The following is a 275,946-nucleotide window of genomic DNA, read 5'->3' as shown; positions in this document are numbered from 1 at the left end:
CGTCACGATCGCGGTCGCACGTGTTGTAGCAGCGCAGGAAAGAGAGCTGAGAGCGGAACGAGGACGGAGCCGGGTCCGCGAGGGAGCTCGAGAGAACAGGGACTCGTGATGGCGGTTTGGCAGTGGCGGTCCCCACGCTCACGCGGTTCGCGAGAATTCGGGAAAAAGGCGATCGGAGTAGCTTAGCGGGTACGAGAACAGCGCTCCGTCCGTCGTCGCTGAGCTCGGGTTGGAGGGGAGCGATTGAGGTTTAGCTGGTTCAATCCTCGTATAATCCGCGCCTGCATCGCCAAGTAATTAGGGTCTGCTCGGAATACACCGAAGGAACCACACAAACCCGTCCCGCCCGCACGGCGGGGAGAGGCTCGGTGGGGACCTTGTGCCGGGTTTCCCATACCGCATTACTCGCGCAATCGATTCGCTGCGGAGGATGACTTCCGATTCTTTCACTTTACTCGTCGACTTTTCCTCCTCGAGCCCCTTATAGAGTTCTGGCGGAAAATTGGTGGAACGTTCCATCGAGTTCATTTACGCCGCCATCGGAACGACGGGAGAGGGGAAGCGAACAAGGCTCGAGCGAGGGACGAATGCGAGAGGCTGAAATGCTCCCGAGATCTGATTCCGAATTAGATAACATTCATCGGAATGAAGGCGCCTTCCCCCGTGATCCAGATCTAGAGCGTCCTCTCGCATTCTGAGCGGAGGGTTCCCGAAGAAATCTCTGTCGACTCGGCAGGGACACCGGGTCGTTCGGAAGCCTCTCGAGATTTCATGAGAAATTTACTGCTCAACAACTACACGATCGCTGTTTCCTCAGTCGCCGCGGACCGAGCGAAAAGGTGACAAAATTGATTGCGCCGCCTAATTGGGCTGAACCATGGGAGAAATATCGACGAATCGCGACCCCTGACATCATTGTTGAAGCGTGCCGATATCGACATCGGAGCTTCAGACGTGACAAAGTGAAATCTGAAGCCATCTGAAGAAGTGTCATGCAACTGATACCCTGAACAAACCAAGGTAAACGACGCTTGTTTTCGGATCAATGCGCCGACTTCGGAAGAGAGAGAAGTCGCCAGCGCTCCTCGATCTGGATCGGTTCGAAGAACTGTCACTCCTGTGAGATCCCTCAGACCTCGCTGCCTCTCGCGGTACTCCTGGTCAGACTCGATCACTCTACCAGCCCGGTGCTCCGGTTTCTTGGACATGTTGGAGGTCCTTTGTCGATCTGTTGCTTACAGGTGCGAAGGCGTTGAGAGCAGTGAGCTCACGAGACGAGATCTCCGGGCTTGTTCGGAGACAAGAAAATCCACTCGGAGCGGGGTGAGCGACTCGGCGTCGCCAGAATAAATGACAGCTCAGAGCAACGTCACCACTTACAGAACTGCGGTCGGAGGCAGCCGAGTAAACAGGACGCCGGGGATGAGAGTGCTCCGGCAAAGAGGTTTGTATTGTCGTTCGGTTAGCAAACACGGTCGTGCTAATGCCTCGACACATCAAATACCTCAGCTATCGACAAAAAATCAACAAGTAGTAGATGGATGAGATTAGCAGCGGATGACGTGACGAAACTAGGACCCGTTCGGCGAAATCCTGCCCTGAGTATTTGTCGATGCTCCGGCAGGATCTGAGATCCCGCTCTCCTCCCGGTGTGATTCTTGTATCTCATCCGATGCGGGTCAAGGGAAAGTATGCGGCTCGCAGCGATTTCGGGAGAAGAATCTCGCGAATCGTGCGGCGACGATTGTTGCCATGTGTTGGTGGCTCGAGGAGGGGAGGTTGCCGGGAGACGCCCCCCGATCCACCCGGTCGCCTCAGGACTGCCGGCCGCGGATCGAGCGGGAGCGCCACCGGAATGAGTGCCGGCGTGCCTGTCAAGCGTCACGCGTTGCTTAGCGAGTATCTCGCAATCGGAGTACGCAAATCATTCTTTTCTTCTCGTGTGGCGACCGAGAGTGTGTAGCGAGTCAAAGAATCAGCTGATACGCTTCTTCAGAAATCGCTTACATCTATTTTCGCCATATCGCCATACGGATTTCTACATCCGTTTCCGATTCCTTCTTTTTCGGTTCCCATCCACTCCCGATCGCGCCGATCGTATATTCAAGCGACATCGAGAGGAAAAAATTGTTCAGTTTTCCATCCGCTTCATCCGAAGCCTATTTCACGGCACACAGGAACCAGAGCGCGATTTCCGTTCCCTCGGAAGATGAAGTGGAGCCGAACGTCGTCGACGCCGCTGCCGTTGGATTTAGCCGAAATTTCGACACTCGAATCCGTCTACTCGGCCCTGTTCTGCCTGTGCGTTCCTGCGTTCACTCAGAAGTGCTCAACGAGAATCCTTCCGACAGGAAATTTGCTTCCAGGATCACAAACGACGGATTCGAGAATGGGCGCCCGGACCGGGGCTCGCAGGCGTGATCGGACGCGGGAACAAGCAGCAGAAGGAATTTTTGAATCGGATGAACATAATCTGTTTGCACGGCTCCCATCGGCGAAAGAAAAAATTCAAAGAGTTCCGAGGTCGTGAATATCGCGGAGCTAAAAACGCCTAAAACCAGAAAACTTTCAGCGGGGATTCGGATTAACGTCAATGTTTTAAGCCGCCGCAACTGATGGGGATTGCTCGCCGCCCGAGCGTATCGTGGAGCTTGGGGCAAAAATCGCACGGGTCTCGATTTCGTATTGAGCCCGAATTCCGGTGTACGACGTGAGACCGTGGCTAGCTCGAAAATTCCGAAGTCTCGACTACAGAAACGGAGTCTGGTGAAACGCTTTGGGAAAAACTCTCGCCAAGCGGGGGAAAGTCGGGCCGGTCACGGAGAGAGCGAGGAGATCCGCGACCTGTCGAGGGATGACGAGCTTGATCGCGGGCGAAGAAGCTCCAAGAAGCGGAGCGTAGAAGACTTGGAAAAGGAAGGAAACAGTGGATTAACTCTACGCTCCGCGATCCCCATCGCGGCGCGGGACGCCGAACTCTACGCGATGAGGGATCCCCGGAACCGGGCGCAGAAATTCCTCGCTGCAGGCGGCAGCGGGCGGCCTCGGGAATTTCCGGAGCTGCTGGGCCGATACAAGAAACTTCGAGTTTTTATGATTTTATAGAAATCTGTCGTGTTCAATGCCATCGTCGGGACGCCTCCATATCCGAGACTTGGGATCATGGCGCAATTCTATAGGAATCGGGAATAAGTTGCGATTGATTCAGAGGCCGGACTTGGACGAACAGCGTTTCGGTAAACAGCGTTTCACTAAAAGAATCATTCTCGCGCCGGAAACGTCGCTCCGAGCGACGCCCCGACTGCTCAGAGGGCACCGGGTTGTAGGGAGAGCGGTATCGATGGCCCGAGTGAATTATGAATGAATGCAGTGCTGAGGGAAGAGAACCGACTGCGTTCCGAAGTTCAGAACCCCCCTGAGAACATTTCTCCCGCCTCAGACGTCAAGGTCGAGAGAGCTGCGGTCGTATCGCGAACAGCGTTCGACTAGCTGACACATAAGGCATCATAGAGACTCGTTTCGGCTTGCGCGAGCAAGACGGCGGACGAAGACGAGAATATAATGAGACAAGAAGCTTCTTCTGTCTTGGCACGCGTCGTCCGTTACAGGAATGCAAATGCTCGAGGAATATTCTCGGAACATGCCGATCCAAATAAGAAAATAGCCTTGACACGAGATGTCAGGTCAAATATGATATTCTCTAAGGATCGTCGTGGGACAAGGCATCGCGTACCTGATTTGTGTGCGCGCTCGACGACTGTGCTGCTACATATGAGAATCCGAGAGGCGAATTCGAACGGTGGTAGCCGAACAGCGGCATTCGACAGAGAGGATCGATCTTCCATGAGATCGGTCGTTATCTCTGATGAGCGATGGGAGGGCCAGTCGCGAATCTCTATTCGGCCCCGAAGTCGAAGGCATGCGAAAGATGCATCCCGAATCCAGTCTGGGCTCAGAATCTCAGCATCGTATGATGATCGCGAACCGATGCGCAAAGGCCATGCCGAGTATGTGAGTACTTCGTCTCGGTGGTCTGCTCCCTCGAAGGGATGAGACTGAACCTCTAGTGAAAAAAAGCGACAGAAATTTATTGTGCGTCTTCAGTTGATGCGCATACCGATATTGTGTTGTCGATGAGAATGTAGACGATCAGTCGACAGCGATCCTCGAATATTCATCGGAAGCTCATTGGTTTGAGAATCACCTTCGTCCTAGGATCCGCGCCGGAATTCCGACCAGTTCTCGGAGATGGTTTCTATCATGGCACCCGCGGATGCTGCTTACTTCGGAACTAGGAATATATGGGGCGGAAACCCTCTCCGAGTCTAGCTGCTCATACAAGTCTCTCTGTGGACGAACGAGCGCAGAAAGTGACGACAACTGAGAGTTTTGGGCAAAAATTATCCGGATCGCTCCCCTAGGGTGAATAGTTTGCTTGAAATCATGATTGCCGGGTGCGAGGATGAATGCGCGCTCGTGCTCGCGTGCGTCGACTTGTCTGTGTGTCAGGCGTGAAAAATGGACCTTTCGGTGAGTTTTTCCTTTCTCGAGAACGAGGGACCGAGTGTGGACCAGCCACCTCAGCGAGCGCTTCTGTGTGGCCCACAGGGATCCATGAAGAGAAAATTTGAAGCGGGAACAACTCCTCAGGAGAGCGCAAAGCTCATGCTCAAACACAAACGGTGGTGACACCGGAACGAGAATTGAAGGCTGCATTAAGAAGACTTCGTGACGGCCACTCTATTCCTCGCGGCTCGAACCCGATGCGGATCTCGGAGAGTTGGTGAATTCGAAGCAGAGTAAACTCACGGCCTCAGGGCTGGGATCTGGTCGGATTCTCGATGGCCGAGGTCCTACTGGTGGATCGCGAATGCGCTCAGACCCGAGGTCGCATCTATTGGCTATCTCAGTTTCCCACCGGCTGCTCGCCCACACTGCGCTGCCTGCATCGCCGAGGGAGAGTCTCTTCTCTTTGCGTTTCTATTCCCCTAGCCCGACCGTGCTACTGATGCTCCCCTTTTCACTCCCTCCAGCAAGTTTATTGCACCGTCGGGGAATTTCACAAGTTGTGACTTCAACTTACCCGCATTCATGAACAATGTGTACAAAAGACTCCGCTTGTGTTCAACCGGGGGGCGGAGACAACGGGGCAAGCGCGTGCTGAGGGAATTAGGCAGCTCGGAGGTGGCAGCTCGCGACACAAAAGAAGAAGAGAAGTTCTCTCTCTCTCTCCGTCCGCTCTTGAATGTTTGGAATCTTCAACTGTTGCCGCCATCGTTGCCGCAATGAGCTCCATAGAAACTCGATAAGGGGCGGCAGGAGCTCGAGCGGGATGTGCGAGCCTGAATTCGAGCGAATCTCCACCCACCCACTCACTCATTATTATTGTTCTCGAAGCGGTGTTTTCCGGAAAGATTCGCTACGAGAGCTCCCAGTCGTCGCCTCTGCTGCTCCAAGAATCCTGAATTGCGTCTCAGGTTCGGTGGGCTCCTCTACTTTGCCTTTGTCGACTCGGAACCCAGATGCTTCCGGGAGAACGTTTTCCATCTGTCAGTTCTTGAAGTGCTCGCCATTTCATTCTCGTCTCGCTCCGCTCCCATTTTTCCTCCCACTCAATCCGCGCTCTCTTCTGCTTTCTGTGTTCGGACAAAAATAAATACCGGGTGACGGAAATTCTCGCGTCATCTGTGTCAGCTGCTGAAAAGAGGATGCGAACGGGCTTTGTACGGCTTCGGAACGACGAGAAGCCCCCCTCCCGCCCCGTCTTGTTCGTGGGAATTTCCATCCGGAAATTAATTCAGACCGGAGTCAGAATCGTTCCGCACGCGAGCGGCATTCCTCCTGATCCGGCCGAGATACCGTTTCGCATCTGGGGAGGGCTCGAGTCCGGAATCTCTTCGAACGAATTCCAATTTTGCTTTAATCTGCGCACGATCCCATCGGAAGCTCCCGGAGCCTCGAATCGGGAGAGTCTACACACGACCAGTCGAGGAAGTGAATCGTCCTGCAAGTTGGCCGCCTCTCTGAGAATCGTGGCACAAAGGTGCGAACGTTTTCTGTGAACAAAAACGCCGAGCGGCGGGCACAATGTGAGAAAGGAGCAGGCTTCAAAAGATTCATCTTCTCACAAAAGACTCCACGCTTGCCTGGCCGCGTGCTTTCTCCTCGACGGAGGCATGGCATCGTATCCCCTCTTCTGTGTGCAGATCTTCTCTTCAAGCCCACAACTACTCGAGCCGGCGGCGAGTCCAAGAGTCAGAAACGCGAACGAGGCCGAGGTGATGGACGACTTCAAGCCGGCCATCTTTCGGAGCGCTGCTCTCTCAAAATTATCTGTTGAATCCCCTGCATTGGGAAACTCCGCTCTGAAGTTCCAGGGCGTGAAACGCGGAGCGACTCGAGACAAACTCTGTTCCCGCTTCAATAAAAATTGCAATGACCATTAGCGTTCCACGTCGGACTCGACTCGATTGCTGTGTAGGTGTGGCCGTTCAAATTCTGTACCCTCCGGGATCTCTCCGGGATCTTCATAGAGAACTCAACAAGTGCAAAGCCTGCAGTGCTGCTATCCCCGAATCTACTCCGTCGGGCCATGCGTCTCCCCAATTGTACGCAACGTGAGACTATAGGCCGATCACGGTCGATGGACGGTCCATAAAGAGAGGAATATAAATCGAAAGAAACACCGTAAGCCTTCGTAATGGCGAACAGAGCTGCGAGATGTCATCCCGCCAACGTTGCGGAGGAAAATAAGTGCGTGCTTTATTCCGTCCGTACCAATATTTGTCCTATTCCATCTGAGAGGTTTACGCGATGAATTGTTCATTTTCCGGCAGTCCATTCATCGCGTGACATCAGAGAATTCGTCATCAAACAATGCAGGCGCTCTACTCGAGCAGACGAGGGACTCTCGCATTCAGAGCGTGAATATTCGCGTGTTTTGCTTAAACAAGCCGAGGACTCGAAACGACAATTTGCCGTGTTTCTCTTCCCACAGACCGGGAGCCCTTCCACCTCCCCCCGGAGCATTAGAGCGTCGTCTCTGAGATCATTGAAGGAAAACCTCTCTGAAGGTCGCATGAGCATCGAGCACTTCACCCTCCTTGGGAGGCACAGCGTGAAGCTTCAAGCCATAAATTGAGCATTCAAGGCAGTTTTCCCGGCTCCGTCTCCCAGGGGTCGATGTAACGACCTGTTGTATGTACAATCTCTCCATATGAATAATCCCCTCATTAATTCGGTCATGTCGCGGAGTTTTTGCGGAAAAATTTAGAACACGGAATGTCCGGTCTCGAATTCGACCACGCTCCCGACAGTGGGAGCAGCGAGAAGACAAAGGACGTAGATGCCTTGGCGACGAGATAAAAGCAAACGATGGGGTACATGGGAAGGGCCGCTTGGAGACCAGGGATGGGAAAGAATTTCCGCGGCGGCCTTGTCAGTCAAATGGGAGCCGGTGTTCAAGGGCTCGACGGAGCACTTTCAATGCGGGCTGGAGTCCCCACTGAGCTGGTGCCATTGCTTCTCCCTCATCACGGGAGTTCATTGGATCGGGGAATGGCGCTTCTTCCCCCCTCTTCGGGTGCATGTGAGCACGCATTTATCTTTTCTGCGGAACCGTCCAGTCACTCGTCCATCCATCCGTCCGCCCGACCACAGGCTTGGAGAGGAACTTCGCGGAGACCCGTCGAGGAGAAGATGAAGAAGACGAAGAAGCTGCAGCATGTATAGATTGAATCGGGAGCACGGAGCAACGCGGATATGTCGTTCGATGAATTGGATATATTAGCAGCTATTGTCGAGCTTCACTGACGGCCGGCCACGGCCTCGATAGCCGGCCGGCGCAACCGTGCGCAGGGAGAAACGATTCGAGCCGTTGTTTTCGTTTCATATGCCCTCAGGCGATCCGTCCCCTCGTCCTCGGGGACCACGGGTCGCAAAGTCTCTCCAATCGTTCTCTGATAACTTCAAGCCACGACGTTAGATCGGAGCGTGCCTCGCAACCTTGATCGCGATCCTACTTTTGTCGCTACACGAACAACATCTGTAGAGAATAATTCATCTCAAATGTTCAGGTTTCAACCCGGAAGGCTGTCGGCAAGCGAATCTGCTCGAAATACAAGTGTGTTCCGTCTCGTTCCGCTTTGATCATGGAATCGCTGCTCGCGGTCGCCGCTCGCTCTCATCTGAATGTATCTGTTTTCGGTAGAAATTTGATATCGACGTCTTCCTTCCGTCGTACCCACCCGATCGCGCCGCGACTTCGCTGGTCCCGATTATATCGTATCGGAATCTCTTGCGGGTCGACACATTTCCGTGGTCGAAGATGAGAAAAGCTTCGGTCCGCCCCACGTAACGGAGCGCCTCGCCAGTTTGTTCCTGTCACTTTGCAATATTTTCGTCCTTCGAGAACCGGCGTCGGTTCCGCTCCGATGGCAGCATGATTCTTCCCGGAACAAATCAGGCTCAGGATAGGAGCTCTCGATCTGGTCTCCGAAATTTTTCCGAGACTCTGTGAAAACCCTCCCCCACAAATCGAGCTCTGATCTCGCAGAGGAATGGCATCGGTAAGATCAGCTGGTCTGGTAGGTTATATTCAATCCAGTGAAGTGTTGTTCCGCATCTCCTCCCCATGGGCGTTCCATCCTCGCGAACTCTGTCTTGTTCCCTGAGACGGCAAACGTCGCAGATGTCACAGAAGCAGAATGTCGTTCGTTCGGCGGACATCGTTCAAAAAAAAACTCAAACAAGCGGATCCGCGAGAAATGGCTGCCGCCGTCTCTTCATGTCGGAATGCAATGTCACGTTTTGGCAGCCTGTACAGCTTGCTCCGGAAAGACAAACGTCAGGGTTGAGGAAGCCAGGGAGTAGGACAGATCGAGAGTAAGAATAAAGGAACGTCTTGTTGACCTTGCGAGGTGTCCCGCGTCCGCTGAACAACGATAAGTCGAACTCCGATTCCGTCTGACGTTAGAGCGAGCCTTGTCGCGGGCTCGAGACGCTTGATAGACGCTTTTTGCGTGGGCCCATTGGTCGAGACCATCATTTTGTCAGACACGACGAACACAACAACGTGGGGAAAAGAACGGCTTCCAGCCTAAGCTCTCAGAATGTTAAAGGTCACCTTGTCGGACGGTTTATCGGCTCGTTTGCGGATTACGGATGATGCTGGGGAGACGCCAGAGGGTGGGTCGGTGACTCAAGCCCGTCGTGTCGGATACGATCTTAGACCCTTATTCCTTCAGAAGAAGCCGGGAATGATCAAGCAGATCCCCGATGAGATCGAAGTGCGCGGCGGATACACAAATATTCGGGTCTACCGTTTCACAGGAGGTCATGAAAATGCTGAAACGACCCCTTTCTCGAAGACTCATTGAGGTTCTCGTGGCTCCCTCCTGCATTGTCCCAGTCTTGTCTAAAACTGTCATTACGGTGTGTCGCAGGAACAACACAGCGTCACAGTCTTCCGGCAGAGAGTTCCGCTCGATGAACCTGAGACTTAGCGAACGAACGAGATAGCGAAAGCTTCCTTCTTGCAATCTCGGAACGCCGCTCATCTACGTATGGAGTGGCATGTTCTTCCCCTGTTCCTTCCCTTCCGAAAAGTTCGAATGCTATTGTGGGCTACTCGTCAGCCTCTAGTGCTCATCTCACCCCTCGCCCATGTGAGAATTCATCTCGCGCGCTCCAGTAGAGAGAAGCTGAAGTAGAGACGTCAAGTACGTTCGTATCAGATCGAACCAATTCCACTAAAATACCAAAAAACTTTTTCGGGCTGATCCACACAGCCAAGGTTTAACGTCCCGGGTACTGTTATTCACATTGCTTCCGAGGACGGATCCATAGAGCAAATGTACCCAGGAGGATCAAGGCCGAGTACCTGCATATTTTTTCCGGCAGCAGGGATCGAACCCACACCGCCTCCCGCGCGAGCGGCGTCGTTGCAAACGTGCATAGCCACTAAAATACCAGGCAGCATTGAAATCGCCGCGAAACCGACGCATTCCCGGCAGTCCGGAGAACGACGCGTGGAGTCTACGCGAAGGAAACTAGTCGACGCTGGACTTCGTCAGACAAAAGCCGCCGAAGAATCTCTGGGGAGAGCGGGAAAAGTAAGGTTTGCAGCTCCGGCATGTAATGAGGAACCCTTAGGGCGCGGGGAATCGCCACAGAAGAGAATGAAGTCCGGCTTCCATGACAAAGCTCGCGAACATCTGGTTCAAGACGAATGCAGCATTTCGGGGTCTCCACACCCTCCCTCACGGTAAGTATCGCATCGTTAGCGCGTTAGCAGCATCGAGGTAACCTCCCAGGGAGGGGAGGAATGAAGTGACCATCTGATCAGCCTTTGGTTTCGGTCTTCTGGAATTTCAAGAATTCACAGCTTGAAAGCAACCTGTCTCACTTTTCGTCATCCCGAGGCGACGCGATCAAGCTGATGCAGAACAGTGTCAGGGTTCAAGAAGCTGATGGAATCTCCTTTTCTCCAGCTTTCCTCCGATCTTTCCCTCGAGAGTTAGGCATCTGGGTGGGCTTCGATCTCCGAGCAATGAAGATTTCCAGGAACTCTGATTGCATGCGGGGAGATTCGAGAACCGAATCACGCAGGGACACCACGCAAGCGCACGCTTTGAATCGCAAGCATCTCTTCCGCGCGCAGAAGGGTACCCAGGAATTTGAGGAGTTCTTGGTTTGGGCGTCTTGGATGCGCTTTTTGGGAGCCCTCATCGATCTCCCCGCCCTCATCATCCTCGGAATCGAGGAGAGACGAGGAATCTTGAAGATTTCCCCTTCCCAGTAGCCGCGCGTTCATCCGGGAGCAGCGAAACCGAGCGAGGATTTCGCGCAGAATGATTTCACCCCTTCAGGAATAGTAGAGGATTGACGAGGCAGGAAAGCTCCCAGATCTTTCTCCATACCAGACTGCGACTTGATTCTGTTGGCTTAACAACTCAGCTTGATTCTGTCAGACGGGAGATCTCAACTCTCATCTCCCCTACCATTTCTTCGAGCGTGGAGACCACCGAATCCATCTGTCCTTGCTCCGACTGCCGCACGGTTGGTCGACTCGCCAAACTTCGGACGGGCCGTCTGAATGGCGTGTACAAAAATGACGTGACAGAACACTGCTGGTCGCTAATGTCCGCCGCTCTGAGGGGAGTCTTCAAAGACCTATGGTAATTGATAGCCCCATATAGAGCTGGCCCCGCGCCTGCTCTCGAACGATAGGGAGATGACGTGGAATGAAGACGAGATATCCGTTCTTGAGTTGAGAGCAATCTCAACATCCACTAATATGTATTTAGGTCATCTGGCGCGGGGCTCTCACTGGGAAGCTCTAGCTCGTCAGAGTTTACGGTACCTATTCTTCCACGGAACGAGACCACTCTGAGCTTCGCTCGGGATCTTGCGCTCATTTGGAGGCTCCACAACGAATAAACAGATCACTAGAGCGTCAGCTTCGCTAGCGAAATCCCTCCGCACCGGAAGGCGCCCTTCCCCGGCTGTGCACGATTTAGGAGTTGAGACTACTTACGAACACAGTCAGTCCTGCCGTCATCCAGTCAGTCAGTGAGAGGAGCCGTCGATCCAGCTAGCTTTAAGACCGTTTAAAAGTTGCCGACTCAACTCATAAAGAAAGCAATGGGCGTCCATAATGGGCCATGTTTAATGATGATGTTCTCATTAAATGCTGATCACACAACGCCGGAAGCATTCTGGCCTAGAGGTCGTTGAGAAGCTCGTCGAAGAAGTATGATGATATCAATTGTACGTGCCCGGTCTCCCGCTCCAGATCACCTTATTTACCCAAACGTATCGGGTGGCCCCTGACCTCTCTCGAACATTACGTCGTCGAGTCGGCCGAATAGATTAGTGCTGGCGATGCTTCTTCTTCCTGATTCCATTCGATCCAGCGACAGCTCGATAACTGATATTAGTACTGTGTGGGACCTGGACCTTGTCTCCCCCCCGAGCGGAACGAGCGTCGCGGATCGGACGCACGGACGCTGCCTCAGTGAGCTCTAGACCGGACGATTCGTGAAGTTTGACGCATCAACATCTCCGACGACAAAAGAATCGCTCACCTGGAACCGAGAGGAAATATCGATTATGTGGGGAAGGCTCATTCGATGAAAATCCACGTGGGAAACTTTACGCTCGGCGCGAGTGAGAATGATAGACGTTCGGGAATCAGAGATTAGAATAGTTGCTTGTTGCTCCAAGGGCGATCCCCGCGGCAACTCCAAACTGAGTCGGTGGCTTGTGGAGTGGCTTCTCTCCGAGAGAGAAAGTCGGGCGCTATTTCAAAGAGCACCGGACGTGCTCTTAGACATGATTTATCAACGTGGAGCCACTTACTCGTACCGTTGCCTTCTTTTTCTTCGTTTTGGCTCTGTTGGGACTCGGATGACGATACAGTCTACTAACACAACAACGCGTCTCGCCACCAACATATTCACTGCAAAGCTCTATTTTACGGAGTTCTCGGCCGGGTACTCCATATTCGAGAGTGCTCGCTGCAAGGTGTTTTCGAGTTTGGCCCCGTCAAGCAAGGTCTGCTTCGGTCTGTGAAAAAGGGCAAGGGACGTTCTAGATTTCTTTGGGTCTGGATGGAAAGTTTGAGTGTAACGGCGGAGGTGGCGGCCGCGGCGGCAGCAGTAGCAGCAGCAGAACAGGGGTCAGATCATTTTTCTTGAAGACAAACGATTTCCATCGCCTCGTCATTTCTCACCGCTCTCCGGCGTCACGTTGAAGCCTGCGGCGTCTCCCACGCTATCCAGGACCGTTTTCTGGCGGTTGGTCGTCGCACATCCGACCGAGGATCGCCCGGAGACGCAACTATGTCTGTCCGTGTACAATCATGGATGTATGCATGCATACACGCGAGTGTCTTTGTGAAGCTCCGTAATCCCTCATGGTGTCCTACATTCAAAGAGGGAACGAGCTGAGACGGGAGAAGTCGATGGGCTGAGTCCTCTAGAGAATTGAAATTGAATGGAAGAGTCATCTTGCGCCTATATTCGGAGGACGATGGAATCTTCGAATAGTCCCGCCGTCGCGACGAAGTCGGAGACGAATCAAAGTCTCGTCTGAGGGAGGCGAGCGTGTTTGCGCTCCCCTCTTTGATTAATTCCGAGAAACCTGACTGCATACGCCTCTTCATATTCTCCACACATGCAGGAGCTCGGAGCAGATGTTCCATAAAGAGGAGTGAACGGTAACATACGCGGCTCGCGAGGAGTTTCAACATGAGACGGCATCGCTGCCATAGAGGCTACGTGTCGCGTCGTCGTGAACGCATTGATGGAAATGCGAAGCAAGTCGAGCAAGCAAGCGAGCTGCCTGCCAGGGAGAAGGGGAGAAAGAATTCGACAGAAATCCGCTTGCAAAAGTTGCTTATTGGACTTGGCTGAACGCGCTCTCCTTAGCACTTATTGGCCGCTTGCTACGTGTCACCTTGCCCAGGGCCAGCCTTGGCTACGGCCGCGATTCCCGCACGCAACAGAACTCCGCCTGCTGGCTGTCTGAGTGCTCTCGCGCAACTCTCACGAATGCCGGTAGCAGCAACGAGCCCTCTGCGGTTAGATGCTCTCAAACAGCAACGACCCGGAGGGCAGGATCAGGGAGAGAACCTTAGTTGGTGGGCCTCACTGGACGACGCACCCGGTGAACGTACAACAAAGCTCTGGATCAGAGCCCATTGAGGAGCGGAGCTTTGTTATAGCTGACTCTCGTCTAGATCATGGAGCTACTTCGATTAGGCAGACGATCGCGAGTCAATCGCTGTGAGTACTTCGATTTGATTCGCCCCTCGCTCGCGACTCTCCTGTCCTCGGCGCAAATGATACGACCCATTGGAGCTTGTTCACAACAGGAATAATGGACAACGACGATGCCCATCCTGTGCAACGGATTCGTACAGGATGAGGCATGCCGAAGGTGGGTCGCCGACGATTCCGGGAAACAATCGCGAACGCGTCAGCGTGGAGGACAGCCAAACAATGTTATTGCCCATATACTCGAATCATTGATAGAAGAGCAAGGGGAGAAAATGTCTCACGATGAAATTATTGAGGACGGTGACCCAATGATTCCTCAGCAGGAGAGAATCGGTCGAAGAGAAGGATCGGATGCTCGCGCTTTCAGAACAACCACCTGCGGAAGCCGCATCGTCCGGCTTTATCACCCACCAGCCGTGAGGGCGCTTCGCGCCCTGGAAAACACGAGGGAACACAACGAATGCGCAGGGAGATACGACAGTTCACAGACGAACGCGCACTTGAATCCAAATTCGTCCAATGCATTGTGATTCTTGAGCGTCTCCGGTTTCGGAAGACGAAAAAGTGATGCGAGAATCGGGACAGGAAATAGTCTAGAAAAACGCCTGAAATCAAGGACGGAGGCCAGAAACCATCGAAAGAGCTCGATCTCAATCGATGACAATCTCAAATTACACGCATTACGTGCAGCGCTAGTCTGCCATCTCATAGATATGCGATGACGTCATGTGAGAGCCATAACGCATACTGGGGGAAAAACTTGGAGTTTTCCGAGTTATTTTGACCGACGGCCGCAGGAGTGCTGGAAAATTCTTATAGGCAAAGGACGGAAGAGTTCCGTATCGATTGCTGACAGGCGACACTGACAGGCAGACATTGCGCTTCCAATTTAGGGGGGGATAGGGGGGATCAGCGCCAGAGGACTGCTGATAGAATCATATGCATAAGCATGCTCCACTGACAACTCTTAGCATATCGACTAGCGATTAATTAGATGTTTGCTTGATTTTCTCCTTCTCCTGCTTGCCCACGGCGGCGCGATGGCTCGCAGACGATGCGTTTCTTCGACGGCCAGGATCTGTGGAGAAGTCACTTGTGCCTGCTCGACAAACTCTGATTCCTTCCACTTAAGGAGATTCGGTCTTATATTCGATTCTCTTTCCTGGTTCCTCTCCGGCCCGGAGCGGCAAGAGCCACGTCACCCACCAAACGAATCGACTGAGCGACTAACCTCGTAGGCTAGCCGGCTGGTTGACCCAGGTTATCGAGTACCGGTCCAGGCGGCAGTTCTGCCTCTTCCGCTGGTCGTTCGCCGCCTAGGGGCCAAGACATCATTTCTGTGCTCCCTTGGAGAAAAGGAGAGACAAGCGGGAAAACCGGAGGGGCCACGTAGTCGGCGAGCTCCACTGTTTGCCTAAAGCTCGCCCGCAGCCGATGGGAGTGAGTAATTTTTCTTGATCAAATTTCCCACGCAGCGGCTGGTGGTGCCGCCGCTCAATTATGGTCTATGGATGAAGATGAAGACTGAGATGGATATGGACGCCCTAATCGCTATCGTTCTTGCTCTAGTAGATTGTCATTCCCTACGGCTAGAAGAGCCTCTCTTCCACTTCTCGCCGTCGATGGTGGTAATGCTACTCCAGCCCTCCCTCGAACCCCCACTCCGTCGAAATATCTCGACAACCCCGGTCAGAGAGGCTTTCTCTCCCTCTCCCTTTAATGCCCCTCGCCCGTCGGTGAACACATCTCCGTCGGAAAATTGCTCGAGAAATTCGCGAATCCGACTCCGACTGGAATCCCATCAGTATTTCTGCGAGCTAGTGATCTAATTATTGCAATCCGAAACTTCGCATATACGGAGGAGTGAGGAACACGCTGCGTTTCATTCCTTCATCCGGTATCGCTCCGAACACCCAGAGAGGGAGTTAAGATTCCTCAACGGCAAACAAGCCGATAACCCGAACGAGGGCTGTAGGAAGTGACGTTGCGCCGCCGGGTCGAAAGCTCTCAAAGGGAATATTGACGAAAACTTGGGAAATTTTCCTCTTCGATGGCTCTTATTCCTCGATGTCTGCCTGAACTGAATTAGCTGGGGAAACTTTCAGAAAACCCTCAAAAACTTCTTCGCGCGGGAGTGGCGGAGACGATATCGTCGTCTCGTCTTAAACTTTCTCTTTCGTCGTCACATGAACGAGTTCCTGAATGTTGACCTGGAGCCGGATACTCGTCACGTTAAGGAGCGAAACTCTTCGAACGTAGTAAACAAGGATCGGCGAGCAGCCAACCCAGCTGCCGAGTTCCAGTTTCTGTGGACGGTCTCGTGTCGGGAAAATGAACCTCCGCTCAATAATGATCGAGCAATGGTCCGAAGCCTTCACTCGGATCCTATCCGAAGGCATTTTCCACAAGCCTCGCGTACACTCCGTGTCGCACTCAAGCACTCGCTTCAGGTGGCAATCGATATAGAAATCGCTAAATGAGTATCCAAGGGTCGAACTCCACTGAAGGGCACTGTGCTATTCACTGGAACATTTCGGTAGACAAGGTGTATCATACGAAGTTTATCATTCGAGACGGGACGCGCGCTGCCTCTCGATAGAATTTCAAACAGTGGAGAAAATTAAATTTCTGACCGGGAAGAACGAGCGATCTCTGACGACAATCTGGCACGATCATCAGGCGTGCCGAGACTCGAATGATGCAGAATTTATGCGCATTCCTGAAGCCAATGTTCCTTATCCCTAGAAAAGAGGGGTTTGTTCGGGATGCAGGAGCGCATACGAATGGAAACATATGTGATACTCTGTGTCTTGCTGATACATCCGGCGGCCGGCTGCAGCTGCTGAGAAGGGAACTAAAGAACAATAGAAGTAAACTCACAACGCGGAGTAAACTGTTTACAATTGCTCGTTGGTAGGAACGGAAGAAAACTACGTTCTCACTCCGAGGGGAGAAGAAGAGCTCCGCGTCTCGAGGGTGAGAGGGTGAGTTCTCGAGACACGAACGAGGGCTAGAAACGACAGACAGACAGACGGTAGGGCGAACGAAGGAACGAACGAACGAAAGCCGATGGGTTTTCGATATAAACGAGTTCAGCGCGTTCCGAGCGATCCGTTTCCCGTTCTGCCGTTTCTTTCGTTCGTTCTTTTTTGCTCCCGTTTCTCTGGTTCCGAGAAAAAAAATACAACCTACTGTCCGTATGCCCGCCGCCCCGTCGACCCGTTCAATGCACCTGGGAGCGAAGACATCTCATCAATTATTTAAAATCACTTCCCCAAAAAGTTGTCTTCAAACACAATTTGGATTTGCTATGCTGGCCCAGCCGGCTGGCCAGTCGGTCGGTCCGTTCGCCCGTTCAATCGTCCGATCGCCTGTGTCCAGCGTTGCTTTCCGAAGTCCGCCGCTTCAGAATTCCAGGCATCGCAGAGCACCATTAGGAAAGTTCGTTTCATCACGGAATACTATTCGCTCGCCATGAACCAATACATTGGAAGGGGAACGGTAGAGGGAGGTCGTAAGGCTCCGAACACGCTCCCGAGAGTCGAAAAACTTCGAGCATCTCGCGAGAGGAAACCCTGGCTGGAACCGAGTGGATCAAGCTGTTCTCCGCAGCATATGAATGTACGGAATTCGAGAAAAGTAATCCGGTGTACCGGGATAAGCTACACGAAATGAAGGCGGGAGAAAGTGCGGCGAATCCTCCATGGGAAAGCGAGCGCAAAGCATCGCGGCGCTTGCGTAATCAGGAGCCGAGATAGCAAAAACCGGAGTTTGCAAAAGGATTTCGGAGTGAGACCGAGTGAAACATTGAATAGCTCTTGAACTAAAAGGATCTTGCGAAATAGTTTTAGCGGTCTCGCCCGGAGAGACGTCGGGATTCTCGCTCGAGGCGGCGGGGTAGCGAGCTCGCGGCTAGGTTCCACGCTCGGAGTAGAAGCGAACCACTGGTGGCGAGCCCCACTTCCAGAATACGAAGCCGTCGAAGTTGGTTTTCTGCCCTAATTCTCGACCCCTCCGTCCTCGAACATCCCCTCTGCTCGCTCCGTTCTTATGCTCGGTCAGATGAATTCTCAGTGGAGTACTTTTGCGCCAAGGGCGAGAAAATCAGTGATGGAGAAGGCGAGACAAAGCGTACGCGCGCGAGCCAGCGCTGAAACGGCAATGGAAGCAGGGGAGCGGTTCCGGCACCGGAGGTGCGGTAATCACGACGGGACGGAGAGGACGAGTGGACGAAGGAGCGAGCCCGCCCGGCAGCCAGAGCAAGATTCTCCTGAAGAGAACAATTAACCTCCGTATATGGAAGTCAAACGCCACCAACTGCCTGCTGTGGAAGCTTTCGCTGAATTGCTGAACAAAGGTGGCGCGAACCTCGTCGGAGTTTTCGAATCGTGACTCAGAGCCGATGGGGAAACACTGAGCTCTCATCTGCTTCGACCATTTCCACTTGCACGAGGCAGAATGAAAGCTCCAGGAGGAAAATAGGGCTCCTGGATTACATGAATACGAGTTTCCTTTTCCCGTGCGTCTTCCTTCGCCCGAGAGACCTTGCGCAAGAATTCCTTTGACAACACATTCATCGAGCTCGCAGCCCTCTTTCCGGAACTGAGATCTCCATCAGACGGAGTAGATGTGTGTCACATCGATAGCTATCATCACTCGCCGCTCATGCTCATTATGACCTAAAATACATTCGCCGAGCCAGCTCGTCCCCAAAAACGGAGAAGAGTTCTCACGGCCGGAACTTAGCGAATGAAAACTGCTCCGGTCGATCCCGCGGAAAAGCTGAGGGAAGGTATCAGTGGGAAAATCTGTTGCTGCCGTGCCTCTCATCCTTGTTAGTGTAGTCGGATCGGGGTACGTTCATCTCGTTCCCTCCGCCATTTTGGACAGTGTAGCCCGCGGCGACCACTTCCGATTCAGACTCGACTGGGCTGCTTTGGCCGGGCGAACGAATGGACGCCAACCGACCGACCGAACAAAACACTGCGACAATGTTTATGTATGACTCCGAGCTTTGCTGCGACCGACGCTATTTTCGTCGCTTTGCGGGATCGTTTCGAAGCGCACGATTTATCGTCGAATTCAACGCTGGAACAAAACACGGGCTGACGAGCTGAGAGTGAGAGAAAAATCCCGACGAACATCGTCTGCGGACGTCGGCATGGCCGTCGTCGTTCTCTTCGCGCCCAAAACAACATACAGAAAAAATACATGAGACCCCATTGCTATCAACGTCAGCTGTTGGCGATTCGTTTGAGAATCAGAAACTCGGGGGACTCGCCGGAGACGGCGATCATCGTGGCGATAAGGGTCGCAAGCCAGCGACCGGCCGGCCAGGCGAACGGTCCGTCAGGAAGCTTGCGGTCTCGGGTCGTCGGGAGTTAACGCTCTCGGTATCGCTCGTCGAGCTCCTTCGTCAGCCGCTAGCGGCACCAGCAGGCTCGGAGATATCACTGGCTGAGGGTCGAATCATGAAGGGCATTTTTTTTCATTAGGGAAAGGGTCCTAAGTCTCCGCTAAGTGGGTGGGGTGGCTCCGAGTCTCCGAAGCGGTCGCGATAGAAGGAACTCGAGCCGCCCGGTCCCTTTCCCTCTGGAATCACGTTCAACCGAAGCGACGCAGAGCTCCTACTCGGGGGCTCCGCGACGTTTTCCGTCGAAAGACGCGCAGACAGGGGAGGCAAGGGTCTGAGTCATCTGGCAGAGGGGACCGAGTTTTCCCAGCTCGATCCCAGACCTGAATCGATTGATCCCACGAAACAGTGCTTTGGATCTGGGAGAAACGGATTTTGAAGTTTTGTCGCGGACCTTATCGAAGAAGGCAACACAAAGCATCCCTCGAGAGCCTCGTAGCTCCAGTCTGTGCAGCTTCACTATCGACATGATTGATCGTACGGCGTCGTATTCGCTAGGCGCGTATTCGATAATACAATGTAGGAAGAACAGGTGCTGCAAGGAGCATGTCTTTGAAAGAAAAATGAGGTGACATCTGCTCCTTATACGGCCTCTGTCCTCCGGCAACCTCTATCAGCGATTCTTTCGTTGCAGTGAACCAGCCGGCTCCTTCAATCTCTTCCTCCGGTCTACCTGACGTCCGTGCCCGCAACGCCCGCTTCGATTATGGGTTGAGGAGTGCTCAGTGTACGATGATCACCACTCTATTGCAAGCGGGCACAAGAGTTCACATTCGAAATGACCCGAAGACCCGATTTCCTCTAGATTCTGTCATCGGACTCACTCGATCCCTCTCGAGTCGGAAAACAGTTTTCCCTCAACAGTCTAAGAACTTCCCATTATTCTATTAACCCTCGCTGTCAGAATAATCAGTCAGCAGCTCAATTCGCAACAATGTTCAATCATCAAATCATCACACTCGATTCGTCGGATGCACTGCGACTCTGTCCTCAGTGACATCCGCGACAACTCGCTCGAAGACGAGGTCGATAGACTCATTTCATTGTCTTGCTAGGCAAGCGCGATCATGTTTACGTGTCGCACTCATTTGAGCGGCGAGTTTCGCATCGAGTATTCGACGCGTAAGCGTCAGCACTATCGAGTTGAGTGGGAGATTATCAAGATTTGAGACCAATGATCCGTGTGATGTCTCCAACCCCCATAAGGTAAGATACCGATGAATCGTTAGGAATCAGCAATAAGAATGATGCCGAGTGGAGATCACGCGGATATATCGCACCTCTAACCACGATCTCTTATTTGGAGCAGGATTGGAGAGAGATCCCTTATTTCAAATTGACCGGTCCTCCTGCCTGCATTTTGACGATATCACAGGAATATCGCCTCCGATGATTGATTCACAGAGTTAATTCGCGTGTACTCACCCAGTTAAAAATATACTTCACCTCAGAGAGCAAGCCTCTGCTCGAGTTGCGTTCACAAAGGTGAATTGGGTCCGTGTACACGGACAATGAGGCCGTCTTGTCGCTAAATGACGAAGAACATCACGAATAGATTCAGAACAATCAACTCTAATTGGCTCTATCCTACGAAAAATTTCGGAGCCTTTTATTCTCCGTCCTCGATAAGGTGAACGTTCTCGGGTTGAGTTTTCGAAGTTTCTGTTTTCGGGTCAAGTCTGCGATATTAGAACCAGTCATGAAATTTTCTACTTCGATCTTGAATACAGAGATTCAAGTATGAGGAGGATCGTCAGAAAACGTCCGACTCACGCCGCCCTAGCGGTATTCGTCTATTCAACTCTATCTGATTTGTGATATCATTTTTGACATTCTTCCGGCGGAGCTAGGGTAATAAAGCCGCTTTTACTAGCGCTGATTGCTCCTCTCGGTCCCCTCGCTGCCCTAAGTCATCCGTAGGTTATGGCTTGCTTCGGAAGCTTGAGGCTCGTCTTTGATGACCGGAGCGCTAGACCGATCATGTTCTGCGACACAGTCCACCCGAGTTATTTTCAAATTGACAAGTCAATCTCGAATTAGGGCGAATATGAGGACGAGGTCCAGAAGCCTAGACCTTCTAGATGTCTCGAGACTCTCCTACCACGAGCAAAGTCACTACGATCATATATACCTATGATCTCTATATCTGATATATGACCTCTATATCCTCACTCGTATCGGTAAGAATGGGCCATGGGATAGACGAAAGACGAGTCCAACAAGAGACATCCCATCATTGCTCTCGAAATCGTATATCCACACGGGTTTTTTGAGCTACCCGGCAGTATGAAGAAAGCATTGCAGAAGACCCCGTCATCCGCTCAGGTTCCTTTCGGAAACTGTACAGCCGAATCTCCTGTGAAGTTATAACTTGTAAACACCTCACCACGTCGCACATCAAGGGAGTTCTCAGCCCGCAAAGTGTTGCAAGATTTCGTTGCCCGGAGTCACTGGAGCGATTTCGAAGACGCTTTGACGTAAAAGCCATCCCGAACGTATTGTTATCCCACGATGGCCCATGGGAAGTTAGAGAGACGGGTAAGATATAACTCATACATTTCGACAGGATGGAAACGCTCACATTGTGGCCTGGTGTCGGTGGCCGGAACGACCTTGATTGGTATTCGTAACGGTGATCGCTACAATGATTCGATCACGGTTCCAATTCTGTCAGGGATTAATGAACAAAGATGTTGACGGTGGCGGAGAGCCGCATCGACATGATGCCGTCAATTCCGATCAATCGATGCGCTGCGGCGCCTGAATCCGCCCCAGTTAGTCGACCCTCGTAACCAGTCGGCGACGGCCTCCTCGTCGCTGTGGGCCTTCTTGCCCTCGGAGGCTTCTCCGAAACTGCCTCTTTCGCAATGTTATGAAGCTGACTGCAATACGACTTACACAATGGATAAAGGTAGTCCACATGAAACCTATGTTCTGGTTGAGAGAAGTCTACATTGAAATTCGAATGAAGGAGCCTGTTCTCGGTGAATCCCGCAAGTATATAACTCCGAGGCTAACCGAAGATTGAGGCTCCTTCGCCCTTCGCGGAAATATTCCCGGAAATGATCAGGCTCAAGACGTTCTGCGTCTTGTGTCTGAACGTGCTCGGAAGCAATAACGCTTCCCGTGTGATGGGGTGGGTTCTCCGTGAGGGCTCCGTTCGGGCTCTCTGTCTCGAGCCGCGAGTGAAGTTTCCCGTGAAGAATTTCGTCAAGGGATTCATGAGGGCTTCTGCTGCGGAGGAGCTTCGATTTCGACTGCAAACACCTGAAGAGATGAAATTGTGCGAGGTCCCGAATCCGTCCGCTTCCCTTATCTGACTGCGGAGGCCATCCTCCGATGATTACGCTCGACACGTTGAATGCAGCTTGTGCGCTTCATCTAATTCGGCCATGACGTCGTAGGTTTACAGTAATGTCTCGGTTCGCACGGAGATCCAATCGAGCTCGAGTGGAAACGGAAGCCTCGAACGAGCAGCATGGCATGCGCTCCCGCTCCCGAGAACCGAAAACATATACGCGTGAGAGAAATCCAATCGATTCAAGTTCCTCATCTCAGGTTTGACGCTCCGCAGACTGGCGGTAGGTGCGATTCGTGTCTTCTACACGCATGTATACGACGCGAGGAACATGGGACTAGCGAATGTACCGTGTGTTCTCCCCCGGGACCACAAATTCTCTAACGAGGCCAATTATCTTATTAACACCCGAGGCTATTAGGCAGAACACGTTGCCAGTCGCAGTCTAATGCAGAAGGACTCACTTGAGGATGTAGAGTTTTTTGAGTTGTCGTGGACAGGCCCATGAAGAGTTCATCGATTACTCGGCTCCGCTTGCGAGCCCTCTCCGGATCAGTATTTCAGTGGGAGTGTCTGCAGTCTCATACCGGCTTGTTCTCATTTTTCCCGCGTAGTGAGAAGCGACCCCAAAACGAAGTAACCGCAACTCGATCGCGACAAACTGAGTCGATGAGGGATCAAAAGGCGACCTTGAAATCGAATCGGACGACATCGGTGATGCTAAACAGAAGCTCTGAATGCCAACACAAATGAGCAGCTGCATCGCCTTGGTGAATAATTTGCGAAGCATCGGATATCGTTGCTCATCGGAGCCTCGACCATCATGGGGCCCCGTCGCCGTTGCCGCGACATTCGTCGCAAGTTCATCTCGCTGAGATGGAAACGACTCATAGCAGCCCCTGGCCCTCTCTGTTTGAGGGGAGAGAGCTCCCCTCGGGCCGGTGAAGTTCCTTCTCAAACACAATCTCCATGGCTCGTGACGGTGTATTCCAGTTGCATTGTCCGTGATGTCGTGATAAGTATCATCCTTTCCGTGTGCCTTCTCGAAACTCACAGCTCCTTCGCCCCGAGATGCGACTCGATGACCGAAGGTGTCCTTCGGGTTATCAGAGGAGCCAGCGGCCATAGCCCCAGGACTATGATGTCGGTCAGTGTTGGCTTTGTTCACTCTGCCGCAACTTCGTTTGGCCTCCATGGGACAGAACAGTCAAGCGAGCAGACGGTGGAACCGTCAGGGTAGGTGAATGAATTCGCAGATGCCTACTCAGATAAACTTTTTCTGAAAGAATCGTCTTGAATAGCCTCCGCTAATAAGCCGGGTGACACGCAGCTGCTTCCTCGCCTGCGCCGTCTCCGACGCTCGCCCACCCACCAAGCTTCGCGAAGCAGCCTCCTAGCCATGTTTGCAAGTCGGGCAACCTACCGACCACGCAGCCAACACGTCTCTCCGACTGTCCGCTTGCATGAGCTAACGCGCAAGTTCTCCAAAACGCCGGGAAGCCTTCGTGACAAGCGAGCGTTAGCCAGCGACTTGGTAATATCTCTTGCGCTGATTATACGAACGTTCCAGACCGCAGCAACTTTCTCGGTGGGAACCGCAGTTAAAACCGGACTAAGATTATACACACGACTCTGCGGTAGGATAAGACACGTCAGAAGGAGCACCGCGGATGATGAAGCAGCAACGCGTCGGCGTACGCAATGTTTCACTTTTCCTCACCGCGTTTTCCCGATGATTCAAGCGCAACGTTTGCGAGTGCAGCAGCTGCCGTTGCTGCCGCGACAACGTCGGCGACGACGATGAATCCTCAACATTACCGCAGCATGTTTTGTATCACCGCCGGCTATCATCACAAAGTCAGTACGTGCTTGTTCTACACCGTGTTGTTGCGTGCTCCGCTAACGTTTCTGCCGTAGCCGCCGCTTGGTTTGCGAGTTTTTTCAATGTTCTCAACTTTGAGCGGGATTCGGATCCCTCGAATGATGATCGGTCATGTGGTGTATATCATCACATCGTCTACGTAAAATACCTTCGTGCATTCGAATCACGAATCTTCCCCCGATCCAATCACCTGGAGTTGACGTCCGGAGCTCCCGCACGAAATCCGAGACAGGAGACCATTACGGCCGAGCAAGGAAGCTGAGACGTAGATTTGGGCGCCGGGTTAACCACGGTCGTTTTACCGGCGGCTCGCACAACGGCACCACTCCACTCACTCGCCGAAAGGACAGCGAGTGGAATGGAACAACAATAATTCCACGTATGCGCCGCATGGGGGTAATCAAGTAGAGTCGAGCAGAGCCGAGTGGGGGAGCGCGCAAGCCGTTTCATATTTTCCGCGAGCCATCCTGCAGAGGGTGGCGTAGCCCGCCGAGGGACGAACGAATGAATGAACGGAGGATTGGGCAGTTGAATGAGTGGACCGACGCTTCTGCTGTTGCCTCGAACTCGAGCAGCAAACCGCAAACTCCACTCGTCCGCCGGTCGTCGGTCTGTTCCACCGCCTCCGTGTAGACGAACGGGAGAGCGGACTGCCTGCCTGTCTGGAACCTCGTGGTCCGTGTCTGTTCAACGGTTTCAAGCACTCGCCTCCGCTCCGGAGCGGACTTGCAATGGCACGAGTCGTCCACGGAGCAGAACCAAGTCAACGATCAAATTACTCAAAAAACAGTGCTCGCTTCGAACGGCAAGCACGTCTCTAGGAATTGCAAGCGGATGAGAGTCAGACCGAGTGGAGAAGGCGCACTCGTGGATCCAGCGGAGCCGTCTGGAGGCGTCTGCCGGGAGACGAACGATTCCCACAATGAGCAATCTGTTTCCTTCGCTGGTCTGCTTTTTTGGATCTCATTCTCCTTTCTTCCTTATTTCGCTGTCATTCGTATGGAGAGACGAACCCCCATTCGCTTCACTCGGGACTGGCCGACTGTCTTCTCGGTCCCATGTCCGAGATTCGAGAGCGTTTCTAGGGCTGGAGAAGTTCGAAAGCTGACAAGTTCCTTCACGAAAGAAGATTGACCGCGGATCGAGGACGGAGCTGAGTGACCCGTGATTTTCTTTTCTTTGATTTCAGTGCTTCTCCGTCATGCCCGGAGCTATATTTTCAAGTAAGACCAGGCCGAGTGTCAGGCCCCGCAAATGCTGAATCCTCTGAGAGCTCGGGGAGAGACCGTCTCAGCCGGAATCGCTTTCCTCTCCGACGCATTCCCATCCTCACGCGAGAATACGAATAAAATGCAGTTCGATCCATCGGAACACCGAGTGAAGGCCTGAAACTCGACGAAATGCCAAACTACCACAGAACCAATGGATCGGTGGGATTATGGGAGCCGGGGCGGGGTGTGCACAGTATGCCCGATCGGAATATGGTCGGTAATCTGGTCGCGTCGACGAGAGATGAGCGACGCAATGCCCGAAACCTTGGTTAGATTGCGCGGCGAGCACCCGACTCTCTCGTGATCTAATTATTACGATGGCAAATCAACCCCATATTAGTTGACATCGATCTGCATGAGGCGCACGATGAATCCCTGGCTGGAGACTTGCTGAGTCAGGAGTGAGCCGGGAACGCAGAGAAGGCTAGAATACCTAGGTCTGTTCCCCGGAATCCTCACGCTCCTGAGCTGGGGCTGAGACCTCTCTACCGCCTGGGCACCCACTCTTCACAGAAGGATGCGGCATGTCGTAGTTTCATTGTACATGAGCCTTCTGTTCGAGCAAAATCCAGTTCAGCGGTTCTACATATCGTTGTAGGATTTGATAGGATCCTCGAAAGAGCGGCCACGCCCGACCAGCGAGCTTCACAAAACCTGATTAATCCACCGCTCGCTGGGATTAGATCTACCATAGATGTTATCGCCCAAGTTATCCGTGACCCGTTTCCCTTCATCTCACGGGCTGCGTGAAGGCCTTGGGGAGGTTTTCAATGGTTTGAAGAGGAGATATATTGGTGAGAAGAACAGATACCTCTGAGCGTTGTGTTGGATCTATAGAGATGAGTTTGGCGGATTATGTTTTCGGAAAACGCTCATCCCTGACTCTCAAATAGCCCGCTGAAGTCCCGGCTCGACTTCAGCGGGAGCTACGGCGGGTTTTTTCCTCTGTGAAAACGACGCAATAAATTCGAAAAACGTCGACACGAGTTCATCCGCGATTCTCATGGATGAAATCATGCAGCAGTACTCGATGGGGATGTATGATGGGGAGGGCAGCTGCCGACTGAGCTTCCCTGAAGGTTTCTTCCGTAATTAAAGCTGAGAGGATATCTCCGCGATCACTACTTCGTTGCTCAGAAATGATTCGCGTGTCGATGATGGCGACTACCAAACAAGAAAAATCGATAATCTCGGCCCTCTGAGGTGGCTCGATATCTATCTCGATGCCAACGTGATACGGATCACGAAAGTCTCTCGACCCACTATCGTCGTTGGCATGTCCCTACGGCCCTCAACCTGAGTAAGAGCACACGGCTCCGGAGTCCCGGAACGCGGCGCTCGTCGTTTTCACTGTCTCAAGATCGAAAGTCGAATAAAGTCGAGGAGAAGGAAAACTCTATAGAGAAGAAGTTACTAAGGACAACGCCGACGAAGACGTCGTCATCGAACTGTCGAAAGGGATGGGCTCATCTGAGTCAAGGAGCACGAGAGGACAGTGAAAAGGAGTCGTGCACGCGAGCCCGAATTCCGCCGGCTCACAACGTTCGGCCGAACCCGCTGTCCTCATCGACTTCGTGAGATTCTATGACTATCGTTCTATCGTACATCAGAATTTAACGAACGTTCTGGAGAAATTTATTTCGCACCGGACGCCTCCGAAAGAGTTCTTACACGAACAGCTTCTCGGTGGTCGAAGACGTAGCTGATACAGATATTGCACAGAGGCGGTGCGCGCGGTCCGAAGTCAAAAACAATAAGATTCGCAAAGGGCTCGAAGACCAGGGAAAATGATGTCACCAAGAGCAATGGAAGGGAGGAAGCGGTCGGCGACCATGACATGTTTCCCATAATAAAATTCCAACCTGAGTCAGCTTTCTCGCCTGAGGCTTCAGTGGAGGAATCGGTCGTTCATCCAGCTCCCTGTCCCGTTCTCTGAGCTGGATTTCACTGTTCTCTCGCTCGCTGTGTCCCCCTGTTCTCTCTTTGCGAGCCGCAGCGGTGGCGGCGGACCTGAATTTGGCGAACCCGAGGGAATTTCGAATCAAATCCGCGCGCATTCGAATCCACACGCGGAGTCCCCTTTGAATCCGTAGCTAGCATCGCGATTCGCGATTCACCGCGGAGCGGTAAACACTCTTCTCGTTCGACGCCGTCATTCAGGAACTTCCCGGGACGGATTGCCGTAGAATGCTCGGAAATAGGTTTCGGGGTGCCTTATTGTATAACAGCCTTGCCTTATCACAGGTAAGAACGCTTCATTTGCATCCGTAATGCAGACCGAATCGCGCCGCTGACGTCCAATTCGGAGGCTCAGGGAGCCTACGATTCGATAGTTCAAGCTCCGTCGCCGTCTGCTCCCTTGTCCAAGGGAGCAGAAGGTATGAACAAGAATCACATAAACAAACATCTGGGCAGTCAAGGGGAGCGGGAAAAAAGTCGTTGATCGAAGCACCCATACAGAGGGGGGCAATTTCTGAACTGCCAGGGGTAAGGGGGAGGGCAACGTAAACACAGGATCGGAGTCGATAAGTGAGCAATATGCTGGCGTGCGAGGAAACGCCGGCGTATCCCGCCGCTGTTTACCCATGTTTCAACACTTTAGTCTCGCGTCCCAAATGGGAATTCGGCTCTGAACGGCGAGGTAAGAACAAGGGATAAGCTCTCGCTGCTCGACATTTCCCAATGCGGCGAACGGATCCATCTCAGCCCGGGATTCTAACCCCGAGACGACGAACGGGGCAACCTCGGTGTCAGCAGCAGCAGAAGAGCGTCGGATAATTAAAAGTTGTAACACCCCTTCAATTACCAACAGATTCATCCGCTGGAGGAGCAATCCCAACTACAAGCCCGCGAGGCGTACCGTCGAGTGCGAGTGGGAGATTATAAGTCATCGTTTCTCGAGAGCGATCCGGCAAAATCACCGCTTATATGTAGAAGAAGCGGTCCCCCTCAACGCTCGGAAACCGCGACGAGAGTCGCTTTCCGTAAATTCCTGGGGCATTCTCGTTGGTGGTATTTCCGTTTCGTGCTCGAGGTCAGAGAGTCCATTGCGGAGATGGGGGAGTTCAAATTTTTTCCTTTTGCGGCATCCGAAGGCGGTCATTGCGACACTCTGCGGTCTTGTAGTTAATTCATTACCGCGTCAGAGTGGCTCGGTGAGTTTGTGGACTCTTCCTCTCTCCCTCTCTTTTTTTCTGCTGCGTCGGCTTAATAGCCATCCATAGTGGTCCACGGTCGTCGTTCGCTCGATGTCCTCTGTGCAGTCCGGAGGAATTCTCTGCACGAAAACAATGTTGCTTCCGCTGAGCCACTTCGGAGCTCAAGGGTCACGCTCACCCGGAGAAGAGCGGTCGATGTAAATAAGATGAATAAATCAGCGTTACGGCGTGTTTGAAAATAACTGCGCCCGCGATGTCGGCCGCCGGCGCGACCACTTCGCCTGATGCGGACCGAAGAGCGAAATTCCGCCGTCTCTCAGCGAAGACACTAGAATATTCATGGATAACTCAAGACAGGGATTTCGTTATCAGTCAGAAATTCGCTGGACTGCTCAGCGATATCAGTCGCGACGGAAGATAGAAGAAAGGAAGACCGAGAATACCGTGGACGTATGTACTACTACATATAACGGCTTGTGGCGCTGCTCCTTTTTGGGGCTGCGGCCGGACGCAGAGCGAGACTCCTCAAATTGGAGGCTGGAATTCACGGCCTCGCAACAATTATCGAAGAAACCGATTTCTCTGATTAGTTCTCCGAGTTCAGCCGACAGAGAAAGTCTCTCGAAAGTGTCGTGCCCCTGACAGCCGCGAGCGACTCCTATTCCTTCTCAATCTTCGAGGAAAATCCCCGACCGCCTTCGAGCATGGTTTTGGTTTCGCTCGATCCTCTTCGGGAGCTTTGCGCAGATCTCATGGATTCCCCGACTCGCATGCCTGCGTTCCCGAAGTGTTCGTCCGCGCCGGGTCAACTGGTGGAATGGCGGCGTTGTCCGCACGAAGGAGCCTCGGAGGGGAGCTCCAATTTCAATGGGATTATTCCTTCCACCCATCCATAGTGCGACAGACGTTTTGAAACACTCTAAGCTTCTTGACGCGGCACATGCTGCACTCGGACGAAGAAAAAAAATATGGAGTTGAGGTCATTCGCAAGGAAATACGAGCTCTGAGCAGAGACATGTTGACACACGATTGCTTCGTTTGGAGATGCACTTCAAGATGACTATCGCAGCTCTCGGCCCGAGCCAGAGAGAATTATTTGTAGATGTGGACAATGGGCACACGATTCTAAATCAAACGCTCCTTTTCTCCCCCGGGCCATTCGCAGACAGGATTCTCAGTGATTGACGACATTTTTCAGGAGCAATCGAGCCCTTGAATAAAACTCATCCGCTTCGCCTCAACCGACCGTCCTTGGGAAGGAAGTGAAGGTGAGAGCACTTTGTTTCGAGCCCGATTTTTCTCTTTCTGCCTCAGTGGCTCTCGAATCCTATTTCTCCTGGATGCTACTAAACAACCGAAGTTACAATCGATGGCACACGATCGCCATGGCGGACCAAGGCACTGGCGGCAAGAGCATTCGGAGCTCTAAATCATTCAGCTCTCTATTGCAGCGAAAGCAGCTTCCGATCGCTGGCTGCTGCGATTCTAGTTTGTTGGCGATCCGTTTTCCCATCCCGGAATCTCTTCGATTCCGAGACGGCCGTCTCCACTCCCTGTTTCCTCGAGGAACTTGCCGGTTTCTGACTTTTGGTCCCTCGACTCGACCAAAGATGATGTACACCAGAGCCCTAAGGGCGAATTCGCTGTAGCCACTAGCAACGCAGGGCGCAGATCACTACGATTGCGGGTCTCGGAGAGCGACGTGGGTACATCTGAGGTACCAGAGGGTACCGAAGAAAGAGTACCGTGCCACTGCGCCTATTCTTTCCGCCAGATGATCAAATGTGTTTTTCCGGGTCGGATGTCATCTGTGAGATCCACGTGGGCGTCAGGGGGAAACAGCTTTCCTTCCTTTCCGATATGAATTCGCGCGACGAGCTCGTTTTGTCTGAGAATCGTGACCACGCACGGAAGGGCGACATCATGCTTGGGCAGGTGTACGTGGACAGAGGGAGAACGGGGGGACCGACGGACCCGGGGATGAATAAATGAATGAGTTGCATTTGTGTGCAAATCTCGTCTTGTCTGCAGTGTCGCCCCGTCTGTTGTGCTTTGAAATATGTGCACAAGCATTTTCTTGCGGCATCGACCTCCCCTTCGGTAGCCCGCCGCGCGGCACACATGCTAGCCGCGAATCTTTCGGTACGCTTGCAATTTTATATTCTGCCTCGTGCACTCAAGCTCGGAGCGACTTCGAAGACAGGCACGGGGCGACGAGGATGGAAACCAGAGATAACATGGAGCAGGCGTGCGCTTTCGCCATGGCGGTCGGCCGATCCGATTCTGTGGGTGAAAAATTCGTCCTATATGAAAAAATCGGCGATTGGCCGCTTACGAAATATCCCTCCGCCACCAGAGACGGAGCATCGGCTGCTCATGGAGCTCCGCTTTTACGAGGGAACTTACGCAAAGACGAAGGACGCGCTCGATTAAATATAGGCGCTCGGAGTCGATCGCGATTAGACGGGAAAAAATACCGGCCGGCGGCAGGCGGTCGCGCATTGCTCCACTCGCCAACTGGGTTCTCGCAGAGAATCGGCCAAGTTTGTTATTTGTGCCAGGCCATGTTCGGACCTCCACGCAGGACTGTTTGCTTGGCGGGGAACTAGCTGGCAAACTGGAAGCGCAGCCAAAACACGGCAAGGAAGCATGTACATGGAACAGAACGCTATTGTTTTTTGCTTGTCCTGTTCTGCTATCTGCTGCCGGCGCGGTACTCCCGCGACCGGTCCAGCGAGTCAGCCCTGTGTCCTACTATACTCGTTACCCGAGAAGGAAATCCATCACACACGCTTTTGCAATGTCTCATTCTGCTCTTGCCGCTCCATCCGTCGGAGGAGCGGTTATCCTGGACTCTATTCATTTGCTTGCTTGCGGCGAGCCGAAGGGTCTCTTCCGTAGATCTGATGACGTCGTGATATCTCGGCACTGACTGCGCCGCAGGATCGGGGCTCGTGAGAATTCATCGTTGTCCCTCTGAAATTCCGAAATCGCTCCCACGAAATCATCGGGGCTCGTGAGAATTCATCGTTGTCCCTCTGAAATTCCGAAATCGCTCCCACGAAATCATCCGACTCTCTACTCGGAGTTTCTCAAGAAATCTTGCGTTTTGGTCAAGGAGATGCCGGGGTAGTCCGAAGCCCACGCCTCATCATCTCTCATCTGCTCTTCGCGACGGGACTCTCCGAGGAACGGGAGATCGCGCGGTCAGGATCGAAGCGCCTTGGCAATATCTCACAGAGATTTGTGCAGCTTGATTGCTGCTCTCGAAGTTCCCCGTCACGTTCCAGCGAGCAAGGCGAGATGAGACTGGTTTGTTTTTGAAATATGCTGTCCATGCCCTCTGAGTCTCTAGGAATGGCACGCAAGGAACCTATCGTTCAGACTTCTCTGATATAAATAAAAATTCCTCCATGTCGATGATGACCTTCCGATTTCCGGTGTTCCCTGACTTTTGTATTGCGGGGGCGGAGCCCGAAGTTCCCCGCTTGAGCGGTATGAAAGAAATGAAATGGAATTCCGCGAAGCCCTTAACTTCAGAGTGACGGGAAGGAGACAGCTTTTGAGGCTGATCTCAACCGAAAGACGACCCGCTCGCCGCTCAATCTCTGTGAGGCATCCCGAACCGGCACAAGGGTCGCTCGATCTCATCGACCGGGGCAGAGGCAGGAGTTTATCCAGCGATTCGGAGCAAAGTAGAGCAAGCAGGAGGTCGGTCGGTCGGACAGTTCCGCGAGGGGAAACTACTCATCAATAGCGTACCAACGAGGTGCCAATTACCGTATTGACCTTAGTCCGTTTTCTCTCTGTTCTTTCCTCGTCTACATTCGGCGTTACCTCGCTCGCCAACAGCCGGTGGGCAGTCCTACTGACCGACCTTCTATCTGTGTACTCTCTCGCCATCTGCGTCCGCTCGGCCGCCTGTCTGCTCGCTCGCTAGTGTTGCCCAGCCTCGCCCCTATTCTCCTCCTGCCGGCTCGGTTTGCCTGGCGTTGCTCCAGCGGTGTCGGCTCCTCCGCTTGCCTCACTCTGTACGCTCCGCTGACTGTCTGACTGCTCGGCTCGCCTGCTTGCCAACTAGCTAGCTAGCTAGCGGTTTCATTAGAGCAAGCTGACAAGCAGAAGTAGACGCGACGAAGGCGCAATGAGCTTAAGCAAGCGAACTATAGCTACAATACCGTACACACATGCTCGGCTGTATAGAGCGCGGATACGTGTTTGAATGTTTTTCTGTGACCAAGACAGCCTGTGACTCGCGGTCGGCCTTCCTACATGTGTATACCTTGCAGTATTGCGGCCTGGCGAAGTCTCGGAATGAAGACTTCCCTGCTTTGTATTTCTCTGCTGATTATTTAGAACTGAACGCCGTCCACCTGCGAGGTTACCTGCTGCTCCTGCGGGCAGGCTGGCGGAATGACAGACGACACTCGAGCTCTCCGTCGCTTATAATCCGGCTGAACGCTCGCACCAGGAGCGAGCTCCTCTATGACTCACCTGGAAATGAAAACACACAACTTAATATTCAACTGTCGCTCATTTGCGGACAGTTCGCGTGGCTTGACAACTGTAATTTAGAAACGTTTAATAATAAAACATCTCTGAGCACTAGGGACAGCTTTGTGATGATGTCCTACAACTGACAATTATGCAGCGTCTCATATTTCCAAGCTGGCTCGCTTAATTGTGCCGTGAATCGTCAACGCTTTCGTCTTGATGGAGCGAGACGTTGAAATATCTTCGAGGGGTGCGCCACGCGTCACGCCACTCTGCTGCGGGGAATTCAAGCGAATCGGATCCGCGGTTTATTTTTCCATAGACCACATGGTTAGCACGCCGTAGAAATTTAGTTAGGGCTCAGAAATTCTCAGAAATGACGATCACGATAGCTTTCAGGAGCGCGATGTGATACCCAACCCCAACGTTCTACCTGAACCTCTCACGGAGAATCTGAAGGGACATCATTACGCTATCCGAACTTCCAGGGTTTCGGATCCGACCCAATGCCTCGGACACACTGGACGCTGACCGGGAGATATTCCTCGGGAGAAGTCTCATTGGATTTGACAGCGACGGCAACTTTTTCAATGACAGGCGAGCATCGTTTCAAGGTGAAGTCTCCAGCTTGTAGCAGCAGCAATTTATTCCGATTTCGAAGCAGGCATAACAATCGTCTTGAGTGGGAGACCGCTTGAAATGCAAAGCGGAGCAGGGAAGCTCTGTGACAGCTGAAAGAGGCAATGTGACCCATGGAACGTCGGTCGTTCGCACGAATCAGTGAGCGGGCGACCGGTCGTACTCACTCACTCACTGACTGGAAACGGCCCACGAAACATTTGATTCAGGACTTTCTATATCTGAAAGAGGCAACGGAAAAGGACGGATGAAATCGGAGACGAGAAAGAAGGAAGCAGAAGGGAAACGCTCGGCGGCCTTCGGTATTTGAGTCTCCATCTCTTTCCTCCTCCCCGCTTCACATTGCGCTGCTCTCCCCGTCCTCGGTGTGACTCCGTTCGACGAACGCTCCTCAGCCGTGGAGGACGACACAGATAGTTTGAAGGCCGGCGAGTCGAGCGACTGACCGGCTTAGAGTCCCAACGCAGACCGAACGATTGCAAGCACTGGCAAACTCCCAAAGTCTCCTTTTCTTAAGTTCCTCACTTTTTCGCTTGACTCCTGTATTCTTGCTTTCTTCTCCCATCCACCCTGTCTTCCGCTCCCATACTTTTTGTTTCTCCCGTCTGTTTTTCCTTCCCTGCCCGACGTTGTCTTCCTTCTCGGAAGGGACGATTCCACTAAAAAATTCTGCGTCCATCAACTGCTCCACCGGATGACGGACTGTGCGCGCTGGGCTCACTCCATGTCGCGACAATGAAGAGCGGGAGCCTTTGTGGGATCGTTGGAGATCTTTCGAGCTCGATATCAAGCAAGCTTGACGGGAACTGCTGATAAATGATTCAATGCGCCGTCATCTCTCAAGACGAAGCTGGTCAGACCCGCGAAAACCAACAGGCTCACCCTGAAGTCGCACGCACAGGTCGGGAGGCCGCGGAGGGTATTCATCGTTCTCCCCCTATCCCTCCGGTTCGAAATCTCCAACGAGGGCGTAATACTCTGAGTCGTGAGTTTGGGAAGCATTCCGCTTGATTGCCTCCCTCGGCTGAATATCGCATCGATCCCCTTGCACGTCATATTTGGGCTCCCCAATCACTCCGCGGACCTACGGCCGTCCTACGCAGTTAAATTAGGGAACGCTGTCAGGTAGGCGGGCGGGGGCGGACTATCTGAAGTGATACGTGTAGTGCGTCCGGCGTCTTAGCGCACGTGATCGCCGCAACTAAACGACGCCAAGCGCTCTGCGACGCTCCTTCCGGTGCCGGCCCTGCGACCTCTGACAAAGACTGTAAACGTCTCCGCGTTGTCCATCGTTCCTTGCTACAAGCTTCCTGGGATGAATACTTAGTCGTGCCTCCGCCAAAATTCAAACTGGATAATTTTTCAGTCCGCTGCGCATGGACCGAAGCAGGGAAGAAGCCAGAGGGCAGGGAGGAAACCGCTTAGTCCGACGGGGACCGCACCCCAAGTCGCTCTATCTGACTCAGAATACCCCGGCCGCCGGCTGATGACCGCCGCGCGAGCGGACAAACGAGTCAGGTAGGAGAGGTTTTGACTCCAGGCATGGATCCGGGAGGAGGGGTGGGGGTCAGCCCAACCGGAGGGAATGGGGGTGCGGATAGATTCGGCTCTCAGTAGGTACCGGAGGCTACTTTGATGTCTCAGCCGTGACTGGGCATAATGCCATGGGCTCACATGTCTGTCGGTGGATATGTCCGTCCATCGACGACGATGATGACGCCGACGAAGTGTGAGATGAAGATAGGGAGGACACGCTATGATACGGGGTTGGCGGGGGAACGTCTCCCTCTGGCGCATTTCAAGGATCAGTTGGCCATTGACAGCTCCGAGTAAATAGAGAACGAGCCGGAGGATCTCGAGAAGGCGGGGTACGTGATGCAGAGGAGGGAAAAAACGGCAGGACGAATGGAATAATATTTTCCCTCTATAGAATCGAGTCGGAGCGACGCAAACGTCCGCCGTGTTCGATAATAATAATTCATTGGCGAGCCATGAGCTCGCTGGATTAGAACAATGCGCTCCTCAGCTGATTGTGAACTTCAATGTGTCCTTGAATTGCGCCCAACCATTTGTATTCGTCATTGTGGCTCCTGACCGTCGCACTTCGGTCAGCGCGTATTCTCCGGCCCAGCGACCCCCCACCACGGCATCAGGGACCATCGTTGGTCGGGCTCTGATGGACGATAATTACGCGAGTTGGCATGCGTGCAGTGACATTGAAAGCGTGCAAGCACGCGCGCTAACGGGGACTTTAATCCCTCGAAATATTTGTTCGGCTGGAAACCGGACGGGAGCGGAGGACGTTTAACTTCAGCTCACTGCAAGAGGATTCTCCGTGAGACCCCTCAGTTTTCGCAGGGCCCACTCTCGATCCCGATGGTGGTGCTACCATGAGAAGCAGGATCGTCGGTCGTGGCTCGTGGAATCGCGTCTCCTTTGATCAATGAAGGCTCTGAGAATCAAGTTCCGTCCACAAGTTCGCCCCGTGTTTTCGATCGGAACGTGCAATATGAGGGACACAGGAACGACACTCGACAAAGCATGCGAAGAAAATTGATGCTGCAATCGAAAATAGATTCGTCGCGGAGAGAATTCCTCGGATGCATGGGAGTAGTTTCATCTCCTTCTTGACACTGCATCGGAATCTCGCAAGCCGATTCGCGTAGAATGTGCGCGACGAAAATTGATGTTCGCAGAGAAAAAGCGCATTCACCACGCAAGTCAGTCGATTCCGTTCCAGAACTCGACTGGGCTTTCGTTCGCCTCACGGAAATACCGTTCATTCAGTGGCGGCGGCGGCGGCGGGGATTCATTCGTTGCACATCCTTTCATCAGGCGGTGGTTCGTTCATCTATTCACCAGTCCGATTCGCGGGCCTCGGCTCCTTTCAGAAGCGAGTCGCACGCAGCGGTCCCGACTTGTTCATGACATTCAACCGTATTTTGATTGCTTGTCCTCAAATTCTCTTTCATGTACACTCGCAAAAATTGTCGTTCCTGCGCCCTCACCGAGGTCAGCCGGAGCAGCGGGAAACTTTCCCGGTCGTCTCGTTCCCGCTATCGGCGATCCCCCAATCTTCGCGGATCTCCGGCCGTTGTTGACTCATCCAAGACCTTCGTTCTCCCACCGAAGCTCAGGAGAAATCGCCGGCCTCACTGGGCCTCATCGAGTGAGACCTTGAAACCATGTTCGACTTTCAGACCGACGGGAAGTGTTTGCGCTCCGATGGAATATGAATTTTCTCCTCACTGCTTTCAGATTCCTCATTCAATGAAGCTCCCCATCGAATTCCTCTGGAATTCTTCCTTCAGCAGCGGGGTTCCTGCACCGAAAGGGAGCGCTTCCGGCTTCTGACGACAACGGCAACGACGTGAACGATAGCGGGGAAAAACTATAATTTCCTGAATTACCGCTTAGAATATTAGGCGTACATGTGGAAGGATATTAAGCGATTCCCGAAGCGACGCCCAGCGGGCGTGAGGCCGAACGGTGGGAAGTGCTGCACTTCACAATTGATATTACCAGGAACGCCCACGAATGACATGGCGACCGATGGCATGCCTATCATCTCATCGTCCGTTCTCGCCTTGTGAATGCTCAGCACCGTCCCGGGTCAGACTCAGGAGCTAGCCATCGACGAAGCGCATTGTATTTCGTATACACTACAACGTCGTTACAATGAGCCGCCTTAGAGCGGACTTCCGCTATGACGTACAGTCGTTTTCTAATGTTTCGTTCGGTCTACCGTAGACAAGGTCGAACAAGGTCGCGGAAACGAACATTCAACACTCAGGGAATCCATTTTGCTGGCGCCAGCCTGTTCGTTGTGAAGAGGAAACACAGTATTTCCGAACGAATATTCTCAAGTAGGAATCCCCGTCTCTGTCCTTTCCTGACTTCCCGTTGGATGGAACCACAATGGTTCCCGGGGTGTGAGCGTGAGTCCTGAATTTCGTTTGGCTCTCCTCCCCCCGACCAGCCGTTAGGTCCCTCCCACTACATTCGCTACATCCCGACTCGATTGGAATGCAATATTTCGATGGTAACGGATGCAACGGCACTGCGCCCCGCCGAGGGTCTGGGAGGTCTGAGAGCTGCTTAAATATGTACCCTTCGCTTAGAGTCTGGAGGGACTTTGCCAAGAGGAGAATTTCGAGAAGCGATCGACGTATTCATTGATTCGCCCCGTTCCCTCGAGCTCTCATTTTCTTCCTTCGTACTATCTATCCACTTCACTTTGCTCCGATCGCTCATGACCCTCTCATAGGCGTCTTGCGATCGCTCCGTCGCCGTTCCGGTAAGCGTAATTGCTCCGCCTACGCTACCAGTCGGCGGGCTCAGCTTAAGGGAGAACGCTGGTGACGGCTGAACTGTCCTGAGATTCCAGAACTTTTTCGCTCAGAGCCCAAAGCTAATTCCTGCCACGTGAAGCCGGCTCGGAATCCTTGATCGTCATCAGGTATATCTTTTCCGAATACTGCGGCGCCGACGGCGGGGCGACGAAAAGAGTACATGCGTTGCGAATGCGAAAATCGCCCCACATTGAGAATCCAGCTTACTCCGGAAACACACTACCACCATACAATTTAGAGAAACGAGCAGACGAGCGCCAGCAGTGGAGGTGTATCGATTTCCGAGTCTGTATCCATCGGCTCTGTCGCGTTTTTTTGCGAAAAAGGACCCCAGAGGACGCATTGATTCGGCTGCTCGACTCCCGCGACAGCCACCGGGCGGCTCTGTGAAGCCCGAGGAATCTTTGCGGATGAAGGGATGAAGCGTTTGGCCAGCATATGGCCTCCCACGAACGCTGAAAAAAGCACTGAACGTGAATCGTCCGGAGATTGGACGAACAGCATGTTCCCCAGCCGGCGAGTCACTGTGAGACATGATCCGAGACCTATGAAATACGTCAGTGCCCAGAATCGGCTCCACGATAGAAACGAAAGGTCTCGGAGACTCGAGAAGCTCTCTGGGATCCTTCTGGATCGATATGCTGACGTGAGGATTCATCCTTGCCAATTCTATCCAGGACCCCTCCTGTAAGAGTTCCTGCTATGTCTTTCCTTGCCGACAACCACTCTTCGTATGGAAAAAGATTTACTTCGGAGGTTTACGATACGGTCACCGTGTTGGCCGTCGTCGAGCTCCCATCACATCGGTTTTCAAGTCACCGACGACTCGAAATATTCGTAAAGTTTCGTGATCTGGTCGATCCACTCGTGCTTAGCTCCATGAACTCATAACTCATCAATCATGATCCTCGTATGAATCATGTCGACGACGCTCTGACCCCCTTCCCCTATCGGATCCCACCGCCCCAGGAGGGCGTGGGATTCGCGGCGCGGGAAGAAGGAACCACAAGATATCGTGGCAGTCGATTCTGGGTGGGCAGGTATAATTCTTGGTCAGCACATCGCATTAGCGTCATGGGGCCGGTCGGTGGGCGACTCTGTAAATATACGAGCCGTCTCCTGTACCGAGTCCATTTTGTATGTTGTAAACGGCGGAGAAGCCGGCAGAGCATCCTTGGCGGGCCAATCGGTCAGGCCGCCAACAGACCGATCTGCCCGCCGAGGAAGAACGATGGGACAGACTCGGAGCCCTTCGAAAAGTCGAAGCTCCGATCAATAAATTCCACCGGGGGGAAGGATAACTTCGGCATTGCTTATACACCACGGGAACTGTCGAAGAAACTCGTAATCGGGAGCCGAAACCGAGGCCAAATGCTCGACCCGTAAGGCGGAATCGAGTGTCGCGTAAGTTTCCCGTGATTCAGAATGCTGTGCCTGGGCATCAGACTGCGGAGAGTAATCCGCGTCTGGTCGTGTGCGTCCTTGGTCGGAGAGCGAGAGGAGAGAGCATAAAGCGGAATTTATCTGTACGGTGGTACGACATCCACGAATAGCTTTACGAGCGAAGCCGAGCGGTTGGGGACCATTGGACAGGAGAGGAAAAAATCTAGAAAGTCATTGGACAGAAGGAAACAGAAGCTGTACTTCTAAGGGAAGGCCGTCCTATTCATCCCGTCCGCTAGGGAGCGGAATCAGTGTTTTTTCCCCCATGGCGAGCGTTCTACATAGTTATCCTTATCAGAGGGAATGACAACGAGCATCGGAGACCTGTATGAAGATCTATGGAGACTCCTAACGCAATGACTTCGTGAAGGCGCTACTGTCGTTGGTGCTCAGGATGAACTCGAACGAGTGCCGAATACGGACGGAGGGGTGACCCCGGCTAGTCGGAAGTTCCAGCAAAGCTCTTGCTACAGCCGACTCTGTCGGGAAATCTACAGGATATCTGAGAACATACGAATACTATCGTCTCGATATCTCAGGGACACCGTCGAGGAACACGACGCCCCGCCCAAAATCGATGGCCGGGGAGTGGACGAGAAGTTTTGCTGGGAACTTTCGAATTCACCAAGCGGGGAGAAAATAATTGAATGAAGTATTTATATTCATTTGATGATACGGGGGAGTCCGGCTCGATGACAACGCCGACGAATGCCTAAAAAAGCGAGTGAAGGAAAAACGCCTCGATGAATGCCCCGTGACGGATGGCTCCTCAACTTGACGCTGATTAAATTATACTTTGCCGCTACCGCGGAAACAACCGCGGCGGCCGTTGTCTCGAGTGACATGCTATTGGCGTAGAACTACGCCGTACGGCTCGGTTCGGAAAAAAAGCGTCACGGAGAGGAGGAAAAACTATTATTGCGTCGAAATGCCATTCCTCTCTTGGAAAACTATCGTAATAGAGCTCACCTCACTGCCATCCACTCTCGTGAAAATTGGGGAGCAAGAGGAATGCTTTTCCATTTGGAAACGCTTGCGATTTCTTCCTAGGCTTCCACTTCCAAAACGCGCCAAAATTCGAAAGCGACAGTGGGACTGGAATCACGGCACGGGGGCACAAGTAGGGCTTGTGGCGTAGACCCGTGAATCCTCCAATAGTGACCCGGGCCTCTAGATTTTCAAATACAGGGTGGGGCAGTATAAATTCCCAATTTCGAATAATGCCCATGAAATACGAACCAAGGCGGCTAGTGGAATTCTGCTGGAAGGCTGCTCAGTAGAATGACCACGAGGACTTGCAGTTTCAGAAAAAAATCCTCTGGTCCGAGATTCCTCACCAGGTGGACGTTCAAAGTTGACTTTTTGAAGCTCAGCTCATTCTCATAAAGCTCGGTATTGATTTCGGTGGGAAAGCCCATTTTCCCGCTGATTCTTGTTTGTGTCTTGCTGTGTCTCTTCCAGCTTGGGGATATCGGACCAAATGAATTTTTTCCTGAAAGGGCGAGTCCTCCTAAACATTTTTCCGCAAACAGAACTTCGCTAGCCCTCATGGTTCGGATTCCATGAGCAAAACAAAATGGGCAGAATATGCTGCCCCACCTTGTACCTCCGGCGAGGGGCTTCTATTGGAGAGGGGCTACTATTGGAGAGGGGCTTCTAATATTCCAAGAGAAAGCTATTGGAGGATCTTCGGTAATCGAGCGTCGTCGGATCATCTCATCATAGCCAATCGGATCGGTTGCATACGCGAACAGGGAAGATCCCCCTCGTCCACTGGCCGCGACGCGAATGTAAGAGAGACCAGGACCGAGTGGCGGGTCGGTCTCTGAGTCATGAAGTGAAAAGGAGTCCAACACCGACTACGCTCTACGTGAAAGGTCATCGCGAGGAACGACCGAGCATGGAGGGAAGAATCTAGCGACCACGAAGCCACATATCCACTCTACAGTAGCAGCGGTCGGCGTACCTCCGTCATTCGAGAAACTGGAAAGAGCGGCCCACTACAGTGGGCTCACGGTTAACGAACGCCTCGGAGAGCGAACTTCCAGGATAATGAACCTTCTGAATCGACACAATTGACCCGCATTACAAACCAGTTTGGCCCGGTTAAGGAACTTTCTCAGATTTCTGGAGAGAATCAAAGCGGATATCCCAGGTCTCGGGACTTCCGAATTCTCTTTTCTTTTCTGCTAGCGCGTCGACCTAGAAATTCTTCGAAGAACTTCAGCCATCGTTCGCTTATAGTTATTTTGTACCTTCAAACGAATCGACGTAGTTCTACGCAAACATCGGTTTGGCTCGTAGCCAAACCTGCTCTAAATCTTTTTTGTCAAGCCGACAATACAGGGGTATGTCAAGCGTCTTGGGAGAATGCATCCAGACTCTGGCTCTCCTCCCACCGCTCCGTATTCACGCAAACCATTGAGGGGAGCTGGACTGACAGAAAAAAAAAGATTCCCAGAGAGAATGGGGCGCGTAAAGCCGCGATGCCGACTACCCGGATGTCGAGGCAGACTGCACGGGAGGGCTTCGAGCCCAAAGTAGAGGTAGACGTAGTTCCGTCGGACGTTTTCTTGTCCAAAAGCTTCGCTACGCTCGCTTTCTAGGCTTGCAGAGTAAATTTCCAAGCTCCGGGCCGGGAGGAATCAGCCAAACAAACTAGGCGTCATGTCAAAGTGCCAACCTGAAACTCTGACTTAGCCTGGCTTTCTTTATCTCTGTTGGCTTGTTCGTTCAAGTCCCCCCCCTCTCGGAGCCGGCGCGGCGTTCCTCGTTGTTCCCTCTTGCGGGAGCCCCAAATCCCGTTAGTTCAGGGGAGGATTGAAGGCACAAGTTTCCTTACAGAGGTGTGCCGGCCGTCGCTCCGCTCTGCGGCAGAGGGATTTGATGACGGCCCCAAGCTATCTGAAATCCGAACAAACTCTCGGTTCTTCCTCCGTTCGCTCACTTGCCCCGTTCGCTCATTTCCCCCGTTGCTATTTGTTCTCCGGTATCTGCCAAGCGGTATCGGCCCAATCCGAGCGGCGACAATTTTTCAAGCGACCTGGTATCTGGACACACGCCGAATCCCGACTCCGACAGCGGTTTTGTTCGCCTTTCATTCCTGTTTGATGAACTTATAATTATGTTCACTGGATCCTAAATCATTTGCCCGTAGGGTAAAGCAAACCCAAGCTCGAGCTTCGGCGGGACCACTGCGGCGCGACTGACGTTGATCGAGGTTGGAAGGGCCCGGGGAACCCGATTCCCACCCTGTTCTATCGTCTCGTAGGAATGGAGACAACGTTGCCAAGGGGAAAAAGGATGGAAGAAGGATAACGAAGCGAAAAGGAGCAATGAAAAAGGAGGGAAGGTCTACGGCTACAATCCGGTAGGCGCATGCAATATTCATGGCACGAACAACACGAAGCAAGCGGATAGAACATAGGCGTTCGAAATGACAGCGCGTCTACAGTCCAAGGGAAGACCGGAGCATAGGGGTAGGAACCAACGAACGAACAAACGAGCGAGCGTCTACTTAAGAGAGCACGCAACAACAACGACCGCCATCTGCGTACGTGAGCGTCGGCAGCAACGTCGACTCTCAGTGCGAGAACGACCGGCAAGGAACTGTCAGAAAACAGGCAGTCACAGGGAGGGGGAGAAGCTCCTGGATAGAGGAGGACATTTCTGAGAGCACAAATAGGGTCGGGAAGTGGGACATGGCCATCCAAATCGCGAGAGGAAGAAAAAACGATTCAAATACCTTATAAATCTGAAAAGCTTCTCCTCAGACGAAATCGAAGCGATCTTCATTCAAGAGCCGACCGAAAAAAAAAGAGATTCCAGAGATGTAGGGGATCTGACGGATACTGCTCGGGACCGGGAAAAAAGCTATTCGGGAAGCTATCGAAGGATAGCCACCGAAGTGATTGGATCTTTCGGCCAACGGAATAATACTATTAAGACTTTCGGAGCGTCCGAATCGGACGAAATCGTGCGGGCTTTCGGCAAATCGCTATCGGCACAGAGAATTCCCGGGAAGGAGGCAAGGAGAAATAACTGCAACGAAGGCTGACCGTAACAAGCGTTCCAGTTTCGCAAGCTTCTAGCGGGTGAGCTACTCGGAGCGAAGTAGCCTGCGGTTGTGGTTGAAGGATTGATAGGAACAAAATTAATTGAGCGTTTCTGTCGGTCGAATTGCTCCTTGGAACGAACCGACGAGCGGACGACCATGGGAGAGAGCTAGCGGAAGAAAGAACGGAAAACGAATCAAGCGAAGACGGTCTCTGGTGAAGGATTCGAAGCCTCTCGTGGTCATTCCGTTCCACAGGCACCGCTTTGTCTGACAGTGACTACTCCACGGTGCTGCTGGCGGTCGCGTAGGCGGCTTCGGCTCCGACTGGAAGACAGGCTCTGCATGAAAGACGTGGAAAACAATGGGAAGACACCGGGAGGGAAAGGGGAAAATTTGATGGAGCCGGAGGACGTGAGGAGCGGGAGAAGACGCGCGTTTGTGGATGGAGGAATCTCATTCGGAATCAAAAAGTGAATTGGGCTGGACGACGTCGTAACCGGCCCGCTCGTCCGCGGACGGACCCGACACTGACTCGGCACATCGATGGATTTAGAAGACCGTGGTCGTCCCGCGCACCCAACCCCGTTCCCCTCGGGTGGAGCTTTCGCGAAAACCCCTCTCTCCAGAGTAAACACTGCAAGCTGCAACACAAACATCGAGTGAACCGATGCAAAAGCCCGACCCGGGGCTCTGACCGCAGGATGCATAACAATTTTTCATGATTGCTGGCCGAGTCTTATGTCAGTTGCTCTGCTGGGAGAAATCACGAATACGAAAACCGAAGTTGGTCCGCTCTTTCGCCTTCATGCCGCGTCGGCCACCCATAAGAGCACATTGAACAACCACCAATCTTTCCTGAGCTTGAACCCCCGCTAAAGCCCGTCAGGCATATGCACATAAGTCCGCTTTTCGACTGTCTCCCCGATTTTTATTCCCCCGCTGCATATAACAAGGAAGGGAATTCCGACAAACGAAATGAGAGACTAAGCTGTAAGTTTCGAGCGGGACTACGTTTTCAAAGCTGAATATCGAACTAAAAGTTCACGGAAAACGGAAGTGCTCTGTCAAGGGACATGTTACGCTCGAGCAAGAGCTCATTTGCATTAGCGGGAAAATGGACAAGGAAATATCTGTCGTAGGTCACAGTGACACGTTCCGGGAGAGTATGACGTCCCCGAGGAGACTCGACAACAATGACGCTGTCAAAGTTCGCACTTCGCGGCACGACGGCGACCTTGATGACCGAAAGTTCGTAGCGGAATCCATTTGATATCCTGCTGGGACCGCACCCCAGAATTCGATTCCAGAAACGTCCAGAATGGCTTTAACCTCATTCCTGTCTATTGTGGCGACTAAGGTCTACTTCCCCGAAACTGCATTGATTCTACCACGTCGGGCGTCAATGTGCTGTCGAGCTTGTCATTCCCGCTTTAGCGGGAGCCTTCAGAGGATTTCCTCGCTTCCGCGTGGGTTCCCGGACCCAAGAGGATATAGTGTTTGAGTTATCCTTCTCGGTGTAAACGCACTGAAAAATTGCAATACGAACGGACCGAACATCGGGACGGTTTCGTTCCGTTCGCTATCCCCAACGATCGTCTATTGATGGTCTTACCTCGTACGAACAGGCTGCGTGTTCGAAATCATTGGCACGGCTCTAATATTATTTCAAACACGGATCGCAACAGCTGTCGGACAGCGGTCAACGCGTATGTTTGTCCCGAACGACCGTAATTCTCCGCCGTACAACATTACGGCGCGCGTCGCTGCGATCCCCCCGCCCCTCCGCTACTCGCCTACCTATTCGCTGGACCTCTTTCCATGAATCGTAGCGGAACCGACTCCTGCTACATATGTTGGACGTTCGTCGGTGTCATAATGTCGACTCGGCCAGTCGAGGAGGGACGAGCTTTGTACGAGCCATTGGTTGAGCATGGTGAACTGAAGAGCCCCGGAGCAACGGGTGTTGATCTGGATCGGCTGAGAGCCTCGGTCAGCAACCGGGATCGGAATAGTCGCTCCCTTCGGGCCACTCTCGATATCCGACCGTAAGAGATCCGTCGGGGATCGAAGGGGTAGAGCTTTTGATCGATTTGGCTCGGACTCCGCCGGGCTTTCTCGGGGTGCGTCCGACTGAGAGGGAGCATTTTTAGTCCCTTTCGAATGGCCCTGCGCTCTTCACTTCTTCTTTTTCCTTGAGCAGTCGCGAAGGGTAAGTTCGCTCTTGCTTTGTTTCTTCGTCAATTTGGGGCCTGAACCTCACATCAAGACCATTCGAAACGGAAAATGATACGGCGTGGCGTCACAGATGAGAAACTCCATCACATGAAGTTAGAGTCGACGCGAAATACGACGCGTCACTTCCATCCTGGAGCTGTCGCTTTCCATCTGAGTTCATCACTGCCAGGGAGAGGATCAGTCAATTGGTTGGAAACTTGGCTCCGATCTGGGATTCAGGCTGAAGTTTGGTCCCGATCGGAGCGCCGAGTGATCGAAACGATTCGGTGTTGACCTGAGGAACGGGAAACACGAACTTTGCTACCGATACGCCAGTAATGTGACGACCGTACGAGCAATCCGAGAGCATCCCCGTACAGAAATGGGAGGAAATCCCTTCACCAGCCAACCAGTAGCAGCTGTCACGGTAGCTACGTGAGCAGTTGGAGCCCGCGACGGCAAACATCGGAGAGGGGCTGCTGGAGCTGGGGCAACCGCACGGAGAGGGAACTTTGAAAAGGATGTATCCTTCGAGCGTCTGCTCGATCTCGCTTCTGCCGCCATAGCCACTCCCATCATCGATTCGTTCCTTCGGCGGTGGGCCGGCGAAAAAGTAGATGATGGGTTTTGTTATCCTCGGCGTTGTCGTTGCGGCCGGCCCGTGGAGTGCAAACTCAAACGGAGCAGCGGGGGGGAATGACGACGCGAAGAGGAGCGTTCCCGCTCGTTCCGCTGACGCTGCCGCATCGAGTGGCATCGAAATCGACAGAGTATTCGGGGATGATTTCTCCCACCGCAGTCGTCTTCTGAAAGATTTGGGTTTCCAGCGCATGAGGTAGCCATGCGGAAATCTAGCCTGAGCTACTCCCAACTGAATGCGGAAAATTGTCGTCATCGAATCGACTGAATTCGACACCTAGCACGATTTGCTTGTTGAGAGCTAAGATTCCGATCACCACATCGATGATGAATCTTCATTTCCAAAGTGAATTCCTTGAGAATACGTTTCGGACGGTACCGGAACAATCGCAGCCCGAGTGAGGCGCTCCCCACAGAGTCTCTGCGTGAACTGTCCTGGGCAGAGCGTTTTCGCCTCTTCCTTCTTTTCCTGCGAGAATCTCTGATTGGACCTCCGAGGGTTGACCGGAAGCATTTGAGGCGTTCCGTCTAAGCCACACCAGAGGGCGAACCGGTTTCATATCCTCTCTCGGTCGGCGATCTCCCTCCTTCCCCCCAACCGAGTCAAACACTTCTGAATTGCTGTTCCTCCCTTCGCACCGTACCCACTACAACGACCAACACGACCGCGACGAGCACCGCCTGTTGACTTCCGCTTTCATTAAAATGCCAACTTCCGTCCTCAAGACATCAAGGCAAGCAAGAAGCGAATGAACAAACGGTTGAATGAACCAAAAGGCAAGCATCCACCCGAGCCGAGCGCAGAGAGGGAAATCCCACGCCAATGCTAACCTGTTTGATCTGCCAGCAGCCGGCGCCGCCACAAAGAGAACGATTCCGAATTCGACAATATGAGCTAACGGATGGAGGGCTCACAGCGGGGATAATCACGACCGCAACCTGCTGCGGCCCGGAGTTCGGGCCGCTGAACTTAGTAAAAAGGTCCATCGTATTCGAATGGAGTGAATGCTGCACGATCGGGAACGCCGCCCACTCCTCAATTCATTTTACTAGACCTCGGACGGGCGATCAAAAACTTGAAACGAGTTTCTGACCCAACCTGCCCAAACATTTGTGCAAGAGTCGAGGTGTGCCTGTTGACACCTGTCCACGCTTCCAGACCGGAGTTCGAAGCCGCTTGCGCACATTCGATGCGCGAATCCCTTCGGGAGCCTTCCCCGAGGGTTCCGCCGGACTACAGAACTTCAACGTTCCGCCACCCTCATACTCGTTTCTGTCGTCTCTTGCCGTTCATTTCAGCCACGGGACACTGACTTGTATTCCTCCGGTGCTCGTCGAATGACCACGATTTGTCTCGGACTTCGATCCGCAGTATTCGGGGTAGGCGAGACGACCGACGGTAGGGAGGCAGTAATCTCTACCTCGATCCTAAGCACCGTCTTCGGCGGTGGTGGCATCATCGACGTCGGCGCGGCGTCGTCCCCGGAGGACATCCGATCCGCTCGGGGAACAGACGGGCCAGCCAGTCTTCGAAGTACCCCACCATCTAACATGTAGCCGAACAGACAGGCGAGCGGGCAGCCATCGAGGCAGACAAAAACGTATTGATTGGCGTTTTTCGATGCTCACTCCAAATCCATGCCAGTCACTCGACCAAAACTCTATCGCGAATCCAGCCAGTTCCTGTTCCCACAACTTCGCCCATTCCACCCTCATCCAGAGCGGGAATCCGCAAACGTGAAACGGGAGGGCGGCTGTTCGCTCGCTCGGTCGGACAGGCCTGGTCGGCCTGCTGCGAGAAAAAATGGAGAGGAGGAACGGGAAAAAAGACGCGAACAACGGGTGGGTCGGGGTCGCAATGCGGGGAGCCGAACAACTTAAAAACAATACACTCGCTGTCCTCCTTTTCACCCTGTTTGTACGTTTTGGTGGACGAGGTGACACGGCGGAAAAAACCCGCGGACGAATTCTCGTACATTATCTCCCCCCGACCTCCTCCTCCGTTCCGGATCTCGGTGTTGCCGTCGAATTAGACGCAGAGGATGGACACGAGAGCGCAGTGGTTGGTGATGAACACGCGACCGCGACGACAACGTTCGAATGTGCCCTGGCGGGCCGTCCGAATACGACTGAACGGAAAACAAGGACACGGGCGGTGCCGACAACAAGCACGGAGTTCTCCCGGTGGTGGATGAGGCTGGAGCGGCGTCGACGGAGGTTCTCCGAAAGTACTGGGGAGTTTTCAACCCGTCGTGCCAGTCGCGATAGATTGCATCAACGAGCACAACGGTCCAAGGTCGCGTCTAACCACTGAGTGAATGGAGATCCAGGCACGAAGACGAGAACGGAGTCGAAATTATGTTATGGCAAGGAATACATGGTACGATGGAGTTCCGTAGTCGCGAAGAGCGACACGTCGGGTCGCTCGATACGAGCATGTATGACAAGAGGGCACGCCCTCTGGTCGGTTCACGAAATTGCAGACTCCTGACCATGGTTTCGGAGCACGCACGTGATGCCGCGAATTCTGAAAATTCCGGATCGTAGTCCATCAGAATCTTTTCTGAAAACTACTCTTCTCGCTGCGGATTCCGTTTCCGCCCCCCTCCCCCCCTACCTCCTCCCTAAATATCGAGCTCGACACGCTCAATCACAAGATACCGATACAGAAACCGAACCTCTCACCAACGCTCAGTCAGCGACCGGGTTTGACCCTCTGCGACGGCTGCGACCGTAGAAGACGAAAGCCACTTCGGCCACAACAATCATCCCGAGTCGTGATTGAGTAGCGAGCTGCCGGGCACGGCAAGCGGTGGCGAACGGGCCCGGAATGCGTAGATGTCGCCAGCACACGTCTGTGCCTTCTAGTGTGACGGCGAATTCGCGCTCAGCCTCCTGTCTACGCTTTTCGGATCTTCCCGTATGCAGGACGGCGCACTGGCTGTCGGGCACTCGTTCATGCATGCATGCAGTACTAATCACCTCGCAATCGTCGGTCGGTAGAGTGAGGTTTGCGCCAGCGACTCTAAGGGTCCCAAACAGCAAATCCTCGATCGTCCCCCTCCGGAACCCCTTCCTCCCCCGTCCCCTCGTCGTCTCGATCAGAGACCAGTCCCACGTGCGATCCTCGTCGAGGCTTCTGCGCGGATCTCTGCAGTCAGGGGACCGAGTCTACAGGGCCGCTTTGTTACAACTGCGAGCCCTCCATCAAACTTCCACCTCTTTTCCATTCCCATCGGCAGTGGGATCTTCTGCCGCGACCGACAGCAAACAAATAGACGAGCGTACGAGCGAATAAACGCACGAACAGCCCAACAAACAGTTCACAGCGACGGCCGGGGCGACGGTGGCGCTCGCGGAGGTTGAACCGAAATTAATGGATCCAGGCATGCTAACCCCCGCGGTCGTCGGAGCTAAGACACTCGTAGAAATGATGCTTCATCACTGCGTCTGTCATAGATAGCTTCGTGACTTCCTCCTAATGATCATTCAGGTGGCAAACTCTCTGATTGTGATCTCGCGAGGCCCTTCGATTTGAACTTTGCGATCTGGGCTTTGGCTAAATCCTCGTCGGCCCTGTCACTCCGCGCTTCGACTCCAACTCGAGTTTCAGGTTCCCAGCGCTAATCCAACGACCGGTGGAGCTGCTGACACCTTGAAAGCCGACCGTCTTTTCGCTTCTTCTTCTCCCACTCACAAACGAACTCGCCCCGCGCTAATGTGCTTCCGTGAAGTTTCTCGACTCCTTTTGTCGTCTCAGGTCTCGCCTCTGAGGTCGTTCGCACTGCTTACTTATACGAAACCAAGACGGAGTAAAGCGGGGCCGTAAGGCAGGTAGAGCAACGTTGACTATTTTTGGTGTTTCCCTGTGGAGTTTAGAGCGTACGAAAAAGCTGCATGTCGGCGACGGCGACCCGGAGATGGGCCCTTCCTGCACGTGTCATCTTCGCTCTGTTGAACGTTTGATTAGCATAATAGCTTCCGCAAAGTTGCACGTAACAGCAGCAGACACCGGAGCCCGCAACTACCTTCGTTATGGCGACGACCCGGCTGCAACGAGATACGCAGCCTCGCGCTCGAAAAATCAAGTGAAGTCGATATCCTCGATCGCACGGTGCAGAAGACATCGTTCTTGGATTTCGAGCCTGGAGATTCCTTCGGGCCGCCCGAAGCCTGAAGCTCGCCTCGAACCAGTCGAATTCTCCGCGATGAACCCTCGGCTCCTCACGGAAGTCGGTTGGGAATGATTCCAGGACCAGGGTCTCCTTGAGGTTCAATCGTCATCGATGAGATGGTCCTGGAAGTATTCTCGATCCAACAGGAATCTTGGATACGGATTGTCCGGAGAAGGAACTCACTATTTCTGCTTCTGATTCCGAGCTGAAAACCTAATCCTCAGACATAGCCCAAGAAGGTAGAGTTCAGCCACGGGCCAGTATCCGCGCTTCTTTTATTTCTCGCATTGGGATTCGATGATTCTGCGAATATGGCCTCGATCCGGCGGAGCTTTAAGCGGCCCATCTATCGCCGGGAGGGATGGGGAGACCGGGGGCTGGGCTTCGGGAAGCGACACACGTTCGAGTGGAGTCAAGCAACGACTCCAGGCGGCTAGCCCCTGGAGAATCGATAGATGGATCCGAGACGTCGGGAAGCTTTAAATGAAGTTCGGCTTCCGGTTGCGGAGAAGGAATTCGTCTCTCTTCCTTTCACTGCATCTTCAAATTGAAATCTTGTCGAGTGTGTCGCATTCCCCGTCTCGCTGCTGTATCCGAATGAATTCGAGAAAAAAGACATGTCCCCGGGAGCCAGTTGGAGGTGCCTGTTCGTTCTGCCGCGACCGCCCCGTCCGACGGGTCGGTCGTCTTCCGGGATAGGTTTGTAGCGAAGGCTGCCGCGGAACGAGGTCCAAGTTGAGAAGCTAGACCGGAGTGGTACAATGAAGGCGAGCCGCGGTTGCTCAGTCGGTCGACGACAGCCGGACACTATTCCAGGCTCGGGGCAAGAGCACTTCAGAGCGAGATCGAATCAATAATTTATTTCGACCGCTTGCGCTCTACCAAAACGTCGATCGGCGATATGCATCCGAGCAACGAAGCGTCAATGCGAGACGGCGATCATTCAATTTCAAATGTGATCAATTTCACGATGACGGAATCCGCTGCTATCGGTTCACCTCGTGCCAGACAGCTTGAGGCTGAAGTTTTCGCCTTTGCGTGTTTTTCTTCACCGCTGAGGCCTCATGAAGGACACAGGAGCGACTCGGAGTTGCAAGCTGTTTGATTGGCTTCAAACGCTTCGATCGAACATAAGTAGATACGGACCAAACCGACCGCGACCGGGCGAGGACACGACGCGACGCTTTGTGAGTCGGTGTAGATTGCAATTGAACGTAGGAATCAGTCCGAGAGAAAGAGACTGGGCGGAGGTCCTAGTTGGAGATTTTTCCCATCATCCTCTCCCTCGCTACCTCTGATTAGGATATTTCGCTGCAGACTACGGCGATCCCTAGCGCAAGACGGGGAGGGGCAATGCTGCGGACTCATCAAGTCACAACTTGCCGGACATCGTGCCGATGATCGAGGAGGCTGTCGAGCCATGATCCGGACTGTTGTGCGCTCTAGATTTTACGTTGGTGATTCTTCTCGATGATGATCGTTGATACGTGGCGCAGCAGAGCAGCTATGGGGCTCCCGTCGGATCGAGAGTGGGACAGGAAAATCGTTGAGGCTCGTTGATTCGTTATCGGTGATAATCAGCGACAGTAGGAGCAGTTGTTTGTTTATGCTCAGAGCGCTCGTGTACACGGAGTGGATGGTGCAATATTTCTCCGATCGCCGCTTCCAGGAGTTATAGCGAAGCTGAAATACCCAATCGATACAGATAGAATCAAGAGCAATCCCATGCTGCGTCTCCGACCGCATCTACGAGTTTCGTTTCTGGCACTTCGGAGGATACTCCAGGGGAGACCTGAGGGCAGCTTGAGGAGGCAAGGACTCCGCGGTCTGCTCCATGTGTTGCCGCGCATCCCCACGCATCGGTCATCTCTTGCCTCGAGGATCTCAATACGCACCCAATGAATGCCGCGAATGACAATATTACATTCAAGAGAATTCCCTTCTCGACTCCGTGTCTGGCCAGAGGGTCGGATCCGATCATTCACTAATGGATGAACGTCAACAAATGAGCTTTAGTCGATCGTCAGCGATGGTTGCCGATCACGAGGCATCCTAGCAGAACCAAGCGGCTTATTATCTGACTTGATAATTGCGACCATGCGAGAACGACCTGGATCTCACACCCGATAGAGTCCAGACCGTGAGTGCGCAAGGGAGCTTCGCAGGCGAAGAAAACGCTCTCTCTCCCGCTGATGAAACAAGCTAATGCATTCCGTTGTGTATCCGTTGTGATCTGGAGACGGTGCCTCGCGTTCGTCGAAGAGCTCGAACTTTGTCGATATGCAAAGCCGGCTTCGATTCACAGCAGACGCTCTGGGCGCGAGCGAGGAGGAATGGAAACGTGAGGGAAACGTCGTTTTTAACTGCGCTTCGGAATACACCGATAGGAATTCTGGCCCGGAGCTTTAGTATCATCGATATTCCTCTCGCCGCTGTCGCTTGAGTCAGACAGTGTTTTCAGAAAGTTCCTTCAGCTGCTGCGTTCTTCATCGTGCCAGCGAGTTTCCTTGTTGTGCTCGTCGATGCCGTCCCAATTCCGACTGACGGGCACCGCGGCAATATTCGGCAGATAAAATGGCGGCGATTGCTCCGATTTATCTATCTAGATAGATTCGACTACCGCTCCTGGGGCGAATCGGAGCGCCCCCAGCTACTCATTGCGGCTCCCTCGAGCCTGCACCCTCCTCCCTCGAGCTACATTGACTGAGCGGGCGAATGAGTGAGTCAATCATTCGGTGCTATCTGTCGGACTCTTTCTTAGTGCGATCGCAAATCCATGGTGTGGTCGGGTTAATCAGAGCTCATTACGAGCGATGTGGGTCGGAGCACCAGTCGATGGACCATTCAGCGGTTGGGCTCCCCACCCACCCACGCACCCACCCATCAGTACGGGAAGGAAGCACGCGTTCACTCGCGCGTTTATTCCGATGCCACTCCGTGTGAAGAGAAGAGACAAAAAGCCGGAGTTGTTGACAGCCTGAGTCGAATTTAATTGTGAGTGTCATTACTGAAGCGGCTCCGCGAGACGACAGCGAGCGCGAAAGGGGAGCGGCGGCGCGGCGTTGGAAGCTAACGAAAGGAATGAATTTGCGAACAAGCGAGTTCGCGAGCGAGTGAGCAAATAAGCCGAACCACCGAGAATGAGTTGCTACTCCGCTCCAGAGAGCTGCTGAATGCCGCATTGATGGCTTCATGACCAGCAACGAGGTGACGAACCAAGTTCGAAGGTAAAATCGATCGTCGAGAGAAGGGTCTCGATGCCGGACCGGTCTCGCGAACGAAAGCAAACCCCATTCGATTGATATCGGCAGCTAGAGACGCGTCAGCTACGAAGAACTCCATCGTTACGGTGTCGTCGAATACATTGGTTTCCAACACAATAGTGATTCTGAGTTGAAGGCCGCTCTCGACACTATTATCTGCCAGCGTAAACATCGACGCAGGATTCCAGAGGTTCCGCCCTTGAAGAAGTGCCTCGAACGAATTCGTGGAAAAGTGCTGAACAAGAGGAGAAAATCTGACCTCTGGAACAGTTCTCGACCGGAGGAAGATGACGACTGGAGCAAGTGGAAATGGACTCGACCAGCACTTTACGCCGCGTCAACAGCAGAGCTCGATGAGATTGAGGTCTCCAGAGGAACAGATGGAGTATTTCGAGAAGCGCTTCGGACGGGAGCGTGAGCTCCCTGAACCATTTCGACGCTCTTCCATGGAGCGCTGAGACCGTGTACTGTGACTCATCCTCTGCTCGATGGGATCCCGAAACGGAGAGGCCTCATGTCATTATATTGTTGACAGATAGCCGAGAATGTATCAGTTATTATTCGAAACTCTCTGATTCTCCGGCTATTGGTTCGCTCGCTCCAAAAAGAAGAGCTCATTGGGAGAGAACTCTCATCACTCGGAACAGCTGTCACGAGATGTTTCAAGTGTTTCGCGCAATTGACGTCGAGAAAACACACACGGAGTCGAATCGACGCTCCGAGTCATCTGTTTGATCGGTGGGAATGATCAGGGTCCACATCCGGGGAAGAGCCGTCTCGAAGATTTTCCCGACCTAATTCCCTCGGTGTCGTGACATGAAGAGAGTTGAGCCAACGTCGAGCTGCTGGGACTTGGCGAGCGAGGTGCATGCTCCGCCATGTAGAGTGTGAACGGTGAGCTGGGGAGCACAAAAACATAGGTACGTACACGCTCGCCCTCTTGGACTGAGGGTCCCCGGAGCTCATTTGAGTCGTAAATCAAAGAAGGTGCATAGACCCTTCAAGATCTGCCAGAGATTGAGCCAGAACGCAGATCCTGACATCGGCAGCTCGGGTCCGATGAGTAAGTCGCTCATACATGGTAGAATTCAATGATGGGGGTCGGATGTGTTCCGCTTACGATATCGACTTCATCAGCCGAGAGGTCCGCCTTGCAGGAATTCGAAATCACTGATGCATGGAAGTTCGTCACGAGGCTCAACTCGCTGGAACAGGCCCAATTCCGCGGCACTAAATGCTCATGTCCCGCCGCTCCGTTCATTATTGCTGTCTGATTTTGACGGGGATTGATGATGCCGGGTATCCATTGAATGGCTTCGAAACAGAAGAATTATCCCGATTCCTCTGATTTAGCTCGAAATTCCCGTGTCGAGCAGCGCTCCCTCGCTACTGCACCGAAGAATGATATTTGCGTTCGATTAAAGCGCAAGCATGGATTCCCTTAGTAAAAAATGCCTCCTTCCGAGGGAAAATTCACGCACACAACTTAGGATCTGCAAGCGTCGGTGTTTGATGAGTTCGAGCACGTCAGAGGCTTGCCCGGGCTCTGTGCAAACTTTGCTTCGCATCACGCATCTATGAATGACTCCCAAGGATACTAGAATCCGTCGTAATTGAGCATTGGTACCGTGGCGACCAGATCGCGACTGTCACGCTGGAAAAATTAAATTCGGCGAATGCACCCGCAAGCCACCGTCCGCAATCTGGCATGTGGCATCCTACCCACGAAAATTTTCGGAGATACGCGGGCTGAACGATTCGGCTCGGTGAGAAGAGTCCGCGCGGGGGAGTTCGGCGGAGATAAATTCATGCAGAGATCGATCAATTACGTATTCATGAGATTCCTCGTATCGGTGACGAGAAAGCCGAACGGGCCGAAATTTACGGAGTTCGTGTCGTGCTTGATGCGTCAGGATGGAGCTGAAGAGATGGCGGTCTCGATAGATCCGAAAAATCACGAGTATTGAGCTCGAGCATGAGGTGAGAATTCGATGTCAATACGATTTTGGAGCAGATCTCTGGAGAACCTGTCTGAGTCTTTGAGGATGGGCTTGAGCTCCTAAAAATATGCATGTGGTACTCGAATTCGGTAGGAAAACAATGACAGCCGATGCGAGCCTTCGAGTCGAGCCGACAGAACTTGAGTCGCTATTCGACGTTCTTCGCTCGAACTTGCACCTGCTCCCGCGGAATGATTCCGACGGCGCGGTGTAAGAGCATTCCGAAGGTTGAGACCTTGCTTGCGAAGAGGCATGTCCCGAAACTCAAAAATGTCTATGGACAGGCGGGATAGATAGCCTGAGCCTCACTTTTTCAGGGAAGGCCTCGGACATCGATGCCGTCCCCCTGGAGACGCGACAGGTACCGGACTATCGCCCGTGTTTGCACTTTTCAGATTCCCGAACAAACTTTGCGCGACTCGCTGTCTGCCTGTCTGATCCGTTGCAGGCATTGATTTCGTTGTTGACGCTGGGAAACATCGATGTGTCTACGCCGTCACAGGAATGTTTGATCATCATGCTCGTCATGAGTCTACAGTCGCGTAGTGAGGATATTCCGAATCGTAATTGATAAGTACCAGCCGATACGGCAGCCTTAGATGGATCGAGAACAAGAAGTCTGATGGAGCGAATGAACGTGGAACGACGTTCGATATATGTACAGCCAAAAGTATGCGTCGCATCGCATACATACGACCTCAATGACTACAATGTCAGGCTGAAATCAAAATTTGCGTCGACTTCCTCCGTGAACTTCAGAGCTGGATTCTACTTGCTTATGCTAATGAACTGCGGACACGGAATTGGTTCCAGCTGTGCCGAGTGGATCGAAGCTCGATCCGCCAGCCTCGGCGAAATACCGTGCGATAACTTCACGAAACGTCTACAATCCGCGATGCCCTCATTTACGTTGAAACAGGCGAGCTTGGAGAATTCGTACCTCTTCACGACGCGAGCCGGAAGACGAACGGTCATCGTTGATGACAACTCTCGAGAAACTAGGTCACGCCTTGAGTTGTGATTTGTTGTGATCCTCTCCCGTTCGAAATCATCCTGTTGAGCTCGAAGACTACGCCCTCGGTACTGTCGCCCCTCGCTTTTGGCCTCGCCTTGGCTCGTCGCGAAGGATTTCGAACGGGCACTGCAGTCATGCCTAAATTCGATGCCTGATCCTCCCTTCAAACCTCCGATACGAGTCGGCTGCCAGCGTTGCCCAGACGTATAATGGTGCGATGGATTCGCGCGGACCTCTCGCAGCTCCATCGGCGCGGCGTTCCGGCTGTAGGCGACGAAGTCGTTCTCGCCCGTTTTGCTCGAGACCCAGCTCCTTCATGTGCCGCTCGTGACGACATTTTTTCTCGCTGCGTTTCCGAGCGTGTTGTTGTTGTTGCTGCTGCTGATTGTGGGAGGTTTGGCGTTATGTTTTCATTCCGCCTCGGGAGAAACATTGTAGATCGGGCGCTGCCGAGAGGAAGCAGTAGAAACGGTGCGCTCTCACAAAACTTTATTTTTCTTCGTGTTCGCTTGCTCCAACTGCCTCACCGATAAGACACAAGCGGTTTTTTTTCGACTGCAGGGGCACGAGCCCTCTTTGATACTCTAGCGCTGATCTCTCTGTATCAGGTGGCGACGTCTGAGGCGTTGAGATACCGCGATCGTGAGAACACCGACGGGTGGAGAGGGAAGGGACGAATAGTTTGCACCGGCAGCCGAGCGGGCAACGTTCGCGCCCCTCGCATATAGGCGTCGTGGCATTATTGTGGCGCAGGCACGCGTGAACACAAAAAGTCGGGTGTCTCTTCTCCCGGTTCTCGCTTAGTTTCTCCGAGAGTCTGTCTGCTCGTCCGTGTATCCGTGCGTCGGTCCGTCCAACCGTCTGTCGAACGGTCGGTCGTTCCGTCCCAGCCTAGACCCTCTTGACACTCTGCGCGTCCTCCGACTATGTGCCCGGACCCCTCGGCTCCCGACGTCGTCGTCGTCGCCGCCGCACAAAGCCCTCCGCGGAATAACCGGATTAGGGCCTGTCAGCTCGGCGGACTGTATGTTATTAGCACTTCAAGCAAATAACAACGGACACCAAACGGAAGAGTGGAAGGAAGACGGAAAAAAATCGCATACTGCTGATTATTGGCCGCTCCGTTGCTGCCCGCCCGCAGGCTTGCTCCCTCGCTCGCTCGTGAGGTATATTGTGGCCTCGGGGAGAACACACGCGTGGGAGCTCGAGATAATGTTAACGTGGGAAAAGAGGACTCCTCCGCTCCGATCCTCAAGACTGAGCGTTCGTCGCGCCAACTGAGCCAATTCCAAGCGTATGAATTTGTTTGGGGTCCGACCCGCCGGTTTCGCCATTCGGGTGACCATTTCCAGATATCGGGCGAATAGGTGACCTCGAGATTAGCGACAGACAGCAGTGATCCGCTGTCAGAAATGTCACCTCCCCTCGGTTCCCGACGCGAATCTTCGGGAACATCAGTTCGACTTTAGCGTGGTCTCTTTGACATGGAAGGATTGATGCTACATTGATAGAGGTGCCTGGAACGTCAACCAGTCCTATGCAAACGAGGTGGTGGCGGTGGTAATAGCGCTCAGCGTCCCCGATAAGAACAGACAATGGGCAGAAACTTTCACGACAAAAAAACTGCAGCTATGCGGGTCCGACCTAAGGCTCCCTGTCAGTGTGATTGACCTACGCACTCTTGCTCTCGGTACTCAAACAAACGTCCCTTGTACGTACGTGGGTATATTGATTTGTGCGCGGAAATACTCTCTCTCTTTTACTACGGCGGTGACTGGCAAGATATTTCTATTCTCTTATCGTTAACCCTTTTATACGACAAGGAGTCGTCCCACGCCGCATATTCCCTTTCGGCGTCAGTCGCATCCCGAAAGACGTGGATTCCGGCCGGTCTGAGGGATGAGCTACTTGCGACAGCTGAAAATACGTCAATAATTCAGCGGCTAGGTCCGCCCACGCCCAATTTCGATCCATTGATGAGTCGCTAGTTCGCGTTCCTTGTGATGCGGTGCCTTTCGGGTCCGATCACAAGTTGGTCTCCGCCCTGACGGAAACCTCGGGGTTTGCGTGAATCTCGATCCCTACTCAGAATACGAGCCCGAGAAACCTGCTCTCACAGTATCGTGTCGGTGGCGCGACGGTGGCAAGCTGGACTGGGTTCCCCCTTGAGGGTGACCGGTTTGTGCGAATATCGATGTCGAGCGAATATTGGCCTCGTCGCTGACATCGGAAGAATGACAGCGTGAGAGTTGTAAAGTAGGGTTTTTGCTCGCAGAGCTCGCTTGATATGCAGATGCTCTGCTTATCCTGGACCTAGCAGACTAGTAAGTCAGGACATATACGACTCGATCAGAGCCCGCGAGCGCTGTTCTGGTATTTTTGCGTCGGCAATCCTCATCATTGTCGAGAGCTGTCCGGCGAACGCAGCAACTGTCTCATGAGAGCCTCGTCCCAACGAACACCTTGCGAGCGCTCACCTAAGAGTAAGTTCGCATAATGAGGGGATTACGCGCCGCTACGATTCATCGAGAACGCCGCCGGATGAATTCGCCGAAGGCAGATGACTATTGGGAGGGAAGCGCTCGCGTCGCCGATCATTCCATGGGCGCCGCGGACGGAGCGACCGCGACCGCTACGGGAATATCGGCTGAAGTCTGACCACAGAACCAACGCTTGATGGCGGATTCCGGAATAGCAACACGATCCCAGCCCAGGAGGCTGGGTTCTGGGAGACGGCGACGTCGGCGTCGGAACGACGGATTCCGGAGCGTGGATGGTCAGCGAGTTGCTGCTCCGGGGACTGTCGAGCGAATTCCTTTCGATATCGCGCACTTCTGCGTGAATATTTCATCCGAGAGACTCGTTCCCGCTTCAGCGGAGATGCATGCTCTTCCCGATCTTCCATTGTGGATGATGCACCAAGCCGGCGGAATCCAGGAGTCGCTCAGGACATAATGAGCTGTCAACTCAGGGATGAGCCCAGGTGGGTTGTTGCTCAAGTTTTTCCCTCGAAAACACTCGGCACGACTGCCGGAAAAAATCGATCGCGGAGGTACACATGCCGCCTGTCCGGATGGAAATAGGACAAATATCGTTATCTGTTGATTCTTGTTTTTGTGAGTTGTCGGTGAGCGACGATCCTTGTCCCGGTTGGCAGATAATCGTTTTGGCGGATTCCCCTCGAACTCCGACGCTACACAAAGAGATTCCGCGCGTCTGCTCTGAGCTATCCAAGTTCAAACTGTCTGACAAGTCTCCCGGCCGGAGAAAAGTTCTCGACGCACTGTTGTAAATGCGAACGTCAGACAATTGACGAGCTGAAATCAGGCGCCATATTTGCATCCGAGAAGTTTTGACTTGGCGCGCCTGCCAACGAGACCTTTTCCGACGATAACTTGCCGTCTATTCTGTCGAAAAGTTCGAGGAGCCTTCCGGACTGGTCGGAATGACTTTTTCAGGTTGTTTAACTCTAATTCCCATTGTGGTCTTGGAAGGACGGGCGGCGAGGATTCCCGCTCTTCAGGCGCAACGTGTTCTCACAATCGGAGCGAGTAATAAGCACAGAGTTGTATTTTCTCCCTCGCATTGAGCTCAATTGTGCGTGAAGCTATTCCTAGCTCTCGACATAAATAACGATGGAAATGTGTGCTTTCTGAGAATGGAACAATGCGCGTAGGTTCGTGCTCACCATGCGTCTTCTCGGTCTGTGACCCAGGAAAATGCCATCCGCTCGCCCACCTCAAAGGAACGAACCGAGGATGAGGACAAGGAACTCTCGAGATCTATTTAATGCGCAGCGGCGCGATCCAGTGTTGAGATGGAGCAACACTGGAGCCTCTCTCTCCCTAACTATGGGCATGTGAGCAGTCGTCCGTATATCCCGAGTGACACGGCTGGCCAACGTCGATTGGCCTATTACATGGCTCAGACTGATATGACGGAAGGTGATGGACTAGCTCACCTGATTGCCCGAGCCAGTCCTCTGCTTGCTTAGCTCCTCCGGTGATTCGTTGTGAAGGCGTCCAACCCGATCGATAGGGGAACAATTTGACCCACCAGCCGACCGACCGACCGACTGACTGACTGACTACGTTCGCTCCCCTCGGACCCCGTGTCCCGCGCGAAACCCAGCCCGTCATTTCCCGTATGGACTATCGGTCGATCTCATCTGACCCTGTCGCTCATGTCGGGAAACGAGACGCCTCAGGAGTAGATGAGACGGAAAAAAATGAATGAGAATTCCTCGTCGGACCCTGGTTCTGTGAACTCGACCTGATTCTCCGTGAGAGCCATGCAGCCCGTCGTTCTCTCAACAATCCGATAAAATCGATGAATGGGATTCGTGATCCACTGCCCAGCAGAATACCTCATCCGGGTCTGAACAAGCATTGGACCCGCCAATTCCCCTATACGTCCGTCGAACCGTAAAGTGTTTCAAAATAGAAGCCAGGAGGGTCTTTCTACCAGAAGCTACCGCGAACTCTAGGCTCGTGATATGCAAATGTCAGCCCGGGGGCTCGACCTCTACTTGTTCACAGCGCACAATGGCGGATCGGAATAGCTTGGTCGTTGTTTCGCCTCGGAGGTCCGGTCATATCTTTGGGTAGTTTTCTTCCGCTGTTCCTCCGTTCCCTCGGCCGGGGATATTAATGCACCAGCCACCAGCCTGCCTGCGGCCAGCGCCCTCCGAACTAGCCGTAAGATGCCCCCATACCCTCGCATATTAGCAAACATGTAGCTTCCTCCGTTCGGATGAGCCTTTCTTGTGTAGAATTTCAATAATCCAACGTGAATTTCAGACCGTCTGAGCGTAGAGGAGTTCCGCACCGTCGCATACGAAACGGAGCTCCATCCCAGTAGAGATCCATCGGTCAACTCTCGCTGTTCGATCTTTTCTCTCTGTGAATATAATACTGCGGATCACGGACAATTCGCCTTTCATCCTCGGTTTTCCAGGATCGAGCATTGCGCATGACTCCTGCGCACCTTCCCTCGACGTGGGGCTCTGCGTGCATTCAGCTCCTCCGGAAGCAATTAAAATTCTGTGATTAGCGATTGCATTCCTTTCTGGTCGCTGCTAAACATAGACTCCAACGGAAAAGATTGGCGACTTGTCACGTAACATGCTCCACGGCATGAGGTGTACAGATCATTCCGATCTTTGAACAGCCTCGCGCAATTTGGCGATCCTCAAACAGTCTCGCGCAGTCTCGCTAATTCTGTCGACTCAAACGGTCCCTGGGCGCGCTCAGAGCAGCGGCAGAAGACGGTGGCGAGGGGAGGCTGCGGTGCTTCGAATGATGACGTCACACGCCATGCTTCCGACGGAAGATTGAGCGAGTCTCATGCAGCAACGAGACTCGGTGTGAACTATCATCAGAACACTTAGCGAGTCGTGAGCGAGCCCCATGACAATAGGCTGACTCTTTGAGGTAGCTGCCATAGACTTCGACATGACGCACAGACGGCGTTTATGTATGGACTGAAGGGGCTGGGGGATAGGGAATGACGCAATCAAAGTGCTGACACAACAAAGGGCACGCGTGTATTCCCAACCGGGATCCGTAACCTACTCATGGATACCTGCGCCCTGATCGTCGCCTGAGAGCAGCACAGATCTGAAGGCTAGAGAGCATGAGGGGCATCCATCGTACTCACTGTGTGACCGGTATCCGAATATTCTGATGCAGCGATAAACTGTACGCGCTACTACAGGGAAAAACAGAAATGGGAGCGAGATCGAAGCAGCGGAGCTTCGACGGTCTCCAGAAGTGAGTCAAGGATCATTGCAGCACGACGATGCCCGGAGATGGAACAGAGGATCGTCCCTTTACCAAAGCGTTACATTTGCGAAGGATCAAGAGCCGTATCGTAGATTTGAATCGTCGAAAACCCTTTCCTCCATGAACGATTCCCTTCCCCATCGACCCGCAATTGGAGTTTTTTGTGAAGTCTGTTGGCCAAAGGCCCCTCGTTGTTCACTTTGATGATGATTAATTTTAGCCCCAACAAAAAACAAAGGTGACATCACTCGCAACAAGCACGGACAACGATGACAACTGTAGCGTCAGGAATTCGGACAAAAATCCACAATGACACAGTCACTGGAGTCGATCGGTTCCGAGCTGACAAATCCATTCGACTTCGAGTACACAATGGTGTCCGATTTTTTCCTCTTCCTCTCCTCTTGCCCCGAATACTTTTCCACCTTCGTCTTGAACGGACTGGGGCGGAGAGACAAACAGACGGGAGAAAGGAGAGAATCGAGCGTCGATTGGACAGGTGACAGATATTATTGTTACGAATTTAAGTGATGTTCCCCGTAATAAATTATGGATGCCTGAATAAAGTAACCGTGAGAAAGGCACGCTCTCGGTGATTGACCGGAAACGAGCGCCGATGCCTGGAAAATGCACGGTCGTTTATCCCGTGAATACGTCCGTCAGAACGGAGAGTCTTCCACGATACTAAACACGTTTTATTGAGTGGTATCCACTGGCTATAAACTACAGTAGCGGACTCCATCGGGTGAATCTCGTCAGATGGCATGATGACTGACTGAGCGAGAGCCCTGGTTTCAACTTCTTGTCTGCGTGCGACACCCGTCCTCAGTCGTAATCGAATTCCCTCTCGCAGGCCGATCCGAGCTCAGCTCTGACCGAAAATATTTCCCGATTCACGCCATGACTCCAGCGTCGCTCGGCAGCACTGGCGCACACTGGGCGCTTCCGCTAGAGAGGAGAAGTACTTTTGATGCAAATATTGAGTCGAATTGCGAGGATTTCGACGCTCAGTTCGGTATCTTGCGAAGACGTCGGAATTCCCGCCTCATGAGGGAAGACATCAGAGCTCGAGCACGATCATGAGCATCGAGGCGCTCCCCCCCAAGAAAGTTTCGACGTCACTAATCTCGGTCGGTATAACTCTCACGCACTAACTAGTGTACAGAGTGTCGGAGTAACGTGAGTTATGGACCCTCTCTCGAATACTACGAAGCCGCTTTCGTGCTCGTCTTGCAAACGGCGGGGGGCGGGCACGCCGCGGCGGGGTTGAGTGAGTGTCCGGGAGACAGTGAGAGCCGAGTGTGCGGGTGACTGTACCCCTGCACCACTATATTTGCTCATCCAAGACATATGCAGAAGCAATCGTATGGATCCTTTCTAATACAGATATTACCGCCCCCTCGCCGCCCTCCCTTGCTGCCCGACGGCAGAGCGAACAGGCATCTCCACCGGCGGCACCGGAGCAGGGAATGAACGGGAGGAAAAAGCCTCTCTCTTCGTTCATCGGTTGATGCGACGACGCTGTCTTTCCCTGTACGGAATCTATTCATTTTGAGATTCGTATTAATGATGGAAATTTGATGGTGGTGCTGACAGCGGATGAGACGGCGAACGAGAGCTACGGTGCCTTGCAAACGCTTCTCTGCTTCCTATAAATGCAATAACTCCATCTATCACTGACCCGGCTGCTTTCTCAGACAAGCGAGCGGGCGAACGAGTGAGATGTCAGCTAGGCAGGCATTCCTCCACCGGGATGGAAGAGTAAGCGAGCGGATGAGCCGGCCGCGCGGCCAGCCATCCCGCCGGCGAGGGAGCTCCCAGTCTCCTTTCGCGAGCTTCCTCTTCACCCGACCGCCTGTCCGTCTGCCATCCCTTCGCCGGTTCTCCTGTTTTCCCTCCTGCAGAGTCTTCCAAAGTCTCGTATCCTGGTCTGAGAGTGCCAGGAGCTCCTGTGCTTTGCAGGAAATCATGCAAACGATGCTTCCATCAGAAAGATGGATATCCAGGACCGGTGTGTAAGAGGGCTGTAAACCGACATTCCTATTAATCTAGCTCCCTACCGTCAATACCATCTCTCGAAACGAGTTCGTTTGCTCTCGAGCATCCCGTGAGGGTATTCTGGAGCATCTAAACATTCGGGTCGAATTGACTCTTCAATCAGAACTCATTTTGAGTGCACCCGCGCCATGTCCTTCCGACTTCCCTCCGATGTAATCAATCAGGTCACAGCAGGTGTTCGGTCAGAGATCCTGGATTCTTGCGACACGATCATGGCCTAACTTGAGCCGATGGCTACCCCGGGGGTTTCTCGGCGAAATCCGACCGTGGTGCTTAGGCGTCATTCGCTCAAGTGAAACTGAGTAACACAAACAGAGGAGCGTTCTCGATTAGGAAACGTGGAGCTTGCCGTTGAGGCAATTGACTTCTCCCCAGCAACAGCTGCGCAGGTGTAGACCCCGTTCACAGACCGGCAGATGTCGAGCTGTAGCAGCGACCGGCGCGGCGGCCCCCGATGAGCTCACTCAGACCAAGCCCGGGCGGAGAACACTCGCCTGGAGTGAGTAGGGGCGAAGGCCGGAGAGCAGTGTTGAAATCCGAGGACAGCTCTTTCACAGTGATTGCGCTGAGAGCTCTATATGCATGACATGCGAGCGAAATGTGCAACATGAAATAGCGACGTCAGCGAGTCGAGAATGTCGGTGGAGACGACTTCCCGAGTGGCGGTGGTTTCACAAGTTCCATGCGGAGCCCCCGTGTACATCTCCTAAAGGGACAACGACGGGACGACCCAATATACACGGGACGTTGATCCACAAAACCTCGACTACGAATGTAAACTCTCCTCAGATGGTTGAATGAAGAGGCATTTTTTCATTTTCTACCGACATGACTGTTTAATAAGATACAGCTCTTGTCCGGAAAAATCATGAACGATGAAATCAAGACTTCTTTGTTGAAGATCAACTCTGCCGATGTGGGTCCCAAGGTCTGTGGCGTTCGATATTGCCAGGCAGGAATCGTGGGGGATCTCCAGGAAATCGCGGGAGAGCCCGCCAGACCTCAGCTTGTAATCGAGCTCTGATATCAGCATCAGTTCCAAGCAACAATCCGTCTAGCGTGACGAAGAACAGACGGAGCGATAACAACCATATTCTCCAAATTAGTATTTGGCTAGAGCTTTTGGTTTTCGATTAGGTAGGTACATTCGATGAATCCGGTCCTCGAGTATCGAAAGCCGCGCCGGCTTCGATGCCATCGAGGCTACCGGATCATCATTCGTCATCGCTTCGGGCTCCCTGTCTGCTGCCGGTACTTGGCACGCGCTGATAAGTGAGGACGTCGAATTACATGGCTCGAGGAAACGAGATACTCGATGCCAGGCGGTAGAAGAAATGCTCGGGAGAGCTCCGGTCCCAGTTTATTGGGTCCATGGGCCACGTCGAGCCCGGGGCCGAACGACGGAAGGATCGCGAGGAATGAAAAGTTTGGCATTTTCCGCTATTCTCATGTGATCGAGTTCTGAGCAGACGGGGACAATACTTCAGGGGATTATGAACAATCCTTGGGAAACAAACCGCGGGAATTCACGATCACTGGATCCTAGGGGAGGGGATCAGGGGAAATCCGCGATAGCCCCGTCTCGTGAGGAGCAAGCGATCAACTCCTCGAGGGCTCCGACGAAGATGAAGTTAGAGCATCGCATTTTCTCTGATCCCGGCGCGGCGGCGCATCACTCACCTCGATGGATAGCTGACGATAATCCCACGGAGCTGCAGATCAGAAGCACTATACTCAAAAACATATTCCCATTGAGTCGGTGGTGTCGACGGCACTTCATGATTCCAGTAGCAAACATGAGCTTCGTTGAATCGGTGCCAAAAGCGAGAACAAACTAGTCGCTTCAGAGCAACGACTGCACTTGGCGGTTAGCTCACTGCTGAATTTTCTTCTTCTCCTGGAAATTTCACGATCGACGACGACACAAAACCTATCACTGTAATCCACTCATCAGGGATAACTGCGCTCTAGCAAATCCGTCTTCCGGAGCCATGAGACCGATGGCTACGGACTTGGAACCGAGAGGATGTTTTTCCACAGTCTCCGGTCTTTCGCAGGTCCACCGATCCGGGACAGAGATGACTTTACAGCTTGTTTCTGTTCCTCGACGTTCCCGTCACCGCTTTTCAAACACTTCCAGTTTCTTCTTGAAATGTTATCTCAGATCGCTCCTGGATTGCGAAGCACGTTGTACGTTGCGGGACCCTTTCCCAGCGGTCTGTCCCTCACTCACTCTCTCGGAGCGGATAACTCAGACCGCATTAAGAACGCGAACGAACGCGGAGACGGGTTTTCGCCAGCAGAGCGCACTTGCAACTGAGGGCCTTCCCGGCTGTCGCCAGAGCCCCCGAAGCCGAGTTCCCCGATTCGCGCACCAGGGAGCGCTCGGAATCCGGAGGGGCGAGGGCTGTTGCCACTGGAGGAGGGCGCTTGCCACCTCGACAGGCACGATCGGCGCCCTCGGCCGTCGCATCAGCACCAGCAATCCTCGGTCTCTTCTCGCTGTGCCCTCACTTTTGTTCCAGTCCGTCGGACGACTGGCCGGCCGCTCGAGAGACCCTCACACCCCCACGTTTTCTGCCGCCAGAGACAGGGGCGCGCGGCTGGAACACGCGCGGCCTGGCGTCACGCCCCCTTCCCCGCTTTCCCCCAGCAGGAGACAGCATTGCTTTTATACTATTGTTGTAAGACGCGCTGCTCGTAAATAAGAGCCGAAGCAGAAGCAGCATCGTCATCATCATCTGAGTGATCCCGACGCCGCGCCGCTGATGCCGCCGCAGAGCATGCCCAGCCTCCTTTTCATCGAAAATAGACAAGAGCGCCTACAACCACAGCCAGACGACTCGTCGGGTGGGCGCGCGAGCGACTATAACCATCCGCTTGTCGGTCTCTCACAGCGTCTGCATCCGACTCTGCGGTTGACAAGGGCCTCTGGACTCTGGACTCCGGACTTTCCCCAGCTTCCCGACTCCCCATGCGTTGATGGGATTCCTATCATACTCGCAGGAGGTCGAAATGGAATAGCAGCGGGTCATTACCTTCAAAGCAGTACAGTACGCACATGCATAATTGTGATTACGAATCTCGCCGCCGCGCTGCTAAGAAAAAAAAAAGTCGGTCGAGGAAGGAATCACGGAAGGTCCAGATGCAAAGACTTATCGCAGAACTTCCTTTCAAATTATTGATCAAAAGCTTTTCTCGCCTCGCGCGTTGGGTTCCATGGAGAACTGGAGGCCAGTTGGAGGAAACTCAAACTGGGGGAGCTCATGACGATAGCTCCGTAGATCGGGGATAATTCTCACGTCACGAGACGGAACGGGCATGACTTCAATGCTAAAAACTTGCTCAGGAGAAGTGGGACAGGGGACCGACGAAACTTCTGAGTGTAGAGATCCCCATCGTCCAGCAAATCGCATGGTGCCCATTGATTCTACAGAGAAACCTGATGTCTGCGCTCCGCTCTTCTACAGGCTCCATCGTCTGGAGGCGAGGCGAACGAGCAGGGGACGAAGAGGAACGATGAAGCCTGCGAGCTTGCCAAATGCACGGAGGAGCTCGAATCCAAGCCCGTTGTTTGGAAGGAATCGAATTGATCGTAAAGGACTCGCAGAAGTGACCGCGAACATTAACAGATCGTTGCGACGGCAGTTTGTAGAGATTTTCTCTATTAGTAAGCTCTGCGAGAATGAGCTTCCGGAGGGTTAAATGGCCGAATGACGTACCCCGCTCGGAAAATAGCGGTTCTCTCCTACTTATCAGAGAAAAAGAAGAAGCCGGGGAGCTTATGCTGGAAGTGGGTAAAACGAACCGCTCCCGCTCCGGGCACACTGAAATACCGAGGTCTTCCGTCCTCGAGCAGATGCTCGGTTGGATTCTTCGACCGGAGATCAAAACGTCGGGGAGCCGCTGTTGCGACATTTCAGAAGTCGCATCTGAGCAGCGTGCATTGCAGTTCCGCGGATAAGGGAGCCGAATCCGTAGGCGGTATCCTGACATAGAGCCACCGGTCTCGACAGACTCAGAGAGTTCACTCAGCAGATCAGCTGGAAGGTCATCGCTCCAGCTGAAAGTGAGTGTTCGGCCCGCAGTCCGAAATTGAAGAGCATCATCTACCAATCATGCATCGGTATGTTGAGGAATTTCTCTGCATCTCCCGGATTTCTTCGTGCGTCCTTCGTCATGACGCCGTTGCCGTAGCTGTCGAAATTGCGACACTCTCGCTAGAAGGTCTGATTCACATTGAGTCATTCATAACAGTGGTTTGAGGCGATGCCGATGTGAGAATCGATCCCGATCTGAGAGAGACCCCCATCACTCGTCACGAGAAAGCCCGATCACTTTCGGCGGTCGAACGCAAGCATCACAGAACAATATTAAAGTTGACCCTTCGAATTCTCATTGGATGCGTCGCCGCAGGTTCGATATCCCTCGGCAACGAAGAGAATCCCTCTCTAGAAATAGAAATATTCTGCTCGCAGACGCTCCGGTCCTCGAAATAACCTTGCGTAAGCCGATCTCCGATCCGATAGCCCAGAGGGAATTGAGAGGGAACAGGTGAGAGCCGAATCAGATTCACTCGGTGAGATCGATCCGCTTAACGCCCCTCGGATCGTGAGGAACGAGTGATCCGCGGGGAAAAGTTGTGAATTACTAGTTCTGTTTGTCTGCTGAGCAAATTGCTCCATCAACGACGCAATCTAGTGAGTTCTGTGTCGTAACTCCAGCATCGTCGAATGTTTGGAAACGGCTCGAGCATCGGTGTTGTTTTTGTGGCTGGGTTTTTTTTCCTCATTATATCATTAGCCTCTCGTATGAAGAGTTCTGATCGGCTTGAGCCAGCTGTGAATCCTCGCTCGAAATTCCGTTCTCGTCTCTTATTCGAGAGTTGAGGGCGGCGGAAATCTTTTTCGCTGGCGAACCTCTCCGGGGTAGGCCGACTGAGAAGTCAAACAAATAAAAAATCCAAAGCAATATTCTTCGCGTCGACGGAACTGACAGAGGTTATGACGAGTGCGAAGCTTCCTTGTCGACCGCAGAAGACGGCGACGACGAAGACGACATCGCAGGAATTTATTCCTCTCCCGTTTCTGTTGTAGAGCTTCATCCTCACTCGACATCTGACTGCGCACCCTTCTCTTGTGAGCCTGGTTGGTGTACCTCCTCTTCGAAGAAGAAGAGAACTGCCTTCGGATGTTTATAGGGTACAGACGTAGTAGCTCTCCGGTCTAGAAAGAGGGCAGATATGGAAAGGGAGATTCTAGGGGCACTACCATGGGTTCCCCTTTTTTTCCAGAGAGAGACTTTTCAATTTCTACTCCGGTGGCATGAGAAGTCTAGTACGGCGCGGAACGACTGGATACGCTGAGCGGAGATCAAAGCCCGCGGCAGCTTGACCTTTAATGCGAACTCATCAGAATTTCCATGGGCTCTCGCTCATGTTCGTCGTTCAATTGCTCGAAGTTCCGAATATCAAGACGCCGCGCTCGCTCTTTTCTGCTCAACCTCAATACCTTGACGAGATCAGGGTTGGGAGCCGGACTCTCTCCCAGCGACTGCACTGTAGAGGCTGGAGTTTCTCGACAGAATAATGGCGACAGGCTTTTCCCTTAGTTAGATATCGGCAGGATGGAACACACCCAGTCCAAAGTACTGGAAATGCCACTTGCAATAATTCAATCGGGGGGACGCGCGCGAAATCGAGCGATCCCCAGAAATGAGTAATCGACTGGTCTGTCGGGAAGAAGAGTACGAGAGCTAGTTCGAGGCTGTTCCCGCCAGAACCACGCGATACGACATAGGTATATAGATCGATAGTTTACGGTAAAAGGTGCGGCGGACAAGTATACCAAGATTGACAGAACGAACCCTGAGCTTGGCCAGCAGTCGGGACGCGCGACGATATTCCCTCCGCAGACCTAGCCGAGCTGCGTAGACGGTCGCCATACCAATATCTGATGCGGATACAAAGGCCGGAATGCGGTACGGAAACCGGAGGAATAATGCGCGGAACAGGATACCGTTATTTCTGGAGGAAAATCGTTCGCTTATCTGTGCCGATATTGTCGCTATACGCCCTTCCCGAAGCCTAGCTGCCGTAGGTTCTGGAAGAGTCAAGTTTCGTTTGTTCTACAGCACGGGAATCGACGGAATCTAGGTAGCCCCTCCCAAGAGAGATGCGCCGAGGCGCTTCGTCTGCGTTTCAATTCAATCGTATCGGATGAGCGAAAGAATTCGGAAACGAACAGCCTCACAGGAGTGTCATAGCACAGTTTTTCGAAACTTCGATGGAGCTTTCGCTCCGTGACCACGTGATTCGAGGGTTTCGGAAGGAATTTGTGGACAGAACGAAGTTCCGGGCGCGGTCTCATTCAGTCCCGGCAGCGTTTCTTCTCTATACGGCTACGGGCATAAGCGCCGCGGATGTCCGACCGTACTTATCCATTAGCAGCGGTTGAAGACCCGCAAAACCTCGCGATTCTTCAAGTGCTGCGTGAGCTAACGCGAGAGTGCAATTATCTCGCGGCGGAGAGACTCCTGATCTAGATGAAAGGGCCTAATCGTTCTCTCAATAAGCAGCGAACTCGTGAGAACCAACACGAGCACATCTTCTCGGCGACGGTGGTTTCTCCTGTTCAAGCGGAAGAAAACGATGCCCCTCACCAAGCGTCGTTTCCATTTTTCCTCTCCTCACTGTCGTTCCCTCCTCGACAACGTCGCGCGTCGCCGCCCCACATTATTGCCCCTGGGAATGCTGGGTCTTCCTCTTAAGCGTTTTCCTCGACCTGCGCAGGTGCTGCAGGAGAGGTCAGCGCGGAAGCGCCGGCAGTCAAGTCTAGCGTGACACGTCACACCGGAGCTGAAGGATACATGGTGGCGGTCGCTCAGGGAACTGTGGAATGGCTGATAGAATGAGAGGAATAAACATGGAGACGTGAAACGAAACTTCTGCCGTCAATTCGAGCCGATACGGATCCCGAACAGAGCTCCTCGGGGCTCGAGGACTGCGAGAGTGGTTACGGAAATCGATTCGTCTTAGGGTGAGGCTTCCCGTTCCCCCTGGTCCAATGGATTTCCCCCATCACCAACAAGTCCAGCGTTCGGGGAACATTTTCCGACGTCAGAAGATTTGTCATGAGCTTCACCTATTGCGAGTTGCAGTCGAGAATCCTCCTGCTACTTCGGTAGTCGGAATATCAGGAGGCGTCAGGACATGCCATCGGTCGAGAGGAGTTCCCGACGGGGAGTACGGCGAAAGGGGATTGTTCTCATGGAAGGTTCTACGGGGGAGCGCACGGATGACACCTGGCATCCTCTACGCTTAGGTTTGCGGGTGCTTCGCTGCTCTGAAGCGAATTCATGCGGCAAAGGAATCAAAGGCCCACCGAGTCAAACTTGTTTAGAGCGCGGGATGACGAACGACGTAACACGCGCCCCTTTTAAAAGCGGCTGTGAGCTCAGATCTGTATGTATGCACGCGGGCGTATCCTTCAACGTGCTCGAACCGCACGCGGTGAAACTGAACTTGTCTTCCCTGATGCACTACTTCCGAGAGCAGACAACGAAGACAACAAGTGCGTGCCTGAAAAAAAAGCCGCCCTCGTGCAGTCGGAGAGGACAATGTTCCAAGCGTGCCGACGGAATGCAACAAGGAGACCGACAAGTCGAAAGAGACACACCCAGTCTTCCATCGGGATCACGCATATCCGAAGACGAGGAGGGCGTCAAGATCAAATGGCGAGACGAGCGATAAGCTACGGGGCGGGGGTCTAGAGGAGGCTTAGCTAATGATCCCCACAACGTGGAAGCGCATGGAACGACTTCTAGATTTCCAAGGCTTTGGAAAATCCGGGCCGGCATCGAGACTTCGTCACTGAGACTCCGCCCGAGTATTCTGGCTTCTGACGGAGTCTGTACAAGTCCGAATCCCCTGGCGCCCGGCTTCATTCGAAAGTCACACCATCAAGGGGACTTGGCAATTTTTATTGGGCGAGGATACATTGTTCCGCGCATCACAATGTTCCATGAAGCTCTGCCTGCGCCCGAGATCTGAATGCCGCATCAGAACCCAGAACTCATTCCCGGGATGGCTCGAGAGCCTCCATAAGAGTTTCTGTCACTGCCAACCGCTGGCTGGTTCATTTCTATAGGAGCTCGGTCCCTCCGTGAGCTCTACCTGCTCTGGAATGGAGCGGCTGAATTTTCTGTAACCGTCGGGAAGACTGCTCCATATTTTCGCCACGAAATGTCTACCGGACTCGAATTTTCATTACGATCGAGCCTCCGTCCATCCACAGATCATATCCTACCGACTTCCATCCGGATGGCTGCCGCTGTTGAATTGACGAGTATCAGGTAACCCACGAAGTGAAATCCCCAAGTTTCTCTCCGGAATTTTCCCGAGGTTTCAGGCTGTGTTTCGAGAAACAGATCTCTCGCCCGGGACGATTCGGGAACGAACAATGTGGTGCAATACTCTCAGAGCCATGGTCCGAAGTTTCTCTCTGCAACAGCTCCAACTTCGTCGAGAAAACCCCATGAGGGCGTCTACGGCTTAACGAGAAAATTCGAAAGAAGCACCAACTGTCGACCCAAAGAGTAAGAGGAATGCGAGGACGAAAACTCTGGGGAAGCCATTTATTTGGCAATTACATTCGGCTCGCTATCGACAGTTGTTGGTCCTCGGTCGTCGTCGTCGTCGCCCCACAATCATCTTGGCCGACTAGCTGCCAGGCGAGCGAGCGAATGAGTGCGCGACCCTCTGTCTTGCCCGTGGAGCTCTCGGCTCGGCTTGGTCGGCGTGGCTTTTTTTATCGCTTTCTCCCCACCGCCATTCTTCGAACCCTCCGCATTTTCGTCACTGATATCGAAATGCAGCGGAATTTCCTTTCTCACCACGCACCTCAGCTTGAAGCGAAGCGTTCAAATATTCGTGGATAGGAATAGTTTCCGTGAATTTCCTCCGAGCTGTGGAATTCCCTTTCGTGAGCTCTCGCTCACCTTTATTTGGTACACCCGGATCCGGAGCGAATTCGGACCTGTCCTCCTGAGAAGTTTCAAATCTCGCGTGCCGACCACGCAATGGTGTAGACTTTGCCCAAAGTCCGTCCCTCCAATTCTCGTGATCGATCCGTGTCCCATCCGTGAGACCCTTGCATGAATCGGTTGCGCCCGATCCCCGACGGGCACACATACACATACATCGATGCGCTGTCCTACGGTTTCCGTTTTGCGTTTCTTCGTCAAAATCAAGGCCAGAGTGAGGAACATTCTTGTAAATGTCACCATTCATGAGCGAAGGTCACAGGCGGCTATTCAACGTGTCGGAGCTCTGTGAAATATCATTCTTCCCAATTTTCGGAGGGTCTTCTTATATTCTGGTCGATCAGCGGGAGGGAAGTACATGATTCTAAGTTTCGACAGCAGAGCTCGCGCTGCTACTCAATAGGACGGATTCAATGAAAATTCGAGCGTCTGATCCTCCGAGCTTTGCCGTCCTCCGTAGGTACTGTTTCAGCGACCAGTGCTCGGCACCGATGAACAAAGGATTCTCGACCCGCTCGTGCACGTTCCAGAGGCCGATGCTGTTGTTCTGAATTTAACTTCTCGGAGGTCAAAGACCGCAAAGGTCGAATCCTGGCAGTCGTCTCCCGGCGACTCCGGTCTGCACTCTAATATGATCTTAATGGAAGTGTTGAACAAAGAAGTGGAAACTGGTGAAAACGGGGCTGGAATTCCACGACCGACATATTAAAGGAGCAGGCAGAATCTCCGACAGGGACGCCGTCGTTTTCGTCCAGTCTCTTCACAACTGTCCTCGAGCTTCATCGTTCCCATCGAGACGGACAAAGGCGTAGACGACCTGTAAGAGGATAAAAAAAACAGTAGAAAAATTGGCAGGTTTCTGGAAGCTAAGCGAGATTCTCTCTCGACCATGGCGCTCGCTGTTTCCTGTCGTCGGGCTCACAAAAAACTTCGGCTTGCTGGGTTTAGACGTCTTTCGGGGCGGGTCTTCTCTTGTTGTTCGAGCGAGCGTTATATCGCGTCGTAAAAAGAACAAAACTTCTCGCTTCAATCACCGAGAAGGGAATGCTTTGGCTCAATAGAGAAGGCACGACAACGGGATGGTGCGGATTAAGAATTTACTTCCAATGGAAAATTTGCTTTAGCGGTGGTTCCTATATGTGTTCCTATACCGGGACGAGCGTGGATTTTTTCCCCGCGCCGAGAGCTCTTCAACTCCCCGCGCCGGGGGAAATTCCAAGGGACTAAGCCTTTCTTCCATCAGGTCGCGTACGAGGCCGTCTCCACGAGTCCTCCCCACGGAGCTTTACGGCGATTCTTCGATAAAGAATCGGCTTCTGGAAACCACCGGTGCCGCTTGTGCGACTCCCCGCCCCGGAGAAATAGGCGGAGAGGAACTTTCGTCGACCTTGGTGGTACCATGTTCTGTTATTAATGATCTATTTATCCGCGATGGGGTTTCAGAGTAATTGAGTTTCGGGACGCTTGTCGACTGTAACTCAAAGGTCTGAGCCCGATTTCGACCGGACACAATCGCTCCGACGAACTTTCCAAACTCACTGGTGTGTCTACCCTGGGGTCTCTCACACAATTCCTTTCACTCTTCTACAGTCCGATTAGAAATGTAGCACGAAGGTTTCGCCGATTCGGATTGATTTTTCGGAGTCGATGAATCGAATCCCGCGTCCAAGCTCGCGAATATCCCTGAGACATGGAGTTGGAACCGAAGTCACGTCGTCGGGAAGGATATCGAGCTCCCTGATCGATGGCTCTCATTCTCAGGGACATCCCGTACCGCAAGAGGGAATATTCACAGAGCTTAAAGGACATCATTTTCGCGAAGGCATGAGAGTACATTCACAATGTCCCCACCAAGGTCGAGGAACATTTTTTGTCATCCAGAGGACGTTTTCAAGGGAAGCGATTTGTTAATGTCCGGAAACATTAGCGGGGTACGTTCTCTCACCTTCCTTGGAATTCTCTTGCGACGCTTGCGAGTCCTCGAACAACGTGCTTCATGCTTCTGATTTTCCTCGCCGGGGCCGGGGTCAGGTCCGAGTCGGGACGTACAGAAATGATTCTCGCGTCAACCTTTGCTCAAACTCTCTCGGTGTTTTCACGTTTTTGACTCCTTTCGTCGGATTGGGTGGAAATTCGTATCTTCCCGGGGAAGAGCCAAGGTCTTGCGAAGAGTCGAGCTCTGGGTCGGTACGGTCCTTCGAGACTACCGATAGGACGCATGGGCGGCTCTTAATCGTCGCTTTCTTAGGAGCTGAATGGGACATCACAAAAATTCTGCAGCACCTTGAAGTCAGTAATCTCATCGATATCAATATTCTGCCCCTCTTCTCATGGACTCTAGAACGTTGATCGAGAGCGAAACTTACGACATTTCCCCCGGTGGATCGTGGACCACGGGACAATATTCAAGCTCGAGACGATCTGTGATGAGTTTCGATGAGGGAATATTCTTCTCGATTGCCGATGTGGAGGAGATTCTTTTTCGTGCATGTCCCGCTTCTCTCCCTACCGCTTCGAGATTGTATCCGACTCTATCCGAAACCTAAGTCGTGCGAGACTCCCGGAACCGGACCGGCAACGTTTTCCTGCATGAACGATGTGGAAGATCACAAGTGCTTTGCAATCGCGAATTCTGGCAGGACAGATTCAGCTCATAGGAATTTTGACCTGCCGTCCCAAACGATGGCTCTCCCGACGCTCCAGAATACGGTCCATTGGTTGTTATCGAGCTGCCAACGAAAATTATTACTCATCAAGCTCTGCCCGATTGAATCCATTGTTCTCAGAGTTTCACGGATCGGACCTGTCGATAGACGATGGATGATATGAAGAGAATTAAACCTCGGGTTCGAGATAGGATGTCGACCCCGGGAAGTGTCGATTGAGTCGATTAGGCTGACCGAAACAGCTATGGAATTGAGCGGGCAGCCAAATTGTCGAAACATCGATTCGCGTCGTATAAGAGTCCCCGACAGAGACTTGGAGAGCGAGAGCAAAGACTTGGACTTGCGGTCGCCCCATGTATGCTCAATGGCATGCTGGTCTGGAAATCCCGCCGTACCCTGAGATAATAAACTATTGTATAACTCATCATCGGTGCCCCCATTGTTTTCTCGGCAGCGTAAATTCGCACTGATGACGAAATTCTCTTGTTTCTTTGCTCGGCTCCCCCGGCAGACCGACCGCTGTCCCTCCGCCCGCCCATTCTCCCTCCGTAGCGACGAAATTCGCAGTTGTTGTTCGCCGGGGAGCAGCAGTGTTGGTGGCGGGATCGGGACTCCGATGAAGTCTGATGTTCCCACACCCTGCGTTCCCCCTCGAGTTTTTTTCGTCGCAAAACCCCGGTGCCCTGGAGAGCTCCATGCATTTTTGACCACGACCCTTGTCCTAGGCTCAACTGCACTTTACGCGGCGGCTGTTTTTGCTGTTTTCCTCCTTGCACGACTCGGTGTTCCCCTCTTATCGCGTCTCCGTCTCGCGAGTTGAAGTCTCTTCCAGCGATGAGGACTAGTAGCGAGAGTCATCCCATATTCCGACAGCTGGAGCGCTTCCAGAGCGTGCGTCGTTTCGTCTAGCTGCCAGCCGTTCTACCGACTCTTGCAGTTTATCACATTTGACACGGAACAGAAAAATATCAACTCCGCTGAGGACGAACAAGCATTCCTCCTCTCGAAGATACTCGAGCGCCTCACTAGTCAGCCTGTGAGTCGGCGAGAGTATCAGTCAGACAGCGCCCGGAGCTCCGCTCGGAAAGCGACAGTGACACCGGCGCCAGATCGAGACAAAAGTTCGTTTTCCGCCCTCACGCTCTCCAGATGTGTACCGTCGTCGAGGCGTCGTCGTCAAAATGTCAACAGTACTATCACAAACTAGTTTTATGCGCGACCAATCGCACAGAATCGGGGATCGGAGCAATTCCAGCGCTATCCGATCCTGGATTCGATAGAGGAAGACGATTCCGAGAAGTAAACGAATAATAATGCATGAATCGAAAACCCGCTCCCTTTATCTCTTCATTTGAATTATCAAACCTGCGGCGCCGGCGCTCCGCCACGTCGGCATGCCGTAGTGGAATTCGGAGACGAGGAGCGTCGTCACCTACTGGGTAGCGATCGTGCCCGAGTCTCCTACGGGAAAAGGGAGCTCCAATGAAAATTCACACGACCCCTGCGAAGCACGGAGCCTTGTTTCAGATTTTGGAAAAGAACAGAGAGATCCTCTCCCTCTCAATCGGATGTGGGGGTTCGATATTAGCTGTAGGACATATTTCTGAAAGCGGCCTCTCCGGGGATCGTGGACTCCAAAAAGCCACGGGGAACTTATTAATTATTATTGTCTTGTTGATCTGATCCTAATCTCCCGAGCGCACGGTGCCAGGGACGAGACCCTCTCTCCGCGGTCGAATAGACCGTCATTTCAACACGAAGCTGTCTCACGCAGACTCGGAGCTTGCTGCCCGGAACCGTTTTACCCATCCCCTTGAATTCGTAACGAATCAGTCGTCGCAAAAGGTCGCCGTCCTCCTCCGTAAAAACGCTCATTTTCGCGAAGCTCGGCATAAGGTCGTCGACGACGTCCTGGTCAGTCATAACGCGAATGGGAATCCTCGTTCCCGGAAAACCACTGCATATGAAGGCCCAAGAGAAGATCCGCCGAGACGACATGACATTAACCTCCGCCCTCGACGACGAAGTGTGCCTCGGAATCACGATTTGAAGGGAGGAGACCACGAAATACGCGGATCCGAGTGAGTAGACCGAGATCGAAAAATACTGGATACTGCCGTTCGAAGATGAACCGATCCTCAACGGAGGGGTCGGTCCTTCGCATTCAGAGAGTCGTGAGCAGAGCGGCTCGGTCTCAATTTTAGGGACCGCAAGATATTTCTCAGATGTAGTGCCCTACATGATTTCCGGAGCGTCGGAGGTTCTCGACTGAATCCTAGACCTCCCAATGATATTCGATGCTTGCCGCAGAACTTACCGGAACGGGCAATAAAGAAGGGGATAACGTTCGCGGATGGCGGAAATTGCATCGATTTCGAGAATCAATTTCTCCACGATCAATGCCGGAATCACGAGCTTAAGTCGAGATGCCCTCACTTCTTCAATACCATACATACATGGGGCATATCGTTGAGCTTGATGTTCTCCGCTCTCAGTCCCGCCAAAGATCTCGTAAGCTCGGAGTTTCTAGGATCTAAATGAAAATTCATAGGGATTGCTGAAGACTGAGCTGGACTGTCGGGGGAGCGACTCACTCCAGAAACCTGGAACTGCTCTTTCGGAGGGAATCCTCGATCGTATGCTGTGAACAGAAGGGCTTTTACCCGACCGGTCTCCTCGGTGTTGGGCGCCGTTCTTGCGTCAGACACAGTCGTTTTGCGCCCCCTCCTTGCTTCCCGTTCTTTTCCACGAATATCTTGATGTGTTTGTCTATGTGAGCTGCAGCGACTCGCCCGCCTGAGCTTACGCTATTGTAGGGACAATAAAGCCTCCCCCCAAAGCCAATATCGTGCATCGTGTCTGAGACGAGTCGATGCGATGGGCCGGAATTTCACCGATCTTTGGACTTGACCCACAGCAGGCGTTTCAGAAGATGTGTTTTCGTACATAAGAAAATTCCCGAGACCCCATGCCTCGCTTCCGCCCTAAGCTGCATGATACCCGCGCTGAACCTGGCTTCCTGAGGGCTTCTTGTTCCTCCCAGAGGTCGCGCACGCAATGCCGAATGCTCTCACTCACATTCACCTCAGCCTGTCGGGTTCGTCGGACGTCTGATGGATCCTCGATTCCTCGGGACTTCCTCTCCATCAAAGACGTCGGATGACTCTTCCTCGCACAATGACATTTTCCTCCGGGTCCGGGGGAACTCGTCTGAATAGCTGCTATTCTGAAGAGCTCGAGGACGGTTTGTTATTCAACATGGAAGGGAGGGATGAGGATGGCAGCGCCCGAACTGATCGCAGCTAATCAGATTACAGCTCATCCCGTGGATGCTCGTGATACTATTTCCCTAATTTGTCGGCGGGAGGGTCTTGAAAGCGTCGGGAAGAGCCTGCTCTGCCTCCGACGCCGCAACGTTCGCACAGTGTGACCTGGAGTGAACGGAATTTCGAGTGCGTGGGTGAATCCGAAAGTTCCCCCTCTCTCGGGATGAGTATGGCGAGTGCAACGGTCGAGTCGAAACCGTTCTCCTAGCGAATCTGAATCAGCTCGCTTCTCATCAAACTCGCTCCGCGAGATTGGCTTGAGCATCGATGAACCTAGGGGCTGGAAGGAGAGTTGACTCAACTACGAGGTATAGCTACCAGGAAACATCTAACCCTGAGCGTCATGGTTTTCGTTTTGCTTTCTCCCATCTGGCGTTCCGCCACTGCGTGACGTCGCCGTTTGCCCTCAACCGCTTCAGACATTTCTGTCGCTGCGCTGTCTTGTTCCATTTCTTTCGCATCGTCGAAAATCGGATTTGGAAACCTCATCGCAATTTCTCAATGTTGTTTCTCTTTGTCGGCTTTTTTCGCTCTCTCTCTCTTGTTGTTCCCCTTCTCGTTTGCTCCGACTGTTGTCGATGATGTTATTGGCCCGATTCAGATTTCCGTCGAACCGTTCTCGCGACGATAGCGACGCAAACTTCCTCCCAGCACTACGGTGCGCCCGCAGTGCTGGTCTTCTAGCAGAATCCTCTCTATTTTTCCTACTGGTCGTCGTGCTTGGATGAGAAGGCTGGATCGAGCTGCGAATAAAAATGTAATGTTCTTGGAACGGAGTGCCGGGGCGACCTCGAAGACCTCCCGATATGTCCTCAAGGGGAAGTTTTCGAGGAAGTTCTAGACCGAGCCTGACTAAGTTTTCGAGCAAATCGATCGGCCTTTATTTTCCCTCCTCGAGGTTGAACTCCTCGATGCTCTCCGATGCAACGAAAAAAACAGCTTTTGAAGGCGGATCGATAATCTGGGAGAGAGATCGAGGCTCGGGAAGACAGGGCTCGGTGGATTCATAAGCGTTTCCGGTCATCTCTTACTGCGATTCGCCGCCGGGTCCTCGGGCAGGCGGAACCCCTGATTGTTGCTTTTCGCATTCAGGGATGCCCGTGTTTATGGTTCGATTCCGAAATGTTCTTATCTGAGCCAGCCTGAGGAGGACGCGCCCTCAATCTGCTCGAGTCGCAACAATATATTTGCAGAGGCCCCCATGGCGCGACGCCCTCAGGCGGTTTTTTGTGTCTCTCTCTCCCGTTTCGTTCTCCACCGTGGCACCAGTTAATCTTAGTACTCTCCCCATTCCTCTTCACAGCCATGTCGAAAGATGAAATTGGGAGCCAGGTTGTCCTGCTCTCGACCGAACCCCCACCTCTCCACGGACAGCCCACTTCACTCACCGTCTGGACGTGGATGTTCGTCAACGAGCGAGCAGAATCAGTATTAAAGGAAGCTGATGCTAATATATCTTTCGGAAATCCTGTATTCGACCGAGAGCGACGCTATTCATGAACTTCCCCCCTGCTCTCCGTCCCCGTTTCGGAGTTTTTCTCGCTTCAAAGTTTCGTCCCTTAGGAAGACCCCCTCCTCTCGATCCGGTTCGACTCCTCGCTCCGTTTTCACTGAAGACACCCTGGAGCAGACCGAGTCACAATGAGGGTGGAAGAGGAAACAAGGTGAAGCCGCCCCTGACGACGCGACAGTCCTCTGTGGAATGAGTCGGATGAATGGCTTGAGAGAATCGTGAGGTATAATATGTTGTGGAGGGAAGCTGAGTCCGTGGGGTAGAACAATGACAAGGCGGTCCTTCACATTGGTAGTCTCGGTCCACTCTGGAACAACACTATTGAATGATTCGGGATCGAGTCTCTGTGCGTAACGGCTAAGGCCGTAGTCAGAGAGCTACTGTTTCGATTTCTCACCTTTTTCTAGCGCTTCGCCGCGCCGTCTCGTTGGGCGCGCTGGTAATACATATGAGACACCTAATGTGTAAGCGCTATATTGACGTGAAACGTCTTTAAAAAGGTTGGCCTAGTATTTCACCAAAAGTGTGACGAAACTTGTCCATTTTCTACGCCCTGCAGCTCCGTGCCTTCTACACCGATCGACACCCAGTTGGTGTCTTTAGATAGCAAATTTACGGCACATCAATTTCATATCCTTCCTACGGAATTCCCACACGCACAGATCAACTCCTGGAGGCGAGAATGGCACCCTATGCGCCCTATTCGCCTGTGATCATGGCTGTTCTTGGGAGAGGGCGATTCCAAATTTCCAGAGCGCGCGTAACGGCCCAATGGCTAGCACCTCTTTCAAAACTCAGAAGAAGATATTTTCCACTCAGAAGAAGATATTTTCCCAACTTCGGTGAAGAGTTCGACTTCACCAGTGATAATGAGACCTAAAAGTACGAGCTGAGTTTAAAAGGATAATGACGATGCTCGAGTCTTACGAATGGCCATTCCGACGACGTTTCACGTCCTCTACACGGTAGTGGCTCTGCTGCTACCTCTGAATTTTTTCTCTGGCTTATCGACGGCTGTGGCAGCAACGCCTCGAGAGCTTAATGTGAAAGGACCTGCAATTTATTGAATGATATTTTCTGAAGGTGGATTTTACATTTCAAATATAATAGTTTGACTGATGGAGTTATTCTTGTCTGATTTATATAGCCGGATCCGATACCCGGTCCGCCACAAGGGAGACGTGCCTCGACGAAGATGGAAATATGAGGGGAAAACTTGACGGGGGAGTTCCCCTTGCAGCAAACATCCTTTGTCGCATAATTTCTTCGGTTTCGTTTCGCTGAGATTCGTCTTTGGGAGTGCCTCCTCTCGCGTGAGCTCGACGCTCAGATCTCATTCCTGGAGGATTCTCCTGATGGATTCCCTCGAAAGGATCGCCGATCTGATCCCATTGAGAGGACGGGAGGGCGCGCGTAGCGTTCGCGTCCGGCATACAGCTCGCGTTATCAGCACGGCCTCCAGCCCTCATTTCTCGGGGTCGCCCCAAATATTCAAGGAAGTTGTCGATTCCGAATCGGAACATAGCTCTGGAGCCTGTCTCCGATCCTCCGTACTCCGATATTATCAGGAAGAAGAAGTGGTATTCATGATAAGATCGAATCGCGAAAGTGACTTGCCGCTAGACCTTCTATATCAGTGTTCCGCAACCTTTTTCGTCCGACGACCCCCTACGGACGACCCCAATGCCTCGCGACCGGCAGTTTCAATTATCGAACTGGCAGTTTAATCCATTGAATTGGCGGTTTTCCCGTTGGGCAGTCTGATTTAAAAATTTGGCAGTGATTGGAACCGGCAGTTTCTCTGGCGAACGGGCGGTTTCCGATGATTGATGCGGTTGCTTTTCGAGGAGATTTCCAAGGATCTGGCCGATCAAACGGAGTCTTCTCGATCGCCCGATTCTCGAATGCTCCATTGTCGATCGCCTTCCTAGTGAGAGGTTAGGTTGGGTGAATACTGATTAAATAGGACAAAAACTGCCAACACTATAATTTTAACTTCCGGACTTGAGGAGAAAACTGCAACCGGAGAGAGCTGCCATTCTGTAAAGAAAAACTGCCCGTAAAAATGCAAGCCTTTCGAATACGATTCAAAGTTTTCAGTAGGCTCGATTCCCCCGGAATCGTCCCACGAGCTCGGCGCACTGTGAGGCGAGCCAGGGAGAAGCAGACGATTCCAAACAATACGCAGTCGTCCGGGTCGGTCTCTCTCCTTGGACCCAGACTAGCCCTCGGATCCTCTTCGAATGTTCTCGAACATCCCGAGAAATTCTTCGGAGACTGATCCCACCTCTATCGGGGAGCTATTTCCTCATTTTGAATTATTTTCCAACCGTCAGCTCTTCGGCTCCCTTACGCAGATGCTCAGTCAGCAGCTTTCGTATCTCAAACGCCATATGGGAGCTGGAAATCAACTAGAGGGAGCGTGAGCGAACGGTTTGCCTAATGAGGCGACTCGGGGGAAGTAAGACTCACGAGGGGAGGAAAAATTCATGCGACGATCGGGTGCGAGCAAGTTCATATCGTCGGAGGGCGATCTGTTGGATTGATCCTGGCGGGAAACCCCGTCGGACGCGCGGTCCTTCCCCCCGGATCATTTTTGAGCCCGCTGTCACTGAGAAAAGATGTAGTCCTGAGGCTGCTCCACGAGTGCAAAGAGAGGAACAAGATATTCCGGAGCGCTGAAGCTGCTCAATCTCCGGTCACGAAGAGCAGGTCATTTCGCGATTCGGATGCTTTCGAGATCTCGTCTGAGGAATCGTCCACTGCTAGTCTATGTCTAATCAGCCACTCTCTTATCAGATTCAGTTTGTAGCCCGATTGGATCTCGGAGGGACTACCGACCAGAAAGAGTCCACCTTGCCGCGCTGTCTCCGGGAGCGAGGAACTCAGTTGGTGAAATGGATTCGCAACCAAATAATACGAAGCATCAAGCTTCGTCCTTTCATCCTTGGTGTCGACGCAATGAATCTGTCCCACGAGAAAAAGGATGCAGTCGAGCTCTATCCGGCGCTTCGCATCGCCCTTGCTCATGGATTCTGTCTCTTGATTTTGTGTCTCGAAGCATCTCACGGGCCTAAACTTCCCCGACACGAAATGCTGACAATCTGCTCTGGCTCACTCAAAATATGACCCCGAGCGTTCTGAGTTTTTCTCGCCTAGTAAAAACATTGTCGTTGTGGTCACAAGGCTGACATGCTCCTCGACTAGCACCATTAGCTTGAAATTAGGTCCACAACGTTAATTGCGAACAGTTCCTCCCGCTGGCAGCGTCACTTAGCTGCAGACCGCGTGCTGGTGAACCGTTAGAACGTCACACTATGAATTGCTACTAGTAAATTCCTTTACAAAATCCACAGAAAACTCCGGAGAAGCCTGAGTAACGAACGAACCTGAAACGGATGGACAGACGAACGAATGGACCTTCTGACCACCGCCCGACTAGCCGACCAGAGGAACCTCTAGCCGACTAGACGAAACATCCAAAAACGTGAACATCGCTAAAAATGTAAGAATTCTACATACTCGCCGTTTCTCCCTGCTCCTCACTTGGCTCACTCATGAATTGATAGAAGTAAGCAGACCGCAAACAGAAACACGGGAACCGATCGTGGAAGGGGCCCCTAAAAACGCCGGTTCGCTTTTTGCACCCGCAGAGCCAATTTCAAACTTCAAGCATTCACTCTTCTCGTGAATTCTCCGACCGCCAGGGAGTGGATTCACACAAGAGAGAAACCCTCGCGAGAAAAACATTTGGACGTGCATAGAGGGGGCAGCTCGTTTTTTTACGATTCCACAAGAGTCGATGCTGCGAGAAGGAACAGATCACTCGCTGCGGAATCCGGAATCTCTCCTCTCGCGTTGCCCGACTCCTCATTATTTTCTCACGAGTTGAGATATGTTCGGCGCACGACGCTTCAGCGAGGGACGAAACCGCTGATACCCGGATTCGATATTATTTCTCACGTCTGATTTCCTTCTAAAACCCAGACTCCATGAGAGTTGCCGAGGAGCACAAGCTTCCTATCTATGATCGGAACAATACTCTCGAGTCTCGCGTGATCTCCGCAGTCTTTCTTGCAGCGGCAATGGGAATTCAAACATCGGATGGAGCTCCGGCTCAGGGTGCGCTCGCTCCACGAGAACGGGGCCGACTTCAGGCCCCCGTTGCAGATTTGAGGAGGCTGCGCTGAGCGGGCATCTGCGGTTTCGCATCTGCTGGCAAACGGAAACATAAAGGGAAAGCAGAGTTCTTACAGCTTTTTGTTTTTACGACAAAACGCTTCGCTGGAATTGCCCGCCGGTCAGCTCTTCCCGTTCTTCTCCCATGCAAAATAGATGAGGCCGATCAATCTGAGCTCCACCTGCATGCGGTCGGCTCCGTGGAGGGGGAAATGGGGCCGGAACGCAGGGAAACGAAACTGAAGGGAAGTGGAAAGAAGGGTATGGAGTGGGCTGAGTGAAAAATTACCGAACACTCCAACCTGTGATGAGACAGCCAGTGCTTTCGAAAGTTGATGCGCAATCTCTATCCATAAGACATCCGCAAAAAAATCGATTGCATCCACCCGCTCGTGTCTCCGAAATTTGGGGAACGTGGGTCTCATCGCTCGGAATTCTCCAACGTTTGACCATCGATTGTGCAGCCAGCAAACGTTTTCGTTCCCTCGAAACCAAGCGCAATGTCCTCCTTTGTGATCTGCGTACACCCTCCAATAAAGCTGATTCGATTCTGAATTTTCGCGCGACAAGAGGGAGTCGCCGTTCATCTGCGGGGCCCGCGACATTTGTTCCCAAAATTTCTTTCGCCTTCATTTCCGATATCGACACTTTTCCCTCGAGCGGCGAGCGTTTCCTCGTTTTCGAACCGAAGCTAATTTCGAGTTTGGTCACTCTCGTTAGCTCGTGACTGAGCGGCTTACGGTCGGGAAGAGCCAGTTGCGAATCGAAGAGCGGAAATTGGCGTCGCAAGAAGGAAAACGCGAGAACGATCCCTGGCTCTCGAGTCTTTCTTCGGAAACGTTCAGCTTCTGGAGCTATGATTCGGGATATCCTCTCCGTACATCGATTGACGGTTAACTCGCTCGAAATAGGCACTCATTGTACGCGGTAGCGGTAACATTTCAGGAGGACCGTGCACATACCTACTCGAGAGCGCTAGCCCGGCTTTGCAATCGTCTAGTGTGTCTCCGCCCCGCTCGGTTGTACCTCGTGAAGGCAACTTCTGAACGGCCGTGTTTCCCAGGCCCGCTCGAGTCCGCGAAGGCCCCTCCCAGTATTGTTTAGCAAACTTCTTGAAGATTAATTCTTCTTCCTACCGGCGAGAGAACAAACGAACAACGGACGGGCGGGCAGGCGGGTGGACGGACGGACGCACGAGAGACTCTTTAAGCGGCCGTGTTGTGTCGGCCACTCGACCGTCTACGGTAAGAAACATGTGGGTCATCTTGAGATCACTGAGGGAGGACGAACTTGCGGGAGAGGATGAACTTTCCAGCGAGCCGCCAGCGGACGATGGTGAGCGATCGAGAGCGATCCGACTGCGGTGGCTGACCACGATGGTGCAGCGATATTTGAGGCTCACAGGAATCACCGATTTGGAGCAGAAAACTTCTCACAAAAGCTCCCCTTCCTTTCTCTTTTGGGAGCCGGAGCCGGAGCGGGATGGCTCACACGCTCATGCTTTCGCTGGCTTTGCGCTTGAATGGAGGGCAACCATCGCCAACGCCCACAAGGGCTCTGGACATCGAAGCCGTGAGCGTCGATTTCGCATCCGGGAACTGCCCGAACAGATCAGTGGCCGTCCCTCTCCTGACTGTTTCGGACTCGGAGCTATCGGATTTTACGTCGAATCTATGCTCGTACTTTTCCGTCTCAGCAAGCGCCAGGAAAATACCCCGCGAGACTCGAGACGCCTTCCTGTTCCTCTCTTCGGAGGGACGATCACCCGACGTCCTCAGCCGTCAGACGACACGGCCGTAAGGTGATCCAGGATTTCCTCCGATGGATAATTTCCACGTCGCTCAATCGTTCGCCGCGACACATCAAATTCCCAGACTCGCAAAGCGGACGTGCGAGCCCCGAATGCACCGGAGCACATCGCGGCAAATAGGTAGTCCCACTCCGGTCCGACCAAGGACGAACGTCACCTTGATGCATTGCTTCATCGGACGAGATAGAATAAAGAAGAGGACAACACAACGACCAATATATCGCCAGCGAAGGGGCCAGTCGACCAGCCGGCTACCGACCTACACGGATCGCTCGGTTACGGCGCACCGGCAACAACACAGAGCTGCCATTGAGTGACAAGCTTTCATTCAACCATCGCCACCATGAGCAAAGGGATACATAGGAGAACAAGCATCGGAGCCCTCTTCTATATGTATGTTTACGTGAAGAAGAAACCGCTGCCGATACACATGAGCTCGACCGAGCCTTCTCTCGCTGGAACTTGTGTCGAAAACAGCTGCGACACGCACCTTTGAGAGCGTAATGATCCTCGACGGCGACGCCGCCGCGACGGAGACAACGGCAGCCTTCGACGGCATTGATAATGATCTCCCTTGATATCGAGCGTATCAGCTTTTATAGTGATGGAAGTTACTAAGGCAGACACCGATTGCGACGATGAATTTCCGTCCTTTTTCCGAAGTTCAATCATCAAGGCTGAGCAGTAAGTCAAACCGAAGGGAAGCTCTAGGAGAGGGGCTCTCCCGACGGAGACACTGCGGGGAGGTGGACCGAGTGAGAGGAAATTCATTCATCCAACCTTACAACTCTTCGGATGTCTCCGCTTAGAGCTCAGACTCGTGAATCGACGTGGCGCCGTCGCTTCGGAGTCTCGAGGACAATTCATCTCTGGAGAGACTCTTTTCCGAGCCATCATTCGAAATCATCCTCATCGAACTTCTCAATAAAGGAACGGAATTCCGGGAAGCGACTACGTCGTCGGGAGCGCCCCGAGGCTCCCGTGTACTACGCCCGCGGAAATTTGCTCAACTGGTCCACGAAAGAAGTGGAATGACGAGCAAGGCGTAGAGAAGGCGCGAGAAAGGACAAACCAGTAAATCGGCTGAACGGCAGCGAACGGAAAGAAGGATGTCGACGAAGGGATTGTTGCCAAAGTTGGAGCCGATCGTTCGAACACCGACGCCGTCGCAACGCCACCGCCCGTTTCCTAGTTGGTCCGAGTGATCCCTGGCGAATTGTAGGAAGATGGGAGGAGGAGGAACGTACCCATCAAAGCGAACGGTTGGTCGTCGCCGTCGGCGGCGTCATTATAGGAAAACCATACATTTCTTATATTGGCGTAGCAAGCGTGCTGGATCATTCTCTGAAAGAGCCGAGCCCGAACTAATTCCGCAATATCCGATAGAAACTATAGAAGGAAGAAAAGTATAAGAGAATCTAGCTGCTCGGTCCCGCTCCAGTTGAACGTCAACCGGAGAAAAAAAGAGACGACCGAGGTGAAGACGATGAGGAGAGAGAAATTACGCTCCGAAAGGGAGATCTCCTCCCTCCGCCCCTGCTCTCGCTCGTATCCTGCCCCCCTCCCTCATCGAGGGAAACACCCACGCAGAGACTACACCGAGCCGCAGGGGGTTGCTAGATGGTTTTTCTCTACCCGAACGGGTGGAGAGGAACAACTGACTGCGGAGTGCGAGCGCTATATAGAAAATCGCCGAGAACCTAACCGGCCTACTACTTCTCCCGCGCGGGGAAAGAGGAGGAGTTTCAATAACCAGAAACAGAGAAATCGAAACGATTGAACCTGGCGAGCGATCCTTTCTCTCCCTCTCATTTATTTATCTCTGCTCAGGTTCTCCTCGCTATCGATGCGGACCAATAAAGTAGCGGTGAAGGGTTGGAGGGTGCTTGCGAAAGTGAACGCGATATCGTTCTATCTCAACATAAATGAGAAATCACCCCCCATGGTCGCGAGAATGGAGCCGTTGTGTGGCCAGGATTATGGAATGAGAGGTTTGAACCTGGAGAAAAAGGAATTGGAAAGAGTGAAGCAAAGTCAATTCATCATGACAATCTAGGAGAAGTCCTCCTCATCCTCCTCTCCTCATTCGAAGTTGATTACAGATACCATCGCGGGATTCCCCTCCACGAAATCGCGTGTGGACCGAAATCGGCCCGATCAATCGGAGCGAACAGGTGCGAGGCGAGAACTCCGACCAGAATTCGCTCAGATGAGGGGCAAACTGCTTTTCTACTGGGGAATTCCAATCGGAATGTTGTTTCGCTCGACGGAGTAAGCGAGTTGTTGATCAATTGCCTCGAAGACCTGCTGGTTCATCGGTCAGCCGACGAAAGATGTGCGTGAATCCGTCCCTGGATGAATCTCGTTCTGGGATCACTCGAAGCCGACCAACGAGAACCTATCTTCTCGGGCATCCGCCGCGGGATCCGTAACTCGCTGTCTGTCTGTCTTATATGATGTCGGTGAGTGAGTGAGCGAGCGGGCAGGCAGGCAGGCGGGCGGGCGGTCGAGTGAGTCGGTTCATCTCCTCAATCCTTCCTTGCGTTGATCCAACCGACCGATCGTCCGAACGTCGGTCCGGTCGGCAGGCGGGACGTCAGTCAGTCAGTGAGTCCATCTATGTGTGGTCAACTTCTCCGACACCAACTTCATCTCGTTGCTCGGATCCGGCCTCCGCGGCTTCGCACACTATCAATACTTAACAAGACCGACCGCCGAGGGAAGCTAGAGTCTTGCTTATTTAGAGAGCTTCGCTCGAGGAAGTTATTATGTTTCCACAGAGCGGAAACGGCACGAGAAATAATTGAAGCCCAAACTAACAAGATATGGAGCGTGTTGAAGCGCAGGAATCCCTCGGGTTTGTCGAGGAATCTCGATTTCTTTTTCTCATTTAAAGAAAAAAAATGACTCCAGGGTATTCCCTAGGCGATTATTTAAAGCCGGCGATGGGTTTTCTCGGCTGATAACAATGAAAACCGCTATCGAGAACTCTGAGACCTCGAACGGATCCAGGCTGGACGATCGGTGGGTATGGGACGAGAATCGGGGGAATCTTCTCCGGACAGAGCGACGCAGGATCGGAATGAGCAAGGCTGCTGCGGAGCTTCACTAACTCAGAACTCAAATCGATGCGAGATTAGGTGATGAGACCCGGCTCAAGGGTCGAACTTCAGCTCTCGACGTAGATCCTCACTGCAAATGCGTCGAGAGGCCTCGCCTGAAACGACTGCAGGAGGATGCTCCAGTGTGCGACTAGCAAGACGGCCGAAGGGTACGCGTCCCCGAGCGCTTATTACTTCGTTAGATGCAAATTGTTCCAGGGATTAGAGTCCGTATCGACTACGTACACCGGCTGTTGTGATTCGCGATTGGAAATTTCCCGGAGTGTTGCGTCAGACTTAGCTCCAGGCTTCGCATTTCATTACCTGACGCTGAGTAATTACCCCATATTCCTTTGTCTGGACTCCAGAGAGAGATGAATTCAGAGCTCAATAGGGGGAGGCTCGAGCTGAAACCAGCGACCGAGTCGGCTTCGGCATTCCGTCGCCTCGGGGGACCAGGGATACCTTTTTGTTGTTGACGATTCGACGTTCTGGTTGTTTTTATCGCGGGATGCTTCGAACTCATGGGAGTGGCGTCATTCAACGGAGTGTTTCTTTCTGATTCCTCTGCTGGCGTGCTCACTTGTGAATAGAGCCTCCCATATTATGTTCGATGACGACGGAGACGACTCATATCCGCAGTTGGGATACGCTCTCCCTCCAGGAAGAAGTTCATCGCCGCACTGATGATCTGTCTCGGGGAAAAAACTACTCCCGCACTTCGGTAGGTAGATGGCCGTGGGATTGATAGAGTATTTCGAAAACTGTTCGGCTCCCAGAGCTGCTCTCGTTCGAATCTCTACACACGACAGAGATCGTGTCCCATCGACTCCGTCTGACCCCACGGCTCGGCGTCTGGACTCCCCGTTCCGTTTGCGGTCTTCGGCTCCCTCATCCAAGTAGGTTGAGTAACTGCGATACGTCATCTTCGAGACCGTTCTTTTCTCACACTCGTTTATCTTGAGAATTTTTGTTCGCACGATACCGCTGTCACGAAGATAGTTTTTTTTGCTCTCGGTTCCCCGCTCTCCTTTGGTCAAGATGTCACGTTGGGCTCTCGGTCCTCCTCGTCTCTCGCGCTCGCTCTCTCCAGCTCACCTTCGATTTTTCATCACAATGATATTCCTGGAGGGTCTGGATCGACGGGCAACGCCTTTGTCCGCTTCGTCCCAGCGAGAAAAAAAAGACGACCAGAATCTGACTAATGAGAGTGAAAAATTCAGTTGCGAAAGAGTCTCGGTGGTAGCTGAGTTTTTCTCCTCGAACATTTCGTTCGCTGAATTCTCTGTCGAACCTACGAAGGGAGAGATCGCTTGAAAGTCTCCTTCGACAAACTATTAGCGGTGCAGATAGTTCATTAAGGAGGAACAGAAGATTAACTAGCGAGCATGGACGGCCGACGGGCCGGCTCGCCAGATCAGACGTACGGACGATACGCCAGTGAGCTTGTCGAGACGCTGCTAAGCTTGCAGCCGGCTGCACGTAACACGCTTACTGAGTTTGTATTTAGTCCGCTCGGCTCATGGGTCAATAACTGGTGCCATCTCAAGGGGAACACGACGCCATTTATGCTTAGCTCGCCGGCGACAGGGAACGCCGACCCTCATTATGTACGGCTTGTTTGCTCAGCCAGTCATTGTTTCCCCATCTGCCGAGTCGATGTAGCTCGTAAGAGTTTCATGCGGGGGCCGAAATCTGAATAATTGGTGGCCATTCATGGGGAGTTATGGCGACCGCGCTCCCGATATTCGCACAAATGGTTCCGCCCGTCATTCGGAGTCTGTCTCGGAAACCTCGCGAAACTCGGGATTTCGATTGACTGCGAGAGTCTTCATCGGTACGGACAGAGTTCGCCCATCGATCTCTGAGTGCATTTCCCAGCTCGTGGAGATTCGAAGCTCGAGTTTGCATAGACGAGACCCTGAACAGCAGTATAGCGAAACCCGCCCGATAGTGAAAAAATTGAGCGAATTCGCGAAAAAACTCGCCAAAACCCACCCGGAATCTGGTCCGATAACTCAAGTGGTCTGATTACGCGTGCAGTATATTAAAGGCCTCTAAGGCGATAGGTCAGCGGGCGAAACGGTCTGGCAACTCAGGCGGTCCCTTTGTACGTTGGTTCCATAAGACAGGTGTACTTAGATAAGGGATTTCCCGATTCTTCGCGCCTACGGCGGTCGCTCCGACCACCTGTGTCCGTTTGTCGCCCTCGAGCAAAACAGCTGGAGAGGATTTATATGTCTTAAGTAGACCTTGAGAACAAGTCCGATAGCTCGCCGCATAGGAGACGACTTGTCAGCCGCGCAACGGTGCGGCGGAACTGGTGAAGGAGGAGGCGCACAGCCGGAGCTTGGAATAGCGGTTTAACGGCGCGCGGTCGAGGAAAGCGGAGGGGGAAGAGGCAACTAGCGAGGCTTGGAGGGGAGTCAGTCGGTGCGCCGGCCGGCCGACCGGCGGGACGAACGGACGGTCGGTAGTCAGACGCTCAGGCAAAAGACGAGCCGTCGCTCCGAGGAGCCGATGTGGGAGAAGTTGCTACTGATCGGGAAGAAGGCCTTGAGATTACCATATCACGCGGGATCCAGTCGATATTGATAACTCGCTTGTTCTGCTGGTGGCTCTCGACGAGCAGGTCGAGCTCGAGGAGCTCCGTCTGAATGCCCTGTATTGACTGGACGCAGACGCGCTGAGTACTCGTGGCTCCATGTTCGCTCATTGCTTGGAAAGCTGCGTCGGCTCCCAGCCGGCGAGCTATCCAGAAAGCTGCCCGCCCGCCCTTCCGCCCGTCGTCCTCCCGGAAGAAAGGATGGCGATCACACAGACCGACGAGCTGCCTGCGTGCCCGGCTGCCAGCTCGCAAGCATAAGTACACACTTTATCAAGGCGCTGGAAGCCGACCGAGATCTTGCAATTCACAGGAGCTGAACAGCCCCTGCAGCAGCGCATCTTCGCTCTAATTCAAACATGAGCGCCGCGTAAGAGTTCTCAGCATTCGAGGAGCCAGCTGTAGGAGTTGGACCGAGCCCAGTGATTCCTCGAAATTCCGTCGGAAGGAAATTATCAAATCGATCAAGACTCGTTGACGGCTAAAAAGGATCCACATTCTGGTCACCCACCCCTCACATTGTCCACGGTGGGTGATCGATGGCCGATTGCTATCCGTCTACATGTTCAGAGGTTCTCTCGATTCGAATCTACTTCAGACTGCCGAATTCTTCGAAGGGATCGTACCATCTGTCGCAAGACGCTTACGAGAACTCTGAGGAGCAATCCATTGATTTCCCGACCCGAATCTTGAGTTTAATCAGAAGCCTCTCCGCCCGGGTCGTCCTCAGACGGGCGGGAGAAAGTGAAGATCTCCAGGCTAATCGTGCGGAGCGTGAATATTACGCGCAAGCGGCATTGCGTCGTGTATTCGGAGGATTTTAGGCTGGCACGGCTTGAGGACCGCGAATGAATTTTGACAGCTATCGATGATTGACTTTTTTTTCAGGAGCCAAGGAAGAGTTCTTTCTGGTGGGCTGACGCTGGCTCCTCACCCGATTTGGAAGAACGTTTGCGATCTTGCCAGACGCAGATTCCGGGTGGCTTGACAGTGATATTCAGCTGAGGGTCGCTCCTATGCCCCGCGCCGTGTCACGCCAGGTGCGTAGACATACCCGGACGATACAATCGTAACGGTGAATCTCCTTTCAGAAAGGATACTCCGTAGAGTTGGACGCCGCGCCGCTTGCGGATCGCGTGTCAAAAACATCGATGCGAACGAGCTTCAGCGAAGTTTTTATGAGACGAGGTTCCAATGTGAAAGTTGAGTTTTTGCTCTTCTCCTTGTTTTTCTCCGTTCGACTCGATCTCTGCCGACTGCTGGCATGCGCCTGATCGATCCAGAGGAAACGGCGCGACGTCGCTGCTGATCTTTGGCGCAGAGCCAGGCTTTAGACCGTGGGATCTATCGTTCGCCATCAATGTCCGATGTCTTATCGGTATTGAGATGCAGTCGACCGTCGCGTATGCTTCAGTGAAACATGAAACAAGTTTTGCGCCCGTCGACGAACGTTTTGCACCTCATTTTTTTATAGTCGTTCAGAACCAACGTATCGGAGCTCATGCCACCCCTGTGAGGATCTCGAGCCCGTCACGCGATATTCCCTCGCAGCTAATGCTCGAATGATCTGTGTCCGCAAGCTGCCAACTGGCGAATGCGATCCGTTGGAACCCGCTGACCTAAGCCAACTAGAGCTAACTGATTCCGCCCGCCCGACAACGGAATGGATGATTGGAGGCGATCGGCTTCATCGAATTCCGCCAGGAAATGTGAGCTCCGGGAAATTTGGGACATTTCGGAGATCCGCTATTTCCGATCGATATGATGACATCGGCATTTTTGAATAGTCCCGAAAGAACTGACGTTCTCCTTCTCGCCTCCGTCTAGATACTCGCCCTGCCGAAGCGGGCTTATCCGCGGACGACTGCGAAAACGCTTCTCGACCAACAACCGCTGGAAATATAGCCACGCGGGCTCCGGGACTTCCGTGAAGAAAGCTCCCCACCTTAGAGACGTGGGGAGACCTTGCCGGTGACGCGCGCCGCGCCGTTCGCCATCGCCGGGTATATCATATGGGTTTTTTGAATGATAAACAATGGACTCTTCGGGGTATTCAGCTCAGATCCCAAGAGAAGCTTCCTCACCCCACCGTCTAGCCGGAGAGCGCTCACGTCGACGAGAGGATGAAACTCCTCATCAGACAATACGTGCTCGCCTATCACGGTCCCAGGCGTTCCTCCTTTGTCCACTAATTACTAATCACCGAGGCCTTCTTTCTCGATTCCTCTCCTCGCTGAAGTTGCTGCAGTCGTTCCCGCTCCTGAGAAGTCCGGTCTCGCGCCCGTCAAAATTCGACTTGAAACAGATTCTGCTTCTCTGTGGAGTTAATTCCCGCATGGTGAATCTTCGGCAGCGGCGGATGCAACAGCGCAGACCGCCTGTTGATATCGGTTTCGGATGTAATGACAGCTGGGAGGGACGAAACGCAGGAGGAAGCAACGCTCCTTCAAACCCTCAATTCGACTTTCGATTGAGCAACGGGGTGCGAGCACGCTCATGTTTCTATTGAGAGCAAACGAAAAACAGGAATAGGAGTCGACGGGACCGTTTGGAACGGACCGAGGACCTCGGATTCTCCTTTTCTTCTCTCGAACGTGACCCATGAGCGAGAGCGTCGCCTTCGCCATTCCGCTCATCAGCTGTCTCACGGACTGAGTGTTCACGAATAAGCAGAAAACATTCAAAGGAAGGACTGACGCAGCGAAGTCGCCGTCACACATGAGGTTGCGTGTAGCGTGAGCATGCCTGCGAGCGTTCTCTACGTTAGTGGACACCCTCTCAAATAGCAACGGAGCTTAGGCTGAACCCAGCTGGGAGAGCTATTCCGGACGTGTCGACAAAATTAGAGGATGTCGGACGAGAACTCGTTGCGTGTGATTTGAACTTGATGCAGCGGACGATCTAAGCTGCGTAGGTCTGATGTCCGCTTCCGCAGTAATATTCCCGTCAAAGCTTCGGTAATGAGAAGACTGGCCGTGGAGAACGCTGGAACCAGCTGATCCCTGGGAGTATTCCGTGAGATTTCAAACCTTCCGCTCGCCCCCCAGCTCTGGGACTCGGAAAGTGAATCTGGACTAAACCGGCTGTGCCTCTTTTTTGAGCCGCCGTCCGATAGGCAAATGCATCCTCTACTTAACCTCCGTACCGAATATGTAGACAGCTCAGTGCCAACTTCCATGGCGACAGAATGGATTTTTGACGATTCTTCGGATGCACACCGCTCTTCGTCTATCCCCTCGTTCCAAAAATTCGGCATAGTCCATCTGTGATATACCATATATCGTAGTCGTCGACATGTCGTATTCATTCGGAGCTCGAGCCACGTGCTGATCGTTGGGCTCAGCTCCCAGTCGTAGTTCCATTGAGCGAGCATTCCCGAGAATGATTCCGTCCAGAGTTGAGCCAATTCGTTCTTCGCCCCGACTCATATGATGTATAGAGTTCTCCATTCGCATTCCTATCGATCCCATGTGCGGCTCCGATGGAGAACGCGCTCAATGATTTATGATCTGCACAAGTGAGCTGTCCGAATCAATAACTGACCCTACACGGGCCGAGATCCGATACGGAGAAGCGTCGGCGCGTAGACACGCCTGATCATGGTTGGCGAACCGGCTTCCGCCATGCTCCGTTTCCGTTAGACTGGAACCTCACTACATCGAGAACGAACGAAGTGTTACATTCTCGAATCCAGGCGGATATAACAGCACCGGAACACAGTTTTTTTACGGCGCGGAAAATTCTGGATGTAGGAACCCTCGAGGCGACACATGAATGGGCGACCGATCAGAGGGCGAAGATGTTTGCGTTCCATGCACCCTAATCCTCCTCGAGGCTTTGGTGAGGGAGCTGAAGGAGGTCTCCTCGGCTCCTGCCTAATTCCTGCTAATTGTAACACATCGATAGTGAACCTGTGTAAGTGCCTCCCCTCCCGACTGCCCAGTCAGTCAGACCGACGGCCCCCAGGCCGGCCTGCCTGCGAGCCGACTGGGACGCTATCGGAATGGGACATCCCCCAGCCCTGCCCCAAACCGGCGGCAAGCTTTCACCCGGCAACTGAGCAGCCTGTTGCCACAAATCTGGAGGTCTGCCCTTGCTCGCTCGAATTCGATGGGATTTGTCCCTTGACTCGAGCTAACATACAACGGATGCCATTCCTCCGATGGGATGTCAGCTGGGAGAATCAGAGATCCTCCGATCGGGCACGAAACTCGTGTTTGCCCCCTCTCGAGCGAGGCATGATAAACAATGGGCCAGTATTCTGCCCCACTGCGACCTCTGGACTCGACCCGGAGCCATTCGCGACAGTGCTGATGTCGACGGCGCAAACAACTCCTCCCGCTACACGGAGTTGTTAATGATGTCAGTTTTAATAAAGGCGCTCCCATATGTATGTATACCGGAAAGCGATATAAATCTACCGGTCGTTGCGCCTTCCGAGGGCGAAACAGATAGCAGGTTTCGTCAACAAGCACTGCGTAGAAAGACGGCGACCGGGTCTGGATGTGTCGATACGCTCAAGCCATTCCTCGTCAGTACCGTCACGGCTATCAGAACCACTTCCACTTCATCCGCCTCTCCCGACCCGGCTGGCTTCATTACGGTGCGCTCCGATATCTCTCACTGCCTGCATATTATAACATTCGAACGATTGTTGACTCAACTCGTCACGGCAGGCAAACCAGATGCTCAGGGAGCCGGGGTATATCGGAGTCGACAACAGCCGCCGACGGCTCCTGTCACGAAAGCAGGAACGCTCGTGGGAGCTCCGAATTCGACCTATGCTTCGACCGCCTATGGATCCGAGCCCTCGAGGAGGTGCTCGGAATCGTCTCTCCGCGAATCTTCCTACACGCGGATTCGGGCCCGGGACTCATGTTTTCTGGATAGTGATGATTAGGGAACGGGACCTTTTTTGTGCTCGGGCATGGATTTTTCCCCAGAGGACTCGCTCTCCGATCAGGTCTAGCTTAGCAGCAAGGTCCCGAACATGCGGCATCGGCGCGTGCTGGGCGAGATCCGCGAGCCATACACGGTCAGGGCTGCAGACGACCGGATAGGTCACGGGGCGATTTCATTGTGAATGCTCGTCGTCAGCTGCCTTGAACTGCGCGTGTCAGACTAGTTAATCACGAGCTTTGCGAGCAGAGCCATCTCGTGAACCCACGGACCGCCGAATTAGCTCGAGAGCTCGTCCTGACCGCGCGGCCAAAGTCACATCGGATCGTCGACATTTTCGGTTATGTCTGAGATATTCGATTCATATAGCCCTTCCACGGAGCTCATCGAGTCGTTTTCTGGGAGCGAACGTTCCGTGTCCGCCTACCCGGGCTATGCGTTGAATCCTCTCCCGACCTCATCGACATAATCCCCCCAAATAGGAGAGTCCAATTTTAAAGGTCTCCGGAAATGTTACTCCGTCGCAACAGCAGATGTTGCTAGCAATCTGTTGTTCCCATACGAAGTCCTCGGGAAAACAGGGCCGCATAAAAAATGAGTCCAAAATCGAGTAGGAGGTTCGGAGAGCAGCAACAAGGGGAATCTGGAGTCACCGTCAAGCGAGGTAACTGTTGTGTAACCTGCAAGACGGGAGCAGGACACGCAGCGCCACAAATGAGTTCACGCGCGCGGACCATCTCAGGGCACGTCATGCGGGGACAGTCTCCATTCGTGCGCTTTCTCTCGAATCATGGGCATAATCATGCGAATCCGTTTTGGCCTGGCGGATATTTTAGACGTTTCATAGCGGAACTCGGGGAATCGGTCCGCACACGGTCCCCTATCCACCGTGAGCTTTCACCCCTGGAAATTATAAGAGACCGAGGTCAGCGTGCTGCTGGGAAAATCTCAGTGATTGCTGATCGCCGACGAATCGTGCCGGCGATGATCTTCGTCAGAGCGCTGCCTACGGGCCAAGGATACCGCAGGGCTCGGACCGGTACTTTGCCGCTAAGCTCATGGCGCCGCCCGCAATTATAAGACGCGCTCGAAATTGTCACCATGCGAGCATCAATTTTCCTCCGCAACATTATCGGGTCAGTCAGAAGACGTTCGGTGCTGGGGTGAGCATGGTGATGGCTGAGAGCAATTCCGGAGGAGGGGAAAAAATATTATTCCTTTGTTTAGTTTTTGCTCGCGAAGATTGAGCTCCTGGAGAGATTTAATTTGTTGCGGCATATTCATTCAACCCGCCGCTTTGAAGGTCGGGAGGAGGGGTTTGCTCTCCCGTTCATGCTTGATCGCTCACCTTTCGCAACTACGGAACGCCTGGATTGGCGAGTCCCAGGGGTATTCACCGATCGAGCGAGAGCCTCCTTCCGCTTGATTCCGGGTACCAACATTCCTGGCTCGGTTTCGATGTCCAATGACGTTGGAAATGGAAGGAAGTTCGGTTCCGAGTATAAATAATGTGGACGACATCGCTCGAGCTCGAATAATTGAGAATCTCAATCGCTGAACGACTTCATTTCCCATCTCTCAACGCAGAGTGCTGGGCCGTGATTTTCCGCGCGAGCTCATGGTCTCCGGAGATTGAAGAAAAATCCGCAACGTCAACGACAACAACGGCGGCGACGAAGAATGAGAATAAGTCAAAAACACCCGTTCCCGAATCGCTCCACAAATTGCTGGCGGGCTCTTTGCTCGGTCCCGTCTAAAACTTCTTGTTTCGAGCGAAATGAGTCTCAAGCGAGTTCTCGTCGTAGCTAAAATGAGAAGTCGATAGAGGCAATTTTTTAATTGTGTCGAAAACAAGCTGGGAGCAAGAAAAGGTAGAACAGCATGAGGCGCTTTCTTGGACTGATGGCAGAGTCCTGACTTCAACGATTCCTACAGAACCCACCAAGGACTCGCTGCGTCATACTGAAACAGTGGACCTCATTCCACAGCATCATAACATCCGAAAGCATCGGGCGGGTGGGCCATGGCCGGAATCTGGGGGGCTGGGAGGAATTTCTGCGTCTGGTCCTTCCTGGAGTGTTGATCGGAGAAGATTGTCTCCTAGAGAGGCGACTTTGATCCTGAGCGCATGGTTCTTGGCAAAGTTGTTCTTACGGAATCTGCCGGAGAGGAGAACGCGTCAAACGGCTGCACACTTTGGTTTATGGATCCGCCATCATTGATCGTCTGCAATCCCTCGCTGCATATGCGAGCGTCAGAGTCGCCTGAAGGCCACGGAATCGCTCGGGGAGCGGAGCGCTTTCAGTTGGTCACGGGCAGGCTGCTCATTATCCTCGATTCGCTGGCCCACAGCTGTGGTCCAAGCTTCCGCTTCCATCGCACCCATCCTTGAAGAGGGAATGAACCCAGAACAATGATCAACCAGGGCTTTCGTATACACTACCGAATTCACAAGGATTCAGACTCAGCAGAGCTTCCTCAGGATACGCTTCCAGGCAATGAGGCCGAATCCGCGCGCTGGCAAGCATCCTTTTTATTATTTGTCGAATGCCTCTATTCCAGGAAAGTCCCATCATAACGGAATGCAGGAGGAGGAGGGTAAACGAACGTACGTACTTACTAGGTTCATGAGGAGGATGGGAAGAATGACTGCCAGAGAATATCCTCTCCCTTTATGGAAATTCCAACGTGCACCACTCTGGCGCTCTGTACAAGGAACATGCGAACACGGCAGGCGCGGCGGACAGTTAAAAATGGAAATCGAAACACTGACAGATCGAGAGAGCGTTGCTCAATCATTGTTCAGAGTGCGAAATCGCCGCGGAGCCCACAGAGAATCAGGGGAGGAGTGGAAAATAATGGAACGAGCCTAACAAAGGAATCATCGGAGCGCTCATTCAGCGGAAAGGCCACGCACCTACATTTCTCCGATAGTCGTAGTGCTCTCCCGTTGTGCATCGCCGTGCCAAATCGATTCGCTGCTGGCAGAACGCCCCAGAGTCGCAGGTCGAGCTCCGACAAAATTTCCATCTGTATCTTGATTTCTGGATGTCGCATACCGACATATGTGTGTTCGCATGAGCAAACAGACACTCGATTCAACGCCCCGACATCATTATTTATTTGTTTGGTCGGAGTCGATCGCGACGGCCGCCAGACCTAATTGAAGGAGGGCTCGAGTTCGGATGGACCAGTTGATGACAATAATGAAGGTCCCGCTACGGAATATTGTTTAATGATCATCTCCAAGAGCTAGTGTCCACTTTCTGATTCGTCTGCTTGCGGAACGGTCAGGGCGAGCGAGAGGCCACCACTGCGAAAGAGGCGATACGTAAGACGAGTGAAAAAACGATCCAGAAGCCAGACGGAAAATGGTTGGATGTTCCATAGAGGCCGGAATGGGGTGGGGGAAGGTTTCACAAGCCCACGATGACGTCGCGTCGGTTACAGCCTCCCGGCAAGTCTTGGCTCCATCAGAGAGGATTTCCAGCCATCGACGGAGTCCCCATCTAAGCAGACTAGTGACCCAACGACCGATTTCGCTCCACGAAAGACGACCGAACCATAGAATAGAGAGCGTACGGGGAAACTCACAGAAGTTGGCGAAGAGCCGAAATATCCAAGCCCCGCCGCAGCACATTCAACAAACAGAAAAACGAATGGCATCAATCACAAAGCTCCGACGATTTCCTCCGATGTGCTAGACGGAGTATTTCTCCAGAACGCGGATAGAGAGAACCTCGCACAATTTTCCAAGGGAAATGAGAGATTCTCTCCGCTCGAGAAAACATCGCGGACGAGAGCTGTGATTCTCATTACAGAGCGTCGATCACATGGATGGGTCGAATTTATTGGCTACGGCATGAGTGACTCCCGAGTATCGTTCTCGAATATTGTTTTCGGTTCCCGCCTCATCGTCGTTCCTACCGCTTCTGTTTTCCACCATCTCGACGCCTCCATCGTTATTGTTGTTTCCATTTCGACGAAGTCCCTGCGGCCATGATATAGCCACCGTGTTTCGTCTCCATCCCGAAGTTCCGACTAGATTGAAAGGCTAACATCAACTACGCACGGGGAACTCGCTCCTGAAATGTTGACTAAACGCTTCAGAAGAATGTCAACACGAACCGACTTCCTTCGCTGCTTCTGTCGGACAAGCTCGCACTGTATACTTTCGTTTACATAGTCCAGCTCGCTGTCGATTCATCGAGTCTGGCTTCTGTTCCGAACGATTCCAGACAAGTCAGTCCGTCCACGACAAACGAGCCCGGCGGAGCGCTCTTGAGAATCGGGCGACTTCGAAAGCACAGGAAACCCTTCGCAGACGACCCACCTGTCGCAGGTCTGGGTTCTCAGGGAGAGGCAGGACACTAAACATCGATATTATAAGTCCGTCCGAGGCTCTCGAACACTGAACATATTCCCGCGCATCTTACTCTCCATAGCGTAGACGAATCCGCTAGAAAGCCTGGGAAATATACGTGGAGAGAGAGAGAGGCAGAGGGGATCAGCAGAACCCGACGGAGCTCGCAGAGCTGAAGGTTTCAAAGAATTCGATGGGTCCGGGAGGGGGAACACGGACCGAGAGAGTGGGCGCCGATGGTCGGTATCGGAGTGAGTAGAAGCTGGAACGCGAATCTGGAAGCGAGCGCCTTCGCCGAGCGGACTCACCAACAGACCAAGTGAGAGGAGACGGAGCGGAGAAACGACCGATGAACGTACCGACGAACGGTTGCACTGCTACCGGAGAGCAAGCAGCACTCTCTACCGGGATAACAAATCGACGGCCGTTCCACTACGCTTAGAATCGGAGTAGATTCCTCTGGATTAACACAGCGGCTAATGGCGAACAGCCCCGTTGAATGGATGGTCCCAAGCCCTACGTGTGCCCCACGTTCGCTTCATGCCCTTTGTATACTCCCCTTGTCGACTCGCCACTCACCCGGGCGTACGTTCGCCCAGGAGGGCATCGCGCCCACGCGCGGATCGACGGGGCTGAGGACTACGCTGATGGGAGACGCATCTCTCTTCCAACGGTCCGTAGCCGACTCCTTTTTTCCGAGCCCACCGACGCCACCAGCGCAGCCACCGCCTTTTCAATCCGAGCTCGCCGAAAACAGAAAGTAGCTCTCTCGCAGGGGAGCACTTTGCCGCCATTCGGGGAACGCCCGCGAGCTCTACCGACCGGCCTACCGGTCACTCGCGGGCGGAGTCGAGCTCCGAGGAAAATCTCCCCATTGAGTCGATCCGTTCGATCCACGGAATCGTCGCAGTATGTTTCGCCAGTTCTGCTGAAAAGTTGGGAACCGCCAGACATTACTGCACATTCTGACGCAGCCACGTGACCTTTCCGTAAACCGACGGAGCTAGTGGATTCTGCCGGATGTCTTAGAGCTCCGCGACCAGAGGGCGGCGAGCGACTTCCTCCGATAGAAACATCCTGGAAGAATTTCCGGTCGCTTCCAATATACTTGGGGGAAAATTCTCTTCCCTCAGAGTGCCCCTGGAATTCCGTCTCCCCCGTTCCCCCCACGGGCGGGAGATCCCCCACATTATGTCTGTGCTCATTTCTTTCCTTCAGGGTATCTATTCAACTCAATGACGCTTGATTTTCTTGGAAAGATGATTCGTGTTTATTCGAAGAACAGCTGAGGGAGAGATCTGACGACCATTCAACCGAATCACGACCTTTACGGATGCTCTTCGAGAATGGAGAGATCGAGTCATCTGATTCCCAATAATATCCATCGAGCCGCACTCGAAAATCGACCGATCGATGAAACTGTGCGTTTCTCCTGTGAATTTCGACGAATCAAGTGCGATCCCGTTCGCCCCATACTGAGAGAGTCGTAGTCGGGTCGTCAATCGATTTCTCGGAACTCCACTATTATTTTCTATATCATCTGTTCTCGAATCTATCATCGAATAATTCGCGTTTTCCAACGAGTTCTGCCATACTCAACGAATGATGGATCCTCGCCGTGCGGGAATACCCGGAGGAGACCGGGCAGGTAGAGCCGGTGGTAGATCAGTTGTCCTGTTTGCGCAAGTCTTCTCTACCCTCTTTTTTCCCTGCCATCTTGAGATCTCCGCTTTGTTTCGTCGATCGGTGCCTCGATTCCCGTTCCTCATCCCAGGTTTCCGAAGGCGAATTCGGGCGGCAGCTCAGGCGAGGAACATCACAATGCTACTATTTCCTTTCAATGTGTATCTCAGTCACTGTATGTAAGTCTCGAAGTGCTCGAAAGCCGACCGACCGGAAAAAAGCCAAACGGAAGCTCAGTAAGAGGGCGTCTTGGATGCTCTCGGATATCCTCCTTGTATTTCTGATCAGAGTTTCTTCAGCTTGTTGCATCATCGTCGTCTCCCTTGCCCGCTCTCCCGGTCTGCGAGGCGGTGCTTGTCGCCGCGTGGAAGTTACTTTCGCCGAATATCTCCTCGACTCCCAGTCAAAACTTTTAGCGCGGCTGAAGTTCCCGGCCACATCTATTTTCAGTTTTATACGTCGGACGACTTGCTCGTGAGTGACATTCATATCCAGGTGTCCTTCGTCGCGGAGATTGAGAAGCCAGCCCGAAATTCATCCAGATCGGCTCTCTCGACCATAGAACTCACCTCCGTTCTGATTTCCTCGGATCAGACTGAGGTCTGCAGCGCGTGCTTCGCCGCCGGCTTCCAATCAGGGCTGTGCGCCGCGCCGAGCGTTGCAAGTCTCATAGACTCGATGCTTAAGCGCCGCGGCGCGCCATGGCGCTCAAGCATTGAGTCTATGGTGCCGCCCGCCGCGTGCTGGATACGGCGCACAGCACTGCTTCCAACCGACGAGCTTCGGGAATCTTGCTGCCGAATTCCTTTCAAGATAGAATTTCCGCGGAATAGGAGCTGTGATGGGGGGATCAGACGCAATCTCGCTCCTCAACCGCGATTCCGCCCGGTACCAAATCTCCGATGTTCGTAGGTAGCTGTGCTTGAAGCTTGCTGTCTCCGCAGCATAGGGGGAAGTTGCGCTAACTTTTTTGAACAAAATTTTTCTCGACCGTCAAGAGCTCAAAACTCGAATGCTTGATGATAGCTAGGAGGAATCGAGGGTTCGAAGTCGTTAAAATCGTCCGCATGATCGAATCGGGACTTTCGCGAAGTGACGATGTCCCAGCCGCCGCCTACGCCCCACCGTGACTGATCCTCCCTCTGCTGTCTACGACGACGGAAAAATTTCTCGCTCCGGACCGCTGATGACTCGGATCTCCGTGAGTCTGTCGCAGACGCTACGTCTCTCCCTCCAGACCAGCCTCGATGGTGCCCCAGCTGCGAACAGCATCCTCGTCACCGCCAAGCAAGGACGGCGACAGCGTCGAGCGTACGGCGCGCGACATTGGTCTTCGTTTCGTTCCAATCGGCTCCGGCGCGCTTGGATCGATGCTTCCTTTTCCTTTGGCTCATGGTGATCGTCGAATTTGTCGACCGAGGAAAAAACACTGGAGAACGATCGGGGGGGAAGAGAGATCGACGATACCGGACACTCTTGTCCCCGCTCGTCCCGGCCGTGTTTCAGTCGCAGTCTTGGCTCGTTGGGTGGACTCCCATTCGGACTATCGGTCCCCTCTCTCACGGATGGCTAATCTCAGATATTTTCAAAAAGCGAAAGTCGATAAGGCCGTCGTCTGATTGAGAAGAAGAGCAAAAGACAGAAGCTCTTCTCCGTTTGAGCTCGGCGTCGACTATACGAGGAAAATACCCATCGCAAAATGATGTCTCTCTTATTCTCTTCACTTCTACGTCTCAACCATCCCGGAACGAGTAGCAAGTCCCTGCAGCAGTCATAAGATGGGACGACACGCGCAGACGATGAGTTGAGGCGTACGATGGGCTCAAAGTGGATATGATCGCCGTTCCTAAATTAATTAACTCGTAGCGGTGGAGGAATAAGTCAGGGTCAGTCCAATCAGTCAGTGTTTCATCCATTCATCCCACGAAACCTCATGGCGCTACATATTTTCCCAATCTGATTTTCCCGTTTCATTCGTTCTCAGACACGCGCGTAGGATGTGCGCTCATCGATGCGACTCCACGGAATTTTCGAGCGTTATTTCCGTGTCCGGAGCGTCTGCCTCCCGGATGAGCAGAATCGGAAGAACAGCAAACCTACTGATGGAAAGTCACTCGGAACGGATACGGAGCATTCTTTGGACGGCCAAGCGCACGTCTCCGACAGCGGAGATATTGTACCTCCCTAAGGAGGGAATCGAGCGCGAGTTTTTCCCACGGTGATGATTGCCACGAGCTCACTACGAGCTTGGGTACTGTCGATTCTGACACCTCGAGGATCCCGTTCTTCCATGCTCCACGGAGAATTGAGTTCCGTAATAGGAGCCGCTCTGAAAGAAGGAAGTGTCCATGAATACCTACTCCGTGCGCTAAAACTCAAGGTGGTTCAAGCGATTCGAGTCATTGACGATCCTACACAGTGAAGCTACACGCAAGGTCTCGGAAGGAATGACTTCATTCTGCTGCTTCTTACGGAGATGATTTTTTCAAACATAATTTCGCCGTTGAGTTCGTCTGGATCCTACCGGCCTGAGATTTTATTCTGATCTTCTCCCGGGATCGACGAATGCTTAGCCTTTATTTAATATCAGTAAGTATCCAGCATCTGCATGGACACTACTCGGGTTCGGCGTCGCAGCATCCGGACTAACAAATTGGAGCTTTCAGGGGGGCACGTATGCTGCAAACGAAAGATGGTCGTGTGAAGGAGCCGTCGTCGAATATCAGCGGCGGCACGTTATGAAGAACGTGGCCTGCATCAAATTGGCTCGATGGCTGCAAAAGTCGTGTTTATCGATTATCGGAACTTGATCATTGTTTACCGCCTAAACACATAATGCGCCGGCATCTAGGCCAGATCCTACGGCTACAACGCAACGTTCTCTTACCGCCATCCACGTCGGATCGGTGCTCGTGGAAGCCGAGCTCATAAACAATGAAACCGATTGATCTAGATTCCACCATGCCTCTTATTCCACCGCTGAAAGCTGAATTCTTGGAGGGAACCAGTTATTGATTTACATATATACCCAGTTCCGCGAACCGTAAATTTATTTGTAAAGACATCGCGAATCGAGGGGGTTCCGCTTCACTTTATGTCGCAGATGGCAATTTCTGAATAAAGGATCCGTCCCGATGCGGCCGGTGTTTAATTGCGTGGGGAGCCCGAAACGGCTGGGGTTCATACAGTGCTCGCTCATTGTGAGTGTCGAATTATTATTGTTGAAAGGCCTCCGCTCAACTCTGGTGAATATGCGAGAATCAGTCAGCCACGCTGAAACACTAGCCATCAAAACGTGACCTCCGACGCTTCCCATCTCCGCTGCACAGGCTCGGTAGTTGGAGAGGGAACTCGCGACGAGCTGAGTGTGACCGACGCGATTCGAAGCGTTTAATAAATCCCAGAGGCAAGCCGGACTACTGGTTGCTTACTTTGTCACCGCTCCTCCTATGACCGCCCCCTCTCCTAGACTCCCAGTTTGTCTCTTGTTTCCCCGACTGCCCTCCTCGATCCCATGCAAACTCACTTGAACCAGCGCTACCGCCCACTTTTCATCGCACGAGGCTAAATGCCATTCCACAACAAGCATGACTCAGGCCCGAGTCGAGCCTGTGGTGGTGATGCTGCGCTCCATGGTGGCGGTGGTGGTACTCATTGTCCATGATGACGATTTCGTCTGACGATAGCTGTCGTTGGGTGAATAGCTGACAAATAGCCACCCAGCCCCCGAGTTGGTCAGTCAGCTAGCCAGTAATGTAATTGAGATTTGGTTGAGAGATGAGTGAGGATACACTCGCTCAGTAATGATGCTGGACAGGACAATCCACGCACTCAATCATTCAGCTGTCCCCCTCAACCCCGGGGCTCTTGCCGACCGCACCAGAAGCGGTGACAAGGCGAGCAAACGGTCCATGGGCAGATCAGAATCGAGCTCCCTGAAGTTGGCTGTACTCCCCACCCAAAATCATCTCGGCTACCTCTTTCATCCATCATGTCCCACTTTGGTCGTCCACGTTTACCAAGTTTTCTGACGTCGGAGTGCGAGACGAAAATACGTACAAAGCCTCTCTTGATTTCATATACTATCGGGGAAGGATGTGAACGATTATTTCATCTCTTCGCGATATGATTGACGCCCGATATGATATGCGTAGGCTCTGAGAGTATCCTGATAAGCTACTTCACTTGTCGAGTTGGGGTCGGGAACCGCTTTTCGCAGCGCGCATAGAGAAAATTCGAATTCAGCTCTCCCTCAAAGTCATTTGATACGCAATGATGGAAGGAGTCTGTACAATTCAGCTTCACAGATACCACGATTCACCCTGAGAGACCGGCGACGTGACGTCCCGGGCATGTAATTTCGAAAAATGGGGGTGGGGGAACAATTCGTGGAACCAGTTTGGTAACACGAATGAATGAATGAATTTGAATGAAGGTGAAATACACTGGACTTTAAATGCAGGAGGGCGCATCAACAGAAGCATCGGCGCACCGAATTATCCGGGGGCGACTTTGCATCATCCATGAACTACATCCGGGACACACTGCGCGATCGATCAGAGGCGTCATGATGAATTATAATCTATTGTCTTTCTTTCCATATATGTATGTGTCCGACGGATGGCTTGCCTCTCTGTCGGTGGATTCTACTTCCTCTGCTGCTTTGTCGCCGACTGCGGCAGCCGTCGCAACGGCAGAAGCCATAATGCCGCTCTGTGCATCCGCCCACCGTCGACTCGCAATTAGGGGTAATATGCAATCAATGAAAGCTCATTTAAGCGGTGGCGGCGCGGCGGCAGCAGCGCCGGGGGACGAGTTAGCGACTGAAAATACGGTAAGTCACCACCGCCACCGTCACAACATCCACTGTCGCTGCCATGGTCCTGCTGCAGTTTCGAGGCAGGGGAGCGAGGAGGCGACCAAACGTTAGTTTCTCATCATCAACGCCGATGTGCGATGAAGTCTCTTTTTGTGTTCGTTGCTTTGCCGTCACTGCATCATATTAAGGCTCGTTTCTGCCTCTCTCGACATTCGTTTTTTCTCGCGTTTTTCTCGCCGCCCATGGCTCTACAGCTTGGCGATTACGAAAACTGGCTCGTGGGAGGAGCGGTCTTACTTAGCGGCGAGCCGGGATCTTGGACCGGAACGAGAGCTATAGGCAAGCGACGAGAATAATAATTCCAAACTCGTGAGTTCCTGACGGTCTGCCCGCCAGCTTCGAGTCGGACGAGTGAGAGTTCTGCGAGCCGGAGGAATGATGATCCGATGCCCGAACAAGATTGACGGAGTGCCCAATGCCCGACGATAATCTGCGGAAATTCGTGCTATCCAGATCAGGCGCCAGCGGAGCCCGATCTCATTCCTAGCCTCAAAAAATGATTGCCTTCTCTCAAAAACGACTTTCGGATCTAGAGTCTACGGTCCCGTACAGAGCTCCTCATCTATCGCTGCCGTCGCCATGCGGCCATCGGATGCGAATTCGCTCAGCGTTCAGCTAGAACGAATTAAGGTAAGAGCTTCCACGAATATTCAGTCGAAGCCAGCAAAAGAATCGGTATTCAGCCGCGAAAGAGGAGAACAGGGCTCATAGCTCGAGGCATTAGGTCTTTGTCTACTTTGGCGTCATTGTTACAACTAACGACTCTGTGGACGAACCGACCACGATGACCTGCCCTCCCGCCTCAGCTGCTCGCTCGGCCCCCAGTAAACCAAGCGAAAAGTGGTAATAGAAATACGGTGAAATGATCTTGCTCGTTGTTTCCGAATCATTACCCACAACGCAACACCCGCAATCGATGACCATCCGCTGCAACAAATAATATCTTCCGTTCCCGTCACAGTCCTTCCACTATCCCGATCCAGAACCTCTCGCTTTTCCGGTTGCGCAAACCCGCATTGCAGACCCGCTGTCTCTGATCGGATTTCCGAAAACCAGCTTTTAACGAAAATGGGAGACTTTCTCCTGATGTCTCCCGTCCGCGCGGATTCGACCTAAGGTCAGCGAATCGGTCCGAAACAGCGAGAAAACTCGCTCGACGAACGCTTATGCATCTGTGGGATGGACCTTCGTCAGCCATGCGTGCGGAGCGCGGGACGCAGTTCGCGGCAAAAGCTCGTGCATTTCCGTGATGATGTCAGACCGCCACGAGACCTCAGCTTCCTGTTTTCTCTCGCGTCCTCCGTCCGATCGGTGACAGCGATCTGATCGTGAAGAATTTATCAGTCGGCTCTCGACTTGTTTATGAAAATTAGAACCGAGGTGTTTGGTAAACCAGAGGCGCAAGCGGAAGCTCCACGTGCACATGCGCGGTGACGCTGCGAGGACTAGCGAGAGTATATAATCATGGTCTTTGTACCCCCATAACCTGGCTCCCGCTTGACGTTCACCGTCGCTATCTGAGTTATGGCGGCGTCAAGTCGTCGGTAGGTCCATCTGGTTGTATTTCGCAGCTTCTCGCCGCTTGCGGTGTTCTCTCTACAGGGTTGCACAATGGAAGTAGCTTCATCCTTTCGTGTATCCCTCATCCCTTGCAAGTCCTTCCGCTTGTTCTCGCCACCCCAGTAACTCATTCACATCTGCTCTGGTCTGATAACTCGACCGACTTCGGTCGAAGAGTTGCAGCCTGCAATAGCCGCTGCTGACTCCGAGCAGCGTGCGCGGGCTGTTTCAGAACATTCGTCGCCGCTCTCAACAAATCCGGAGCGAGAACCACCCGTTTCAACCAGGCCGCGTTGATTTATACGTCGAAAGCGCTTCGAGCGCGGACATTGAGCCTCTTCTGACAGCCGAGAGCTCTCAGAGAAAATATAAACCGAGAGCCAAGCATTCGCATCATACAAGATACTTCACGTTCGCCTGCCCAAAATATATTTCGCCGTAAAACTTCGCCGGGCGGAATTCCGGAAGAACTACGCGGATCAGGCTCGACTCGTTTCCAGTTACTTCGCACATTCTATTCGGAGAAGCTTCTGTCTCCGTCGTGGACAGCGCTGTCGTTGTTGCTTCTAGCTTGTCAAGACGAACGGCGGCATATTAGGTCGAACATTATTTGTCGGCTCCACGTAATACTGTGTGCGTATTAGTTCATGTTTGGTAAGCCTTCAGGAAGAGGACTGGTTGTCCTTTATCTCCATTGCTGTTCCACACATCCCTGAAGGGAACAGCCATTCTTGGTCAGCCAGTCGACGGGTGGCGGGCCGGCGAGCGAGCGAGCCAGCGAAATGGACGCAGTATATCACAATGTGCGATCGTCGACCACAGAAGCTCCAGGGCGACTGCGTTGTCGGATCCTATCAGAGTTGCAACAGCTTTGCATCTGTCTGAGTGCGTGTGTGCTCAGCCGTCGGGTGCGATGCCTTCCGTTGCCCTGCCACGCCTTTGACACGTCCCGGTCCGCAGAGGTGCGCCTTGCGGTCTGGCTTACGAGGGTCTACTCCATGAGGCGGAAGAAAAAATGCTCGCTCTCGCGCGCAGTAGACGACGCGCTCATCTTATAGGACAAGCGACTCGAGAGAGTAATTATACCATTTGGAGAATTTTGAATCAAACTGCAAATGAGTCGTTCGGACCCGCGGACCGTCAGTGTTGCCCTGCTAGCAAACCGCACCGGCGTCCGACGAATGGGAGCTGGCCGGAGCACGCCCGATCCGAAGACCAAGTAGTTTCCCGTCGGTCGAGCTGTAATGAGGAACGAATTCACCACGGTCTTGAATTCACTGATATTCTTGCTGGGAGGAGGTCGATCCATTGTCCGAGACCGGTGTCCGCTCTCCCATGGAATTTCGTATTTCGTGTGTAGTGGGATCGTATTTTCGATAATAATTAGATCTCCAGAGAGGAGACGCTGCTTTTCCCGTCTAATAAGTGTTTTCGCGAGAAAAGCGACTGAGGCGAGTTCCTCGCGGAGAAATCTGCAAGGCGGATGATCTCGACCGGTGATCCGCACTGAAGTCTGCTATAGGGACGAGGGTTCTTGGGGATGCGGGCGCCTTCGATTCAAAGAACGGAATAAGTGTTCCTCAACTGTTATTCCTCTCGCTCGGATTTGAGCCAGAGTCTTCACCGAGAGCGAACACGTTCCCAGCCCGCATGATTAATATGCGTGACTTGGGTGGCCGTCTCGTCAACGGTCGGATGATCGCGTCAGATTTATCAAACGTTGAAAGAGCTCAGTGAGAGATTGTGAGGAACGCGCATTCATCTGGAGCTCTTGCAATGCTTGTCCGGAAGACGAGACTGCCGGCGATAGGAAAGAGCTCAAACTTTTGAGAGAAGGCTTCATTCACGGCTTTCGCCACTCCGAAGGAGGATTGCGTCGTAACATGGAAACTTCGACTCTCCGGGCGCTCGCCCATTACTCAATGAGCTCCCGCGTCAGAGTTGGATCCAAATTCCAATTTTTCTCCGAAGAACTAGCCTTTGATCATCTTCAATGCAGAATCGCGCAAAGCTAGGCGCGAGTGTGCTCTGAATACTGCTCGCCCCGAATAGGCTGATTGTCTGATGGAGGGCTCGCTCGTACCTCGTTCGAGAGCGTTCCCAAAACAGCAGCAGCAGCGGTTCCGACGGTAACTTCGCTATTGGCCCGGATTGACATGGAACCGCGTGATACAGCGACAAGTGTCGTTAGTATGCAAAGTGTTATGGCGCGATAGAGAGCCCGCTACCGCGCCAGCGGGAGAACTCGAACGCGAATGGATGCAAACTACAACCTCTCCCCTTTTACGCCCCGGTCACGTGATAAAGGATTAATTTGGCCTTACACAGCTTGCTCGCTTCCGGGAGTAATCACTACTGGATCTCCTCTCCGGATTGTCCCAGCGCCGCCATCTGACGAAATTACACCGAAAACTTCGGATTGTCCCCGATTTAGAGCCCTTACCCAAGACAGATACTTTTGGGGAGCTCTCAATTCTGTCCAAGCTCATGAAATCACAAAAATACTCGCTCGTCGTCATGCTGCCCCCCGGAGAATGAGAACAGCTCGAAGCTGCCTGAAGATACTTCTCCGCATCGGGTCGCGACCCACGCACGGAAACAAACACACATTCTCACAATGACACGAAGCTCTCTACCTTCCACCATGGGACAGGAGGCATCGAATTCGGGTGCGCTAGAGCATGTGCCAATCCTCGGGACAGGTCCGACACTCGCTTTATCTGGCACGGAACAGATAGTCGCTTTCTCGCGAACGTACGAGGGCCTCTCAGCGATTAGCGGGAGTCCCGGAAATCGAAACACCGCAATGGAGATTGGGCTTATCGTGAATGGCTATTAGTTTCGGAACCCTTCATGCCAGATTCGCAATGGGAAATTCCGAGCGATGATCTCCCGAATCGCTCCATTGGATCGTTTCCGCGACACCAAGAGGAGTAGGTGGGTTTTTCTGGAGCTGACGCGAATTCCATCGACAACGGGTCGGCAGACGTCGCTCCCTTCGAGGCGCAAGTGCGATACCATTCGCCGAAGCGTCCCGGGAGACGAATCCATGGCGCTGATCTGAATAAGCTCTGCTTGATCAGGTTAATATGATACATTCGCTGGCGATGGATGCATCTAAGCGGCTGTATCGGCAAGGAATTGGGTGGTGAGCTCAATCAAGCGGGCAACTCAACCACACACCCACATGGATGCATTCCGCATCCAACAACGATTGCTCGACATTCGGCTGAGTGTTAACCGCTCTGCGTGCTCAATCAATAGACGCCGCCGACAGGAAATGGTCGAAATGATCCTCCGCCCAAGAGCCCGTATTCCGCGCCCACTCACCGGCCCATCCATTCGTAGTGGATCTCTATTCGCTGCTCTACCTCGAGCATCGGTGAGATCTCCTGTCGTTCGCTTTTCTTGGCTGCGCATTGGCTGGATTTGAACTCTTATCGGAAGCTCGGTTCGATTCCTCCCAAGTCTTCCAAATGACCTTCGGATAAGTCGGCTATCCGGTTTCCATGCAGACAATCGATTTGGCAGATACAAGACAAGAGTCTCTCGGAGAAATTCGATACGACGGGAGGAATCCGAGCTCCATTCGAACAGTTTACTCCATCCGAAACATCATTAGAAGAGATCGAGGAACAGATCATCTAGCGGGAATGTTCGGAAACTTCGCGGCCCCGGGAAAAATGCAGCAGAAAACACCCACGGGATATTCTCTCGCAAAAGTCATCGGTAGAGGAAACCTCGGAGTAGCGATAATGTCAGACGAAGGGAATGTCTGGACGAGCGTCGAAGTCGAGCGGGCAAGGTTCCCCTCCCCCCAGAAGGCAACCTCTAGTGGAATCCAATGTGTCGACGGAATGTCGCCCGGCAGACCTGCTCCGGACCCACGAGGCGATCGAACTTTCTCTCTATAGCTCCCTCTGCGTAGGAAGAGTTCGAACTTCGCTTCCTGCCCGCTTCGTTTGTATATTTGTTCTAAATAGAAGCACAAACATACGGGGAGGAGGAACACTTGAGGAAACGTATAATTTGGTCTTTCGTAACCGCTCCTCGTTTCCTCGCTCTCGTGCTATTCGTTTCCGTTCCGTGCCTCCCCGGAGCCGTCATTGTTTCCGAAGTTGTCTGGAAATAGCCAGTCTCCGGGCACATAAAAATTCCTCTTGCGTCCAACAAAGTTGGAGGAGCAGGGAACAGACCTCGACACTGTATCTAAGCGCGCCTCCCTTCCAGCGGAACGAAGTTGTTCTCGAATTTATTCGAGAGCGTTCCAATCGAAGAGCCGATCCAATCGAAAACTCATGTATAATATATGCATTCTCACGACGCTGATGAGCAGAATCCGTGATGAAGAACAACAATCCAAGAAATCGATAATCCCGAATCCGACGGAGCTCAGTGCTGACAACATGTCCCGCTCGTTCGAAATAGTAATAATAATAAACTCCTTTAGAGAAACTCCTTTAGATAAAGACGGGCGATTTCAAATAACCTGGATAGAAGATTAGAATCGAGTCGTCCATAAATCACGTCGAGTTCACTCGATCAAAGCATTAATCAAGCCCGGAGTTTCGTTCGCAGCAAGCAGACCGAACCGGTGTACATACATACTGTCACACTCACCAATCAGACGGACGAGCAATTATTATTGAAGGTTCGATACGGACGATCGGTCGCAAAAGCCGCTCTAGGAGAAAACGAGCGGCCGGGAAGTCTGAGTGAGTGAAGGGTCTCTCCAGCAGCGGAGTGGAATCTATCTCGTCTGACAGAAAACCATTCGTCATCCCTATCCTTCAACGATTTTCTCATTGACAGCGCAGTTGCAGCAGGGCATCGTATTTCTATTCTATATCGACTTCTGAAAGTTTAGATGATGCTCGGTGTCTGCTTACTTCCCGATAGGCGGGACGACGCAGAGAACAGATCGAAGTGGAACGACGGGAAAGCGAGGAACGGAAATCAGACGAAAGACTGGCGAGTCTGACGAAAGCCGGCATTCCTGATCCAGAGGGGAATTAGGACACTGTTTCTTCGTCGAGGCGTCGGTCGGGGACGCTTCCGGGACGCGCGAGACAACCGACGCAACAGAGACGAGCTACGGCTCCCTCCGGAGGGGAGGGAGGACGAAGGGGCGGGACCGAGATCGAGGAAAAAATGAGCGCCCCAAGAGATCCCGACGACACGAGGGAATAAGAAACAAGAAAGAACTGGAAATATCGCGAGTCGGCGAAAATGAGGTCGAGAGTGTAGGCTGTGGCTGCTTACTCCGCTGAACACTTATCATAGTTCCAGTCAGTATCAGAACGACGACCGCTGCCGGCGGGCGTCGTCATTTGCTACAGCCCTGAGTGGGGATAGAGCGAGAGGAGAGCGAGAGAAAATGAGCACTCAGACGTAACCAATATCTCTTCTTGGTCGCCGCCTCTAATCGCATGACCTTCGTCCGGTACGACGAGGTCAGACCTAGCGAGGGATCCTACCGCGGACAGAACGTCACCGATAGAATCTAGCTAGTCGTCGCGAGAAGAAAATCAAGCTCGAGGGGAAATTTAGTAAACGAGAGGGGACGCCGGCTGATCCTCGCCTCGGTGGGACCGCGAGTGGGTGGGTTGTTCGGTCGGTCGTTGACTTGGTTCTTCCAGTCTCGCTTTAATTACTGCGATAATCGCGAATCGCAGCAGGAACGGAAGATAAAGAGAGAGAAAAACGGGCGGACGAAAGATAGTGATGTTGCTGCCGATAGCGAGCCGGTGACGTAGAGAATCTAGTTACGTTAACGCTTTTCTCCCCGGCTAGCTCGCTGGAGCCATCGGAGCGAAGGAGGAACGGCGCAAGCTATTCCGGCAAGAGACTCCGAGATATTTCCGACAGGGAGAAGGAATTCTTGTCCGCCCGAGCGCCCGGGCAGTAATCAGCGACAAAGAGACTCGGGTTGTCGCTTGACACGTGTTTCGTCGTCGAGCCTTCCGTCACAACGAAGGATCCGAGCATCCATGGCCGAAATATAAACGAATGCCTTGACAGACACCTGTGCCTCGAGGTCACGGTACGAAAGAGGAAATCGCCACGGACGGAGAGAGACTCGTAGAAGATCGCAGGGGAAACCTGGAGATGGGAGCACATACGTAGGTAGTAAAGAGACGAGCGAGGAAACACGAGTTAACTTTGGTCACAGCTTGCGGGAAACCAGCCCTCTGGAGAACAATCGGCCGATCCGCAACGTTTCCTCAGGGACTCGCGAACAAACCTGGCTCGGATGTCGAGAGTGTAGTGAGCGCAAACACCGGGACTTGGAAGCACCGAGCGTCACACCGAGGGTAGGAAAGCAAGCAAATTGCTTTTCGGCGACCAGAGATCCAGGAGAGGGAGATCAGACCACCAGAACAACAGGAAAAGCCTGTTGATGATTGGATACGTGGAGGTAATGCGCGTTCCGACCGAATCGATGTGTCCCTGAATAGAAGGAGATAATATCACTAATCGGATCGGGTTCAGGGCTAAAGATACAGGGGAGGTGAACGACTCCGGAACGAGGCTTTGGGATTCGGCTGAGCGATGTTTTCTTCCGAGTCAGTGCAGATATATGCAGCCGTCTCTTGGATTCGGGTAGCTCACCTCGTGCGTTCAGCCTTCATGTGGTCCCACCTCCACAGCCAATTGAGCCAGTTCACCTGAAGCAGAAATGTGCGTCATGAACCCCATGCTTCATTTTAAAGTCTCTATATAATGCGTGTATGTGCATCTCGCGCTCAAAATAATAGAGCCTCCTTCTGATCCTGAGGCTCGCGAGTGGATATGATGACGACTCGCGAATTTGTGAGCCGGAAGAATCGTCAAGAATTCCGTTTCGCTGAAGATCTCCGTCGACGTTGTAGATTCCCTTCGGTTCTATCTGATTCTTGTCGCAAAGGATCTCTGCAAAGGATCGGGAAGAGCACCCCCACCACACAGCGTCCACTCGACGCGACGTTCCAATGGGGAGCTCTGGGAAGAGGGTCCCCAGGTCCATCCTTCCCTTTCTCCTCGCTCGGCGCAAATCACGGAAGACATTGATTGCGTCAGTCTGAAACATTTTCAAGTCGAAGCCGTCCCTGGCGGCTCATGTTCTCCCTTGAGGGGAACATTCGACCCGTCTCGGGCGCGCGGCGATCAAGGAGGAACATGAATATGTTGCCAACCTCACTCTCAGGAGGACGGATGAGCGGGGAAATATCTTATACGTGGAATACCGCGAACAACTCCTCTGGTCTTGGGAGACATCCCCGTGTTTCTCCGGGTGAGGAACCTTAATTACCCGACCCTAATTGAGGTCGAATAGCTGACCGTTCGCAGCGACGCCCTCCCGACGCCAGCATATCTATCGCGCGTATTAATCACAAGATGGGGTGAACGAATGAGTCTCGGGCTCTTTCTGAGGATGAACCAGTGAACGTCCCAGCGAACCCATTATTCATCTTATTCCGTTCCGAGACGACGAAATCCCCCTCGGAACTCCCTTCAGATCGGAGCATCTCGCATGAAGCAGGGCACGTCTTGGGAGCCTCAGGGTCTGGATTTCCAAGCCTTCTCCGGACCAGAGCGGCGACCCGAGTTAGCCATTCCTAAACAAGTTCACAACGCTCCGAACTTGTTGTGCGGGAATCAGTCCCGAAACAGCCCGGGAATCATGTGGGTTCGTTCTCCTGCCTGCTAACGAAGGCGAGGCGTAGAGCTCACTCGTTTCGACTTGATAATGTCGGTCAACATGATCTGAGTAGGAATCAGTCGGCAGCCCGTACTTCCCCAGCTGGCGCTGAACGACAGCCGCGGCCTCCCCTCGTCTGCCTGGATGCCGTTAGAGCTATGCTGTGCACCGGCGTTCGTCATCTATAATACCAGGGGGTCGACTCTTGGAACTCCGGCAGATCGGCTCGTCCGGTATCCGAAAGGCAATCAGCATCCGGGTGGACAGAGATTCGTATCGACAGCTAGGAAGGTCATCGAGATCGATGCAGTCAGTTCCTCTCCTTTCTAAATGCTGCAGAAAAGCCGTGTATCATACCCAGGCCGAACGTTCTCATCTGTATCGCTCTCAATATCTCGGCTGTATCACGTGCCGGAGTCGAGACACCGCTCCCGCTGAGGTGCCCTCGCTCGCGATACGGTCAATTGAGCATGATTCATCAAGAGAGAGCCTTAAGAGAATATCAGAAAGTGATGAATCAATCAGCGGGGAGCAACGACGTCTCTAGATGACGTTGGCAAGAAAAGCAAGCGCATGAGCTTGCCGACGCCGGCGTTTTCCATCGGCATGGCTACGGAGCTTTTCCGTGTGAATCACGATGATGGCTGGGTTCGAATGTTCTCCCGTAGAAAATAACTCCGTTGGTGTGTCATGGAACTCATGGTTCTCGGAATAACCACGTGCTTGGTGTACGTGAGGGTCTGATACGCCTCTGAGAGAGCGTTGTCGACCTGACATCAGGAGTAGGAAAGTCCCTGATTCCGAAGTTTGGGGGCCGCAATATTTGCATTGAATTAACTTTTTCAAACCTGTCACAGTGGAGGCATACCCGTCGACCGACGCCTCTACGCGGCACGAGATGTCAAGTCCGTGTGAGGACAACCTTCGCTGCGCTTTTCTCATTCTGAAAGTTTCGCTGCCCTCCTGAAATACATGGACCGAGGCGCCCCGGGATTTCAGACGTTGTCGAGATCCGGTTCCCTCAGTTTTGAGTTTGGTGTTTTTCCCAAGGAATAGAAACAATTTGCATGTTGAGAGAGTCGTTGAAAGCAATCAACGGTGAGTAACTCCGAACGAATCAGTTTCTTCTGAAGCGAATTGTTTGAAGTAGTTTCTCTCGCTCTCCGAGAGTGTTTCCGAATTCACTTCAAATACTTCGGCTGCACGCATTCGAAGTCGGCGCCGTATTCTACAGAAGCTAACGGACAGACACAGCGGATGAGAAGCTCGGTGCGGGGGATCGTCCGACTGAAAATAGGCGCGGAAAGGAGGGCGTCCTCCTCATCTTTGTACGAACTCCTTGACTGACTGAGACAGCGGAGGAAGCGGAGGAGGACGGAACCTCATGAATATGCGAAGCCAGCACCTCAGTCAGCCGCTCCGGCCGGCGAAGTCTGTTCAAAGTCACAGACTTCACACTCTCCGATCCATCGTCTAACTGATCTCAGTCATTGACGCGTCAACCGCGGCGTGGGACGTTCAACATTCTCTTCTGCCCGGTACGAAGTTTACTTCGCCTAGTCGGAGCGAATATATTCTTGCTGTATGTTTTCCATATGAGAGAACTTTCCGACCGAGCGACGGACGCCGACGCTCCATACTCATATTAGGAATGCTCAGCGACAATTTGTCGTCCGTGTGACCTTCCCGCATTCCTGAGCGAGGCAGTCCGACTCAATTTGGCTGGAAGCCACAACAAATCTTGACGGCTCGCGACTCCGCGATTTTCTGCGCACGTTATTCCGCCTCAGTCCGATTTCGTCATTCGACTGCGCTGTGCGTCAAGGAGCTTGAGTCCTCTAGTTAGTATTCACCGTGAAAAATATGATTTTCATCATCGTATAGGAAATGATATATGATGACACGTGGATTCTCGATCGGATTCGGGGCGCGCGCACATCGGAACTCGACTCCGGTGGGAAAAAGTTCGGTTCACTCAACCGCGCTATTTGCTCAGACGCTCCAGAGCTTGTAAGACGGGGAAGAGGCTGACTTAGATGGGACAGGCGAGAGGAGCAAGTCGAGCGACCCATTCCGATGTAGACCGCGTGGAATTCGGAGCGGTTTTTCCGCAGTTCGAGAATTGCGTAATAAAGAAAATACGAGAATGAGGAAAACGTTTTGGCGGTGGCTGGGGAAAGAGCGGGCTTCGAGGCTCCGCAACTTCGAGTATTGTTCTCCTCCCTTCGTCCACCGTCTTTCTCGTCCTGCTCGTAGCTGTTGTCATTGTATTCGACACTCGGGTTCGCTGCGGTCTATTCTTTTCTTTCTCAAGACTGTTCTTTGTCAGCTCCCGGGAACTGCCTGTCAAAGGCAAAATCCGCGGGATTCCCAACCGGTATCGAGCAGATGATCGCTTCCTGTCCTGAGAGGCAGAGCGTACCGATAGATCGACACATCTTCTCACCTGGGCGTTCGAGATTGTTTCGCACCTCAGGCATTTGGAGATTTCGCAACCGCATCTTTACCTAAATGAACAGGAGACACCGCAGGAGACATAGCCGGTCAAGGCGGGGCGTGAGACCAGATTCGCTCCTGTCCAGCTGGAGGTCAGGACACCGGGCCGCTCGGCAATGAGGATTCGCCGACCGGTCGATTCGACGGAGATTTACTTCAGTATTTGCCATCCTCTTGGGGCCATGCCCGGCCCGCGATCCATACTCGCCCATGGGTCAGTCCGCTCCAGCCTCGGGGCGTGAGTCCAAATGCTTAGCCTCTCATAGCCCGCGCAATTATTGGCGATAGATATCCATACGAGGAAGGTCGTCACACAATTCCGATATCCTGCCCCGGGCAGAACAAGGAGCACTCGTCCTCGCCGTCGGAACGAGTGGAGCAAGCACACTCTATCCACGTGAGTTCTACTCTCGGATGGCGAGACCTATCTAAAGTGGAGGAATTTCAGCTGCGGAACAGTCAAGGTCGCTCGGCTCTGGGAGAGGAGAGCATTCCTGAGGTCGAAGTCATTCAAACAATAGATGACTGGCCGGAATGACGGGTCATATTCCAGGTGGAAACGCGATTAAGTGTTGTCGGCGGGAAATACATGAACGATTCATAGTAGAGTATCGTTTCCTCCTGCCTGGAGCGTATTCTCTGTATCGGTGGGGCGCCCCTATGCCCCTATTGGGAGGGCACCCTCTGAATGCCTTATAGAAGGGAACGACCAGGAGAGCGGAATAAGTATTAGACGGGTCCCCCATATAGGAAGGATACTCCCTCAGGAACGGCGATGCAATGCTGCATTGGACGGGAATTCCACGGGAACATCAGAGCTTGATAGATCGGAAGCGTGAAAATAATACGGCGAAATCACTCGTTCCTATGGAGAGAGGTCTCCTGTTCATCGAGGGAATCGAGAAATTAACAGGCTTGCCCCACTAATGCAGAACATCCGGCATCTGTATTTCTCTGGAGCTCCTGAAAATACTCTCCGTGTGACCGAGAGAAAACGCTGACATTCATGCGATCGTGAGACGGCCAGTCATCCGGTTGTGGAGATGCGTCTCACCCGCCCCAAAAGATTTCCTTTTTCGGGGAAACACAGCATCGAGAGCGCGATATCCAGCGGTTCGCATGCATAGCTCGGGAGCCGATCTGGATTGAGACTTGTCTCTCCACTCGATCGCTTTCCGAATGGCCGGACGAGGCGAGGTGCGTGCTCTCGGAAATCCGCCGAAACGCCGAAATCCGCGAGCCGACCCGACTCCGATCGAGAACGCGCCAGCACGAGATTGACGAGACCGTCAAGGCAGCGTACTCCGGAATGCTTCCCGTTTCACTGCTGGCTGAGCTCGGGTGCCAGGAAAAAACGGAAACTTAGTTCCAGTCAATCAGGAAAGGGAGCCTGGATCTCGGTTTCCCTCGAAGTTGCATCAGAAAACCTGACGGAGCTGAAGGCTCCGACTCCGACCCGATGCATCTCCCTACCCCGCAAGGGAAGGTACAAAAATCCCGACGCCATGGAAATAATTCTCAGTCATCGTCGCTCATCCGCGAGGGAAAGAATCTTCGGAAGCGCGATGGTTCCCGACTATTCAGCTTTCGGCTGTCGTCGGAATATAGGCTCGGAAGATTCGGCATCTGGCACCATCTCGGGAGCAAAGCGAAACGCTACGACGAAAGTATGCTACTCGCTCAATCGGGTAAACACGGTGGACATGCCGTGTAGGCGTCTCTCATGTCTGAACATCGAACATCCATAACGCTAATAGTGAGCAAGGCAAACGTAACGAAGTCTCGTACACCAATCCTCATGGAATCGAGACGCCACATACAGCGTCTCAGATATCATCTCGGCTGCTGATGGAGGCGAAGATATTCAAGCCAACGACCGAGTACCTGTGGGTTTGTATAGCGACCGTGAGACTCGTATAACAGATCACGTTCGGATCACAGGTCAGTTCGACGGATGACTTCCTGTCTGCTTGCCTGCCTGTCTCAATTCAGATCCGCCGTGTCCGAGAGGAATTAGTCCGTTTGCCTCCGCCTCCAGGCGCGAGCACGAGGTCCGCATTCCGCGTCCCACGTGTGGTGCCTAACGAGTCTGGGTACGATTGATCAGTCGACGAAGGTCGAATTCGCGATCTATCGGATGCGATAGACGAGAATTCATTAGGAGGAGCATCATCACTCCGAATCACCAGACTCCTTCCCACGTGGAATCGAGGAAACTCTGATCGAGTCTTCTCGCAACTACGGAGAAGAACTTCGCGGTACAGAGAGACATCATTCCCCCATTTGAGGAGCTACCTAGGGTCTCCTCTCCCGTTGGCATAGCTTTCCCTTCGAGACATGTAAGCGAGCTCCCAATCGAACACACTTGTTCGACGCAAGGGAGGCCGGCAGCTTCGGATTCTCGCGCCTGCTGCCCGTGGTCGACCGTTGTTGTTGTTGTTGTTGTTGTCGTCGTCCTGACGTCGTTAGCGCTTGTGGTCGTCGGTGCCGGGCTGACCCATTCTTGCCTCTGTGCCCTGGGCGTTCCTTCCCGGATTCAAGTTCCTGGGCTCGTAGGAGCAGACTTCCCCCGGAAAAGTTGCAGTGAACAGCCAGTAAACCATGTCAATGACGGCCCCCTCCCAATAACGACCCGAGCATCGGAGCCGCAGCTGATGCCCCATCGAGAAACAACGAAACGGTGAAGGTCCCAATTAGGGCCATCACTCAAGTGCGAGTAGAAGGCGGAAACATACGGCGGAACTGTCGGGCATTCTCCCGCGTCATCATCGACTGCAAAGCTAAACTTTGCATACGAGGTCATCGGCTCGGCAGATGGACTGGACTGAGAATCTCTGCTCGCCATCCAAAGCGGATATTGCCGAGGTCGGTAGTGGAGAGCGATATTTTTCCAGAGGAGTAGACTATTCCGGGAGTCCCATGATTACGCAGTGGTCATGATATCGCAGCCGAGACAGGGTCGGCAAGCCTCCGAGATCGCGAGGAACACCAGAGTTCTAATATCTGGATGAGCAAACAGACTTTACGGTCCCGACGGTTGACAACACCGCACCGCCGAACCGAGAACGGTTATCTTTCCGTTCGGAGAACGAAGCGTGTGCGGCTGATTCGTTTCGCTGATTGACTTTTCCTATGAGGAGTCTCTGATGGGTTTCGTGCATCGAACATTCGCTCCTTTGCTCCTCGACTTCTTGCCGTGATGAACAATCTGGCGTGTCCGCCGGAAATAATTCAATTCCGACTGGGCTGGCCGGAGGAATTCCGGAGAGCCGATCCGAGCTCTCCGAGGTTTCGTCGATGAGCAACAGAACAAGGTACCTTATTCCATCGAGAACCCGTTGCTGGCTGAGGACGATATTTGGCGGTATCTCCCGACCAACGCGAGCCTCAGACGTCGTCGTCCTAATTCCAAGTTCTGCCGCTAGCTCGAAAGCAAACGTGTTTGACCGATTTCCACGCGGGTCCAAGTACCTAGTCGATGCTGACTCTCGGCAACTAGCATCTCTTCGTTTTCAGTGGATTCCGCGGTGGGCATCGGGGGCCGAACAGCAGGAGGAAGGAAACTAAGGAACTTGGTGACGAATTGTCGGGCCGTCGACACCTCAACGAAACAAATTGGGTGGATAGAGATAGCGATCCGAAGAGCTCGTACGTCAATATCAGGTTTATATTTTCGTCTGCCCCACGCCGGGAGATGAAGATGTCTGATTTATCTCTACGGCTTTAGCTATCTGACTGAGAGTCGGAAACCAAGTTCTGACGGCAAGCCCCAGGGACTTCAGCCTGGCTTTCAGAGCTATCGATCTCCGCGGCGTTCGTTGCACAAGTTGGCGGGCCAGCAGAAGGCTACGCGAAAGGAAAACCGCTCCACAGTAGGAGCTTTCGACTCACTTGCGTCCCGGTCCGATCCATTGAGACGAAAAATAATATTATCATGAAGTGGAACTTCCCACCGTCCAAGAATATTGTGTGCTCGTAGCTCGTACACGTTCGCCGGGCAGCGTCGATTCCCATATAAGGCTGTTCATGAGGTGCGCGATTGATATATACTGCACCGTTCTGACGACCGATCGCGAGCGGTTAGAACAAACCATATGAACAGGCTTCAACTTGTCGGTGTGATAAAATCTCTGATATGAGAGGAAGCGTGGTCTGCTTGTGAGGAAATGATGATGAAGATAATAGAGGTCATGATGATTATGACGCTGTGCTTGGAACGATTACAGCGAACGCTGAGAGTGACCGCATCGTGAGAAGCCCTCGAGATGGATGTCGTCGTTGTGCAGATATGAAAAAAAATATAGGGCGATTCCTTCCTTCATCAAGGAAATCCAGGAATCTAAGGTTCTTCTCGAGCCTCGTTTGCCGGGATTGCGCCGACTCACCAGCTAACAGTGCCCTCTCGCGGTCATAGTTGCATGCACAATGCAACAATGCATATCGTATACAAAGGAGAGTTTAATCAGCTCGGCGTATTATCGCCTAGGAGGGAAGAAGATTATCGTATGTACAAGGTTAGGCTCCGGGAAACCTCTCCCCTCTCTTACTCAGATGCCATCTTTAGACTGGTGACGAGAAAGCTTCAATATTTTTGAGAATTACCTTAATTCCAAAATCTTCCAGTTTGTTGACATACAGCTACCCTCTCTTTTCTGGGAGTTTTATCGCCGGAAAACGGGGTAGCTTTGCAAGGAGACCGGAGAGAACCCGAGGAGATCCCTGGACAATTCTGAACGGTGGCAATGAAGCTGTGAAGATACATTGTCGTCAGAATGCAGAGGGAAGAGCTTGATGAAAGGATTAGTTGACGCAAAGGTCAGCCGAGCGAAGGAGAAATCTCCTGATTCAAGTCCAGCGGCGCGAGAGTGAACTGCAAGCGAATCCTTTGTAGTCAAAAAGCTTACGCAACGTGAAGCCGAACAATAATGTCCAGTCTCTCCGGGCTCATCCGCTCTCTTTTCATAGTCGTGGCGCAGCACCCTAACTAAGAAGAAGTCCACGACTTGACACCCGCGAAAAGCGACGGGGAAGTTTTCGCTAACGATATGGTAGACGGCACGTGGAATTACGCGCGACGAGGCAGAGTCGCACGCGAAATACGAAAATTCAAACGAATGAAGAGCACGTCTCGACGAGGTCAATCCTATGGGAAGAGCCGTGCCCGGCGGCGCGTCGCTTTCCTCGCACAAATTGATTAGTTCTGTCTCCTTTATAGGGACTCGCCGAATCGAGAATCTTACAGGGCAGTATCGCGATTCGCGATGCGATTGAGGCGGACAATCTCCGCGAGAAACCAATGATTCCATGTGCGATAGCATAGCTTGTACATGATGATGATAGTAATGATCAGGAATCCAGCGTTCTGATAGGGAGATAGCTGGTCTCTATAAGATTATTATTTATTAGCATGAAGATATTATGTGTACTTCCCATAGCACTAATGATCATGCGATGATGCAAGAGTGATTGGTACATAACCATGCACGTCAAGTGTGTCTTCATCTTCATACACGATCATTGGTAGAACAAAGATGTGTATTTATTGGATTCCTGCCGTATTGGTTTGAAGGATTAACTTCGTTCCCCCCGAGATATTCCTCCAGCAGGTTTGTCGTACGGGGCCAGGCACGAAGATGCCGATTTCGACCAGAAGCTCAAGTTATAGAACTCAAAAAAAGGAGGAATTAGGTCTGTACAAGAAGACGGGAATCGATGAAGGCCCCACTATATAGTGCAGACGGAGGGAGATTTTCATCCGGAAACAGTCCACAGGCTCTCGCAAGAGGAAGACCGGCCCTCCCTTGACATGCTGTGGTCGTTCGCTTAGGTGGCAGACGGAGCTTAGACGGCTGCGTCTTTGCTCAGTTTTCCCGCGAGCAACTCGGACCAGCGCACACGCACTTCTTCCGTCCCCGGTTTCCCTCGCGCTCGAGTGATGCCGTCAGCGTCCGAAGCAGTCCCATGAGGCACGAGGAGACAATTGGCTCGATGATGAGTGTCGCGCTCCTTCCGATTGTTGAACAGGCCGTGAAGCGAGGACAGACACTTCCGTCCCTTCAACGGACAAACGGGTCGATTAGCGGGGCAGAGAGTCAATCTTCCACTGTGAACTCTTAATTTTCACGGGTACTAGCGCAAGGAGCGAGGACAAAATCGACGGCGACCCCTTTCGGAGGGGGAGACCTGAGCGAGACCACGTGATCGCGAAACCATTTGTGAGCCGGCGGGCCCTTCTGCCGCGGCAGTGTAAAAAATATGACAAATCGAGCGATCGCTCGCTGAATACGGAATTACGTCACTGCGCACAGTCCCCCATCCATATCATCCAGGGTGGAAGAAGCCAGCTCGAAAGCTCGCGAACCGGGATCTTCGCAACGCGGTAGTCGACGCTTTCTGTCAGGTTGTACGCTGACCGCTCGGCGCGAAGACTCGAGTTTCGTATACGTGGCTCGCCGTCCGATGGACCTCGCGGAAGCGGACGTGCGACGACAAACGTGGAATAATTAAATGGGACAGCGACAAACTGCACAAAGCGAGTGGTCAGCCACCGGCGACGCTGGTCAGGAGGTCCTTTTGCATCGGTGGAATTCATGCTGGGTGTCTGCCGAACTCACGAACTTCCGATTCGCTTCTCTGTTGCCCACAGCCGACGTAAAGGACTAAGCCTCTCAAGCGATGTCGATTGGATCGAACTTCCCCCTACGTGTTTCTGACCACTCACTAGACATGGAACCTCTGGGACCACATACGGAGATGCCTTCCGGTCGTGAGGAGGCGAACATCAGAGCTAAACTAGGCTGATTCCGACCCGAGCATCGAGAGTCTTGGCCTAATCGGTGACTAGAGAACGTTGATGGAACCTAAATTGGGCCGTGAGGCCTTGGCCGGAGCGCGGTTTTGATGGGAGATACGTGAGTTGCCGGTGCTCTTCGAGCTTCACCTATCCGTCTCATGATCCGCTGGTGACCAGGATGGATGAATATTGATTGATTGATTGATTTATGCCCCATTTAGGCGCGATCGCTGGAGACTATGTGACGCTTCGCACCTGGGGTGTGGGTGGCTTCGCCTCCCTTCTCTCCCATCTTTCGAGAATCCGCTTAGTATCGTTAATGACTCGCCTTTCAGACTCCTCATGTAACCCAAGCCTTTTTTGAATCCCATCGTCACCGCATGTCCTCTCTTGGCAGCCATCAGGACGTGCTCCAGAGTTTCCTCCTGACCACAAATCCTGCAACTCGGGTCAATCTCTTCGAATCTTGACCTGAATTTCCTGGTTCTGAGGAAGCCTGCTCTCGCTTGTGCGAGCAATACACTTCCTCTGCTGTTGTCGTATATGTGGTCAATGGTACCGCATTGTTGTTTGTGTTTTCGATATCTGGCGAGGCTGGACTTTTTGTTCATGCCGTCTCTCCATTCTTGATGGACTGAATCTCGGATCTTTTTTTCCACACTCTTTTTGAATGTGTTCAGGCAGGCTTCGCCTGCTTCCGATCGTTTGACCACTATCTTATCGCAGTCATATTTCAATGACAGCGTTTCCATCCTCTCTACGGCATTGATTTTGGCATTGTTGATGCTCATCATGGTTAGCATTCGTTTCGCCCATCTTTCGTCGGGCATCTCTTGTATGCGCTCGAAGTATGTGATTTCACTCTTGGCTTCCCTCTCTTCGAAAGTTGACCAGCCTAGCTCTCCTTTCAAGAATTCATTGGCTAAGTTGCACGCTGGTTCTCCTAGCGCCCACCTTGCTGCTTGTCTCTGGGCTGATTCTATGTTTTTCCGTAGAGTATTCGACATGACGGTTACCGTGTTACAGTAAGTTAGCGCTGGAACGCATGTGGCTCTCCACTGTATTTCCGTCGTTCCAAAGCGATTGAATTTCCACAGCACTTCAGCATGTAGTTGATACAGCGCCCTGCGCGTTCTCTCCTTCCAGATTTTTTCCTGGTCGTCGAGATAGTTTGCGTCTGTGCTTAGATGAATGCCCAAGTATTTGTAAGTCCTTTCCTTCGGGATTATCTTACCCTGAATGAATAAGTTCTTATCGGTTGTGTCGTCTACCCGATTGAATTCTAAAACCGCAGATTTGGCGGGATTGAATATGAGGCCTCTTTCCTCACCGAAGGTAGACGTGATTTGGAGAAGTTTCTCCATGTCTGACCACGTATGTGCGATTAGCACTAGATCATCCGCAAATAGTAGTCCAGGAATTTTCCTGTTCTGAATTCTATTTGGTTGGAATATGTTTTTTTAAGATCCGCACGTCATAGCCTTCTCTGGACTTGAGTAGTTGCTCTTCCAGCTCGGATACGTAGAGGACAAATAGGGTCGGCCGTAGGGCGCAGCCCTGCCTTTGACCTACTGGTGTGGCGACTCTGTCCGAGTCACCTTTCTCTGTTTTTAGAATAACTATATTCTCTTTGTATAGTAACTTCAATAGTTCTATGACCTCCCGACGCAGTCCGTGTTTCTCCAGGACTTCCCAGAACTTTGTTCTGCATACTTAATTATATGCTCGAGTGCAGTCTAGGAAGGTTGCTAGAAGTCCTCTGTTCTGTATTCTCGCCGTTTCTATGGCGCTGGTGAGTATGAAGAGACAATCATCACCTCTACGCTTGTCTCTGTACCCATGTTGCATATTCTTCGAGAGGTGCTACCATGGATTCGAGTCCGTTGTGTCCTGAAAACCACCGAAGCCTCGAATCCAAAGACCCAGCCGATGGAAACTCTCCTCAGCGATTTGTGGACCCCAACTTGAGGCCCCCAACTCGGAAGGAGCCTCCGAAGTTTCCGGCCTTTTCTTTTTCCTTCAGATGAGAGAATTTGATTCCGAGGGCGAGGAATATCGTCGACCGGGATAACGACGGAAGAGCTCAAGAAGAACCTGCTCGGTTGAGCAAGGCTCTGACAGTCATGTGTTCGCGGGGTCCGTTGTCACGTACCCACTCCTTTCTGCAGATCCTATATTACTGTTTGGGACCGCTACCACTGGGCTGTACCAAGCGCTTTGAGCCGCCGTATCCCAAATCGCATATGGAAGACCCTCGAGAAGCTTCATCATGCATCTCGAGAATTGGGAACATGAATCGGTCCTCGGGAGGAGACGAGGGACTGTGGTCGCTTATCAATTTCTCCTCCGATAACTCCGTGTTGCTTCATCTCTCAAGGAAAAAATAAGGGAACGAAAGACATTCGTGAAAAAGTTCGCACTCGGCGTGTTTTGTATCTATAGTTAGGGAAAAATATGAGTAGCCGAAGTTCGCCAATGTAGAAAAACTCGAACTCACTGGGCGAACGCTCTACCGGGATACTCTCGGTTTGATTAGCATATTCCAATATGATGGGTCTCACAGAGAAAGCGTAGAAGAGGACACGGAGATTGAAGCCGTTGGACAGCACAACGCTCGATGTTCCCGCAGGAAACCGTCTCGGCGAAACAGTCGCCGCTCCAGGGAATGCTCGCATGCGAACTTTATCCACTAGAAATAATTCCTTGCAGCTTAATGATTGCAAGGTTTTTCATTCGACAGACCTGACATGGAGCCCTAAAAATCGCGCAAAATACTAACGAACGTAGCTTATTTATGCTCTTGCGGTACTTCAAGCCTCTGCCTGTCGAGAGATTTTTATTCATGCGAGAACTCGCGGTTGACTGAGTAATCTGCATTCTCCTGATACAAGTTTCCCAATTACCGATACTCCCACGCGCGGAAAACTGCCCACGTAACCCTTGACTGTGCAAGCATTTGTTTCTTGTCATTCCCTCAGAGACAATCTTTCGAACCCGATTGTCGGTATCTTCCGTGTCCCCCTGCCTTCACGCAACGCCCGAGCCGTTTCGGATACACGGCAGTTCTCAGCGGGAAGCTTGCGCGTTTTCTCCCGGATTATTTCATCGGACCCGCAGAACCTCACGGGTTTCCACTCGGACAAAAATATCGCGGAGTCCTCGTCGCTGACACAACCGCTCAATCACACACATAACTCGACAGCAGTCCCCCAATGGTTCAATGAAGAGATAAATACGCGCGGATGGTGATCACGGGTCAAGAAATAAATTAGAGAACGATGAATCTACGTCGACAAAAAAAATCCTCACAATCTATGTGGAACAGAATTGGACCGATCGTTGTTGGGAGCGGCGCAGGACACGATTGGAGAACTAGAATATTGGTAATTCTCAAGGCATCGAGTAACGATTGCTCCTCCAATTAATTTCCGAGGTAGTTTCTCATCCCTTGTGCCTCGTTCGTAGATCCTCGGCGGGTTCTTCTCCGGAAAGGGCATGAGGGATGGCCCCTATGCGGGAACTAGTGAACCTCGAGCGGCCTTACGCGACCAAATCAGTAACCCACACATCCTCCTTGAGGTACGTATCCGTGTGTGCCCTATCGCAAGTTGAAAATCGACATCGCAGCGTATTTCACGCCTCGGGCAAACGCACATTTATTCGTGTCACAGTTCATGATGGACGTCTGGCTACCCCCGATCTCTATGAATTGTAGACGACTGCAAGGGAAATGCTTTTCTTGCAAATCGAAATCACATCCAGCATTCACAAGCGTTGCGGTAGAGCTGACCGACTCTATGAGTCCCTCAATCCATGTACTGGGATCTTAGGGAGAAAGAATCACGTCCCGTATGGAAGACTCCCACTTCACACTCGATACCTGTATCCGCGATGACGATTATGGCAACCGCCCTCGTCCGATGGTGAACCCTCGTTGCTAGACAGGGACATCTCTACTCAAGGTGGAAGGTGGGGGTGGATTCGCCGCTTCTTCGAAAGTAGCCTCCCGCAATCCGTCACGGCTGCCAGTAATCACGCGTGACTAAAAATCCGATGGAGCACGCAGGCGTCTTGGGCGTTTCAACAGACGACACCAGCCTGCGAGCCACGCGCTGAAGGTAATACTAGGCTGTTCTGGGCACGACCTTGCATCGAAGAATCGCATGACACTACGCGGCGTTCGACATTTGATTCAATTCGCCTGATGCCGAGAAGTCTGTCTAACCGTGTTCGGTGCGCAATGGACCACCCGCTCCCGTACTAGTCAAAAGAAAAAAGGGTCTCCATCGCTGCACACGGGGAAAACGTGTTGCAATGCGGCTCGAGCACGGCGTACTCCTATTCCTTGCCTTGGGTCTGCTTACTCTCAACATGCACGATTGCTGCGTATTCAAGCGCAAGCCGATTCCGGTTAATTATGGAAGTTTCCTCGGTTACCCGAACCCCGCTTCGCAGGGCTGAGCGGCAAGGTAAGAATCTGCGTAACGTTTTCCGTGTTCATACAGGAAATTCTTCTCGCAACGGTTTACCAGAGCGTTCTTCTCTAGCCCCGTATGACTCTCAGTTTCCTCAGTGAACCTTTTCCCGCAGCATTGTCTCAGGATAATTTTTCGGTCCGTCATTACGAATTAAGATTCAGCGCAGCTCTCACCAATCGCGCGCCTTATTCTGCTTCGAGGATTTTCGGAAAGTCGACTCCCTAAGCGAGTCTAACTTCGATATCCTCCTACGAAACTGCATCCTAACTGGGGATTTTCTGATTGTGAGCTTATGTTCGTCGTTGGTCGTCCGCTTTATGTTTTGTAGGTGCATAAGATCAGCTGATGTGTTCATTCTGCGTATTAAATCAGATAGCTGATTGCTTGGCTTGCGTTTCTTTGTTATTCCGAACAGATCGTCTCAGAATGGGGGCGGCATACGACGGGAAACCAGCAGATGGGCCGGCTGGCCGCGAAAGCAATCCGTTAAGCGACACGAGCAACACAATTCCCTTATTCGCGGAAGGCGCTCTCTCCGGGAGATATCAGAAATCTCTGTTGAATGTTCGCTCTGCCAGAGAACGTGTCAACAGGCTCTACCGACAATGGGCTCGGCTCACGGCCACCCCGACACGGAAACCCACGGTGTAGCTCGCTAGTCGACTGACTGACTGACTGACTGACTGACGGGGGTACCGACTGACTAACCGGACGGCGAGCTCACCCACCCGCCAGGCAAGCGACCGGCCTCGGCTCGATTCGTCGTTCGAATTGCCGGCTACACATCGGAGACTGTGGTGCAAGCGATAAGCCAATCTGATTAAGACTTTTCCTACTGCTCTCCGTAATCTTGTTAGGTAGCTCTCTTCAAGCTGGACCGAGACTGATATAGAGCGGTCTCTTGGTCGCTCCTCCTTTTCTGAATAGAGTAAATTCTTTCTTTTCTCGCTCAGCCGTTCGACGATGTGAACGAGCGACTTGCTCCTTCTCTCATCCTCTCGCATGCGTGATCGCCCGCAAAAGGACTCACTGGTGAGCCGTCGCTCTCTCCACCGCCTTCGCCGGCATACCCACCAAACTTATGTAGACAAACGGGCAATCCATCTTGAAGCGATCCCCTGCTCCTGGTACCTGCCAGGGCAATAGGGAACTGCGAGAGTTTTGCACACTTTTACAAGACAAAAGATCGTTTCCCTGCTGCCGATCTCTTCCTCCTGGTCGTTGTCTCCCTCCTCGTTCGTACAGGTCGCTTGACTGGTCGAAGCTGTGGTTGATTTCGACATCATTCTCAGCCTGCCGATAGATAACGACGCGGAGAGGCTCTGCGAGGCATTCCGCCCTGAACTGCTCCGGAACGCACAGGACCCAAAACCCGCGCAACAGATGATCGCAGTTTCCGCACAGCATGAATCGCTTGAGCTTATAGTCTCCGCAGTGCCCGTCACAGCAAGTTCGATGAGGCATTCCGGCCGCGCGGTGCCCCGGACATCGGTGCCATTCCGCTTCCCGTGGCTTGCGGGATCTTGAAACCTGATCAGCGCACTGAGCTCGCCCTCATTGCTCTCACTGCCCCTGGAATTCATGTCAGATTGATCGGTCGGACCGTCGAATCTTGGTTTTCCGGGGACATTGCTGCGTCTCGGTCTTCAAGTATGCTCCCGCAATTCCAAAGTTTGGGAAATTGGAGTCTATGTATATGCTTGTTGTCCGGACTCATATCTTTCGCGGCTGAGGATAGCCATTTCAGCGAATAACTCAGGATCCGTCGATTGCACCGGAGCGATGAGGGCTACAGCTTCGATGGAAATCCAATGATAAAATTTAGAATAAACTCTGAGCCGGACCGTCTTTTGCCCTTTCGGAAATCGAAAGTATTGATTAGCCATCTCTGCTTCTGGACGGATCCGCATTCCTCGTCTCCCCATTCCTTTTTCCTGCATCCGGGGTGCTAAATGTACCTAGCTATACTCGTAACCCACTAGCGGCTGTTCTTTTTTCCGCCTCGCTCTATCAAAGTGCAGGATCCTGTCACACCGGACATCCACCATGTATGCGTCACAGATGTGCCAGACGCGGGGATATAGCTCCTGTCACACCGAGTTCCCCGCAATAATGCCCATTCGTAATGTCATTCCAGGATACAGCTAGTCGAATTCACGAGAAGGTCAAACTCTTGACAACAAGGTCAAATTATCAAAAGGTTACCTAATTTTTGGAGCTCGCCTCCCCATCACGCAAGCTCAATTGTTAGCGATAATTGTCGACCGAGAAAGTCTTTGAAGTTCGCGATGTTATAGGTCATTGATGATAATCATAAACCTCTCCTCCCATGGGGGATCGTGAGCTTCCGTTGGTCCTGGTAGAGTATGCTTGATTCCATTAGAAGCTTGTGAACATATGGGATCGATGGGAGAATGATTCTCACCGGTAGCCGGTAGGTTCTTCATCCGAGAATCTTTCCGAGCTGGCTCCGGCATACGACGTGATTGAGGAGCTGGGTTCTCGTATAAATACCAAGCACTTAGACGGAATCCTCAGAATAGCGCTCGTCATCCATCATATATGAAGGAGTGCGTATTAGTTTCATGGACAGCCTCCGAAACAGCCGAAGCGTTTCTCCTTTGACGGAACATGTCTCGCGCGTCGCTTCCATTACCGGCGCCGTAGTCGTGCGAGTGAGTCGCACAAAACCCACACACGAAACTGAGACACAATGGACATTAATTTACTGCCCCTCTGTTCTTGTGGAGAATGGGGGCGCTTGTCTGCTCGACCAGCTGAATTTTCGCGAGACCAATAGGAGGGCATGCGGGAAGAGGGTCTGACCGAAGCCTCATTCCGCAGACACTGCGGAGCACTGGGAAGCCGACGTATGTAGAGTGGGCAAATACTGGAAACTAGTCGAAAGGCAGAAACAATCGCACATACGGGAATGACGGTCTGTGTCGTTAGGGGTCGTCGCCTTCCGCGCGTGTGCGTCGTCATTATAGCACGAAGCAAAGCACTGACACCCCCTCTTGAGGCAGAGGAATACCTGGATACAATCGGCTTATTCCAAACGTGGAATCCGATTGGAACTCAGCCGGGTACGCGTTCGGGCAATGAAAAGAGCGTCCGTTCAAAAAAGGAATGGGGGCGACGTCGACGGCGCGGCGGGAGCGTCGACCTCGAGACGTGGATCGAAGCCGCGATTAGCGTGAAATGATTTTTGACTGCTCTTGCGAGGATCGTCTCGTCCTGCCCTCGCTCGCTTTCACAAAGCTTTCTCATGCGACACTATAGGAAATTGGGTTTTGATCAGAACACTCCTAGACGGAGTCTCCGAACCGGAGAGGAAAGACCCGTGGCGGGCCTTTCTCCCGATCCCTCTAGCCTGACTCGAGCTCGGGTCGCTGTCGCACTTTCGGTGGTGAATCGGTGGATGGTGAGCTGTCCCGCTTCTGTCGCCCGCTCGTCCGCTCGTTTTCTTCGTGCGGATCTTCGAGGTGCCGCGGCCGCTGGAATTAGGATGTTGTAAAATGATTAAGTGTCCTTGGGGGATCTTCCTTTTTCCGGCGGGAGAATCTGCATAATTCTATGCGGCTTGCGCTGGAGCATGGTTAGCTCCCCGTGCTGCTCGGCCGAGGCACCTGGAGGAAGGGCGAGCGAGCGCACGCACGACAGAAGCGAAGGTGAGACGGAGGAGAAGCTCGGAGATGAGAAGGTGCTGGTCTTGTTCTAAGAAGTATTCTCCCTCCGGCTACATCAATACGACAGAAGCGCCGCAGCGGCAGCAGCCTTCCCCTGCTTCGAGTCGACCTCTTTTGGGTGGGAGCTCACCTCGCTCGTGCTTGAACTCGCTGTCATCGGAGACAATGGGATTCGAAAATCCAAGATTATCGCTCTGCAGTCCATGTTTGATAGAGCGCGAGAGCTGAACATGGTCAGCGACTCCGGTGTCGATAAGCTAAACAACCCAGAACGTCCGTGCGTTCCGTAGCACAATCCACGCGCGCGTGTCGCTCTGCCGCCAAGTCTCGATTCACTGGACGAAGACTGTCAGAAATTCACCGTTTATCTCGCCGTCGATAATAGCGTCCGTGATTCATGCGGCACACATGCGACAAGGAAGAGCCGTGAGATAAGAATTCACGTTGGCGAGCCACGACAGATTCCTCAGTTCTGGATGAGGATACTGAATGTAACGGATGAGTGATGATTAGTTCGCCACAGCCTCGAGGCCTTCGGAACAAGAGCTCGCGAACTTTGCCGGATGCAATCTTTTCCATTGCTACTGCTCCAACCCAAACAGACCTCTTCGAGTTTCAGTAACTCCGGGCACTGCGGAGCACCCATCCCTTCCGGAAAAATCCGGTCCGGGAGAAATCTTCGTCCAGTTCTCCTGGTGGGTGGGGTTACAATGGGCCGAGCTTGATCGCTGGGGCTCTTGACGTCCTCATCGGTGTATCTCCGGCTGGATAAATGTCGAGGGAATGAGCCTCCAACGTCACAAGCATGGGGGCGTCGAGGACTGGACCCCTTCAAATAGATTGCGCACGATATCGACGATTGGAACGGGTTATCATCTCTAGGAAAGGGGCCGAAACGCTCATTCCCCGATCTGCATCGAAACAACCATCCCTCGCAGAGAGACCGGGACTCGAGCTCTGGAACGAGAGAAAGGCAGCGGAGCTGCTGCTTCCCAGAGCCGGGCCTATTCTTGCGCGCGGGAAGTTCGGAAACTCTAGCCTAGTGGCCGATTTGCAGGGTTTGTCGTCCTGGTGAGCGTCGTGAGAAAGGCTGCAGTGGGCTTCCCGATGCTTTCCACGGTTCATTCCGATTCAAGACGAATCTCCGGATTGACGGACCGTTCTGGCCAGTACCTTCGAGTGCGATACGAGGAGGTTCTACTGTGTATATCCGACCCCAGGTATCTCATAGCCACACGGCTCGTATATAAGTATATACCTCAATATATATCCATCCTTGAGGATCTGCTCAGTGACCATGATCCATCACGAGACTTCCCAATGATGAAAGCTTTTTCCGGCGGAAAAAGGTCACTTGTCCGGAGGACCGCTTGAAGAAAAAGCGGACGAAGAAAGCGGACATGACTGGAGTTATTACATATTCCAAAAGAAACACAACATGGGGGTATTGGAATGAGAGCATTAGTTAGATTGGATCGGCATGAATCTATCGAAAATCCTTGAGTCACCCGATGTCGCTTGTAGGACAACAGATTTTCATACAATGAGTATGATCTCTTCACCACTGCGATGTAGGGAATTGCGATCTCGACTTCTGACTCTTAGCTTTGCAAAGGGGGACACCTCGCATGCAATTCTCGAAGATCAATCGTGTCTCTTCCCTCTGCCTCGACCAGGGGGGCCGCGACGCCGACGTTGCTCTATCTGGGGAGCCGCAGTAACCCGGATGCTAAGAATCGAAAAACACGGCTCTAAGCCGTTCTCCGCTCTGTTGGCCGAAAATATCGATTTTTTGGCGGAAAATGTATACCAAAACATGGTTGACTCGCTTGAACGGCGAAGCGGACATCCTCCAGATGCTCGCGAAAAGCGGACGGAAGGGAGGTGGAAGACGTGTCCTCTGAAATGGGAAGGTCATCCATCATCGAGGGCGATCGGCTCAGTGTGTCGTCAGAATTTCCTCGCTTAACCCATGTGGTACCATGTCGCAGCTCACATGGAATTCAATCATAATCCTCGCACCGCGCCTTTGAAGCCTCCTCAGTCGTCATTGAGAGTGGGTATCGGAGGATTCGAGATGATTCTCGCTTGGCCAAGGCATTCAAATTTGGCGAACCGAGGAGCAGGTTTTTCAAGGCCGAGCCCAGCTTAACCGATGGTCGGGTCTCGACTCGAGACTCTCGAGTCCTGTGTCGGCGAGTATTCGGTGTTTCTCCCTCCGAATTTCTGCGATTTTCGCGCGCTGGAGCACGCTCGCTTCTGTCGCATCAGTGTCGGTAGCTTCAAGGTCCCGCGGCGGCTCCCAGGGATTCGCGGAAACTTCCTCTTCGGCAGATCCCTCATCTGATGTCTCTTCAATTTCCATTCGATTGGTGGGGTCATTCTCGGAACATCCGATCGAGACGTGATTCATAGGATTCTTCAAGCCGCGAATCGCATGGCGAGAGACTGTGTGCCCGATTTCGACCCTGACCGAACTTGCATACGATTCTCAGTGCCTCACTCGGCATCCGGGAACGCGTAAACTTTGACCGTCGATACCAATCGGTGTATGCCCGTTCGAAAATTCGATCTCTAAGTACTCGATCGGATATATGATTAGATGCGAAGTGCAACGTGAAAGCGAAACATCGGATAATAGCACGCAATTAGTATTCATCAGCATCAGCTGCCGCGAAAGCAACCCGGGGCGGAAAAGATTCAAGGAACTCGTAGTCAGAACGAAAAGAACGTTGTTCCACCGCGACTTTCGTGATCCCGGCCCGTGGAGAGGTCCTCCCGGAACAGCACCCGGAAGAGGCAGAACTCCTTAGAGTTTCATCGAGCATCGTCGAAGAATCACCCCTCGCATGTGAGAGTACGAGGCCGAATTGCATTTCGAAATTCGCGTGCTATTCGATGGTCCGTCATAATCCGGGTGCCTAGAAGCTATCACCCCCCCATGCCATTCCACAAAGTGCGGTCGACCCCGCATTCAGAGCGGAGAAGAGCCCCAACCCCAAAGAATTTGAATCATCCAAGCGATTGACGGGGCGCCCGAGAATGATTGGTGAGGTCGCACTCATTCTTCCCCTCGCTCTCTCCCAATATGTGTTTGAGATCATTTAAAAAGCCAGAAATGTAAGATGATGGCAGTCATTCCGTGGCAGAGTTCATGCTGTGAGCTCGGAACAAAGGTTTTCTGTGGCAGAAATCTTCCGAATCATGGCTTCAACTGAGCGTTCATCCGAGAAAAAGTTCGGTGCAGTGTTGTTCACGTCGCCGTCCGAAAAAAATGCGATTCGACGATACAGCGTCAGGCGAGTTGTACGGTCCGAACTCCGATCAATGTTAAAGACTCTCGAGGAATTGAAGGAACGTCGGGAACCCGAGCTCATCGCCGCAGAGAAGTTCATCAAAGGAGAATTCGAGAGTCCAGTCAACGAGCATCAGAAGCGGAACGTGATCGCTAGGGTGTCCGCGCTGGACGGTCCTGGTGAGACGAACGTCGTGGAAGCGTGTTCCCCGATCGTTTACCCTGCTCCTCTCCCGGGACGCACGAAAATCCTTCACATTGTTCCGGGAGGCCATGTCTCAGCGAGATCCGTGCTGAGCCGATTACAAGACGAACGGATCATCCCCCGCGGATCAGCGTCCATCACCGCGGTTTCGAGTTCGACCTTCTTGGTGTCGACCGAGCACACCGGCCATTTCGGAGTGGAAATCGAAGGAGTACGATGCCTGGCCCATCTCCTGCAGTACGAGCCCAGACACAAGGGTCATCGCGGCTCCTTCGCAGCTGGATATGCGAATTTCCTCTGCGGCTCCGAGAGAGGACCAGTGTACCGAGTTCTCCTTCGAGCGGAATCGGACGGAACACCTGTCGTGGTTAGTCGCTCTTATGCGGCTGACTGTGAGAGTGTGTTCCTGAAGAAGCCCCGGGAGAATCTGCGGGCTCGGTTCACTCGCTCAGGTCAGAGCTGTTGTTGCGAGGACCAAAAGCTCGGTACGACAGTCCTTCGGGCGGAGCACCTTGAAACCTCCGGCCTACTCTTCGCTGACAAGGCCGCGAGGACCAACTTCACGGTGAGCAAGGCTCCTTGCGGCATCTGTGGAGTTGAACTGGCCAAGGAGACGAAGTTCCTCTCGAAGATGGCCACAGCTCCGGCCCGCCAGGTCAGCTCAGAGGACGGAATGCGGAAGTATTTCTCCCAACGCTTCCGCCTGATTTCGAGGTACCACGCAAGCCTCGGACTTAGCCAAACCGCCTGGTTCTCGGTGTCTCCGGAAGAGATCTCCAAGCACATCGCGAGGAGAGTCATCGCTCTCAGCCGGAGACTGGGGAGGAAGATCCGGGTCTTCGATCCCTTCTGTGGCGCCGGAGGCTTCATCGTTCAGGCAGCCGTCATGGACGAGGTCTCGAAAGTCTTCGCCTCTGACATCAACGAGTACGAAGTCAACAGCGCGCGTCGGATGGCGAGACTTTACGGCGTTCCGGAGGAGAAGATATCCTTCAGAGTCAGCAACTTTTTCGACCTGGAGGAGAATCTGTTCAGAAGCCCGATCGACGCGATCATCTGCGGCCCCCCTTGGGGCGGCCCATCTTACTCGAATGGCCTATTTGATCTCGAGAATATGGAGCCGAATTTCATCAAGATCCTGCGGCACTGCGCCAAGTTCACCCCGAACATCGCACTTCTGATGCCGAAAAACATGGCCCTGGATCAGATCCATCAGAGCGCGAGAGTTGCGGGCTTGAGGGGCGGTGTGGAGCTTGAACTCAATTTTTTGGCGGGTCGGGAAAAAACGGCCACCCTCTATTACGGCGACTTGATCAACACTTGTGAATAATTGTTCGCCTCTATCCCATCAGTACCCACAAGGCCGTCCGCCCAAGAATGTCTAGTCAATCGAGCTCCCCGCATAGGTAGGATGGTCGCAGGAGGTAGTTGGATGGATGCATGCATAGATCTATAGGTGTAAATAAATTTTTGAATTTTGCCTCTGTAATCGAAGTATAGTCAATTGGACATTCAATCTTAAGTGCATTGAGGTCCGCCCTTGATAACAAGAGTCTGCGATTGCGCGAATCCCCTCCCGACGCTAGTTCCGGAGAATTTTTTTTGACGCAAGAATTCATCCAGTCAGATAAGCTCTCGGTCAATCGTGACTCGTGATTCGTGATTTGGCGGTCTCGGTTGCTAACAACGACGGGAAGAAATGAAATTGAGAATCTGTTTCTTCGTCTGCTCATTTTCGAATCTCCTGCTAGGTGGTTTTCGACGCTCCATTCATTAATTATATGTTAGCGAAGTAGTAAATCAGTATATCATAAATTTATAATGAAATTATAGCGAGGCGGGGGAAGAGGGGGGGAGGCCACTGCCAGCTTGCTGCATTGACATAGAAAGCTAAGAGAGAGAGAAAAATCATTGAGGGGACGATGTTCCGCCTTTAAGCTGGATGAGATCGAGGGGTTCGGGGAAGATTTACCGTCATCGTCCCTCCATCGTTCTCTCCTCGACATCTCGAAAGGCTTCCAATAGGGCTCCTCTTTTCCGAAACACACGATCTATACGGGTTTGCTCCCCTCTTGAATTCTCTGAATTCAGCCGTCTCCGTGTTTATGGGTTCGCTCGTTTCTTGCTTGCCGATGAGGTCAATCGGCCTCCACGCTAAACATGAGGACCTCATTTGTAAAGGAGAATCGTGGCAGATATAGTGACGGCTGTGATATGATTCGTCTGGACCGACGTTCGTATGGATCTTCTCCTTCGAAAAGTGTGTGATCCTACCATTTATGGGACTGCACTGGGACTCGAGCTTCATTCAAGGAGTTTAGTCGGGACTGGCGGTGTATGTTGTACATTGCGTATTCCTTCCACTCGAAACGGAATGGTTCCGTAATTGAGAGATTGCCTTACGATGAGCAGGAAGGGGAAAATTCGGTGGGCAGCTATGGAGCGGTAAGCTGCCGATAGGGCGGATAGGGGAAGGGATCCTGTAGTGAATCGTGACCTTTTTTACCGAAGTCCGCTTCATGGGGTTGTCCTCCGGAGCTCGGATGAACTCTCTAAGCGGGGACACGGGTTCTGGAGATTGTGCCTGTAGACAATGGCTTGAGTCTTGTGCGATTTGTGGAATATTTAAGGCTCCATGGAATCATTGTAAAGTTTCAAAGGGCGGGGGATCGAGGGAAGGGGTCGAGTACATGAGGGGGACGGGCTTGCTTCTGATATTCTCGGACGACGTCTTCGACATCGATGTTCAATCCAGTCCACTTGAGACGTAACGTTTCCGATAGCAACGAGCTGTTCCGAAATGGGGTTTCCGAATAAAACGTGACCGAAAACCTGGTCTCTAGATGATAAGATTAAACGAAAGGTACGAGGAATCGCGGGGCCCCCTGAGACGAAGTGGGATGCGAGTCTCGAATGTAGAGTCGAAACGCAAACCGTCCAGGAACGCAAAGCGCTCCTCTCTGAATTCCCTCCCGGAAATGCGATTTCGAGTTCTTGACCTGATATCTGATTAGATGAAGTGTCAGGGAGGAGTATCGGATCATAACGCGCAATCAGGAATCATTAGCATCATTTAGCGCGCGAAAGCAGACGAGGAAGGGGAAAGATTCCGGAGGCTCAGGATCTGACCAAAAAAGAAACTATTTTATCGGAAGTTTTGTGGTGCGGGATTGTGAAGAGGTTCGCCTAGGGCAACATCCGGGAGAAAGAGGAACCCAGTGATGTTCGACCAGTACTGAACCGAGAACACCTCTTGCAAGTATGAATACAAGTTCGGAATGCAATTTCGAGATTCGCGAGGCATTCGATTGGGTCCGTCATGATACAGGTTCCCAGAAGCTATAATCCTTCCATGTCATTCCGCAAAATGCGTTCGCCCCCTTATTCAAGCCGAAGAGAGGCCTCAACCCCTAGGGATTCGAATTATCCAAGAAATTCTCGGGGCTTTTGGGAATGATTGCTGAGGTCGGACGCCTTGCTCATTTCTAATCTGTATCTGAGATCACTCAGGATGCCTGAGACGGCAGTCATCCTGTGACACAGTTCGTGCCGTGAGATCGGAGCAAACGTCTTTCGGATCATGGCCTCAGCAGGACGCTCTTCCGAGACAAAGTTTTCCGGAGTGTTGTTCGCATCGCCGAAATTAATGAATGGAAGCGACACGGCCTCGGGCGAGATGTACGATACGATGTCTTGTACGATACGAGCTCCGATCGATTCTTCAAGACTCTCGAGGAGTTGGAGGAACGACGGAATTCTCAGACACAGCTCATTGCCGCTCACAGCATCGAGAATCAGAGATCGAATTTTCCATTCCAGGGGCAGCGAGAGCAGGATCCCCGAACGCACCAAGATCCCACTCATTGTCCTGAGAGCCATGTCGGAACTAGTTCCGTGCTGAGCCATTCAAAGGCGAACGTGTCATCCCCCGCGGATCAGCATCCATCACCGCGGTTTCGAACTCGCCTTTCTTGGTGTCGACCAAGCACACCGGCCATTTCGGAATGGAAATCGAAGGGGTACGATGTCTGGCCCATCTTCTGGAGTGCGAGCCCAGACACCAGGGTCATCGCGTACGGTCCGAGCTCCGATCAATGCTCAAGACTCACGAGGAATTGAAGGAACGTCGGGAATCTGAGCTCATCGCCGCACAGAAGTTCAACAAACAAGAATTCGAGAGTCAAGTCAACGAGCATCAGAAGCGGGACGTGATCGCTAGAGTGTCCGCGCTGGACGGTCCTGGTGAGACGAACGTCGTGGAAGCGTGTTACTGAATCGTTTACCCTGCTCCTCTCCCGGGACGCACGAAAATCCTTCACATTGTTCCGGGAGGCCATGTCTCAGCGAGATCCGTGCTGAGCCGCTTACAGGTGGAACGGATCATCCCCCGCGGATCAGCATCCATCACCGCGGTTTCGAGTTCGACCTTCTTGGTGTCGACCGAGCACACCGGCCATTTCGGAGTGGGAATCGAAGGAGTACGATGCCTGGCCCATCTCCTGCAGTACGAGCCCAGACACCAGGGTCATCGCGGCTCCTTCGCAGCTGGATATGCGAATTTCCTCTGCGGCTCCGAGAGAGGACCAGTGTACCGAGTTCTCCTTCGAGCGGAATCGGACGGAACACCTGTCGTGGTTAGTCGCTCTTATGCAGCTGACTGTGAGAGTGTGTTCCTGAAGAAGCCCCGGGAGAATCTCCGGGCTCGGTCCACTCGCTCAGGTCAGAGCTGTTGTTGCGAGGACCGAGAGCACGTTACGACATCCCTTCGGGTGGAGCATCTTGAAACCTACTCTTCGCTGTCAAGGCCGCGAGGACCAGCTTCACGGTGAGCAAGGGTCGTTGCGGCATCTAAGGAGTCGAACTGGCCAAGGAGACAAAGTCCCTCTCGAAGATGGCCACGGCTCCGGCCCGCCAGGTCAGCTCAGAGGACGGAATGCGGAAGTATTTCTCCCAACGCTTCCGCCTGATTTCGAGGTACCACGCAAGCTTCGGACTGAGCCAAACCACCTGGTTCTCGGTGTCTCCGGATGAGATCTCCAAGCACATCGCTAGGAGAGTCATCGCTCCCAGCCGGAGACTGGGGAGGAAGATCCGGGTCTTCGATCCCTTCTGTGGCGCCGGAGGCTTCCTCGTTCAGGCGGCCGTCATGGACGAGGTCTCGAGAGTCTTCGCCTCTGACATCAACGAGTACGAAGTCAACAGCGCGCGTCGGATGGCGAGACTTTACGGCGTCCCGGAGGGGAATATCTCCTTCAAAGTCAGCAACTTCTTCTGCTTGGTGGAGGATCTATTCGAAAACCCGATTGACGCCATCATCTGACCCGATCGATGCGTCCTCCTTGGGGCGGCCCATCTTACTCGAATGGCCGATTCGACCTCGAGAAGATGGAGCCAAATTTCATCAAGATCCTGCGGCACTGCGCCAAGTTCACCCCGATATCGCACTTCTGATGCCGGAGAGCATGCCCCCCCCCCTATGATCTATCGAATTGCGCGAGTTGCGGGCTTGGCGGGCGTTGTGTGGCTCGAACTCTTGGCGGGTCGCGGGAAAGCGGCGACCCTCTATCACAGCGATCTAGTTCACCCATGTAAATAATTGGTCACATTTCTCCCATCGGTATCCGCAAGGCCATCCGTTCATACAATATGTCTATCGGGATCTACGCATAGGTAGGGAAGATGAATGTATATATACTGATATATATAATATATATATATATATATAATATCACGAAGGAAATGAATGAAATTTCGATCCTGAATCTCCTGCTACTCAAGTTCGGAACCCTTCCAGCATGTATCCCATGTTGATGGCCTCTGCAGTCTTCATCATCCTGACCGGAGGGGGTCGTCTCCAGATGCCCCTTCGACCTGGCAGGTGAAAGTCGGAAGAGTAATCAAGACGGGCGATGGTCCGCCTTCGAGCTGGATGAGATCGGGACCTTCAGCGAAGAGAGAGAGAACCTTCAGCCTCGTCCTCCCTCTATTGTTTTCTGCTCGAAATCTTGGTGGAATTTCGAACTCGCCCATGATCCGCAATCTCTCCGGGCTGCTCTCCTTTCGAAATGCGCGAGATTCAGCAGTCTCTGTGCTCCCAGGCCTTCTCGTTTCTCTTCTGACGATGAGGTCGATCGGAACCGATTAATAATACTCGCTCCCCCGCTGAATATGATGTCAGTATCGATCTTCATTGATTTGTCAGGGTGGATCCTGACAATGGCGATTGAATGACCCGTCAGATCCTCTCGTAATCATCGAAGCAAATCTGGAGAGGTACGAGTAGAGAGTCTCGGGCGTATTCATCAATGGATCTCCTCTCCGGAAAAAGGGCTCATAGGACCGAGGATCGATCCGGGCAGAGCATTTTTCGCCTGTCTCATCTCATTGTGCGATTGCGTTGCTGGAAAAGGTCAATGCATCATCGACGGAGGGGTTGGACGACACTTTTTCAACGTTTGCACCGATTCCTCGAATTACTCCACGATTCCATGTGAGCTTTCGAATTCAGCTCGATCCAACGACGCTCGTTTGGGTTTTGGAGGGAGAACACAGGAATGAGGCCTCTCCGTAGCGGAGACGGTCTTCACGCTTGCCCCTGAGCTGAACGCGACCCAAGTCAGCTGCCCATCCGACGAGCTCTTGAAGAGATCGAGAAATCGAAAGCATACCCTCAGGAGCTATTTGTACGGTTATCGTCCTTCATCCCGTTCCGGCATACTCGATGAGCATATATTGGCCTCGGATTTAGTTTTCCGCCGGATTCCTTGTGCTGCGCGGAGGAAATGCTCCTTAAAGCGGGCGAGGAGTCGAATCCCGCCATTCTCTCGAAGAGAGCTCGCAAGCTGTCACGACTACCAGAGCTCGTGCGTGACTCGGAATCCGATTGGACACGCACTCAGGCCTGAGCGTCTTACTGACGGCAGACAGTTACGGGCTCAGCGCTGACCGGCATCCATGCAGACACATGCTGGCTTCGCTACCGACTCCGACGGCGGAGATTCCGTAACATCACGAGGGGTCCGTCACTCTCATCGGTCCTCCGGTGGCGTACCGAATATCCTGACCGTGTCTGGTGGGCAGTGGACTTCCTGCAGTCGTGATCTCGCGCGTCGCAAATAAAACTCTCTTCGGAGGTGAATGAAAATTATCTTGTATCGAAAGTCCAGATGCAGCTCAAGACCAGTGGTTTAATCTTCGACCTGAGTCTACTTCGTCCACACATGAACCTCTGCTGTGTAATCAAGCGAGATGCGGTCCCGCTTCACTAAGGGAAGTTTTCTCGTCTACGCGGACCATGCTGCGCGGGGCTAGGTGGCAAGTTGAGATTCCTCGAGTCGCTGAAATGCTGACCATCATTACATAGAACGGTAGGCGCGTCAGGAGTCCCCGTCTTGCGATACTCAAATATGCTCGGAAGTCAGCTTAAACGATTCCGAACCCGTGCGGCAATACAGCTGTCGAAATTTCATACGCGCGACGAGAGCTCGGGACTAACTTCCTTCTCGAATGTCGACTCGTGTCCGGATTCCTCAGATCTCGTATTTGGGCCGAGAGTTTGACACCCACGGAATCGAGCCCAATGCCTGCATCGTCGAGTCGGTGAGATCGAGAGCCCTTCATATTCATCCGTTCATCCGGGTCTCAGGTCACTTTTGTTTCTCTGACTCTCTGTATGTAGCGCCGATCCTTGCTTCCTCCACTTGCGTTCACGTCTAATTCAGTCACGAGCTCATAATCGATCATACAGAAGAAGAAGCGGGACAGTTCCGTAGAAGATCGATGAATCAGCCGGAGCAGTCTCTTCACTTTTCCTTTGGTGGAATGTTCCTCCCGCAACTCAGGGAATCCAGGGAACTCCCGCAGCAATGAAAATAGGCGCCTACAGGGGCCCGATCTTCTCTCTACCAGAGTTTACTGAGAGCACAGCAGATTCTCCTCCCTTCGTCGAATCAATGACGTTCGAGCTCGATTGCTCGCGATGTGCAATTCATGGAGAGGTTTGTCCGACTCGTAGGCTGCCAGAGATCTGCCGCGACGCGAAAATGAGGTTCCGCTAGCCTCCGAGAGCGTCGCGCGAGGATTCTACATTCGGTATCGATCCGTTTGAGATCTCCCGATTGAGAGCGGACCGGGCAAACAAGCCGATAGCCAAGGCCGCCACGACCCGAAGGATCTCTCTCGCTGCACTCATGTGGTACCTTTTCACAGCTCACGTCAGACCAGAAAAGAATCTTCTCCGCTCAAATCAGAATCATGAATGCAATAGGTATTTGAGCTCGCTCGGGTATATGGTCGGTCTTTGGCTCCGCAACATCACGAAGTCTTCATCTATGTATTTTGCGCTTTCGGTTGCAGGTTTCCGAGACCGAGGGCGAGTTCCTATCGGGGCTCACGATCATCTCTCCGCTGGCGTACGCGGTCAGTTTCGACGGTTATAAACAGAAATCGTTCGGTCGCCGTGCATCAACGCCTTGCTAATCTTTAAGCAAGATCATGGCTCTCCACTGATGAATCAGAGCTACGATTATTCAACTTTTCTACGCAGTTCATGCTTGTTTGTTTTAGAAGGCGCGTGTGCATGCTCGGAGATGTCGTGAATGTGAGACTCTCCCTCTTTTATACGGAAGCTTCAACAGCTGTTTTCGGCATCGTGAATGGAGACTGCGCTGACATATGAGCAAGCATCGAAGATTCGCACTGAACTGGACCGTCGCACTACACGAATAGCGACCGTGGTGAGTGAGAACACAAGAAAATGCTGGATATCAGAACGCGCTCGTGAAAGGAAGCCGATCATACGCTGAACAGCTAAGCGGGGGTTCACGAATATATGTGTACGGCGTACCCGAGAGATTTCTGTCAGAGCTTCCGACATCCTCCTTGTCGTTTTCCGGGGGCGCGAAATGCATCAGGATCTAAGCTCGGGCGGAAGACTTGAGGGATCGATGAGCGACGCGCTGTGCTCTCCATCGATTGTGTCGCCCCGCCGTTTCTGAATTGTGAGAGACATCTTCATCATCCTCTCGCATAGACTGAGAATTAGAAATCGTTTTTTCTCCGACGACCTATACAACAAAGTTCAGAAGCCTCTAAACCTTGTACGACCGGTTTCGCCGGGAGGATATTTTGAGCTGAAAGACGAAAACTGCTCTTGATCGAGGTCAATCGCAGCGATTGCCCCGGGAGCATTCTTGCTTGATCGCCTTAGAAATCTCCCAAGTGTCGTTAGTACCATCCATGGTCGAGCAAAGTTGTGAGGATGTGGTGACGCTTCGCATCAACCTAATGATATCGATTATGAATAGGCCCTCAACGATAACATCTTTTTCTTTTTTGCAGAGTGAATCATGATCATAAAGGGGAACTGTCATAATCAGCTGAGTTCAGGATACGGGGTATATTACCTGGGACTCAAGGTATCGGAACAATCCGTTTTGGATTCCATGCGTTTGCTCTTCGAAAAAATCAAAAAAGGCCTGTGGTCCGACGAGAAACAGTACCCCGAAGTTCATCGTACCAAGTTTAACCAGCGTTTCAAGCATATAAACCTATGGTCTGCCAGCGTCGAAAACTCCGAGGTTGGAGATCTCGGGGAAACATTCGAGAGATTCACCAAAGAGGAGGCTGACAGTTTGGATGCCATTGAAGTGAAGTTCACGAGGCTGAAGTGCAAAGTCATCGGAGAAAGAATCTACGTTGGGTTGCAACTGCATTTCGATAGCCAAGAAGTCCTGCTGCAACTTCAGGATATGGTCATCTCTCGTTTTCGGAGGTTCCAAAACTTCGAGTTCGCCAAACCTTATGATCTCCATTGCTCTCTTCTGTACGTTAACACGAAGTTCCCTCTGGAGAAAGTCGAAAGAGTCGTCAATGAGTATTCGAACGAGGTTAAGAATTTCCGAGCGACTTTAAAACCATTTATATTGAGTCACAGACGGGAAATCCTCTATGAATACCCGGAATCGCTCCCAACGTATTTCGAATCGGGGGATAAAGCGCCAGAATGGGTTTCTAGAAGTCTCTGTCTCATGGATTTCCCTGAAGGCAACGATGATGAAACCATTGAGATTCTGCGCTCAATCGCCCGTATGAGCGGTTATCATGAGTTCGCAGATTATATGATCGAACAATGCGCATGGGAAAGTAAATACTACGAGAAGAAGAGAATCGTTGCCAGATTCTCTTCCGTGAGACTGCGGGATGATTTTCAACGTTACTTCATGAGATACTTGGCGAGCGTGAACTGGGAGCTTTTCGGCGCCGATGTCAATCCTAGGTACAGTGCAGACGCGAAGGTTGGCGTTTATAAAGCGTTGTCGCGTGAGAAAGACAGTTTACATTTCTATGCTGAACAACTTTGCTGCAAGGGGCTACCGAAGTACCGATCGAAAGTTGATGTGGTCACTCTGGACCTCTATCTACAGCAATTGAACAAGCCCTACAAGAAACACTACTTCGACTCTCAGAGTGAATTGGATGACTTGATCGAAGTACTGAAGAAAGAAATCGGAATCGAGTTCTTATCGTCCGTTTGCTGAGAGTAGTCAAGCCGTTGTACGGGATTCCGGCCCGCTCAGGCCTGATACCGAAACATTGGCTCACGATACACGAGCGGGAAACGCCTCGGAAACTTCGACTACTCTGATCGAGGACAGGTTCATACACGGAGGAGAGGTGCTCCTCGAATCGACCTCATTTGGAATTTTTAAGGGATGAATCTGACCTATTTATTAATAAAATAATATATCGAACCCATGAGTCGGGTCTTCATCACGCCTCGCATTTGAGATCCGGTCACTCCTTCTCCCGAGTGATCTTTCGAGACTGCTCCACGAGCCGCGTCAAGCGGTTGCGCCTCCGGAAGCGGGGCGATCAACGCCGGGACCTGGATCTGAGTTCCGATGCATCCTGAATTACGATCGCCGTGGGACAGGAATTTTCAACAGTGATGCGGAACGGTGCGGAAAATTGCAGCGGCGAGGCCCTTTCTCTTCTACCGGTATCGCACATCTAGCGTATCCTGACAGAGTGCGTGTGTGAGCTGAATCGGGAAAAAATTGTCGATTGGGAAGTTGGATTCTATCGAGATCCACAAATTGGATTCCTGATCGTAGTTGGAATTATGTGTATTCCTAAGGCGATGCCAGTCCAAGCCGGTGATCTGTAACGCATCGAGACCGAGACCCTGAGAGTGGAAGAAAGATGAGCACCCCCTGCGAGGAACTGTAGATGGACTGGCACCCCGGGAGTCACCTTCGAGCCAAGCCGATGGTGGTCGAAGCTCCAGACCTGATTTTTCGAAAAACGAGATCGAGATCTGCGCGAGGATATACTTTCAACTTCCAGGGTTGTTGATTCTCGCACTGATCGAATCTTTGGTTTTTCTCCGGATGTGCCCCCGCCTCAAAACGATCCTTCCCATCGAACCCAATTCACCGAGAACTGAACAAGAAATGGGATGAAGACTCGGGAATTCCATCGGTCAAGCTGCCGTGAATTCACCACACCTGGTCCCGAATCTCCCGAGCTCTCGTCTCGGGGGTCGACGACCAAGGCCCGATCCTTGTGTTTGACCGTCGATACCTTCCGCACCAAGGACGCGTAGACTTCAAACAGGTCGAAGGGACAAAATATCTCTGAGCTATCCCGAGTAACTTCTCGTCAACGAGTGAGGCAACCTGGAGCGGGGCCAGCTGTGGACGAGCTTCCTAAGCCGAGGGAAATTCTAGCGAAGATGATTGTATAGTGGTGAATGCGAGCGGGCTCCAGTCTGATTGCTGGTAATGGCGAGCTCCCAGACGTTCCTTTGCCGGCCTGTCGGGAAAACCGAAATTATTGGTAGGTGCTGTGACGACGAGAAAAGAGCTCAGTCAGTAAGACCTGAACGAAGGGCCCGATGCCCGCAATGCAGCAGACAAAGATCAGCGGAACCATCGCGCCTGTGTAGACGAGCCACTCAGAAATCAGAAAATCGAAGATCGTTTGCCCGCACTGGAGTTATTCACCGCGCTCTGTTGAAGGGCATTGAATCTTCTGCCCTCTTCTGCACAGCGCCTGAATACCGCCAAGCTAACTCCATTGTCGGCTTGCGCTCGCGAAATGTGAATATTTTCTTCAGGCCGAGGGTTTGGAACTTGGGACTTCTTGCCTCAAGTCGTTAGGAGTTAGGAGCTCTGTCTGGGAGTGGATCCGCAACAAGGCCGATCTTTCGCGAAGATTTTCTGCGCGGTATGCATATGACGTCTCAAATTTTCTTCGATCGAGATCAAATCCACCCCACCGTCAAGGAGCGGAGTCCCGTGCTCGGCAACGATGGACAGCATACATAAATTTTCAGAGAGTTGGAGTGCGTCGGGACCTCTCGCGATCAGCTGCTATCCATTGCGGAAATCACTATGCCGAGACAATCGCCGTTCTTCACCTTCGTGCGTTGTTATCGAGACGGAGAAAAGTACGTTGTGTCATCTGGAGGAGGCTGCTGTCTCCACGAACACTCTTCGAGAGAGATTGGAAGATCTGCAGAGACCGACCCCGGTCCACCCTCTCTAATGAGACCTAAGATTCAATACCTACATATTTCCAGACGCAAGGGGCGTCATCTGAGCTTGGATGAAGCCAGAATCGAGGCCGATCCCATATGGTTGAGATTCTCACCATCTGAGAAAGAGCGCTTCGTCGAGATGTGAGTACTGGTTTCCCGGGAGTATGGACCTCCGATGGCTGCAATGATTCCGGGGAAGAAGCCAATGATCTTCGTCGTCGATTCGTCTCGTGGAGAGTGACCCTACGAGTAAGCTCCTCAACTTATTTTCCGCAGGGCTGAAGCAAAGTCGCGTTGTCAACCGCAACGACCCCCTCGGGTGTTCCAACGACCAGGCGGTAACACCACAATGTCACCGTGAGTGATCTCCTTGATAAGTAGTAATAGATTCGGGAAGAAAAACTCCGATAGGAACCATAGATTTTTTTCGGCTGCAGATTCCGTCAAAAAATGCGCGGCTTCATAGAGAGAGTGTTCCCGACCGAGGCGGACGTCAAGACCCATTTCTTCCACTCTCTTTCTTTCCACCGAGAGGTTTGAGCGTTCCCCTATTGGATATTCTCACAAGGATTCACCTTCGCCTATTTAAATTTATTTGTCGCCTAGAAGTGACGACCATGCAATCGTAATGCATAGGCCCCGTCTAAATGAAGAATTTCGTTCAACCTCGGTTCGCACCGCGAGCCTTTTGAGAGTTACTAACGCGATGAATTCTCTTCCGACAGTCGACCACGAGGCTTCCGAGCGAGATATCGATTGTGCGTTTCAGCCTGGATCGCGGCGCCGAACATTTCCTCCATTTTTTGTTCAACCCAGAGGTCCGATTTGAGCGATTCTCGCTCGTCAAGGAAAAAATGAAAAAACAGATAACGGTTGTTCCCATAGAAGGTAAGCTATCCGAGCTCTCAATTGCCCCTGGGAAGCTCCCGGACCCCTTCGCTAGCGACTGCTGAACCACAGTCCCCTTACCTAGGCACTCCGGGTTCCGATGACAATCTCCGAGAGGTCCTGAAAGCGATCCACGATTTCTGTGGGGGTCACTTCTACGTGCATTCAAACGAGATCGAAGCCGCCATCAAATGCTTCTGCGACCTCCGGAAACTCAGCCCAGGCAGTCGTAAGTCCGAGAGAATTCTCGAGGGTTCCGCTCATTGGGGAACATTTGGATCTACAATCGGACTGCTGAAATCGGTGCTGTATTTTAAGGAGATTTGGTTCCTCTCGACGGAGAAGAGTTGATCCAGATGTTGTGGGAACGCTCCACAGACCGTCGAAACGCCAAAATTTCTCAAGTCAGGGACGCTTGTTCAGGCAGAGCGGTGAGTCGGATGCTCTTTCTCCGCGACGGGGTCCGCGAGAGATGAGCAGAATGGTTGGTCATTGCTGTAAAGCACTGAAGTCTCGAGATGCCCACTAACCAAGAAGCTCTTCCTGACTAGGGACTTGACTTTCTTGCGTGCGAATATCACAAAGCCACCAAGACAGAAGGAGTCTGCACTTTGTGGAAGGCATACCGGCTACCGTATGGCTGCTCTCAGATTCTAGCTGAACCATACGATATCGATGTGGCTGAAGGTTATCATCAGGCGCGGGAAAACTGGGCGCCCAGGGGATCTTACTATGAAGGAACAGGGAATCAGGAACCATGGAAATTTGTGGAAGCAACTTCGGACTGGGAATCTCGCCCTTCCTCCTCAGGACTACGAATGAACGGAAGAACAGCGCACGAGGAGATTCCTCTCATAGACGAAAAGTTAGAAAAACTCAAGCTCGACAAAAACAATGATGAATGATCAATGTGCACGACCTTACGCCCTTGAGCGGCGAGTGCTCGAGATCTAGCTCAGTTTCGTTGTAAATAAGTATTCCCTCGGTTGGCTCAAGTTTAATGTTGTGATCGTTGGATGTGATTGTACCACGCTGTGTATACCGAGCGTTATATAGAGTTTCGGTTCGAAACAATTTTTCGTCATGGAACAGGCGTGGATGCCATTTCCCCAACTGTGCAATATTTTCCCAATAAACGGAATGAGTGCTGGACGTGAGAGACCACGCTGCGATTCGCTCTCGAATGAGGGAAATTTCGGGAAAGTTGAGCGGAGGCGTCGTAAAGATTCATCATAGCTTCGGAGTTATATAAATCACGATCTTCCCTCGTTCGCTGTAAAGGACGATTCTCAGTCAGTTCCGCCATCATCCGGTACGTAGATGAATGAGCTCTCATCACGCACAAATCCCCTCACGTCATGATCTCTACATTCGAAAGGCTCGTCATGGCTGTCTGACGACCCAATGAGTCATTCCATATTCCCTTCCAGAGACGTCCAGAGAGTAGAGATTTCTCCCGTACAAAAGATGAGTCATCAATGATACCAGACTTTCCGAAGTCCTATCGGGCAAACACGATGCACGGAATCACAGAGCCGGCGCGGCGGTTCCTTGTTTTTGCTCAAAAAGTGATGGGATTGTTCTCAGCCCAGTGTGGGATGAGTCTGTATGCCTACGAGGCGATTCGGCTCATGTGATCAAGCCGCGAAAAGCTGACTTCCATCTATCGCCGTAGCTTAGAATACAGCCATACCCATGATACCCTCTAGCACTTGAACTTTGCTTCGAATCAGGGAAATTTTCATCGACCGCGGGGAACTCGAAAGCTAAACAAGGAAAAACACATTTAGCCGAACGATAACTTGAAATCATTGAGCCTCATCTCCGGCCCCTCCTGTCATCTTCGTCCAGGCTCCAAGGTCGAACATATGGAGATTTTATTATCTGAGTGACTCATGAACCGACCGAGCCGTGCCAAAAGAGTTGGACATGTCTGAAGTCTCCTCTGTTTACGCAAGTCGAGAGGAACGCTCGCAGAATCGCCTCGTTCTCCTTCCCTGAGGTCGGCGTGCTCTGCAGGAAGCCGTCTCATTGTTCACAATGTCGCTCCCATCAACAAATGGCTGGCCGGGAGGAGGGCGGAACCGCGCCGTAATCTGTAATCCTAGGATTGATGACGAAATCGTCCAATGATTCACGTAGATGTTCGGGTACGATATTGTCCGCCACTCAAAGCGATCATACGCGGGATCTAAAAGCGATGTGGATCTGACGAAGCCCACAATTAGTGCTTCTTGGACATGAGAGCGATGCTCCGGGAGAATAATGAGTGAATCAGCGTTCCGACATTCGCTCTCGGGTTTTATTTCGCGGAATATTTCGCGAGTGAGAAATGTTCGAAAGTCGAGTCGGAATGGGTTCCTGACAAGATTGTTTTCTAAGTGTAGAATCTATCCTCGGGTCGAAAGTTGAGGGCTCGAGGTCCCTTCAGCTATCTCTGAGTGAGAGGAATCATTTCAGATGCTCGGAGTATACGCGCTCCCTGTATGCCACAGAACTCTAGATCCTTCGAGCTCGATCCAACAAAGGTCAGTCGATCCCAGATACGGAATCGCTCCACTTCACGAATCCGTTGGTCTGAGTCCCTCGGATCCGGGAAAGATTGTTTCCGACGGGGATCACCTCACGAATTTCTCCTTATGGATATGGTCTATTCACAAACAGTGTGATCATTCGGAACCCTCCTCCCGCGCATAGCGACCCCTTTTAACAATGGGAGGAACAATATTGTAGGGGGAAAAGGTGTGTCTGTCATTCGGAGTTGGCTACCAGCTGAGTCGAGTGGCGGAATCCGGAAGGGAGGGTAGCTCGACAGCTTGACAAAATCGTCTGGCTCTGACTGGATCTCCCGGAGAACAATCACGAGTCAGACACGATGATAGATGAGAGTCGCTCATCCTGTTTATTCGGTCCCCCATGATCCTAGGACTACCATTGCCCACACTTCGCTTCCGTTCCGAGTTTGCGATCTCAAACTCGCGTAGGAATTACCGTCTTATCATCAGACGATTTTCGGGAGTTCCCTGATTATATCTGACAGCTCGAAGTTCCGAGACGAGAAATTCGGATCTGACTTTGTGGTGCGCCGACTCCGAAGAGCGATGCACTTTTAGAGAGAAAGTTCCCCTTTGAGGGACCTGTCTCTCAGGAGCGGCTTAGGATGTTTTCCCCTATTCACTCCCAGTCGGATCGAGTCCCACTTCCAACTATTCTTAGGAAATTCGGGCGATGCATTCGTCTCCTACGAGTGTGAGACTTCCTGTGGTAGGGACCGTTTCCCGCCCTCGTGATGCGCGCCACCGTGCCATCGGCTGAATCTGCGCAGATCGATCGTGAGAGCGCGTGCATCGGGGGTTGAAAAAAACAGAACTGTTCTACCGAGACTCCAGAAGAAGGGAGCACTCCAACGATCTCCAATTTGGGCTTCAAAGAAGCGGATTAGGCGTTCTACGGTAGGTCGAGCGTTGCGTTGTCGAATTTCGTAGGATTCGGAGCGCGTTTCGGCAAGGTCGTGTGATCACGGAGTGAGTAATACGGGGGGGGCCGGTCGAATCGATGAGATTTTCGGCCGATGCGGCCTGAAGCGGAAGACGCCGCCTGTTGACAGCGTCAGTGGTGTCGAGATGGTTCGGTGTCGGTAGGCGTGTTGTTTATTATTTTCAATCTCTCTGGATGCACCCAGCCACTGGACGGACCACGCCGCGCACCGCCGCGCCGCTGACACTGCTCTCTGGTTCAAGCATGCGCGCGCATTGGTGGAACCAAACTTATCCCGTCACCGCGGTGAGTCGCTGCAAGCAACTCCTGTAAGCGAGTGTGTTGCTCGGGCGCTCAGCTCTATAAGTGCGTTGCTCACCTTCCCAGATCCCACTAAATCCAACTCGAAGCGAGTGATACAACAGCCGACAAGTTTTGGATTTGAATAGTTCGCAGAATCGGTGAGAAGTTGCAAAATGGTGCGCAGGTGTAGCGATAAAATGGCCAAGCTGCTCTTGGTTGTTTTCAACGCGCTGTTCTTGGTGAGTAGAACTGTCGAGTTTTTCCCCGACGCCAAGCGACCTACTCGAATCGCTAGTCAAAGCTCCGTGGGCTTTGCGTCAGCTGCTAGATCTCCGGAGCGACGAGGATGTTCAACTTGAGCCACACACAGCGCTCGGAGTCTCGAGAGCGATCTGCATGAGCGCGAGGCAAAAATAACCGGATGCGGTCGCGGGTTTTTCAAACATAAACCGTGGAGGCTTTTCCTTCAATCGGAGGATAGATCGAATCAGGAGTTTTTTGGCGGTAGTCGTTCAATTGTAGCGAGCCTGTTGGCGTTTTAAGTTTCGCTTGTTTGAAATCTGTTTTAATCGAACGAACGCTGTTTCGGCAACGCTGCCGTGTTACTTCCGGCTCCGAGTCGGCGGCACGGGATTAGCATGATCGTATGGAGAGTAATACAATCCTGATAGGTTCACACGCTAGCGCTCGGGTCATCCGAGTTCTGACGCAGGCGCCCGCCTAGCAACCAGTGCGGAGCATTCAAGACCGATGCAGTAAATTGTAACCATGAATGTACACAGTGAACGGAAAGCTGCGCACGATACCATCGATCCGCAGATATGGAACATCATTTTCCGCCAAGAGGAGAACTGAAACTCCATTTGTAAGCTGTCGAAGGGTGTAAGGTATCCCGCACCGCGAACGCGGAAAACATGCGCGCGTCTGTTGAAATATGCAAAAAGGGGCAAATATGTGTGCCAATTGCCGAACGCCCGAGCGGCGGCGGCGAATGAATTGGGCATCATCCTCAGACGCGACGGATTCTGTCCCCGTGAAACGATCGGAGCCGCATCTAGTGCAAGCATCGCTATAACGTCACTTCAGTCAATCAGCGGGATGACTCACGCGAAGCTTGTTTGTCGTAAACCTGCGCTCCTATCTTTAGGGTCAGAGCGTCATCGAATCTCCGCTCGGTCCGTGATTCTCCCGGGACGTCCACAGTTCGGTGGCTCTATTTACGCCTTCCGATGGTCTCGATTCGGGATCACACTTTAGGACGGATGGTATCAGATTACAGAATCCTACAGTTCGCCCTCGTCTACATCGGAAAGCGAATCGATGAAGGCTCCTGGCAATTATGGCATCGATAGCGCCGCTCGCGTCCAGAAAAGCAATCGGCCTTATCCAGAATCCCACCCGAAGCGTTTCCTTCTAGGTGACGAATGGCTCCGCCAGCTGAGAAGCCCGATTATTCGTCGTTCAACAATTGGCTTTTCAAATCGGAAGGTGCTTCTCGAATCGAGAAGGGCTACGATTTCAAGTTCTCGATCGAGGATTTGGAAGCTTGCAAGGATCAAACGACCTCTTGGGATGGCGTACGAAACTATGAGGCTCGCAATTTCATGAAGGACTACATGAAAGTCGGGGACGAGGCTTTTTTCTATCACAGCAACGTCAAAATTCCGGGAATCGTCGGATTGGTCGAAGTTACCAAAGAGAGCCATCCCGACCCCACTCAGTTCGACAAGAAGAGTTACTACTACGATGCGCGCGCAACTGTAGACAATCCGAAGTGGTTTCTGGTGGACGTCAAACTGAAGCGGAAGCTCAAACGTTGCATAAGTCTCGAAGAGCTCAAGCATTGGCAGAAAGTCCACTCGATGACCCAGGGTCCATTGAGCGAGTTGCGTCTAATCAAGCGGTCCCGTCTGAGCGTGATTCCGATATCGAAAGAAGAATGGGATTTTATCTGTTCACTCGAGGATCAAGAATCGGTTATTGATGGTTGAATGATTGTAATCGAGCGGAACAGACGAGATAAAACGTCAGAAATACGGTTGCGGTACATCCTCGATGAGCGAGTTCAATTGGAACAAATAAATCATGAGAACAATCGACTCCGATCTAAAAGTTTTCAACCCTATCATATGTCTCGCAAGATGAGATAATCCGGCGTGTGCGTATATGTCTGTCATCAATTCGGCTTGAGAGCTAAAATAAAGAAATCGGAATCCGCAGAATCGTATATCGAACAACCTTTAGTCGGAAATTAGAGGGGCCTTATAATCACGAGGGCGGAAATGAATGTTGGCTATGCCAGCGACTGTTGCTTTCGTCGGGAGAGTTCGCCTGAATTTGCGTCGGTTCTGATTTTGAGGGAGGCCAATGGGCTGGGAGACGCGCAGATGATTTTTTTCGAAATCATCCGCATCCTTTGGCTTTGATGGTAATAACACTTGAGTCATTGATCAGCGATGCTCAACTCACTGAGCGAGGGTCGCAGAGGGACCAAAAGATTACGATAGAATCCAGACCTGCGCCGTGCGGATATTTTCTATTGTATTTCATTGATTTTTCTTATTCAGGTATGCGGTATCGCCCTCCTGACCGTCGGACTAGTCGACCTGAAGGATGTGAGGTCAGTTGAAGCAATCCTCGACGATCTGAATAGTGAGTACCTCTTCGCGATTCATTCGTATACCATCCTGATCGACTAAACGAATATCCTTTATGACTTGCATTATCAGAACTCCTGTGGCATTAATGTGGGAGACTATGGAAATCACGCGTGAGATCGTCATAGGGGATTTGACCTGCGGTCCGCAGCGTCTCGGAACCCGGGACAGAAAAATCGGCATGGCGATTTTCCTGAGCTCAGCTTCGTTTCCAGGCGTGAACATCCTCGTGATTGCCGTCGGAGCTGTAATCGTGATCATCTCTTTCCTCGGCTGTTGCGGGGCTCTCAAAGAGAACTCATGCATGCTGAACGCATTCCTGGGACTTCTGCTCTTGATCCTGATCGCCGAAATCGCCGTGGGATACCTCGCCTTCACGAATAAGGGCCAAGTAGAGAGCACCATCGAGGAGGCAGCCATGAAATCATTGAATCGAACCGCATCTGGCGATTCGAAAATGCTGAAGCAGTACTGGGATGATCTCCAACTGACGGTAGGTACTCGAGGGAGTACGCATCCGTCTTCATAGCTGTCGTCGATCATAAGAGGAGGCGAACATTGAAATTCACTTGTCCCACAGGGAAAATGCTGCGGTGTGCACGGCCCCAAGGACTACGAAGCTCTCAAGATCCCGTTACCCGAGAGCTGTTGCAAGGGCTCCGAACGAGGAACGCCGTGTGACAGGAGAAATCCTAATCTGCAGAACACTGGTTGCCTCCCGAGGATTAGGCAGATCATCGAACGCAACTCGCTCGCAATCGGAGTGACAGCCATCATCATAGCTTTCATCGAAGTACGTCTTCGTGTCGTTTATTGGATAGTTCGTGGCGATAGGCTCCGCGATATGACATCAGCAGCCTGAGATTATACACGACATTCGTTCTCATTCCAGGTGGCCGGAATAATCTTCGCTTGCTGTCTGCGAAGCGCGATCAATGAACGTTATCAAACTGTTTGAGGCTGCTCGGAATATTCCACGGACGTGCATTGATATGTATGTGTATACTCCCACCTGGCTGCCGCAGTGCGAGGCGGCGACTTCTACCCCACCTCATAATCTCCCGTTTGTCTTATATCAGAACGGGCTCCACCTTCTTCTCAATTCGAGTATCACTGTCGATCATGGTGGAACGTCAGTTGTACTGCAATCGATGTACCCTTGACCCGAATGGGGGTCTCGATTTTTTGCTTCCGGGGGATGGGAATCGGGGAAACCTCGTCATTGGGAATAAAATCTAATCCTGCTAGCCCATACCATTACTCATAGTCCTCATTGTACACCGAGATCTTTTCTCTGGACATTCTCAATCTGGTGAGAGTGTCCTGGTTGTCGCCCGGAGCAAACCACAGGACCCGCTCGCGATCGGACCGCGTAGCGCTTGAATTCGCGATTCTCGTCAAGCAATTGTTCTTACCTCCGATTCGACTCGCCGCTCGCAAATCTCCGTCGTGGTTCGGTGAAGGGCCCAGAGATGATTGAGCGAAGCATACCCCGCGCCGATTCCAGTCGAAACTCACCATGATTCGACCAGGGAACTCCTTACTTCAGCGCTGCCTAGAGGGCTACCAATTCGCTAGGAATTTATTCTAGCGGAGGCTTGGCGGGCTTCAAGAGGGACCAGACCGCAACAGATGAGCAGAACGTTAGATCCGCGAAGTCGAATGGATCGGAAATCCAAAATTCCCGCGTCAAGATCGGAGGCTTCAGACGGCTCGCTGCTTGGGAATACCATTCTATTCTCGGAAGCGAAGATACAGGAATTCGAAACCAAATCCATCGAAAGAAATCTTTCTAGGCCTTTCGAGGGCTTTCTCTTGTGGAACCAGCTCGGGTCGAAGGGCTTGTCCGAGCTTTATTCTAAACATATCACAACAGACTCAACAACTAGAGAAATAAATCAACCAGAGCACTAGAAGCGAATGAGTTTAGGCTTCGTAGGGCTCGATGTCGAAGGAACCTGGATTTCCCGGGGCTCTCTGTCCACGTTCAGTTTCACATCAGTCACTACCTCGGCGACGATCTCTTCTTCCCCGTTTTGGAGCTTGGCCTTCCGCTCGGGACACTCTTGTCTCTTATGCTTGTTCGATCCACAAAATCTGCAAGGGTTATGGAGGGCATAAAGTGGAACTGCTCAGGAGATAGCTATGCATACTCGAGATTCGTTCAGGGACGGAACTATTAAAACGCTGTCGGTCCCACCTGCAGCCACCGCCCTTGGGATAGGCTCCTTTGTCGTTCTTCGGACATTCTCGTGATATATGACCCTGTTCTCCGCACACAAAACAAGCGGCAAACTTGTATCCTTCCCCGGGAGCTTTCAAGCAGCTTGACGAGGTGTGATCCGATGCACCGCACTTGTAGCAGATACCACACTTTGGGGCTTTCGGGCAGTCTGCTACCTTATGACCGGGCTCGCGACAATGTAGACAGGCCTGGAATCGACGGGACCTTGAGAGACTTTTCTCGGCTCTATACGCCAGCGATGAGGTCTATTCTCCTGATCGTATGCAGGGAGGAGGTAATTGAGAGGAAAAACTCCCTCGTCGTGAATGGCGGCATCATCGATCGTATTGTACGTAGGTATATGGTGTATGACCTGAAAGGATTCGAGAGCCTCTGCACTGCCCCTGCGGACTCATGAAATCTGTTCCGAGAGCTCCACGGGAGTCCTCGTTCGTCCGCATTCTCAAGGATAGCGACTACTGACCTTGGCACATTGCTTCCGATACGTGAGCTCCTCTTTCCGTCGGAACTGTCGTATTTCGTCTTTGATCTCTTGCGGGGTTTTGCCTTTCGCTCGCATAGCCTTCTTCATGCGGTATATTTTCTTCTCAATTTTCTCAGGAAGTAGAACCAAACCCTTTTTTTCGCGCTCTTCGCGCATTTTCTTGATGATTTTCTCTTTTTTTAAGCGCTTCCGCTCTTCATCAGTGATTCGCCTTTTTTTGTCAGGCTCTCGATGTATTCCTTTCTGGGTGCTGGCTGCGGTGCCTGCCTGCGAAGGGAACTCACGCGTTGTTGTCGCGGCACCCGACCGAGGGAATACTAGCTTGCAATGACGGCGCGGCTGTCCAAAGACACCTTAACAATGGTCGCGGCTCACCTTTGTACCGGAGTCGCCATCCGACGTCGAAGGTTGTTTCAGCTGATTCCGCTGTTTCTGGAATTCCTCCCAAGGCGTGGCGTCCTCGGGTTTCTTCTGCGTACGATGTGTCGACTGAACTCTCGCCCAGCGGGTCATCTCGACTGTTGGGCACTTCGATCCGGGAGTCCGTTTCAGTTTCCGCGGTTTCTCTGTTTCGATTGAAAATATGCGGTTGCGAGAGAATTCTCAACACGATCGATCGGGAAACACCTTGTTCAGAGTTTCGCCGAACAGGTGATCCAGGATGTATCGGCGACTGACGTTCAAGGCTGTGTCTCCGGGAGGAGGAGTTCCTTGTCGAGCTCCCCTCCTTCAGAGACTCGAGTGATCTATAAACTCAAATCAATACGATACACATGGGGAAAATGCCCAGGTTTATTGCGAAACATCGGATCGTCCACCGTTTCTTCGTACTTTGTATACAATGAATCGAGCTACATTCCTACACCGCCGCTGGCGCGCCGTCATCGTCGTTCGCGCGTCGAAAGGATCGGCGCATGATTTACGAGCAGAATTGTTTGAAGCGAAGCCTAATCATTTTAACTCTTTCTTGCGGACTCTCGAAGTCACACAGGGCGATTCCCGGTCAGAACAGCAACATGACTTCATCATCTCGCAGCAGAACCCCTCAACACGGAATCATCCAGCATGCTGGTTTCCCTCGCGTGATCGATTACATTACTATCAACGGCGGTATTATGCAACGTTCTCTAAATTCCATGATACCTCCGGAAGTCTCGGCAGTCCAGACGACAATTCGTCTACAAATAACTCAGGATCGGGACCTGAGTCAGTGATCCACCAAGGGATGAAAAGAAAAATAATAATGATAATGGAATATAATCGTTGAATCAGGAGCGAATCGTACACTCGCCGCTGATAGGAAACTCCATGGTCTAATTGGATAACTACAGGTATAAACATCACCGGCACCATCGAACCAAAGCTATATTAGATCCTACCGAAGTCTACCCGGTAACTCCATTCACAGGTGTCTCCTGGAGACATGACTAAGATTATCCTCCCATGTTCGCAAACGTCCCACGCTACCAGCTAAATAGTTCGCGAATTCGTATTCAAATTGCACTTCACAATGCCCTGGTTCTTCATCGCCGCCGCCACCGCCGCAGCTCCACCACCATCGGCAGCAACACAACACGAATCCGACATCAAGGCTCCAAGCAGCTCCAGGCGTTCCATGCTGTATGACTTTGACGGCTATGCCGATCACTCGGTCGAATCTTCTCTGATGTCTCCCAATACGGCGGAAATCTGTGATGTGTGACAACTTCCATGAAATGAGCCCCAGTCTATCGGCCCAGGGGGAGCGAACGGGAACGACGACGTTATCACGTTAATCTTCAGATCAGAACCAGGTTTCAATAGGCGAGATGTCCGCTTGGAGTTTGCGAGGAACTCATCGGAGGGAAGGCGTTCTTTCTGGCGAAGCGTAACTTGCTCCGAGTCCGAGCAGCGCAGAGTCTCCAGCTGTCTCTGGAGCGCTCTGATGTCTTTGGCCACACGAGCGTAGAATGTGAACAACATGGCCGGATCACCATTCACAATTTCTGATTTGGGAATCCAACGGAAATAACACTGAGCCCAAACATCTAGACCCTTGATCGTATAATCGAGGTCCGTGAGCGGTTCGTTCCGACTGTCCACGAGCAGGTAGAGAGGATTCTTCAAAAGTTCTAGATCTTGTGCACTCAGCCAATCGGCCCAATCGAACAGCTTTCGATAAACCGAGCCGTTTTGCTTGGCTTTACTGCGTTCTTTGTTGTTACTGAACACGAAGGCGTCGTATAACCCTACGAGACTATGGTCCCACATTCGACAGAGATATGTTTCGGAAAATTCAAAGCTCGCTGGGAATTGTTGCAGTAGTTGCCAAACACAATCGAGGAACAGAAGGTACATCGGTGCCGGCTCTAGCTGAACGTTATTACAACTGATCCCGCGTATGTGGCCAAGACGCTCGGCGAAGGGATGACCCATCGAGACCCATTCCTTGCAGACGAGGTTTTCTAGACCGCGTAAAGTCCTGCAGAACGGATCTAGGATGACCTGAACTAATGAACATATGACCGAACACATGTCCACGCCTGTTTTCTCTCGAACGAGGATGTATTGCTTGGTCTGGCCAGCCAAGACCTTGGCAACTTTGACAGCCTCCTTCAGACACAGCGACACGTTCGCTAGCCACCGGGTCTCTTCTACCTTCGAGAGGAAATGGGCATCGACATCGTCGAACTCCTGCACGTTGCTCGGAGTGCAAATCGCCATGAGACGCACAAAACTCTGATGGGTTTCCCGAATTCCCGGACACGAAAGTTCGATATCGAACTCCTCGAAATCCGTTCGTTGACAGTCCAATAATGTAAGGTAACGAGAATCCTTCGAGCTGGAAGCGTCCGGCGAAGATCCTCGGAGAAGATGTGTCCGGCCTTTGGTATAACTCCACGACATCACTCGGTGATCTTTGTAGTGTTTCGACTCGACATCCAGCTTATGATCCGTCACTTTCGCGGGTATCACAAACCTCCGCGGCAGGCTTTCGCTGAACGCGAATATTTTGTTGACGTCGGTCGTTCGAAAACACTCACTAGCACCACACCTCTTCAGTTCCGCTCCCCACTCGGCGCCGGTATCATACGGCGATAGAAAATCATGCTCCTTGATTTTCGAGATCTGGACGCTGGTGGATGAGTTCTGCTGAGGCGGTTCTTCGAATCCGAATAATCGATCGGGAGAATTGACGAAAGGATGTCGTCCGAGGTAGTCGAGTGCTTTGACGACATCTTCCGACGGCGAGAAACGAAACGAAAACGTGAACACTCTGAAGTCCTTACAGAATATCTGTATCATTTCAACAGGTGATGCCAGACCAGATGACGGCCCGAGTCTCTTCCGCTTCCCCCCACTGAGCTGTTCGACGGACTCGATGTTTGTCAAACAAACATCAAACGCCCCCAGCGGCCACGATTCGTCGGTGCCCACGTCCAAGAGTTCGGCCAGATTTTTCATTGGAACGAAACTCAGCTTGAGATTGGTGCAGTACAGCGCGCCGGGCACTCCTGAATTCAAATCACCGAAAGTACTAAACTTCAAAACTCTTGTGACTGTGTTGAGCACCACCTCCTTGGACGATATGCGGGGCTTGCAGCAATCTTCGAGTCCGTTGCCGCCTGCCATTTCCTCCGGCAATTGCTGGCTGGGGAGCGGCGCTTTCTTCTCTTCGAAGTTTATGTACGAAATAAACGAGCCGCCTCCTTTGCTGAACCTCACCGAAGTCATGTTTCTCCGACGAACGTCAACAAGAGTCGAAAGCCGTCAGCATACACTTCCGCCTCAGGGAGTCGTATCCATTTTTGGAAGAGCTTGTTTACGCCGCCGCTCACAGTCTCGAGCTCTGCGCCGAGATTCCTCGAGACCGGTGCGGGAAAGCGAAGCTCCGAGCCGACCGAAAGCGAGGCACTCGATCGGGAGTATCGTCCGTGAGAGGTTCTCTCATGAGAGCAACACACCGCACACTCGCAACAACACTCACACAGGAGCGCAATATGGTGACAGATGGGTAGTTTCGTTTTGCAGACGAATCTGTCTACAGTTCATCATCAGGCGGAAAGACGACAATTCGAATTCCATCGCACCGAGCACGGAATGGGGTAGCGACAATCTTGGAGCCTCGAATTATGCTAAGAAGCTCCGGACTTGGATCCCAAGCGGTATCAGATCGCCCTCATGCGGATGTCAAAAGCCTCCGTTGAGCGAACAAATCGCTCGCTCCCCTCTCGGGCACAGAACGATCGACGGTATATTAGAAAAAAAAATACCCCATTAAATCATGATACTAGGTACGCCTGAGCTGGCTTCCAGGAGAGACCCAGCTCGGGCCTCGTACTGCTCCCTATGAATAGCGAGTTTTCCCCGCGAATGTACGTCGGACGCACTGCATCGAATGGCTTGACTTACCTCGGCGTGAGGTTTCACTGATCGTACCGCCGTCGAGCGATCGTCCCAAGAAACAGAGCGTGACCCGAGGATAAGAATAAGTCTCCTACAAGATATGTCGCGGATTCGACTGCGAATGAAGAGAATTCGGAGCTCGGAAAAACTCACTGCTTGCTCTTAGCAGACCGACGCGTGGTGGTGCTGCAGTTGTTTCGCCGATCGAGTGTTTGTAAACAACCCGCTGAACCGCGAGCCAATGAGATGGACGCTTGCTCGATTGTTTGTGTGTGCGTCTCCTTCCTCGTTCTTCTCGGGCCCATGCGAGTTTCGACGCAAAGATCATGATCGTCACCCTAATCATCCCTCGAGAGTCAGTGACTTCGAAATTCATGTTTTTCATCAACAGAAACAGAGTTCACCGTTATTTCATGTGAAAGCGATTGCTTGTGACTTGTGACGTCTCCCGATGGAAACGAGGAATACCTGAAACCGATTAAGGTGGCTGATCCGGTGAGTTTCGGCGGACTTTGGCCAAACGTCTCTCGCTACTGACTAATGACGAGTCTGGATCCTGCTCCCGTGATCGGCGATGAAGTTCTTTCGGACCTGCAGGAGGACTGACTGACCAGACTTCTTTCGACGCAGATCCGATCCCGAAGATACCATTTCCATCGAAGCGCTTGAGCTCGCGCGGCATCTGCGAAGATCAGTGACAACGTGACTCTGGGTATGTGAACACCTAGCTTCACAGGCGGTGGTATTGAGTCTCGAAACGAGATTGGGACACGGACAGGAGTGACGCGTCGTTCTCCGAGCGTGCCCTCGGGTGTTCTCCGATCCGAATCTGATCTTGATAGAGAGGATCATTTCCGAAGTATTGCGCCTTAAGCCATCGTTGCTGACATTCATGAGGGCTTCGCATATGATTAGGATCAACGACTCATTTTGTTTCTGCTCCGACACTAGCTCGTGCTTCCCCTTGATGATGGTATCCGGGTGGGGAGATCGAGAATTTGTCTGTGTTTTCGATTTGTTCACAGTCTGGAAGACGTGTCGTCTGGGCCAAGCGTTCGAACAGGGCTTGCCAGCGGCCAGCGGGAGACAAGTCTGGGCGAAGCTCTCTCTGGGGTTGTCAAGGGGGCTAGGAACATAGTACAACGTTCCCGCCGGCACGTCCCTGGGCGGAATGTACCTATTTTATTTAAAGGGTTGGAGAGCCTGCGTTTCTATACCGCACGAATAGTCGATCAGCGATCGTGCCGAGCTGCGTCGCCGATGAGTGGTCGTGCGTCGTGCGAAGAGCCGCGAATGCATGAAGCGTGCGGCTAAGCTAACATGCTGCTGCGGAGACATTCAATATTTATGGCTCATAGGAAAACGTAGTTCCCCCTCCTCCGGAGCTCTGCTCATAGTCTCACGAGTAACAGGGGAAATTCTCTTACAGATCGCTCGAGAATGTCGAAAAATTTCCTGTGGTCCCTACTCGGAGAGGAGTCTTCCGCTCAGCAATACCAGGAGGCGGACATAGTCGCCTTGGATCATGCGTACGCTCGATCGTGGAACTCGCATCCCGTCTCCGTGCACGCGCGTCCCGCAGTCCTTCTATTTGTCACGAAGGAGCAGTTCCATGAATCTCGGAACCGGAAGAACTCGATGGTCCTCGTCGATGTGGAGTCCGTCAGCAACAAGCCCCAGCCAGTTTTCTACGATCAGTCCAAATGTAAGAATATGATCGACGAAGTCGAACGACACGTTCGGACGCAACAGAAGTGCATCCCGGACGAAATTTGGGATGAAGATCGAGTCTCGAGGGAAAATTGGACGCGAGCTCAAAGTTCCGCGTTCGATCGAATGTATGAAATTCTCGATCAGGAGAAAATCGCGAGATATTGCTTCGAGAGCCAATCAGGACAGACATCTGGATTCATATCACGGAGGACGTCCCTCGATAAAGCCGCTCGGCGAGTGAGGCAACTCTTCGCCGATACCATGTGGGATCAGGTTCTTTTGCAGTGGCTGCACTCGACGATAATCGAAAATCTACCCGTGAGCTATTGTGCGATATACGTCGAGATTCTGCAGACGCTGAACTCGAAAATCCCCACGCTGATCTCGAAGCTTTTCACCCGTTGCTCCGGCGGCACATTCAAACAGTCGATAGCCGTGGATTCGCTGCTGGCTCTTCTCAAAAGACCCTGGGATCCGATAGCTCCTCTACTTTGTGTGAATCGGCCGAAGAAATTGCCCGGTCCACCGGTGTTCATCGTGGTGCCGAGCGGTCTCACCCAAAACCCTAATTTCCCTCGAATAAAGTTCTGGTATAATCATCTAGCCCATCTCGGAAAATTGATCGCGATACCCATCCCGATCGTAAACGAACCCCATCTGACCGTAGCGAAGCAGCTCGAAGTCACGATCGGCGTGGTGAAGAACAAAGTCTGCGAGGTCAAGCTGCAACTGCCTGGAAGACCGATCGTTCTGATTGGATGGAATAGCGGGGCGCTTGTTGCAATCCATACGTCGCTGATCGAGTCAGTGTCTGGCGTCGTGTGTATGGGTTCCCCAATGGCAGGTTTGCTCGGTCCCAAGCAGCTTGACGACCCAATCCTGGATTCAAGGACGCCGGTCCTCTTCTGCGTTGGACAGTTCGATAGGTCATGCTCTCTGGACGACCTCGAGGATTTCCGGGGGTACATGAAATGCGAGACCGGAGTAGTTGTGGTCGGCGGAGCTGATGCAAATCTCCACATGAGCAACAAACACCGCAGGATGTGGGGATTGACGCAAGCAATGGTCGACCGTTGCATCGTCGAAGAGCTTTACACTTTCCTCTCCCAAGTTCTCGTCAACATCAATTGTACCCCAATGTCGCCCATACCGCCGAGAGGTGCTCACGAACGGAAAACCGAACCGGTGAACAGCAGTCAAGCCGCCGTGGCTTCTGCGCGAACCGACGGGACGCCGGTCTCTGCACCTCGGAAAAACCGGAAACGGGAACGCAGTATCGACGAAGACAGTTTCTCCTATTTCTTCCACAACTCGACGAATAAAAGAGGACCGGGCAGACCTCGCGTGCTGAAACCCAGTCGTCAGTCGACACATGGTGTGAAAACGAGTCCGGTTCTAGAACCGTGTCAGACTGTGACTCATGCGGCCGCCACGACAGCTACGAGCGTTCTCACCAAAGAACTAACGCAACTGAAAGCCGTCAAACCGATAACGGCTCATGTTCGTGCCTCGCCCACGAAGAACCCGATTTCAATTGGTAAACTCGGAAGTTTGAGTAGCCTCTCTCAACAGGGATCTTTATTGATTTCGAACCCGATAAGAGATGAACATCGAATGGTGAACCCTCAAGACGTTCTTGGGATGGTTCCCTCTGATCAGTAAACTTGCATTGGCCGTGTGGTGAATTCTGTGATCTTCTAGGTAAGCAGCGATTGGCTGTTGAATTAAAATCCTGTATATGGCCTGAATAAATGCCTCGATTATGAATTTGCAGAAAGCGATGCCCTTCCTTCAATTTGCGATCGTATCTATTCAATTTCCTGACATCCATCAGCAAAACCATTTCAGGACACGATTGCTCTGCACCGCTCGTCGTGTTCTTCTACCATGTAATGCATCGCCCGTACAACCATCAAAAAGACATCTATCCCCAACCCCCTTCCCCTCTCAGGAAACTCTGGATCCGCCATTCCTCTCGCGGAGCCTCTATGAAATACCCATACATACAATCATGGCCTTGTGGAAGGAGATTTCAGTCCCTAACCTATGGTGATCGATCTCCGCCATCGGGAAGAAATTGGCGCGATCTTAGATTATATGGGGGTTCGAACCAGCCTGATACCAGACTATAGATACTGGACATCTCCGCGGGGGAATGACTGGGAATCGCACCCACAGTGACACAGCGAGCCCCATCCAAGGTTCCATAGTGAGGACAAGGCTTACGACTTGTGATAAATCGATGGGTCTGAGCGAAGCGTTAGTATCTCGGTATAGTCTCTAGGTATTCTGGAACGGTCCTGGAGGAGTGAAAGGTACCTCCATGCAGCAAACCTACAATGCAATAACTATCAGTTCAGAAACCAAAAAGTTCGTCTCCTTGTCCCTAGCTTTCAGCTCGCAAACACGCTATGATTTCTGACGCATTGGTGAATCAAGTTCCCGAGGAAAACGCGGAGAACGATGGAGGCCGCACAGAGTGGCGTCAAACGATGCTTCCACGCAGAGACTCCATGAAAATTGTCCTACTTTCCTTATTCGTCCGAGTAGTCGTTTGCTCTCTCGATCGAAGCCTCGACGGAGTTCTTGGTCACAGAGCCAACGGATGAAATGTTGGAACTTGCGCCGACCCCGACCCAGGGGAGGATTATTGGGCCTCGTCATTCTCTTGGTCCCCAACGGAAAAGATTTTTCGGACGTCGTTGCTTGCGATCCGAATCAGTTGGCATCCCAGCGCATCGGCTGAGCGTTCTGAACCGCGCCAGGCAAAGATCATCAACGTGCTTGTCTCCACCTACCGATTTACACCGATCTCGATTTGAAAACTTCTTTCCCTCCGTTTCGTGGGACAGAGCTTTCTCTGAGTAGCAAACCCGTTCTTCGAACGGTATCTTATCCAATACCTCGTTGCCGCTGAGAGAAGTCCGCTCTTCTCCTCCCGTCGGATCGATCCCAGGTGCGTGTGTTCTGTTGTTGAAGACCGCCGATGTTATTGCTTGAAGAAAAACTCGGAGACTTCTACTTCGAGGGATGAATCGAGGCGACAACGTTCCTCAGTGATCAGGTGATCGAATTGCGTCACGGATTCTCTTCAACCAAGCGGAACTCTCGGCAGGACGGCACTGGCTGAATGAGAAAAAACAAAGTTTGATCCGAGGAAGGAGATATTCATCTCACTCTGACAGGTAATATACGGAAAAAGTTCGAGGCTAATCGTTGGAGTCCAATTCCGTTCGATGCTGTCTCTACAGAACCATTATGGGGAAACTCCGCGATGCAAGAGTCCTTGCCGAGGCTGCCTTGATGATTGAATTCCCTCATCACAATGACTTGAAGAGACGCGATGGATCTCCACCCGGCCCTTCAATATTTCAGGGAAAATGCCAGACAGCACGGGTCAAGTTCAGGAGGAGTACATCTCGAAATTGTCGCACCTAGAGAGCAAAATTGCGGGTGACACATTCATTCAGACATTTTCGAAAAACAGCGAATTGCTCAAGAGCATGTGCGGGATGGCTCTAGTCTACGAAAACCGGATGAAACAATACACGAAGGTGATTTTCAATAGTCGGAGCATTGCAAATGCAGTCGGATCTTTCGCTACCGTGTTCGTGTTCTGCTTCTGAAGAAAATCCATGCAAACGCCAGAACTGATTCACAGGAGATAAAGACAATACTCTCGGACCTGAAACGAGCGGGCGGCTTCCGCCTGGAGCACTCTCTCATCGGAGGCTCGTGTGGCTGTCAATGTCACGCAGAAGACGACGAGGATGGAGAGATGCATTCGAATGGTCGAAATGGGAAACGAGGAGCGTCAGATGCCGGAACGCAGACTGAGGCCCAGCAATCGACGGATTTCTTGCCTCCACAGGGATCCCAGGCAGGTTTTCCCTACATTTCGCTGCCTCGATCACGATCCCAGATCACAATCCTGGATCAGATGATTTATTCCAAGCGTTCTTAGCGATTCCTCCCCGACAGATGACCGTGGGCGATATGCTGACGCAAGCCGCGCAAGACGTGTGTCCCGGAGGAGCGAACAATGATTATGTATACAACGAGCAATACCACATGTATTTCTCGCAATCCACCGGCTACTACTGGGACCCAGTAAGGAAAACTATTCGCCTCTGATCTGTCGAGTCGCGAATGCCTGCCAGGCTTCGCTCGGATGCACCTCGAAGTCCGAGCAAACCACAATGTCTTCTTCCAGAAAACCAAGTTATTCTTCCAACCCACAACTGGGACCTACTTCAAATACGAGGAAGATACGCAGAGTTACACTGTGGTGGACCCACCTACGCTTTCGAAAGACAAAGACCGTCGGCGAAGGAGTCGTTCGCGAGATCGACGAAGACGACGATCGAGGAGTCGATCGAGGAGCAGGGACAGGGTGAGCAGCTATCGATAGGACTTCTGGACGAGGAGAAAGAGCCTATCGTCTCATGGCTCACCGAGAGATCTCACAGCTTGCAAAAACCCCGAGATACATACGAATTATCATGAAATGTAGTCTTATGAGCTAATATACCGACACTTGCCGATGTATACCGATATATGGCCGTGTCGATGGAAAATTAATATTTTACGTCTTGAAATCTAGCTCCGGTTCTGAGTGAAAGTTCGTCATTCTAGCGTTGTGAAGACATCGCACCCGGCTGAGGCTCTTGATCATCTATGCGAGATTCTTCGTCAGCGGGAGGGAAGCAAGTTTCTCGAAGCGACAATGATTCACATGGCCTTGTTGTTGCTCTTTAGGAACGTCGCAGGAGGAGGAGTCGCTCGAGACAAAAACGCAGCAGCTCCAGAAGCCGTAAAGATCGTGACCGAAGCCTTTCTAGGGAAGACAGACGCAGGAGTAGCTCTAGAAAGAGGAGACGATCTCATAGTCTCGATGAGGGCGAACTCCTATCAGAAGACGAATCCATAGAGATGGCTATCCTCAGTGAAGACGAAGGGCCCAGTAAGTTCGAGGTCCCCGTCTACGTAGCATTTCGTGCGCAAGCCCTTGATTCTTGGAGACACAAAGGGCTCACAGATTCACATATCTGAGGGGCGTATGTGGATAACTGATGATCTGCCCATATTTCACAGAAATTACCACCTCGTACCCTCCATGCATACGCTTCGTTGTAAAAAAGTCTCAGAAACTTCAAATCAACTCTGTACAAATCATCCCATTCCCCGGGGGGATTCTGGGCGCTCCGCTCAAAAGTGATCTCTGCGTTCCTGACCAAGGAATCGGTAAACGACATTGTAACATTTATTTCGAAGCCGATTCTCAACAATACAAGCTGGAGCAGCTGGATGGCAACAACGGTACACGAGTGAATGGGAAAGCGATCAAGAAGGCAAGTAAAACTAGTCGGGGTGATATTGGAAAGCATCTGGAGAGAGGGGTTCATATCGCTGGACCCGCGGCCGGCTGATCGAAGGAGTTTCCCCCCCAGGGAGACATTCATGATCTGGTGCATATGGATCGTTTCGAGTTCGGGGAAGCCACCTTGCTGGAAGCTCACGTCCACGATAACGGCGAAACCTGCGGTAACTGTGAGCCGGGTCTTCTGCAGAGAAGAGCTGAAGAAGGTAAGTCGATCTCCCGAGTTTCTGAGCTGCTCGAGATGTCGATACCAATATTCTTGCCTTGATCGAGACGCTAAACTTTTCCAAAACCCGTAGATGCTCCCATCTCGAATCCCGCGGCAAAATCTGTGAATAGCGAGGCCCAACGCCGGAAAAATCTCAAAGATTTGAAAAAGCAGTATGGACTCGTTGACGATGCATACGCCGAGCCTCGTTTAGACTCGCAACAGTACGCGGATCGAGCAGGCGAACGTCGAACCAAAGTGGGATCGGACTTTCCGCATGAGAGAGATGCAGCACCTTCTGACGTGAACATGTGAGTGAATCCATTCTCAGAATTGAGCGGGGTGAGCTCTCAGTCCAAATTTCGGAGATGGGGCGGGTATCCCGAGCTCGGCAAGCACAGACTCACGCCGCCGGTGTTGACCGCCCACTCACTGTACCCTTTGGCGACGTCATCGAATAATTCGATGTTCACACACAACGGTCAGACTGTGAGTTCTCCGATCACCGTTCCCGAAGCTGCAAGGCGTGAAGGACAGTGAAGGACCCATCCTGTATGTTCAGAAAGAGGCGGCTCCAATGACCGGAGTTTCTCTCCTGATTCCTATCAAGGTGTCCCATGGTCCGGCAAATGTCCAGTGATCATCGATTCTCCGTGATACGGAGCACCCGAATATTTCGGACATTTCCTGTCGAAGCCGACCACACTCGCTAAAGAGTTTGAGGGTCGCAAAGTGTGGCACACGACACGATAGGTGGTCACGTCGTCTTCACTCGACGCGAACGGTTGAATGCGTGTCTTGGCGCTCCGAGCTTGGGCTTCGAGAAGTCCCCTGAAAATTTCCAGGAATTAGAGGGAATGCCGCGAGGTGTACGCATCTTAGAAGATCTTAATATGAGCCTCAGCATGTGGCTCGATCCATGGGATAAAGGAGGAGCTTCTCCTCGAAAGCCATGACCTCTGAGGGACATGGGAGTTCCATCCATGATATGCTCCTATTAAGCATTTTCTCGAGAGACTGAACCTGCGTCGAGGAAGATTCCGTCGAAGGAAATTCGGGTATCATTCTCAAGATACCGGCAGTCGGGAACTGTTCGAGTCAAGGACGGTCCTCTTGAATGGTCATGTTTTCTCTCAAGCATCATCTACATCCGGTGGATTGAATGACAGCTTTTCAGTTTTATCGCGATCGGGGATATGTCACTCGGAGACGAGATGATGAGCATCGCAGCGAGTCGAATCTTGCCGATGCGATATTCGACACGAACGAATTCTCAGTGTGGTCCTGAATGCTGTCCTCACCTCCCGGCCCAAAAGGTGGAGTTGCCGTCGTCTCCGATTCTGATTCAGCATGATCAGTCGATGTTTTTCGTACGACTGCCCTTGACTCATGGAGGCAAAGCTGTGACGAGACGCTACCCGGGTCGAGAGTCTCGGCACTGCTCGCGCACCCTCATGGGATCTGTGGAGTTCTCCTAGCGACGGCGCTTGGTCCCGCACAGTCGCGAAGTGTGTCGTCTTACTACCCTTTCCGTTTTACCCTTACTTTCGCCAATCGGCTGTACGCGGTGGTTCTGGTGTTGCCTCGCTGCTAGCAGCAGAGTTGCTCGAGTGGCGGACAAGCCCTCGGAAGTTGTTCTCTACACCGTGTCGTCCTGTGCACGCCGTCTCCAAGGAGCCAACTGCGCGTGTACCCTCCGAGGTTACGGAGACCGTTCTGTCACCACGATCTGCCTGCTTCGAGGGTGGACGACGTGACGCGAAGCGTGATCTGCACCGGCAGAATCACAGGACTCGTCTGGTGTGAGTGACCGCATCTCTCGGTGACGGCGGTGAGCCATGGCCGACGATTATACGACCAACACGCTCTCGGGATGGATACTCGAGTCTACAACGTTTTTCTACCAATCCAATCCCCGAATCGCCTTCATCATGAGCATGGGAATCGCCTTCCTATATTACTACCTCACTTCGGTCGCCAAGAAACCGGAATTCTACTGTAAGCCGGGGAAGTTCCGGCAAGTCCTTGAAACGATGGTTCCAATACTGAACGAGAAGTTCTATCCGACGCCGTGGTGCTTCGGAACGCACAGTCAGACAGCGCTTTCGAATTTCATCCGGGGCCTTCTACCCAACATCAAGTACCAGAGAGACTTGTTGGAAACACCGGACGGCGGCGTGCTGGCACTAGACTGGCTCCCGTCGGACTTGCCTCAAGACGCGCCAATCGCTTTTTTCATGGCCGGTCTGACCGGTCATTCTCAGACGGAATACATCAAGTCAATTATACCCTCGGCGGCCAAACATGGCTGTCGAGTTGCGGTGCTGAATAACCGCGGCCGAGGAGGTGTCGATTTGAAGACTCCCAGAACATACTGCGCTGTCAGTCATGACGACATGGATCTCGCTCTGACTCACATCAAGAACCGATATCCTAATTCGATGATTGTTGCGTGTGGAATTTCGCTCGGGGGTGTGATTCTCGGACAGTACCTGTGCCGTTCGCGCGAAAACGCGCTGTGCGACGCCGCTATTCTGGTTTCATCGGTTTTCAACATCAGCGAAGCTGTCTACTCGATGGAGTTGCCGGGTTTGAACAGACTCCTGAACCGACACCTCGCTCACACGCTCTGGTTGACTGTGGAGCCCCACAAGGATAAGTTCAAAGAGTTTCAAGAGAAATGTGATCTCGAGGAAGTGAAGAAATCCACAACAATAAAAGAGTTTGACGAGAGGTTCACGTCGAAGATGTTTGGATTCCAATCCGTGGACCACTATTACGACGAAGCGAAGCTCATAAACAAAATCCACAATATCAAAGTGCCTACGCTGTGTTTCTGTGCCGCGGACGACATGTTCCAACCGCACAACGCACTGCCATTGCAGATTCCAGAGGAAAACGAAAACCTCGCTTTCCTCGTCACGGCCCGAGGTGGACACATCGGCTTCATGGAAGGAGTTCTTCCTTTCCCTCCATTCTTTTCGGAACGGCTATACGAGCAATATCTGCTTGCGATGATCCACAGCATTCGCGACGGCGTCTTCAAGAAGATACTCTAGATATGGGTTCCAGGGCGAACTATTGATTCTAGTCAATAATTGCAAGTCGATGAAGCCTAAGCAACAACGATCATAGTTCAAAGTTGTCGTGCTGTCGTTGAGTGAAAGCTGATATTGGTGAGGCTGGCAATAGACTTGCGATGCTATGTATTTCCTTAATTCTACACTGTTGCGACACGGGGGCTACGAGAGCGGAAGAAAGGGAGCGACGTTAGATGAAGGGTGGCGCAAGTGTGGCCTGGACACATTCTTATCTCGACTCACGAATGCGAGACAAGAGCATCGACGGCTAAACTCCTCAACCGTTCAAGGCTTGTCCAATGGATTCGCCGCGAGGTTCCGATGATCGCGGCGGAAATCGCAAACGAACTTTAACGATGATACAAATTCTCGGGATTGAATTGCTCTTTATACCGTATGCCGGATCTAGACGAGCCAGTACTCTTCTACATCGTCGCTGCGCCGAGCTCCTCCAAGAAGTACACGTATACTCAGAAGTCGATTTCTGGCAGCGGGTGATCTCGAGTCGCTCGTCTCGAAGCTCCCGAAGAGCCCGCGATTATTGTTACAGAGCTGTTGACCTGAACAATCTAAGGACGAGAAAGTTCCTAGGCGTTAAAGTCTGAGATGTCTTCGAGGGATTGTTAAGTCAAGCGAAGTGTTAGCTTATATATAGGTGATAAGTCGGGCTCCTTGTGAGCGTTGCTGTTTTTACAGATCTGATTCTCTCTTGAGTTCAGAGACTTAGGAGTCTAGGTGAATTGTATTTTCAAAGTATGAAACGAACAAATACAGAAGTAGTTTATTATTATCAAAATGTCCTAGCGTGTCATTTCACTCTCAGTCTGATCCCTAGCACAACTTGGCTATGCGAACAGCTGTGTCGAGTCTGCGGATCTGCACAAACAGATTCTCGACCGCATAGGCCATTCGATCGCCTCTCCCTCAGTCACGGTCATCGGAAAGGGGAGCGGGAAGTGACCGAATTCCCCCTAGAGTTTTTGGGATTCGTTCTGAGATCGGGCGCGGGAGCCCTCGGCGTAGAGTCGAGTATCGATCCGCTGCATCCAGCTGTCCGTTTGATGCCCATCAATCCTGCTGGTTGTCAACGAGGCGATTCGGGGCTATGAGAACCCACATCGGAAGCCTTGAGAGTTTCCTGCATCAATTCATTATTCATTATGGACCAATGCAAATCAACTTCAAGCAGTTGAGGGAAACTCCGCTGGCATCGCGAATGAACGCGCTCTACCGCAGCAGAAACGATCTCGAGACCTGTGATTCAGCCTTTCTAATCCATCCCGTATTGACGGGATCAGCGCTAGTCGCCACCTTGGGAAACATGACGGAACTGCTCCTGGGGATTGGAGACTGGAAGGCATCCCTATAATGAAAAAGCCTTTAATCAGGGAGAGCTGCGGAAACCATGGATCGGTCTTCGTCGAAGGATGTTCTGCCGAGAGTATCGTTCGCATTGGGACTTCTGAGCCTTTTCCAGTCCGTCGTAGGTGCGCTCTGGCTTTCGAGCGGACTTATTTGATTCGGCCTCGATATGACCAGGATCATTTGCTCCGTTGGGGGGAACCTACGACTCCTCTTTCGACTATGTAGAGTCTGATTTACTGCAACGCCCGTTGCTACTTGTCAGCGATCGTTCCTCGAGCGCAACGCGGAATGAGCTCCTCGAGGATGAAGCATTGTTCTGCTACCCTTCCCTTCCGCAATCGGTACTCATCTGACCCGGCGCGGGTTTTGCTTTCGGTCTATCTAAGGGAGTTCCATCATGGCGACGACTGCAACATACATAAGTCCTTCCATCCTTCCAATGAGACCTCCGATATATGAGGACATGTCCTTTTGTACGCTTTCCGCTCGCAACCGCAGAATGTCCGCTTTCGTGCTGGTCTATTATGGATTTCCACGTCTTTTCCACATCGAGGAATCCAGCTCTCCGGTTGACAGATTGAGCGATCACGACTTTCGATGCGTGAGGCGGTACCTTGATATGAACCGATGGTTCCCGAATACAGGAGAAGCTTTTCACAATGACACCCATTACAATGGATTTCTAAGACAGCGAGCATGATATATGCATCTCTTCCTTCTGTCTCCTCTCCATAGGAATCATGCTGAGAAACATTCATTGTAGCGAGAATTCGCGACTGCGGACGAGCTCCGTCGGTCCTTCCGTGTTCCTCGTCACGAGCTTCTGGTGGTACCTATCTATGAAGCGCCGGAGTAGAACGCTCCTCCTCGGTGTACGAAAAGCCGATCGATGACAGAGCTTGTCCCAGTCCAACTTGGGAAGCTTGGGATAGCCTGCTATACTAAGGGAAGCTCGATTTCGGCCATGTCCGTTTCTCACTCCGTTTTCCACTAGGAAGTCCGCCGGACAAAAGTCCGCTTTTCGTTTAAAAAGTGGCCTAATGATACTTTTCGTTGAGAAACTTCGACTAGGGGCCACCCGACAACCCTTCACAGACTCCGCGTGCCAGCCAGGAAAATCTGCCAATTATCGGCTCTTTTCCAACTTCCTCCGAGGGTGATCCGCAATTTTCGAAAGTATCCTTTCCGAATTGGTCGTTCGTCTGACTAGCCATGTGGTGAGGCGTTGGCGAGTCCCATAGAGTCAATTTGCATAGGTACGCGTGAACAGATGTGTAACCTGATCGTCTTGAGTCAGCTGGCAATTTTTCTCGTCCCGATGCCATACCATTATTTTCCCCTCTTCCGGCTGTACTGAGTCGAGAGCGCACATTATTTTGCTCACTAAATCTTGCTCGGATTTCCAGACCCGTGGAGCAGACAAATCGTGGCTTCAAGATGCTACAAGGAATGGGCTGGAAGGAGGGGGAAGGTTTAGGGAAGAGCAAGCAAGGAGAAACAGAGCCGGTCGCTGTTCAGGTGAGACCTGGGAATCGCGAGCTCTATCTCAGCCTCCCGCCCTTCTAGCCAGAGGAAGCTCCTGCTCAGATATTGGATCAAGAGCTCTTCGTCTTTCAGATGAGGAACGAGCGCGCAGGTCTGGGCACAGAAGATGCGAACCGCACCGATGAAAAAGGCGAGCGCTGGCGGAAAGCCCGTGCTCGGTACAATAACATCAGATGAGGGAGAGCAGTCCTCCCCGCGGGATCCGAAAACGCGTATTTTCGTAACCCAGCCTATGCGTCATCAAATGAACGCACTTCGTACCACAGATGTTATGATCAACAGTTTTTCTCTTGCAATAAATCCCTTCCGGAAATTCTTTGTTCCAACTTCCAACACCCTTCTCGCGGTTCAGGATTTCGTTCCCCCGGGTTAGCTACGCCTGATAGCTGCGTATACGTTGGAGCCGGACATTGAGAGTAAGCATCAGTCCATGATTTTTTTCGGAGTGAAAACGGGCCGCCGGGAACAAAATCGACATCGGAGAGATGTTCGCCGGGTGTGCTCGAAACGGAATAGCGCGGTTATCGTTGCTCACAATCATCATCTTCTCAGAATGGTCACGGGCAATCTGATGATGAGACTGGTCTAGATCATTTTAAATGAAGAACATGTAAATATTCGATCCCTCGACTGAGACCATGGTCATGCCTGAGTTCAAGAAGGTAATCCATCTCGCCAGTCCGGGGAGCGGTATACGGCGTGACTGTGCCTTGATTTTTAGCGTAGAACTACGCTATAGCCCCCGGTGACGGGTACCAACTTCAATGGGAAGTATTGGGGGGCCGAAGCTCGAAAAAATTCGAATCTCGGAGATAGCATGCGTATGTGCTGGGGTCGTCTCTCAGAGGCTTACGCACTTTCTCTATGCGAGTCACCTGTGTAACAAACTTGTCGAGCTTATTTCTCTGAAACAGAGCGTTTGACAATGAAAATGGTGATGGCTGAATATGTCCGGCTGAGAATGAGGCACCTTTTATGCTAGTCAATTTCCCCCTTATCTTGATCATTTCATAAAATACAGGCCAAGAAGTAGGCTCGTTCTCGCAGAACGTCGGAACGAAGACTCGGAGGCTGAAAAATCTGAGGGCAAGAAACCCTCAGCATACCTTGATTAGTCCTAATCAACTGTTCTGGAAACGCTATGTCGATTGATGGACCCAGAAATTCCCTCTTTCTGATTTTAATATATATTTGGCGGAGAATCTCTCCTCCGCTAGAGATGGATCTATTTCTTCAGGATCGCCTCAGTTTTTGCTGAATTAATAGTTGAAACTTTCCTCAATCCTTCCTCCACCCTGCGACGATGCTGAAGACAACTAACACCTCCGGTTGAGGTTGTATAATGACAGCGGAAAACGATGTGCGCGCGTTCTTCATTTCATATCTCCTCTAATGAGAATGGACTCTCGTCGTTCATTCTAGCCTTGGCTACTACATTCATGCGTTTCCTTCCCTCATTGGTCGATGTCAATGGTCGTGGAAGGACACCGGCGGAGAACCTTCTGACTAGCAAGCTAAGGATGCCGGACTCCGTGAAGAAAAAAGAACGAGTTGCCCCTAATACATCGTCAGCCATAATCCCGACATAAGAAAACGAACAGTGTTCAGACAAGCGATACGAAGCAGATTCCCGTAACAAACAAGGGCGAGAAGTCGTAGTTCATTTCTACCGAAGTGGTCCTCAGGAAATCACCTATCAGGCAGGACGCAACGTGGTGCTAAGAGAATCTAGCCACGGCGGGCCGTACGGCTTAGCGGACGATTGGGAGGGAGTGGTTCACCCAACGATAAACTTTTTAGACGGTGCTGTCGTCCTGTCGCAGCATTGTTAATGAATGAACGTGTGTCTATCGCCTTGGGACAAATCATTCCAGAATGAAGAGCTCTTTTTTGAGTGCCGCCGCCCAGTGATGGTCTCGAAAAGGAGGATAAGGGAAGCCATCCTTACAATGCCGAATCATGATCATTCCAAGGTTTCGACATTCCATTAAGAACCTCATTTTATTAGTCTTCAACTAATTCATCCCCATCATCGTCTAGATGCGGATGCGCGGCCTCGCGATACTCGAAAAATCCTCCATCGGACATGCAATGATTGTTCCTTGAGATCGGCAATATGAGATCTCATCGAGAGAGCAGATCATGTAGCAGCGTTTCTCCTGGGCGGACATGGTCATGGAATCTAATGTACCTTTCATACGCATAGTCTCGATGTTTTTCAATCCTAATATCCTCCACGAGGACGTGTGGCACGCGGTCACGTACCGGTTGCCGTCCGGATTGCGGGTTGCCAAGCGGAAAACGACGCCGCACTCGGTGCAGATATCGGACCGTATATCCGATTGAAGTTTGTCGGTTGAGTAATAAGTAGATTTTGATGTCATTCGTCAACATTTCTGAGTTTAGGAAAGCCGAAGTCTTCGAAGGTTGCTACCGACCGAATCCCGTTCCCGCAGTTGAGTTCTTTGATCTCGTCTCCCTCAAACTAAAAAGCGTCTTTTGAACAACGGCCAGAGGAAATCTCGTGATACCCCTCGTCGACCGGAGGGTAGTATCGAAAATCTTCCGCAGATCTTCGAACTCACGGAAGTACGTGTTCCGTGTTCACGTAGTTCTACGCCCACAAACCGCCTGAGTCCCTGACTCGGGCACCCCGGGGATTTTTCCCACGGGATCTCCTGCTGCTAGCCTCGACGACGGCATCTCGTTCGAACGTTGAATGAATCTCCACGAACAGCGGGGCTCTGATAAATCCATCCCCTACAAACGGAATCAACTTCGAGGATAACCTTCCATCCAGGATTCGGGAGTTTTCGAATATACCCGCGAAAACAAATCCCAGACACTGACTGATCGGGCTGCTGCTGGCAGAGAGAGAGGTCGCTCTTCCACACTCCACACAGCTGAGGTTTGTTGATATTGTGGCCAGGAGACCGGACCTCTCGACGAAAGCCCGCAAACTTACCGAACGTTCGAAGAATGAGTGCGATCTCGGCAACGAGAGCGGATACTTCTCTCGGACTTTGACCCAGACAAGGGGGAATCAATTACTCCAGCGAACTCTTGTCCGTAAGAGCCAGAAGCTCGGAGTAGTATCCGAGCCGGGGTTCGAAAACGAAGATCGTTCGGCTGTGTAGTTTCAGTGCAAAACCGACATCGGGAACGCATCCCAGGTCTCCACACGGATTCGGTAATTTTACGAACGGCTCGATCTCCGGACCTTGAGTTAATATGTCCTCCGACGAAGACGAGGGTGATGGAGTGAACAACTCGGGAGTCCTAACCAACCTGCTCTTCGGTAATGTCAATGCGGAGGGAGCCCTCGAAGATGACATTTTCGATGAGTCCACGAGGAAGAGCCTCCATCAACTCAGTCATTTGGGCATGGGGAATCTCGTCAGTGAGCTCGCCGAAGAATGCAGTGACGAACAACAAACCGACTACAAACAAGGTGAGATTGTCGTTTGGCGGGATAAACTGAGCGGGAAGATGCATTTTCCCGAAATTGGTTAGTCGATCTTCCTGTCGATTCCTGTTCGCTTCCTTGCGGCTCAAATCTAATTTCTCCCTCACTGACTCCAGGAGAAAAAGACGCGGCTGCGATTGACTACTCTGACGAGACGGAACTCGCCGAAGAACAGGAGGGTCAATCCACTGCCGAGATGAAGCCGCCGCTTGACAATCTAGAACCGAAGCCCCAGGAAGTTCGGGTGAGTGTCCACTCATTGACTCGTGATCGTCTTATCGCATCCATTCGTCCTGATTTGTTTGTTGTTTGAAGTGAAGGCTCACGAAAATTCGTTTTCCCGTCTAAACCGATGAATAGGTATCGAAGTGCTGCACAACTCCAGCCGAGAGAGCCAATACCCTTCATGTGCTGTTCATAGCTTTCCCAGTCCGGGGTCGGCCCCGAGGCTCGAGGAAGAGAAAAGGCTCTTCTAATTAAAGTAACCTGGTGGGAAGTCTGGGAAGCCACCAAGCAAAGACCCGCGCCTCCAAGAAATTCTTCTGTATTCGTGTCCGAACCGGTTCCGCCGGAAGGAGGGTGTCCTCCTCATAATGGGAACTCAGTAGTTCTATCGATCTACGAGTTTGTGAGATCACCTGTCTTCCGACAGAAATAATAGAGTATTGAGCTTCTCGTACGTCGATGCCGTTTTTCCGCCGACAAGATCCTCCGCAGTGATGATCCGATTAGGAATAATTCATTCTCGTAAAATCGCACCTCCTTTTCGCATCCTGCGCAGCTCACGTGCGACGCACAGCGACGAAGTTAACTCACCCTTACTGAAAGTTTTGCATCGCATTCGAAATACTTCTCAAATGGAGTATTTCGAGCCAGTTTCGATTCCCTAGTATGCGCCTGGCTCCGCGGGAGTACACGGTCGTTTTCCTTGTACGTGCAGCTATCCGTCGAAATTAGCAGGATCTCAACGATCGCTCGAGCTTCACCCTGGCTCACTGAGTCAAGTAGGTAACGTTGAGAATCTACGGGTGCTCCCTGATGGGAACAGACATTCTCGGAGACATCACTCCTCGAGATTCATCCCTGATTTGGGCATCATGAGTCTGATGCCCGTCACAACGACCGTTAGTTTCAAATGACCGGCAGCCTCGCCAGCGTGAGGGGGATCGATGTGCGCTCGGATCCAAGACTCTGTACAATTCATGATAATTCGGAATTCAGGTTTCGCTAGATGAACGAGCTCCAGGAGAGATGTGCCGCTCCGCGCGGGTCCCTCGCACTCTGATGAAAGTCAGACCAGGGACCGAGGCGTCGTGACTTCGTCGTCCTCTGAGCTGTAGGCTCCTCGAGTCTTAACGGTGCGATGTGTTCTCTCCGCAATCATGGATGCCGGCTTCTTGTCTATGCATGATTACTTGGTGCGTGATCCTACACCTAGCATCCTGCGGGAGGTTAACATGGAAACGTGTTACGCCACGGAACAAGTTTAGAGAATATTGAATTCGAGTTCACAGGGTGGAAGGTTGACGACATCTACTCCATTCCACTCGATCGAATGTTTGTGGTTCTGTAGGGCGAAGTGTGCGCTCGGTGATTCCCAAACGTCAATGAATCGCCTGTGGACTGGACACCCTAGAGAGTAATTCGCGATGTGCCTCTTGACCGAGTTACGGAATGTGGACATGAAACTAACCCATAATGCCTCTTCAGGAAATTCAGCCCGGCTCGTCAAGTCCTCAGCAAGATTCGAAGATCCACACTCCGCTTGCTCTGATGCTGCCGGAAAAATATCGCAATGTCGACGTTACTCAACTATTTCCTCACTTCAAATCTGGGAAAGTTTTGCGGTTTTCGAAACTTTTCGGTCCTGGAAAACCAAACAGCCTTCCTCAGATATGGCGAGGAGTGAAGCGTCGGAAGAAGAAACGCAAATACGAAGGTGAGATATCGCATCAAAGAACGATCGTAAGAGTCTCCAGCGGATATCGAGATTTATTGGGGGTGTTCGAAAATTCATTACGGTGCTGGAATTAGATCCGAGACTCCGTTCCCCGAATTCGCAGACGCTACGATCGATCAGGACAAACGTAATGTTGATCTCGACATCCTCGAGGATGTTCCTCCGGACGCGGTGGAGACTTCAGAAGCCCTGACCTTGGAATCTAACCAGGACAAAGAGAAAGACAAGAAGGATCGTAAGGATGACGACGATAAAATTTCTGGGGACTCGAGCCAGCCCGTCGCAGCGGATTTCCGTTTCGGGCCGGCACAGCTCTGGTGAGGAAGTCTCTTTTGAGTAACAAAAAATTTCCCTAGGAATGCGGATTTTATATGCGAACGCACCTTTGTCAGAAAATGAAGGAAATTCATTAACAGGTACGACATGTTCGCTATCAACGAGAATGGGGACTCGCTGGACTACGGCTTCAAGCTGATCACGGAGGACGAGAGGCAAGACGTCGAGAAGTACCCTCATCTGAAGCAATACGAAATTCCTAGACGGGAGGACGACGTGCCAGAAGATGCCTTCCTGATGGTGACTCAATTGCATTGGGAAGACGACATCATCTGGAACGCTGAGGAGGTCCGAGTTTTTCCGATGCGATATCCTACATCTGAGCTCGGCCTGTGCTCATGGCTCTATCGCTTTCAGGACTTTTTCCTTTAAGTTAATCTCGTCTGCTTCTCTTTCCTCAGTTCAAGCACAAGATGAATATGCCGGGGGTGAAGACGGGCGCCCACGCAGCGGGATGGGTACCCTCGATTCAGAATAGGACATTTTCACAACACAAACCCTCACCCATGCCCACTTTGACACCGCTCCAGCCTGAGAAGAATGGACAGTTCTCCGCCGCAAATCAGAAGTCCCACCAGATAGCGCAGTCCGCCTTGCAGAAAGCTGCGGCAGCGAAGGGAGTCAAGTCTGCGGAAGACACGACGTGGTATTCGATTTTCCCGGTCGAAAACGAGGAGTTGGTCTACTCCCCCTGGGAGGAGGAAATTATCTGGGACGCTCAGGCTATGACGAAAGTGCCGGCGCCCCAGATGCTTACGCTGGACCCAAACGATGAGAACATCATCCTAGGCGTCCCCGACGATCCCGATCCTGCGAAAATGCGCGAACCCCAGACGCAAACCAAAGAGAAGAAGAACCCCAACAAAGACCCTCTCAGAAAATCCAGGATCCTTCTGGGCAAAGCGGGTGTGATCGCAGAGCCCGAACCACAGAGCCCGCAGCCTGCCAAAGAACAGGACCAGAAAGTGAGTAGAGTTCGAGCGAAACTTGTGTATAGGGCGAGATTCATTCGAAACCGAAACATATTGCCATTTCGGAACTGTTGAGTGCATTGAAGTTTAAATATTCTTTCAGGATCCATACAACATTTCCAATGATGAATACTACAACCCGCGCCAAGCCCAAGACTCAGCCCTCAAGCCCAACGTCGGTGGGAATCTCATCCAGCATTCGATACCAGCGATCGAGTTGCGACAGCCCTTCTTCCCGACTCATATGGGTCCTCTGAAGCTCCGGAGTATCCATCGACCATCGCTGAAACGATTTTCGCACGGACCGTTGGCGACTCCCGGACCGCATGGTGTCATCTCGTTATTGAAAAACATCAAACGAAAGCAGAAGGAGCGAGACGCCGAGCGGCAGGCCAGCGGTGGCGGAGAGATGTTCTTCATGCGTACGCCTGAGGATCTCTCCGGCAAAGACGGCGACCTCGTGTTGACCGAGTACAGCGAGGAGCATCCCCCTCTGGTGATGCAGATCGGCATGGCAACCAAGATCAAAAACTACTACAAACGAAAGCCCGGCAAGGACAATACGCCCGAGTTACATTTCGGTGAGATGACGCTCGCGCACACGTCGCCTTTCCTAGGTCAACTTGCGCCTGGAAAATGTCAGCCGGCGTTCGAGAACAATTTGTTCAGAGCTCCGATGTATGAGCACCAATTGCCGATGAGCGATTTCCTCATCATCAGGACGAGGCAGCACTACTACGTTCGCGAGGTCGACGTCATTTTCACAGTGGGGCAGGAGTTGCCGCTCTATGAAGTGCCCGGCCCCAATTCCAAGCGCGCTAATAATTTCATAAGAGATTTCCTACAGGTGAGCGAGATCTGAGATATTCTTGGATTGTTCTAGAGGCGTCGCTGAGCCGATTTATTGAGATTCCTTTCCGAATCCAGGTTTTCATTTATCGACTCTTCTGGAAATCCTTCGATCATCCAAGGCGGATTAAGATGGAGGACATCCGGAAAGCGTTCCCGAATCACTCAGAGAGCTCGATTCGAAAGCGTCTAAAATTATGCGCTGACTTCAAACGGACGGGGATGGACTCCAATTGGTGGGTGCTCAAACCCGACTTCCGATTACCGACAGAAGACGAAATAAGGGCAATGGTCAGCCCGGAGCAATGCTGTGGTTATTATTCGATGTTGGCGGCTGAGCAGAGATTGAAAGACGCTGGATACGGAGAGAAGAGTCTGTTCACCGCCGATGAAGAAAATGAAGATGATCTTCAGAACAAGATCGACGACGAGGTGAGCAGGATGGAGGGTCTGCGCTTGTACGTCGGAGCCGTGCGATCGGGACATTTCTGATTTCTCCACTCTCTTGATCTTCAGGTGAAAACAGCTCCGTGGAACACGACGAGAGCTTTCATCCAGGCCATGAAGGGCAAATGTCTGCTCCAACTCACCGGAGTAGCCGATCCGACAGGCTGTGGCGAAGGATTTTCGTATGTCCGCATTCCTAATAAACCGGTGCAGTCAAAGGACGAAGAACGTAAAGAAGCCGTCAAGAAAACTGTTACCGGGACAGATGCCGATCTACGTCGGTTATCACTTTCAAATGCGAAGAATCTTTTGCGAAAGTTCGCGGTTCCCGAAGATGAAATCAAGAAGCTCACGCGTTGGGAAGTGATTGACGTCGTGAGGACTCTGTCCACGGAACAAGCCAAGGCTGGCGAGGACGGAATGAGCAAATTCGCGAGAGGGAACCGGTTTTCGATCGCTGAGCACCAGGAAAGGTCAGTCTCGCTTTTCGTCCAAGACTTCCGTGGTTGTGAGCATCAGGGGTCCCACCGAACTCGGGAAGCGACTAGAAAGAACATTCAGGCGGAGATGGTCAGAGGGACTCATTGGTATTCCTTTCAGATACAAGGAGGAATGTCAGCGGCTCTTCGACCTGCAGAACAGAGTCCTGTCGTCGCACGAAGTCCTCTCTTCGGACGAGGAGAGCAGCGTCGGCGAAGAAGAGAGCGAAGAAGACATCGAGGAGATGGGTAAAAATATTGAGAAGATGCTGTCAAACAAGAAGACGTCCAGCCAGCTGAGCCACGAGAAGGAGGAAGCCGAAAGACGAGAGCTGCAGAAGCTGATCCTCGGCGAAGACGACAAGAAGGGCAAGCTCGGCAAAGACAAGAAAGAAGACGAAAAGGACACCGCGCCGAAAATTCTCAAAATCTACCGAACCTTCAAAAACAGCAAAGGCAAAGAATTCGTCCGTATAGAGACTGTTCGTAAGCAAGCAATCATCGACACCTACGTCAGAATTCGCGAGACGAAGGACAAGGACTTCATTAAACAGTTCGCGATGTCACTCGACGAAAACCAAAAAGAAGAGATGCGGAAGGAACGTCGCAGGATTCAGGAGCAGCTGCGTCGCTTGAAGCGAAACCAAGAGCGTGAGAAGCTCGGTCCGAATGCTCCTTTGACCCCATCTCGGAAACGGTTCAAGAAAGATGCCCCTCAGCTGAAACTCAAATGCGGAGCGTGTGGCATGGTCGGACATATGCGAACGAATAAGGCTTGCCCCAAATATCAGGACCCATTGGCAGAGGACGGAAGTCCCCAAGACGCTCGGGAGGAAGAAGAACCCGAAATCGAAGAGGAGGAAGATCAGAACACGAGCTTGCTCCAGGAGGATAACCTCGTCAAGGTCGACGAAACTCGAGTTGTCCTGTCGAAATCACTCATCCAGCATGCGGACGAACTCCGTCGAAAAAGTCTCGTGCTGAAGCTGCCGAACATGAAGAAACGGCGGAGCAGAATGGAATCCACGACACAGTGCGACTATCTCCGCAAGCCGGCGCAGTCCGCGAACAGGAGACGCACAGATCCGCTCGTCACGTTGTCATCTCTCCTCGAGCGTGAGTATCCCCTTGTCTTGAGGAATTTACATGATTTTCATTCATTACACGTTCAAGACCCACCTTCGCCGGAGCGAGTGCCTCACGAAAGAAAGAAAATCTCACGTAAATGGCTGTTCACAGATATCTTGAACGATATGCGAGATTTACCGGACGTTCAGCCGTTCACGCATCCGGTGAATCCGAAAGCCGTTCCTGATTATCACACGATCGTCGCCCGGCCCATGGATCTGCAGAAGATGCGAGAGAAGGTTCACGAGCACGCTTACCAATCCAGAGAGGAATTTCTTGTGGATGTCAATCAGATTGTTGAGAACAGCAATCTGTACAATGGCGCCCAACATCAATTGACGCAATCCGCTAAGAATATGCTAGAGTTGTGCATCAAGAAGTTCGCTGAAAGGGTAGGTTCCTCCCGGGTGTTCGCGCTCGAAAGTGCTCCTTGTTTCTCCGTGGAATTCCTTAATTTCGATGAAAAGTGAGGATTAATAATGAATTTTTCGTCTCCTGCAGGAGAGCACGCTCATGCGACTAGAGAAAGCGATCAACCCGCTCCTGGACGATGACGATCAAGTTGCGCTGAGCTATATCTTTGAGAACATAGTTGTCAGCCTCAAAGCCATTCCCGAATCGTGGCCGTTCCACAAACCTGTGAATAAGAAGATGGTGAAAGCCTACTATGATGTCATCAAGGAGCCGATCGATCTCGACACAGTCATGAGTAACATCAAATCGCACAAATACCACTCCAGACGCGAGTTCATAGCCGACATTGAGCTCATGTACGCGAACAGCGTGCAGTTCAACGGAGAAGACTCCGCCTTCAGCATGAAAGGCAAAGAGATCTTCGACACAGCTGTCGAGCTAATCAACGCCCAAGACGATCACATTTCGAATCTTGAGAGTGCGATCAACCGTGCGCTCGAAGAAGCGGAAACTGATTCGCTCGCAGCCTACGGTCCCGGGGACGGCACCCGAGGTGAGTCTTGGGATCGATTGGGGCAGCGATTTTTTTCCTAGAGAATTATTTCTAGAACTCCATAATATAATTATCCGGGCTCCATAAATGACCTCCCGTCTCTTGAACTTCAGGCGAGGAAGAAATGGTTGACGTGGAAGATGTCGGCCAAGACGACGATGATCCTAATTTGGGTGCGGACCTTCAAATCAGTCCCGACAACTCCCCGGATCAGTCAGAGCAAGACGACAACGGATCTCACTATTCCGACGATGAAAACCGGGGCGTCCTGTTGACCAGGAGTGGTTTCCAACAAAACTCCAATCAAGAGGACGAAGAGATAATCGACGAGAACTACGACCCCACAGACTTTTTGCTCCAGGGGAACTTCCAGTTCCAGCGGACCGAGGAGGTCCAAGAGGAAAGACAGCTCATGGAGGTCGACGGCCAAGATACATCTCAACAGGTCGACGACGCGAACGGTAAGTTAAACTTTTGGTTCCGACGTCTTACAGTTAAGATCTCCTTCTGTGTCGGAATCGGTCCGAAAGCCCACTTACCGGTGCCAAACACATTTCTATTTCGTCACAGAGAGCGTCGAATTTCGAATTACAGATGAGTCCAATCAGCCGTGGCTCAACGATAATCAGAACGACGATCCCATGGATTCGGACAATGGGGAAGCCATACACAACGACCTAGTGATCTCTGAGAGTGACGAGGATCAAGAAGAACAACAGGACGCCCAAGAGGAACCAGGGAGCAGGAATGATGATGATGACGAGGAAGACGGTCTGTGGTTCTGAGACCGTCTCTCTGAGACTTCATTTGTCGTACACATTGGAAAAATGTCGACCTCCAGATGGCATGAGGACCCTTGTACATAAATTCAATCATGTAAATTTCTCCCGATGGTCGTCGGGACAGCGGTGTCGACTCGAAGTTTGAGGAAAATTGCCTCTGAAGGAACATTGTTTTCTGAAGGTATAGGAAGAGAGAGTTGATAGTCTCGTTTCACTCAAAAATACTTGTCTCCTTTATTGCAACCGACTTGCAACACTTTGTTCGGAGGCTGATGCATGACCTTGGGAAACTCTCCAGTTCCTCCTCTAGGCTATGTCATAATTCATAATTGAAAGAATATTCCCGACTCGACGCCAGACTGAAAACGTCTTGAAATCGTCGCATGAATTTGAAGAATCTACAACTTCTCTGATTTCCTCCAACTATCATGTCAAGGTATACTCTTCCGTCACAGTTACGAATCCTTCCTGTCTATCCCGCTTGATCACTTTTCCATCTTCGATTAGCTTCGACAGGTGATGCCCTACATTTATTTGGGCGGCCGGATATTTGAACCTTGGGATCTCCTCGCCGTAAACTTTCTCAACGATCTCCCACGATGTCAAAGGCGCGCCACCGTTTTCGGCAAGGCTTTTCAGAATGAGCTCTTCCCGATATAATCTGCAACGAACGGCGATACGTCAATCCTCCGAGAAGACCACGAGATTTTTGAGGGATCTAATAGGCTCTGCGGACATCTCCAGCTCCGGGACTCGATCTAGGTCAAAATGCTCACCTGTGAGCGATGTACGCTTTAACTTTATCCAGAGCCTTCAGAACCACTGGTCCGTGACCCGGATAAAGAACCTCTGGGGCCTGCCGTTCGATAGCATGCAAGGACTTCATGTAGGGCCCGAAATCCTCGAACACAGAGGAGCCTTCACCGAGTATACAATCGCCGGAGAACACGGCGCGCTCCTCTCTCAACACGAGACACGCGTGATCTTTCGTATGACCAGGAGTGGCCAGTACCACCAAGGTCGCACCCTCCACCCGAATCTCTTGACCGTCGTGCAAGGGCAGGAATTTCAGACCTATGTAGAACACGGGATGGAACCGACGTTTAGCATGGACACCTGTCGAAAATGCTCCCCATGGGCACTGAGCTCGTCTCTACTCACCGGTTGCGTCATCTTTCTCACTGAAGGGGATCTTCGCGATCGGAGTCGATATCTCGACGATGCCCTCGCGCATCAGGTCGATAACCCCGCCTATGTGGTCGTGGTGCCAATGGGTGATGATAATCTTTTCTATTTTCGCTCCGAGCTCATGTAGAGCCGTCCTCAGAGAATCGACGTACGCTGGATGATCCGCACACCCGGTATCAACTAACACTCTTCTCTCGCCGGTCCCGATGAGATAGGTATTAGTCCCCTGGAGTGTCATTATTCCTGGATTGCATCCTGCAAGCACGACCCATTATATTCGAGGGTGCATTTCGAACGAATTCGAATCAGAATTGGATGAGTTCGGTAACTCGCCTAAGACTCGATAGACCCTCGGAGTCAGCTGCTCTCGCAGCGGCAGAGAAGTTTTCATGATGAATAACCTGCGATCGATATCGACGCTGTCACTCTGAGCCCGAGTCTGTCACTCACCGGACGCCCACTAAACGTCTGTTCTCTGGAGCTCAAACAATCAGGAGCAATTCGAATAAGGATTCCTGATTGTGCCTTCTGCTCCATCCAATGACCTTCTCAAGCTCGAATTACGTGCTTTCCGAAAAACTCACCTGTACAAGATGCCGCCTAGCGTTCCGTATTTAGCGGAGTTCAGTATCCACTCCATGAGTTGTCAAAGCACTGTAATCAGTGCTGTGATGATTACAGAGATAGAGAGGGCTTATTTGAGCCCGCGGAACTCTTTGAGTCCTCAACAAGAGAGCTTCTGTAATCACGCAGTCCTCTGAGTCTCCTCTACCATGATTTCCCAAGAATTCGAGAAAATTACAGAAAACTCGGTCCAATTCAAAAAGCAGCTCTCCGTGATTCCGGAACCAGGAAGAAAGTTCCAACTTCTCTCTCCTCTCCGTATCGAAATTGAAGAGCCCACGATCCGATGCGTGTGTGGGATTCTGAGATTTCGTTCAACTGCGGGTGAAAAATGGCGTCGACCGCGATGAGCGTGTTCTCTAACTTGAGCCGATTGGCGTGCCGGGTCCCATCTCAGCGTAGTCGGCATGGCTTGACAGCTTTTGGGTAAGTTCCACGTCGTATTCGGGCGGTCTCGTCTCTTCGCGACGCTTCCCCAGTGAGGCGAAAAAATTGAGTTCTGCCGAGGGGCGCTCGCGCTCCATGCGCGATCTTTCTCAGTGACCTTCGATTACGTTCTCTCTGAGGGTATCGCTGGAAAGCTCCGGTTCGACATGCTCATTCGATGCTCATCCTTCCTAGATCCAATTGTACGGAGAGTGAGCCTCCGTGAAACCGAGATGATAACAATTATTTCTCTCGCTTACGTCATATAAGAACGAGCATGGTCACGATGTGCCAATTCCTATCGTTTGGAGATCGAGATCGCTCCCACAGATCAGTGCAAAATTCCTTATGTTCCTCGATGAACGTACCCTCCCTTCAGAGTGTTCCCTCATCAGTATCACACCATCACGTGGGTTGTCCACCCAGTGAAGCGCCACTGCTGCAAGACACCGGTTTTCTTGAATCTGCGTGTGGTCCTCCAGGATGAAATAATGAGTGATCCTCGATTTCCAGGCGATGCTTCTCAGCTAATTCCACAGCCTCTACTTCCCCGAGCGAGGGCCAGCAATCTCCGTCCGCTGTCTCTGCCGAGGAATACGCCAAACTTAAGGAGGAGAAAGACTTTCTTCTAGAGAACGTCAAAGAGCTCGATGACAAATACAAGCGAGCCCTGGCCGAAGTCGAGAATACTAGAATGCGTTTGGGAAAACAAATTGAGGATGCTAGAGTTTTCGGCATCCAAAAGTTCGGCAAAGATCTTCTCGACGTCGCCGATGTGCTGCAGACGGCCTGCGGAGCGGTACCACAAGAGGAATTGAGTAAAAACGCGCATTTGAAGAACCTGTATGAAGGGCTCAAGATGACAGAATCACAGCTGCAAGGGGTATTCCGCCGGTGAGTGAAAAATAATCAATAAACGCACCGTTCGTTTTACGCCTCATGGAATTCGACTCATGTGTCCGGAACGCATCGATAAATAAATTCCGGTATCTTCTCTTTCAGACACGGTCTCACACAAATCAACCCACTCGGCGAGAGGTTCGACCCCAATGAGCACGAGGCCGTTTTCATGACGGAAGATAAATCGAAGGAAGTCAACACCGTCGCCGTCGTCAGCAAATTGGGCTATAAGTTGAAGGACCGGGTCATACGGCCCGCTGTTGTCGGAGTGGTTAAGCATTGATACGAAGATCCTAATAGGTTTGTTAGCAATTGCATCGAATCACCTGCGTTCCAATTTGAATCATCGAGGTAGCCGGATACACAACGAGCGTGCTTCCGCTGCACGGAGCTGCTCTTGTTGTCGCTCAGAAGTGAGCTTCAAGCTATGAGTCCTACATCTCATCCTTGGGAATAAATTAATTTTCCTCTATAACGACTGTGTCCTCCCCCTCGGATCCGATCGGAAATTATGAATTATTACTAGTGACCAGTGGCGGATTCACACAGTAGGCTTAGTTAGTAGGCTATAGACTGGGGCGGCACTTTTCGGGGGGCGGCGAAATCCTGCTTGGAGTTTCTGTGATCCTCGACAACTCACTCAGTGAAATCATTCGAGACCGAGACGAGGACGTCGTCTCCGTCCGTGAGCTTGGAACTGCCAGATCAACGGCGGGGAGCCGTCTCAAAAAGTAACAGCGAGACATTATCCCTTGGAAACCCGATCAACTATTTTGGAAAGGAACTCTTCTTTCTCCTCTTCTGGGATCGACTGAATAAGTGGAGACCATTTCCAAGGCTACGGATCCTTGGACTTTTTGTGGAACAGGAGGGAAATCATAGAAACCTGAAACAAGCGCCGGGAAGAATCGGGATTCATATCAAGATGGGTTGTATCAGGGCGGCGGGTCTGATTCAGCCTGGGGGCGGCAAATTCGTGAATTCGCCGCTGCTAATGACGGATCGCAAGCTGCCAGCAGAACCACTGGATAGGAGCATGAGATCTTCTGAAACAAGCCTCGTCAGGTATGCTCTGACTTCCTCCATGATTCGAACCATCAGCCGGGGTGTCGCACCGCCCTCATGAACTATTCAATGACATCTGTGCGCACGGGATCTACACGGGATTTTTATTGAGCTCAATTCTCTTCGCTCGGACGATCTCCCACAGTCGTAGCGTCTATTGTCGAACTTTTCGAAGAGCTCTGCGATGCCTGCGAGTGTTGCGACAGCAGCATCGATAGTCTCTGTTGATGCCGGTTGAGGTTGCCATATAGTCGTTGCTGGTGCGCGGAGAGTAGACCTGCGGTGATCGACTGCAATGTCTGGATTGAAGGCTCCGTAGCCAACCAGCTCAGTTGTGCGCGGTCCAGAAACGTCCGATCTATCACCCCAGCTGGAAGCGGGAAATCCCATTACAATGAAGGGGGTTCGGGAGGATGATGGATACCAAGAGGATCATTCATCATCAGATCCATGCACGAGTTTCTCGCCCGACGAGAGAATAATAGACTCGGCACAATGGGCTCACCTAGGAGGATGTACTGTGGAATTTTCTTCAACAAACGCAGGCAAGACTTGATATCATGATGAGGTGAGACAGCGACGGCATTCCTCGATGTCACGAATGGCGTAGCGTTCGCGAGAAATCCGTTTTGAATCGCCAGGGACGTGACCTGAATTTACGACGGCACGGTTTTCATTTGGAATACTCTATGAACAAACATTCGCATTCCCAACAAAACGAGCTCAGCATCAGTTAAAGTTTGCGTTACCGTGTTGCTGTAATCCTTCATGAAGACGTCTATCTTGAAGAAGCTGTTCTTGGCTTCGAAGTCTTTCTCCGCTGAGATGGGGTTCTTGTGGAAGAAGAGGATCATTTTGGCTTGTTCAAATTCCTGTCGAAGCTTCTTCGCTTTCAGAACACTCCATGGATGAGGCTAAAGGAAAAAATTCGATGAATTACAGAGGGTTCTCAGATAGACCAGGGAAGTGGTAGAAAATGGAGTCATAGAACAAAATCTACTGGTATAGACGGAGTGATCCGGAGATCGTGAAGCGTACCTCTTTCTCGGGAGGCTTATAGGTGAGGCTGGAGCATATTTGCTCCTCTCTCGATAATATGGGCTTGCAAACCTCGTACATAGCCTTACGATCATAGTGGGGCTCCGGAGGATTCCGCGATTTGAACTTACGGAAACGAACCTGGCTGATCACAACATTCCGCTGAGCTGCAGGGAGGAATTGAATTGAGAATTAAAGCTCCTCTACGTATTATTATGCAATACAAGGTGGTTGAATTCTCCCAGAGCTGAAGAACGGTGAGCATTCAGCGAAACATCACGGAACAGAAATTCGCGCAGTACAATTCGGAGCGGGGATTGCGGACTTAAGTTTTGGCTCTGGAGAAAACGGTCGCGATGTTCATCTTTGTAAACATCCTCATTGGATCTACTCGCCACTGTTCTTGATGAGATTCACAGCACAAATTGCTGTGATTGAATTCATCCCAGCTAGTTTCCAGTCGACCGGCTCGGTGAAATCGTTCGCAGCTCGGCCTGCTTCTCTGCTCCTCGACTCGATGTTGTGTCTTCGATCGCCATCGAGGAACGCGCCATCGAGGCGGGCCTTTCGAATGCATAGCTGAGTTTCGGCCATCAGGTGTAGCCTGGAGAAGTTCACACGTACCTCACGTACCTTAGTACCTCACCGATTTCTCCGCCGTGTGTATCCCGCTCTCGGAGAACCTTCTCGGCAAGTCCCTCGTGGGCTGACCGCAGTGAGAGGGGGATCCGATCTATTCTTCGGTCCCCGCTTCGAATCCGTGGGACTCACGTCGGAGGATATTTTAGCTCTCTTATAGAGAGACTCTTCGACTTCCATGCGGACAGCTCGTTCTAAAAAAAAGCTATGAGCGTCTCCCGAGTGGCGCGTTTGTCGGCTGACTCCAGAATCATAGCGAGACGTTTGCGCCGAACCCTGACGACTTCCCAGACAACTCCGAGAAGAATCGTCGTCCCTGCTTCTGGTTGAGCCGGTTTCCAAATGATAACTCCCTCTGCAGGGACTGCAATCGGAATCATCAGTCTCTGTGCGCTTGGAGCAGATGGTCGGCCGACTCGGTCATCAATGGTTAGGATCGTCTCATTAGCTAATTGGCGTCGTGAGGAGTACTTGAAAGTCGCTGACAGGAGAACGCTCGATTCTCCACGTCATCATCAGACTCGGTGTAGAAAACACTCCATGATTCATCGGCGCATCGCCTCGAGCTCGAAACGAATTCGAGTCGGACACCTATGAGCCCATGGAAGCTAGGGAACTCGCATACGACCAGCTTTTTTGCTCGAAAAACATAATTTACAACGTGAGTCAGGCTTGATTGAAGTATAGAAGTTCAGGATCTTCGTGAAGACTTTCCTCGATCGTGTTGAACCGGGCCGCTTCGGAAGCCGGACGGCAAGAAGTTCGTAAATTGCAGGGGTCCTTCTCAGATATGTATCTGAACTCTCGATCGAACCCTTCGGCGTCATCCGCGATGCCACGATTATTTTTTCCACGCATTACACGCGTTCTGGATCATTGAGATATCATGCACGGTCTGGGCTTGTTTCGAGGGCAGGAGATTATATGGTGAATGGATCGATATTTTCGAAATTTTCGTGTTTTACCTACTCCGATGAGCTGTGGACCATGGCCTCTTTCCGGGTATATCCATCCAAGTGTAACCTTTCCATGGAGCCCGACAAGACGGGTATGTTTCCCGGGTTCGACATCAACAAGTCGGACAGGAGAACGTCGAATGATGCACGCTGAAAAAAAAGTGACCAATTGTGACGTCAATTCGGTCTCGGGGGCGTCGAGCTCGATTCAATCCCCTACAACGTCCTGAGTCGGCTATGATCACCTCAATAAGACTCTATTCCTAGGTACGTCCGGGTGGGATCAGAGTGCCTATGAGTCGGGCCGAATCTGCATGTTTATAAGGGCTTCGGCCCATCTCTGACTCGTCAACATGGGGTACATGAATTGTCGGCCAGGCTCGGTCGTCGGTCGATGAGGGCTTATATTTTGAGGACGTTCGGTCGCAGGAGATCCGGAGGGATCGCCGATATCATTCGAATTGTGTCTCGAGCGAAGGCGTCCTCAAGAGGGGGCAAGGGCCATGGCCCCCTCCACGATCTCTTTTCGGCCCATAGGGCTCCTCAGTGAGGCTTATCATCATCGGCTCCAACCCTGGACCCTGTCCGAGAAAATCCTGGGCACACGCCGGGTCTCGAGGACGCTCCATGTCAACTACGAGCGATCGGAACTTCTCCAAGAGGATTTTCGGCAGTATTTCTCGCACATAATAACTCGACGCGCGTCAAAGTCGTCAGAAAACGTCACCGTAAGATTCATCTAGACGCAACTGACCGAACACCTGTGCGAAGCGGGAAAGATTTCGTTGAGCTTTATCGCGTTTTACCAAGTCGTCCCGACGGTGCCGTCAGTGTGCTGTTATGGCCCGGCATGTTTACGAGTGGAATCCTTCCGATTGCCGGCAAAAATTATCCGCTTCCGAGCCAGCTTCATCGATCCTCCACAATGGATCTTCGGAGATAAGGTATCATTTGGGAGCCTAAAAATCGAGAGTTCTTTGCTGACGAAAATGGAACGGAAATTCAATATTCCGTCTTCCTCCTCTTCGCGGCAGATCCTTGATGCAAATCCTGGTGAACCTTCGACGTCGAAGAGAGCACCGTGCTGGGACGCCCATCGGGGACCGTGGTCCGAGCTCCGCCTCAATCGCCATGCTCAGCCAGGCTTTGCCTAGCGCTTATTCCCCCATCAGGACATGAATGTCGGTGTTTCCTGTCCTCAATTAAGGGCGGGTCAAAGGAAAGCTCATCCACCGATTGGATCCGTGTGCGACTCCACATTTGTCTTTCAGTCAGCACTAGGCTTTGTAAAGTTCCCGGAACCGGGATGATTCGCGCTTACAGCTTTGCATGGCACGTGTATGGGGAGCCGCGAGGGACCGCACGGAAACGCATGTAGGAAGCACGTTCCTCAGGGAAACTTGCGGTCTTATGCAATGCCCAGTCAGTACACATGAGAAAACAGCGGAAAATTCGGCAGATACTCTGCAGGAATCGGGAGAGACTTGAAAAAAGCTTCGGCAGCTCTTCGCTAGACACCCGAGGAAAGTGAAAAGCTCTAGAAAAAAAATACATCAGCATCGTCCAGCATCCAAAAGATGACTTTCCCACCTTGGAGAGTCGGCGAAACATTTCGATCTCTAACGAGCATTTCGGAAAACTCCGACGAGAGCTGAAGAGCTGAAAATTTTCACCCTCGTTTCCTTCCCGTGTTCCACTGAATTCGTTCCATTGATATCTCCTCGACAATATTCCTGTTTGTGCCAGCTCGAGGACTCGAATCCAGACCCAGACTGCACTCATAAATTCATTGATCCGTTGCTGAGTCTCCATTTGTGCGTCATCCCATCCCATTACCCAATCAGCGAGATCCACCTCTACTTTCCGAGCCTCCGCTCACAAGATCTCTGTCCGTGTCCCAATACCCATTCCATGCTTCGAAAATTCTACTCAGGCTACCACGATCTCGACTTGAGAATTTTTGCCGAGTCTCTCAAGCCAACCGACGCGAGCATAGGCATCGCGGAGCGCTCGCAGTTGGCGCGACCAAGCTCGAAGACTGCAGAATGGACGTATTCGTATGAATCATTGCAAGCGTCAGCTTCGCACGCTCTGCAGTCCATTCATCGCTAGATATAAGCCTAATAATGAGCGAACATTGGAGCATGCGGTCAAGTCTCCACCTGAAACGAAAGGTTGTACGTCACATAACACCAAAACATCCGAGTTGGAAACAAATTTTCCGACAATCAGCTGCATCCGTGACCGCCGAGCACCGTGAGCTCATTAGGAGAACGGATCGATCCGCTGACAGGGAGACAAAGAGACACATTGAGAGGGTGCCGTCGCCAGAAACACAGATACCTTCCGACGCCGTGGCCAGTCACAACTCGAACTCGTCTCGAACAGTTTGATCATAGGAGTTTATCTCAGCCTTGGATTTTCACCTCTTCCTCACAAGGTTAGCTAGGCTCAATGCCGCGCAGACGGGGGTCCCGAAGTCGAGGTCGTTATTCCCTGCAATGTAAACTACTCTGCCAGAAGACAGATGGTGGCTTATCGGTATCAGGAAAAACAAGTGATGAGTTCAGTCTGCGAAGCAACTTCGTTCTATCCTGTGAACTCACAGTTCATTAATACTCAGATCAAAGTCTGGCAGTTTGCTCTTCCACAGGAGACCGTCATGCGATGCTCAAACCTGATGGTAAGTGTACGAAACACCAGGGGGAATTCCGCCCCTCCTGGAAGGGAGTTCCAATTCTGTGAGGAATCCACGCATCATTGATGCTGCTCCTGTTCACCTCTCGTCCCGGTCCGACTTCGACGCGATGTCACAACGCGGATGAGCGGCGGGAAGCCTCCGGGGAGGAAACTCTCACGGGGATAACCCTCCTGAAGCATCAGATGTTGTGGGAATACCTCCAGAGAGACCGTGATAATTACATCAGGGAAATGGATTCTGTGAACGATCTCCGGGATATTGCGAAACAAAAAAGTCTAGAGCTATGCTTTGTCCGAAACCCTCGCCCCGGAGCGGCGGAGGCTCCTGGCCGACCCGCGAGAAGCCCGGGAAGGTCGAAGACTCCTCGGGTAGGGGAGATCCACCAGTTATGGACCGCCCCACCAGTTTTGGACCGGTCACCAGTTATGGACCACCAACCGGTTTTGGACCGGTCAGAATTTCGGGCCATTCTTTTCGAAGTGGTCGGAATACAATCAGTGGCGGGTCATGAAGAATTCTATCTATGTCGGGATTATTTCGAGATCCTCATTCTCGCGATCATAGATGGCTGAGAGAGCCCATCGACAGCGGGCAACTCGGAAAGAAAATCGATCTCAAGCCGATACTCGAACGATTCTCGAATCCGCCCCTAGCTTGGAGCTGGAGAGGCTGGATTCGACTCCCCGATTCCCGAAGCGAGCGAATATCAAGTCATCCGAAAGCGAGAACATTCTGAGCTGTGGTCCATAACTGGTGACCGGTCCAAAACCCGTTGGGGGTCCATGACTGGTGACCGGTCCAAAACTGGGGGTGGTCCATAACTGGTGACGTGACCGGTCCAAAACTGGGGGTGGTCCATAACTGGTGACCGGTCCAAAACTGGTGGGGTGGTCCATAACTGGTGGATCTCCCCTATTCTGACTCTCGGTCCCAAAACGAGCGCTGATAATTGGGCAAGCTGGACTGACTCTGAATGAGATCGCCATTTCCACACGGAATGCTGGGAGACCTATATGTATGAAAATTTCAAGTTTGAAAGCCTCGGCAGTGAGAGATCACGAGGCACCTCTCCGCATTCCAGTCCGCATGGATTATTCTACTCCTGATCAACGTCTCGACGCGGTGTTCTGGGAAGTGTTTCACGTTCATGGGGTTTAACAGTTGCATGACGCAGTTCCAGAACGCGGATGAAGACTTCCCGTTCACGCCAGAATGGTGAGTTCCATTCGGATCCAATCCGCGTTTTCCGACAAAGTTTCATCCGTGATAGCGACGACTTCAAGGAGTCGTACCTTCGCCTCGGGGTGAAGCTGGAACTGCAATCCGCAAATCGCTCTGATGTCGTCCGAAGCTTTCTCTCGGCATTCGCGATAGACGTCGATGGCCCAGCCCTCAATTCAAGGGGTCTCTCGATTCCAAGAACTCCGTCGCTTTGATCTCGAGCCCTTCTCCCGTCTGAACTCTATTTCGGCCCAACCTCAGGTTCTTCGTGAATGTCTTCAAGAGGATCCAGATGATCAAGTTTGTGAAGCGCCATTTCTTCGACGTTAGGCTGGTCGAGATGACAGTAAATATGTATGCGCCTCTCAAAGAGGCGAAGGAGTTTACGGACCTCGACGAGTTTTGGAAAGCTATTGCACAGATTGTCGAGTACATCGGAAGCGTTCAGGGAGATCCGGTCGAGCTCCTCTACGACGAGAGAGTGAATCCAATGTGAGTAGACTCCCGGTGCGAGATGGAACAGATTGAAATCCGGCTGACAGACGAGAGCCAGAAGAACTTCGAATGAGCCGAGTCTAATTTCCCAGAGACCTCTTGAGAAGTTTCCGGGGGCATGCTGAGGAAATAACTGGCTTCATACGGAGTGCCGACGAGGGCGGAGCATTCTCAGAGGACGTGCAAGCGGAGCTCGAACGTCTCTGCCGGCTACTCCAAGACACCGGGAAGATCTTGCACCGACTCCCCGAATTCACTGACACGTCCTACTTCAAGATGATTGAGCAGAGTGCCTATAGAGATCCGCAATTTGCCGCTCTAGCTTCTCTGGGAGACTCAATGCTACCGGGCTCTTCGGAGTAGTGTCACAACATCGAATAGGACCTTCTGTAAAAAAGTGTATAAACTGAGAAGACTTCTTAAGAATTTGACTGATGTATCAGATGAGAATCATTTCGCTCCAGAAGGTAGAATCCGTCACGTTGACACCCAATCCGCATTCTTGCAACGTATAAGGGACGCCACAGCTAGTGACCGCAGGAGAGCCATACCCTAGGCCCTAGGCATTAGCGGGGAGATAGCCAGCGGCTGCCGAACGTTGATAATGGTGACTTTTCAGAGTGGGCATTTCAAGTTGATTCTCCATTTCTGAGAATTTCGATTCTGACTTCTTCGCACTCCTTTTCGTAACTCTCGCCGGTTCCGCTAGGATATTAGAGATGTTGCTATCACGTGACGGGCCTGGAGTCACGATTGCAGGATGCCACGGCGCGGCGAGTCCATCACCGTCTTCCAAGGATTCCCAGCAAGACGCTCTCGAACGAACGCCTAGCCTTGGCATCGACCCGGGTTTTTGCGATTAGGAAATGGGAGAGAAGTCGTCCGAAACCCTCTCGTGCCTCAGATTGACCGATAAGGCAGGATGAGATGGACGAAAAGTGTTCGGAAGAGCCCGAAGCCGCGCTGAAATGGAAAATGCGGTAAACTTATTCCTCCAGGCATCGTTGCCTACCTCATTCAGTGCTTAAGTCGGTTGCACATTCGCCCGACGATACGGATTAGTATAATACGGGATTCGGATATCTCGGACACTATTCGCAAGCTTTGCTTATTGATAGCCGTCGAGCGCCGGAGACATGGCGCACGAGGCGATCCGATGACGTTCCTCAAGCACTTATTGTCAATCCGATCCGTTTTTTTTTCGAGCGAGAACTCTAATGCCTCTTCACCCACGAATGAGTTGAAGTCGATTCCCAAGACGAATTCCCCACAGCAAAGACCGAGAGCCCCGGCCATCACTAAAAATGTATCGCTCGCGAATAGGACCAGCTAGAGGAATCCCGGAAGTAACGAGTAAACAAGCCTTGAAGTCAGATGGCTGAGATTGTTGGGCGGAAACCTTTCGTCTGGGTCAGACGATCTCATGGCTCCGCATGGAGTCACGGATTGAGGCGGTTGCTCCTGATTCTCGCATGTACCTAAGTCGCTTCTCAATTGTTTAGCTCGCCTGTACGTTTCGAGCTTGAACCCGGAAATCATTAATAATCATTGATAATCATAATATTGCGGAATACATTCCCTCGATCATCCGCCCCGGCATAGCTCCTAATGGATCGGCAATGCCGCTAATCCAGCCGTCCTAAGTCATTTTGAAGTTTACCTCAGCCCCCCTCTGCGAAACTCAAGAACTTCAACGCTAGAGCCTCTGAGTGGTCGGTTAAGCCAACGAAGAAACGACCGCCAGATGATCCAGGCTCTCTCTTCCACATCCGGATGGAAATTCGGGAATCCACATGGATGTCTCGCGCATCTGCGGTCTCGCGAATTTCTTCCTCCTACGCTCCCAAGCTGTTGCGAACTCGACCCAGCTCATTGCGCTCGGAACATTCTTCCAGAAGAGGTTCGTCCCTCTCGGTCGTCCAATGCGTGCTTATAATCTTCCATCACATGGGCGAGACTCCTGCGATGATTGTGATGATTGTTCTTTGAGTAGGTACGAGAAATACCCGGCGTTCAAAATAAGAGCATTTCTCAAACCAAATCTCGCGAAAAAATGGCTTCATCATGGCTCTTTGTTCATTGAGATCTCATTCCGACCACAAGTCCCTCAAGTGTCAACCCCGTGATGCTCGATCGCAGGTTTTGGGGGGAACTTGGGATACCACTGACTCAGTCAGGGTCTTCGATCACGTGCGGGGCTCCAGCGGTCTCGGGTTTCAGATGCAATAGACGTCGCTTATTTCTAACTAGGTTTTAGTTAGTCCATATCTAGCAAAGGGATGTGAGTCATCTTCCGAGAGGATGCTCGAATACTTGAGTTAGATCCCTTTCTCACGGCGCTCGTTGTAGCTACACGCCGCATCAAGGGTCAAGACTCTAAGTCGGAAAGAGGAACCTACTACGATTGAATAGTGCCGAAGTCCTCTTCGTTTAGCTAAGCGAGAGAATTCCGGGATCAAAGGTTCACCGCGCGTCCGGAGGTGAACCCCGGGTTCGGTTCTCTAGCCTATGGCTAAGAGCTTCATTGTCTGATTGGAATGCGTATTTCTAGATCGATGCCGCCAATCCGCATCGAAGCGATCTACCTAAGATTCCTTTGCATCGTTCTTCCGCGAGATTCCTCTTGAGAGAGCTACAATCTACAATGGATTTGATGGGAGCTGACAGCGCGAATGGGAGCGGATCAGGGACCACTAAATACTCCCGAAGTCCTGGCCGATCGGGGGACCAGAGTTTTTGGAGATTGATCTACTCATCAGAAATCCCACAGAGATCGAATGCTACGTAGCTTCATCTGATATCATTTGGTACGATGGTTCGGTGCGCTCATCATGGAACGAAGACAACTGAGCTCCGCTCATCGGACAAATCACAAGGGATTAGCAGAATACGGAGCTATTCGAGCCTTGCAAGGGGTCTGCGAAACGGGGAAGGTCGTGGACTGCCAATCCAGAGTGCAATGACCATTTGTCTCTGATATTCCTCGCTTCATCTCCAAAAGTCAGGAGAGATATTTGAAATGTTACATCTCGCTGCAATAATTGTCACCGCAGGAATTCACCTCGAGCAACAAGTGTGCATTATCAGCCCGGAAATGACATATGGCGGAAAACGCGGATCGGAATCCTTCCCTGATGGTCGAGAGCTGAGCCCGTCTTCAATAGAACGGCCCGGCTCTGGGAGTTGAGAAGAGAGGCGTCCACAGGATTCTTTTGGGGGGGGGGCTATATCGGGTTCTTGCATGGGGCTCATTTCCAACAGGGCGTCCCGCTCCTGAACCTCAGTATTACGAACTCTCAATCGCGGAGGGGGCTATAGCCCCCTAGCCCCTCCCCCTCTGTGGACGCGCCTGGTTGAGAACTTAATGATATTTCCGGAGATACTGCAATCGGATAAAAAAATGGATGGAACGGATGTTGCAGATTCACTCTCGGACTTCCGGCAGAGGGCTCTCATCTCAAGATTGGGAACATTAAGCACCTATGGCCTATGAGCCTCTGGGAGATCCGGCCGCCCGGAATTTTTGACCGTCGCAATTCGAGTTTCTTCCTCGCTCTGGTATACGATCCACTGGATCTGCGTCCCTATTTTTGGACCTCCTCGAAATGCCCCTCAGATCGGGAAGCTGAAGTTACAGAGTCGTACCCATCTTCTGGGCTGGGGCATAGGGAAAAAATGCTGATTCTAAGAGGAGTCCGAAACTAGCCATTCAATTCTCTGATTCTTTCCGTAGTAGATTATGCCCGGGAATCCTCAGAATTCGGGTCGCATCCGCGCATTAGATTTCGGGTGCTGGTTCGCAGAATACTAGAAACAGCTCTTGTTATCACTCGGCTTAGCTCTAGGCGGGTAGTACAGTGACCTCTCGGATTCAGAATCGAGACCCTGCGGGATTTCTTCAATCATCATTCTCCCGAACAGCAAGAGTCGGGCGAACGGTCCCTCGAATACCATTAATCGTCGATCTCAGGCGGCGAAAGTAGAAGTTGTCGTTCGTCATCCCATGGTCCCATACCCTCACTCTCAACTCTCACCATCAAATCCCAAACACGCGCGTCAACACGAACACGCGGTCTCTCACTCTTACACAAGTAGCTCTCGCCGCTGGGTTCTATATCATACTCCCGTTCGAATTTCGAACGTCGACCACACCGACGGAAGTCTGGCATGAAGTTCTGAGTCTCCCCTATTTTCCGTGACAGTTCTTGATTCAGGGTCGAAGACCCGCATCCATGACCGTATAATTCCGACTGTGCTGTTTGCGTGCTGTTCCGGCGTCCGGAGCGAATTCCAGCGCGGACATGCTGAGACAGAGGACTTCAGTACAGCTGTTGGAGCAGCTTCAGAAAAATACGGAAAATATCCGGAATGTTTGCATCCTTGCACATGTTGACCATGGTGAGTTGAGAGTTTCACAGTCGACGGTCTAAGTGAGGGTCAAGCCGGGGGGAGGGGTGCGACTATCTGGAAACATACCTCCGCAATAGGGGAAGCCGGTGCATCCGTTTAGAAATAGCTCGTCACGAACGATTGAATCTTCGGAAGAAGGGCTTAAAATTTTCATGTTCCGTCGAACAGGGAAAACCACGCTGGCGGACTCATTGGTCGCCAGTAATGGGATCATCTCTCAGAGAATGGCAGGAAAGGTAGGATGAGCGGCACGTCGATCTCGTGATGGGAACATCCCCGCATGCAACCTGAAGTCTAATAAGATTGTTCCCCCAGCTTCGATATATGGACTCGCGCGCTGACGAACAGGAGCGGGGTATCACTATGAAATCATCTGCGATCAGCCTGCATTTCGAGACCGACAATCGAGATTATCTTATAAATCTCATCGATTCGCCCGGACATGTCGACTTCACATCCGAAGTTACTACGGCCATTCGACTCTGCGATTGCGTCATCGTTGTCGTCGATGTTGTCGAAGGTGAGGAGGGGTCCGTGTAGACGGGAAGCGGACACGAACCCGACTAGGTCTTCTTTCGAGGAGACGTGATCTGAGAGATTGAATCGAACGATGTAAGTAGATATTGAATGATTTTATTTCAGGTGTGTGCGCGCAGACGAAGGTCGCCCTAGAAATGGCTTACCGGGAACAATTGCATCCGGTCCTGGTTCTGAACAAGATCGACAGACTCATAGTGGAAAAGAAGATGACTCCTCTGGATGCGTATGTGTACTTGACTCAGGTTCTTGAGCAGGTTAACGCAGTCACTGGCGAAATGTTCACGAAAACGGCTCTGCAAAAGATGAATCTTGCACACGATGAATCCGATTCTAAATGTGAATGTAGCGAGGTTAGCAAAATGCAACTCTGAGTCCTCGATTGAAAAGAATTATCTTCTCCCGTAAGCACCTCTCTATCCCCTTCACTCCCCAGCGTTTGAATTTCCTAATCTTGTCCGCCCCTTATTCAGGATCAGGTTTTCGATTGGGATGCGGGACTCGATGAAATCGATGATTCGAACCTCTACTTCGACCCCATCAGAGGAAACGTCGTGTTCACTTCAGCTACCGACGGCTGGGGTTTCTCGATTGAAGATTTCGCCCGGATTTATTCTCTGAAGTTGGGCGTGCGTCCGGAGGTCTTGAGACGAACCCTGTGGGGGGATTTCTATTTGAATATGAAAGCGAAGAAAATTCAGAAAGGGGCTCAAGCAAAGGCCAAGAAGCCGTTATTCGCCCAACTCGTCCTACAAGGCATCTATGATATATATGAGGCAGTTTGTGTTAATAAGTAAGTTATCCTCAGGAATCAGTCTAAGTCTATGATGGCGTAGGCCAGATATTGTGTATACGTATGTTCGACCTCCTAGCGGATAGCACCCACTATATCCGGGAGCTGCGGAATTCAATAAGAACCCACTTCTCGGATCGAGCCGACCTGTTCACGATTAGCAATCATCTTTTTCGCGATTTTTAGAGTTATTTCCGTATCGTGATCGATTGAATGGAGAATGCTGAGAAAGGTTCCAGAACTCCTCTAATGAGATCCAATTTGCAGAGACAATGTTGCCTTGGAGAAAATGTGTGGCTCGTTGGGTATCAAGCTACAGGCCAGAGATCTTCGTCAATCGGACCCTCGGCTGAAGCTATCAGCGATGTTGGGCTCGTGGTTACCTGTTTCACAAGCAGTTCTCAAGATGTTGACCAGGCTGCCTTCGCCGCGAACGATGCCGAAAAGCAGAGCTGATCATTTGCTTAACGTCCGAGGAGAGCAGAATCCAGAAGTTGAAAGAATCACCAGCGGTGAGTTACGAGCAACCGTACACCCATTCGGTTATTCGAAGACTCAGAGACGATAGATTGAGACACGGGGAACGTCCGGAGAATCCGGTGACAAAGCCATAGTTTAGACCGGGCTCCCTGATTGAGAAATATCTTGCAGCACTGTCGCAAGGGGATCCTTCGACTGAAGCTCCAGTGATCATCTTTGTATCCAAGATGTTTGCGGTGGAGAGTTCTCAGCTGCCCGAGAACCGGCTGGAGCTCTTCACTTTCGAAGATCTGGCGAAACGTCGAGAAGAGGCCCGGAAGGCCTATCTCGCGTCGCAGAACAAGGCAGATCCCCGTGAGTACTCGCTCCGTCGAGAGTGGCGTATATGTATCTTCAGAAATTCCGCCACGTAGCCGATCTTACGAACGCATCGAAACCGAGGCTGAAGGTTCCCATTCAAATTCCAGAAAATGGTATTCCGATAGACGAGAAACCTGAACCTGAAGCGATCGCGACGGCGGCCGAGGAAATCGACGAGGCATCGACAGCATTCGTAGGCTTTGCGAGAATTTTCAGCGGCACTGTGCGCCGAGGCGCCGAAGTTTTCGTCCTGGGACCGAAGCACGACCCTCAATCATTCAAAGCCAAGGTTCGTGGGATAGAAACACCGTCCGATCACAAGCCCAAATATCAGCAACAATTTCTTGAACTTCTCTTGACAGTCTGAACTAATTACAGCACCCGGAGCTCGATGTCGACCCCGCATTGACTCTGAAGGATCTGAAGTCAGACGAACATGTGACGAAATTGAAAGTGGATAAACTCTACCTGATGATGGGACGGGAACTCGCGGATGTTGACGGAGTCCCCGCGGGGAACATTCTTGGGATTGGCGGTGCGCTTGAGCACCATGTGGCCAAGTACTCGACTCTGTGCAGCAGTCCGCTGTGTCCTCCGTTCACAGACATGACTTCACCGGTGGTCCCCATACTGCGTGTGGCTCTTGAACCTAAGAGGATGCAGGATATGCCAAAATTGATCCACGGTATGAAATTACTCAATCAGGCAGACCCTTGCGTGCAGGTCATACTCCAGGGGACAGGGGAGCGTGTTCTTGTTACTGCGGGTGAGGTTCATCTGGAACGATGCCTGCTAGATCTGAGAGAGCGTTTCGCGAAGATCGACATCTCAGTGTCGGCCCCCATCGTGCCATTCAGGGAAACAGTTGTCGAACCCCCGAAAATGGACATGGTGAACGAACTCATCGATGTCACCACAAATAAACTCTCCGCCTGCGACAACGATAGGACAGTGAATGCCGATGGGAGCGTTACTCTCCTCACCCCATCGAAGCAGAGCTCTCTGACAATCAGAGCCGCGCCTCTTCCGGAAGATGTGGCGCTCCTTCTGGAGAAAGAGGCCACTCTGCTGAGAGCTTTCGATCTCGCCAAGAAAACTGAGGGAGAAGAACATTCCGAGATCGATGATGAGCTCCGAACGAAGATTCAGAAATTCCGGGCCGATCTGAAGGAAGCTTTCGATCGCAGTGAAATGGAGCAATGGAAAGATTTCGATGTCGACCGTATCTGGAGTTTCGGCCCCAAGAAATGCGGACCGAACATCCTCATCAACGACATGGAGGATTTCTCGGTGCGTACCCCGGAGTCGAGATCATCATCGCTTACGACTCGTATCGGGGCCTTGGGTTTATGTGGAATGTTTTGATTTCCAGGTAAATTATTGGCAAGCACTCGAGAAAAGCTCCGGTGATCTGCACAACTTCGAGAGCAACCTGGTTTTCGGCTTCCAATTAGCGACTCTGGCAGGACCGCTGTGCGAAGAACCTCTGCGAGCAGTCGCTTTCAGAGTCAGCGAGTGGAAAGTGATGAACAGCGACGATAAATTATCATCTTATGGACCGTTATCAGGACAGATCATGTCCACAATGAAAGACTGCTGCAGGAAAGCATTCCAGGTGAGATAAATCCCCGCAAACACCGAAGGGTTCCCCGCATGGAGAGTTCCGGATGAACTTTCTTTAGATAACGTTCTCCACCGACCCACAGGCTCAACCGCAGAGATTGATGGCAGCGATGTACAAGTGCAATATCCAAGTGACAGCGGACGCTTTGAGGAAAATGTATTCGGTGGTCAACCGAAGACACGGCCGTATTGTGGCGGGTGATTTGGTGGAAGGTAGCTCGTCCTTCGAAGTTTCAGCGGTTGTACCCGTTGTGGAAAGTTTCCAACTTGCAAACGAAATGAGGAAGCAGACCAGTGGACTCGCACAGCCGCAACTCATATTTAGTCATTGGGAAGTGATCGACGTGGATCCATTCTGGGTACCGCGCACCCAGGAGGAGCTTTCGCATTTCGGGGAGAAGGCCGACTCCGAGAACCGGGCCATGAAATACATGAACCAAGTGAGTACTTCCTTGAATTTCCGGCTCCCTCTGAGCGTCGTTCTGGAGAGAGTCTCGGAAATCTTTCTCGGGAGAACGGATGTGCTCCTTTCCTCGTCTTGGGTCAGTGATGGAGCTCAGGGATGCATCCGATGACTGTTCGTCGGTCATCGAGGCCAGTAATGGGATCATCTCTCAGAGAATAAGCCCATAAGCTGCTGAGGATGGTGTTCGAACTGGAGACCGGGCGACCGCAGATCGATCGATTCCTTTGGCCTCTATCGGGATTAGAGATGTACGCGCTGACGATGCATAGAATCCTTCCGTCCTGCATGTCAACAGGGGCGATCCGTTTGTCGAGAACGTTCGGCTTGTGTCCGACACAGTGATTGAATCTTCTAAGAGTGTGCAGTTTAAGGAGGTAGCGTCGGCGGCTGACTTTCTCTTGACGAAGCTGTCACCGCTTCCCCTTCCCCCTCATTCCTTCCCAGATTAGATGCTCCCTTCATCTTCCACTTCTGAGAATATTCCGTTGCTGACTGAATTTTGAGAATCTGATGGGCCTGCCGTCCGATCGCCTAGAGCGAGACCGCAGACCTCGACTTTGGGGATTGGAGGTGGCGCAGCGAGAGCCTTCTTTGTCTCAGCGTGGCACTGCCTCCGTAACAGAACTTATGTCGGGACCTCCCGGTACAAATGGACGGCAATATTTATGAATTTTCGTGCCAATCCGAGTCAAGCATTCGTGGAGCTCGAGCAGCTCTCCCTCCCTGATTACGAAATCGAGACATTCGAATGAGAATTCGGCTCGATTGGTATCAGAGCGGAAGCAAAGGACGAGCTTTGTTGTTTTAGAAAGCGATTCTTCTCGTTGTGGGAACGAGTAATCTCTCCTCATCTGATAACAGCGTTGATCGGTCTTGGACAAACTCTCGGTCACGATTGACCTGAGAACAGTTCTATCGATCTGCAACGCGTGGCCTTCGCAACAAGAACGCTCCATGAGAGATACACATACATATGTACATGCGCGTGCAGTTTCTAAAAATTTCATCTTTCCGGGGGCGATCCTCCTCATTTTTAGCAGAACCCCTCTTAATTGCCTGAGACGAAAATTCCTTTTGGCTCTCGGATGGAAAATGGACGAGTCTCTCGTCCCTTCCACCTACCGACCCCTCGCAATCAGTGCGGGACCGAACCACAGTGAACGGGGAGGCGCGGAGAAAACTTCCATACAGACAACTGAAATTTGTCTCCGCTTGTTTCAGGTTCGTCGACGTAAAGGTCTCAAGGTGAACGAACACGTGGTGGAGCACGGAGAAAAGCAACGCACCCTGAGCAAGAAGAAATGAGATCTCCCCCACAGAATTTACTGAATGCCAATCGCGACTGAGTGGATAAGAACATGTTGGTCTACGTCGCCGTCATTCCATGGGAATTCAACGGAGCGATCAAACCGTTATTATAGTCCTCATTCGAGGCGAGCATGCCTCAGTCATACATGGTTGAGGGAGCGTGCCCTGTACAGTAAACTATTGTTTGACCCCAAGATGAATCTGAATCTTCTTTTTTGTTTTCGTCGTCTATTTTCTGTTCTGATGCTACCGCTACTGAGGCTTTTCTTTGTCGTTCATATCTTGGCGAGTGTCTCTTTTCTGTTTCTGAAAGCGATGACAATGGGAGTCGCGGTCCGTGACGTAATCTTGATTGGCGCTCCGTAGGCGGAGTCACTTAATGATTTCGCTGTCGACGTCGAGTGTGTGAAAATCTTCTGAATGTCAAGCTGGCGGTGGGGATGAGCGAAGAAGGCGATCGCCATCCAGAACGACATGTGATTCCAAGTCGGAGTAGGAACGGGATTTCAGGATTTTTGATGGAATTCGTTCAGGTTCTCGAGGAAAGTCGAGATCTAATAATCATCCGAGGAATAATGACGGAGCATGAGAGTCCTCAGGGGGAGGATTCGGCGCATGTCCGAGAACAGAGCAGCATGCTCCGTCGGAATCTGAGGCCACTCCGAACGGAAACTTCAATCTGAACTCGAGACGAAGCCGGACAGTCCCAATACAAGCACGGTCCTCCTGTCGAGTGGGGCAGTCGTTCTTTCCATCCCTCCCCACTCTTTCCCTCCAACTGTGACTCACTCAGCTGCTGCGGCTACCGCAGCCGCTGGGTGAGTGGGAACTCAACATGGCTGCCTAGGGGTTCGTACAGCGCTATCAGTTAGGTGGCTGGCTCGTTCGCTCGCTCACATCTGACAGCTTTGTTTGCGCGCAGTCTTAGACGACCGGCCAGTGGAGAACTTTTCGACGCCGTCGACAGTGCCGCGCTCCCAGATAGAGCTCCTGACTACATGGAGAAGCGAATGGAGTGAAATTCGACCAGTGGTTGTTTCGTGGAAGCGATCCGAGAGTGACAGTGAGCGTATGCATCATCGAGATGAGTCGACCGGCACTCCCAGCACTAGTGAAAATGTCGCTTTTCCTGCTTGTTTCAATTTTCCAAAGTGTCGAGGCGGTGAAAGCCCCGCAATTGACGCCGCTAGCGATACCGGATGATCTCGTTAAAGACACTGAGTACAGACTGACGTGCATCGTCGCGATCGGAGACCCGCCTCTAGCCTTCGAATGGCAGAAGAACGGGGTGCGGTTGTACTCGACAACGAACACCATAATTACCCAAACCGAGCATACGTCGACGGTGACGTTCAAGTCTCTCTCGGAAAACGACGCGGGCGAATACAGATGCGAGGCCATGAATATCGCCGGTAAAGCGTCCGTTCAAGCGAAACTTCAAGTGAACGTAGCACCTTTCTGGCTGCAAGAGCCCTTCGATCAGGACGTCGAGGAGGGCCAGGTGTTGAAATTACCGTGTCACGCTGGGGGTTCCCCGCAGCCCACCTACCGCTGGATGAAAGGAAACCAGGTTTTGAGTAGAGGCCGCTACGATATCACTGCCGATGGCGCACTAGTTGTAAGCTCGGCGAAGAAGATCGATGCTGGCATGTTTTCGTGCGAAGCATCAAACGGGATCGGTTCCGCACTCTTAAAACAAGCCACAGTTCGGATTTTCGTCAGACCTCGAGTAAAGCTTCCGCGCACGCTGATTCAAGTAGAGCGTGGCGGTTCTGCTAATATATCATGCGCTGCGACTGGGGACCACCCTATATCGATTGAATGGAAGAAAGATGGCCAATTACTACCTGAGAGCTCTTCGGACAAAATGCTCATCGACGATAAGCAAATGGAGCAGTTTTTCTCAAATCTGGTGCTTCGTGACGCTAACGCCGAACATGCCGGTCGGTACGTGTGTATTGCGAAAAACTCCTTCGGACAAGACGAGGGCGAGGCACGACTCGTGGTTCGGGAGCCCCCGGAAATTCCAGAGGGTCTCGAGCTATCGGGGGTATGGAGCAGAGGAGCACGCCTCACATGGTCCCCACCAAAGAGAGTCGTGGTGACGCGATACGACGTTTGGTATTGGTCACGTCGCGACCTATCCAAGTAAGTGAATACTGTACATCATATTCGGACATGTGATTCAGTTCCGCACTAGAAATGCGCCCGGGAAACCATCAATCGAATACGCCGATGCCGCATTGAGACTAAAGCGCAGAGCGCTTCGATTCACTGTCTTCCGTGGAATCAAAGCGGCCATGAACGCAAGTGTCGAGTTTCAGTATCACGCTTCTGATGTCAGCAACGTTTATTTCAGGCTCAATATCAGTGTTCCCGGCTCATCCAGTACAGTTCAGATCCCTAAAATGCATCCGGCGACGGAATACCAGCTGTATGTGATCGCCCACAACGACGTAGGACCGTCCGAGCAATCTCGGACCGTGACCGTGAAAACTAAAGAGGAACAGCCTTCGGACGGTCCATCGAACGTTCAAGTCATATCATCGGGACCAAATTACGCCGTCATTTCGTGGTCGCCGCCTCCCGAGTCCGGTTGGAATTCGGAGCGTTTGACCGGATACTTCGTGGGCTACAAAGCCGCCAGTCAAGACTCGAACAGACCGTACTCGTTCCATACAGTGGGACCAGATCAGAGCACGTACACCTTACGTGGCCTCATGAAGAATACTCTGTACGGGGTCGTCGTGAAAGCAGTCAACGACGTGGGATATTCGCCCGCGAGCTCCGAGATGTCCTTCTATACCGAGGACGGAGACTTCATAGCACCTCCACATCTGCACCTCAAGTCGCTTGACGGACAGTCTGCAACACTCCGCTGGGCGTCGCCCTCCCCCAAAGTCACGAGTTTCACAATTTACTGCCGTCAGGGAGAGCAGAGCAATTGGGATGAGACTTTCATCGACAGAGCGAACCAGAACACGTATCAACTCACCGGTCTGAATTTGAACGAGTACTACCAGATCTACATGATCGGTCATACGAATTCTGGGAAAACCGAACCCTCGGACGTCATCAGCGTCCGCATCCCCGACCCGAACAAAAGTCCCCAAACGACCGCCGGCGGAGGTTCAGATCGCGTCACGGAGCGAGAAGTTCTCTACGCAATCGTCCCGCTAGTCTGCCTTTTGATGGTGATAATCGCGATCGTGTTTGCTTCGGCCTTCTATATGTACGCCAAGAAAAGTCAGCCTCCACCACCGCCGGTGAACGCAGACTACGATTTCTGCTTCACGAACATCCCTGGCGGTGCGCGGCTACCGGGAATGACAATGAAAATGAACCAATACAATGCCTATCAGATGAATCCATACGCGACGTATTCGCGACACACAGCGCGCAAGAAAAGCGTCAACTCGACGCCCTATTCAACCATTCCCCGGTCGGAGAAGAGCTCGGAGAACGCGTACGCGATCTACGAGAGTATACAAGACCTAAGGAGTCTTAAACGACGACAGAGCTTAAGCAGGCAGTTCGCTCCCACCATGCACAAGGTGGACATTTGTGATATCTAGTCGCAGGTGAGCTTTGTTCAAGAATATGGGATTACTTCTCCTTATGATTTCGATTCCTCCGTGAACAGACTCAGGGCTAGCGGGAACGACCCCTTGCTGATCTCGGCGCACCGGCGGGTGTGGATGAGGTTCCCGCTTCATGGATTGTTTCTCTGCTTTCAGAAGTCGCTGCCTCCTCAACGTAACTCAACAGGCAGCTCCTTATGAACGGCAACTTGTTTTGAGAAGTCCGCCCAGTTCCGGTTACCGAAAGATCGAGGTAGACAAGTATTTTGATGTTGCAATCCATGATCGAGAGGCGAGACCTAAGGAATGTATATAGAGATGGAGTTGTACAGTCATTTTTCATTTCACCGGTTAGATCGAGTCTAGCAGTACCAGGCTATGTATATCATGTAGGTCTTACTTAGTCGACCCCTCCTTTATTTATGATGATGATCTGACATTAGTTTCATATGATTCTCATTTCTGCTTTGCCAAAGTCTTCGAACGAGATCAATGAATGATGACACAGTGTACATCGAATGCATAAAAACAAGATTGCGCGATGAGCCAGGGGCCCCCAAGGGCTCAGTCAAGAAGTATGTAATGACTTCAGTGAAACGAATCATAGGAGTTTGGAAGCGGCTCCGACATCGCGAGAGATTCCGGAGCCTTGAAAGGAATATCCCTTGTCGGATGAGCATTTTTCTACCTTAATATATTCCAATCACGTAGAACCTTCCCTCGAATATAAGATTTGATAAGGTGAGGTTGAATAAAAAGTGCAGAGAACGACAATTTCTTGGTTTCCCTATATTTCTACTCGAGATCGAGTTTCGGCCGCTCCCTCCAAGCTCAATCGTTCCTCTGCAGGAGAGCCCCGGGCTCAGTGGAGTCTCCAGAGGGAGGAGTTCAAAATTCTATTTGCAGACATTTCGTAGTTCTGATATATTTACATAAAGCTGAGGACGAGACGGCTGTGTTGCTCACTTCAACAGTTTCGCAATCGTTCCGTCGATCTGTTTCGTCATTCCGGTGGGGTGCAGAAGCAGTTGGCCACAGGGCAGGTAATATTTTAGAGTCAGCGACACGACGTGAGCCTTCAGGAAGACGTCGCGAGGTTGATCCAAGCGGATCCGGGCTGCCAAGGAGGTCAGGATCGAACGCATGTTCGAGCGGACGATCGAAGCATTCGCGCTCGTCGACGCAATCATCATCAGGGCTGTTCCCTTGAGCGAAGACATCCAGTGAACCATCTGGGAGCATTAAGTTATTTCCCTTATCATCAAGCATCTTCGATTGGGTCTAGCGTCTTCATGACGAGACACTTAATTGAGCTCACCAAACGCGTGTCCTTGATAGGGAATGTTCCGCTGGCGAAATCCTTCTTCTTCTCCTTTCTAGTGCTCTGATTCGACGCTTTCAGGAACTCGTTCTTCCCCTCCGACAGGATCGCATCCAGGACGTCGTTCCCTTCGTATACGCGCATCAATTGATGGGGATCCTTCGGAATGAGACTCCTCCGGATTAGCTCCGGTATTTCTTCTAAGCAAAGTTAGAGACGCCCACCTGCGACCACTGACCCGAGGGGCATAGGAGCTGACAGCTGAGTCAGAGGCAACGCAAATATCCATAAAATTACTCACCTCTTCGGATTCCGCTGGTATCGAGTCCACGCCCTGAGAGTTATAAGCACAAAAGGTATCGAGTGCTGAGGTTTTCGTGGGGAGCCCAGCAGCGAACGAGCGTGAATACAAGAGAACTGGTTCATCTTGACCGGCTAGGGATGCCAGGTAGACCGCGTGAACCATAATGAATGCTGGTTTCTATCTTCTGGCGTTCCTCAATCGATGCGACGAATCTTTGTGGTCCCGATAAGCTTTTGACTCCGAGATTGCGGTCCGACGGAGTTCAATTTCTTGTGACAGTCATGAGGCTATAGAGCCAGCCCAAAGGCTTTGTCTACCCCCTCGCACGGCACAGCTGTCACGGGATCCCGAGTCCGGCAAATCAGCTGTTTGGAGAAGATGAGCTCATGTCTGTTCGAAACCACTCACCCATGCGAATCGGGTCGTGTGTGGGGTTCGCCGAACCATCGACCGATGTCCCGCTCCCATCGAGAGAATGTGTCAGGTTAGGATTCAGAATAGAAGTGAAGTGTCAAGGAACTTCTGATGTGACAGATATTCACTCCTCCTCCTGAGGACATCACCCTTAAACTATTATTGCCCTGAGGAGCAGCGTTCCTTTTGCTACTCATAGAGGTGAGCAGATTTCCAAGCAGCCGAGAATCTATCAATAATGGTTCAACATGACGCTGAAGGAGGGAACACAGGGAAGGAGTCAGATATCGACGATTCCTTCCAAGAGGGCAGCAGCGGAAGGACACAGAAATAGTTTTCAATAAGAGCTCAGCTCGAAGAAAAAGCAATGAACGGAAATTCTCTGAACCGCAGGAGACCTTGTGTCTCATCTCTAGACCTTAAGTCGTTCGCGTAATTCAACTTCCCTGGGCTCCCACGCGACGATCACATAGGAGACTGGTATGGGAGACTGGTGATGCCGGTCGATCGCGAACTTGTCGGGGTCTTTTGCACGGCGACTCATTTGACAGCTCAATTTTAGGAGTGAGGAACACTCCTCATGGCGGACGACTACTCGCCGAAAGTAACCGGGCTGTCCCCTGCCGAGGGGTCGCCAGGAACCAAGGTCACGATCCGAGGAGAAAACCTCGGCACAGGACAAAATGACCTCGTCTGTGAGTATTCGATAGGGCTTCCTCCTCTCCGGAAGTTCCAAGATTCCGTCTTTCCGCGGTAACGTCCCCCTCTCGAAGCGCTTCAAGGAAAACTCCCTCGGAACAGTACTGACGTCCCAGTCCGCTTTCGCGTTGAATCGAAGCTTGTTCGGATGAGACATGCCTCACTGTCTAATTATTTCCCTTTATAGCGGTGTCCATCTGCGGAATGGATTGCACAATGTTCTCCGAGTGGAAATCCTCGCACAAAATCGTCACCCGGACAAGGATCTGCTCCGGATCCGGAGACGTCATCATTACGACAAAATCTGGTGGCAAAGGAACCTGTACCGTACAGTTCAGGGGTGAGCTCCGAGACGAGAGAAATTTTGTCGAAGGATTCCATCGCGTTTTGACTCGGGATACGAGCGCTCGTTTCGCGGGCTTGTTTCAGGAATTCACGAGACTGTATCACCCACGGTCGAATCTGCCGTTTGGGTCGATGAAGCCCATCTTTTCCACACGCCGTTCCCCTCGATGAAAGGACCAACTTCATCATCGTCGCTTTCGAAGGAGCTCAACTTGCTCGGGGGAGCCGATCTGAAAGCTCTTAGTCCAAAGCATGAAGCCATCATAAAGGCTCACTTCAAAGACAAGAGCACAGACGTCTTCGCGAGTAATTTCAGCCCGGACTTGTACCTCCTCACGAATCACATGTCCAGCGGGTACGTATAATTGACACGATTCTTCTGAAATCCTGAAGCCCGAAGCGATCGGATCAGTGACCGAGCGATATTTGGTATAGGTTTGAAAACTTGAAGAGTGGTCTCAAGGAGTTGGAGAGAAGAGTCGGAGCTCAACAAGAGGGACCATCAACATTCCTCAAGTCTAATGTCTACGGAATTGTCAAGTGTCTCGACGTTCTGAAAGAGCTCAACCGTCTGATGAACAGAGATCGCACCGAGATGGGAGCGAGTCTGACTGAGGGTCTGAGTCAGGACCTCAGAAGTGAGTTCCGGGGCCGGAGATGCATCTTGATTCTTCATGCGACAGGCTTCGAAATCGATCCGAGGAAGGCTCGTCTCTGATCTTATCCTTTATTTAAGAAACTTTGGAGGAGGCGTCCTCGATCTTCGAGGCCATTCTGAGGAGGAAGGAAAACTCGGATTCGATGCGAACTTCCTTGGCAATCCTGCACAAGTTCCGTTTCTTGTTCAATTTGCCAGCCCAAATCGAGAACAACGTGAAAATGGTAAGCGTCTGCGGAGTCCTTCGTGGCCTGTCATGCTTTGGCGCCCTTCCAGTTCTTTAATTCCCACATGCGGAACCTCAGGGAGACTACGATACGGTCATTGGAGACTACGCTAGGGCACGCTCGGTCTTCCACGATACTGAAGTTGGAATCTTCAAACGAGTCTTGAACGATGTCGAGGAAAAAGTCGCTGTTTTCAAAGAGAAGCTGCATCAAGGGATTCGCAAATTCCCTGCGCCTTTGGAAGAGCGCAAAAAACTGATCAGGTTAGCAGAATATGAACATTCCTCTCACTTGGCGGGGGAATTTCAAAGATTCGAGCCGAGGACTAAGCTTTTCGGTTTCGCGACAGCTACTTGGTTCAACTGGATTCCGAGAGGAATCCGGGCCGGGAGGCTATCGAGTACAATCATGAGTGGCTGCTGCAGCAAATGGAAGAGCTGAAAGCACGACACGTGCAGCGGGCGCAAACGCTTGACAACACTCAGGATCCGCCGCAAGTAGACTTCGTGCTCAGTCTGAGCCGATTCTTCTGCACCCATGCTCCGGATTTCTTCAAGTGAGTAGCAGTCAATCCTGGGGAATAGATCGCCGGTCGTCGTTGTTAGAGAAACCCGAGTGAATGTGGTCGGAGCTCAATCTCGATTCATCGTTCCAGGTTGCAACACGCCTATCTGCACCGAGATATAGAAGGGATGCAGTTGACGGCGTTCGAAGAGGAAGAAAAACGCAGCAGCGACATGACGTTGAAGTTGGTATCGACGCTGTGCCTCGAAGTTCGCGCCGCGCTCCTGCCAACTCATACTTTGAAGCCGACCGCCGCGTGGCCTTCCTCCCGGCAACCGATAGGCCCATGGCTCCCGACGTGTCTACGTTCCGTGAGGTTTGTGTGCCCCGAAGTTTGGGAACCTGTCCCGGAAAATATCGCGTTTGCGAGGCCTGATGAATATGCAGCACTTTTACAGAACCTGTTATTCATGCGTGCTCAAATTGGATCCGCCCCATGCCTCCGCTCGTATGCAAAGTCTGATCACCGATTTGAGAGAGCACGCTATGATCTCCCTATTCAATCAAGCTGCTCATGGTAAGCTCCTTGTGGCTCTCGATGTCATTAATACACTGCGAGGGGTAAAAACTGCCGGAATTGAGGATAATTCTCCTCCCATCCTGACAGACATCGCGAAACTTCACGAGTTCGAGACATGGAGAGCGTCACCGTGTGAGGGTGCGGCAGGATCATCTCAGTTACCTCTACTTTTCGAGAATCGAATCATAGAAGCTCTTCAAGTCATCCAGGAAAACGTGCTCCAAGCCTCCGCTAGTCAAATGTTCCAGCAAGCCAACGTCAAAGCAGCCATAAATCAGAACGTGCAATTGATGATGTCATCGTATGTTGATTCTCTCGAGAAGTCCCCCGAGCACGAGAAAATATCACGGGAGTCCGTCGAACGCGGTATCGGGCTCGGTTTGGAGGATAAATTGCTCATTACGCTCGCGAACATCGCTGTGAGCAGGGAGCAAGTTTTGCCGCGTATCCAGAGCGCATTTCTGAACCAACAATATCCGGACATTTCCGATATCATCGCGAACGGGGATCTATTGCTGACCCAGCTAGATCAGAGAGTTTTGCAACGTGTCATTGGTTTGCTGCAGCGACCTTTGGTCGACTCAGTGGAGGACCTCATGGAACAGTACAAGGTCGAATGGACGTCACAGAGAACGCCGACCGACGTGTCGACCTACGTTAAGGAATTACTGCTCGAACTCATCGAGACTCAGCAACGCATTCATCGCATCTCGCCAGGACTCGTGGAACGCGTGCTCCCACCGATCGTGGCTTCCCTATTCGCGGAGGTGGCGCGGCTCTGCGCTCATATCAAAACGTCCTCCCAGGGCAACCTCCAAATTCTCATTGACATCTTGGCTCTGGAAGTTTCGTTGCACTCCCTCAACAGAAATAATTCCTTGTGAGTTTCCGGCATGGCCTAGACTAGACGATCTGGATTCTCACAGGGATATTCCAGCGATAGAATTGAGCTTGCGACGAAATTCCAATAGACGATATCAACACAAGTGGGATTACCCTATTTCAATCCTAACCCGTATATTATGCTTCTTTCAGTGAAGTTTTGCAGCCATGCAAGGACCGGCTAGGTGGGACCATGAAGGCAAACAGGGAAAAAGTGGAAGACGTTGTGCAGCAGTTCAAGTTTAATCAGAGACTCCAATTGATGTGTTTCCAGTGAGAATATTGCATAATGGATTGGAATACGTATACGAGTATATGAAGACATCGAGAGAATTCAATACATATTTATTCCCCGGCAATACTGTTACAATCAGCAGACTACGCAATAAACTTATATTTTCACTGTCCTCGTTTCCGCGGGGAATTCAATCTCTGATGCGGAGAGGGGATTACTCTGCTTTTCATGCGCTTCCTTAAGTAGGTAATAAGGATTTCGTATCCTTGGGACTACTACGACCCTATAGAGATAGAGTCCGAACTTCCAGAAAAGGTTCTGGAATGGCGACGATGGCCAGCCTAGGAAAAACCATGGAGTCTGCCAAGCTCCCATGACTTACCCAGGACGGGTCACTCGATCAGGATCATACGCGATTTTACCGCTTCGATCACAAGGAAACAATACATTAGAGTAGTGAGCCTTTGATCAAGGATCCAGCGTATTCTCGTGGAAAAATAACATTTTATTCTTCCGTATCATCGAGTCCGAATGTCGGACTGCCGCGTGGAGAAAAATAGGATTCCTGAGTTCATCGATTCAGACCGAATATTCAACCGCTGTACATGTCACGCAGATATTTGAGTTACACGTGGGCTCCTACTATTTTTTTCATCCCTCACTGACGATATATCCATGTAGATGGTTCCAATACATTCGTATCCTATCGAGTCATTGGCATATTCGATTCTCACTACAGGAGAACACAACACTGATTCGTTTTCTTCGCCTGCAATTGTAATGGAGGGAGGCTTGAGCTTTTGTGCGGGATAATCGAATGCTCATAGCTCATAGGGAGTGCAGCTATGGAGCTAGTACTCACAGTCTTGTAGAACATTTTGCTCTGGGCGCTCAAATCATCTGACTTAGCCACGAGGTCGTCTAGTTTCTCGCCTCGCTCGAGTACGGCGTCGATCGTATTCAGCAGAATGATTTTCGTCTCATCAAGATCGCATTGGATCTTCGACATCGCGTCGGCTTGATTCGGGTTTTGATACTTGGCTAGTTGGGCTTCCAGACCAGCCAGGGGTTTGTTTCCTCCGGACGACCATGTATCAGGCGAATACTTGGCCGCAAAATCATCGAGAACCTGTAGTGGGATCGAGTCAAACGATTTCAGAAAAGGAAACTTGAGGAAAACCTTCAATGTCTCTGACTTCTGAGAAATAGTCTCCAAATACCCACCTTGCTAATGAATGTGTGAGCTACCCGATTAGGATACTCATGGTCCGATATTAGAACGCCAGAGAGACCGTCACTCCGGGCGTAACAATGGCACATGTATTCTGGAATTACAACGGAATGATGAACCCAGTCCATGATTGGATCCAATGCAGGGGCAAGAAAAATTGAGGCCGAGTTCAGCCTCCCGAATTCACGACGGTTTCTCGTCGTGACCCTCAGGAATTAGTAATCGATGACGAAATGCTTGGGGAAGCGCGACGACACTGTATCGAACGACAATCCAGGACACACATACAAGCAGGGACTGGAACCTCCGGTCTGACAGGGCAGCCATATGTTGCCGAGACGAAAGCGACGATGCATGAGACTGCTCCCTGATGATGGGAATTACTAACCTCCTTCCTTGATTGTTGTCCGGGTGGCAAGCTGACATCTCTCAACCACAACATTTGACGTGAATCTCATGAACTCTGCCGCGCTGTGTGGGGGAATTGACTCCTTTCAACTCGGGGCACCATTGTAACCAGAAAGTTTGATTTTCGAGTACAACTGATCGGCCTAAATACGAAGCCGAGTGAGAGAAATTTGGGAGGTTCCACAGGGACTTCCGGCATGGAGGGCTCTCTAAGATCACTCACCTGGATCTTTGGAAGAAGCCGATAGAGGAGAGATCGCTAGCCCCGGTCAAAACGGAGACCTGAGATCCGTGCTTGTAGAGCACGGCGACGTGGAACAGCTTCACCATCCTGATTGGCTCGAAACTCAGTCTAGGAACGAAATACGATCAATTAGTCGAAATCTTACAGGTTGCGGAACAGATGGTAGAGCACCTTAGGCCTTACAGTACTCTGTGCTCTCCCGTCTCACGCAATCTCTAGAGCAGCGCAACTTTATTGATTGCTGCGAATTTCAGCGTCGTCTCGCATGGAAGAGCACAAGAGTCCCGGGGAGGGAGTAAACGCGTTGACTAGATCCAAATCGGTCCATTAAACCGCTCCCTTCGACACTCCATAGAACTTTGCAGTGACCAGTCACTCACCGGGGCTAATCAGTGAAGCTCACGAAGCGTGTCCCAATACGTAAGATCGACGATGAGGTCTGATCAGGGGACCCGCACTGGTGTAGACTCGGCGAGAGCCCTAAGCAGAGCGACAAAACTACTGCCGGAGGAAAACAGCGGCGGCGAATTACGATAGAAATCAATCGCTCATACGAGTGACGGCGACGACTGCTCCTCTTTCGAAACCACTGAGCGCTCCTGTTGCTCCTCGCTCTCTCTCTCTGCGATGAATGTGTACTGTTGGCGCGCGCTCTCACTTTTAGGAGCAGACAGAATCTTACTGCACACTTGCCCCCGGCACCTCGGCGGCTCCCTTGTACAGGAAATCATGGACATACTCGAGGTATCCGAGCGTGGATCCGAAAGATCCTCTCGCGGCGGAGCTTCAGGGCAGCATTCTGTGAAAAGCTCGGGAGGGCTCGCAGTCCGCGAGGAGCGTCTGCTAACCTAGACACAATTGTTGTTGTTGACATTCAGGCAGTCCTTTTTCCGGCGTCCATCTTGCTGTGAGGTTGGTATTATTTGGTGTGGTTAGAAATCTTCAGTAATCCAGTGAGTCTGAGCATCTTCCCGAGTGAAATCGGCCTGTCGGAACTCGCAAGGCTCTGACGGCTCCTCGGTGAAAATTCTAGCAGCATTCGATATCTGCGACCCTCGGACTTGACATCCGACTATCCGGGTAGGGGGACACGTTTCGGGTGCGACGGAATTCATCTTCGGGAGAAAATCTTAGTGCCTTGCTCCTCCTGAGCTCCTGCTATGCCCATGGAAATTTTAGCAACTCGGTCATTCATTTCTCCCGATCAGTGTCCGGGCGCCACGCTAGCTTCAGCCTTTGCTGGTAACAGCCCGGCGAGAAGTCTCGCCTCATTGTGGGGATTCCACGATTGGAGATTCTATGGATGGGGCTTCTCCCCATTGAAGTTTTCCCTCCTTCTACGCACCGACGCGACGAGTCTGACTCTTGACGAGTGTCCTCCTTTCCGAAGTCTGTATCTTCCATCGAAACCGAACTGCCACATGATGAAACTTTTCTAACGAGTGATTGTTGTGATGTCCACAGCCACATAATGAAAAGGAACGAGTTCGTTTCATCGTCCAGGAGGACGTCTCGCAGGAGGCATTTCAATGCCCCTTCTCACATCCGGAGGAAGATCATGTCATCGACTCTGTCGAAGGATCTTCGTCAGAAGTACAACGTGCGATCGATGCCGATCCGCAAGGATGATGAGGTACGGTACATCCCGATTTTCTCGGCTCTGGAGATTTTTCTCACCATGTGTGGCGGAGGATTCCCTCAGGCTGACAATGTATCCAAAAAGATGCCTCGGTGACCCGTGGTCATTTGCGTACATTATTCCAGGTCCAAATCATGCGTGGCCATCACAAGAGCCAGCAGGTGGGCAAGGTCGTGCAGGTTTACCGAAAGAAGTACTGCATCTACATCGAACGTATTCAGCGAGAGAAGGCCAACGGAGCCTCCGCTTACGTACCCATCCACCCCTCGAATGTCCAGATTGTCAAATTGAAGATCGACAAGGACAGGAAAAATCTCCTTGAGAGGAAGGCCAAGGGCCGCCTCAGCGCAGGAGACAAGGGCAAGCACACCGAAGAGAGCGTGCAGATGGACACTGCGTAAATAAATTGAGCGCTTTGTCGTGGTCAAAAGTAACATGTCTTCCTTTCGATTCCAAATGAGCTCCTCCCGTTCAAGCTCGGCTCAGGCACTGGATGCTGGACGGATTCCGTATCGAATTAAGAAGCGAGGTTTAGTAGCATAAATAGGTAACTCGTTTATACGTGGGGTATCTGTACATATATGCGAACTGTCCGCCGATGTAGTGAATAGACATATGATGGTCACATCATGATAGTAAGTTCATTGCACATCACAGTCAAGCCCAATCATAAAGCTTCTGCACCGCTCAACTCTTGAGAGCTTGGAGTCGTTCCCGCATTGATTCCATCTCGTCGTCGATCTTCGAAGCACCAGGCTCTTCGAGATCGCCGTGGACTGCGGCTGGAGCGTTCCCGAGGGCGCCTGGAACCCGACGAAGTTGCTTAGGATCGGAGACATTCTGAGCCCCATCCAATCAAAACTGTCAATGAGATGACACGTACCCGCTGTGACTTCAAACAGAACTTTGTCGATCTCTTCTTGGGCTTGCTCCTCCAGCTCCTCGTTGTTGTCCAAGATCTCGTCCATTGTGTCTTCCATCATCTGGGGTGATTTCAATCGCAGCATTATTATATTTGAAGGAGAAAAGACCAGAATTATTCCGCTTCATTGGAATGATTCCGAGGCGAGCCAAAGTCGTCCGTACCTCTTCGATCACTCCGGCTTTCATCATCTCTCTCGAGAGCTCTTGCATCGTTTGAGCGACTTCGGGTACTTTCACGAGCGCTTGCATGGACTTCATGACTTCTGTGCTTTTTTGAATGGAGCCTGCCACGCGGAGGGAGGCCAACTGGTGGTTGATGCCCAACATCACGGAGTTGATCTGTGCCTTGGACGCGCAGACGCGCGAGACGGCTTTCCGCGAGCGAACGATTTCTTTGGCATAAATCAAGCAAACGTCTCTGTCTCCCTTCTTCGCAGCTTCTTTGAGCGACCGCTTTATCTTCTCTTCTTCCCGTTGGATGTCTGTTCGTGGGAGACACCGGGAAATTAGGGATCTACACTCATGAAGCATCTCACATTCGAGGAGCAGAACTCATACAGTTGAGGAGATGCACATCACTCACTTTTCATCTGCCTGTCCAACTGATAGGTTTCTTTGCGGAGCTTAGACATCCATCCGCGGACCTGGAAGTGACCAGAGCGATTCAAGACAGCTCGCTCATTTCCCTGTGCCCCAAAATTGTATCGAACTTCTCAATCACCCTCGCAGGTGATGTCAAACACTTCTGCGCTGACTTCGGAGTGTGAGCCGCCGCGTCTAGAGAACTGCCAGGAATTAAAAGAGTCAGTGTCCCAAGGTTAGATGAGTCATCGGGAGCAGACCTCAGGGATATGGCGAGCCGAATCGTCGCCCGAGATCAGGGGATTGAACGGCACTAGGAACTCCCAGACGATATGAGGTCCAAGAACCCCCGCACGTATGTATTTCCACGGACGGGGCAGGAACCTGCGGATCACAGCGATGCCCTCTCTGGGTTCGATCAGACGATTTCGATCTGAGACATACACAGTACGGCCCTGAAGGAGCATCCATCACCGGAACGGTCGATTCCTGAATTGATTTCTCCTTGAGTTGAATCATAATGACGTAAGAGGGGTCTACACACCTGATCTTTTGGCGATTTTTCTTTCCCGAAGAGACCCATGGTCGAGTGTCTGTGCCTAACCTCACTTTTTACAACACGATGAGGAAACTACACGGGAAGTTTATCAGAACGGGGTGGTTGAGGCTTCCTCATCCAATCACGACTCTGGACCAAACGAATCTATAGTGGGTCTCTGAGCTGTCGTCGATGTGTTCCGGGGGGAGAAGCGGCGGTGGCCTCAGCTCCAAAACAATCAGCTTCCTCCGACCGACTTTCGATCAGAATTCAAATCACGGAGAACCCAAGTAAATTCCGTGCCCACGATCCTGGATCTCCGATGGGAAACGACAGAAGTTTTTCGTATCCCGCACTCGATCCAATCCTCTGGATAAGAGAGAGTTTTATTGCCAAGGCTCTGACAAGAGCGTGTGTCGAGGATAGAATGCGGGACACATCAAAGCGAAATCCTCGTGCGGTGGTGTGTGTGGTGGTGGTACGCGAGAATTTCGTTCAGGGAAATCCAGCGAGAAACGCCGCAAGCCTTAGAGTTTCGAGCATCATTTCCCGCTCTGATCGGGGTTCTCGCGAGCGGGGTCAACGTCATTGAGGCTCTGATTCCACCGTTACGATGGATGAGTACATGCGTAACCCGTGCCCTTGGCGCATCGTCGATGACTGTGGAGGAGCTTTCACGATGGGTCTCATCGGGGGATCCCTCTTTCAAGGCATCAAAGGATACAGAAACGCGCCTATCGGGCTCAATAAGAGATTGTTGGGTTCGATGGCGGCGATCAAAGAACGAGGACCCATCACAGGTGAGAGGCGACAGCGCGCTTCGCTCCTTGAACTTGAGAGATGAATGATTGGCATAAGCGGTATTCGCGCATTCCGCATGGCGCACGGTCGCATTCTGGACCTTCGGACAGCACCGTCTCGGAATGAATCAACCCTGTCGTTGGAACTTTCGGGTGGGAGTCCAATTCGAAGACTTCTGATGCAATCAACTCAGGCTTACGGGTCCCTTCATGACCGCGCGGTTCGCTGACTCTCGTATATTTGCTTAGGTGGTCACTTCGCCGTCTGGGGTGGCCTCTTCTCAACATTCGATTGTACTCTCGTTCACCTACGCGGTAAGGAAGACCCCTGGAACTCTATCATGTCGGGTGCACTCACCGGTGCGACACTCGCTATGCGTCAGGGAACAGCTTCTGTGATAACTTCGGGAGTCATCGGTTAGTTCGATAATAATTGAATTAATAAGGAGTAGTTCCTGAAACTGATTCTGATTGTTTTGGGGAGCAGAGATGATAGGAAGTGAGCGTCGGAGAGAATATCTGACCATGTTTTCCCCGAACAGGAGCGGTTTTCCTCGGCCTCATCGAGGGAATGTCAATACTGATAACTCAATTCTCTGCGCAAGAGTTCAGACCGATTTCACCTCTCGATATGCCTGAACACATGGGCAATCAACAACAACAACAAGGCGGTTGATGTATATTATTTCTTAGATCTTACTGTCAATGACGCTGTCGCGACCCGCTCCGTAGGCGGCATGTCGCTACCTCGAGACGGAATAAATTTGATTTTGCATCTAGATCTCGTCACGGGCTCACTTTCTCATTTTTATTTCCAGGATGACCACTATGATAATGAGCATTAGCTATCCTACTATAATTATCTTAGTTTCGTCGTGATTCTTCGCGAGTTCATTCCGTTCTGTACATTCGAGTCAAAACTTCCCGGGGGGATTCATCTATAAAATATTTCGAACGCAGGGTCAGCGTGCTCAACGGTAACTAGAACATCTTGGAAATTCTTCAGCAGGGCGTACAACCTCGTTCGTGTGACATTCACGCAATACATCATGTGCTCGACATGGTTCTTACCGTCGAAGAATGGCAACAGCTTGAGGAACGTCTCTTGATCCTGAGGATTTTTGAAGGCAGGTAGCTCTTCAATCATTTTCCTCTGACGATCTTTCATCGTCCTCCAGATGAGGGGTAGTTCCGAGTACATGTCTTCGGGAACTTTTTCTTTTTCCTTGTCGGCTTTCAAGGAACTCTCGCGATAATCGCTGAGAGTCGAAGACCCACTGGGCCAGACAAGAGCGTTCTCCGGCGAATCGTCGGGCAGGACCAAGTAGACATAATGATGGACCTGCATGAGGATTCGTTTCTGGAGACACCACACAATGATATCTTGTATTGTTTGCTGATGAGACGGCTCGTGCAGCTGGGGGCTGTACAATTGATTTATACTCGTAGGGTAGGAGAACTCAGCCAACGTTGAGGCCAGCGAGGTGTGAGGAAACTTTTCGGAAAACTCTTCGGCAAGCGGGTGTTGGAGCTTCGTGGGACCGTTTGGTGCGACCACGTATCGATTCGTTTGTTTTACCGGGAAAATCACAATTGCATGAGCGAAATAGACTAGTGGGAAGGCGAGCTCTAACACGGTGTCGAGAACGATGTCGGTATCGTACCCTAACTCGATCATGTTCTTCGTGGCAGAGGCACACTTTATCAATCGTTCGAGAGCTCGCCGATAATCGCTCGACAATTGCTTCAGGAGTTCTTCGGGGGTCACCACCAAGAGCAACGCATGATACGGCTTGATGTGCTGAGAAATCTGATCCATAGACTTCTGAAGTACATCGGTGTGAGCCGATGTGGAGGGTGCGTTGAGTTTGTGGGTTTTGTGCACGACACAGAACGGAGTGAGATTTCGCCCGTTGATCTTCAGATAGAGCGCTCCCGAATTACATAGCGCCACGTACGCTGCCTGCAGAACTCTGGCAAGGTCGCATTCGCGAAGAATGCGCTCGAACGATGTCGGCCGATTGTCTTCCTCGTTAGATATATCCGATTCGTTACCGTCGTAGTCGAGGATCTGGATCATGCTGCGACATTGTTCCGTGAAATACCGGCACGACATTTCCTCCCTGAGAGAGATTAAGGACAAAGTCTGAGTCGGGAGCAGGAATTGAATTTTCGGAATAAATTCATGACCTAGGTAGGGTCAGCGGTTCTCCGGGCTGGGAAGCAGTCGGCGAGAGAGTTTTCTCCAGATGCAAGCTCACTCAATAAGGCACTCACTTGCAGATGGAAGTGGCTATTTTCTTGCTGAGTTCGTGATATTGATGGACGATTTCATGGCTGGCCTGTGCTTTCAGAGCGAATACAACATTCAGCATCTGATTGGATAGATCTTGATGATCAACGCTCGGCTTCGAGGCGTCGACGCTGGTTTGCAATGTTATAGGATGACCGACGAACCGCACATTGTTGATCTTCAATTCGAACTTCTGATTGCAGAGACCTTGTTGACAGGCGAAGAGGTTCGATATGGACTCATCGGTGATTCTGGAAGGGAAATTCAATTCGAAAGGGATCGGAGGAGCGACGAGAACGACGTAATTCCGAAATCTGATCGAAGTGTTGTTCTGGTTTTCCTGTGGAGCGCATCAGGCAGCTCTCCAGACACCAAAAGAACTAAATTTTATATCCCGTCGAAATCATGCAAGCAGCCCGAGCTTCCGTCATTGTGGACCCGCTCGCTGCGAGCAACATACAGCAGAAAGATCTGACCAGTCTTGATGCATTCAGACCGATCGGGAAGCTCTGACGGTGTAGTGCTGGAGGTAGCCAATCATCGACCTACATATACCGCACGGACACTCACTTGACGTAATTCCCATCGAGGACATCCCCGGTGCTCGACATCTTGGATTGGAAGAAGTTCTCCTCGGATTCTTCAATGGCGTACGGATTCTTGGGGTGAGCTATGAAACAGGTAGAGAAGATGAGAGCGAAGACCAAAAGGACACCACTGAAGCATTCCAGATTGTTAGGGTATTTACGCATCGTGTTGTGCTGTTTTGACACTCACAATTTGATCGCGGATCTTTGGGGGGTTGGAACGGGAATTTGAAGAGGAGTCGATGCCCGTTGGCATCCCGTCTGACTAAGAAGACCCCCAAGGGTGAGAGGTCGTCCATCTGGAAAGAGAACGCTCGATTGATTCTGACTTTCTGCGTGAGTCTTGGTCTTACTCTCAAGGCTCCGACGATTCAAGGAATTGACGAGCTCATGGAGCCGACCATGCTATGACTCTGCGTTGAGTCTCCAAACTGTCACGGGACCCCTTTCAGTGGGTCTGTCATCGAGGGTGGATGCAATCTCGGCGTTGATTAGAGAAAGAAATCAAGCTGTCTCGTGACGCACAATTATCGGATAAGAGCTTTATGTCAATCTCACCTTCTGCTTCCCAGAAACTCGAGGTCCTAGCTCTAATCTTCAACGGTGCCGCTATCGGAGTCGGCAACTCTGAATTCTTCGCGCCGCACAATCCGGAACACAGCCGTACACTTCTTCTGTTGTGGAGAAGCTGACACCTCTGTCGCGGTTCATTACAAGGCCCCGATGAGAACGTAACGGAAAATCGTCACGGGGTGATGAAAAGAGAGTCGGTTTGTACCGATTGCTTATAAGGATTGAATTCGAAAATTCGTGGAATGTTTTCAGGCCTGCCTCCTCGAACATCTGACACTGAATCCTCTCCCACTTTCAAAACATCCACCTCCCACAGTTTGCCTGCGTCGTTTCCTGTCGGTTCGTCTGTCGTCCGAATCCGAGCTACAGCAGCGAATGCGAGAAAAATGTGATCTAAAAATAATAACAAAACACGCGAAGACATCGACGACTCCAGAAACTTGACGAGGAATGTGGAGGGTGTGGGATTTAGAGGCCCCCGATCCGACAATAGCGAATCTGGCCATGACTGATAACGACGGAAGCTACATAAATCGCACCTCGTGTGAACGGACCGACCCTCGAATCGATGCTTCACTACCACGTGCGGGGATTATATGAATTTTCCCACCGAATATGCATTCCAAAACTGTCTCGAGTCCTCGGAAGTCTTGAATACCGCGCGCAGCCTCACTCTCCCCACTGCCCGTGTCCTGATGGTACCTAGCTGGATGATTGGAAAAATTTGATCTTCTCGATAGAGTTGCTCTCAAGACACTGGGCGGTCATTACTCGCGAGGCTCGCTTTGTATTTCTCCGCGGCTGTAGTTTCCTCCTGGGTTCCTAGTCCCTGGTATTCGGGGTCCCGGACGGGCTGACATGTGTTTCTGGCGGATGTCTGGGGTTTCCCGTAACCTTCTCGCTGCCGGCATCCATCGAGTGTTATAGTGGTCCTCTCTGCGTTCACGAGCACGTGGGCTCGCGCGTGGTCTTCAAAACATTCTGCCCTATTCTCGAAACTTGTTGCTCTTTGTCTAAACGTGAGTGTTTTCGGTATATTTCGTCGGCAGAAACTCTCATTTATCGATGAATAAATCGCTTGGGCGGTGTCAGCTTGCCAACCGAAGTCTAGTGTTCACGATGAAATCTGCGCGTTGATGAACCGGCTTCTCCCCAGACATACTGTTGTGGTAGTGTTCTTTCCGATCGGCGATCTCGTGGCGGATCAGAAAGTTCATGGAATCCGCCAGGGCGGGGCGCGCATTCCTGTCCTGCCACCGTTCCCGCGATTCCCACCGTTCTAGCATTCTCTTGTTGTGATCCCGAGTTCGTGGAGTTCGTTCTCTGATCTCGCCTTCTCCCTCGATTCCTTAACTCACACAGCACTGAATCCTCTTCCTTTTTTCAGGTTTGATCTCCTTTCGACGACATGTCGTTCCGCGGTGGTCGTGGTGGAGGCCGTGGCGGCTTCGGTGGACGCGGCGGAGGAGGCTTCGGTGGTAGAGGTGGTGGAGGACGGGGTGGAGGCTTCGGCGGACGGCCGAGCTTCCAGGACGCCGGACCACCTGAAGAAGTCGTGCCGCTAGGATATTTCCACAACAGTGCTCAGAAAGACATCGTTGTGAAAGTCACGATGGAAGACAAAGTTCCTTACTTCAACGCCCCCGTCTACCTCCAAAACAAGGAGAAGATTGGCATCGTCGACGAAATCCTTGGAAACGTCAGGGATTATTGGGTATCCGTGAAGCTCAACGACGATGTAAAATCCAACTCGTTCAACGATAAAGAAAACTTCTTCATCGATCCCGCCAAGTTGTTACCCCTCGAAAGATTCCTCCCAGGGGCTCCCCAACAGCGAGGTGGAGGACGCGGAGGAAGAGGTGGTAGAGGCGGCGGCGGTCGCGGCGGTTTCGGAGGAGGTCGTGGAGGCGGCTTCGGCGGGCGGGGAGGTGGAGGCTTCGGTGGACGAGGAGGCGGTGGCTTCGGTGGACGAGGAGGCGGTGGCTTCGGTGGACGAGGGGGTGGTGGTGGTTTCGGAGGAGGCCGCGGTGGCGGAGGCCGAGGAGGCTTCGGAGGACGAGGCGGAGGCGGTCGTGGTCGAGGTGGTTATTGAGTGGGAGCTCGTGATGTATAAATTGCTATGGCGCACTGTGAAAACTCGAATCTTGTTTTTCTTCTCCTCGTATGGAAGCCCTTCAACGGACTGTGAGTAGTCCTGAGTGAATTCCCCATTTCCACTCGCAGTAGATGAATTTGGAATCAAATTTTAGAAAGTATGAGCTCTGTGTCTATAGATCGATTTTGAGGATTCCTCGCGAAGGGGAGGCTCATTCGAAGAGACTCCCGTAGAAATGCTCCATGATTATCATCTCGATCCTTCTGATCGCCGATCCTGTCAGAGTGAAGAGCTCTCTGACTGATTGAGGATATTCGGATGGATCTACAATCGGCCGCGATAGACGAAGTTGAAACCGCGAAATATTCGACGATGCATGAGGCAAGCGGGTGCTTTGCAAACATCAATCGATTCTGACGATTACTCGCTCTGAGAGAATTTTCATCCAAACCTATCAGAATAATCCTGCTCATTCGGCTCGGCTCGATACTGCCGGCGGCGATCTGGTGGAAAATCGTGTCCCTCGGCGGACGAGGCCTGCGGACAAATGCTGCCAGAATTGGGGAGCAGGGAAGTCAGAGCTCCCGCGGGGCCAGGCCTCGCTCCGAAATGACTAGAAAGGGATCAGGCTCCTAAAGGTGGAAGGTTCTTTATTTCGCTCCGTTTAAAACTTGTGAGATTCTCGTCAAATTTTCCTGAGAGCCTTTCTACTCTTTGAAGTTGAGATCATGACTCCGAGCTGGGGATCACTTCAGATGAAGAACCACCGGACAATGGTCGCTCCCCATGACTGTACTCCGAATTTCGTTATCGATGACATTATCGATGAGATCTTCGGACACTATAAAGTAGTCTAATCTCCATCCCACATTTTTGGCTCGAGCATTCATCATATACGTCCAGAACGTGTAAGCGCCTTCCCGCTCTGGGTAGAGTTTCCGGAAAGTATCGACGAAACCTTCTTCTAGAAGATCCGTGAGACCCTGCCGTTCCTCTTCGGTGAAACCGGCATTCTTCTTGTTCGTTTTGGGATTCTTGAGATCGATCTCATTGTGAGCGACATTCAGATCTCCGGTCAGGATGACGCTCTTCTTTTTCTTCAAACCCACGAGGTATTTCCTGAGGGCAAAGGGAATGGCTTTCATGAGAATCTCATCGAGCTTTCAAGTTCATAATTTCACGAACAGATCCCTGACCTGAAGTCTCTATCCCAAGTGAGTCTGTAGTCGAGGCGCACGAGGCCTCGTCCAGCGTTAGGAACGTAGCTGTTGACGAGGAAGAATTCCTCGAATTCCAAGGTGATCACGCGTCCTTCGGAATCGTGCTCTTCCAGACTGAGGCCGTATTCCACGTTCAGAGGTGTCTTCCTCGACATGATCCCAACTCCGGAGTATCCCTCTTTGTCACCGGCAAGGAAATAGCTCTTGTAGCCCTTATAATTCGTCACTTCTGGGGGAAGTTTCTCTTCACTGCACTTCGTTTCCTGAAGACAGTATACGTCGGCATCCTCTTCCTCGATGTACTCCAGACCTCCATTCTTCAGCCAACTCCTTATGCCGTTGACATTCCAGGTCACGATCTTCCACGAGCCTGTGGAGAAGGAGGACCGTAGAACTTGTTGCGATACCGCATGAGCATTGGAGAATATTCGCATACGGAACTGGGACCAAGTTTCCTCGGGCGCCATGAATTCAAGATAGGAATCACTTCATGGAAAACAGTACCCTGATGGCATTCGAATGATCGCAATCGGACAACCGACGAGAGAATCATCCCCCGGGATCGATTCCTCACCTTTTCTCCCATAATCGGATGAAGCGATTCGCGTCTTGTCCGTACTACTCGAGTCATCCACATCCGCGTTGTCTGATTTAGAACGTTTCGGTGTTTTCTTCGTCTTTTTAGCCTTCCCTCCTGAAAGTTTCTCCTCCACGAGATCGTCTTCTTCGTGGTCTTTTCGGGATCTTTTGCTGCGCGTTTTCTTGGAGATCTCCGCGGTGGAGTCCTGTACCGTTTCTGAGGGCTCGTCTGTCTTCGATGCAGCTCTTCTCGCCGCACGTTTCGGTGCCATTATCGGAGAGTTCGGGAAGATCCTTACGATGACTGTGGTGCTGCTCCTGGGGAAAAGAGAACGTCGAACGCCCTTGTTGAGTTCCTGAACGACACTTCGATGAGCCTGGTGAATGGCGCCAAATGTTTTCAACAAGAACATCACTTCCTCTTTTTCGCTTTGCCGGCTCAGCAGAGGGAGGATAGAGAGTTTCTCTCACTGCGGCTAACCTGGCAGAGGAATCATTCTGGCGCCAATTTCGGTTTTTGGATCATTTTCTCTTCTTCTTCCTGACGAAGCCATCGTCAGTCCCGTGAGCGGAAGCGTTGGATTTCGAATATGGAGTCCTAATCGGGGAGAGTCTCAATGAATGCCCGAAGTCACGAACGAGTTGACGCGCATTCCCATCTTCCCATCGGAACCTTGATACGAGCTCTAGCTCGGGAATCACTCCGTTTGTCATTTGAGGCTCAGTGGATTCGGAACGCTAGTAGAGTAGTCGGAACGTCTGGGGAAGAAAAACAGGGGAGAACAAACGTGGAAATTCTACCGGCTCCGCGACCCTTCCCGATCATAGTTGTTTGTTCGTCGCTACACAGGATGATCTGGTGGACGAGAGGCAAGAGAAGGATGACTGGCCCAGGGCGTCGACCCAAGAAGCAGGAAAACGGAGCCGAGACAACGCCTGAAGAACAGAGCGAGAGGAGAGCTCTTATCAGTCGCGTTGTCCTTTTCGACAATTTAATTATCGAAATCGGATCTCAGCTGCTCTTCAGAGAACAGCTGACGACACGCTGGAGTGACGAGGTCCATTGAACGGGACGGCGGACGATAGACTTGTGACATCAGACAGCAAGCGTTGTGCCGAAAAATGGTTTTTCGACCCGTTTCCAATTTTCTCCTTCCTCCATGTCGGGAGCTCCTGCTAGGTCCAAATCAAATATCAGTACAGAGCGCCGGTCCCCCGCTTTTCCGATGTCGAATGTGTACAGAGAGCGGAGAGGGGTTCATTCAGTTCTATTTTCTAAGCATCCTCCCGGTTCCTCCATCGATTGTTTCACTTCGAATTCGATCTTTCCCTAAAGCGGGAAATCCTTTTAAGCCGATGGATGTTCCTGAAAAAATATCGACTCCCGCTCCGAAACTTCAAAGGCTGTCTTTGTGCATTTTAAGAGGCAATTTCGGGGACAGCGCTCCCTGTGCTCTTCAACGCCCTGTCGACTCAGCATCGTGGGTTCTTCCCGGGAGGCTTCTGACTCTTCGACTGGGAATTCCGTCCCGGGGTCCTATCCGGGACGTGCGACCTTGGTGCGTGGTGGCGCCGACGTGGCCGGCAGAGTTTCGGGAAAGTCCGCGGGTAATGGTAGTCCGATAGCAGCGTAGTCCGATTTCGTTCAATTTGGGTCGGCTTGAGGCTGCCCGCACGAGCGAAAGTGGCATCGAGATACGGCGACGGCGGCGGCTAGGCGAGCATTCCGGTCTGGTACGGGAGAAACTCAACAAGGTTATGGCCATATCGCAGCTGTTCTGATCGCCGTCTAATCCTGCTCAGCTCACAAGCTTGTGTGAGACACCAATATTAGTTTTCTGCGAGCCTCGCTTGACCGTCTGATTTGAATTATCGGCCTCTGGAAGAATCCCAACGCCGAAAATGGTCCCCAATCGCCGCATCGGTCGATCTCCGTGTAGAATCACCGATTCTTGTGGAAGCGCTCGACCGGGCTTCCATATGCCCGACGACGCGTCGCGAAGATCGCGCGGAGCGCTGGAGATAACTGTACTCTCGTGGAAAAGCTTCACACCAGCACCGTCTGCGACGGTCCAACTCTATGAGTGTGCATGCTTCCACAAATACGTCGGCCGACCACCTCGAGCCAAATTTGAGAACATTCTAGTTCGTCCCAGATGATATGCAGTTATCTTTTCGTTCCTCTTCTAGGAACGATGACGCACGTTGAGGCTTCCGGACTTTCCTCTCTATTCGGCTATTACGTGAACTCGTCTCCAGTTTCGGTGTCCCGTTCGCGGATAATGGTTAAGATTGAAACTTTGTAACTGATTATTTATCAACGGCATTCCATGAACCCTGTTAAGGAGATCGAGCTCGCTACATCTGGTGCTCGTTCGAGCGATGTCATGCGCGACTCAACCTTGACGTCAACCTTGAACTGTGGTCTCGTCTGTGGCAACCTTCGGCTCTCTTCCTCGAACCTTCCTAATGAGACAAGATACAAAAAGGCCAGCGAATGAGTGAGATCTCCATATTCAGGAGGAACCATGTACACTAAGGCAGCTTTGTTCGCGACGATCGTGCTCGCGGCCGAAGCCGTGCACCATCAAGTAGTTTACGGTCGAAGCGACCATATCCCGAGGATGCACCACGACCTGCGACGGCAGCACGAAGCCCAGTTCCAGCAATTCGTCGGCCGTAAGTTGTTTTCGTTGTTGCTGAAGGAGTCTCGCATATGCCGCGCGAATGCTAACTAATATGGTGGCAGTGAGTGGAGTGCCGGAGGCAAGAAAATTATTGTCCTCGCGCGAACTTACCCAGTCGGAGGGCTCTCGAGACGGTTTCATGACAGAGCTTAGCGGTTCCGCTCCCCAACCAAGGGAGTCGGCTGGAGCGGGTGTCGGCGTGGAAGAGATCCCGTCCCCGTTCAGTGACTCATGCTTCTTTCCTCAATCCGTGCTTTATTTTCCAGTGACGAGAAGTTGTTTGATTGAGGTGTTCCCCAGAACTGGTTTGCCAGAGGACCAGCAGAGAATTCTTCTCGACATGATTCGCCCCATTCCCGAATTAGAGCGAGAACACAGGAGGGACTTCCCTGACGACGGTGAGAAGGAGAGAAGCCTCCCCCGACCCCCACTGGGTCCTCCACCTCCTCCTTTCAAATGCACTGAGCTGGGCGAAGTCATCCCGCTCACGCCTGCGGAGCTATACGTTCGGGCCGCGAACAAGATCCTCGATAGGACCGACAAGATCGCTGAGCGTAAGAAAGCTCAAGATTCCTTGCTGCTCGCTCTGCCCTGCATGGATAGAATGTTCAGGAAAGATGTTGAAGTAAAACCGATCCCTGGAAAACCTGTCGAACATCCACCTGTACCTATACCAGTACCGGTTGCCGGTTGAAATAAACCTGTCCGGACGAAATAAACGCCTCCTCGACCGCCTCCTTTTTTCCCCCGTGTATTTAGGAGTGGAATTATTGATAATCATCGGAACGGCTAGTCAGGTACACCCAGCGTTCGGTGGGTCGCTAGCCCCCGAGAAAAACTTCCATAGAGTTTTTCTTCTGTCTCCCCCTCCCCATCGGTCAGAAACTTCCTCGCAGCGTGACGAAGGCGTCCGGCGTTGATCTACTCAGTCAGTATGCCTGCTCTTACAACAAAAACTACGCCGAAGATAAGGGGGAACATTAATTGCATTTTTAGGCTGCGGCCCGAGGCTTGCACTAACTGAGTTTCAGTGGCGAGTTTCACCACTCGCCACTGAAACTCGCTCCCGCTCTCTGAGCGCTCTCGGAGTTTCCTCGAACAATCCTCGTAAAGTGCGTCGATATTCTCTCCGCCGTGGCTTACTTCACCAGTGACATCATTCCGGTGGTGAGCGTCTCGGATACGGAGCCGAATCTCGCTATCGATTGTAAACGTCTTAATCCGAATGAATTGCGCCATCCTAATTGCGAAGGGCTACCACGCCTCGTTGAACTGCAGTTGCACGGTTACCACGCTCGGATTTGGTCGGGATTCCCGGCCAGACTCGACTCGAGCCCTCAGACCGATTGCGAACGGCGGCGCGGAAACGTATTACTAATAGAGTTCGGAAAGCTTGAAACTCGTTGGAGCTTTGGACATCTCGTGACGAGTCTCGCTTTCCGCAATTATGTCGACTTCGCGTAGCTTGCATTTGGACCCAAAATTTTCTTTCTATGTTGGCAGTGGGCTATCTCCGGATGTTGCGACGGAAGTGCAGATGATCAGGAAGCGACTCCCAGGTGTGACTTGTGAGCTCAGCGACGAGCTCACCTGACGACGAGCTGGATGCCGCTTGGCTGCAGTATTGCTTGAGTCGTCGGCCGCCCTTCGTTTCGAAGCTGTGCAGTAGTTTCGCTGGAGAATGAAGCATGAGATGAGCCTTGTTACGGGAGGAGTCGACCGCGCAACGATCTAACGGCTATCTCTCCACCGAACACGCAGTAGGGGAGCGAGTTTCCCGATGCTCTTCATCCGTCCCGCTGTTTCGTTGGACGCCGCGTTGGCGGAAAATGCAGATGCTGCCCGACTATGCTCCTTTCGAGCTTTATAGGCGATCGTAACAGCTCGACTCCCTGGCGACAAACTCAAGTGACGATGCTCCTACGCGAGGCCCTGGGTCTCAAAGGCCGAGAATTCCGCGCGCTAGAAGAGGAGGGTCGCCCCGGTCACTAATCTGAGTTCTCGACTCCCCGAATGAGGACCCGAAGAGTCAATTCAATCGTTACACTGAGTCGTAGAGCTCCATCTATCGTTGGCACTCCCACATTCGTCACCATCCGCTTCAGCAGAAACTTCTGCGTGTTATATGAAGTATTCAGGCCTCAGAACAAATGCCACGGGGCGAGACAAACGTGTTCGTCGTTCGGAAATGCTTTCGAACATTTCCCGGATAATGACAGATGGCGTGAGCTGGTAGGTCTCGGACAGAAACTCCAGGGAAGAGCTCCATATTCTGCTCACCGATCTCAGAGTTGAGTAAGAGCACCACTCCTAAGGGTTAACGTAAGAATGAATATAGGTACAGAATTCATTTTTTCCCGAGCGTGATAGTCCGCTCTGCCCACGTTACGTGGGCTATTATGTTATGCAAGATCGACGGGTCCAACTGCGGAGTCCTCGATCGCGTTGAGAGGCTATGCCGATGAACGAGTTCCTCGAGCGGACAGCCGGTTGGAGGTTGGAGCTCCACTGTTCTCTTACGGTCTTCTGCGTTTTATCATGAGTTGCGGGTCAATTGGCTTCGAATTTCATTGTGCGCCGCCAGCGGTGCAACGTATCACGAATGTTAAGCTGCGATGAAGGTTTGCAGAAATAAGCTCTCGTAAATATTCACGCCTGATTCCGACTTGTATCCACACGGCTTCCGAGTTCCGAGTTTCGAAATCCCCGGATTGCGAGTTGCGGGGCTCGGGGTGAATTTTCTACGGACGCAGCAGGGATGGTGCGACAGCGGTCAAGTTCATTCCTCACGACTTGGCTGTCGCTCATCCCATTGCAGATCCTCATTGAACTGAACACGTCGGTGCCGCACGTTCTTCGCAGACACAGCTGGAATACTAATTCGGTACGCTTAAGGCGAGTGGACCAAGCTCGTCAGATTCATGAATCGTCGCTCAAAGCGCGACCGCGGCTCTCCCAAAGAATCTGCGAGAAGTTCTCTGTGAGTCCGTCGATCTCGTTCTGCGCATGAGATCTGTCACGAGGATCCTGGCAAGGGAGACGAATTTCGACATAGGTCCGGGCTGTGAACAATTCATCGACTTCGTTCGGCCCAACCGAAGATGAGAGATAGAAAACCCGTCGAGGAATTCAAGCTGCCGCCATTATTGGTGCGACGAGCGGCCACCAGTATGGGCTGGGTCACGTTCGTTGACAGCAGACACGCCGAATGGGAAACAGGCTCGTGTCAACAAGCCCGACAGAACCCACACCCGAGTGTGCACCATTTCCATTGCACCCCGCCTCACCCCGCGTTACCCATCGGATCCCACCTACGGCGACCGGTCACTTTAAGAAATCGGTCAGAGCTGCCGACCGACGACGGTGCTGCGGTGGCAAGCGCTAGGCCCCCTCTCTCCCGCCGCTTTCTCCCCCGGCGAGGGGTCGGAGAGACCCCGCGAACGAGACGGCTCGGACAAGGGGACGGGGAGTGCGCTTCTCGTTTCCATTCCGAACGTTTGTTCCCAACACGCCGCCCCGGCTCTCGGTGGCGATGCCGAATGTCCACTAGCACTCGATAAAATCAACAGTCTCGACGGGTCGGGTCCCCGGGCGGTCATTCGATCAAACGCACCGTTTGGACAACTTTGAAATGGCGACATCCGAGCATCTCGGGTTCGTTCGACTCTTGATGGAATTCCCGCCATGGATCGCTCTCGAATGAGCTTTCGTTTCGCACTTCCAATTTCGCGTATCGAGTGATGACTGCTGAAGGAAGTTCCGTCTAGGGTCGGAAGACGGTGAGAGTGATGTCGAATGCGGGAGCCGACATACTATAGCTCCGTGCTGATTGCCGGTCGTTCGCTGCAAGTCTCTCATGCAAGGATCCACTTGGAAAAAAGCGAGAGATCTCGTTCTCGCCGACCGGGCAGTCGACTCGGCCGCACGCACGCGGGAAGAAGAGGTCCGCCCTCGTCGTCTCCAATAAGGCAGCAAATAGGCACTTTCCTCTTGCGGCTGTCATTGACAGAGGGACGCAATGGAGCGGTCTATTTTTTGTTCGGACAATACCAACGGCACCGCCGTACAACCGCCCTCACCACCAGTGGCGGCACCTCTTACGGATCCCGCCATCCGACTGCCCCAATGACCGAGAATTAAAACCTGCGAGAACGAGACCCATCCCGTGCTGGTTGACTGTACCGGCCCCTCGTTTTCTTCGGCCCGGCCCGAGAGCTCGTATTTTGAGATTCGTTGCGCGCGAGACAACTGTGCCTTCGGTGAAGCGACTGTATTTAGGGGTTCTCTGTTTTCGAGAATTCTGCTTGAGGTTCTCCCCGGCAACTTCGGGGGAGACGCGACGTTCGCGAAAGTTGTATAGGGTGCGTGAAGCTGAGTCTTCCTCGGAGGAATAGACATTTGAGCCAGCGACCCTCGACTGCCTATCCACGAGAGATAGCGGCTGGGACCAGCCGAAAATCGATATCCCTCCGCGAGGGGGAAGAGGCTCCCGAAGACGCGAAAAACGCGCGACTATCGAGTCCGAGAATAGTCGATTCCCGTTCGCGATCCAATTCATGGACGTCTGGGAGGAATAGTCGGATCAGGAAACCAACATCGGAGATTTTCGAGCATGAAGACTGCTCATCTGGTCCTTCCCGGACTGCAGTATTGTCTGGCTGTTCGACTCCCCGGGAGAGAGTAATAGAGTTTTGATGACCAGCTGTCTGACGAGTCTCGGGATAATTAAATTGTATTAATATAAGTGGCTGTATTGGCGTCACCCTCGTAGTGGACGGGCGACTTGCCTTTAGGGGGTGGCTCGCCTCCCGGTAGTGTCGAGGGAGCTGGAGCGAGTTTGTCCTTTTCTTATTGGCCACTTGTTACTGTCGCATCGGCTGACCTCTCGAGTCCACGGAGACCTCATCAAGTTAGCGAGTCGCGAGCTCTCGCACAAGTTCCGCGGAGAACTCGAGCTACCTCGGAGACTGTCCCGAATCTCGATCGGACACGCGGAATCCAGCGGTGAATTCAGAGAATTCAGTGTCTGACGCCCCGCGCTCCGAAAACGTATCTGATTAGTCGATAATAATCAAGCAGTACTCAGAGAAGACCAGATCGGATCCGATGTTGACGGAACCCCCCTTCCCTATTCTCAATAGCTGACATGACGACTTCCTCATCAGGACACCGAGCAAACCTGTCCTGTGATGCGAAAATCAATAGGATACTTCCGTGCCAATTGTCTGTCGACGACCATTCTGACTAAGACAATCGCCCCCCCTCCTCCGATGTTGGCACGGTGTAGATAGGTCCGGAAACACGTGTCGCACTCGTGTAGGGGAAGAGAGAGGGAGGTATCGTGCCGAGGCTCGGAGCGCTTCGGAAATCGAAATGGATCCCCGCGACTCCAACTCCATGAGCTCGCATGGGAGCACCGAGCGAGTGAATCAGCCCGCTCGCCAGGCCGAGGGCGAGATTGAATTCAGACTTTTCATCTGATTAGACTCAATAATAATTGAAGCCGTCCGATGCCCTTCGGAGCTCGAGACTGAGTGTAGACATCCTAATGAGCACCGTGATTAATACTTCCTCGAGGCGGTGGCGAAGATAATTTGGATATCCGCCTGTAGCCTCGTGGAAACGAGTGCCGAATGTTCTTCGCTGTTTTTGTCGATTTTTTTCTTCTGTGTTCCCGAGCGATTGATCCTCCTCGCCGGTGGGAGCAGAAGAAGAAGACGACGGAGGATGACCAGGGGGCGAGGAGGAGCTCACGCAACGAACCCGCTCGTGCTTCGCCCCCTCCCGCGAACTGCCGGAATCGGAAAGGTCGAGAATCTCTCAATGGCTGTTGTTGTTTCGTTGAATGTCTACATTCCGAGGTTCACACAAAACCTCCACCCGGTAGGCTGCGATCGGTTTATTTGCTTATCTCGCACATCTAGTCCTCCCTAATGTGATGACGTCTCGGAGCCCTTGAGGAGCTCCCGTCCGACGAGCGGGAGCGGCTCTTTTCCCGTTGTTGGCGCTTCTTATTACCCTCAGACAGAGCAGAAGCCTTTCTTTCGTTTTTCTCCCATCTGCTTCGTTCTCATCTGGCTGCTCTGTCGGGGTGAAGAGTCCACTGTAGTCTCCCCCCTCTGCTCCAGCGACTCTATGTAAATGAGACGGCGCCGTCCGCTCGGAGCAAGACCGACCATCGTTACCCGGAACACCCTACGCGATTCTCGCGTCTTTTTGGCTTCGATCGCCGAAAAGCGCGAAGCTCTGAACGAGTCGTTCTCTTATCGAATTACATACATACGCGAACCGGTGCTCTCGGCACGAGCTGGACGCCATCCTCCGAAAGCAGCAGAGTAAACGAAAAGGACTCGTGTGAGGGCTTTTCGGAAGGTTGTCGTCCGCGAGCACGTCGTGCAATCCACGTTACATTCCTCTCGCAGCTTCCGCTGAAGCTCGGCGGGGGAGGGGACGCTGGCAGCCTTTGGCGGTGCGAAGTCGTTGATGGAGAAACGCAGTCAGCCTTCGGAGCAGCGGCTTTAATCAAATCGTTGCCACCAATTTGGACCTCGGTCGGTCGTTCGGGTGCGCATGCTTCTTTGCGCGCAGACTTGCGGCTGTTGGCGCCGTCTCTCCAATAAAGTGGAAATCACGCCCCAGTGAATCGTCGATGTTTTGGTCCTCCCGCGACCCTGTCGGTGGGGAGGCGCCCGCCAGTAATACGAGGTACGTCGGAGCGAGTCCGTCGGCTTCTAGCGTCGATGACTAACATCATTGACTCGAGACTCGAGAACGAGGGAATTTCCCTCGTCCGTTTAGCCTCGCGCACGAGCTCCCGCTGCTGGGAGAGACGATCCTATTCTTTGTACATCATCGTCGACGCGACTAAAAAACGTCCTACCACAGTTTCGAGTGTTCTCAGAACTCAACGGTCCCGCCGTTCCGGGGATTGTGAGTTTCCGTAGAAGCGCGCTCGTTTATCTCAAAACACATTGTGTCGCTCTCCCACTTGGCGGATCGTTGTTGTCGCTCCCGGGGCAGTTGTCTTCTCTTTTTCTTATGCCGCCCATCTTTGTTTTCATGGGTCTGTTGTGGATACCTCGTTGTCTCCTCCTCGTCTTCCCCATGTCGTCGTCAGACAATAAGACGACGACGACGACAATACCACATGCTCTGTCGCTCACCTCCCTCCCCTTAAACGTGATGGCAATAAGCCTCGAGGGAAGGAACAGTCGGTGTTCATGGAGAAGTGAGGCGCGCAGGGAGCAGCATAATTTCAACCCCGGTGAGGATTCATGATGGCCAGCCGCGCTGCACGTTGCGTCTCTCTGACAGAGTTCGTTAAGTTGGCCAAACACTTGAGCCATTGGTCGTTTGGGTTCTTTGCCCTCTTTAGCGCTCTTCCTCAGCTCCATTAGTTTTCCCCCGGAGTCAAGGACGCAGACTTCACGTCGTCGTTGTGGCCGCCGCCGGCGGCTCTGGTGGGTTGAGAGCCGACGATCAACACCGGGTTCAATTTACAAGTTTGTTGGAGTATGAAGTTTGAACAAGAGTTCTTTCGTGCCAGCTATTCAAACAAGCATCTTGTGCCTAGGACATGGGAGCCTGGTTCCTGAAAAACTCCGAGAATCATTCGGTTCGCCCTTCAATTTTTGCTCTGCCATCCAGACCTACCGCACAATGACAGCTCTTGGCGAGGATAGAACGGTCAAAACCCTGGAAACATGGGTGACGGCCCCTTCTATCGTGGAAGTCGGCGGATGATATTCCTGTACCGCCCTATGCACTTCGTATGCGATAGCATCGGGGAAAATGAGAAATTCAATCTACTGCTGCTCCTCCATCGCTCGGGAAGACTGAATACTCCCTATGGGATCCCCCAGGGTTGGGAGAGTGGAGACCTACATAGTATGTACCAGGGTGGTGACGGAGTGCTGACAAACGGAGTTGCGCCAGGGCAAAGCCGAAGCGAGAACAAGCAACGATAACTTATTTTGTAAGGCTCTCCAAACAATCAGCTGCGCCTGAAGGTACATGTACAAAGACAATTCGGCATCAGACTCATGGCACGGTCGTCCGGGGAGTTGGAGCGCCCACCCAGCCCTCGCCCCTTTCCCCGATCGAGCCCGACGAAGCGCTCCGCCCCGTGAGCTTACCCTTGTCCGATCGAGTGTGTGACCTTGGCGGCAATCTACCGGCGCGACCGGGAATTCTCAGATGCCTGGAATACCATTTTTTCGGAAGCACGGGAGGCTCGCACGCAGAGACACTCCCTCCGCTCACTCCCAGGCCTTCATGTGAGCTCTGCGCCATGTCACCTCCCATTAAACTCAAGGACGAGTTCAGCGTCCCCACTTCCGGCGGTGCGTCCGTAAATAAGCAGGACGTCGTTTGTCTTCTGTCAACCGGGCGGAGCGGAAAACCGGCGTGATGGTGGGAAAGGCAAATCAACTCCTTAATTTTCTTTCACGCTGAAAGCTAGCCGACCGACATTGAGCGTCACTGAACGGGATGAGGGAGGTTGCCGTGAGAGATTGCTAACGGCAAGATCCTCGCGGGAAGCGGACCCCGGAATACTGTTATTACGCGACTGAGCGCTTCAGCGCCACCGAGACGTTCCGTGACAAAGAACTTGAAAGGGAGCTCTGCGACGAGGCAAAGAGCTAAAAACCATGAGGGTAGATTTCTCGACCTTCCCTCAAACCAGCCGACCGAAGTAGCAACCATCGCTTGGAATTTTCGGCGATCCCAGCGCGATATTCGTCTTCGTCGTCGCCTACTCGTCGGGATCATCATCTCTCGAAAGCTCTGCGGAATCTTCGATTCCCCCTCCCGGACCCTCTCCCGGCGCGGGAAAAGATTGCGTCTTTGTCACGACCCCCAGAAAGGATGAACGGGAGAGCGGCGGCGGCAGCGTCGGAAACGAGAGCCGGATCCTGAATGGGATCTTTCACTACCTATCTCGTTCCTGCTCTGTTCCTACTCTTTTCCGCTCGTTCTGCTCTTTCCCGTAGTATCGGATTTCCCCGAATATCTGAGAGACGCCGTGGATTGGCTAACATTCAATTGGGACCGCTTTCGCTGGCTGGTCTCGTTTTCAGAGGAATGGTTTCGATGTTTTGTCGCGAGATCATCTTGTGACACCGACGCGGAAAAACTTTACGGAGATCTCAAACTCAAGTGTCAGCTCCTGAATGCTCTCGAGGGAATCCTCGAGTCCGATCCATCAGGGATTGCTCGATAAGCTCAGACGGCAAGAGATCCGAGGCTGACCCGTACACTTGTCCCAACCCATAGAGTGGACGGAGTCGTCGGGCAGCTGATCTTCGCGTAAGCAGAAAAGTGTTCCGATATCCTCGGGGATTCGCTCGAATAGGTCGACCGAAACTGTTTCAGAAAAGTTTCGATTCGGAGTGCGTCTTCCTTTTTCCGAGGAGGACCGGCCCCACCATGCCGACAGGACAGCTTCAGAAGTCGCTTTACCTAAAACAGCAGCTCAGCCCAGGTCGGCGTGAGCGCGGAGCATCTCCGTGCATTTCAATCTCTCCATTTTGAGGGAAGGGGTGATTCGGAATCTAGAGGGGAAGGTTATCCCTTTGACGGGTCGCATGACTCCTTAGCGGTCGATGAACCTTTCCGCCTAATGCCGTCCACCGGAAGTTTTGGTCTTACGGTCGTTTTCGCGTGCACGTGAGCCGTACCCCGATGGAACAAATGAACTGTGCTGCTAATATTCATGGGAGCTCTGCTCTTCCTTCAGGCAGCAGATGTTATCCCGTGACTCACACCCCACCTCCTGGGCTGCGAGCCCATCGCCGCGGTGGCTGTGGTTGCTCAGAGCCACGTAGTCAGTGGGGATGTTTTGCTCGTTGTACGTATCTCTACGTGACCAGCTGTCCCAAGGAGATAACCTCCTTTCCTGAGCTCGGCAACCACCAGCTGTAAAAATGATACCATGATTTTTTCGGAGGCTCAACGAGTGTCGACCAGAGTTGCTGATCCGCGGAGTGTCTCGTGCGACAATACGAAAGAAGAATCCCGGACAGACGTGTTCATCGCTTTGACGTGACGATCAAGAGAAGTCTGAATCCCTTGATTCGGAGCAGTCATTCGAGATCGACGATGATCGGCGGAAAGCAAACTCGATATGAGAGACATTTGCCTCGCTAATGCATGTGTGTGGCTCCGGACGTAGCTCTAGAAAAAAAACTCCTCCCCAGGCCAGCTCGTTGCGCTTATTATCTGAATTGAGTCGACATGGCGCTGGAGCGCGGAGCGCCTTATTGGCTGGGAGTAGCCTCGGGCGTCTGCAAGACAAGAGAAACGTGACCTACGATATGCCACGAACCTGTCCGGCACGTTATGGTGAGAAGCATAGCTGTAACAACACAGCTCGGTGGGGCGAGAGTGCGAGAGCATTATTGGGGGGAAGGTTACGCTCGAGCTCGAAATTCAGATGTTTCCGCAACTACATACTGAGCTCATCTACGGAGCTCGTTCCATGGTACCACCGATAGGCACATGCCTGAAACAATTCGGAAGCATCAGAGACTTTCATTTTGGGGGTCCCTCTGCCTCCCGGGTTCGGGGGCTTCGCGCCACTGACCAGCCGGGTGAACAAGATTCCGAACGAGGCGTTTCTGTTTGGGAAGTTTCCGTTCCATCCCATCCATTCCACGAGGGCTTCCAACTTTCTCTGAGTACTTAGAGCGCGAATCGTAAGAAGAGCCAAGATTTATTTGGAAAACCGGTGAATGGACTCAGGGCAACTCGTGTCCCTGTCTGAGTCTACGCCTACAGTTCTACAGTCTCCATCTCGGATAACCTTTCCCTACTGAAACAAAGCCCAGGTATAGGTCCTCTGGTCGACTTCCTCCTCAAAGCTTGCTGAGTTCTCACTTGTCTCGACGACTCCGCGGCGCGATTCTTGGGTAGATCCGATGTAAAACTACAGTTCGATCCCCAAGGATACGCTTGACATCACTCATCTTTTGTTCGGCTTCCGGGGGAATGGGAAGGAAATTCCGCGAAGCAGCGAGGTGCCAGGAAGTTCGCATAGAATTCCCGCTCCCTCGACAACGGTCAACGTAGTCGGGATGAGTTCGGTCGTTGGAAATTTCTATTTCCGTTCTCCTTCGTTGTAGAACAAAAGTCCAGAAAAATGTCGGTGGGAGATTGTGACGGAGAATCAGATTCGACGAGCACGAGGAGCCGACATGAAGTACGGCTGGGAGCAGCCCGCTGGGAAGCGACTGCTCGTTTTTCCTTCTCCCACAGCTCATAGAGAACGGTTTTTTACGTGTCGTCCCTTGTCCCTGATCGGCAGGAACTGTGGCAGAGACGACAATGACCACAAGCTCCTCGGTCGAATGTCGTTAGTAGTGCAGGAACACGCAGTCTATAGCCGCAATATCTGGGCAATAACTTATAGTTGTTGCCCAGTCTCTCTGGACAACCATATTGGCGCTAGTTGCCCGAGGCAGCTCCGCTCACAGTTCTCAGGGCTAGTTGGCCGGCTCGTCGGGCGTTGACCCAACTTAAATAAGAGCCATGCAGCAGACGAAGTGGGTGCAAGCACGTTGCACGAAGCCTCGGGCGGGCATTGCGAGCCGTACAGAGCCAGGGAAGATCCATTTACGGAATACCGTTTCTGTCTGGAAAGTTTCCGTTAAGGATGGGACTGTCCTATTTCTAGTTCCTCCAGTGTGGAACTGAGCGAGACGCTGCTGGTCGCGGAGGAGGTCGGAAGCGCTCGGATTCCTAAAGAACAAGAGGTCTCTCGGTCGGAGCATCGACTCGCACTGACGATGATCTAATTCCTTCACTTCGGGGTTCCGCCCTCTGATCGCGGGGGAATTCATCGACTTCGTCCGGGTTCTCGATTGGGTTCATTTCTGATTTTTCTTGGAAAATTAATTAGCGTCACGGGAACGAGCGTTCCCTCACCGACCCGACACGCGTTTCTCCATTTAGCCAGAAGAATCACGAGTGCCTCTCTAATTGACAGCGTTTGCCTCATTTCAGCGACGCGTCGCTCCGGCTCAGCTGCGACCGGGATTGTTCAGTCATTGCTTACACCTGGGATTTCCCTTCCCACATTCCCCCGTTCAGAAGCTGAAATTCTCGAATCGGAAGTGAAACGCTCCAGGCAAACTTCTCGACCACTGCTTCCACTTCCATGCAGGCACTCGTTTCTCGCAGAGGAAGGTTTTTTCTTAAGATCTGCTTGCCGGCTCGCTCGCTCGTCGCTGGTTCGGTCGCTGAACGAAATGCTGAATGTGCACCACGACAGCGGGCTTCCTGCACAAATGTAACTCTCACCGACACACAGCGACGCGCTTGCAACAAATCAGAATGCAGAGCTTGCACTTCTGTTAGCAACGGATTCTCCTCACCCTTACGCCGAACCCTAGGACCGAACCCGATGACGACGTCGACAACAGTGAGCGCCTACATAAACTTTCATTTTTGCGCTGTCTTTCTCTTTGTCGAGCCGTGCATTGCGAGCCTACGTCGGCATTCTGTGCTCGATACTCTGTCCAAGCAGATATCGGAGCAACGCTGATCCTGGGACTGGACTATTCAGATCTCCCCGAGTGCATTACGAATATTGAGAAATTAATTATATCCTGGTGTTGATCCGAAGTAGTGGTTCCCGGAAACTCCCGCAGTGTGATTAACGCTCGCCGCGCCGCCGGAGAATACGAAATACGAGCCCTAGCTCGACGACAGACGACGTCCGTATCAAGCGGAGGGGCGCAGCGTTCTCTGATCAAAATAGACCATTTTTTGTAGACCTCCTAGAGAGCTTTCCAGAGGACGAAAACGAGCGGGGTACAAGTCGAGTTCTCCCAAAGTTCTGCGTCAGACTTCGGAAAACTTGTTATTCGATGCTACTCCTGATGGGATCGGGATCGACATCGAACCTCGGCAACGGATAGACTCGGACTTCGAAATTACGGAGAGGAGACAGAACTCGCTGAAAAACTTCTATACGCGTGCAACTTATCGCCTTCCCGCGCTCGACAAGAAGACTTCGGGATTCCGACCGTCCGTCAGGCTCTTGACGGCGCGCGGCATCTCCTGATTAATTCTGGGAATGAATCGAGCTCTTGACTTTGCTTTCTGGGCTCGTCAGTGCGATTCTTATCCCTCGTGAGAGTCCCCTCGTTATCCGGAAACATCTCGACTCCATTCCTCTCTTTGTGACGGCCCACTCAACCTGGTGAGAACTTTTTCAAACGGAGGATGCCCCTAAAACTTTTCGAAAAGCGACCGGTGGTTCTCGGGAAAGCGAGAGCATTCCCGAGAACTGCCAAGTAAGTTCCCGACGAATCCTGTCGGGACTGACTGTCGACGGACTACTCTTCCTGCAACAGATTGTTCTCCAGGCATCAGAAATGCTTTCCACGCCGAGTTTCATCATCCGGTATCCCTCCGTCCTGACTGAGAGAGATGGTGGTAGCGGGAAAAATAGAGAACTCCCCGAAACACGCCACAGGTTCCCTGCCCCTCCTCCGCGTGGCGCAATGGTCGTCCCCCTCTGGCCCATCAACTTCCCCAGAACGAGTTTGGTTCAGACTGAGGGAGGAACGTCGCTTCCGAGCGGCCAGATTCGAATTCACAACTCTCTTTTCGAGAAGTTCGGTGACCTCGAGAAAACAGCAGCAACGACGGCTTCCATGTGAAACGAGTCGACCGTATGAAAAGCGCTCGTTTCTCACACGAAGCTTGGGGCTCACTTGTCTGGCTGTTTCCTATTCCGAACAGAGTGCCCCACCCGCCAACGAGCAAGCGAAGCATGGAGAAGACTCGGCCTTGTTTGTTGGGATCGGGAAGAGCCTCAGAAATATTTTTCGTCTCCTCAGACGAGATCTGCTCGCCCGAGAAGCATGCCTTCAATATTCGAATGAAGACCGAGACTGATACCGAGGAGAATGTCGGGACGACAAGATGTCCGACAAGGTTTCCTTGCAGATGTCTGCCCGATCACGGTACCCGATTTACATCCGTGCGGCTCTCCTCGTAGCGCAACTCGTGCAGTATTAGGCGCCGGATCGTCCCTGCGAAAAGTGCCTCCCTCCAAAGACAAGGACAGGTCATTGGACCTCTGAAACTTTCAAACGAAGACTGCCGATGCGGGCGAATCCGAGAAAAATTGAATATAGCAGAACCCAGGGCTCGAGAGCTCTTTGGAGACAGCTGAGTCCCCATGATGGATCATCTGTAGGCTAGGTAATCGATCGGGAACTCAGCACAGAGCATTCTTCCCATCTATTTGCCCCTTCTTCCGGTGTCCGCTGGAGATATCCGGACTAGGCTCGGTATTCAGGGATCGACTTCTATTTACCAACTGTCAATTTTCGAAGGCGGGAATCGTGGAATTGCTCGATAAAACATGTGACTTCCAGCTGGTCACCGTTTTGGAATGATCGGAGTTCGAGCGTTAGATTGACAACAGATGCAGTCAGGTTGTGCTCCGCGAAGGAACGCGCAAGGCAGGGACGCAGCTGTAGCAGCTGCGGGTCAAAGTTCCTCAGACCGGTCGTCACTGCGGGCTGGCGCAAAGTGGATCGCGAGTTTTTGCCCAGGCGAATGACCGCCGTCATCATCTTTCGAGACCAAGGTGCGCCGAGGAAGGATTGGCACTCCGGCTGGAATCCTCCTGGGCCGTGGGGCGTCTCAGATTCCGAACGCGGGGACTCTTGTGGTCCTCTCCTAAACAGAAACATTGAGCTCAGAAATTAGGCGAGCCGAATTCGGACGCGACAGTGGTTCGAGGGCCACCCCCACGGCTCTTGTGTCACACGGGGCGAAGTTAAATCCTGCTCTTCCGTCCGCAGAGAGACGGTCGTGAGGCGGAGCGGGCAGATAGGCTGGAATCGAAGAGTCATCTTCGCGGCGGGATGGTCGAGTGCTTAGCGTTTGACGGGATGCGAAGGAGGCTGTGTATGGCTGTGAGACTTCACTTCGTGAAGAGCCGGCTTCACCCCATGGCCACAGTACGGACCTCCAGCCAGGGGCTTACGCAGGAGAGGGGGGAGGGAAGGCCCAGGCACTGGCGGATCCAGGGGGGAGGGGGCGGTCGCCCGACCGCTTCCCCTCGAGACTTCCGACTTCCCGATTCTTCGAAGATTCGATCCCGGCTACCAACCGAACACGAGGTTTCGGTTTAGGGACCTAGATGCTCCCCCGATCGTCTACATGGAGTTGGGCTGCGAAATGAGCGAAAAATAAAATAGTTCATATTCTCAGTTCAATGAGGCCACGCTCCACGGAGATTCCATGCGTCTTCTTCCGGGGCGAAATCCGTCATCGAGATGGAGATCGGAATCGAAAGTTGCCCGTCCGCGCAGTCTTCGACGGTCCCGTCGTGCACGGCGTCGATCCACCTGAGGCATTCGGCGTGCTCTCGTATTCGATCGGCCACGCTTCTATTGAATCCATTGTAGGATAGCTGCACGATCGGAGTAATTTATTGACGACGACGCGGCGTTCGAATCGTCGCTGCGTGGGCATTTCCGAGCAATCCCATCTCTAATGGCTCCCCCAGATTGCGGATTCATTACGAAGGTCGCTCACAGCAGTGCTTTCGTAATTGCCGTAGAGTGTGGCATGTATTCACTTCGTCGACTCCGAGATCGTCGAACTTCTCCCGTGATTCTGGAAGGTCTTGCAGGAAAACCTGTTTTTGGACGCAGAAGAAAACCGGCTCGGCGCCTTCAGTTCAGCAGCTGAACTTCAGCTACATGTTCCTCTCCGAGCTAGCACTCCAGAAACAAACAGCTCACACCGCTCCCCTGGAAGTTGCCTTCCACGAGGAATTGTATGGACTCGGATGTGAGTTCTCTCGACACTTTCCTGTAACTTTCGTCGAAAGAGCCCCCGATCGTGCAGCCGGGACTATCGGAAGGCTACCTGCTTTGAATCCTGATAGAATAATTTTCTAATCATTCGGCGCGCGAATTGATCTTTCGCTATTCTTCACAGTCATATCGGTTCCGGCGAGCTGCTGATGAGACAGAAATCCAGAAGTGAGAGAAAATCTCCATAGATATGTAAATGGATATTCACGAAGATCGGTTCATGGGCGAAAGATTTAACTGAGATATAATTCTGATAAGCTCGAGTGAATAATCAAACCAGAGTCGTTTTCGCCCGGAATCATATAATCGAAAAGGTCCCCTGGGCACAAGCCCCAGGGAACAGCGACAAGAATTCTTTTCGGGACACCTAATTATTCGGGGACGCAAATCATGGTTCAGAGCCCGCAAGACAACGCAATGATCTTAGGTATATTCTAACTCGTCCACCACCCTTCCTCCCCGATGGGCACGTCAAAAAAAGCTCGGGGTTCCGGAGCGTGAGTAAAGAACTTCGTTCATTTGTTAAGCCATCACCGAGCGAAACAGTCGAGAATCCATTATCGAGCAATTTGTCAACGCCTCCCCCCTTCAATTATTCATCCGAGTATTAAACTCATTTGACTAGGGGCAGCGACAGTCGGATGAAGGATCAGTCTCCGAAGCTCGTTCCCGGAGACTTCTCCGAGAAATGAAGCATCGAGCCATCAAGCATCTTCCCTTTCAATTCGCGGACCGCAGGGTCACAAAAATCTGGGCTCGAGTTCATTTCTTCCCGCACCAGAACATTTCTTTCCAACCACCGTTTCGCATAGCGGTCACTGCCGGCATTTCATTCAGTCTCTGAACGAAGCCCCGCGTGATATACTTGAGCGGATCTTTGGATTACCGACTATCGTTCCATTCCATGCGGGAGCACGCTCTCGTAGACTTGCAGAAGAACCTTCCTAACCACTCAGTCGAGCTAAATCGAAGATACGCGATCGAGCTCGCTCCAACATACCTATAAGACGTCTGTTAAGTTGATAGATTGATCGATTGTTCAGAAACGGTGCCTGGGCATCTCGGTGCCATCAGCCTCGAAGAGTTCACTAATGAAGTAAATCTGAACAGTTTCAGATGATTCTTTACTGCGGAGACAGTGCAATGAGCGGAACCCTCAGCTAATTGCGTCCTGAGGGCAGCGACATTTCCGCCACGACAAACGTTATCCTATCTCCCAGATCGGTGTCGGACTCAACATCGATGCCGGCGGAGGCCCCACTGAGTTTTTGGGTCAGAGCTGACGATGATCGCTTTTTTATCACCGCTCAAACAAGCAAACAGACAAGCATCCAACGAACCGCACGAACGGCAGCGTACTCAATTGACCTACGGCAGATAGCTAAGTGATTTATGTAGAACTGTGTCGCGTCGCGTGCGCAGAGCAAGCCGGAGTTTATCGCGTGACCACTAACAGGAAGCGAGCCTCTCTCCTCAAATTCGCAAAGTCAAAGCTGCGTCCACCACGAATATACCTCCCACGCAGAGGTCGACCGCGAGCGAGTTCATCGCTCGCAGGCTTTCGGAGATTATTCGAAAACTACAGCGGGAGAATTCGGATCGGATATGCCCAAGTGCGTCTGACGGGGCTTTAGAAAACTCGACATGACGACCGGACGACTTCCTTTTGGGCTACACTGCCAGGCCAAGGAAAGGCAGAAATGAGACCAGCATTTCTCCGGACCGATCTCCTCCATCCGAATCGAATGCAATCAAGGGCACGGATCGTTCTACAACGTCCGTCCACTGAAAGAGATGCTCGACATACAGAAGATCCCGTTCGAAAGGAAATCAACCACACAAGAAGAGCCGTACCAACGGGCACATTCACACGCACACGGACAAATGCGATCGGATAAGACGAGTGTGACTGACTGCAGAAATTATATAACGCCCATTAGGCGACCGGCCGGCCGAGCGACCGTCCAGACGAGCCATCAAGGACGCGAGGGACGCGCGGATCGTCCTTCGACAAGGAAGAAGTTAGCTTGGGAGGAAAAAGAGTGAAATTCTTACATTTTTCTGACAGATTTCCTTTTCACGGCTTTCCGAGTTTTCGAAGCGTCAATTCGATTATCGAACCAAGAGCAGACGATGACAGATCGTGCCCTTTGCTGTCTCGTCATCTGCTCCGACGAGCAGATACCATTACATGTAGAGCGAAGGCGGGAGTTCGAAGTTCGAAACACCGAATTCATAGAGGTAGGTTCATGGTCTACGGCGATCGAACCCGGGTCCTGGAGTTCGCCCACCGACTCTCCCGAATAGTTTCCCGTTCAGCGATTCCAGGAGAATCTAGATTCCCGGTTCTCAAGGTGGGAACGATATCATCAGTACGCTGACATACGATACAGATCAGACTGATGAATGCTCTACGGAAATTCCCGCGGATCCGGCGCGGCGTGCCCTCGAATTCGTACGCATAGAAGTGTTTTTTTTTTTCTGGTGCATTTCAACGGAACGTATTGGGCAACTTTTGAGGACAGTTAGCCAGAACAGTGGACAGCCCCGATGGACGCATCCAGAGAGATGCACAGAAAGACTTTTTCTGGGCGGGACCGATAAGCGAAATGTCCACGTGATGTCTTCGTTTGCTCCCTTTCACGAAATTCTTGTGGACCGGCGTCGTCGCCCTTGACAAGGACAGGGCGGGCTCCGGGGTCCGCTTGTCGCTATAAATACGTTGACCAGCGTTCTCTCAAGCAGATCTCTCGATTCAACGTACGACATAATGAAGTCCTTCATCGTTCTCGCCGTCGCTGTGGCCGCTGCCAACGCTGGTGCTCTCCTGTCCTCTGGAAACTCAGTTCAGCACCGTTCTGAGGATGTGAGTTCCTGTTTTCAAACGAGAACCATCTTTCGAACTAGAAGCGCCAGATTGAGGCGACTCTTAATCTGTGGGAGCTGACTTAGCGTGGCTGACGTCACGCCGTCCGCGAAGTTCGAGCGGGAATTCTCCGGACGGCGCGGGCAGCCGGTGTCAGAGGGAATGTCAGCCCGATAGCTATTTCGCCCGATCATCGATGGCTCGTGCAGCGAGAAATCGAAAGTTCTCCGCCGTGAGAGTGAAGATAAGCTTACTATTACCTTAGACAAGCCGCCAGGCGTCCGGCGATCAGTGCTGGCGACATCATTCATTCAGCCAGTCAGACTCCTCATCCGATATTCTCTTTTCCCGAAGAACATTTGAACTAAGCTAGTCGAATCCTTCCTGACAGGGTCTCGGGAACTACGCTTTCGGTTACAACGAGCAGCATTCGACCGGTGGATCTTCCCGTCAAGAATCTGGATCCCATGGAGTTAAGGTCGGATCCTACAGCCTGAACGTCATTGATGGACGTCAACGAACCGTAAACTACGTCGCCGACGGTGCTGGATTCCGCGCCTCGATCGCTACCAACGAGCAAGGAACAGCTCCCTCGCTCCCCGCTGCCGCGGCTTACAACGCCGCCGCCGCTCCCGTCGTAGCTGCCGCTTCCTATGCCGCCCCCGTCGCTGCTGCTCCCGCTGTCGCCCATTACGCTGCTGCTCCCGCCGTCGCCCATTACGCTGCTGCTCCCGCCGTCGCCCATTACGCTGCTGCTCCCGCCGTCGCGCATTACGCCGCTGCTCCTGTTGCTGTTGCCAAGGCCCACTCTTACTCCAGCGCTGTCAGCCACGGAACCGTCCACGCCGCTCCCGTCGCCGTTGGCTGCTCCCGCTGTTGCTCATTACGCCGCTGCTCCTGTCGCCGTCGCTGCTCCCGTCGCTGTTGCCAAGTCTCACTCTTACTCCAGCGCTGTCAACCACGGAACAGTCCATGCCGCTCCCGTCGCCGTTGCTGCCCCCGTCGCCGTGGCTGCTCCAGCCTACACCTCCTACGCTGCTGCTGCCCCCTCTGTCGTCTCGTCGTACAGTACAACCGTGCAGAACGTTGCCGCCGCCCCCGTAGCTAAAATCGCGACCTACGCTGCAGCTCCTGTCGCTGTCGCCGCTCCCGTTGCCAAGATCGCGACCTATGCCGCTGCCCCCGCCGTCGCTACCTACCACGCCGCTCCCGTCGCCCGGGTCGCTACCTACCACGCCGCTCCCGTCGCCCGTGTCGCCACCTACGGACACGCTGTCGCTGCTCCCGCCGTCCACTCCCACAGCTACGCCTTTCCCTCCGTGTACTCCCACTCGTACGCTGCTTCTCCTTCCATCTACGGTTTCGGCTACCATGGACTCGCCAGCAAGATCATCGCCTAAGTCATCGACGGAACAACTCCTGGATCGAATGACGCAGAGTGTATATATGAATCACTCCGAAAGGAACGATTGAATCTTTGAGTAAAACTCGTTTCGTTGACGTTCATCAATTGAAACAATAATCATTCCTCCCCAAAGATCTCGCAATTGACATCATGCCCCGGATCATCGATTGCTATCCGCGGAAGGGAGCTTATAACGGATAATTTCCGTCATATGATGGCCGATCTCTGAATCGATGCCGATTCGTAAATCGTCAGATCACATAGAGCTCGGAATGATGAAATCAATCAAGAAGGCGCACGTAATGTAATCGGAGCCCGATGCGGCCGCGCGGGACCTTTCTATCCTGGCAGCATTCCATCCAGTTTTTTAATGAGAGAGTCTGGCACTCGTAGTGGAAACGACCAGCGATCCTGCACTGTTTTGGGGTTTCTATTCTCGGTGGCACTTTCTCGACAGTGAGCGACCCCCATAATTGGCAAGTCTCCACAGATATTGACCTTTTGAAGAGAAACTTCGTTCGATCGCAAAGATCGACCGGTTAGCCTCATCCATCACTCCATTGAATTATTGTCTGACTCCCTCGAGTCGGAAGCCAGTGATTGACCTACCCCGTCGGATTTCCACGAGGCGTCATTGATGCATTGGTTGGTTTGAATACCTAGTCCGAAGAGATCGGCCCGCATCAGCCACCAGTTGGGATTTCTAGGGATTCGGATGACTACTTGATCTTGAAAGAGCCGGTTGTGAAAAGGCGAGGCCGAGGGTTTGACGACAGTTTTCGTTTTGCATCGTAACTGCTTTAGAACACATGGAAATAGTCGCCGCTCTCTTGCATCAGCCCGAAGAGTTTCAGCGTATACTCGCCAAAGACGTCAGAATCCAGCCAAGGCGCCACACCGGGCGATCGAGACGGGAGGGAAAGCGAGTGTCCATTCCGAAGGGCAATCATCAATCGCCCATGTTGCGGACAGCGTCACTGTACTACATGCGAACGCGCGGAGGCTTTTCTCTCGTACAGAAACATTCTTTGACGGAAATTCCTTCCCCGAAAATTCTAACGGTCATGATTCTCGGATTTATCATCTTTCACGGTTAACGATGATCCATGAGGCCGATGAAGTGCGGAACATTACCTCCGAGATATTCCAGACCGGAATCAATTATTCCGATTCAGGCTTTGCCCGAAATTCATCAAAACTCATGGAGCACCCGTCGCTTTCCCCAACAGACCGCCGAGCTTTCTGCCACGCGTTTACGGGAGAAGGCCTTCAGTGGACGTAGTGTCGGCGTAATCGATGAGCTCGCCGATAATCTTGTTTCCATTTGTCCGACAGCCACAGATGTGAGGATGGAGTTCTGTGAGCAGAGTGTCTGGCTTCAATCAGATACACTGTATCCGTAGTCGAATTGCGAGTTCCGACCGAATCACCGGTACTCGCCGAATCGACGACGGACGAGCGCAATAAGCCGATTTCTCAGATCGGACGAAAATCAGAATTCTTCCGGCTCAAAAATGGCTCCAGCGTGGACTGTCGCGCGATTGACCTTAACGCGTGGAGTTGCATTGAGCTTTCAGTATGGAGGGGCGTTGTCAATGATTTTTCTTTTTTAAGGCAGAATGGAGAATACGTGTAGACTAGGTGGCTCCGACAATCAGTGTAGGTTTCTCGCGCACATGGTCGTCTCTAGCGTTGAGATAGTCGGGGAAAGTCGGAAATAGACAGAATCATGGACCCGCCAGGAATGCACATGGAACTCGATGTAATTTCGAGCTCGAGACGAGTTTTTTGTTAAATTTTGTCCCGTACGTCCAGGGGGAACCTGGGCCCCAGCCAGGGAGAATCGTATCGCCGCGGCTGAATTCAGTAGCGTACGGGAATCATCCGATGATTCACTCAGTCAGTCTCTCCCTCTCTCAACTCGTTGATCAGATGAGTGATCCCTGCGACTCCAAAGTGACGATGATGCACCGGCTTGAGGAATCTGGATGACTGAGGAGGTGACATGGAGTTGAGGAGTGAAAACGGAGCGGGCGCGCCAAGTTCCGATTGCTTCATCGCGCGGACACGCGTCGGGTTAACGGCCGACGATCTTCTGTTAGATGACCTTCAGAGCATACATATTTTTTTCTGGGTGGAGACTTTAGCGTTTGCTGCTACTGATGCGGTCGTCTCGTGATAACAGGTTCTGGTAGAATAATTGAATATACAAACATGAGGAGATGGGGTGGACCACTCGAACGGAATGTGGGAGAGTTTCGGTGGACTCAATATCCAAGCGCGTATGAAACCCGAGGAAGCGCAAGCTCTGAAGCCAATCCACTCTGGGGTATGACCGACGACCCTTAAGCCGGTCGGCTGCTCGATCATTCGTCGATTGTCCGGACTCACGTTTGAGCCTACGCTCCGAAATCCATCTCGATGATGTCCACTCATCGCACGGCTCTCAGGCAGCTCCCTCGAGCGAGCATCGCGAGGTCTGAGAGATCAATGCCTCTCTTCTCAAAGATCCAGCTGCAGGCCGCAGGATCGATCAGATGACGGGTAGTCGCATGGCTCGAGTGGTGTCGCGGCTCGGATCAGTTCAGGGGCGGGAGTTCGCAGGAAGCCCGAGAATCCAAGCCTGCCGGTATTTCTGGGGTCGAAACTCACGATCAGAAGCACTGTGAGCTGGGCCCGTGATTGACTCGCGCGCCCCGCCACACTGGGTGTGACGGTGTCATTTGGTGACAATTGCGACCGATGTCTTTGTAAATTCGCTTGCTCTCCCTGTGCATGGAACATCCGCGAGGGACTGACTTCCTGCATTTCATCGAGTCAAAGTCTCGTCAAGTCCAACCGTAGAATCATCCCGATGGAATAGGGAGACTTCTCGCGAGGGGGAGACCGTCCTCAGCGTCAGTGTGCCGAAGATGGGTCGATTGAGATGCTTGCGCACCCACGACACGAGATGGAGTCCTAGCCGTGAATCCATTTTTTGAACTGAAGAGTCCGACGGAGGAGGCCCAGAAGCTCCCCGTGGATTCCAGGATCGGTCGCGACTTAAATGACGACAGGAAGAGATGTATTGATCATGGAGAGCGGGAGAGAAGGAACAAGAATAGAGCCAATCAGGAGAAATAAAGTCGCAAATCATGATCTCGTTTTGGCGGAAAGAATCACAAAAGAGCAATAAGGATCCACGGAAGAGCTTCGAATTATCCCAAAGCGCTTTGAGTCGACTGACGCTTCGCTACTATGTCAGTGTCGCTCCCACTCCAAGCTTCATCTCGTTTAGTGGCATCCTGCGTGAGCATAACCACGATTCTCGCAACAGTTCTCCGAGCAAGACGTAATTCAGTTCGTTTGGTGATGCCGCAGATTGCGGTTTGGATGCTGAAGCTGGATCAGGCTTATTGTTGAAAGGGAGCACAATGCACAAGTTCTCGAGATTCCCTGTGCGCACTGCACTGGCGTATCGCCTCGAGATTCGATGCCCCATACGGAAATCCATTTAGTCTTCCTTAGCCACGAGGAAATTCAAGCAGCATCGGCTCATCTAAACCAGGGGTTCTCAACCTTTTTTGGCCTGCGGAACCCTGGTGGGGTTCCGCGGAACCCTTATTATTGGTTTCGGACTCTATCTTTACAAATTGTCCCCTTAATCACCTCAAAACCTTCGACCACGATCGCATGAAGTATTCTGCATGCATTAGAGCTAAGAAAATTCATTCCAATTCGATCAAATGAATAAAAGTCTGAGCAGCCGAGCAGGGGCTCGCGGAACCCTAGGGTTCCGCGGAACCCAGGTTGAGAACCGCTGATCTAAACGAGCTATCCAAGGGACGGTGAGCAAGCTATCCTCAGCTATAGTTTCCTCGTCCGCGAGATTGACTTGGCAAACCGTGGAAGAGTCAGGAGAGAGCATTCGGCCACAGCCGGGCGACTCTGCAATCCACTGCCGAGTTCCTGCACGTACGAGGGAGTACTAACCGAAATACGAGCAGAGATTTCGCGGATCAGGATGTGATCATGTCAGGTAGATAGTCCGTCCGTTTCACGCGAGGCGGGCTTCCGAAGTCTTCATCTAAAGTTTATCTTTGACGCCGGCTGTGATCCATCGTCGAATTCACAGAGACACTAGAATGAAATGCCGCATTCATTCAATTGGACAGCTCATGTTAAACCCCTGCGCGGTGCAACGTAAATGCACCGAATAAACGCCGTTAGAAAATCGAAATAAATTCCACATTTCTGGTAAACCGTTGTAGAGCTTGCATCATGTCGAGGCGAAGCCAATAAAGAATTCGGGATGAAAAAAAGTTGCATTTCCTCGTAGCACAGTTATAGACTGTCCGACGGTAGACGCGACGCCGACGATGGTCGCCACCGTCGTCGTTGTCACCGTCTTCGCGAGCGAATAGCCCACGTAGGTTTCCGCAGCCCTGAAGATTTATCTCACCAGTCATGATATGCCTTCACGGAACGGGTTTTCATGCGAAAAGCTGACCGTCCCCGCGCGAGAAATGCGCGAGTACGAAAGAAAGTGATTTCGAATTCACTCCAACGGCTCCGAACGGGTCGCGTGCGACGTTCAAACTAGGGGCTCGAAACTCTCGGCAGGGTGGGCCTGCCGTTCGTCATTTGAGAGAAATTGGCCATTAGGGAAATGGGACCCGAATTTTCTACCGTTGGATGTCCACCAAGATGCGTTGGCCGCCGCGGCGGCCGCAAGAAGGATGATGACCATCGTCCGTTTCTGATGACCTTGATATATTATTTTTGGAGCGTTCCGCTGTATAAAAAGACGGGCGTTGTAACGAAAAGCAGATCTCTCGATTCTATCTCACAAAAAACATGAAGGCCTTCATCGTCCTCGTCGTCGTCGCCGCCGCTAACGCCGGAGTTCTTCTCTCCTCCGGTAGCTCCGTCTCTCAGCGATCTGAGGATGTGAGTTTTCGGGACCTCCGGGCTCGATGGAAGTGACCTCAAACAGAGATATCGGATCTCCACGATTCGAGTCCGTTCAGAATCGCGAATCATACCATCATCCGCTCGTTTTTGCAGGGTCTTGGCAACTACGCCTTCTCTTACAACGAGAAACACTCGACTGGGGGATCTTCCCGACAAGAAAGCGGATCTCCTGGAGTTAAGGTCGGATCTTACAGTCTCAATGTCGCTGACGGACGTCAACGTATTGTGAACTACGTTGCCGATGGTGCCGGATTCCGTGCCTCCATTTCCACCAACGAACAGGGAACCGCTCCTTCTCTTCCCGCTGCTGCTTCCTACAACGCCGCTCCTGCTGCTATCGCTGCTGCTCCCGTTCTCGCCGCTCCCTCTTACAGCGCTCCCCTTGTCGCCGCCCCTGTTGCGAGGGCTGTCTCCTACTCCTCTGCTGTGAGCCACGGAGCCATTGCCGCTGCTCCTATCGCCGTCGCTGCCCCCGCCATCGGCACCTACGCTGCCCCTGTCGCCGCCCCGGTCGCCAACATCCCCGCCCCCGCGATCTACGCCGCTAACGTGTTCGCTCCCTCCGGAACTCCCGCTTGGTAAATAATACCTACTTATCGCGGCGCGGCCGTAGATCCGGAAACCGATTGGGCATTCATTGTTTGACGTTGACTCGGAAATCTGGGTCGAGTACCATGAACGGTGTTCAGAACGCATGGTAGCCGAACTCGACTTGTGGTCTCTCTGTCTTGAAATTAGACCTGTTATAAATAAATACCAGTGTACAGAGCACGATTCGATGCCCACTGACTTGGATGTTCGGATGGCACCTAAAAGCAGTGGCGGCGCCAGCCATTTTTTTTTGGGAAGCTTGAATTTTTCTTGGATAGAGCTTCCCCCGAACAAGGAAGTCAGCGCGCTCGGAGACACAAAGACTTACTTTATAGGGCAAGTACTAGTGTTGCATAGATGCAATCATACATATCTATGTACATTACATAGTAGAAACAGCGGAGACTTTCCGCGTTCCGTCTTATGTTACTTTCCTAGCGACGAGCTGAGATACGACTCACTTAAGCGTCTGGATCACAGTCATACCACTAGGGGAATTCTCCGAACTTTGCCTTCGGCGAATTCGTCCACGATTTGATTTGGAAGTTCTCAGCTCTCGGTCAGATGTTGATGACGGATATCAGCTGGGGTGTCACCAATCATGAAAGAGGAAACCCCCGTTTTGGGGTTGCGTGCGTGTAGTGCGTCCAAGCGCATGTGCGCGATCAAGTCTTTCTCGTTACCTCGACAAATTCAACCCGGCATGATCGACAGCAGCAGTCTGAATGCTCCGAAACCGATGGAACATATCTATGATCGGAAAATTTTTAGGAAGCTAAGCTTCCCGACTTCAGAGGCTTGGGAAGCTATAGCTTACAAGGCTTCCCGCTGGCGCCGCCACTGCCTAAGAGCGACGATTCCGAGGTTTTGAGCAGGCCAAGTCGCTGGACGAGGGAAAGCTCGAGGAATGTGGGAGGCTCCGTGAATCGTCAGAAAATTAGTACGGTTCCCGAGTTTCTTCCGGATCGTACGGTTCCTTCAATTCGCTCCATTCCCTTCTCGACAATGAAGTTGCACGCTGAAGGGTCCGATACGAGACCTCTTGGCGTCAGTCGAGCGAAAAAGATTCGCCCTGTTGGGATAGTATCCTCTTTCTTCGTATCTCTGCTAGTTAGTCGATTCCCGGAGTTCGCGGCGTGATATTTGGGTTTCAAATAATTCACTAGATGCTGGGGGCTCAGGAAGATTAATGTGAAGCTGACGAAAAACTTTAGGGCGTAAACTTCGCTTACTCATTCCATCCTGAAAACTGGCCTTTTCCTGTCGCGGTTCCTTTTTTTATGGGAAAACTCTTTATTTGTGCAACAAAGGTATATCTTAACATAGAACATGTGATTATCGTTCGTTGATCATGTCGACAACTCTCCACGCGAAATTTTGCTCCAGTTTCTTCGATCGGGCAATCACATGGGGGCTCAGATTGAATCCTCTTCCCGTCGGCATGGTCTGTATTATGAAGAATTCATCGAACGACTCATCGCACGTCAACAGTTTCTTCAACGCCTTCAAATCAGCCGCTTTCATGCGGTCGTGTATGTGCACTATCTCGAGAGTGCCCCTCTCGATGCCACACCTGTGCTCAACTCGGTGGAGAAATCGTTTCTGCATTCGTGAAACCTTCCCGATGCTGCCTTTGTCGATGGGATTCCAGACTGGGCTCGCGTATAGAAGAATCGGCAGAACATGCGAGGTGTAAAGCCTAAGATATGCCGAAGGACTCTTGAGAACGAAAGAGCGTAAAATCCAGGATGTGATGATCGATGCCCGTCGGACGACGTTCTCAATGTGGTCTCTGAAGTCCAATTTTACCGAGAACAGAACGCCTAGATCCCTCCGCGTATGCATCTGACCCTGCTCGACGAAGCCCAGAGGGTACCGGAATCTACGATTTCCCGTCCCGAAATGAACAACGAAGCATTGCGGTTGGCTCATTCTCCTCGAAATTCCCCATTTTTACCCATTAAATTGATGAGATTGACGTCGTCTCTCCCTCCGTCATCGATTTTCTCTATCCGTAGAAAAGTTTCTAGGCCTCAGAGTTGGGGTTTCTGTACACAAGGACCGAACACTCTCCTGTCGCCTGACTCGGTGAATCACTCCAGCCGAAGTCGAGCCGTTCAACCATGAAAGCATCCTCAGCACGTAATCGACCCTTGCTCGTGAGGTATCCCCGTGAGAGTTGAACAGTCCTGGTCCGACTCCTTCCTGACCGACGGCGAGTAATCGAGCTGCCCTAATTGCGAATCGTCATCCCGACGCGTTAATACCGGCTTTGATTTCGTCCTGCGTTGATTCCAGAATTTTTCGTAGACGAGAAAAAGAACTGCGGCGGTTAGGGCGAGCTCGGCTTCGTTAAATGAGGCTGTCGATCCCGAAAACCTAGTTCGGGAGGTGGGAGAGTTCTCGATGGAATTAGGAGGAGAGCTCGAGGTCTGGGAGACTCCTCGAAGGAATGTCACCCTTCGCCGTATTCACTGAAATTCTTGCTTAACTCGGGCGGGACAGAGAGAATTTATTGTGTCTAGATTGAGCCTTCTGGGGAGAAATTGTCTACTGAGTCGTCTACGGTCGCTGATAAAAGTGGCAGAATATTCTACGAGAGTTGATGTCTAGTTCCAAATGAAACAAAACTTTATTGGACCCTCATTCTCTGGAGAAAATCGACGTCTGTTGCAATGTCGTCCAATCGTCCTTGGAGAGGAGAGTGTCCAGTCGGGCGCTCCCTCCTTCGTCCAAACCATACGAGTATAAGAGGCTCGCCGTAATTGTGGGGACGCTATCGACACAGAGCCCGCGAATAAACATGAAGGCCTTCACTGTTCTCGCCGTCGCTGTCGCCTCCGCTAACGCTGGAGCTCTCCTCTCAACGGGAAGCTCAGTGTCTCAGCGTTCTGAGGATGTGAGTGAAGCTCTGACGCACAATTTCTGGATTGAATCGCTCCCGGACGTGCCCGTGGATTCTGACGCTCGGATAATATCTTGCAGGGTCTCGGAAACTACAACTTCGCCTACAAAGAGCAGCACTCGACCGGAGGATCCTCCCGACAGGAGAGTGGATCCCACGGAGTGAAGGTCGGATCCTACAGCCTCAACGTCGCCGACGGGCGTCAACGAGTTGTGAACTACGTCGCCGACGGTGCTGGATTCCGCGCCCAGATCTCGACCAACGAACAAGGAACCGCTCCTTCTCTTCCCGCCGCTGCCGCCTACAACGCCGCCCCCGCTATCGCCAAAGTCGCCGTTGCTGCTGCTCCCGTTCTCTCGGCTGCTTCGTATGCTGCTCCCATCGCTGTTGCCGCGCCCGCCATCGCCCGTTACGCTTCTCCGGTGCTCGCTGCCCCCGTTGCCGTCGCTCGATCTACCTCTTACTCTTCTGCTGTGAACCACGGAGCCATTGCCGCTGCTCCCATCGCCGTGGCCGCCCCAGCTATCGCCAGCTACGCTGCTCCCATCGCCAGCTACGCTGCTCCCATCGCCGCTCCCATTGCCAAGATCCCTGCCCCCGCCGTCTACGCCGCCAACGTATTCGCACCTTCCGGAGCCCACGCTTGGTAATGAGTCGCGGTACTTGTAGTTGTTAAAATCGAGAAAATCCACTCGGGCATTCACCGAATCTGAGATGAGGTGTACGCGGACCCTGATGTTGTTTCGTTTGTGATAAAGTTGTTGCGAAATCAAATGAAGGACTCATTCATGTCGATCGCTCAGGACCTACATGAGTAGGGAATCCTTCTCAAGAGTGAAAACTGATCGCTCTCTCGTGCATTTTCACAAAATATTCTCCGTTCTCGATGCAAAGCTCGGAAGACGTTGGGGGTAGATCTCCTCTTATCACCGAATATTCGGAGTCCTCTTGTTGTATGATCCGACAGGGACTGGGGAGATCTCGACCCGAGTTATACTCCCTGAGTTTGCGCATCATTTGACCGTCCGCGTTACCACGATTGATTAACTATCGGTCTCACGACGAGCTCAATCCCAAGCGCTCCGAGAGCGATCAGGTACGGAGCTCTTCTGGGAATGTGGGTCACAAGTCACAATTACCACATGCGGGGGCCAGCCAGATCACATAAAAGTGGTCTCGGGGAAAGGCATCGAGCATGCGAATAACCATTTTCGTCGCCGCAGCTCAGTGCTTGGGACCGGGGAATGTCGAAACAGCCAGCGTTGGAGAGATCAGCGAATACATGGGAGTTTCGACCCTTAACTAGTTGACCGGAAAACATTTCTTTTTCGGTTTTCGGTTCCGACTTGGAAAATCTCTTGAGATTATCAGATTCGATTAATTCATGTTTCCCGAGGTGCCCTTGCGTAGAGGATTTTTCGAATCCAGGGGGGAGAGTTCCAGGAAGAAGAGATCTCTTCGGAACGTCTATATGCTCCCGATCATCCTTCCCCCGTCTCGACCATCGTGAGCTTTTCTGGCGACTCCCTCTCCACCTCATGAGTTCGAATGAGGATCGACAGAAGCAACATATCCGCATATCTTCAGAGGTTCATTTATTCGATCCCGATCAAGGGTCTCCGCAATGAACGTATCCGCGAATGAGGAAGATTTCCTCCCCATCTCTGAACAGCCTCTGCACTCAAATTAGGCTCCCTGCTCCCCCGTCTGAGGGGACGCATCATCGTGCATTATGAGAAGAAGCATGCTCTCTGTACTGGGTGCTGAAATATTTTCGTCGGGCCGAGAGAGGGAGAACGGAAGTCCTGCTCCCCGATGTGAACGATCCAAGTACATTAGATGACACTCATGAATCCGTGCCGAAATTCCTCCGACCTGCGAAAGCTCGGATCTGACTCCAGAATTCCAGAAAGTATCCCGGATGTCGAGGGACAGAGTGAATTTTGAGGTTTACTTCTCTCTCCTCCTGCAGAGTTCGTCGGAGCGCAAACATCTCGCCCTGCGCGCGGAAAAAATCCCGCCACTCTTCGAGACGGACTCCTCGAGCGGCGTTTCATCCACGCTTTGTATCGAAATCCGCTGGTCGTCCGAGATTAATGCGTTGATCGTCCTCGCCTGCGCCTCCCTATGAGCCAATGCTAGCGCTCTCCTCGCGTCAGGGAGCTCCGTTTCCTAGCGCTCCGAGGATGTAAGTCATATGGATATCTGGGACGACTTCCTCGACCGTTCGACCGACTCTGTCAATGGACACTAAACAGCGATCTTCATCTGGGTCTTCGAAATCACGCCGTCGGATACAGACAGCAGCATTCGATCGGAGGATCTTCTCTGCATGGAATAGCGAGCGCGAAGTTTGAATGGGTACTGTATGTATTCCCGAGCCCGAGACGTCTCCAGTATACGATCATCATCTTGCGAATCGTCTGTCAGAAGGAATTTGTTGAGCACAGTGTAAACATTATCCAAATTCGCGAGAGAATGAGTGAACAACTCTTCCATACCAAAGCTTCATTATCGGCAGTCCCAAGGGTCTCTTAAAAATTCTCATTCGATTTTGTCTTTCTCCCCAGAGTGTTGTCAATCATCTCTGGGAGGAAACTTAATCCACCCCCATCAGAATTTTCCGCAGCATAACCTCGAAGTCATGATTATAGAAGACTCCCCGCCAATGTAAGACCGGAGCGAGCAGATGAAAAGGATGCTCTAGATCAATCATGAATCATGAATCCTCACACCGGTCTCGTGTGCGTTCCAAGATGCTCTGGAACACTTCTTCCGGCGGAGAGCCTGGACCGTCAAAAACCATTTCACTTTTCTTCCTGCGGATGCTTCCGGCCCGATCGCGTAATCCACCGCCTCTCTCCAGAGGATGAATGTTTGCTGCTCAAAGGCCTCGTCATCGGTGTTTGAAGGCCTCACCGAATATGCTCAAAATCCGATTGATATTAAGACCTTATCGATATTGGACTGTGGACCTCGTTCCGATTAATTTGTCGATCATGGGCTTCCGTCAACCATTTCGGCGACACGGAGCTCCTCCATGGAAAGCGTCTTGAATCGGAGGCTTCTCGAGCGAAATATGTACCTTGAGCCATGTCACAGCCGAATCCAGAGGTCTCGGCATCGCTTCCGAGGATCAAGCAGCAGAGAGTATGGTGTACCCGGGTGAATGGGGGCAGTGACCTCCAAGAACGGTCGGTGAACGGGGTTTCAAGTCAGCCTAGAGTTGATTCTCACGACACGTTGCGCCTCGCACGAGTGGCGTCTCACCTTGGAGAAGAGCCGGTCTCGCAAGTGTCTGCTCGTCGGTCTGCGCGAGCAGTCTCGAGAGCGCTCAGCTTCCTATTTTCCGTGAGTGGATTAATAGATGAAATATTCTTCATGCACTCAATTCCCATTTCCCATGAATATGAATAGATTCTCTTGAGGATGGAGTTGATGTTTCTCAGAGATGAAATATATATCAATCATATAACTGTCCTGAATCTGGCTTCGATGACTTTGCTCATCTGGTGCGGAGCCATCATCTGCTCGCTCCGATCTTACATTGGCGGGGAGTCTTCTATGATCATGACAATCTGAAGGATCCTTGTTTCTCCGATTCTCATTGACTTCGAGCCCATTCGCTGCCGATCGGCAGAAAATCTGTGTGTATGTCCGTGATGGCTGCAGATAACTTCCGATGACCGACAAAGAGCGAACGATTAATTCCTGTGCTTATGATTCAGCCCATCCGGAATATATTGGTATATTATATACGTCTCGATACAATCCATCCGATCCGCTGTATGTGTTAAGTATGCGATACTTCTCTGAAACAGCCTTTTCGTAAGTTGCATCAGCGTCGAGTTGTCCTCGATTCAGAAAGAATCCACCTCAAGCCCCTCTCATCGAGAACTCTTTTGAGCGGGCCCGTTGCCGTTAGTCGTAGTATCGATCCAGATCTTTTCAATGTCCAACATGAAAGCTTTCATTGTCCTCGCTGCCGCCATCGCCTCCGCCAATGCCACCCTTTCGTCAGGAAGCTCCGCGTCCAAGCCTTCGGATGCGAGCCGAATCATTCCGGAACGGAATTCTTGAAACGATTGTGAACTACGTCGCCGATGGTGTCGGATTCCGCGCTTCGATCTCTATTGATGAAGAGATGACCGCGCCTTCTCTCCCCGCCTGCCTCGTATACAACGCCGCCCCCGCTATCACTGAGGTCACCGTCGCTTCGTATGCCGCCCCTCTCGCTACTAGAAGTGCCGCTGCTCTTCTGGCCGCCCCGTTGCCGTCGCTAGATCTGCCGCTTACTCATGTGCCGTGAACAACGGAGCCATCGCTGCCGCCCCCATCATTATCGCCGCTCCTGCTATCACTGGCTACCAATCCTCAATCGCGGCCCCCATCGCTAAAATTTCGTCTCCTGCCATCTACGCTGCTAATGTTTTGGCTCCGTCGGAGGGCCTCGCTCTGTAACCGTATGAGTCACATGAGCAGCGCTAGTCGAGAATTCGGTGAGCCAAGTGTTTCCGGTTCCATGATCACCCACGTCCTCAAAATAAATCACTTCTCCTGAGAGAAGCTCTTCCTATGAGTATTTCGAAGTCCGTCATCCATCGCATGGTCTTGGATCTGGTCAGCTAAACCGATCGGGAGGAAGTGCTTTGGGGCGCACCCAACCGATCCTGGAGCCGTTGGACAAGTTCAAGCCCAGCTTCGGCAGGAACTGGACTCCTTGGATAATTGACGAGGTTGAATCGACTCGCTAACTAGCCTCCTCGGATCATGACCCAGGAAAGGACTGGTGCTTGCGCGGGAAACATGGTTACGTTTGGTAAGACCCTCCCAAGTATTCAGTGCTCCCAGGCCCCCCAGGTATTCAGTGGCACTGGCTCGATGTCCACAGGTCGTATAGGTATTTGAGCCAACCCGACCAGGCGTTATTACCGATGCTGCTCTCGCGGTCAACATTCTCGGATTATTATTATTCAGAAGCCTCGCATCCGAAGTTTCGGACTGCCAGCTTTTCAGCCCATCCTTCCACGTTCACAGGTCGCGTCGCATTCATCTTACGACATTATCGAAAATCGAAGCATCAAAGGAAGCTGATCAGGGTGCGTGGATTCCAAGGAAGCTAATCAGCGCAGAGACAGTCTCGCTCTGCAACTCTCGAGGCACGATTGATCGCCCGATGCTTTGATTCCTAACAACGGGAATCGCTCGCGCCTTCTGAACTCCACTGGAAAAAAATTGAAAACGCATCAGAAAGCCGCATATTCCGAGAGCCTCCATCCTCGGGAGAATATTCTCTTCCTCGAATCGTGCGACGCACTCTGCTCTGGATGCTCGATTTAATAAACGGCGGCGATGATGACGACAAGGAAAACGAAAACGATGGCGGCAGCAGCCACGACGGGAATGACTCACCGAAAATATTCGCCATTCCTCAACGGGACGAGAGGGCATTCCGAGCGAAATGAAGGAACCTACGCATCGAGGAATTCTTCCCGCAACCAAGAGACATCGAACTGCTGTCGTAGGACCGAGTCACCGAGTAGAAGCAAGGGAGCTCGCTCTACCATTGAAGTTTTCAACTGTGGGTTCCCAGAAGCTCGAGAATCGATGTTATCCATAGACACATGGGGGAAGCCTCCATTCTCGGTTTCTAGTGTTGCTCCGGTACCGTCCGCATGAGCTGTCCGCATATTGTTATAGTGGAATCGGGAGATCTCAGCGAAACAACAAATGCTCTATATCTTCCGCATTCGAGGATGCGATTCTAAGCGATTCCCCCTTTGGGAGCGCTCCTCCCATCACTGGGGATCTTCCAAAGTCCTATTCTGCCGATTCATACTGCTTCGATTGACCACCGGAATCCGGGTCTCCGATTTTTCGTCATCGAGAGAAGGAATTTCCACTCGTTGCACCAACGAGGGGAGGGGGAGATTTTGAGTCGAATGAGGGATGAAGTGGCGATCTCAACTTCAGCGCTCAAATATGCACCTCGCGCTTACAGTCCAACCTCGGCCAAGTCCGTCCGCTAAGTTTTCTCACCGGAGCCACTTAATTGAATGAGAGCTCTCACGTCCGTCATTTCGTGTCGTACAAACTTCTTTTACCTTGGAATCGCTCGTGGCCAGCGTCCCCTCCCGAACCGGCTTTTTAAAAAGCGTCTCTTCGTTCTCGACTGCGACAGAATTGTTCCGAAGCTTCGAACAGCATGAAGGTTTTCATCGTTCTGGCGGCCATCATAACGGCTAAAACGCGTGCTGCTGTTGTGCTCTCTCCAAGCGACTCCGTTCCTCAGCAATCCGTCGAGGTGAGTGAGCATTGCAACATCTGTATTCATATTCGATCCCAGCGGCTTTGAGCTGTAAGATCTTCTTGATCTCATTCTGGCTGATTCTGCATCTATGCTCCCCGACAGGATCGAAGGAATTCCGCTCTCGATGACGACGTGAAACGCTTTCTCGACGGATCGTTCCAACGGCAAGAAGAACAGGAGGATGGTGGAGATGTGCCTTACCTCCAACGAGTTTCCGGGCGGAGCCATGGCACCGTGACGAACTCTGCTGACAAAGTTGGAATCCGCAATCGCTCAACCGCGAGCGGGCCACGAGACTCGTTCTACTCGGAGAAAGCAACCGAGAGCATCGCTCCTCCGCATTCCAGTTCCCGCGCCCAATCTGCTTCTCATGAGATTTCTGAATTCGATTCTGACGTCCGAGCGGATCGATACGCCTCGCCTGCCGAGACCGCGGCTCCGATTGTTGCGCCAATCGTAGCTTCTATTTCGAAAATTGCGTCCCCTCTTGTTCACTGGTGTCACGGCATGGTGAATGAGGAGAATTTTTCCGTTTATCGACCATCTCGGCCGGGGTCAAATTTTGGGATCCTTCCCAACTCTAGTCATATGAGGGCAGGGTGATCGATACATAGATAATATGGGAATGCATGCGCGACTGACACGCGTCAAGCTTGACCGGCGGACGGAGGCACGAGGCTTTTCGCCTCCTCCTCTTACTCTGAAGATGCGAGATAATCTAATTATTATCATGGGAATAGATAAAAGAGACACGGGTGTCCCATCTCGCAGGGTGGACTGATTCAAATTAATCGGGCATTGAACCCGGAAGCCAAGGCTACCACTCGAGCAGACTCGAACTCGATCTGAACTGGAAATCGCACAGACTGCCCCGCTCGAAAAAACTCGGTCGAAGAGCTTCGCTTCCTGGGATTGATCGGACAGCCGGAACACGATATACTGAAGGCTTCACGATCGGCGGAGCGAGGATCATTAAAAATAAGACCAATTCGACGTATTGCATGCAGTCATTGGTTCTCCTTTCTCTCCAGCTCTGAAAATCATCAATCAATCAATCATATTCAATGACAGGTGGGAGCTGTAGAATAGCTTGCCAGAAAGAGAGATTGGGACGGGGAATGGATTCATCCCTCGAGTGTGTCGCAAGTTTTTCTGGGCAGAGCGAAGCTCGCGTTCTTTGAAAAATGGCCAAAATGCTTGATATCAGAAGTCTTACAAAATTCCTTACGTCAACTGCTTGGCATGGACACCGTCGGTATGGTTTCGAATAAATAATCATGATCGCAACCGGATCGATCTGACTTCACAAAATCTTTGACACCTCCGAGAAATGTTTCTTCTGGACATCGCTCGACAGCTTTTATCTTATCGGAGACTGGCCCTATCTTCGAGCACCGCGGTGACCTGCGACTCCGGGGATCGGTGCAGGCAGCCGTTTTTTTCCCCGTGTCTCAATTTTTCCTTTCACGAGTTCTCTCGTTTTCGATTCCCCCACCCCTGGCATTCTCCCGTTTACCTGCTTTTTCAGCCCCCCGTCTGTCACCCTCTCCCCGAGTCTCCTTCGTGTATCGTTTTCCATTGCCTCGAATGACCGCTCCCCGATCTCCATGTTTTATTGTTCCCGTACAATCGGGCTGACTTTCTCTTTGAGCAGAAGTCATTTTACGGGAAGAGATTCTATCCTGGACGGAGAGACCTCCTCCTTGGGGGATCTTGGATTTAATCCGCGTCAGACAAGCACACGTCGGGGTAAAGATGTCATGAATGACTCACTCGCTGTTCGTGATACCCGCCCCTGGGATCGAAATCTTCCTCGCCCACGGCCAACGCCGTCAAGCCTCCGGGGGAGCCTTCCGCCGAGAGACGACCGCCCAGGCGGACAAGAAGCCCCACCGACCTTTCCGCATACTGCTCTCGTACACAGTAGTCATATGCGTGTATGCCGTATGACGTATCGGTCGATCGATACGCGAGTCAGACTCGAAAAACTCGAAGATTGCTCGTACCAGGATCATCGACCCCCTCTCCAAAGTATTATATGTATTATCAAGAAATATGCATCTCAAGTTATTCTAAATAGTTTCCGAACTGAGTGAATTTCGGCTCGGAAGATCACTCACGCGATCGTTGCTGCAGTTGCGACAAAAGACTTGACGAATTAATTATTGAAAGATTTTCTCTGCCGCTTAGCTCGACGAAGCATGATCACGGACCATCCCCGACGGACATCCTGCTGATCAACGTTCACTTCCTAGCTCAAGGGGAGTGAAAACCGCGCTGGTTCTCTGGTTGCTCCGACAGCGGTCCGGTGCTCTCAAAAAAACGTCTCGGAATCACACGAAGAAAACTTGGCGTGCTTAGTATCTTTGGATCGTGAACAATTTGCTTGAGTCCGAGGGAAAGGATGACCGAAAACAACAACGGAGCGACGAAGATGCCGAGAAGATTCGGGGATAATTAGCCACCATTGGAGCGGTCCCAACAGTGTTGTTGGCCGCTCTTCAACCCTAAACAAGCGAGTAAACGCCACAAACTTTCTCGCCGTCGACTCTGAAATATGGTCAGAAACATTCTGATGTTCTATCATAAATTCCGGTTTCAGACACTAATTGTCCAACCATCCCGAGTGTGAGACGATGACTTTGACTCAGGACTCGCCAAAGTGAACCGATTTTTCGCTAGCAGAGACTTTCTGCGTAGCGGGGTCTGATCTGGGTGGATCAGAATTGACCAGCCGCTCTCTTTATTGCTGCCAATGCGGTTATGATGTTCGATGATGCGGGTGTACTCCGCAAGGCCCTGCAGAAAAGTCTTCCGACGATATCCGCGGCTTATG

At 52.1% G+C, this 275,946-nt stretch overlaps 26 protein-coding genes and 2 pseudogenes across 28 annotated transcripts; 18 read left to right on the top strand and 10 right to left on the bottom strand.

Moving 5' to 3' along the window:
• LOC100905486 (uncharacterized) overlaps positions 1-129,379 on the bottom strand; it is a 225,782-nt pseudogene extending 96,403 nt beyond the window's left edge.
• An 18,423-nt stretch (positions 129,380-147,802) lies between these two features.
• On the top strand, positions 147,803-149,736 carry LOC108864385 (uncharacterized). Its single transcript, XM_018639906.1, has 2 exons — positions 147,803-147,933; positions 148,538-149,736. Exon 2 carries the CDS (start codon positions 148,546-148,548, stop codon positions 149,734-149,736), a length of 1,191 nt encoding a protein of 396 aa, XP_018495422.1. The 5' UTR covers positions 147,803-147,933; positions 148,538-148,545.
• Positions 149,737-151,110: 1,374 nt separating this feature from the next.
• LOC100905193 (uncharacterized) lies at positions 151,111-153,791 on the top strand. The gene is made up of 9 exons (XM_018639937.1): positions 151,111-151,426; positions 151,536-151,649; positions 151,782-151,880; positions 152,016-152,096; positions 152,177-152,273; positions 152,465-152,627; positions 152,713-152,856; positions 152,946-153,058; positions 153,179-153,791. The coding sequence occupies exons 2-9, from the start codon at positions 151,594-151,596 to the stop codon at positions 153,530-153,532; spliced, it is 1,107 nt and encodes a 368-aa protein (XP_018495453.1). The 5' UTR covers positions 151,111-151,426; positions 151,536-151,593; the 3' UTR covers positions 153,533-153,791.
• A 2,207-nt stretch (positions 153,792-155,998) lies between these two features.
• LOC108864391 (thymocyte nuclear protein 1) lies at positions 155,999-158,513 on the top strand. The gene is made up of 2 exons (XM_018639936.1): positions 155,999-156,079; positions 157,825-158,513. Exon 2 carries the CDS (start codon positions 157,832-157,834, stop codon positions 158,396-158,398), a length of 567 nt encoding a protein of 188 aa, XP_018495452.1. The 5' UTR covers positions 155,999-156,079; positions 157,825-157,831; the 3' UTR covers positions 158,399-158,513.
• LOC100898422 (CD63 antigen) lies at positions 156,407-160,318 on the top strand. The gene is made up of 5 exons (XM_003744292.2): positions 156,407-156,646; positions 158,975-159,059; positions 159,280-159,557; positions 159,645-159,857; positions 159,957-160,318. Exons 1-5 carry the CDS (start codon positions 156,581-156,583, stop codon positions 160,020-160,022), a joined length of 708 nt encoding a protein of 235 aa, XP_003744340.1. The 5' UTR covers positions 156,407-156,580; the 3' UTR covers positions 160,023-160,318.
• A 555-nt stretch (positions 160,319-160,873) lies between these two features.
• Positions 160,874-165,743, bottom strand: LOC100898272 (zinc finger CCHC domain-containing protein 9). The gene is made up of 5 exons (XM_003744291.2): positions 165,499-165,743; positions 162,169-162,359; positions 161,773-162,060; positions 161,265-161,497; positions 160,874-161,161 (listed from the first exon to the last, which is right to left on the bottom strand). Exons 2-5 carry the CDS (start codon positions 162,304-162,306, stop codon positions 160,975-160,977), a joined length of 846 nt encoding a protein of 281 aa, XP_003744339.1. The 5' UTR covers positions 162,307-162,359; positions 165,499-165,743; the 3' UTR covers positions 160,874-160,974.
• LOC100905052 (myotubularin-related protein 10) lies at positions 162,811-165,507 on the bottom strand. Its single transcript, XM_003744335.2, has one exon. It carries the CDS (start codon positions 165,505-165,507, stop codon positions 163,438-163,440), a length of 2,070 nt encoding a protein of 689 aa, XP_003744383.1. The 3' UTR covers positions 162,811-163,437.
• Positions 165,744-166,494: 751 nt separating the features above from the next.
• On the top strand, positions 166,495-169,577 carry Rcd1 (Reduction in Cnn dots 1). The gene is made up of 3 exons (XM_003744334.2): positions 166,495-166,674; positions 166,810-166,891; positions 167,609-169,577. The coding sequence occupies exon 3, from the start codon at positions 167,620-167,622 to the stop codon at positions 169,552-169,554; it is 1,935 nt and encodes a 644-aa protein (XP_003744382.1). The 5' UTR covers positions 166,495-166,674; positions 166,810-166,891; positions 167,609-167,619; the 3' UTR covers positions 169,555-169,577.
• Positions 169,578-170,898: 1,321 nt separating this feature from the next.
• On the top strand, positions 170,899-179,763 carry LOC100904765 (angiogenic factor with G patch and FHA domains 1). Its single transcript, XM_029111747.1, has 11 exons — positions 170,899-171,077; positions 171,268-171,446; positions 171,554-171,772; positions 171,874-172,002; positions 172,106-172,285; positions 172,651-172,855; positions 172,987-173,243; positions 173,343-173,478; positions 173,572-173,791; positions 179,332-179,443; positions 179,543-179,763. Exons 2-11 carry the CDS (start codon positions 171,273-171,275, stop codon positions 179,645-179,647), a joined length of 1,737 nt encoding a protein of 578 aa, XP_028967580.1. The 5' UTR covers positions 170,899-171,077; positions 171,268-171,272; the 3' UTR covers positions 179,648-179,763.
• Positions 175,150-176,875, top strand: LOC100897984 (phospholipase ABHD3). Its single transcript, XM_018639934.1, has 2 exons — positions 175,150-176,656; positions 176,851-176,875. The coding sequence occupies exon 1, from the start codon at positions 175,319-175,321 to the stop codon at positions 176,537-176,539; it is 1,221 nt and encodes a 406-aa protein (XP_018495450.1). The 5' UTR covers positions 175,150-175,318; the 3' UTR covers positions 176,540-176,656; positions 176,851-176,875.
• A 2,938-nt stretch (positions 179,764-182,701) lies between the features above and the next one.
• Positions 182,702-190,858, top strand: Taf1 (TATA-box binding protein associated factor 1). The gene is made up of 14 exons (XM_029111726.1): positions 182,702-182,921; positions 183,053-183,180; positions 184,647-184,875; positions 185,000-185,213; positions 185,313-185,520; positions 185,634-186,197; positions 186,307-187,050; positions 187,131-187,484; positions 187,569-187,972; positions 188,100-189,094; positions 189,218-189,498; positions 189,608-190,073; positions 190,187-190,534; positions 190,668-190,858. The coding sequence occupies exons 1-14, from the start codon at positions 182,702-182,704 to the stop codon at positions 190,856-190,858; spliced, it is 5,346 nt and encodes a 1,781-aa protein (XP_028967559.1).
• Positions 190,859-191,074: 216 nt separating this feature from the next.
• Positions 191,075-192,914, bottom strand: LOC100897694 (endoribonuclease LACTB2). The gene is made up of 5 exons (XM_003744287.2): positions 192,628-192,914; positions 192,377-192,444; positions 192,017-192,298; positions 191,632-191,929; positions 191,075-191,516 (listed from the first exon to the last, which is right to left on the bottom strand). Exons 1-5 carry the CDS (start codon positions 192,681-192,683, stop codon positions 191,282-191,284), a joined length of 939 nt encoding a protein of 312 aa, XP_003744335.1. The 5' UTR covers positions 192,684-192,914; the 3' UTR covers positions 191,075-191,281.
• Positions 192,915-192,957: 43 nt separating this feature from the next.
• Roe1 (grpE protein homolog, mitochondrial Roe1) lies at positions 192,958-194,469 on the top strand. Its single transcript, XM_003744288.1, has 3 exons — positions 192,958-193,093; positions 193,607-193,987; positions 194,096-194,469. Exons 1-3 carry the CDS (start codon positions 192,999-193,001, stop codon positions 194,274-194,276), a joined length of 657 nt encoding a protein of 218 aa, XP_003744336.1. The 5' UTR covers positions 192,958-192,998; the 3' UTR covers positions 194,277-194,469.
• Positions 194,470-195,142: 673 nt separating this feature from the next.
• On the bottom strand, positions 195,143-196,690 carry mRpL10 (mitochondrial ribosomal protein L10). Its single transcript, XM_029111725.1, has 5 exons — positions 196,492-196,690; positions 196,097-196,263; positions 195,808-195,972; positions 195,564-195,708; positions 195,143-195,428 (listed from the first exon to the last, which is right to left on the bottom strand). The coding sequence occupies exons 1-5, from the start codon at positions 196,688-196,690 to the stop codon at positions 195,172-195,174; spliced, it is 933 nt and encodes a 310-aa protein (XP_028967558.1). The 3' UTR covers positions 195,143-195,171.
• A 3,316-nt stretch (positions 196,691-200,006) lies between these two features.
• On the top strand, positions 200,007-202,526 carry LOC100904325 (uncharacterized). The gene is made up of 5 exons (XM_018639932.1): positions 200,007-200,131; positions 200,345-200,374; positions 201,474-201,607; positions 201,875-202,105; positions 202,201-202,526. The coding sequence occupies exons 2-5, from the start codon at positions 200,354-200,356 to the stop codon at positions 202,469-202,471; spliced, it is 657 nt and encodes a 218-aa protein (XP_018495448.1). The 5' UTR covers positions 200,007-200,131; positions 200,345-200,353; the 3' UTR covers positions 202,472-202,526.
• Positions 202,527-206,409: 3,883 nt separating this feature from the next.
• On the top strand, positions 206,410-212,243 carry LOC100904186 (elongation factor-like GTPase 1). The gene is made up of 12 exons (XM_029111748.1): positions 206,410-206,506; positions 206,687-206,754; positions 206,834-207,038; positions 207,161-207,408; positions 207,529-207,848; positions 208,116-208,360; positions 208,500-208,709; positions 208,796-208,977; positions 209,067-209,978; positions 210,061-210,303; positions 210,395-210,751; positions 211,999-212,243. The coding sequence occupies exons 1-12, from the start codon at positions 206,410-206,412 to the stop codon at positions 212,080-212,082; spliced, it is 3,171 nt and encodes a 1,056-aa protein (XP_028967581.1). The 3' UTR covers positions 212,083-212,243.
• A 959-nt stretch (positions 212,244-213,202) lies between these two features.
• Positions 213,203-215,660, top strand: LOC100904044 (Down syndrome cell adhesion molecule-like protein Dscam2). The gene is made up of 2 exons (XM_003744328.1): positions 213,203-214,233; positions 214,445-215,660. The coding sequence occupies exons 1-2, from the start codon at positions 213,203-213,205 to the stop codon at positions 215,658-215,660; spliced, it is 2,247 nt and encodes a 748-aa protein (XP_003744376.1).
• Positions 215,661-216,097: 437 nt separating this feature from the next.
• Positions 216,098-217,572, bottom strand: LOC100897547 (uncharacterized). The gene is made up of 3 exons (XM_003744286.2): positions 217,289-217,572; positions 216,985-217,146; positions 216,098-216,898 (listed from the first exon to the last, which is right to left on the bottom strand). Exons 1-3 carry the CDS (start codon positions 217,451-217,453, stop codon positions 216,629-216,631), a joined length of 597 nt encoding a protein of 198 aa, XP_003744334.1. The 5' UTR covers positions 217,454-217,572; the 3' UTR covers positions 216,098-216,628.
• Positions 217,573-217,768: 196 nt separating this feature from the next.
• On the top strand, positions 217,769-221,972 carry Sec5 (exocyst complex component secretory 5). Its single transcript, XM_003744327.1, has 12 exons — positions 217,769-217,906; positions 218,268-218,400; positions 218,592-218,744; positions 218,834-219,104; positions 219,185-219,387; positions 219,486-219,631; positions 219,713-219,897; positions 219,984-220,190; positions 220,290-220,514; positions 220,597-220,715; positions 220,806-221,598; positions 221,754-221,972. The coding sequence occupies exons 2-12, from the start codon at positions 218,286-218,288 to the stop codon at positions 221,875-221,877; spliced, it is 2,541 nt and encodes an 846-aa protein (XP_003744375.1). The 5' UTR covers positions 217,769-217,906; positions 218,268-218,285; the 3' UTR covers positions 221,878-221,972.
• Positions 221,934-224,314, bottom strand: Ykt6 (YKT6 v-SNARE homolog). The gene is made up of 6 exons (XM_003744285.1): positions 224,099-224,314; positions 223,698-223,826; positions 223,455-223,537; positions 223,060-223,160; positions 222,698-222,964; positions 221,934-222,604 (listed from the first exon to the last, which is right to left on the bottom strand). Exons 2-6 carry the CDS (start codon positions 223,802-223,804, stop codon positions 222,569-222,571), a joined length of 594 nt encoding a protein of 197 aa, XP_003744333.1. The 5' UTR covers positions 223,805-223,826; positions 224,099-224,314; the 3' UTR covers positions 221,934-222,568.
• Positions 224,315-224,593: 279 nt separating this feature from the next.
• RpL26 (ribosomal protein L26) lies at positions 224,594-225,787 on the top strand. Of its 3 annotated transcripts, none has more exons than XM_003744282.2 (3): positions 224,594-224,630; positions 225,183-225,351; positions 225,483-225,787. In XM_003744282.2, exons 2-3 carry the CDS (start codon positions 225,190-225,192, stop codon positions 225,756-225,758), a joined length of 438 nt encoding a protein of 145 aa, XP_003744330.1. In that variant the 5' UTR covers positions 224,594-224,630; positions 225,183-225,189; the 3' UTR covers positions 225,759-225,787. The 3 variants fall into 3 exon arrangements, with proteins under 3 accessions (XP_003744330.1, XP_003744331.1, XP_003744332.1); XM_003744283.1 differs by having other exon boundaries at positions 224,623-224,671; XM_003744284.1 differs by lacking the exon at positions 224,594-224,630 and adding an exon at positions 224,684-224,798.
• A 187-nt stretch (positions 225,788-225,974) lies between these two features.
• Positions 225,975-227,597, bottom strand: Vps24 (vacuolar protein sorting 24). Its single transcript, XM_003744280.1, has 5 exons — positions 227,408-227,597; positions 226,865-226,925; positions 226,444-226,763; positions 226,241-226,340; positions 225,975-226,160 (listed from the first exon to the last, which is right to left on the bottom strand). The coding sequence occupies exons 1-5, from the start codon at positions 227,444-227,446 to the stop codon at positions 226,045-226,047; spliced, it is 636 nt and encodes a 211-aa protein (XP_003744328.1). The 5' UTR covers positions 227,447-227,597; the 3' UTR covers positions 225,975-226,044.
• Positions 227,598-227,838: 241 nt separating this feature from the next.
• Positions 227,839-228,985, top strand: LOC100909165 (mitochondrial import inner membrane translocase subunit Tim17-B). The gene is made up of 3 exons (XM_003744281.2): positions 227,839-228,201; positions 228,451-228,618; positions 228,744-228,985. The coding sequence occupies exons 1-3, from the start codon at positions 228,015-228,017 to the stop codon at positions 228,875-228,877; spliced, it is 489 nt and encodes a 162-aa protein (XP_003744329.1). The 5' UTR covers positions 227,839-228,014; the 3' UTR covers positions 228,878-228,985.
• A 3-nt stretch (positions 228,986-228,988) lies between these two features.
• Positions 228,989-231,991, bottom strand: Nprl3 (GATOR complex protein Nprl3). The gene is made up of 5 exons (XM_029111749.1): positions 231,640-231,991; positions 231,272-231,380; positions 231,065-231,164; positions 230,479-230,745; positions 228,989-230,324 (listed from the first exon to the last, which is right to left on the bottom strand). Exons 2-5 carry the CDS (start codon positions 231,378-231,380, stop codon positions 229,136-229,138), a joined length of 1,665 nt encoding a protein of 554 aa, XP_028967582.1. The 5' UTR covers positions 231,640-231,991; the 3' UTR covers positions 228,989-229,135.
• A 1,071-nt stretch (positions 231,992-233,062) lies between these two features.
• Positions 233,063-233,746, top strand: LOC100903613 (probable H/ACA ribonucleoprotein complex subunit 1). The gene has a single exon (XM_003744325.1). It carries the CDS (start codon positions 233,063-233,065, stop codon positions 233,744-233,746), a length of 684 nt encoding a protein of 227 aa, XP_003744373.1.
• A 649-nt stretch (positions 233,747-234,395) lies between these two features.
• Positions 234,396-235,944, bottom strand: Rrp1 (Recombination repair protein 1). The gene is made up of 3 exons (XM_003744324.2): positions 235,544-235,944; positions 234,946-235,339; positions 234,396-234,868 (listed from the first exon to the last, which is right to left on the bottom strand). Exons 1-3 carry the CDS (start codon positions 235,818-235,820, stop codon positions 234,496-234,498), a joined length of 1,044 nt encoding a protein of 347 aa, XP_003744372.1. The 5' UTR covers positions 235,821-235,944; the 3' UTR covers positions 234,396-234,495.
• Positions 235,945-238,037: 2,093 nt separating this feature from the next.
• LOC100908877 (uncharacterized) lies at positions 238,038-238,968 on the top strand. The gene is made up of 2 exons (XM_003744279.2): positions 238,038-238,227; positions 238,502-238,968. Exons 1-2 carry the CDS (start codon positions 238,077-238,079, stop codon positions 238,927-238,929), a joined length of 579 nt encoding a protein of 192 aa, XP_003744327.1. The 5' UTR covers positions 238,038-238,076; the 3' UTR covers positions 238,930-238,968.
• A 17,882-nt stretch (positions 238,969-256,850) lies between these two features.
• On the top strand, positions 256,851-267,450 carry LOC100903321 (signaling mucin HKR1-like; annotated as a pseudogene).
• Positions 267,451-275,946: the final 8,496 nt, after the last annotated feature.

Source organism: Galendromus occidentalis, unplaced genomic scaffold (genome assembly GCF_000255335.2).
Source record: "Galendromus occidentalis unplaced genomic scaffold, Mocc_1.1 scf7180000077464, whole genome shotgun sequence".
Lineage (NCBI taxonomy): Eukaryota > Metazoa > Arthropoda > Arachnida > Mesostigmata > Phytoseiidae > Galendromus > Galendromus occidentalis.
The sequence above is the reverse complement of the archived record's forward strand: the minus strand, read 5'-3'. Positions and strand labels throughout refer to the sequence as shown.

What these genes read in the sequence shown, in the direction of transcription:
- LOC108864385 (XM_018639906.1), top strand. Translation starts at nt 148,546, where the DNA reads ATGATCATAAAGGGGAACTGTCATAATCAGCTGAGTTCAGGATACGGG.
- LOC100905193 (XM_018639937.1), top strand. Translation starts at nt 151,594, where the DNA reads ATGCCGAGACAATCGCCGTTCTTCACCTTCGTGCGTTGTTATCGAGAC. An exon ending in CTCTTTCTTTCCACCGAGAG is followed by an intron (nt 152,274 to 152,464) that starts GTTTGAGCGTTC and finishes CTCTTCCGACAG; the next exon opens with TCGACCACGAGGCTTCCGAG. An exon ending in GAAACTCAGCCCAGGCAGTC is followed by an intron (nt 152,857 to 152,945) that starts GTAAGTCCGAGA and finishes CTGTATTTTAAG; the next exon opens with GAGATTTGGTTCCTCTCGAC.
- LOC100898422 (XM_003744292.2), top strand. Translation starts at nt 156,581, where the DNA reads ATGGTGCGCAGGTGTAGCGATAAAATGGCCAAGCTGCTCTTGGTTGTT. An exon ending in AATCCTCGACGATCTGAATA is followed by an intron (nt 159,060 to 159,279) that starts GTGAGTACCTCT and finishes CTTCGTTTCCAG; the next exon opens with GCGTGAACATCCTCGTGATT. An exon ending in TCATCATAGCTTTCATCGAA is followed by an intron (nt 159,858 to 159,956) that starts GTACGTCTTCGT and finishes TTCTCATTCCAG; the next exon opens with GTGGCCGGAATAATCTTCGC.
- LOC108864391 (XM_018639936.1), top strand. Translation starts at nt 157,832, where the DNA reads ATGGCTCCGCCAGCTGAGAAGCCCGATTATTCGTCGTTCAACAATTGG.
- LOC100898272 (XM_003744291.2), bottom strand. Translation starts at nt 162,306, where the DNA reads ATGACCCGCTGGGCGAGAGTTCAGTCGACACATCGTACGCAGAAGAAA. An exon ending in ATCGGAAGCAATGTGCCAAG is followed by an intron (nt 161,498 to 161,772) that starts GTCAGTAGTCGC and finishes CGTCGATTCCAG; the next exon opens with GCCTGTCTACATTGTCGCGA. An exon ending in CCCAAGGGCGGTGGCTGCAG is followed by an intron (nt 161,162 to 161,264) that starts GTGGGACCGACA and finishes TAACCCTTGCAG; the next exon opens with ATTTTGTGGATCGAACAAGC.
- LOC100905052 (XM_003744335.2), bottom strand. Translation starts at nt 165,507, where the DNA reads ATGACTTCGGTGAGGTTCAGCAAAGGAGGCGGCTCGTTTATTTCGTAC.
- Rcd1 (XM_003744334.2), top strand. Translation starts at nt 167,620, where the DNA reads ATGTCGAAAAATTTCCTGTGGTCCCTACTCGGAGAGGAGTCTTCCGCT.
- LOC100904765 (XM_029111747.1), top strand. Translation starts at nt 171,273, where the DNA reads ATGCCAGACAGCACGGGTCAAGTTCAGGAGGAGTACATCTCGAAATTG. An exon ending in TGCCTCCACAGGGATCCCAG is followed by an intron (nt 171,773 to 171,873) that starts GCAGGTTTTCCC and finishes CCTCCCCGACAG; the next exon opens with ATGACCGTGGGCGATATGCT. An exon ending in CAGAGCCGGTCGCTGTTCAG is followed by an intron (nt 179,444 to 179,542) that starts GTGAGACCTGGG and finishes TTCGTCTTTCAG; the next exon opens with ATGAGGAACGAGCGCGCAGG.
- LOC100897984 (XM_018639934.1), top strand. Translation starts at nt 175,319, where the DNA reads ATGGCCGACGATTATACGACCAACACGCTCTCGGGATGGATACTCGAG.
- Taf1 (XM_029111726.1), top strand. Translation starts at nt 182,702, where the DNA reads ATGTCCTCCGACGAAGACGAGGGTGATGGAGTGAACAACTCGGGAGTC. An exon ending in TCATCTGGAACGCTGAGGAG is followed by an intron (nt 185,521 to 185,633) that starts GTCCGAGTTTTT and finishes CTCTTTCCTCAG; the next exon opens with TTCAAGCACAAGATGAATAT. An exon ending in TCAAGAAGTTCGCTGAAAGG is followed by an intron (nt 189,499 to 189,607) that starts GTAGGTTCCTCC and finishes CGTCTCCTGCAG; the next exon opens with GAGAGCACGCTCATGCGACT.
- LOC100897694 (XM_003744287.2), bottom strand. Translation starts at nt 192,683, where the DNA reads ATGGAGTGGATACTGAACTCCGCTAAATACGGAACGCTAGGCGGCATC. An exon ending in CTAGGCGGCATCTTGTACAG is followed by an intron (nt 192,445 to 192,627) that starts GTGAGTTTTTCG and finishes TATCGATCGCAG; the next exon opens with GTTATTCATCATGAAAACTT. An exon ending in AAAGCGTACATCGCTCACAG is followed by an intron (nt 191,517 to 191,631) that starts GTGAGCATTTTG and finishes CGTTCGTTGCAG; the next exon opens with ATTATATCGGGAAGAGCTCA.
- Roe1 (XM_003744288.1), top strand. Translation starts at nt 192,999, where the DNA reads ATGGCGTCGACCGCGATGAGCGTGTTCTCTAACTTGAGCCGATTGGCG. An exon ending in CATGGCTTGACAGCTTTTGG is followed by an intron (nt 193,094 to 193,606) that starts GTAAGTTCCACG and finishes CTCGATTTCCAG; the next exon opens with GCGATGCTTCTCAGCTAATT. An exon ending in CTGCAAGGGGTATTCCGCCG is followed by an intron (nt 193,988 to 194,095) that starts GTGAGTGAAAAA and finishes CTTCTCTTTCAG; the next exon opens with ACACGGTCTCACACAAATCA.
- mRpL10 (XM_029111725.1), bottom strand. Translation starts at nt 196,690, where the DNA reads ATGGCCGAAACTCAGCTATGCATTCGAAAGGCCCGCCTCGATGGCGCG. An exon ending in ATAAGCCTCCCGAGAAAGAG is followed by an intron (nt 195,973 to 196,096) that starts GTACGCTTCACG and finishes TTTTTCCTTTAG; the next exon opens with CCTCATCCATGGAGTGTTCT. An exon ending in TGAAGGATTACAGCAACACG is followed by an intron (nt 195,709 to 195,807) that starts GTAACGCAAACT and finishes TCGTAAATTCAG; the next exon opens with GTCACGTCCCTGGCGATTCA.
- LOC100904325 (XM_018639932.1), top strand. Translation starts at nt 200,354, where the DNA reads ATGCGATGCTCAAACCTGATG. An exon ending in TGCGATGCTCAAACCTGATG is followed by an intron (nt 200,375 to 201,473) that starts GTAAGTGTACGA and finishes TCCGCATTCCAG; the next exon opens with TCCGCATGGATTATTCTACT. An exon ending in TTCCCGTTCACGCCAGAATG is followed by an intron (nt 201,608 to 201,874) that starts GTGAGTTCCATT and finishes GCCCAACCTCAG; the next exon opens with GTTCTTCGTGAATGTCTTCA.
- LOC100904186 (XM_029111748.1), top strand. Translation starts at nt 206,410, where the DNA reads ATGCTGAGACAGAGGACTTCAGTACAGCTGTTGGAGCAGCTTCAGAAA. An exon ending in CTCAATCATTCAAAGCCAAG is followed by an intron (nt 208,978 to 209,066) that starts GTTCGTGGGATA and finishes AACTAATTACAG; the next exon opens with CACCCGGAGCTCGATGTCGA. An exon ending in GCTGCAGGAAAGCATTCCAG is followed by an intron (nt 210,304 to 210,394) that starts GTGAGATAAATC and finishes ACCGACCCACAG; the next exon opens with GCTCAACCGCAGAGATTGAT.
- LOC100904044 (XM_003744328.1), top strand. Translation starts at nt 213,203, where the DNA reads ATGTCGCTTTTCCTGCTTGTTTCAATTTTCCAAAGTGTCGAGGCGGTG. An exon ending in TCACGTCGCGACCTATCCAA is followed by an intron (nt 214,234 to 214,444) that starts GTAAGTGAATAC and finishes CGTTTATTTCAG; the next exon opens with GCTCAATATCAGTGTTCCCG.
- LOC100897547 (XM_003744286.2), bottom strand. Translation starts at nt 217,453, where the DNA reads ATGGTTCACGCGGTCTACCTGGCATCCCTAGCCGGTCAAGATGAACCA. An exon ending in TACCAGCGGAATCCGAAGAG is followed by an intron (nt 217,147 to 217,288) that starts GTGAGTAATTTT and finishes CTCATTCCGAAG; the next exon opens with GATCCCCATCAATTGATGCG. An exon ending in CTATCAAGGACACGCGTTTG is followed by an intron (nt 216,899 to 216,984) that starts GTGAGCTCAATT and finishes TAATGCTCCCAG; the next exon opens with ATGGTTCACTGGATGTCTTC.
- Sec5 (XM_003744327.1), top strand. Translation starts at nt 218,286, where the DNA reads ATGGCGGACGACTACTCGCCGAAAGTAACCGGGCTGTCCCCTGCCGAG. An exon ending in CTGTACCGTACAGTTCAGGG is followed by an intron (nt 218,745 to 218,833) that starts GTGAGCTCCGAG and finishes GGCTTGTTTCAG; the next exon opens with GAATTCACGAGACTGTATCA. An exon ending in GAGCGCAAAAAACTGATCAG is followed by an intron (nt 219,898 to 219,983) that starts GTTAGCAGAATA and finishes GTTTCGCGACAG; the next exon opens with CTACTTGGTTCAACTGGATT.
- Ykt6 (XM_003744285.1), bottom strand. Translation starts at nt 223,804, where the DNA reads ATGGTGAAGCTGTTCCACGTCGCCGTGCTCTACAAGCACGGATCTCAG. An exon ending in CTCACACATTCATTAGCAAG is followed by an intron (nt 222,965 to 223,059) that starts GTGGGTATTTGG and finishes ATCCCACTACAG; the next exon opens with GTTCTCGATGATTTTGCGGC. An exon ending in GCAAAATGTTCTACAAGACT is followed by an intron (nt 222,605 to 222,697) that starts GTGAGTACTAGC and finishes TTACAATTGCAG; the next exon opens with GCGAAGAAAACGAATCAGTG.
- RpL26 (XM_003744282.2), top strand. Translation starts at nt 225,190, where the DNA reads ATGAAAAGGAACGAGTTCGTTTCATCGTCCAGGAGGACGTCTCGCAGG. An exon ending in CGATCCGCAAGGATGATGAG is followed by an intron (nt 225,352 to 225,482) that starts GTACGGTACATC and finishes ACATTATTCCAG; the next exon opens with GTCCAAATCATGCGTGGCCA.
- Vps24 (XM_003744280.1), bottom strand. Translation starts at nt 227,446, where the DNA reads ATGGGTCTCTTCGGGAAAGAAAAATCGCCAAAAGATCAG. An exon ending in GTTGGACAGGCAGATGAAAA is followed by an intron (nt 226,764 to 226,864) that starts GTGAGTGATGTG and finishes TCCCACGAACAG; the next exon opens with ACATCCAACGGGAAGAAGAG. An exon ending in TCTGTTTGAAGTCACAGCGG is followed by an intron (nt 226,161 to 226,240) that starts GTACGTGTCATC and finishes GTCGGGTTCCAG; the next exon opens with GCGCCCTCGGGAACGCTCCA.
- LOC100909165 (XM_003744281.2), top strand. Translation starts at nt 228,015, where the DNA reads ATGGATGAGTACATGCGTAACCCGTGCCCTTGGCGCATCGTCGATGAC. An exon ending in AGAACGAGGACCCATCACAG is followed by an intron (nt 228,202 to 228,450) that starts GTGAGAGGCGAC and finishes ATATTTGCTTAG; the next exon opens with GTGGTCACTTCGCCGTCTGG. An exon ending in GATAACTTCGGGAGTCATCG is followed by an intron (nt 228,619 to 228,743) that starts GTTAGTTCGATA and finishes TTCCCCGAACAG; the next exon opens with GAGCGGTTTTCCTCGGCCTC.
- Nprl3 (XM_029111749.1), bottom strand. Translation starts at nt 231,380, where the DNA reads ATGGACGACCTCTCACCCTTGGGGGTCTTCTTAGTCAGACGGGATGCC. An exon ending in CAAAGATCCGCGATCAAATT is followed by an intron (nt 231,165 to 231,271) that starts GTGAGTGTCAAA and finishes CCTGTTTCATAG; the next exon opens with CTCACCCCAAGAATCCGTAC. An exon ending in ATAGCCACTTCCATCTGCAA is followed by an intron (nt 230,325 to 230,478) that starts GTGAGTGCCTTA and finishes AATCTCTCTCAG; the next exon opens with GGAGGAAATGTCGTGCCGGT.
- LOC100903613 (XM_003744325.1), top strand. Translation starts at nt 233,063, where the DNA reads ATGTCGTTCCGCGGTGGTCGTGGTGGAGGCCGTGGCGGCTTCGGTGGA.
- Rrp1 (XM_003744324.2), bottom strand. Translation starts at nt 235,820, where the DNA reads ATGGCACCGAAACGTGCGGCGAGAAGAGCTGCATCGAAGACAGACGAG. An exon ending in ATCCGATTATGGGAGAAAAG is followed by an intron (nt 235,340 to 235,543) that starts GTGAGGAATCGA and finishes CCTTCTCCACAG; the next exon opens with GCTCGTGGAAGATCGTGACC. An exon ending in ACTTGGGATAGAGACTTCAG is followed by an intron (nt 234,869 to 234,945) that starts GTCAGGGATCTG and finishes CTTTGCCCTCAG; the next exon opens with GAAATACCTCGTGGGTTTGA.
- LOC100908877 (XM_003744279.2), top strand. Translation starts at nt 238,077, where the DNA reads ATGTACACTAAGGCAGCTTTGTTCGCGACGATCGTGCTCGCGGCCGAA. An exon ending in GTTCCAGCAATTCGTCGGCC is followed by an intron (nt 238,228 to 238,501) that starts GTAAGTTGTTTT and finishes TTTATTTTCCAG; the next exon opens with TGACGAGAAGTTGTTTGATT.